Below are 288,358 nucleotides of genomic sequence, written 5' to 3'. Positions count from 1 at the left end.
AATGAACCTTTCACATAACTTTTCAAAATAAATAAAACCTCACTAACACCTATTTTGTTCCTATAGAGCAAGAGATGATTTATGAGACCTTCAGACAAGAGCCTTCTAGGGAGAGCTCAGAGCAGCCTTGCAGTGCCTACAGGGGAGAGCTGGAGAGGGACTTTTTGGCAATGGCCTGTAGTGACAGGACAAGGGCTTTAAACTGAAAGATTAGGGTTGGGTACAGGAAAAAATTCTTTCCTGTGAAAGAAGTGAGGCACTGGAACAGGCTGCCCAGAGAAGCTGTGGGTGCCCCATCCCTGGCAGAGTTCAGAGAAAGGTTGGATGAGACATTGAGCAACCTGGTCTAGTGGAAAGTATCACTGTTCAGGACAGGATTGAAACTAGATGATCTCTATGGTCCCTTCCAACCCAAACCATTCTAAGATTCTATGGTATGTTTCTAAGACACACAACTCATTGCTCTACTCTGAAGAGCCTCTGGGAGTAAAAGTGGAAGTAAATAAAGTGTCTCCATGGAACAGATAAATGGAGATCATCTGCTGAAAACAAAACAACACCAGGAGCTGCTCCTGAGCCACTAATATGAACACACTAAAGTAAAAATCTCAGTCTTACTGCACCCTGATTACCTCAAGTCTCATGTGGCTATGGGCTTTGAAATAAAAACTTGACTTGAGATGCAAACCTCAAATATGGAGATTTTTCATAAACTGCCACTATGGGTCTGGGCATCTTTACTTACTCTTATATCTTAACTCTCCTTAGTTACTCTGATGATGTATCTTTTCATTATATCTTAGATTTTTCTGGCTGCTATAAGCATCCATACCTGATTTACACTTTTGGAAAAAAGGTAGCAATTTTTCATTAAATAATGTAACAGAAGTATTTCAGAGCTATTGCCTCACTTCTGCAAAGAAATAGTTCATGTCTACTTCTTGTACTGGCATTGTAAAACTCTGTATTTGGCTACCTAGATTCAAATAAAAAATGACACATCAAAATGATTAATCTCTTAGATAAAAATAGTTTTCTTCAAGAAAAATTTTTACATAGGGATCAGTACCTAAAATAATTGTATTTATATTATAAGACAAAAGATTGAAATTTTAGGTATGTTTACAGGGCAACAACATCACAACAATGACAGATGGATAATTTTACTTTTTGCAATTATTTTTGTTAGAGTTTTTTCCTTCCTTCAGCCACCTACGCTCCCTGTTGCTATTTCTTGCCCATGATATTCTCTTTTCATGGCTGCCTGAGGAAATCCTGTCCGCTATCCAGCCTAACCAAGGCCTGGTTTAGTAGAGTTTGTAGAAAAAGAGGAAACAAAAGGACAATGGTTGTGATTTGAATAAATATCCAAGAACCAGGACAGTTCAAAAATGTAACAATACTATGATTTTTTTTGTTGGAGTTACACCTCATTCAGGAGCAAAAGTAAAAAGTATGGTAGAAACCCATAGATGTGTGGAGAAAAGGCTCTAGGAAGAAATGACTTTTTATGTCACAAAGACAGATTACGGGAGTGCAGGAGTGCAGTTGGTACTACCTGAGTGTTTGACAACTGGTTTTCTAAGTACTTGAAAAAATTTATATTATAGTTTGCATTATTTTCATACATGCTGTGATTTGTAAGACTCCAAGAGGGGTTAGTAGTCCAAGCTACAGATCTTAAGTAGTTTACTTCCAAGGCAGAATACAAAAGACTACCTATTCCCTACCTCCTAACAATAATGTGTATCTCCTAGGTTTATTGCTCTGCTCCTTCATCCTCCTGATCACTCTGTCACCCATTTTGGCCACCTCAAGATCTGTTCTAGTTCAGCTGGTCAGAGCACGGTGCTGATAATGCCAAGGCTGTTGGTTTGATTCCTGTATGGGCCATTTGCTTAAGAGCTGGACTTGATGATCCATGTGGGTCCCTTCCAGCTCAGAATATCCTGTGATGTTTCTGTGCTTCTGGTGAGCCAACTGGCCAGGACACAGGCCCAGCTATTGCCCTGCAAATGCCAGCATCATTTTTCTGTTACAGAGCCCTCTTGACACAGCTTTCATGAGTCTTTCCTGAAACCAGTGCTTTCCCAGACAAGAGACATTAGTAGCCCCAAACTGTTCCCATTAAGTAGTTTGGATGAGATCCTCCTGCTTTAGGAAAAATTATTTATCAGCATGTTGCTGCTTATGTCACTTCCACTCAGGGCACAGGAGAATGTCCTGGGCCAGTTTTCTCACTCACTGTCTGAAAAGCCTGAGAAAAAATAGAAGCTGTTGACATTGAACAATGAGGTAAGGGAGTCCCAAACAGCTTTCACAGGCTCTACTCTTTCCCCCCAGGACACTTTCTCTCTGATGACAGTTTTGCAAAAATAAGGAATGGTGACAACATGGAATCATCATTTCACATGTTAAAATAATCAGTGTTTTATACTATTTATGTAAAATTGACATTTTTAGATGTCTATTTAAATAGTGAAAATAATTTTTTTTTAATACTCCAACAGCATAGTGATGCACCCCTCTACTTAACAAAAATCAGAAAGTGCACAGCAATGGTGCAGCACTGTACCATGGGTGACCCCATATCCAGGAATTGTTTCATGCTATCCCTTTGAATGAAAATATCAGGCAGCATTTGAAGAACTGGGAGAACATGTCCTCATCAAGCAGCACAGAGCAGTGGGTGACACCTCACTTGTATGCTGCTGCTGCAGCCACTTTGGCCATATGCAGTACAAGCAGAAACTGTCTCTCTTCTCCATGGGTTCCTTTGGCATAGCTCATTTTGTCACTGCCCTGCCACCCCCCTCAGCTGCTTCTCCACAAGTGAAGTGAGCTGTTTGCTCCTCTCCTCAAACACTTCAGGATGGAAATTTATTTCTCTGTTGTTCTGTGAGCAGTGGTGAATTGTCACAAGCAATTTTGTCACCAGCCAGGGGAACAGGGAGATGTAAAAGGTATTTCCAAGACTGTTGCCCAGCTGTACATGCAGGTGTATGCTCAGAGACTTGCCCTAGGTCTCTGAAGTCCTGAAACAGCACCCGAAGCACTGAGCTGTGTACCTTCTCCTCAGCCTTACCTCTGATTCAACAGTTACAGAGCATTGAAGTTTCCAACCATTTAAGGATATAGGAGTGATGATCTGGAGCAGTGAATATCCCTTGCCAAGCAGCCAGCGGCAAGGAAATGGAGGTCTCAGCTTTGTCAGGAATCTCAGCTATTGAGACAAGGAAGACTCAGTGGTGAAACGAGAGACACTGAGTCAATGAAGAGGAACAAAGTCACACCAGGTCAGTCACACCTTCAGCCCCTTCCTTCCCCACAAACACACAAGGTTTGGACATCTATATAGCTCTCTAGTTAAAATAAAAGTGTTTTATTGGGGTAGAGTTTACAGGAAACTGAAATATGCCTTAGCAGGCTGGTTATGTGGGCTCTACAGACCTTGGATAATTAGGCTTTCCTCAGAAAGCAAGGCAGAAGGATAATTGCATGACTCTTAATGGAACATTTGCCAAAAAGAATTAACCTTGGCTTTTTTCTGGCAATGAATTTTCAGTACAGTTTGAAAGTGAAACCAAGTCTATTTGTGTTGACTGTGGATATTTGTCAACACTGATTTTAGAATGGGTAAAAAGCTGAATTTCTTTTCCTACAAATCTCAAACACAGAAGATTAAAAAATAAAATCTGAAACAAGAAACAGTCTGAACAAAGCATTAGGTTTCATTTTTAGTAAATAAGATAGTTTATGGATTTATACTCTTTTTATTATTGGAACCCATTAGTAGTAAGAATATTGTAATTTAACACTGTTGTTTTAGAATAACACTAAAAACTGTTCTTCAGCAAAGACCTTTTTTTTCTGTTGTACCACTGCCTACAACTGCCTTCATTGCTATTGCACATAATTAATATTGACCAGTTAAGCAAAAGATTTACTGCATGATAAATTAACATCCTCACCACAGTAAGAGTATTTTGCCTATGTCCAAGATACCTGAATTAATTCCTGTCCTTTGAGAAACATTTTTGAATTTATTGTACCTGTTGCTTACAGATCAATAAACATTTCAGGAATTTATATGATTGCTGATTGTGACAGATACAATTTTAACCACTGTGATAAATATGAAAAATAGTCACCATAAGAAAAATGAAAATGTAATGAAAGGCAGACAGACTTGTAATAAAGGAAGAATATTAAATGCCAGAAAGCATATTCCTATTAGATGCAAAAATAGTGTCATATAAAAGAGACAAAGTTTAATGCTTTACCATTACTGTAATTTCAGTTTAGAAAATAAACTGAAATTTTAACAGCAGCTACTGCTGGAAGGTAGAAGATAGTTAATTAATTTAAGTAACAGTAATCTTAGAAGTTTACTTGGGGTCCAAGTCTTACTCCCACTGAAGTGACAGCAAGATCAAGCTTTAACAAGGCTCCTGATATCAGTATCCTGATATGTTTGCTCAGTTCTAAGAAAATTATGAAAGTCATTGGAAATTGTAACCTTCTCCAAAGCCTGTGTTCATATCTAACCTCAACATGCAGGTACTATTTGCATTACTGCATTGTTAATTACAACTATGTAAAAACCATTTCCATCAAAACTATATTTATTATAAACAGTATTTTTACCAATTGATTTTCATCAAATGGCTTTGTTTACATGGAAATGCATTACTTTCAACAAAAAAACAACAAAAAGACTCTAAAAGCAGAAAAGCTCTCTCAGACATCCTTGAATGTCCCATTTCTCCATAAGCTACACAATTCTCATCAGGCTGAACAGAGTTCACCTGAAAATGACTGTGATGCTCATGGGGAACAGAGGCCAGAGCCCAGCCTGGGGGGGTCATGGGCTGAGCCACTGCACCAGTAATTCACAGGAGACAGTTTCACAGACAATTTTCCAGATCTTAGATATTGGTGTTGTTGCCATAAAATATATTTAAAAATGAGATCTAAAAAAAAAAAAAAATGGATAGTCCTAGTGACAGGAAATATTGTTCAAGGTCCACACACCCAGCAGATGTGAGCTAGACCACATTGTCTTTTATCTCTGCACCAGCTGCCTCATGCTCACAGAAAAGTGATCCATTTCCAACCCAGTAGAAATGTGATGTCCATATTCATAGCAGAGAGGTATTCATTTTACTGAAAGTTGTTCCACAGAAATGCTTTAATCAGCATTCCTCAGAGTGTCCCATCACCAAAACCAAGATCTGTATGTATGATATGTATACAAATCAGGAAAGGATTTAGCAATACTTTATTCCTCTTTGCAGATATGTTTCCTCTGCCAAAAAATTGTTTTATTACTGAATATTAGTAGTGCAGTAGATCATTTGGGATATGAACTATCTTACGCTGGTAGTTTTTTGTGGGTTTGGGGCAAAGTATTTTGCATTTCTGAAAGTTAATTAATTCATTACAGAGAGAAAGTTTGGAAGCAAAAGTTTAAGTGAATATATAGCTAGTCACAAAAATTTTCATAAAGGTGGAAGGAAGCATCTTTTGAAATTTCTTCAAAAAAATATAGGTCAGTATTATTTCAAAAATCTTGAGCTCCCATTGATTTTTGATAGATCCACTTTGGTCATACTTGAAAAGAGCAGATAAACATTTAAGGAAAAATGCTTCAGATGCACTTTACAGAGTGCTGCTAGTTGAGCAAAATTTTAAAAAATTAAAATTGTTTTTAAAAATATGTCACACCAACCAAAACTCAAGGAGTTCACCACCCTCCCTGACATGTTTGGAGAGACAGAAGAATCACAACGAATGCTGCAAATACTTTTGCCTGTGCCAGAATGAAGCACAGGAATACACTTTGGATACCTGAGCTTCCATCCTTTCCCTTTTAAGACCAAAAATTGATGCTTTGAATGCCTTTATTGCTCAGGCTATCCAGTCAAAGGTCAAGTCCTTGGCCATTTAGTACTTCACAAGTCAAAAACACTGTGATCAGGAGAATGTCTAGCTTTAAATACTGAGATTATCACAAAACGGGCTAGGATCAAGGATGTTGTATTTTCACTGTTACTGAAAAATTACTAAGCTATATATTTCCAAATGGAAATGAAAAGTTTATGCATGTACACATACAGTCCAATAAACCAGTGATGACACTGATTTTAAAATTTTCACATGATAGCCCTGGCAAATTTCTATTAATTCTCTTCAAATCTTGCAACACCTTTACATGCTACTGAATTTAGAACAGCTATCAGAAGATTTTGCAATAAGTCTTACTGGATGATGAAAATAATGCACTTGCTAACCAGGAAATAGGTGTGTCACCATGGTAGAAATTATCAACTTTCCACAAGCTGCAGAAGATTTGTTAGAGTATTTTACTGAAGTTTATCTCAATAAAAAGACACACTTGCGATAGAGATTCTAATCAAGAGTGCCCATTAAACAGAGCTGAGCATATCCAAAACACTGAGAACTAAAAATAGTGTTTGATTTTATAAATTTACTTATCACCAATTCTGATCAAGCATCTCCCAGGGAAGTAGCCACTCATTCCAAAAGCTGTATAAAATAGCACTAGTCAGAAGAAAAAAATGAATAAGCTTATGAAATGACAAGAGTGTGTCACTTGCCAGCATTTGCTAGTTCACAGCATACACATCACAAGAGTACAGCACTCATGTATGAAAGCACAGAAGGAACTATATTGCAAATTAATTTACAAATTTATATTACCAAACACAGAAATGTAGTCTACACGAATCTTGTTTACAAAGCAGTGATACCTGCATATTTTGACAAGTTTTCTATCTTCATCAAGATTTGGAAATGGTTAACTTCACTTTAAAAACTGGAAGTTGATCTCAGTGTCCACCAGGAAGTAAATCAAACTGATTCTTCAAACCAGGATAGAAATACTTCATAAAATTGTCCCTCTTGGAGTCTTGGCAGTGGATGCTATAGCACTGAGGGAGCTAATAATGGAGTTCCTACCAGAAGCCCTTTACTTATTTTTGGAAACCTCTCACAAATTATTGTGCTAATCCTGTGACTGGAACTTGCATTCCCTGAATCAGATTTAAACTTCTCTACTGTTTTTTTTAAAAGCAAAACAACTATAGATAAATATAAATAAGAGTCATGCTGCCCACTGCAGAAAAACTTGGTTAACATAGGAAACACATTTTTGTGTACATATCAAGATTGTGCATGGATGCATTTTACTTCTTGATGAAATATGAATAGTTGTAATGTTGTAACTCATATGACATCTGCATTTTTGGGCAAGACTCTCATGTCATCTGAGCTTTAACTTCTCAAATACACCATTTCCTTCTCCATATAGAACAGAGATGCATGGAATGAGGCTCTGACTTACATTTATTTTGTTTCTTTGCTTGTATATTTATTTTGTTTCTTCTTATGTCCAGACAGAAGTATCTCATTGGGTCACATGACTTCCACAAACTATTCTGCAGTTTCTTTGGGGGTTTTTTTGGCAGCAGAAATGCAGGAAACAGTTCCAAAAGTCATGAACAGAAAAGACTAGATAAAGCACTGATTTCTTCTGTTGCTGTTGATGGCCAATAGACTGTTTCAAATATGAAAGAAACTATTATACAAAAATCAAATGAAAAGGAAATGAGAAAAGATAAAGAGTGAAGTTTGATGAAAATACAGATACTGTAGTGAAGGGTTTGAAAGAAAGTACGATTTTGCAATTACATGCGATTACCTGTGCCTATATACATTAAATTAAAAAGTTGCTATTTTCCTACTGTTGTAAATCAGACAGGACTTATTTATTAGGAATTTCAATTATGCCTTTACACACCTTTAGTCACACATAGATTGTATATTTCTGCTGTACGGCTTTTTGTAATAGATTTTCCATATGAAATAGTCTATTGGTCATGAACTTAATGGAAAATAAAATATCAATGCCTTGTGAATGTATTCATTCTGCCTTGTAATTGGTATTTACAAGCTAGTGATCATTCTCTTGCAGACAAAAAAAATATAATGGCAAACATTAGATGTGTCACAGTTTCTATGCACCTCTCTTTACCACTGTATTCTTCTCTAGTTCAGAATTTAGCAGTCTGAGTAGGGCAGTGGATGTTTCAAGTTGTTTTGCCTTACATTTTTTCCATGGCCTTTTATTCTTCAGCCACAAATGAGTTTTTAACTTTTTTTTTCCCATGCTTAGGCAAATATTAACTTGTCAGCTTGTACCTAAATTGCACCAAAGATTTTGCTACTGTGCTTGATTTTAAAGCACTTTGATGATTAAAATGTGTGTCCCCTGGAAATGATATTACAAATACAGAGTAATGTATTCTGACAGTGAATAATGAATAGCTAATAAATGCTATTAAACCAGAAGGATGTCAAAAAGACAGTTTAGCTGTCATTAAAAGATCACACTCTCTTTCCTTCCTCTGCTACATACACCATCCTATAGCCAACAGCACAATTTGGTAACATCATCTTTAGATGGAAAAAGATGCTACTATTAGATTCATTTCTTTGAGAAAATATTGAAATCCTAATGAATGCTAAATGTTTCTTTGTGTGGTACAGTAATAATCAAGTGTATTTGTGACAAAAATTAATTATTCTCTGCACAGACAAAGTACATTACTGTGATTCTTAAATGACCATTTATTTTCCATCCACATATTTCTATATTCCAGGTACCTAAAACTGTGAAACTAAGAAATGGTCCCTAGAAACTTAGGCCTGAGAGGCTGTAACTACACAGCCTTCTCCTGTCTGGGAAGAACACCACTTCTGAATAAAAAGTCAGAATCTTTGGATCCCTTCTATTGGGATCCAAATAGAAGGATCCCAAAAGAAGGATCCTTCTATTGTATCCTTCTAATAGAAGGACTGGGGTGCTTTGGCCCACTTATATTTGCCCACATAACTACAACATTTGGCACGGTAAAAATGTCTGATTTCTGTGCCTAACAGAAGAGTGCATTTTGTAGCACAGGGAAGGACACAACTCAAAAAGCAGTTTTAGGCTACACAAAGGGTTTTTCACTTGTTGGAAAATGCATTGTGTTCACCTCATGATTCTAGCACTAAATAGCCATCTCAACCAGTATTTCTTAAAAGGTATTTTTCAAGCTACTAATAATCAAAACAATTTTTACAAAGAAAACAGCAATTAACAGATGATATATTGATGTATACTGGCACCAAGAAAGAGTATTTAGTTCATCTACTGCAATACAGGGGAATGTGGGCTAATGTCTCTTCATAGCCTGATGGGAGATAAATCTATACCCTCAAAAGATTTCATAATTGGTAGAATATCAGTTATTCTGGGTGAGGTACCACTTTCGGTGTGGTGAACAAAAAGATTTATTCAGTCAGAGGCACACAGGAAGAGAATTTTAGAGATGCCCCAAAAACTTCATCCATTTTACAGCACTGGGCAAGATCACCCTCAAGAGGAGATGGCTGAGAGGGAACCTCATCAGTGTCCATCAGTATCTGAAGGCAGGGTGTCAAGAGGAGGTTTCCAGGCTCCTCTCAGTGGTGCCCAGCAACAGGACAAGAGGCAATGGGCAGAAACTGAAGCACAGGAAGTTTCACCTGAATATGAGGAAGAACATCTTTACTGTGTGAGTGGCAGAGCCTTGGAAGAGATTGCCCAGAGAGGTTGTGGAGTGTCCCTCACTGGAAATATTCAAGAATAGTCTGGGCTCGTTCTTGTCCAGTGTGATCCAGGTTGACCCTCCTTAAGTAGAGAGGTTGGACCAGATGTCCCACTGTGGTCCTTTTGAACCTCATCTATTCTGTGATTCTGTGATTCCTGTGGATTGTTTTTAGACCTCTTTTCCTGCTCTTTTCCAGGCAGTGTCCTAGAAACAGCTTGGGAAACTTTGATTTGAAAGACTCAGTAGCACTTGCTCTCAGTAGCACTCTGCTCACATTCTCCCTGTCTGGGGAAAGGATGTCTCATGGACCATGACTGTGCATCTTTTCACAGGCACATCCCTCTCAACCCCTGGAATAATCTGCCCCAAATCTGCTCTGGGTGGAACTGCCCTACCCTGGGACAAGCTCTGTCTGGAAAAGTCCTACTCGACCTGGTACAATGCTCAGGACTTCTTTGTCACTTGATAGTTTAAATCAAACATATCACCAGAAATATTACTAAAACTAGCTATTACCTCTATCAATTTGTCTTGTATTTTCAGTTATAATCTTCAAAAAAATCTTATTAATAATTAATACCACTGATAAAATAACAGAATAATATTTATACATATTTATATACTTAATAGCATTGAATCATTTCAGAAACACATATTATCATAGCAAAGATGTGGAATGCTATAAAAATCTAGTTAAAATGGAAGAAAAAGAGTACTGTATAGAAGTTCAGACTGAGGTTATGTTTTTCATCTCATCACTTCACAGATGTCACCAGTAACCAGAATGCATTTCAGTAGGTGTACCAAAATGAACTATTTGGTTTGGACCAAGCATCTGTTTGTGAAGCACTGTAATTTAGTAATGCTGCTCAAAAGAAGGAGCTGAAAGATGGTGCTACCTCCATCTCCAGCTGCAGTGCAAAAGATTGATACAAAACAATTTTGCAAATTAAAGATCACGAAATAACTACTACACTGCACTCTCCAGACAGCAGTGAAGGTCCACTTCACTGCTGAAGATTTGGACTAGGATCAAATCCTAGTAGAAATCTAGAGGCAGTAGTTTGGTAGGTGATTAGAGCCTAAAACCTGTGGAACATACAGTGAAAGTACAGAGGCAATGATCCCATTGCCATGGTGTTCCATGATGATCTATGGTGCTCTCCCTGCTGCCAGGGACAGACAGGACAAGTATTGATCTGTTTAATCTAACACAGAGTCTCTAGGGTAGGAGACCTTTTAAAAGTGGTCTGAGCATAGGTCTGAGCATAAGTCTATGTGTGAAGTTGGAGGGGATCTCTGCTATGGTTGTATTTCAGTTTCTCTCCTCCCTTTATATTTGCCGAAATCATTGACTTAAACTGGGCCATAAGAAGAAGATGCAGAACCTGGGAAACTTCTCTCTATAAAGCTAACATATTTTAAAAATCATCTAGAAATTCTACTTTTGTATGAGTAAAGACCTGGAAAACTATCTCAGAGACAAATGCCACCACAGCCTGTTAGATGTCATGTAGTCTCAAACACTAGAAAAACCCCACTCTTGCTAAGTCTCCTGACATCTGACAGCCTGTGCATTTAGTTTCAGACAGCTTTTCTCTGGTTTCTTACACTCACTTCTGACCCATCTGGATTTCTGAAGGATCAAGTAAAATCTCCTCACCAATTCTGACAGTTTCCAAACCTCAAGGAAGCATTTCTCTCTCTGAAGTCTCCTTCAAGTCACTGTGGAGCTTCCTCAGGAACAAAGTCCACCATTCTTTCTCACTTGCCAATTCTCAAAAGACCACAACCCAAGGAAGAAAATAGGAAATTCTTCTGAAGTTCATCAGCAATTGCCATACAAAAATAGAAATTTTCCAGACTAGTAAGTTCCAGCAACTTTTCATTGATCTCGCAAGGTCTGAGCATGTATGAAGACTGTGGTGTTTGCAACTTGAAAGTTTTCAGAGTGATATGTCTCAAGAAATATTAGTGAGGTATATGAATAATTTAAGTCTGAACTTCAAAGCTTCTGTATCTCCAGAAACTACTTCAGGAGAGAAGTACTTATGAGACATTTAAATAATTCCTATAGTACAAATGGACAAAATGAAAACAAGAGAAAAAGGTAAAGTAGAGGAAAAAGGAAACAGGATGGATAATAGAAACAATTAATTATAATATGATTATGGAAGGGAAATTATTATTTCTGATTATTATACAGCAAGTTATATATGAGTAGTGCATTACATAAATATCTGAATTGATATATTAATATACGCTGTGATAACTTCCCCTCCTGAATATAATTATGTAGGAATGTTTTACTTCGACCTTGTTGCCATGACATAATTCCCCAAAACACCACTCTAGATGCCTGTGGTATCTTCACATGATTCTGGTCTTTGCCATGTCAGAAGGAAGGATTGCACCCATTCTCCTAATGTGTTAGACCTAGAAAGAGCATCACTAAGACAAAGTACAACAAAAAATGTACAGAAACTTCCATTTGATTAAATAGAGTACAAGTGTGCTTGATATGGTTCTGTGCAATGTGGAGCTGCAAATCATTGGTTACTTCGCATAGAATCTGATCTGTTTCACAAAGGGGGCTGACAAAGTAAAAATAAGAGTTGCAGGTTAACGTGCATGCAAAATAAAGATTAAAATAATGGGATTTTCTACTCTCTGGCTAGAATTGTAGCAAGGAGCCAAAACTAGAGCTGAGCTAACAGTGTAAAAAATAAACCAGGTTTTTTCAACTTGGTTCAAGCTAGCTCACACTAAATATTTCGGATAAGACAAAATCTCCTCTGCCAAAAAGATCATAAAAAGATCCTAAAAAGAACAAAAAGTCAGAATGGTATGAAAGTCACATAATGAAGGGAAATGGTGTAAAGGGAAACCCGTTTTCATTTCTAGGACTACTGTAATATAGACATCTGGTAACCAATAGAATACTATTTTTTTTTCTAAAGGTGATGTAGGCTGCTCAGACCAGTGAATAAAACTATATTTTCTTTATTTTTCACTTACAAAAAATTTCTTCAGGGAAATGTATGAGCTTTAATATTGTTGCAACTGTTGTTGCAACAGCTTACACAATAGCAATAACCTTTTTTTTTGCACAGCATCACTACTTCCTTTTTCTCTTCTAGATTTCATTGCATGAAAATATTTCACAGAATTGCAGAATAAGCAGAGTTGGTAGGATCCCACAAATCCAACTCCTGGCCCTGCACAACACCATTCCCAAGAATCACATCATGTGCCCAAGAGCATTGTCCTAACACTTCTTTATCTCTGTCAGTCTTGGTGCTGTGACCACTGCCCTGGGAAGCCTAGTCCAGTGCCCAGACACTCTCTGGGTAAAGAACCTTTACCTGATATCCAACCTAAACCTCCCCTGACACAACTTCATGGCCTTCCTCTCCTTTTCCCCTCAGGAGGAAGTTGCAGATGGCAGTGAGGTCTCCCTTCAGTCTCCTCTCCTCCAGGCTGAACAGACCAAATGACCTCAGCCTCTCCTCACACGGCTTCCCCTGAAGACCCTGAAGACCATCTTTTTTGCTCTCCTTTGATGGTCTCTAAGAGCTTGTCTTTCTTCTATTGCAGTGACCAAAACTGCACACAATCAATTTCTTTAGTCCAAAGAGAGAAGACTTCAAGAACCTTTCTTTATCTTCTGCTGCACATGGGACATTAGCATTCTCAAACCCAGCTCTGTAGGAGTTGCATGACCATGAGATATAAGAGACATCTCTACCTCACAGCTTCAAGAGATAGGCTACTGGAGATTGTGATATGCTCCCCTGTTCCTTTTCACACCATTTAGATAGAGAGAAACTTACAGAAGAAATATTAGCAATCAGTAGAGTTGATGGGAAAGTTTACTTTCACAGAGCTAAAATTTTTTTATTATTTCAGTAGCTTTCATCTTTACATGATAATTTACATGTCCATTGTCACAAAACAATGAGATTTATGAACCTCAGAACATCTGAAACAGCACATTCATTTAGGGTGGGAAAAAATCTGAGCTGAGACACTGGGTTATACTGGGTATATTCCTATTCTGGGTTTTGTCCAGAATAAGAATATAAAGCCTGCTTTCATGCATCACAGTTGAAGCTGTTGCCATCAACCCATTAAAAAAAAAATAAATAAATGGGTTGCTTAGCATGAAAGTCTCAGCCACAGAAAGAATTTTTTTTTACTAAAGTGTCAGTCCATGCTGCTGGGAGCTTAGGTTTCTATGGGCACTGTATTTGATCCTCCGTCAGCTCTAGTGCACCTATAATCATTCTGTTCTGGTACAATAACTTGCAGAGGATTATTAAAGCACTGAGCCAGTGCTTTATACAGTTGTGTTTGAAAGGAAAAAAAATGTTATTGCTAGTATAGTTTATTTTATCGGGAAAAAGTATATAAATTACAGCACACCACCTCCCTTTCCTGGCACAGGCTGTCTACACAGAAAAAGCATTTGCTACTAGAACTGCATCAGCCTAGCTACATCAACAAACCTGTTGTAATATATAAAATGCCTGAGACAGACACAATCACTCTGAAAGCCATTTCTGGTGCAAAGGTGGCCTTCATGTCCTCAACCTCAAAAATATTCCTAATTTAATTGCAATTCAGTAGCTATGAAGGAGCTATATGGCACCACCACAATAGGCAAAATATGTTGGAAAAAAAGCAGTAGTGGTTACCAAAAAAATCTGGCATATAAAGTCAAGAACAAGTGAACAAAGTGAGCAGTCAAGAAGAAATGCATCATTTCTGTTACTGTCTACACCTGCTATTGCATTGCTGGCCTTTGCACATGATTTGGCCTTTGGAGTCTTTCAGTAAGAAAGCAGGTGGAAATAAAAGAAAAAACCAAAAACTAGAAAAAGTAGCTGTGAATGGAACTTAGAAGACAGCTACACTGTTTTGTACTATGCAGTGTGAGACAGTGTCTTTCCAAGTTCAGTGTGTGAGCCATTTAAAGTAAGGAAACTAGAAATGCAATTAATGCTTCATAATTACATATGAATAAATAAATTAGATGTTGGAAAATAAATCTTCTCTATAAGTATAGTAGTTGCTTTTTTTTTTAAATTAAAAAAGTTCTAGCCAAGAATCAAATTTAAGAATTATTATTGAAAGTGCTGCATTAAATTTGAACCATAAAAGTCAATGTCAGTAGAAACACCTGTGAGAAGAGACATGACACTACAGAAAAGTCCAGCTCTGGGATCAGAGTTTTTACAGTAATTAGAGTGCATCATTTCCCTCCATAAAAAGTTGTGATTCACAGCTACATAAGCATGTTTTTCAGAGAAAAGGAAGAGTGGTCTCCTCAGTTTGTCAGACTGCCCAGGTATAAATCAAAAGCAACAAGAACAGCTGCTGCTGCTGCAGCAAGAACAACGCAAAACTATATTGATTGATAATGAAATATTTATTTTCTTTTCTAAAGAAAAAATAGAGTAACCAAACGTTGATATTTTCAGTGTTTCAAATTAAAGCAGTAGCTTCTTATGCAAGAAATTAACAATTTCTTTTAAAAGCTTTTTTTCTCCCTACTTTGAATGAAGATCAGACCTTGTCTCCAGGAAGGCTGAGAATACTGGTCTTCATAATTCTGTCCCTCCACCTTAAGCTGTACTTGAAAGCCCCAACAGAGGTGACCACGAGCTTACACTGATATATCTTCATGCACTGCAATTTTTAGAACTGGAAGATTCCTTGCTTCTTTTACCTCATGAAACTACTTCTGGTCTTTCTACAGAAGGTCACATAAATACCAAAATGACAACTGAGATTTGAAATCACAAAAGAAGCAACTTTCTGATATCCCTTGTTTTTCTGCCAGAAATTTCACAGTTGACAGAAAAACTTATAATACATTTTCTAATAAATTGTTTTCCAGGGTGTTTCAGGATTGGTTTTGTTTTCTTCTAAAAATAATCACAGATCTGAATGGCCATTGGGAGGTCAGCTGGTGTTGACAGTTGCTCAAAGAGCCATTTTGATTTGGCTTTCATCCTGTAGTAGTCACTCAACAAGAGGAAAAAAGACAAAATAAGTTTTAAATTTGATGTGTTACAATTAAAGAAACCCTATGGGCAGAAGAACTGGTGAGGAAAACTACAGAGTTAGTCCTCAGAGGTAAATAAAGAGATTATAAACAACTATAAAATACATATATTAACAAGATATGGACTATCTTTTAATTAGGACATTCTTCTGAAGCATAGTGGAAGACATGTCCAAAGATGCAGTGCAGTAATTCTAATACTTAAAAGGGTCTTTGTGCAGGAAAAAGTAGTATCAAACAGGTCATCATTCAGCAGCTGTAGGCAGGCACTGGCACACCACAGTCCCATAGCAAGCTTGCAACACGTTGTTGCACCTCTAAAGCTCAGGTTTGTAATCTCGTTTAAGATAATAGGCTGGTTGGGTTGTTGTCTTGTAAAGGAGGGAGCAGAGCACTTATTGCATTCTTCTAAATACTTTTTTTATTTTTACTCTCCATTAAGTTATTTCATTTTGTTCATTTGAAACAATTCACAACAAACAGTGCTCTATGAGGCATCAGACAATTGAAACCTCCAGTGGCTGGTAAAACCAGCAATTGTAACAAATGTATCAGAGCTATGGCTATGCTAGAAATTTGAAAAATCTTGCAAAATCTACTAAATATTCAGATCCCTTTTTCTTTTTTTTTATTTTTCCTAAGATATTTTATTCATGATCAAAGCAGAATATAAACTTACAAAACAAGGGAAGGCTGGTATTAGAATAGTGTATATGTGTCTGGTAAGTGCTTTTGCTGAGAGATACCAAAAGATGTGGAAAAAGATGTGAAAAATGCTTAGGACTACAGGGTTGATCTCAGGTCTGGAACAAAAAAAAAATACCTTGCACTGACAGATTTAGACCAGACAATTTGTTGAGTATGTCAAAAGGAATGGGAGCTGGAATTTGATTATAGCATGGAACTGCTTTGACAGGAAGAAAATAAGTACAAACACCTTTATAATCTGCAGAAAAAGTACATCAAGAAACAGGATTTGGGACTGAAGCTAAACAAATTAACGTCCAGAAATCCAACATATATTTTTTATTTGCCCTCCAAAAAAAAGGAATTGTACTGTGTCTGTCTTGTCTGTCTCTCTCTCTACCTGTTTGTGCTTGAGTCTCTTGATAAATTGCCACCACATTTGGAACATAAGAAGATTCATTATATCAGAAGTACTGCCTTAAAAATTGCTAAGTTGCTGCAAGATGCAGGAGAATAAGCAACTAGAAGAGGAAGACTGTGTGGATTCTCTCCAAGATGAGAAACACATGCACTCAGCTCCCATCAGACTTTAATAAATGGCCACTGGAAGAGCTGCTGTCCATGCCCAAAATCTAAGGAAAATTTTTCATTACAGCTAATACACTACCAAACACCCAAGAATCTGAATTAGAGACATAAATCCACAGGAACACAAGATTCTTCTACTAATTGCAGAGCTAAACCAGCCAAAAATTAGGAGGGTTAAACTCTAGAGAAAAATAAGAAGGGAAGAAATGCACCCCCATAATTTATTGCTATTTCCTGTAGGATTTTTATGAACACATGGTAAGAGCTTTTCTCCAGGACAGTCTCACATCCACACTAAATGGAATATTAAAGGATAGAGGAATGGGAGGGGGAAAAGGCATCAAAACTGAAGAGTCATTATACCATTAGAAAAGGCACTAGCTGTGCTTCTCTGAAAGGAGTTGGGAAAAAAACCAGGACAATGGACTATTGCCCAAATCAGTGAGATGTTCAGTCATGCACATTCCAAGACTGTGGCTGAGCTATGGCTGAGGTACTACCCTCAGTTCTTCAGCATTATCATAGTCCTAGATCTTACAGAGGTCCCTTATGTGATGTTTTTAGGATGAACTGTGAGGTGAATTGATCTTAAATATCTAAAGTGTCCAATGGACTTCATTACAAACACTCACTTATAGCAATAGCAATGAGGTTTCATTCCTGCTACCTGGAAGCCAAATATTTTCTTTACAGCCCACTTTATCTTTCAATGTGTTTCACTTACAGTTCCATGGGTCACTCACTGTCAAATAACAAGGAAACATTACTTTTGGAGAACTGTACAATATTAGTAGTAAAAAATATTGATCTGCTATGGAAAAAAATGGACTTTTTAAAGCCTAAAGTGTGTCCTGATTTGAAGTATAGACTATCCAGCATTAATGTGTGTGGTCATTTGTCTTTGCCAAACTCCTATGTTATCAATCTTCTCTCACAAATCCAGTAGAGTACCAAATACTTGTTCTAAGTTTTCCACACACCCTGATATATGTGAAGTGAAGAGAACAAACAGAATATTCATTTGATGCATCACAGAGCTTGAAAGGGATCACAGCAGAGAAAAACCAAAGAAATGTGTAGGCTACAAATGTGAATTCTTGTACATTGCTGGTCCAGGACGCTAATAGTGCCTTCAAACAAAACTGATCTCATCCAATGGCAGAGTTGCTAGAACACATGATACAGGGTTCTCAGTCAGCTGGTTAAGCAATTTTAACAGTGGTGATTGTTGAATCATAGAGATTGCCATTAGAATTGTAAATTGTAAAACTTTAAAGAGAAGAAAGAAAATTAAAACTTCTAGTTAGCCGCTTCTTTTTTTTCCCAAGTGTCACCTTTTCCCAGATGTTAGCCTAAATTAACCCACTTGGTCCACTGCAATGAATTTTTCAAAAGGCTTAGCTGATTTCGAAATGTCTGCTGAGAGAGGACTCTGCTCCTAAGGATGTCCAACAAAAACTACTGCTGGGATTTCCAGCCACTAAAAACAGCCAGAAAATACCTGGCAAAGCTTTAAATTATTGACTGAAAAGAGATCAGAAACCATTGTGCAGGACTCAGCAGGGGTTGTTTAGAAGTATCTGATGAGCATTAGTGAGGGTTAGATCAGGTCCAGTTTGCCATTCTAGTGTAATCAAAGTCCTACATCAAAGCCTTGTCACAGCTCTCATATGAATGACAGCAACAATCTATTTCCACACAGATTTCTGCAAGGTTGCAGCCAAAATACCAGAGCATTTGGGGCTTGCTTCCTTCTCTGATTGGGAGACAGCAGTTTTCTTCACAGACTGCTGATTTCTCTGCAACAGTAGCTCCATTAATACCTGTCTCTGGTTAAAAGCTAGTACCCACCCCAGCCAAGAATACAATCAAACAGAAAAGGAAATAAGGCTGAAGATCCATCCACATGAATATTCCTATATATATATATATTTTTTTTTTTTTTTTACATTAACCATGAAAGAGAACAGCAGAAGCAATTTTTTTCTTGCTATCAGTTCACCCTAACACAAATCAAGTGGTAATAGAAGAAATATGGTATTAGCTATCCAAGCATGCAATCAGCCTAGTATGGTCACCTGTGTCCTGAAAAAAACACAGTGCACAAATGCTAACATAACTGCTTGAGAACTGTGCACAGATGGATAGTAACATGAAAAAAAGCATGCTCAGAAATTCATCCAATATTCTTCTTGTCCCCACTCTCTTGAACGCTTAGTTCACAGATGTTTAAAAAAACATCTCTCTCAAAGCAATGCACACAAATACTCACAGCAGAATCTTCGGCTGCAAGATTTTCAATAAATGAGAGTCCTAATATATGGCAATGTGCGTCAGGCCTTACAGCTTTCTGAAGCTTACAGCTTTCTGAGGCTTAAATGTAAGGCACAGTTACAGAAAATGAAAAAGAGAAAGAAAACACTCAGGTAGGGAAATTAGATACTGTGAGTCTTATTTTCTGAATATAAATACATTCTCTAAAATCACTTTCATAACTTTTTTTTCCTTGTATATTATTTCCAGTGAAATAAATGAAGATTAAATTTATGCCAGAAGGCACATGGCTTTAACATTGAATTAGAAGCCAATGGAGATTTTTTTTTATATGTCTTCATGGGAGCATTTTCTCAGGAGGCATTTATGAATTGATATTGAAATCTATTTGTGGATTTGGGAATCACTCAGTGAGGTAACAGAAAGAAGTCCCTGCTATTTCCTATTCCTGGTGTACGGTAATAAGGTAAAACTATTATTGACAAAAGATGCTAAATGTCAGTGTTCCCTTCAAAGCATCTTCTCTCTTTCAAACAGAAATTGCCAGCTGTCCTTTTGGCTGTTCCTCTCCAGAGTTCTTCAAAATGAAGAGCCAAAGCAGTTAGAGTAAGGACAGGTCTGTATTAATTCAAAGCTGCTACCACCTGGTCTCCATGGAACTTTTCCAGTGGTGCAATTTATTGTACTGTCCATTCCAGATATGACTAAAAGCAAAGACCTTGGAGACCTTGATTCTGCAAGAGGCCTGAAAGTTCTTGGAGAACAGGCCGGTCACACAGAACAGCTCCAGAATGACTGCCTCTTCTTGTGGGATTATATAAACATCAATAAAAAATGCTTGGCTGACACGATGTGAAAATCCCATAATTTCACTATAGAAATTTACACTGTCTTTACAGGAAATGGAAAAGTGTCCAAGACAATGAAGAATCAGGGTTATTACATTTGGTAATGTCCATGTAGACAAGACTTATTTATAGGGCTTGGTTTGTGATAGGTTTCTGGTTTGTTTTTTTTTTTCAGTGTGATGACATTCATTATCACCATCAACATACAATTTTAGTAGAGTTTTATAAATTTTTCAACCTAACATTTCTTTTACTGATACATATTTTTAAAGTTTTCACAGAAAGAGATGGGTTTTTGCAAAAATCTTTTCCATTATCCCTGTATGTGAAAACATTCTGAGACATTATCCTTTTAGTAATTTTCTATTAACCTATGTAGTCACATTAGAATGCTTTATAGATAAGTCTTGCTTGGTTAGTTATGTTGTGGCAAACTGTCTTAACTATGTGAGTAAAAAATAAATATTAAGGCCCCTTAGTCCCAAGATATATTACTGCATTATTAATGGTTCTCGTTTGCCTTACCTTATAAAAAGATAGTTGATTTTGTTGTTCCAAATAAGTATAAATAATTAAAGAAGGTGTTTTTATAAGCAGGTTATTACCTATAAGGATGTAGCTTTTAAGACAGCCTTTAGTATAAAATATGTATAGCTGCCACATATATTATTAACAGGTACCCAAAATTGTTAGCACACTATCTTATAACCAGAAAAACAAATAAGAATTCTGGTATGAAATACTGCATCAGAAGAGATGGGTGAAAGCAAGCAGGTTTTTTTCTTAAATGCATCTGCTTTCCATTCATGGGAAATGAAACCAACATCACTGTAAGGGCTTCACAGTGTTTTGTCTCATTGTTATAAGTTTAGAGATAGAAGAAGAAAATAAGAACTTGTCTCACAGAGAAAGGAACACAAAATCATGTCTCACTGGCAGGGAAAATAAGCATATTTGCCATCAAGAGGACAATCTGCTATTTGATTCCTTCGATGCAGTTCATATTACAATGGTCACAATGTCAGGATTAATTAGACCAAAGAGTGGTACAAATGCCAAAAGAAGAAGTTGCTGTACATCTGTTCTAATTTACCTCATGGATGTTTCTTCAGTGAGTAAGGGAGGAGGGTGGCTTGAGCCATCTGTGACCCAGTTAGAGAGAGCAGGATGGCCGGCTGCCTTGCGGGGGCCAGGACAGGAGTTGGGACAGAAAGGTCAAAGATTGGTCTGCAGAGCGCTGGGGAATTTCCACTTGTACAAAAACCTGTGACTGGAGAGAGGCAAGAGGGACTCTCAGATGACCCAAGTGACCTTGAATGGGAAAATAAAAGCTGGAAATTCTCAGGCAATTGTCTCTAGGTTAGTCTTCAGCCTGCTGGCAAAGGAATAGACAGAAGGGTCCATTTATTGATGCAGAAATAGTGCCAGGAAGAAAGCCAGTCAGGAACCCTATGGGAAGAGACAGAAGTACCATCTTGCAACATCTTTAACCAGGATTTAAGACACAACATAGTAAAGAAGGAAAGATGGCAAATGACTTTGTTTACAGATTCAATAAAAGTTTTATATTAACCTGTACTTTCAGTATAAATTTTATGAAAATGAGATGGAGATGCTTCACAACATGATAAAACAAATAATGAGCAAAAGCTCTGTGTGTTTGATTGGCTGTCTATGAACTTGAAAGAAAAGAGCAGACAATGACTCAGCCAAGACTCCACATTTGGATTTCTACTGTTGGGTCATGGAGAACTCATGGAATTATGTTATTTTTTTTTTTTAATCTGGTAAAGACTAATAAAAATCCTGAGAATCAACACAGAAGAGGACTGGAAAACAATGAGTTAAAAATCCCAAACTATGTGAGAGCTGAGAAATTTTTATGTAAACATACAACTGGAGATGAGTTTGTAATAAGCAACAAAGGCCATCAAAAATTCAGTGCAATTTTCTGTTGAATAAGCTAAAGAATCACATCCTGGGGCTTTAGTTTTTCTCCAGGGGCTAGGAGAGAGTTTAGAGAGGTGTAATTAAAAATCATGCTTCTACAGGGATTAGCTGAAGAGAAAAAAAGGGTACAAGGATGGAAACAAATTAACTAACAGTGCTGTAATGCCAATACGAGAAAACAAGGTACTCTGTTTTATTTTAAAAAAATTTAATAGGGAAAAGAAAAGAGAAGGGGACAGTTTTAATTAAAGTATCTACATGAAAGGGTATAACTACAATGGAACAAGATTTTAAAAACTCAGGGATGTGAATATAACGGGGAAGAGCAGAAGTTATATGAAGCAGCAGGAAATTTTAGGATGAGCATTGTAAGAAAGTGTTCCCCAAGTGGAGCCTGTGAAAGTGAAAAACAGCCTCTTCAGGAACTGCTGAACCATATATCTGTAAAAACCTCCAAAGAAAGCATTAAAAAGACAGTTTGATGGAGCTAACAAGCTTTCATTACAGGTAGCTAAGCTAAATAATACATAACTAGAGGTCATTTCCACCACTACACTCTACTAATTTTCTATAGCACTTCACTTAATTGAACTAATGAAAAGTTGGAACTTTCATTCAAAAACACATTGAAACAGATAGACTTAAAATTGTTCCAGGAAGCTTCAGCTTAACTATTAATTTGCTTTACTGGTTTTACTGAGCAAAAGGATTACCAAAAGATCCTACTCAAGGAGAAAAATGGGAATAATCTCTTGGATCTTGTCGCAGACTCTGAGGTAGAAAATAATCCCAACCTTTTTTCATTAAGGTTGCAATTCCCTTGAACCCCAGCAGCTCTGAATAACTATGTCTGCTATGCATCAATAGCTATAATGAAGAGCAATTGATAGAAAGCAGAGATTTAGTAACAACTCAGCAATTAAATTGCACAGCTAGTCTTTCGTCTACTGTTCCCTGGTGCATACAATTCTGTCCATTAATCTGCATGTTGATTATAGCCCCTCTGTGATATTGATCTGTGTTTGCAAGAACATGTAGTTGAGACAGGCAGCTACAGTACTGCATACACATTGCATTACTGCTGAAATATTTAAAGCCAGTAAAAGAAATAAAAACTAGCTGCCCTTGAACTGATTTGAACTCCTGTATATTTGCTATGATGAATATTTTCTTCTTCCCTCCAGCTGCTATTGCGAAAAAGAGAAACTAAACAAATTTACACAAAAGAAAAGAGGACAACACAAACCGATCCCTTAGAAGTCATTTGACTCAAGCAATCCCAAAAAACAGTATTCTGCAATTTTTCAACCAATTTTATGCCTTTACAACAACTTATTCCTCCAGATATGTTTTTGTGGACAAGTGCAAGAAGGCTAATATTTGCCTATTTATTCACTAGTGAAGGCATTTATCTTCCTTTTGCATCCCAGTTCCACATTCTGAATCCTCTGTATTTTTATTTGGATTTGCTCGAATGTAACAATTTTTTAGGGGTTTTTTTTTGTTTATTTAAAGAACACACACTCAGAAAAAATAGTACATCTGTGGATTCATCCATGCTTGAACTGAGCAGTTCAAGCTATCAGCTGCCTTCTCTGGACATCTACACCACCAGATACAGGACTGGAGGGGATAGCTCCTGGCTGGAAGAGGCCCTCACATCACACATAAAAGATGATCCAGAGAGTGATGTGGAGGGACAAAGTGAAGGACAGGCATTTTAAAGTGATTAAAAAGGTGATAAGAAGATTAGCAGGAGGGGGAAAGCCAAATCTTAAAACCAAGGCTGCCTGGAAAAAAAAAAAAAAAGCTGTAACGTAATAGCATATAACAGAAAAAGAAAAGCAGAGCTGACATAGTCAGTGTGTGCATCTCAGGAGCCCAATTCTGCCCCTTTGAGAGATGGCTCACTATGTCAGTAAGTCTCCTCTGGTGAGGCAGAGGAAATACTCCTCGACCATTTTTCTTCCAGATTTCTCTTGTGATGAAAAGGGAATCACTGCAAAGAAGAAAGAAATGTTGCTGAAAGGAGAACAGAAGGAAGAAAAATGAGTGAAAAGAAGAAAACAACTGATGGGGAAAAGAAGGAAAATGTGAAATAAATAGAAGCAAAGAACAAAAAACAAAGGAGGGAAAGTAACAACCAGAAGAAGGAAAGGTTTTCTGCAATATGTGTTTGTAAAATGAAAAGCCAACCAGAGGCACTACAAAACCAGTTTGATTATCAGTAGAATGTCTATCTATAGTAGGATAATAGCCCAATCCTGAAACAGTCATCTATGCATTTACATCCAGAGGATTTTCCTGTCCCTTTAAACATTTTTTTCTGCCACGAATCAGAAAGAAACTAAGAAATCTTCTTTTATTTTAATTATTTTTTTCAAATTGCTAATACTACTGGTACAGTCAATAACCACTGTTACAATGCAGGTGTGAAAATTTAGCGTTTGGCTTCTTGGTTTTAGTGACTTTGTGCAGAGATTTGTACAAGGCTGTCATATATTTATGTGAGTGCCCATGAATATAGTTCACTTACTATGAGATATTTATATGAATCTTTTTCAGGATAACTATTTGCAAAGATTATTCAGTATCTTCTGTTGCTGCTATTCCATTTTATATGGATTTAAATTATTTAAAATATGCACTAGGTCAAGAACTATGCGAAAGCTCTGTCTCACCTGCAATGAAGCTAATAGCTGAGGTGGTTTAAGATCATCTTAATCACTGCTTAACTCGGCATTTCACTGGAGATTACAAATCAGTCTTGATTAAACTGAAGCCATACCTTGGCCACTGGAGTTCATAGCTTGATGTCTTAATGCCCACAGCCTTTTGCAGAGAGACAGAAGAGTCAGCTGTAGACAGCAGCTTCCTAAACTGCCAGAGCTGGATCCACCAGAAATTAATTTTTTTCCAAAAAATTAATGCTGGACTGAGCATTAATTTTTGACCCAACAGTAATGATACCCACCTAAGAAGGTCATTCTCAAATTGTATCACCTCCAGAGTTAAGCAGAACAGATATTTCACCCTTGCCTTGCTCTGAGAAGTGTCCTGTGTTTGACAATATCCAGTTCTGATTTTCACTAGAACTTCCTGGGGATCATTGAAGATTTTCCCAAAAAAACCCCTTTTTGTTGAAATAGATCAAAATCCATGGTGTATTTTGGCGATGCAATATGTCTTGTTTTCTGCCTTCTGCCCAGTTCCCGAAACACAGAGACACCTCGAGCACAACAACAGACAGCTCTAAATAAGCTGGAGATTCTCTCTGACAATATTTTTGTTATCAAATGTCTGGCTGGACTTATTTTTCATTCACTGACTGCTTGATTCATTGCCAGTGGTTCTCCGCCAGTGGAAACATCCACTCCAGTGGATTGCTATCAGCACTTTGGCTTTAAACTCCAGCCAGATTCCATGGAGCTTAGCCAGCAGGAGTTGCCTGGTTAATGCACAGGGTCTAAGGCCAGCACATCCCCTGGGTTCAGCAAGAGTTGTGGCTGGTAGCACCATAGAGCAGGACCATGCAGGGGCTCTGTTCCCAGGGGCTGCCAGGGCATCCCCTCATCAATAATGAGCTTCTTAAATTCAAACCTAGTTTTAGCTGCCACCCACTAATTGCATTTTTCTCTTTTTCAAGATATGGTAAGGTATTTCCATGCCTGAGTTTTCTGCTTCTATTCTGCCTTTGGTTAAGCCAGTCCTTGCCTCCTGCTAATTTTCCTATGTCGTCACTCTTCTTCATTTTATCCAGAGGTCATTTCTCCCTGATGTTTTATATTCAGGCATTCTCATTTGTTGTCCTAATATTTGTTTTATGAGTCTCCAGTTGATTTATGATTTCTTTTCTATTGCCTCAATTTTTTTACTGTTATTGCCTTTTCCATCAGCCTGACCTTACTCTTTGTGCTGCTGATCTCAGCCTCTAGAACACTTCCTCTTGACTTTCATCCTAAATTACCTCTTTCATGTGAAGCTCTTTCAAATGCCATTTGGAATTCAGATTTCCTGAGCTTGATATGGCAAGCCCCAGAGTAGTTCTTGAGAAAAGAAAGGCCACCCGAGTTTGATTAAAGCCAAAAGGGTTAGACAAGCGTGCTACAAGTGTTTGTTCCTGCATGGATCAGCCTGGCTCCCCCAGCTTGGCAGAAGTGCCATGCCATTTTTGTGCTGCTGGCAAGCCTCTGACTCCCACTTCCAGTGGCAAACCGCAGGGTAAGGCAGCACCAGTGGCAGGATGGCTGGCAGAGCTGGGCGTGCTGTACTCCAGAGCATGCCAGCCTTCACCTTGGCTGTCTCCTTACTCCTGCAGATGCAGCTTCCACTTCCCCAATTTAATCTTAGCTGTGCTCTGTTTTGTATTTGCTCGTACGGCTTCTCCAAGAGGATGCACATTCTTTTATTTATTATTTTAAATCTTTTTCAAAAAGCACAGCCAGCCTTAGGGCCGGAAGGTTGATTCACCATCTGTTCAAAGTGAAAAACATCAGGGTAAATAAAATTTGGATAAGGAGGCTTACAGTAAACAGAACAAATCTTTCTAAAATGTTGTAGGTAAGAATGTATCTTAGCCATCCAGTTTTCTTGTATTGAGCACAGCCATTTGCTTTGAAGTTTTAGACAGTCCTTAATTTTTGAACCCTTTCTGCCCTTTCAGCTCAGACTACAACAGACATTAGTTAGACTGAGAGACATAAGGAGGGAGAAAGGAGAGTTAACAAGTTGAAGAAATGAGCTTTACATAAAAGCTAGTGTTACATATTTTTCCACATCAAAACACAAAGGATGGGCACTGAAATAACCTAAATATTTTTTTTACAAATAGGTGCCTTAGGGCTAGTGGATTTTAATCTCGGATGAGTGCTGCGTATGGGTTGCCTTGTCTCAGAAAATCTGATGCTCTTAATGCTTGCACATGTGAAGGGCTAATTTTTGTACGTTTTTCTGGGGTACAGAACTGCCTGGAGTTTGGAAACTAGACCTTAATTTGCAGACTAAAAAAACCAAACCTCAATTTACCCAGAATAGCCTTTCACTTGTTTCCATTTTAAAGGATTTCAGCCCAGAATTTAGAGGATTAAGTTCATCCCTTAATTATTGCAAGTGACCAGGCATTTATCTTCCAGTCTCTAACATATTGAAAATTATGCAATTTATTTGAGAATTTTAAAAAAGAAATCAATATGTTCCCAAGATAAACATACTGTCTCCTTCCTCACACTGGGGAAGCCAGTCAAGGGAAGTTAATTGCCTAGACCCGTCAGTGCGGAGAACAGCATTAATAAATGGGGTGTACTGGCTTGTATAAAGGACAGATGTGAGTTTTCTGCTCCACTGTACGATGAATTAATTCTCTCTCTTTTCTACTTTTTCTCAATTTATATATTGCAGTGACCACTGAAGAGCTGTATTTACAGTCGTTTTGCCAAAGTGTTGCCAGACCCAAATCCTGGACACATCTTGCTTGTGCTGCCTGGCCCCATCCTTATTCTTCAGACCTCATTCCCAGGTCAAATCAATCCAGAAAAATGCTCAAGTATGAGACATAAGTGACATCCAAACTGAAGATGGGAATAGCTGAGTTGTCTGTAATCTACAGACATATTCTCTGTCTCCCCTCTGTATTATTACTTCTTATCCCTGGGGACTACAATTTCCGAATTATGTTGCCACCCTTATAAAAAAGCTTGCTGCATGGGAAAAGGTAGAGTGCAGAAAAAATCCAAATGAGGTTTGGCAAGTCAGCTGGTGCTTCAGGCAAGAGCAGCTTGGCAAAGTGACTGCATCACCATCAGCTGTGCTCTCATCAAACACAGAGCTGTTCAGGACTCCTGCCTTTCCACTTGGCTAAGGAAGGGCAAAACAGCACTCATGGCTCTCTGGCTCCCTGGCTTCTGCCCACCAGAGCTTGTGCTGCCACTTATGTGGTTGAAAGAGTAGGGCAACTGAGCTAGCCCAGGGGGAGGAAGGTGCAGGCATGCCTAACAGACTTGCAAGGATACTGTGGTTGGAAGAACAAGAGCTGGAACAGCAAGGGCAGGGATAGCCCCAGCTTCCTAAACCCCTTCAGACAGCTCTCATCCTTCTAGATACACTGCAGACCAATAAAGCTGCACAGAACTGGGGACAGGAAAGGTGTTAACTCAGAACACACTGGTTACTGGTGAACATTTCCTACATCGATTTTGTTAGCCAAAGGGAAATACAGAAGAGGGAAAAAGTCATCATATGGACAGGGGAGCTTCTGAGCACCCACTGAAGGAGCTGGTGTGCCGTGGCTGTACTGGGCAGTGCTTCTATGCCCAAAGCCAAAGTGATTGTCGGATCCATTACCATTTTAGGGCCCAAACTTCTTCTTTTAGTAGTCTTTCATAATTTTAAGAGGCATGACTATGAAATATTACTCTCTCCCTGCTTGGGTCACTAATCTGTGCTTCATAGCTTCCACATCAAAGGAGTCAGACACTATTTCAAAATACATTGTTTTAGTAAAATATACTTTTATCAGAAAAAAAGGAATTTGTCTAAAGTTATAGGGACCTTTCAATCTGATATGCAGAGGATTTGTGGAGGCATGGGGAGTTATGTAAGTACAAATCACATATCATTAGAGCCATACATATATATATGCAGAGTATTATATCCATATTATTTTTAAAAACTGACTTTTTAAGCATGTACTTTTAAAGTTTCTGCTCACTCAGGACAACGTGTACCATTCAGCTGATAATTTCACTTTGATTTATTGGTTATTCTGCTCCAATCCACTGCTCCTCAATTGCCATGGTATGTCTATGTGATGCTGCTGTATATCTGCAGGTTAGATAAGTTGTACAGTCTATATCTTAAAGCATTCACACTACAGCACTCTTCCAAAATCATACAGCATCTAAAGTCTGGTGAAATCAGTGGGACTTTTGGCAATTAATTCAGTGAGGTCTGGAACAGGCAATAAGTACAAAGACTCTCTAAAGGATATATTTGCAAAGAACTTGCTAAAGACATCCATCATACTGTTTGAAGACTAGGCAGTGAAAGATGCAAAACCTGTATGTTCGATGGCACAATTAAGAAAAAAAAAAGCAAATAGTAGAAAGAAACAGGGTATCTAGATTCCTTTTAAGATGGAAACTTTTATTCAAGAGTGCTACTCTCTCTAAAGCTATACTGAATCCATAAAATAGAAAACTGTAGTATGCATAATATTTTCATTAAAAATTAAAGTCTATGTCAAATGCATTTGGAAAGCATTTAAAAATTACATTGGACTTTCCCGTCATGTCTACCTTGTCTAATGCAACATGTATAATTTCATTAAAATTAACCATGTAGCCCTCCTCTCCCTGCTTTATCTCCTCCTCTTTGCTCCTACCAGTGTAGCACCACTCATGCTAAGATTTTTTGATCTAAGAGAATTCGAATTAAAACCTCCTTAGGGTATCAGATTAAAGAGCTGTGGTTGTAATTTCTCATTCTGCAGGGGAAATAAGATCACGTCGCAAAGAGCGTTCTTCTTAGCCTCTCATTAACACGCAAAGAAATACTTACTCACACTAATACAATTACAAACACTGGCTAATCTGCATTATTGTCTCCCCCTTTCACATCTCCTTTGGGAAAGTCACTGTCTTATTCTATATATTTTTATATCCTGGGGTTTTTTTTCTATTTAAGATGAGATTGAGTTCATCTTCTGCACAAACAATTTATTTACAGTGTTTGCTCTCTTAGGAAATTATATTAAATCTAAGCTCTGTAGCTGATTAGCCCTTATACACTGTAGAGTATTGCTTGATATACACACATGCACACACTTATACACAAGGAGTTCTTGGCTTTGCTACAGATTGGTAGAAAAGAAGTAAATATTGACATTCCAGTAATTTCCCAAAGTGTCCAGTGAGGACTGGAAAACCGTTGTGGCTTGCACAATACAGAAAAGAAAATTTGCATCATACAGAAGTAAAACAATAGAGTTATCCCCTATCCCTTGGTAATATGTGTGCTATAACTAAGCAAATACATCACTGGGCTTTTTCATGTTTAATGGTGCAACTGCATCCCATACTCCTAGAATGCATACAATTATAATATTGTATTTAAAAATCCAACACAAAACATAACAAAAAAATGACCAAACAAACCCAACCCCACAAATAACCAAAAAAATTCAAAAACACAAAAAAAACCCACAAAACCTAACCCCCACAAAAAAAAAGAAAAACCAAAAAAAATAACTAAACCAAAACCACCCAAAACTAGAAAGAACCTCTTTCCAAAACCTGCAGCATTTTTTCTGTATTATGTCAGCCTTTTCCAGTGTAAATGCATGGAGTCTTTATAACATGATTTTGCATAATTATAATGCTATATAAAAGACCATACCTTCTTGCTGTGCCCTCCTGCTTAAAATCAAAGCAGAAATTCATCCCCTGTACCTTACTTTGATGATATAATTTGTCATTACAGCTGTAACTCTGTTGTCCTTCTGAAGCATCCACTTCAATTGTTATCATAATTATCAGCTTTTTTGTGCATTTTTCTCCTTGCCAAAAGTTATAGAGCTGTCAGATAATTTACCTCCCCAGCTCCTTCCCAGGCCCCCTGATCTTGCACAAACTGTATCTCTGTGCCTGAGGTCACTCTTTCTTCAAAGTGAAGTGTCTCAGAAGCAGGAGCCAGGTTCATCAGCCTGCAGTTCATCAGCACCATCAGCCAGCTTTGGCTACCTCAGCCCTCAAAAACCAGCTCAAAATGCTTTGCACCCCCTCAAACTCCTCCTGCATCTCCCTGCCATGCTCTAGGGCCCATAGTACACTAATGGGAGCCTGACAGAAAAGAACGAGAGCAGCCTGGCAGGCTGGAACAAAATCCTTGCATTGTTCCAGATGTTTTCCTTGAACAGGACAAAATGAACAAAGCAAGCAAGCAGTTATTTCCTGGAGCCATAAGCATGCTACCCAGAGCCCAAAGGAGACATGAACACAGTCTGCAGAAAAAAGAGAATGACTATAAAAGTAGGTGGGATTTGGCCTGGAAGCTAGGAGCCATTCCCTGGTGCAAATGCTTTTACCAGTGTGGACACAGCCTAGACATAGAAGATGGCTATCCTCCATCATCCAAGATGTGAAGGTTTCCTGGAAGCCAGGGTGAACTGTTGACTGAGTTATCTCCCACAGAGGCATTCTAAAACAACCACAGAAGATGGCACGTATGAAGAACTGTGTGGATTTTCTGCAAGGCCCTCAAACACCAGCAGCTTCAGAAACTGTTGTCATCCTCAGAGGTAAAATCTTTGGAAAAATTAAGAGCAGTCATGGAAAAGTCACATTTTAACCTTGACAACATTTATTTCCTCCTGAATCCTTTATGAGAAAGCTCCAAAAGGGCTCAGGACCTCATCTTCTCTATGCCCTCCTCCAGGGAGGTATCAGTCATGGAGATTGTTCCTGGTAGTGAATTGAGAGCACCTTCTGACCAAGAGAGAGTGAAAGAGCAAATCCAGAGTGAATTGTGGGGGTAATTCCTGAGTGTGTGTGTGTATATTACTAGAAGATTCAGAACAATCTCATTCCTAATCATATAAAAATAAAGACAAACACTACTTTTGTTAATATTTGAGAGGACCAGCATCTAAAAAAATAGTTGTTTACATTTTTGCACCTCTCATTTCAAGTGCTTAACTGAGGGAAAATGGATCTTGGGGTTTAATTTGAAAACTGTGAATAATAAAACAATATTGCAGTAGCTTGAACATAAATGAAAATTTTCTGCCCTCTATAATATTTCCATACTGGTTTAATACCACCCAATGCCAAAAGATGTTGTATAAATAAATGGTGACATAGACATAAAAATCAAAGGGTCCATTATGTTTACACAAAGCAATGCCTATGTATAACATATTTATGATTCAGTCAATAATATTCTGAACACTCAGAATATTGTAATTGATATTCATCTCCCCTCATGCACCTGTGTTCATCTGTTCTGTACCTTCCTGATTATCTAGTCATTTCACACAGGCAAAACATATAAACATATATGAGCACCTGACCTAATTTAGATATCCACGTTACAATCAGATGAACAACATTGAATTTTTCTCATTTAACAATGAAAAGGCTGGATGATTAATTCATTTTTTTTTTATTATTGTCCTGTTTGCATAGTAATAAACTCTAAGTGTGCTAAGCAACTTCACAATGCAGAGTCACAACCAAAAATCAAAGTTTGATATTAAACTTTCTCTATATATAAAATCAAATAAGACTTTTAAAGACTTTTTTTATTATCAGTTTCAGGGGGGGGGTTATGTGATTACTTATCCTATATAGATGTAGATCCTTAAATTTAAAAATAACTTTAAATTTGTGTTATTCTTGTTTTGGTAACTTTGAATAAGATCAGTGACAGAATGGGTTTGTGCTCTAATTATTGTACTAATATGTTGTGCCTTTTATGTTTTTAATTTTCAAAGCAGTTGCATATGCAAGCAGCCTATGATGAGAGCCCTTTCAAGAGAATTTCCCAAACTTTATTGCTCTTTGATTCATATGAGGGAATCATATGGGAAAGCTTTCCCTGAATTCCTTCTGGAGGAAACTGAGCCAGAAGATGCACTTCAGCAGCTAACAGGCATTCATTCCATGGGAGCAGACCTTATCTACTCAGAAACAAATGTCCTGCTGCAAAGGTCCAGTTTCTCCACACAGAGCTGCTGCTCCTAACACACCCACACCCACACAGTTTGTCAGCCTTAGCCAGTGACTCACTGCGTCGCATTTCAACACTCTACATTTCATGTGATGTAATTCTGAACCAAATCATTGTTCTCCCTTGTACATGTCCCCATGATGAACAACTCCTAGGCATTTCAACGTGACAAGACAGTACTTCAGTTTTGCTTTACCATAAGTAATTTTCTACAGCGTAGAATGGACAAAATAAAAGGATAGCAATCCTTTTATGAGACAAGAAGCCAGAATTCAACCTTCATTTTCCTTTGGTTTAAGTATTTTTTCCCACTTGTATGCCAAAATAACTCATTTTGTAACATGATGATAAATATTTGCAATGCATTCACACTTCTACTTGAACTTCTGAAACACTTTGCTTCTTCTTGCTCTGTTATCCTACCAGTAGTGGAATATATTGCCACTGCTGCTGACTGCATTTTTATTCTCTACTGTCAGGACTCAGATCACTCAAAATGTGGCACACTGCAGCATAAATTGTCTCTCCTTAAAGAAGTTGATCCCTGAAATCTAATTCTGCCAGCTGACACCCTTTTCTCCTATGTTATGCATTTTTAATGTGATGGAAAAAATGTGCAGTGCTGTATTTTGACAATATGGAGGTATGTTTATCCGACAGGTGCCTTTCTTTGGCACTTCAGGTTGTAATTTATCTCATTTGATTTCTTCTGCACGATGTGAAATTTGATTCTTGAGGTTTAGCATTTTGTTGCAGACAAGCTTGACAAAGACTGTGTTATTACTTTTAACTTAGACTACTAAAAGGATTCATGTACAGCACTTCAATCACTCATTATTTTGTCTCACTGTTTTCTTTGATTGATTAAATGTCTAGTATTCAAAAATGTTACATTTTAGGCCTACCACTTATTTTGACTACAATTCATTGTTAGGACTGATCATTTCATAAATATTGATTGAGCAAGCTGCTCAGAATTCACAAGTTAGATGGTCGTAGTTTTGTATAACTCTGTTTCCAGAGAATAAAGAGACATTTACAATTAATTTCGTTGGGAAAGAAGTAGGACAAGCTTAACAACTTCTTTTGAATATCATGATGGTTTTGCCCAACAAAAAGCAAGTAGAGCACTCCCTTGGAAAACTGCTCTCTTAGAGTCCCATTATATGGACAAAGAAGTAAGAGAGAATACGTTGAGAATCCTGTGGAAAGAACTCTGCAGGATCTGCTCCTGGAGCCCCTGCAATGTATAATAAAAAAATATGTCCATAGGCTCTTGTTTAATTACACCAATAATAGGAAGTAAGAGTATAATGCTGAAGTGCTGCAAGGCTCAAGATTTCTTTTCATAAAAGTCCTTCTCTAGGGAATAAGAATATAATTAAAACCTTAGTTTTTACAGAAAGCATGGAGATCTGAAAAAACATGGGAGTTGGAAGGAAAGTCATTATTCTTGATCAAAGTTATTTGATAGAAAATTACAGTCTTCCTTTGCTAAATGTGCCTGCTTAAGATGTGAGAAAAATGACTATATTAACTTTTACTACACCATCTTGGCTTAAAAGACAATTGCTTTCTGTGTTGCTGGTGATTAAATATTCTAAAATATTACTCCTGGAGGCAGATAATATTCTTTCGGTGAATTGGTTCTGTCTGGTAATGCCAATCACTGGGAATATTTTAATGACTGCAGACATAATATCATCCTCACCTGAAGAGGCAATAAGTCATCAGCTACAATGACAGCTACCATCTTTGGGAAGTTTGGACTACAACACATGGCCTTCACCAGGTGTTTGTTGAGGCAGGCTATAAATATCTAATGGGCTCTCTTGATCTTTCAAAAAGAAAATGGGGCCTAGGGCTTTTCTGCACTTCACAAAAGGTGAATGAACTTCCTTGAAGACTAGCCCCCAAAACATATCTTTGAATTTACCCTGAAGCAGAAGTGGCATTAATTGAAATGATAATATTTGCACGTGAGTCCTCAAGGAGAGTAATTTCTAGCCATGAGTTTCCCCCAGAGGCTGGAGCAAGAAGGATTCAATTAAGAACTTGAAAACTACTATAGTATGAAGCTAGACAAGATCATTCTAGAAATATGAGCTAAAGATTGCAAACTTCACGTGAGAACTGCCTGTGAGCAATCTGAAGATCCTTGGTTCCGAGGCAGCAGGCAGAAAAGTATCCACTTATTTGTTCTGCTATGAAAGTGACATAGTTAGCTTAAAGCTATCTATAATAACACTTGTGTAGCTACAGTGTAAGCATACACTTGGATAGGAAGCCAGAAAGAGTTTTTAAATGAGGGAATTATCATAATTTTGATAGTGCTTTGAAGTGTTTCTCTGATCAGGCGGCACTGCTCTTCCCTTGAGATCACTAACCACAGAAATTACTGCTGCTTTGTCAAGACACTCTGGCTTGAAAAAGAGAACCACAACTCTGGAAGAGGTGCTCTGCCATTGGATTTCTCTGTGTCAGTCTTTCCCAAGGGAAAATGCACACAGATTTTATAGGTATCTCCCAAAATTGCACTGGTTTCTCTTCTGCTGTAGGGACCAATTAACTCCCAGCGCCAAAAATTGTGCGAGTAACAGATGAAAGTGTCAAAAAATTACTATTAGCTAAGGTGAACCAGAAAAAAGGTTAACTGCTATTTCCACTGCAGAAATATACCTCTGCCACCATTTTTATTGAATTATTTGGCAAATTGTAGGGGTGTCCAGCCCTAAGGCTAGGAAGCGAGTGTGCAGACATAGAGCCAGGAGCAAACCCAACTCCCCACAGCACCCTGTGTCAATGAAAGAAATACATTTCAGCTCTGTCTGCACACCAGTCACCAGCAGGGACTGATGGTGGGTACTGCTGGCAGGAGAGAGGAAGAAGAGCCTTGAGAAGAACAATACTAAAGCAGCTGCTTTTTAACTCCATCTTCTCTCACAGCCTGGTTGTGCCTCTGTAAGGATACCAAGCATGAGCTCCCTTCTTTCACAGCCCACCTGCAGCTAAAACTTCTTTTTTCAGGCCTCTTCTAGCAGATGGAAACTGCAGTGGCAGCACTTTTTCCCTGCTTTGACTCTTCCAGAGACATTGCTTAGTATCCTTCCCATCCTCCTTGTAAGGCGCAATGAAAATTCCTCACATTAGAAGGTATCTGGGAAGGTCAGCCATCCAAGTCAATTAAACTGTGCCGCAGTCAGCACAGCCACACATAGATCTTGTATGTCCCTCTTTCTGCTAGAGTTACATTCTCCAAGGCTAATGTCTCTGCCAGTGATCAAGCATGTGAATTATTTTCATTTTCTCCACTGATTTCTATTGCCCATTCTCAAAAAAATATATTACCTTTGGTTCAAGCTCTGGATAGAGTGCAAAAGATCACAGATCTTTTACAACAATATTTTGAAATGTTAATGCTAAATACTGAATTATTACAAAAAGTAAATATAGAGAATATAATTACAAACACAGTCAGAATGTTGTTGAGTTCACTCACCACACACCTGTCAGCTCCAACTCCATCATGAGTAAGAAATCTCCAGGGTAGCAGCTATTCATCTTTCCATAAATTTTTACACCTTCTCTCAGCTCTCAAGTTAGAAACAGCAGCATTAGCATCAACTGATGAAGACATTGTGATGGTGATGGATGGAGTTCCAGAAACTTACCCTGGAAATTTGACTGATCTCAGACATTTACATAAATTAAATAAAGAGGTTGTATTCAGCCTGGTGGAGCCAATGTCTTGATTTCCCTTACCAAAATAATCCCACTGAACTATGCAGTCATTTATCAGATGATGTGGTAATTGAAGTAGTGTCAGCAAGGCATCTTGGCAGTCTTCAATGAGTAGGGTTTGTAAATTTTTGCAGAGGTCCTGTTAATGCAGCCAGGAACATCCACAAAAAGGCTGTACAAAGCTGGTAGGCAGAAATATAATTTTTATTCAACCTACTGATGGATTTGGAGAAAGTACCTAAGATTTCTGGCACAAAATCCCTTCTTTAGTTTTGAAACAGAACAGTTAGAGGTAAGTTTAAATTGCTGCTTAACATAACTCTGCCAATCAGTGAGACTGGGACAATAGAGCAGCTTGTACCTGTGGGACAGAAAACTGTACCAGCCACTCAGTCCCTTTGAACAGTGCAGTCCTTAAGCTGACAAACTCATTACAGAGGAGTGGTAAAAAACCAAAACATGCAGAGTCAGGCTGTGAGCTGGACTGGAGGGACCACAGTACTGCACTGTGTCAACAAATGTGCCTCAGAAATCTGGGGATCCCGTGAAATGCTTCAAGGACCAGTCATGCCCCTGTTACACTGAGTGCATCCTTTTGGAGAGCACTTTGCATGGACATAAAGAGGTTGGGGAGGTGTTAACCTTCTGTTTCAAGGTCAGTATCAGTGACAGCTGGATAACAACCGCATCAGTGACAGTCTTGCCAAGACACAAGGAAATCTCAGCAGAAATGAGCGGGAAATGGAAGAGTGGTACACAGCAAATCATCCCCCCCATCACAGCATGTTAAAACAAGAAAATTTTGAATTTGCAAACCAACTTTTACTAAAGACTTTCTGAACTGTTTCCCACCTTTCAGCACTCAGATCTCCCAATATCCCTTGGGGGTAAAGTACTATTATGCAAAGGCTAAATGACTTGCATTCTGCTAGGGATAAATGATTTGCCTGAAGACAAAGAGCAAATCAGTGGCTTTGATTTATAGCTCTTCTCTGTCCTGACTGCAAGGGAAGACTTTTCTGGATTTGCATAGAGTCTCACTGAAGACTCCAGCCCAACTGGAGAAAGAAAGAAGTGCAGGATCAGAATCCAGCAGAGTCTCAGTATTCAATTTAGGAGGCAGTGGTCACCTTTTTTCTTGCCCAAAGTTCTGTTTGTGAGTAAAGCCTGCAATGTGTTTGCATTATGTATTTGACAGGAAAATTAAAACATTATAATAAGAATACTAAAATGTGATAATGTATGTTTATATGCATTGCCACTCTTCTTAAAATCGTGTTTGGGCAATCTAGCTCTAATATCTCTTTTTTTCTATAGAACTCTTTTCTAGCTAATTTTGCAAGTGTGTCTGATCAGGCTCATTTAATTAATCATTTTTGTTTGACTCATTAATCTCTGCCTCTCCTCTGAAAGATAATCTGCATTTAATGGCTATGTTATGTAATATGCAGCAAGCCAGGAACATCTTGCACACTTTCAGAAGGCAATGTTGTAGTGTGTCACCAGATTTATCTATGCATCACAAACTCAGTTTTAAGATGCTCAAAGTGCTAGCTACAATCCATTTCCAGTGGCAGATGTCAATCTACAGACCTTTTAGCTAGCAAGTGAATGTGGTTGATGTTTTTCAAACATCTTTTAGAGACACAAACTGACAGCAGATGGGGAAATTTAAAGATGTGACTGGGCAGTAAATCTGACCCACTATTGATTTTGATTCGCCTTTTGTAATGGTTTTTAGACTGGAGAGGCAATAGCAGGTAGATGACTCACCTGAGTCTGGCTTTCCTTTTTTACCTTTGTCCCATTATTCTTCCTGGAAGATTCACCCCGTCCATTCTATGAAATTTGTGACAGCTAAGCTATGGGCACTTCTCCCCTGCCCTTCTTATTGCCTCTAAAGGCCCATGTTATCACAGCAGATGTAAGGATCCAAATAGCAAACACATAAATGTTCAAGGTACTTCAAGATAACACTGCAAATACTCTATCTATAGGTATTAGGATTCTTCTTGTCTTCAGATATAATCATAGAAACTTCCTCCACTTTACTGCCCTCATAGGCTATTGTAGAGATTGGTCTTCCATTTAAAATTTTCTAAATTTTCTTATACCTACAGATAAATATCTACACACATTTTATTTTCATGATCTATTTGCCAAGGACTGAATTTCATTAACAAGTTGAGGCATGTAATTTAGTTCTCATCCTGAATTCATTAATTTCTTAAATTATTTCTGAGAATGAAAAACAATATCCAATTGTAGTCAAATTAAAATTGGTAGACAAAGATTCCTTGCTCAGTGAAATTATGCTTTACAGTGTGATCCCATAATGGTACTTGCTCATTTTGCTGCTACAACTCATTGTGAACTTGCACTTGCTTTGCTCTGACAGTTGCTCTAGACTATGTTGCTCTGATACCATTTAGGTTTCTCCATTCTACAGAATAACTAAGTAACTGAGCTTGTCAATGACTTTTCCCAGGAGAATTAGCCTTAAATTTGAGCTGAATCTTATTTCCTGTCCATTATAAAATTCATTACTTAGGGTCCCATAAATTTTCCCCATTCTCACAGTTGTTAACAAGTCCCTCACACTGCACATTTCATTGAGACTGCTTTTTCCTTCCTTTCTGAAAAATCATTAACTAGATATTAAAATTTGAGCGAATCCAGATATCCTCTAGATATCTCATCCAAGTCTTACAGATTGGCACTCCTCCTTATCTTTTGTTAAGTGTTTTTCAGACAACTTCACTCTGTGTGAACAAGTTTGTTTCCTGGTCAATTTTAATTAATTTGGAAAGCTGCTGTCAAATGCTTTATGAAAATCTAAATAACTGATAGCTACTGGTCTGAATTCATCCAATAATCTTGCAATTTTATCAAAAAAAGAACAATCATTCAGTTTATCGTGCAAGATCTCTACTTGGTAAATTCACACTACTTAATGTTCTTGCTTTCATTATCCTCTCCAACTCCAGAAATACTTTTTTTCCCCCAACACTTTTGATTTAACAACTTAATGATCAATATTAGAGTTATTAAAGGGCAGCACTCTGGCTACTTAAGTATACATAATTGTTGTGTATTTCCATCCCCCAATTTTCTCAAGCCCAGTAGCAGATAATAACTGTTCCATTTCTATTCTTTCACTTGTCTACCATGTTTTAATGGTTTGAAATGTTTGTACAGGCTGTGCAGCCTAAAGCTGCTTTTTTCTTGGACAAAGACAATAATTTATCTGTATACATAATTTCCAGATTATTGACACTGCATTCTTCCACTTCTATACTTGTCTCTCAGTATCTTTCTTCACTAAGTAGTCAGCTGTCTGGTGCCCTTTTCCTGTATCAGATTAAAGTTGCATGCTAATCTATATAAGTCCAATGCATTTATTCACAATCATAAGTATTTCTTTAACGTGTTTTATATTTCTACAATATTTTCTTTTTTTCTTTCTTTTTTTCCATTTTTTCTTTCTTTTTTCCCTTTTTTTCTTTCTTTTTTTCTACAGCTACCTAGTTCATAACTTATTGCCATGTGGCTGCACTACAAAGAAACCATTATGTTTGCAACTACACATTGCTTAAATACCACCTGCTTCTCTTTTTATGACACAAGACATTGCATACTGAAGAGACAACACAATATAAAGGATTTTCTGTATCAAACAACATCTTCCCCACCATGACATCAAAGACGAATGAAAAAATTATGTTATTCATGAATGAAGCAAATCAGAGCCTTGCTCAGTGACTGCATCTGCTCTCTGCCCTTGGAGCACTCTTGGAGTTACACTAGTCTGCTCTTGATATATATCATCAGTAAACAGGCAAATCCTAAATACATACTAATCAAGTGAACAAAAGCAAGTGTCTCACATAATAAAAAAGGTTTTTAAAAAAGTCTGGGTTTAAATCAGATTAAAACAAGGAATCAATTTTTCTACTCCGCAGCAATTATCCACTCCAGAGGATTGTCATCTGTCAGAACAGACAGTGTCTGTCTTCAAACATATTTTGATTGAGATTTATTGTTTCCTATCTAACACAAGTGACAGAGCTCTATGAAAAAATCCTGCTGAGGCTCCCTTAGCTTGATGGTTCACATTTTTACATTGAGGTTCTGCCCAACCCCCTGAATTTGGCTTCAATTATTAATTTAATTAACAGTAAATGCCATTAAGTTTTTTCCACAAGCTCATCTTTCACTTCAGGTTATGCCTTAACGTTTCCTACGTGCATTATCCTACTACCAAAATTTATTATAATCAGCATTTCTACCCACCTTACTGCATTAGTTGCATATTTTATGATGAGATTGGTTGATTTTTTTACCATGTTGACTAAGAGGGATCCTCAACAACCAGCTCAGATGCAGGCGGATCTATCTAGTAGACAACCAAACTTAGCAAGTCTGACACACACTGTGGGAACCAGGCTCTTTGGAAGCAGTAGATTGCACTGCATTGTCTCAGCTGTTCAAATCTCTCTAGCTCTGCCAGCATAGGACTGGACAGTAAACTAATTGTATCATTACTTTGAGGACACATGGAGGTCCCAGCTGTGCTGTGCTTTCAGACCACTGGATACGAGTCTTCTACCACCAACTCTGTCACAAATCAGGAGTTGCTGGCACAATTTAGAAGAAGTGAATATACTGACTTATTTGGAAGACAAACTCAATCTTGCCCAGCTGAAAGTGAGTGAGCTCTGCTTATTTGAGGTTATAGCCTTGTCTGTACATACCTACACTTAGCTTCCTCAAGTTTGTAGAGCAAATTAGCATAATGTGTTTCCTTTAATCCCTTCCTTTTAGCAAATCTCATTGTTTACACCAATTTCTGAAATGTAGCTTCTGTATCAGAAGATGCAAGTTCAACATATGTAGAGGGGAAGTAGTAGAATTCTGTCCTTTTATAAGCCTAGACAAATTATTTAGACCCTTAAAATATTTAGCACCATTTTATACCCAATTACTAAGTACAATTGCTGAATGTAAGTGAAATGCTTTTAAAGTTGCAATTGCATTTGCACACATTTTAAAAATATGACTTTCATTTTCCCACTTACTATGTGTGTAATTTGGATTACTTAGCCTCCATAGAAATTAATATCAACTAAATATTTACCCATGTTAATTTATTGTGGACACAAAAATAGCAAAATGCAACCCCCATCCATGCCTTTGAAGTTTTTATAGTAGACAAGGTCACAGAAGAATGAATTATGAACACACAGATGCAGAAAGAGCTTTTATGAACCATGATCCTGACATTTTGTCATTAGTTTTTTATTCATCTGACTACTTTCCCAGGATGAACTAGGAGTTACTGAAAACTGTGCTCTACAATAAGGAGATTGAAAAAGAACAAAAAAAAATTCCTGACTCAACCATTTATCTCCTACTGAATTGTGTGAGCTAAACTTAGCTCAAGCAAGAGCTCCCCCTAAGCAGTTCATGTATATTAATGTGGTACGAGCACTCTGGATACATGGTACAGTTTATGGCTTAAAATTAAATTTGGTTTAAAACTAAAGGGAAAAATCTGCAGCTGCAGAGTACACTGGGTGAAATCCTAACCAAGGCTTCTGGCTCACCAGCCTAAACCAGGCACAATAAAGCACTATGGAAGTCTTGACCTTTTTCTGCTTCTCAAACCCTTCACATTTAGCTGTGACTGTCAACCAGCATTTCTCTGAGGCAGAAATAACATCTTACAGCTGATGGTAACTGAAGGAGGATTATTTTTGAAGTGCATGTTTTATTAATCTTGTCCAGTGAAAATATTCAGCTCTCTCCTATCATGGTGGTTCCACTGGAGAGTATCATTAACTGGACCTGTTGTTGTGAAATAACCCTTTGTAGATAACTTTTAGTCTTTTCATTCAGAATTTATTTTTAAGTGCCTTCTCTTTAAGCCTTTCCCAGAGCCACAGTCCCCATTCTTGCTTTTTTTGTCTTGGCTTTTTGTTTTTCCTGACTTGCCTTTTTTTTTTTTTTTTTTTGTCCTCATTTTTGGTTGGGATCTTCCTCTGCTTGTCCTTTATAGCTGCACAGATCTTCAGAAATCAAGAAAGAAACCCCCCTCAAACTGCCTCTGCTCTCCATACTGACATGGTCTCCTTTGGAGGAATGCATCTGTCTTTGGGGTTACTTACCTGCTAGGTTTAATCTACTTTTGATATCAACCATCTAAAACCTTACAGGCATTTTAAATGGACAGAACTGCTCTGATTTCCATTAACATACATATATGGAAATATATGCTGATTTTGTGGTAAGACTTCTATTATTACATCATTACTGTAACCTCCATAAAAATGTATTTGAAACATATCAATTAGCCAAGCAGATGAGTGGGATGAGAAAAAGATGTGTTACATACATGACTGTACAACAGAAATAATCTACACTTTTGGTATTGACTGTTAAGAGTTAATGGATCTAAAAGTGCATCTCTGAAAATGATAACATTTCTTAAAATCATTATTTCATCTTTTTAAGGGCCAGATTCACATTTGTGCTTGTGCTTATTGCAACCTTTTGACAGTTTTATTGTTGAAAAATTCAAGGTACATCTCATAATTGTAGCAGGAACATGCATTTATCATTGGCAACAGCTCTGTGCCACAGGAAATGAATTACTGTAATAGACATGTCATGTAATAGCATCTTATTATCCTCTCCCTCTTTCTCCTCACCTTCTGCAATAAGCAGGTCAAAAATGACCGTAAGTAGAACAGACAAAATGACTCCTGAAAAAGTTCAGTAAGCAAAATGATGCCTGCTAAAAATAACACTCCAGCAGTACAATGAGTAATTAACTCTAGGTCCAATACCCTGCATAATGAAAAGGCAATAAGTAGGGCTTGAGCCCTAGTGCTGCTGCTCAGCCCCAGCTGTGCAGCAGGGAGTAAGGCACTTTGGTGGATCAGGGAATGAAGGCTAGCACCATGGAAGACCAAGGCCCCTTAGATCCTTCTGCCCTGGTTTCCTCACTTCAGCCCTCTTATTTCTGCTAAAAGGCAAGGGGATACAAAGCCAAAACCCTACAAAACTCACCTGGGTTCTCTCTGCTGTTCCTACAAGTTGCTGTGGCCTGAGAAGCAGAGCAACAGGACCATGCCAGACAGGGGAGGAGGTGACACATGGAATGTGTGCCATGAGGATCCACTGTCACCATGACCCTGCTGATGCAGTTCTCACTGAGTCTTGCACCATTAGTCCAGATTCTAATGTTATGTTCTTTGTTGGCTTTGGACAAATTGACACAGAGAGAGAGGAGAGTATGGGCTAATTTGGTACTTCAAACAATATAGAGGTTTCTATAGTTTGGCACCAGCCCCACAAAGCAAACAGCCACTGGTAGGGTACAGCATGTCTCCTTTCAACCTTTCAGGAAATTTTAGTTTAATTCAACTTTGGCCACAGTAAATGTGGATGATAACTCAAAGACTAAATTTCAGCATAATGAAGCTTTAATTTCCCAAGCACACCCTTGTTACTTCATGTAACTTACCTTCAATTCAGTTTTCTTACAAATATCTTTGTGCTCTTTTTCCCATCCCATCTGCAAGACAGCCTCAGTCATGTCACTCTCAATACTGTTCCCCTAATATGAGGTTTATGTGCTCAATTCTCAGAAAAGATGGAACTGTCATCAGCTCACTGAATTGCTTCTTTCCACTTTCCTAGCAATATGCAGCAGAGTGCCTCTGACAGCACTGCAACTCTGAGTGGTGGCTTCCATGCTGAAGTGCTGCTTAAAGAACTAGATATATTTTTGCTACAAATAGGAGAAAGTAGCAAATTAGCCAGCAAAAGCTGATTTTCTGTTATTAAAACAGCAAATACTCCTAAGTCAATTTACAAGCCAAAGGCTCTAGGCTTCTTTTCCTCCTACACCCTGCAGCTCAACTGAGGAGCTTTCAAAGAAAATGGGTCCCTTTAAAGTTCTGCTTTTACTGAAGACACTGAGCTGAGAGCAAATAAACAGCTCTTCATTTGGTCTTGTATGAAAATGTTCAACTTGAAAGCAGCTCAGCCAGACTGAAGTGCTGCTGATTGCAGTGGCCACACTGGGGAAGAAACAAGCATGTTCTCTCTGATGTTTGGTTAGGAGATGTGCTGCCAGTGGGATTTCAGAGGGAAGTGCCATTTCTCTCTCCTCACATCCTTCCAGGGATGCTTCCAAGGTGGTCATGCCCTTTTTCTCAGCTTATTCAACAGTCATGGGGAGAGACATGCAGCAGAAAGGAGAGGGGCAAGGACCTTTCTTTGGGCAGTACATCCTAGCCTCTTATATTTCATCTTACATTCCACTATCTCCTTTCAAGGTGAAACCTCTCTGCTGGCCCCCAAGGCAACTCCTTAGGCCCACTAAACTCCTGATCCAGACCTTAACACAGGGAAAAAAAGGGGCATGAAAGTTACGTTTACATACTCTGCTGACATATTGGATGTTTGAAATCCTAGCCCCAGTATAATACAGTGAAGTGTTTAAAGGTGGGATACTTTAAACATGCTAATTCAGGCCTCAGCTCTGCTTACCTCAGTTCCAAACATCAAAGCTGTCTATTGTGCTTTGCGAAATCAGAACCTTAAAAATTCCTTTCAGCTTTTCAGCAGGCTAAGATGTGCAATACAGAAAAAAACATCTTTATTGCTAAGGAAAAAAGGCATTCTGGCATTGAAAGCTGTATTTTGAAAAATACAGGGCTGGCTTTTACTCCAGTGATGTCAATGTCAAAGCTCCAATTGACTTCAGTGGGAACATGATTGTATCCAATGGGTAAATAATTGCACATATTTCACATCTCATTGTTACTGAAAACTGTTCTTCAAAAAAGGAAAATAATAGCCTGGATTCAAGGACTCTATTAAAAAGTCATTTGAACTGCATTCTAGTTGAAATCACTTTTACCAATGAAAAGATCTTTTTGTTTACTCAAAATTTACATAATTAGAAAAGCACAAGAGACTTTGCTCTTTTCTCCAGTCTTAGTCCTGTCAGTCTTGAAGTGCTTAAGAGTATCTCCAAGCCCAGATTTTGAATTTTTCTTTGGTTCTCTGCTTTCTACTAGTCCCAGAATTTTAATGTTTTCAGAAATTCCTCATGCCAAAAAATACCTTCTCTTGCATGGTTTTCATTGTAAAACATCAGCATATCTACTGTTATTAAACTGTTATCTCAATGAAATGGGAACGCAGTCAAAAGGTTGGGCATTATTTATCATAGCTATGTCTCCGTGTCAGAAAATTAAGACAGTGATGAATTACATATTACTATACAAAATTTTATTATCAGAGACAAAATTCAAATTTGTTTTGCTTAAAATACAGAAGATAAGTTTCTCTTAAAAAGAAATTCCATATAGTCAGTCCTTAGAGAGGAATAAAAATTCTATGTTGAACACACAGCAGTCCCATATTTATGTAATCATTGTTAAAGGCATGTAACAAAAAACACTGTTCTCAGAAATTCATATATTTTATTTGGCTAACGGTTTAAATTTCTGATTACTTCTGTATTCACTAATTAGCATTGTAAGAATAATTCTGGTTTTATTCAAAAAGCCTAAAAGGCTCCAGTAAATGAAAAACTCTGTTCAGTGTGGCATTTTAGATATACTGAGAATCAGTAAACATCTCCCTTCTTATGCAAAATATATCCTTCTCCATGAAAAAAAGAAAAACAAGAGAGAGTACTTGGCTCTATATAAAGCTGTGATTTTAAATTCAGAAAAAACATATCACCATATACTGCACCTGCAGAAACAGGTTTCAAGCTAAATCACATTCCAGAAATACTAGTTCAGTCATATGCAGGAGCGTATGTGAATATACATTAATTTGAAGTGCATGATTAATCCCACAGAAATCAGTGGGACTGCCTACAGATTTATATATATGGTGGAATCTTGGTCAACACAGCCTCACATCCTGCCTTACATCCAACTGTTTTGCTGAGTTGAAACTGTTTGGGTAAGATCTACAAATACAAATACCCAATGAATAATTTTTCACAGCAAAATGTCCAGAACTAAAAACTACACTTGCATGCACACATGGTACATAGAAAGAGAAATGTGGAATTATGCAATCATCTGTATTTCCTCTATATGAAAATGGCATTTGGATCTGGCAAACAGACATTTATGTGAAAACACTGGTGAACTGTATCCAAACAGTCAGTTTACACGGCACCTCTTACATGACAAAAACCAAAACTCCAAAGAGTACAGATGTGAGAACTGATGGAAAAATATGTTCTTTTAATTACAGTATTCAGAATCAATCTAAGGTTGAGACAGAATTAACAAAGGGACTCATCCATTATAACCAGCATTAACAGCTGCAGGATGATTTCTTTCTTCTTAAGGTGTCAAAAGATCTTACATGTGGAGTCTTTTGGAAAAATAATGAAATTTATCATCAATCCTTTATTTCCAATAACATGATTCATTTATGTCATTGATGTGTGTGTAATTAGCTTTCAGAGAACTGGTTTATATTTATCTTCTGCAAAAATACAGCAACTGAACACATTTCAGTAAAACATCAGACAGGGATATACAATCTCTGTTTTTATAAGGCTGTATGTTTCACCCACACCAAAGCCTAATATCTCTCAAACATAACAACAACATAGCAAAATTACATTTACACATATAATAAAGCTGTCTTTATACAGGGTAGTTATACAGTAATTACAATGATTTTTCCATTAGAAATGGCCAGAGTTTATTTTTTCTTCACTGAGTCTCTAAGTTCAGGAAAGTCCATCTCTGCTGAAATCTACTGTTTGCAGGAAAAAGAGAGGGTAGTAGCCACACTCTTCACAGTACAATATTCTACAGTTCTCCAAAAATATTATAAAGCTTTAACATATTGGAACTAATCACAAAGCATTATTCTAATGAAAAGACAAAGGAAAATGAGAAACATTTGTCATCCAATATGTGCTACTGAAACCTAGATACAAATATGTGGAACATCCTGTACAGCAGCCGAGGTGCCACCTCCAGGGCTGTTTTGGGAGCAGTGGGGAAGATCCTCAGCTGGAATTCACATCAGTCACTTCAACGGATCTACCTCACTGGGCTCTGCGGCCACACATGCTCCTCCAGTCTGGCTGCAGATTATTTTGAAATTACAGAAACCAACATATTAAGTGGAGTGAAATGTATAACAAAGAACTGAGACTGCATCTTGGCTCCTGGCCTGATCCATTGTGCCATGGCTATCCGGATCAAGCAAATCCAAGCGACGCTGTCCAGAGAACACTGGGATGCTCTGGCAAGAGCCCCCTGGCTCATGACTGCCTGCTGCAGTATGGCCCCTCTGCTCTCACAAAGCTGCTCACCTGTGTTCTCTATCAGCACTGCTTTGATGCTCTTAGAAAATGGTACACATGATATAAGCAAAGCATCCTGAATTTCTGTTTGGCAAGGTCACACTTACTTCACTAGTTACAAATCAGTCAAATATAAATGCCTTTTCTTCTGAGAAATTACATTTGGTCTGACTCACAACACTTCTCATGTGGGTGATTCTCCTTAAACACATCCCAGTGAAACTGGCTCCATATGTCTTTTAAATTCCAGCTTCAACTGTGTTACCATATTTTGAGATCAAGCTCAGAATCCCCCTCCACTCTCAGCACGGACACAAGACAGAGCAAAGTTTAACCAGATTCTTCAAAATACACTTGATTTTAAAATTCTGCCCAATGAGGGCACGTGGCCTTACTTTGGTGAAAAATCCAAAGTAAGGCCACGTGCCCTTTTCATTTCATTTCCCCTCCTGCCTACTGAAAACAAAATTACTCATGTCAGCATGGACTACTTGCTCAAGTCAGAGTGGTTTCACTGAGTTTCAGAACTGGTATTAAGACTGGCAGAACTTTGCACAATTGTATGAGAAACAAAGTGACCAATCTTTGACATTTTTGTATGCAAAAGGGTTGCTGCACCCTCACTGGTGCCATACAGGTTTACGCAGGCATCTGATTGGTGGCTTTATGGTTTTTTGTTTGGATTTTTTTTTGCTTTGTTTTGTTTTTTGCGGGTTTTTTTATGGTATGAGTATACTATTACTAGAATTATTACCACAAGTAATTTTTAGTACATCCTTCCAACCCACCTGTTAGAAAAAAGCCCAAGAAATTCCTGTTACACTTTCAAATATTAACAAAAACATCATAAAGAAAAAGAGTGTCTGTGCTCCTAGTCATACTAGATAATTACATATTTGACTGATCAAAAATACTTCTGAAGAAGGGACACTATAATATTCTAGACTTTTACAAACATTTTGGACTGCACTTTTCAGCTGGGGTGGCCAGAGCTCAGGGCTTATGCTTTTTTCTGAGCAGTGCAGGTTCATTAGCTGGACCTCTGCTTTCTGCTAGCACAAGACAATGTCATTCATCTCTGAAGATCACCCACAACCCATACTCAGCCAAGGGACCTTCTGTCTGTTCCATACAGCTGAAAAAAGTTGGATGGAGCCATTCTGCATTTCAGCAGTTCCCAGCTAACCCAGGTGGTCTGGCAGCAGTGGCAGGTGACACAGCCAGCAGCTGTCTGATAGCTCCATCCATAGCTGGGCAAACAGACTCTCTTCAGGCTGCTCCACAGCTGCATGGTCCTTTTACTCCTTCATAAGCATACTGACACTGTGGCTATATATCCTGCTTAGGGCAGGCAGCCTGATATGGTGAGTACTCATAGCAAGAGTGAGTATAAGCTGATTATATACATTAGCAGTTTTCAACCCACATCCATTTTCCTCAAAGAGAAAGTTGCACATTTTCCTCAAAGTCTATTTTCTCTATCACTTATGATCATGTGGAAAACCAAAACCTTATTATGCAAGTATCTAAATAAAGGCACCCTCTCCTGCAAATATTAGCTTTGCTTTATTCTATCCAAATTAGATTTTTATGGGAAAAATATCTCTGTGGAGGATTTTACATACACACACAGAGACACACACACCCACACACCCCACACACACTTTTCATTTTTTATTACTTACTAATAAAGATTTAATTGTATGGTTCAGGATCTTTGCTGTGAAAGCACCCTTCTGCATCAGGGCATATTTCCTTTGGCACGCTAAAGATCAGTGGAATATCCAAATCTAAAGATCAGTGGAATGTACCAAAAACTACACAAAATTCACCTTCAGTTTCCAAAGTAATATAGAATACAATAGAATTCTTGCTATGTTCATTGAAAAGATAATCAAAGGTCACAAATTTAGATGCATTTGAGAACACATGAATTTTTTTTATCATAATTGATGTCCAAGTACTCCCAGTAATAGCAGAAATGACAGGTCATTTCAGAAGAATGCTTTCACAGTGTTCTGCCCTTGTCACAATTAGTAGCTACTACCATTTTAACAGCTATTAGCAGAGGATACATGAATAATTCTACCAGCTACAAAGTAATAGGCCAGATCCTTGTAGTGGACAATTTTATAAAAATACAATAGCTATTTTGTTATGCTGGCATAGAATCATGTCTATTCACATGGCTTCCTATAGGATTTAGAAAACCATATCAATTAACAATGACAAAGGATCCTGAGTCATACAAAGGCTGATTAGAGATTCTACCCTCACCAAATCTCTATAAAATGACACCCATGTCCATGTCCACACAGCATTCACAGTTTGCACAATCTCCTCTCACTAGAAAGCACAAAGTTAAACACTGGATTAGAAAATGCTGAAAAGTATGGAGTACTTGGCTTCCTAATCACAATCCAAATCATAAAAATGAGGACCACCTTTAGACATGGACAAGGGAAGAAAAGGACTGATAAAAGAGAAAGAAAATCAATATGATAAAAAGATTTTTCTAAGCAGGTTGTGTTAGAACTTTCCATGAGGAATCAGCTATTCTTTAACACACAACTGTGTGAAACTTCTTAAAAAAGGTTTCTAAAGATGTGTAATAAAATGCAGGATGTTTGAATATTGCAGAAAACAGTTATGGGATTTTTTAGATTTAATCAATTTAAATTTAATCCCGATTCAGTGTGAAACAGCAAAATACAAACATAAAAAATAAAATAATAGAGAATTATAATGGAAAGGCCAGTTCAACCTTAGAGCAATAATACTAACATTATAAGAAAACAACCACTATAAGCAACACATCAACAGGTATGTATAATGTATACACTTATGACTTGATATCTGTGGCAGACCAGTTGCCCAAGGCCACTAAAATATCAATTTACATCCAACACCAGCTAAATGTGCAAGAACTTCAATCCAAATGAGCAAGAGTGGAAATTGAAAATTACAAAATTGGAAATTTTGTAATGAACTTGACTTTGGAATAAACTGTTATCAGTGGGAAAACCAGGAACTTCCATGTGCAACTTGCAAGGTATGTGGTTCAATCTATGGTTCTGGAAAAGAAAAGTCATCAAAGACAATACTGACTAAAATTGTAAAGGTACAGACCATTTCACACTCTTCAGATCTCTGAAATCTTCCAAGCAATTCATATTTGAGGGCTTGGCTTTCCACACAGTCTTTGGATATCACAATTTTGGCCTTCATTACAGGGAGAACGTTAGACTAAATAGTATTCGGCTTGCGTTTTTTTATTAAAAAAAAGTCTGTATATTATTTTTCTCAGTAGAAATTAAAAATTTGACGCTACATACTGGCATTAAGGTCAAGTTTGGTCAACCGCATAAAATAATACTTTTCACTTTTAAATGCCTTTCATAAGAAGATATTCAAGTGCTTTGCTAACATTAGTCAAGCCTCACAACACCCCTGTGAGGTAGGTAAAATACAAAGGAGGAGGAGGATTTCAATCAGCTCTGACATGATAATGTCTCTGGGCAGCAGGTTCACTAGCACTGCAACACAGCACAAAGGTTTAGGGCTTACTACTATAAGGCAAAGAGTTAACAGTACAAGGGCACAGGATTCCCTCTTCTTTTGGTTATACTTGAGTCAAGCTAATGTGCTACACAGCACTGAACAGCTGAACAAATGCCCACACAAGGATTGCATGCACCCAATCCACAAACAACAGCCTCCTTAAGTAAAGGGCACACAATAACAGGTGCAGGATCAGTACAAAAGCTCTCTTATGGGATGGGTCTGCTAGTTTTTGAGGAGCAGAATACCTTGGGAATGAGAGCCCAGAAAACAATACTCTCTCCATATAACTCTGAAAATATCTGAGGATGGTTGGGTTTGGTTGTTTTCACACTAATGTTTTGATTCACAACTTACTAGGGATAAGCAACTGCAAGTGTAAAGCATGTTGGTTAATTTCCATGCCTTGTGAGGGCAACAACCAGACAGAATGGCTGCTCTCTGCTTTGGTGGGCCACGTGTTCCCAAAGTACACAGCCATGACATGGTCAGATGGTTGGGATAGCCTGGGATGTGACAAAGAAACAAAGAAACACTGCCCCACATCTACCTTCTACCTCTGAACCCACTGCAATCTGACTCCTGAAAAGTGAATTCTTGTGGCTTTTTCCTCCACAGTGTAGACATGAGAGAGTATTTGGACCCTACCAGTTTTATCCTCAGCATTTAGTTCCAGAGAGCAGATAGTCATTGTACAATTCCACTGTGTCACTGATCTTTCAGATTAAGGATAGAGAAGAAACAACATGATTAAGAAAAATGTCATTCATGAACAATAGTGTAGGTGAAGTACAAGGGAACAGAAAGAAAACCATGTTCTTAGTATTAGTCAGTACAAATAAACACATGTACACCCCCCTCACTTTCTCCATATTTCACTTTTCAATGATGGCATAAATAGTATATTCGATGTTTGCAAATGTATTGCCCATATAGAGAATCTGACCTGTCTGTCATAATAAATCACTACAGAGACTGGTCTACCACATGAAAGACAGCCCTCTTAGATTATTTTTAAGTCTTTGCATGCAAGATATTCTCCCTTTTTCCTAATTTTCATTTGCATCTTATGTTTATTTATATTACTTGTGCACTATGAGCTAAAAAACTTACTACTGCACAGGCTGGGTGACCTGGGTGAGACACTGTGAGTTTCAGTGCCTTGTAAAGTAGCTGAGAAGAGGTGGTTCATGGATTCTGTGATATCAATACAAAGCTCCTGCCCCAGCACACGCTCACAGTTGAAACTACACTGTTTGACTGATCAGCAGTGAAAAAATGTGTATGATTACAATGTAATGATGATGTCCTTTTCCTTTTCTCTCTCTAACCCTGCTCCTGGCCCTTTTATCTTTCTCCTCTCTCACTATTCTGTTTATTTAAATAAAGGAATATGGAGACTGCAGATACAATTGGTAACTCAAAAAATGAGCTGGCATCTTTGTAATCATTAAGAGACAATCTGAGTGGCAGACAAACTGGTAGCAAGTGGGAAAGTTGATTTTACATCTTATACCGCCCCAAGCTGGAAGCCTTCTGCATTTCCTGTTCCTCGCTTTCCTTTTGTCCATTGAAATAGTGATTGTCAAAGAGTCTTTGTGCTTTGTATAATGCCCAACTTTGATGTAACCGGAACTCACATACAAAATGTGGCTGTTATACATAAGCATGCTAAAATACAGGCAGAGACAGTACAAGCATGCACAAAATAGTCTTTGAAGGATTTTTTGTTTGTTTTTTCCCCGACATTTACATGCACCACTTAATATCGTATTTGGTTGTGTACATTGAGGACTGGGTTTCACAAGCATTCATGATCTTCTCTTCTGAAAATCTTCTTGACAATTTCACAAGATTTCAGTGTAAAAAGAAAAATCCACAATGAAAAAAACAATAAACCAAAAAAACTTATCCCTGCAATCTGATCTTGTCTTCATGATTTTCATGTTGAACACTCTTCCTCTTGCAGTGAGTCATTCAAATAAAAAGACACATTACTGTGTCAAGGATTTTCTTAGCCACTGGAACAGTTCTTCCTTATAAAGCCTTTGCCACCGCACATTGGCTTCCACTGTTTCCACAGCGCGAGAGAAAGAGACAGCAGCTCCCCCCTCGTAACTCTTTATAAAGTTCTTTAGCTGGAAATACAAGTTAACAGGTTCAATTTGCAGCAACTAAAGAAAGCAAGTGCATACAAATAAGTCAGCTGTTTAGGACAAACTTCCATCATCAATGTAGAAGTAAATGCAGTACTAGAAAGATTTAATAGGAAATATATTGAGACAGCAAACTGTCAATTAGATGTGATGCAATTGCTTCACATTGCACTGGAAGATATAGATACGTCAGTGCTGGATCACATTAATATAATTACCTCCTTCCCTCCTGCAGCTCAACTGCTGCACTGCATAGATGGCTGCTGTAAACTTTTATTTGTACCTAAGAAACCAAACTGGAAGCACTGGAATTGCTTCTAATTAAGATTTATATGCAAATATCAGTAGAAGGCGGTACTGATGCCCTCTGGTTTTATCAAGCCTCAAAACACATTAATTTTATTTTGATTTGCAGATCCCTTTCAGTTATATAATACAGGTCAGTTGCTGAAAAAAGGAAGGGATGGTTACAGTGAGAAGAGAATGGCAAAATAGCAAGTGGGTATGCATTCAATAATCTTTGAATGCCTGAAACATACTCCTTCCCTTATAAAAAACTTTGATTTTTTTTTCTGCAAACTGAAGAGGCTCTTGCTCTCTTCTTGTGTATACTCAAAGTATAGCACCAGCACTTGAATTATTATAACCAATGGCACTGGCAGGTTCTCAATTATTGCTGTTCTTTTCAAGTGAGAATTGCAAGGCTGATCTGCACAATATTTTGCAGGTTATGTTGATTCATACAAAATTAGATGGTTTTAGCAACACTTATGAATAACTAGTTAATTTTTTTTTCCTGGTGACACCAAATTCATCTTGGTTTCTAAACTCTGACTTCCAGCAACATCTCTGCATCTTGGCTCAAAACTGAAAATGTTGATTCTGCAACTGTCTCATTCCTGTCACAGTTAAAAGCATGAAAGGGACCTGGAAACTATCAAAATCAGACTTTACCTGATCTCTGTACTTTTTTGTCCCAAAATGTTGACAATACCAGTTTCTTTTAGGGAAGTATAACCAGGCAGATTACTAATCCTATACCGAAGGTGGAAACTAAGAGTACAGAACACTTCCTTGTGCAGGGCAGTAACTCAAACCTGACCAACAGTGTCATTCCCACCTGAGGGGAGGAAACCACCTGTGGCCTCTCCCTAAGCTACTGAGGCCACTAGACTTGAGTGCAGACAAATGGTTGGATGTAAAACATCAAAGCACAATCAGAGTTCAAGTAATGGTGGTTGTGCTGCGTAAGAATCACTGTATCCATCTGGAGCAGCATTGAGTACGTGCTAAACAGGGTGTAGCACAACTGCACAACTACCCCGGTCAGAATCGGTGTTAAGTTAAAATGAGAAGTCTTTCCCATCTAAATAAGAAGTACAAATTAATGTGGCGTCATTTGGCCAGCATATTCAGTTAGCAGCTTTTCCCACATGGAAAATACCGTGAGAAAAACAGAGAACACATTGGCAGCTTCTACTTTGAACACCGATGTTTTCAAGGACTGCCCTCTGTAGCGTAAGCTAATGAAGATAGAAACATCTCATCTCCAGTTTCTCAACCAATAGTGAAGAGAAAAAGGCAAACCTTCACCTCCAGCTGAGCACAAAGAACTGCCTGCACAGTCCCCCTCCTGACACCAACTCTACACACTTGTGTGCTTTTGTGATCTGCTCCTCATCCTTGTGCTGCCAACAGGTTGGTGCTGCACAGGCAGTTGGGCCATCAACTGCAGCAGAGAGAAGAGAGTTTCTGGACAACTGTACTATTGTTCCAGCCCTGCTCCCTGCTTGCAATGAACACAGCCTCACATGACAGTAGTAATTAAAAAATTACCTCTCTTAGTTCTCCTTCAGTATTGAGGAATTCCGTGACCCCACTGACAAGCTTTGAATTCATAAATAATGCTTCTCCATACCTGCAAGAGCAAAAAGAAGGTGCACAGAGAGTTACTGCAGGAGCCAGGTCAACTGAAAACTAGGGAGTACTCTAGTGTAATCAAGAGAGAAGACATAGGACTGATTTTGGGTGATCAAGGGAATAGCACTGGAACTGGGTACTGGTATTTCAGGCTGAAATACCTGTTATACCCAGGGTATAACTACAGGCACAGGTGAGTGCTCCAGAGGAGGAGAGGACCAAACCACCTCCCACTAAACAGAACAGAGGAAGGACTTCATGGCAGTCTACAACTTCCTCATGAGGGAGGCACTGCTCTCTTCTCTGTGTTGCCCAGTGACAGGACCCGAGGGAATGGGCTAAAGTTGTGTCAGGGGAGGTTTAGGCTGGATATCAGGAAAAGGTTCTTCACCCAGTTCTGGTTGGGCACCAGAACAGGCTCCCCAGGGAAGTGCTCACAGTACCAAACCTGTCTGAGTTGAAGCAGTGTTTGGACAATGCTCTTGGGAACACGTTGGGAATGGTGCTGTGCAGGGCCAGGGGTTGGACTCAATGATCCTTGTGGATCCCTCCCAACTCAGCTTATTCTGTGATTCTGTCAAATAAAGCTCAAAATACTGGTGCCAATGAAGGAGCAGGGCAGCAACTATGGAGAATTATTCTGAGGAACCCTTCAAGCTGTACCATTAAATCAGACTTTTTGATGTGCCGCAGCCTTCTCTGCATTTTGTATTCATCCATCTCATCTACATTACAAATAGCCTCTCAAAAACAGAGCTGCATCAAATTTTCTTGTTCCACTACCTGATAATTAAAATAAATAATGCTGATAGGAATAATACTACTAAAATAATCCCCTGGGCCACAATGCAGCATTTCAAAGAACCAACCTGGAATGAAAATTTGAAAGCCTGGGCAAGGAATATTTGAAGGCTATGCAGAAGCAATCCGGAATGACATTTGGCAGGCAGTTGCTTTGAAACTGGCTGTTCAAATCCTCCTGTTCACTTGTTTTTCCACAAGTTTTTTTCAATCCTCCAAATGAAGCACTGTATCACTACTGACCTAGTGATCATTCCTAAAGTTTTACATTTCATGTTGGAATAGTTTGGGATTTGTTGTTTTGGGGCTTGGGGTTTTTTCAGTCTCCAGCATGAAGAGTATAATTCCACTGGAAACCAGAAGTAAGCCAAGTTAGATGTCATTCAGCACAGTAAAAGGCACTTGACAAATAGTTACCCTTATCTATATCTGCATGTGTGTCCGAAGTAGTATCTAGCTAATCTAAACATGACTGGTTTTAAGACAGGGAATCCAGATCTCCTGTCAGACATGCGTAAGTTTTACCATTAGACTTTACTGAAATTATGTTCATTTGGGGGAACAATTCAATTCATCGTCCATTTCTCCAGACTGATTTATAGAAAGAGTTCAAAATTCAAAGTGAAACCAACCAGCACAGTCACAGCTTTCTGTTCTGCTTCTGTTAATCCTAAATTGATTACCCTCAAATACTTAGGTACTCTAAGCCACAGCTCTTTCAAAGGGGAGAAAGAAAGAGAAGGAGAGCCAAAGCAATAGGTATAGAAAAATGAGGAGAGAACTAGGATCTCTTTGAGAAGAATCTGTTTTAGGGAATGTTTATGTTATATTGCTTGTTATCTTGAGCTCTTCTGAGGAGAATCACTATTAGAGGTATCAAAACTCCTACTCCCTGACCACTAATAAATGAATTATTAATGGCTATTTCAACAAGTACATGTCTTTTCCCAAAATTTCAGTCACACTGGCATATACAGACATCCAGAGGCAAACTATGTGAAGCAGGGATTTCATGGTACTTTAAGTACATTTAGGCTTTCTAACAAAGCCCTTTATTATTACAGTCTCAGACATAAGTGACTGTTTGGGAAACTGGAAGCTCCTCTTGATGGGGTATTTTGACAAGGTTACCAATCCACTTTAGACAAGCAACTTCATAAAAAACAGCTGCAGAGATTTTATTTTTCTTACAGTCTACTGTATCCACCACAGAGCAAACAAGAAGTAACAGTATTCCTTCCACTAAAACTGATACCCTCATGCGCACCTGTGCTGATTACTGCCCATTATGTATATTTGGTAAGAAGTCAGACATTTACAGCAATTTCTACAGAAGCTCTGCTGATAAAAAAGCTAGAAAAGTCACCTTCCAAAACAGTATTTTGCAGGTGTGAAACACAAGAATAAATAGGAAAAGTGTTAGGTCTTACAAGTGTCAGCCTTCTCACCCTTCATAGGAAAGACAACAGCACAAGAGAACCAGGGCCTTACATGCCTGAACTTCAGGGAAACATTCAGGAGACACAGACTCTCCATTGCACCTTTCCTTCTGTGGATGTAAACCCTCCAGTGCCCCACGTTTGTACAGGCTTTGCACTTGTGCAGTCTCTAGAGGCAGCACAGTCCATTTACTTTGGACAGATATAAATGCCTTCCCAAATACTGTCAAGTTCCCAAATGCTGACAAATGATTCAGCACTTGAGAATGAAGGAATTCTTATAGGCATCTGATGTATTAAATTTTCACACACTGACACGTGCTCACAGGATGAAAATGCTTTAGGAGACAAGGCAGTGCATGCTCAGGTAACATGAAGTCAAGTGTAGTATTTTCAGCTCCCTTTTTCGAGTTGTAGCACAGAATAGTCTCACAGATTTCTTATTAAAGACTTCTTAGGCACCTCAATTTTTAAGTCACTTGTGTAACCTATAGGAACGACTTTGAAAACATTATATATCATCAATATGCTCTGGACAATGTGAATACAAACATACTGTAAAATATGAAGGATTAACAATATCTTATGGCAATTCCAACTCCTTGAGAGTTAGAATTTCCTCTTACTTTTAAACATGCTATGTTTAAAAGTAAGAGGAAATAGAGCTGTAATTTAATCCCCCTCAGCTATTTCACTTTACTATCTGAAACATCAACACTTTTTATACTAAATTAAGTGGAAAATACCACTGAGATATCACCTTATTGAATTAATGCTTCACACAAAGTATTTTAAATTTGAATCAAATTAAATATTAAGTTATAATTGTAGTAAAAGGATGCCTCGGGACAAAGTCTTCTTGAATCATAGAATCCTAGAACGGTAGGGGTTGAAAATATCATCCAGTTCCAATCCCCCTGCTATGGGCAGGGACACCTTTCACCAGACCAGGTTGCCCAAAGTCCTATCCAACAACACCTCACAGTGAAAGAATTCTTCCTACTATCTAATCTAAACCTGCTCTCCTTCAGTTTGTAGCTTTTTCCCCTTGCCTTGTCACCACCTTGACCCTTTAGGTACTGGAAGGTGCTATAAAGTCTCCCCAGAGCCTTCTCTTCCCCAGGCTATACATTCCCAACTCTCTCAACCTGAATTCATAGGTCAGATACACCAGGCGTCATATGACCTTTGTCACTGTCCTTGGCACTTGCTCCAAGAAGTGCATGCTCTTCTTGAATCATAAGTCCACAATAAAGCTTGCATTTTTAAAATGCAGTACTGTGGTAAGCTCAAGTCAGAAACCTAATCATAGAATCACAGAACATTAAGGGATTAGAATGAACCTTCAAGATCATCCAGTTCCAACCCCCACCCCTCCATGTGCAGGGACACCTCCCGCTAGACCAGGTTGCTCAAGGACTTATCCTGGCTTTGAGCCCTGCCAAGGGATGGGGTATTCACAACCTCCCTGGACAACCAGTGCCAGTGACTCACCACCCTCACAGTAAAAAATTTCTCATTATTATTTCTAACTTATTTCTTCTATGAGTACCCATTCCTCCCTGCCCTATCACTACAATTCCTGATGAAGCCTCCCCCTCTGGCTTTGTGGTAGGCCCCTTTCAAATACTGGAAAGTTGCTATTAGGTCTCCATACAACCTTTCTCTTCTCTGGACTGAACAGCCCCACATTCCTCAGCCTGTCTTTGTAGGAGAGGTGCTCCAGTCCTCTTACCAACTTTATGGTTTTCCTCTGGACTTGCTGCAACAGCTCCATGTCCTTCATACTCTGGGGACACATGAACAGCACACAGCACTGCAGGTGGGGTCTCACCAGAGCAGAGCAGTGGGGCAGAATCCCCTGCCTTGTCCTACTGACCACACTGCTTTGGATGCAGCCCAGGGCTGGCTCTCTGGGCTGTGAATGGACATGGCCAGGTCATGTTGAGGTTTCTCATTACCCCCAAGCCCTTCTCTTCAGGGCTGCTCTTGAATCACTTCTCTGCCCAGCCTGGGTGTGGGCGTGCCTGGGACTGCCCTGACTGAGGGGCAGGACCTTGCATGCTATCGTGTCACTGCTTCACTGAACAGTCAAGGGGCAAGGTATTAATTAGACTGATTCTGCTCTCTCACAGTCTCCTCTAAAAAGTTCTAATCTATGAATACAAAGCATTACTTTTGATATATAACATGTATGTACAGCTTGCATTAACTATTTCATTTAACTGCACTGAATCTTTTGGTGATCAAAAGAAACTCAACTGGATGTCACTTTTAGAAAAAGCAACTGCTACAATCTTTTTGGTGGCTCTGACCTGTGTTTGGAGATCAAGCTGAATGAAGGTAACACAAAGAGAGTGTCGAGCAAAAAGATAAACTCGCTGTTATTTTCATTTTTAAAAGGACAATAAATGGTCTTTTATGAGTCCTTACTGATTGTTATGAATTCAGATTACACAGTGATGCATCCCAAGCAAGTGAAATAAGTACAATTCAAATTCTAGGTGAAGTTAAGCTACTTTAAATTACAACCCAAAAGATTTGGCATGTGGCACAGTTTGTTAAAGATTTTCTATTTGTCTACACTGTTTAACATTGTCCACATCTAAAATCACAGGTGTTAGCCAGGTTGTCAGATAAATATACTTACTAAGGCAGGACACAACTACAGCATATGTGTTTGCAGCAATACAGATTGTGATGGCTTTGTGCCTACACTCTGGATAAATCCCTGAAAGAGCCTGAAAAATTATTTGCTACCTGAACTGGCTTGTGTAATAGTGATACATCTGCCATCCAGTTTCTGTCTAAAAGTCCAGTTCCTGGAATAATTACACCAAAAGCAAAGAATTCTTAATTTTTAAACAATTCAGCACTCTTGGAGCTTCTTTGGAAATGGCTTTCAAGAAGTATGCTCCTGCAATATAAATTTCCAAAACCAATTCCAGCTCAAACCTATTTTCTCAGATGAACTTCTTCTAAAATCTCACTATACTACTACAAATAATCCAAAACAGAATGAAAAATTCTCTGAATTTTTAGAAAAACTAAACTCAGTGTCTGGGTTTCTTTGACTCTTTCTTTGATGCTGTGAAACCTATAGGAAGTTTGCACCTGTATTCATCAGGCACTGGGATTTAGTTGCTTAAATACAGCACATTAAATATATAATTTCAAATATTCTGTGGTACAATAGCTGGCTCCTCACAAGTTCAGAATGGAACAGATCTGCAATGCCCTTCCTGCCAACACCAAAGGTGCGACCTGGCAGGGGATGCCTTAAAATCTTGGACACCTGCCTTTGAGAATCTGAATCTCATCCAAGCTGTGGTCCTTTTTAATCTGTCAGTATCAGATGAGCTGCTGTGCAATCTTTCAGGCCCTCAGGCTGTTCCTAAAGAACTACAGAAATTTGTGGTTCATTGAATTAATATCAAAATCTTCATCAAAAAGGATTTTAAAATGTTGACTGGGCTTCAGAGTAGGAGCATGTAGCACTTGTTCAAAGAGAAAGAGAAGCAGGTGTAAGGAGCAACCTTGTCTCCTTTCTGTTCATCTATTTTTAATTCAAAATGTTGCTTCTATGTTACTTGAAACTCACCTGAAACACAGAGTGGAAAGAAAGGGGATGCCACTATATTAACATCCTTTTGAAAAGGGAAATGCGTCAAAATGTGCATTTTTTCCACAGTTGAAATAATATTTTTGAAAAGAGCATTTTTTCTATCCAGCTTTAAATCAGAAAAATTCTATTGGGAACTGCCGTTTTTTTCTCTGTGTAAAAATAAGACTGCAGCACTTGACATATAGATAAAATTCATTATCATAAGCACAGACACAATACACTAATATATATACAGATATTGCTAAGAGACAAATGTCTCTATGAGTGTGTGTGAAAATCCATGAATAAATGCATTTATGACTCATATGTAGCTATTTCATATTTAGAGACATCTCTATTCATGGATTAAAAGAGAAGGAACTAGATTCAGGAACTTACATAAATAAACACCTATACAATACTTACACAAATTATATCAAGAAAAGAAAATTAAAATAAATTAAGAATTTTTATCTTTACCTAGCATTCAGTATTTTCCATTTTTCTCTGAAAAACTTCCAAGCAAGGTCCCTTCCATGTGGATTTCGAGCTACGTGGATTATCACATCAATTGCATCCTGATCCAGGACAACTTCGGAGTTGAGAGACAAATTCAAAAGTCTAGTGGGAGAAACAGGAACATTTAGTTTCACAAACACATTGTCTAACATCAGTCCATCAAAAAGCTCTTGGAAAAAAAAGATCAGTGCTGAATTGTTTAAGTCTCCAAGTGAGTTCAGTTTATTTCTATGATTCCAAAGACTAGACACATTTAAGAATCAGAAAATTCTCGATGTAAAAAGATTTCAGTAAAAGCTGAGTGCAACTTTCCATGTGCACTTTTATAAAATCTGTAAGATCAGATTGGTCAAGACATGGTAAATAAGGACACGGTAAAAAAAAATACCAATGAGTATTTTAAACATTTCCAATGAACAAAGGAAAATCTGGAACTGAAAATATAATATGTGTCAATTTTCATATGCATGAATGCAAAAGTGTAAGATGGTTTAAACAGACAGTAAGCCTGTACTTGGAAAGCAAATTTCTGTCCTTTAGATGAAAGCTCAAGTGATGATCCATAACTGTTGAAGTGATTACTAGTAACAGATTCAAATATTGAATATTTTTACCTGTTGAGCAAGTTTCTGTCATCACTGCAAGTTAAGGCTTCTAAAAGGATTTTCTTCTCAGACACTGCTGTGGTAGAATGAAATTTCATCCAAATGAACTCCCATACATCTTCATCCATCAGTGAAACTCCTGTACAGTAGACAATGTCTCTCACATTGAGAGGGATTCTACAAGAGAAATCAGTATTAGCATTTTGGTAAACAAGCAGCCTCCTGATATTGGATACAAAGGAGGACCATTTCTGAGACTTCAAAGTTATTGTCCAACAGTAATGGGTTTCTTTGAAAATTAAATTTGCTTCTCTTTACTGCTACCAACATTTTACAGGCCATCCTAATGGGCTTTCTAAAGGGTAGCACATGCTTGCCATTTTCTTCACAACACCATCAGGTTGTCAGAAGACTATAAAATATCAACTCACAATGTGCCACATAACCTACAGATAGCATAAGCTCTCCAAATTAGTACAGGATCTTATCACTGTTGCTGGGCTCTGTGCCAAATCTGCTCTTCTTGTCTTTTGCACTGTTTTACAACAGGACCTGAGCAGCCAGAAACCCCTCCTTGCTTGGGCTGGAAAGTGCTTCATCTTCATATAGTAACATACAAGTAAAAAAGGCTGTGCTGTGATAATGATACTTAAACCTGATATTGTCAGGAGTGAAGAAAACAGAAAGATCTGGGGGGGGGTTTTAGCATATAATACCAGTACAAAACCAGCTGTGCCACAGAGAACTGTAATTACAGCTAAATTAATATCAATTCAAACTACAGTTAAACTACCAAATCCAGACCTAGTGTATATATAGTATGTGCATATGTACAGTGTTCTTCTAAAAAGGTCTCAGCTGGGCTTTCAATTTCCTACCTTGCTTATGTTTCTTATACAAGCATAGAAGGTGAAACATTTGTACCATTGTCCCATCAATTCAGGTAGGAACTGTGGGCTGGAAGGACTGTCACTCTGTGTTTGGCTCCTACAGACACAGCAGAGATGTACCTAGAAGTGTATGTCTAACCCCTAAGTGTATGTCTAATAGACAGCAATCCTCACTTTCAGAATTTACATTAAAACATATCAATTCAATGGGCTTTCCCACCTAGCCATTTTTACATTCTAAGGGGCAACACCAGCAATTTTTAGCAGCAGTGTAGTTAGTAGGCACAGGATCATTTGCATCTCTGGGAAGGAAGGAGACCTTAAGACAAGTGATGGAGCTGATCCCGTGATCATAGCCTAGATGTCACCATTTTCCTTGCTAAGAGAACTCTACTGCCACCAAATCAGTAGCAGCATACTTGCAATACTGCAGCAGATCTAATCAAAATCATCCAATCAACTGCTCCAGGGAAAATTTTAGGTCTGCACCTATAAGCTAAGTAATTAGGACAATGTGAAAAAACTTAACCCTTACAAACCAAGACATGGAACACAAATACTGCTTTTAAAAGGCTTACCTTCAGAAACTACAAAATGTACAGCTTGGAAACACTGCAAACTACTCCTGTGAGAGGCTTCTAATCAAGGGGGGTTCCTTTTGTGGAAATGAAAATTGCTTATGAAAATGCAAATGTCCCCAAAGTAATTTCTCTTTAACTATTGCCCCTACAGAGAGTCCTCTAATTGAATTTTGTCCATTTGTGGGGATTTTTGCTTTCTCACTCATCCAGTCATCTTGGGCGTGTATTCTATCATCATCTAAATATCTGAAATCTCTCCAGTCTACAGGTTTTTCAGTATTATAGGTTCCTGGAAAATTGCAGTTCCAAGGCACTAGATCAGCATGTGGATGTTTGCCCCTTGTATTAACCGAATCAAGTGGATAAAATTACCATTATTTTGGTACTGCTTGGGTTGTAACGCTGCAGAACACATCCTGCTGTTAGTGAAACCTCATCTGTGCATTCAAGGTTGCTCTCATTTTTAAGGAGCTAACATGATTGATGGATACTTCAGAAGAATAAAAATAAACGTTTAAGAGCATCACTTTAAATGGCTTTAATTTGAATACTGATCCAATTTATTAAACTTTCTTTTTCTTGCATTAGAGATATGATGGTGAGAATGAAATGTGTAGCTAGTTGAGCTCATTTAAAAATTAAACACTTTGGGAGAAAAAGTTAAAAATTAAACAGTTAGAAAAAATGAATTAAAATCGTGCTATGCAGGGGTTTCTTTTTTTCACGAGTGAATTATAAAGCTCTACAATGAGCTAAGACTAATGTTCTAAGTCGTAATTAATTGGTACATATTTGCTCCTATTTAAAGTATGTTCTAACAATTGAAGATACGCTTATAAAATTGGACCATAATTATTTATCTTCTGGGGAAATTGTGTTCTAATTTTTTTTAATGTAAATGCACACAGATTAGACAGTTCTTTGATTAAGTAACAAGTTTCAACACCATTTAGGGTTCTATTTGACAAAGAAAATTAATCAGGAATATTATTCTTATTTTTGCAACAATTTTACATTTAACTTAAGCCTATTTTTCTTGATGGCTGTATTTATAATCTTGTTTAATAGGTTACAGGCTCAGATAAGAAAGAAGAATGAAAAATTAGTACTTTGTTGGCAGATCTGTAATACAGATTCCATTATAAAAAAGAGCACCATACAGCTTATTTTTAAAAATTTCAATCCTAAATCTTATACTCCCATTCTCTATTACAAACTCCAGGAGTCATGCTGCTGGCACCATTGTGCAGAAAAAGGAGATGATCCTCTGCCATAGCACATACCCAGTCTAAAGAGAGAGGGCAGAACTTTCCCTTGAAAACTGAGGCCCAGAGCTGCGATGGGCTCGACATCCAGGCTCCTGTCCCACCTCGAATTCAGGGGACATGAATTGAGGATGTGGCTACTCAAGGTGTCTGGGGCAAAGCTCTGCACAGTCCCTGTTTCAGGTATCACAGGGGTCAGACAGAGGCAGGCAGAGAATACATCATCCCTCAAGTGATGGTTACTGCTATTGCTCCTTCCCATTCCTATTGCAGATCCCCCACATGTGAACATGCAACCAGCATAGTCAAACTCTTCAACACTGATTTTAATAACTGAGTGATGAGTTAAGTACTTCTTTTTGGCACCAATCCCTCAGTAGATATGTCTTCATACATATGTATTTTGCAACAAAAATATGGTTGTTTCTGATCAATTGTTTTGCAAAGTTGTGGAGAGATCATCCCTGAATGAGAAAATTGGAGGCTAATCTATCTAAATTTTAAGGATTTCAAATTAATTACTGCTAATCCATAATCACTACATACAGGGTCATTTTAACGTGGTGACACAAAGAAGTCAGAAGACAAAAACACTGCCTGAACCAGCTACCCCCGTTTCACCTTTTACAAGATGAAGTCCTCTCTCTATTAAGACCCAGATGGCCTTTCAGAGTGCTAAGTCCTTGATTAAGTCATGCACTCCACAGTGAGTTTTTCCTCCTTAAGTTTTATTGACTTGAGTGCAAGATTCTACTCAAATGTTGTAACAACCTATTAATTAGTAAATCACTTCAGCAACATTGGCTCACATTAGCTGGCAAGGCTCCAGAAACATTTCAAAATGCATGAATAGCTATGCCTGATTTTTTTCAGTAATTAAAGCTTCTAGGGGTTGCAAACACAGAAGAAAGGATTCACTTTATTTTTTTACATTTATCAGACACTCATGTGTGAAAAAAATTAAAATACTTCTCATTTTTTCATGTTGGCTGCTAACAACTTCCAAAAATAGCTGCTAGGCGTCAATCCCTTGAAAGAACCCAGTGCCTCTTCCAAGAAAATAACAAAAGTAATTAACCTGTTGGCCATGTTCTCACAAATACTTATGTAGGCGGTTAAACTCAAGTACATTTCTAAGTTGTCGCAAGACAGTAGCACTACTGTGTCCATGTGAAACACAGAAAAAAAATTGTCTACCACATGTAATTAGATAGAGAAATAAAGGAGGAAGAAAAGGAAAGAAAAAATGCTTGTTTGGAAAACCTTTTGATTTTCTATCACCTAAGCCAGACTTCATTGAAATTACTTCAATTAATGACTGGTAATTTACTACTCCCTCGGATCTATAGGGAGTTTTATTTATAGATGTGCAACACACTCCTATACATGCCTGCAATTGTTTATCTGGTGGCATTTCCACTGAGTTGTTAAAGGTGCAGGCAATTAAGCACCTCACTGGCAGCTCAGGCAGGTGGATGGACATGAATCTGTTATTCCTTGTAGAGGAAACACAAAATCTGCATGAACAAGTGTGGAGGTTCACAATGCACAAATTTGGCTTACTGATTATCACTGTCCTTCAAATTATGTGATGGAAAACATAAACTTCATTATTTACAGATTCCTTAAGATGATAAAGAATTAACCAACATTCCTAACCACCACAGCAGCATGACAGAAGTGAAACAGAGAACAGTAGCCACCGAATAAGTCCATAAGTACATTATTAGACTTTAAAAGATAAGATGAGGTGGTTTAGTATTAGTGTGCAGAGATGTAAGATCCTGATTTCATTACTTAGTAACCAAAAGTGATCCATTGGTAATGCAAAAGAACACAGATGTGTTCTGTGTGTTGAAACCCACAGACAGAATGGGAAAGTTCATCTCTTCTCTTTTCAGGATCTCTGGCCTGTAGCAGGGCACCTTGCCCCACAAGAGCTTATCTGCTGCTTGTTAACCAGTCAGGTAACTGAAACAGGAATAGCTGTCTTGTAGTGAGTTCTTTTGGCACCACAGGATTAACACTGGTCTGGCAACTCACCATTGCCAATAAAAAGCTTAATGTCGATGTGAGATCCAGAAGATAAGTTGGATTTCTCACTGACAAACACCTCACTTTACAAACTATAAAAACTACACCAAACTCTCACAAGGCAGAAATCCTCTAGATATTCCATGGGAAGGTATGGAGTTTTTCCCATGAGTTGGGGTGCTTGGTTCCCCATTACTCCCACTGAGACTGAGTGAAGGAATCTGTGCACATTGTCATTATTTCAGCGGTAAGTTACATTTGACTCCTAATCAATACTATATATTTTTCTAGCTTTAATATAGGTACTGCCTTATGTCATGCTGTAATCTATTAGTAGTTCCTTTTAGTTTTATACTGTGTAGTTATTAACTCTGATTAAGATCTTTTGTCTTTCATCTCCAGTCTGTTCAATAAATAATTCAGTTTATTAAAATACACCTGATCTGCCATCCTTAGTACTTGTGGGCCAGAATAATTCCTTAAATTGAAACTGTTGCCAAAATCTGAGGCTAAGAGAGGACTTGTCTAAAGCTCCCACTGGTCCCGTGACATGGCCCCACCTCAGCACTCCCAGATTTCTCAGAAAAATCTGGATTATTAGACCAGAACAGCTTTAAAATATCTGTGTTTGCATTCAGAATTGTCCATCAGCCTCTACTTCTCCTCATTCACCAAGACAGACAAATGCAAACTTCATTAACCCATGGGTTACAGAATGGATGCTGGCTTAGCCTAATTCAGTGCAACAGCCTGCACTCCTCAATGAAACATCAGCAGAACTGATCAGAGTGATTGTGACAGAAGATTAATAGTACAAATAGTAAAAAATGCATTAAAGCTAAAATCACCCCAAAGTGATATGACATCAGCATCAGTGAAATGCATTTACCCTAAGTTTTCCAGGAGAATTAAGGCAATTAATTAAGGTACTTTGCTTCCATGTAAATGACAGCAATAAATAGCAATGGTTAAGTTTCTAAAGAAGTTTAAAATCAGACCAAAGGAAAGCAACTATGACTAGCTGGGGCCTTCCAAAAGGTCCAGTAACATCTCACAGAACGTGTGCACATAACTGTGTCTATGATGATGCAATACTATCATCTCCCACTGTTCAGGGCTGCATGTCAGCAGAACAGCGTTACCACAGCCCTACTAACAGAATCAGAACTCCTTTTTCTGCTGATGGCAAAATCAGCTGTCTCAAATAGAAGCAGCTCTCTCATATATTAATGTTTACATCATCCTGTTTAACTCTGCCTCAAGCAAGCACACATCCACAAGCAACTTTGCCAGCAGAAATGTATATGTGTCAACCTGTAGCTGATGTATGGTATGAGTAGCTGGAAGATAACTGTGCCTGCACCCACAGTGATGTTTTTAAAAACATGCTCATGTCTATGGATAAGTTATGCTTTGAGCCATCATGGTGTGTATTTGAATATTAACCCCTGTTATCACCTGTCAGGAGTTTACATACTGTAGCTCTCCATGCATTCTTTCCTGAATTTCAGAAATACATGTTTACTCAACCTATTCAAGGCAAGAAATCTTAAAATGCTAATCCTCTTAGAAACATGCTTTTCTTTCAGAATAGATGCAGTGAAGGTTAAAGGGGTTAACAAGGCTGATTATTAAGCTCAGGCAGGCATTGAATGGTAATTTTGTTAATTTTTTAGGCTGAACCACAATGCTGTTACATCTAAGGAGTGTGAATAATGTATTTCTTCACACATGAAAGCTCCACAGGGATGAGCTCTGTTAAATGAAGGTAGACACAAACATCTTTATTTTCAGCCAACAGTAGCTTCTCTTGTATAACATTCTGCTCTTGACTGAGCCCCAGTAACTTTACATTCTCAAACTACAAGGGAAATTTCAACATGGTTAGATATTTTCTACTCTGTACTCTTCTGAACATCAACATGAAAGTTTCAAGGGTTTCCATTGTTCCCGTACAGGAGCAGACGTACAGAAGTAAATAAAGCCCTCCAAGCAACCAGTCATTTAAAAAGAGTAAAATTACTTAAATTCACTGCAAGACCTATTTTAGGGTCTAACTTCAGATCTTCAGTAGAAAGAAATAATGACTGTTTTTTAACAACTGCAAGGATTAGAATATACCAATTCCTAAACCAGCAAAACAAGATGTCTCCTTACAATCTCTTCTGCTTCTGATGCTATGTGTTTGCTTTGCTCCTTGTACAAACAAATTTCTCTCAGTTATGGTCCTTTTTTTTCCATTGCATTTTGCCCTGAAAAGGAAGTCATGAGCAATACCACCTAAAGCCCCTTGCACACCAAGTATTTCTGGTATTTCAGGCACTGAAGCCCCTTTTTCCTGAGATGAATGCTGTCTCATCTTTAGACTGGAGAGCTGTATCATTTCTCTTGCTAATTAAATAAATCCCAGAGGCTGAGCTGAAACTAGAAGAGGAAAGTGTGTTGCAGCATCTTAATACTGTCCCAAACACCTCACGGACAGGTCATGAGGCTTGCTTTCTGCATTGGCAGACACAGGGCTGAGGTACTAAACTGAGGCACAGAAAACTGCTGGACTCTCAGCACTACTGTTTGAAATGGTGTTTAAGAGCAGCTGTTCTGGAAAAGAAAAGGAGCACTTTCCTGCTTTAGTGACAATATTGAAAGGCATTTCTTGCAAGGACCTCATACTCTACGATTGCCATTTATGTATTCATTTGATATAGGTATCCTTCTTACTACCTGTAGTGCTGGACCCTTAGAGGGCCCACTCACACTTCAGAATCTCATGTTAAGAGGCTCTTCACAGCACAGTGGCTGCTGCCAGATGCATTTCAGAGGCCCCTAAATCCCCCTGTTGGAAGCATAACTCTGAGTGTCTGATTCTGCTCTATGAGCCAAGCATCCAAAAACTAAGCAAAACCTGAGTCACTTAAGAAGTCCGAGTCTTCACAGCCTCTCAGCTGACTTCCACTTTCATGCAGAGAGGCTAGTGTTGTAGATCACATATGAATTGGGTTTTTTCCCTAATTCCAGAAGAAAATCTGCAGCACTGTAGTTGGAAATCTAAGGGCTTTTTCAAACAGTACTGAAAACACAAGAGGACCTCTGGTCTTGTGCCAAGAGTGACCATTATTTTTCTTGGTGAACAGTGGCAAATTCTTTGCACAGTGAACAGCATATAATTACAAAATGCAACAGTATCTGATATCATGATTACTTAACTTTCTTATTGTGAAGAGTAGATGGCAATTCATTTCTGGACCTACCAGATTGGTTGTAATTACTAAAAACCACAGCAATTGTAAGCATATGCCAGCAAAACACAGCTAGATGTTATTGTACTACCTGACACTTTATCCAAAACTAAATATTACAAGTAAAACAGAAAAAAAAATTCAAAAGGACATCTAAAAAGTCATAGATTAATAATGTGGCTAAAAAAGTTATGAATGTTAGCATTTCTTCAGTATTATCAATAGCACATTCTCTGTTACAGCTATTTCAGCTTTAACTGCCACGGAATCAAAACCCTCCTTTATATGATTTACTGACTGTGCATTTATGTGATATTTAATATCACATTTTAATTTGATACTGACTTAATTTTCACTTGATTAAAATCTTGATACACAAACCTAATTCTATTGTCTCTACTGCTTTGAAAAATTTGTGTCATCTTGGAATAAAGTTTCGGGGGGAGGGGGATGGGTGGTAAAGTTGCAAATTACCCTTTATTTTTACTGTCACAGTGAAACTCAAATTATATCTATATACAAAATATCTCTGAGCTCTCTGGAATTCGGTTTTTGGGCTCTGGCTATGGAAACCCACCAAACCCAGGCTTTCTGCACTCATCAGTCAATTACATGGTTTTGTTTCAGAATAGGGAATGGCCAACCCAAGAACATTTACAGTAATTGCTGATAAGGAATGGAATAGGCAAGGATACATACAGGTTCTGTATCTGTCACCAGCTTTTCTCACCAGTTGTCAGAGAAGTCTGGAGAAAGAGGAGCGTGAGTTCCCCCTTCTTTTGAGGAAACAAGATCTGAGGGAATCTTACAGGTTCTGACGAGACTGTTTGCAGCAAATTCACAAACAGCTACTAAGGGCAAAACACTTGATTGATGACAAAAAATACAAACTGGTACCTCTTAGATGGGCTCTCTGCATATATCTTGTACTTATCTGCTTGCCCTTTGCACTTGAGCTAGTTATTGCCTCTAAAATGCTAAAAGAGGCAGAAGCATGACTCAAACACCATGCTAATTAAATTCTGATTGTGGAATCATCGGTTTCTTAGTAAAAAAAGCAGGAAAAAGAGCCCTTGTTTTACTTTCAGGCTTCAGACTGAGTTAGCTTAAAAGTGTTCTGATTCAACAGGATCTGAACATTCCTGAGAGAACACTGACATACCCTATGAATGCTGTTATTGTGAAATACAAGCTGATTTTATGTTTACTGAGCTGCTATTACTAGTGGTCTATTGTAATGTTTCAATGTAAGTAGATAGGAAATGAGTTTTGCCCATATATTAGTTACATTCAGGATATGAGACCGTTCTGAGAAAACTGGGAAATTCTGGAGCGCAGGACAGAACAAATCCTACAATCTTAAAAAATATATAAAAGTGTGTCTCTATCTTCTTTGCCAGTTGTGCCCCTATTTATCAGCTGACTGTCAATCTCTATTCTGTAATTACATTATTTGCTGCAGCCATTTTTCAAAACTGTGCAGTTCCTTTGAGAAACACATTGCTTTAACTTAGTAGCTATTCTCCTCTGCCCTGCTGTGGTGCTTTTATCATAATACTCATCATATGCTGGCAACCACAATCTTCTGCAACCAAAAATGGCCCCATTGAAAGGCTAAGATGAATCTTCAAACAGCTCCTTAAATTTATTCCTTTTCTCTCTTGCTACTGTTAGTAAAGCTATAAAGCTTGTGTTTTGTTATGTTTTTCTTTCCTGATGCCTCCTTTCTTAATCCTATTGGAAAGACACAGGCAGGTAGCTTTGCAGGGTGACAGCATTTTTTAACAGTGAATAATCTACTGCTGTGCATGCTAATAGGTAATGCTAGGTTTGATTAACTAATTTTGCAAATGAATATCTAAGTAAATTACTTCTGCAGACTGTTTCCAATGATTCTTTCTCTATAATTGCCTCTTTAAATAGCTTCATACTGATTGTTGCTGCTTATGGTAAGAATTCATATAAAACCCTGGGACATATATTTCATGGTAAATATATCTGGTGTCACCTTACACAAGAAAACCCTCCACCTCACACACATCTTATTTACTTAAAGGTACATAGTAACAGTTTCAAGCTATTTTTTTTCCAGAAGTTTCAAAGTCATATAAGAAAGTAATTTACTTTCATGGCTGGTTTTAAAAAACACTTGGACACTTCTGTAACTGGGTATGCCCAGAAAGGATTTTTAAAGATTACAAAGACAGACAGAGACAAATTAATTGCAAACAAACAGCAGTAAGTCCAAGAAATCTCTGAAAAATCCTGCTTGCTTGTAGGGCTAGAGAGATATAATCCTTTTGCCAAGCTAATACAAGACTGTGACTAAAAATGAGAGACTTTTTCTCTTATCTTGTTCTTTTGTATTTGAAAGTAAAATATCCTCTTTCAAACCAAAATATTATGTCATGTACAAATGTATACAGTGTACATATTTCACATAATCAGAAAATCCACTATTCTTTTTAAAGAAGTTGTGGTCTTAACCTATACTCCATGCTGATCTCATTGTTCATAGATCACTACTTACTTAACTATTTGAAATTTCAGTTATGTCATATTTCTTAGATGCTTGCCTTTAAAAGATAAACTTCATACACAATCCATGGCCCATGTTCTTTTGCCTCAGCTGAATAAACCTGTGTCTTGACAGCCTAACTTACATATTTTCTGTCAAACCACTACAGTGCTGCTAATGCTCAAGGTATCAGCTCTAATAGCATCTGCCCTCTGAAACATACCCGAGCTTTTCCATGTATTCCTGAATCACATTAATTTGCAAGTCTTCACCCTTAAATACCTTGTAACATTTCCCTCCAACACATCTCCTCCCTACTTCTCAGTCCTTCTGTCTCTAACCCCCATCACTGCTTTAAATGTTTAGCACCTTCTGCTCTCTTACCTCAACACAGGTTTCATGTTTGTCTGACAACATGGTGTTCACTCATCTTTCTTCCTTTAAATCCATCCTTAAACCTGCCTTCTCATCTTCTAGCATAGAATTATCCGACCGTAATTGACCAGGAGTGGGCAGAATCCCCTCCACCTGCTCATGTATGCAAAGTCAAATAATTCATTCTGAAACCCCGCAGACATTTTTAAATGACAGCCAGCAACCTCTGCTTCGTCCCGTAAAAAAAACTTAGCACAAGAGGGCACAGCAGACAGGGCAGGCAGGAAAGGAAGAGCTGCACTCCTTTCAGTGGGAGAGATGTGAGCCACACATTTCAGCTCCACTTACCTGTTCCTATTGCTAGAAATCCAGTCTGAGATTAACGTAGCAGCCTGCTGGTGACAGTGTTTGTTCCCGAAGCTGCAGGCCAGCATGATGACCTCCCGACGCAGCTCTCTGTCCAAATTGAAGAAAGCAATAAGGCTGCTTTAACAAATGTGCTTGAATGTTTACAAAAAAATACTTGTAACAAGTGATAGCAACCAGTAGTTGGGCAATGTGTCAAAGACAATCCGGCTTTACAAATCTCAGAGTCAGTTTAGCCTGCAACAACTAAAGAAAGGTCATGGATCAAAACCAGCCCCCATTTACACTTAGGCACTCTTCCCGACCTCAGTGGACACATGAGTAGAGGTTTGTAGAAATCCACAGTAATCAGGCATTAAGTTAGGGCTTAGGAAATCATGTTCTCCCAACTTAAGAAAGAAGAATTCATCTCACAACATGTTTCTGCTTTCCCTGCAACCCAGAATGAAAAAAAAAGAAGGGTGACAGAGCTAAGGAATTATGATTGATTTATACTTAACATTACTAATTTTTAGGGGGGTGCATTTCTATAATTACATTTCACAAATAATCAATAAAAAATAAATATAACAGTACTCATGCTGGTATGATGCTTGAACAAGTGATTTGTTTAAATTGTTTGTTGGCCATCCAAGCTTCAGATACATTGATGCCACTTGTCTTAAAATATACTCCTGAGGAGAAAAAGAAAAGTATATTTAATGTTAAAAATAATTTCTTTTACTTGAAACTGAAATACTGCTGACTAGTGAGGTTTGGTCTCTCTTTGTACCCTCAAATAATGTCCAACTCGAAAGACTTGTAAAGCACAGCTACTTGTCCACTTATAATCTTTCTTCACTGCTATAGTAGGAAGCAGGCTCTAGACAAGCTACTTGATTAGATGCCTAGTATAAGACAATTTACTGTTATAAAATCCATCAATTTCAAAAGTTTATTACATGCTACTTTGAACTCACAATGTACAGCTGAAAAATTACAAGAGTGTCAATAGCTTAATTTCTTCTTTGTGGCCAATCCTGACTACACCATGCATGTTCACTTTTAAAAGAACACTGTTTTAATATCCATAGCCATGGACAAAACATTATGTGGGTACAGTCAATTGACTTCAGAATACATAACAATGTGGCTGCAATCTGCACACTTAATGATACTATGCTTTAACTTGAAGCTCCTGGTGTGCTTAAGGAACAAAGCAAGCACAAGATATATTTTAGCAACTTCTACTTTTTACACATACAACATATTTATATATTTTGACCAGTTTTGAAGAAAACCACTGTCTGTGTATTCAGCATAATCTTTTTCCAGTGGAATTCACCAATTTGAAAAAGAGAACTAAGATAAAAGGAACTGCATAGGAGAGCATCTATTTTATTATTACAGATACATAGGCATGTATATATGTCAACACAAAAGAAGATTCATACTACAGCTTTCTCTAGCAGACATGTTATTCTGTGACTAAAAAGACTTTTTATTTTCTCTGCTATCACCTCGGCTTTCAAAACTCCCATTGGTAGTGATAAAACATAATCCAGCTGTGAATTTTACTGGTTTTATTTATTAAAATTGTGTTTTCTTTATGCAACCATGTTTAAAAGTGAAATAGCAATGGCAGACTCCTAAAAATTTTTCTTTACCGTTAACAGCAAATTATTTCAACTGCATTTTACATTATGGCTCTGGTTTATATGTAGGCCTTAGTATATGTTTTACAAAAATAATCTTCCATGTCATAAGGTAACTCTGTGTATATGTATGGGGGGTGTGTGTGTGTATGTGTGTGTGTATATATCTATATAACTACATACCTATTAACATCTACATATATACATACAGTCACATCTAACTTTCTTCTCTCTGAGCGTGGTGTGTATGGTCACATACACACAAACAAATATACATTTATGAAGAAAAAAGCATCCTTAGGCATTTCAGGCTTTAAAAAGCTCCTTCATGTGAAGGCTTTACAACATTACATAAAGTTACCGTATGCTGGCTGTTGAAAATATGTAGACTACATAAAATTCATAGTGAATAAAAACCCCAAAAGTTCATAATTGTCACTGGCTGCAGTGAAATCCTGTGTACTTCATAAACCATGCTTCAGTGTAGCTACAACTAAATGTTAAAATATTTGCCATGTCTATCTTAATTATCTACTGTGAGCTGTTACTGCTGTCCCTTTGGACACAATTATGAATGGGCTTTTGACTCAATGGTGATCTAATTCTTGTTAATTAAGGTAACTGCATTGAATTCACCACAGATTTTGGGATGAAATAATGACTACAAATCTTTGCTTCAGCTGCATGCATTCTGTTCAGTTGTGCCTATGTTTGCTGCTCTTGCTGATCTTGGGCATTCACCTAAATATCACCACGGGGCTCCTCAAAAGAGAAAATCTGGCAATAGAATACTTTGACTCTTTTAAGTGAAATACTTTATTTGTCATAACATTTTACATGAGGGATAATTACGTTTCCTTCTTCTGGTCATATATGCCTCAAAGAAAGTTATCACTGTTCAATTGCAAATGAACCAAAGCTTGATAATTGCTATGTTTAAATAAAGAGTAATTAGGAAGAAAGTTAATATCCCTAGGTCATTAACAGTTATCTGCCTGGGGAACAGTTCAAATCTTGTCAATAATATGAGAGAGTAAGAGGCGAAAGGAAGAAAGGCAGGAAGGACAGACAGATGCAGAGAGTAAGTGGAAGAAAGAAAGGAAGAACTAGAGGAAGAAAGAAAGGAAGACTGTATCTCTTACATTGAAGATATTGTAGTTTTCTGTACGGTCCAGCAATTTATCTAGAGGATAAAGAGCTCGGCTGGCAGCATGCCAAGGCAGAAAATCCTTTTCCTCTGAAAGGTACCTCATAATCTCCAAAGGAATATTCTGAGGCAAATAACCAGCTCTGCACAACAAAAGAGGTTAGTATTAAATTGGTTTTCCAAAGATATTCACGATGGCACATAAACAATTTCTTTTTTTTTCCCAAATGAAATTAAAATGCAGAAAAATATAATAAACTCGTCACACTTTAATGACATAAAAATCAACCTTATAAAAAACCAGCAACTTGCAGTCTCTCCCAACACAGAGAAGCATACTGACTTGATGAAGTAAGGCATGAACACACATGAAAGAAAACCAGACAAGCTATCCCTACTTTGAACAGATTCCTGTGGCTATGAAAGACATGAATGAAGAAGTAATTGCCTTTAAAGAAAAAAAAAATCAAAAAATATCCAAAACAAAAAGAAGGTGCTACATTATTGATTTGTAAGATAGAAAGCTGTCTGCATAAATTCGACAACCAAAGGCATTTTGCTTGAGAAAACATTTCTACTGACCATCAGCAATTGAAAATAACTAGTGCTGAAGAAAAAACTTTAGTTATACAGTTATTCTTCTCACTCTTTTCTCTCTCCTTTAGAACTTCCTTGTCTTCTATCCACCTTAAGTCACTTTGGAAGGACTTATACAGTGACATCACTCTGGTTCAGGATGTTCCAGCACTTTGCACACAAATTATGGATTTGTTTCAGGTGTTTATAAATCAACAAGCTAAAATTCTGTCCCAATCATAAAAGACTCCCCCTGCATGGGAAAGAGTGTATGGGGGGTACAGGAAGGTTCTGAAATAATAGTATTACATATAAAATGCAATACAGACACAAGCATTTGAAAGTTACTTTTAAAAGCAAATACAGAAAACGTCTAGCTTTAGCTTTTGCTCTCACTTTCTTTTTCAGAACAGCACTTTTTTCTTAACTATCCAGACTGCAGAAACAAAGTGTAACCCTGTGGGTGTGAACTTTCCAGAAACAAATTATCTACTCTTCTCCTTACGCAGGTGTTTAAATCCAAAAGGAGTTAACTATCTGCCTAGAGAGGAAATACTAATTTTTTTTTCATTAAATAGTCAAAATCAGCAAGGTAGATTCCACAAAGTTCAATTTATTACGCTAAAGTATGATATAGCTTCATAGACTAGTTTTTCTCCTCCATTGCACACATTCCTTTAATTTCCATCAATGTGGAAGAAATGCAAACATGTAGCAAACAAATAAAATTACACACATTAGTAAAGAAATTAACCATTGCATACATGTTAATATAAATTTTTATCTCTGCTGTAATAACATGTAAAAACTGCCTCACTGCTTGAAATAGTTTGTTTCCTTGCAATGTTCACCACATCTTGCAGGCCTTCATTTTTTACACTCTCTGTTGGAAGAATTACACTCTGTTCCCTTCATGTTCTCAGGAAAGAACTGAGTTCATGTAACAGATTTCAAAAGTATCTATCCCACCCTCCAGTCTGCTTCATGTCATTTTTGTCCACATTTTATCAGCTCTGTTTTCAGCTCTGGTTCCAGCACATACTCAAGCATGAAAAACAAGATCACTTCAGGTGCCCACTGTGCCAACGGAGGAACTGAGCAGATATGAAACGAAAATTGTAAAGCATTTAGAGTGGGCAGTGGACAAAGTCCAATGCATCTGGAGACAGAAGGCTACTCCATTTTATAGGTCTTGTTTCTGAAGCAGCAGAGTACCATTAAGATGAGTTCTATGTCTTAATACTTAGTAAAGATTTCTAAACGTAATTAATGGAGCCAGAAGCACGCTGGATTGACTGTATTTAAAATTCTTAGAGATAATGTTATCTAAGAGGTACGCTAACTTAAAGATGCATATACGTCATTAGTTTCTAACAGAATTTGTGATTAGTTTTACTGATTATTTGATTGACATGCAAAGTGTAGAGTAAGGAACAAGAGGAATAGCTCTAACATGCTGCTTAAGGAATAAACAGATTAAAGTTCATTATAGCTGCGCTAATGGACATTTAAGTTCATGTTTTGAAATGAAATCTACCTATACTAGGTGCAGAAATGAAATCAACACTGCAAAACAAACAGATTATTTCTTTTAAGCTTAACTTCTCCATAAGGACACATTAAGTGAACTCAGAGATTGATCTCTTATTCCTGAGCTCAGAGCTTCCTGATGAGTTTCAAAATCATGATTCTTGGATGATGATACTCACTCATCCTCTTCATAACAGCTGTTACTCTCATCACTCACTCACTTCTTCTGACTTCCAAATTTATCAGACTATTCAATTATGCCTGTCTCACCCCCAACTCTCACTTTTCCTACTGTTTCCCTAAGAGTATTGTGCAACTTACACGAACAGATTGTGTCCAAATCAGATTTTTTCCTGTTTACCCCTGTCCCTCCTTTCCTTTCTGGGCATGACCCTAGAAGAGCTGTGCCAGTGTCATCAGAATCACCCCCTAAACCACACATCAACCAATGGATGCCAACAGAAAGGATGGGGATGAAGGGAGATTCTTGTAGATGAAGGGAGATTCTTGTCATTATTATATAAATGATGATTTATTTGTGAGCAAATTCATCACTTCAGATAATGTTTAAGAGGAAAAGTCGTTATGCCTGCTACAAATGATGTTAAACTCTTCTGTCAGCACATGCTGGGCAGTCCAGATGCTAAGATGAAACTCTGAGACAACTCAAGCAGAGACATATCTCAAATCCCCTTACAGTGGCAGTTAAGACAGCAACTTTCCTGAAGAAAACATAAGTGCTTCAGGAGCATTACCTTGGCAGAATGTTATTTATATTTTACACTATTTTATTTCATGGATGCTCACGGAAAACCATGATAGTCCTATCCTTTTACCCTAGTCACTGAGCCATGTTTATGAACTTTTTACTCCAAATACGCTGCACTCTAGACTATTTGGCATTAAATAGCTTCTGTCAAGAGGTATTAAGTACATTTACTGTTTCACCTTTTTGCATATAAAGTGGCATATAATGTGTATGTTATAAATTATTAACTATATACTAAAGTTTTAATACCTTGAGGAGTATTTCATTCAGGAAAAAAAAAAAAAAAAAAAAGGAAATATTTTAGTAAGGGTAAGGCCAAACACTAAGGCTGCTAATCTTTATATCCATAGTTGAGAAAATAGAATATAAGGAGAAACTCTCACCCTAAACGATAAAAGAGATAAACCATGAACCATTAAATGTCTAAGAAGTCCTAAAATCTAGATCACAGATCTTGGACCTGTGTGAAGTGTCCCAGGAGGTAACATGACTGCCATGAAAACCAGGTCAGCAGAAGACAGCACCTCGTTAAAGCACTGTGACTGTGTGGTGAGCCATGCTCTAATATTCTGCATCTTCACAAAGCATAACAACTGGTTTCTTAACTTCTGCATTTTGGTACAGTCACACTCTTTTAGTTTACACTAAAAGCTTGTCCACTGCTAAGAGTGACTTCAAGACTCCTCTTTCCCAGGAAATACTGCATTCAGCAAGATGCACTGGGCTCACTTGAACAGTGGCAAACCAGACAAAGGATGCTGGCATGGTTCTAGGATTCTCCTTCACTAGCCTGGAACAACTAGGTTCAAAGATGGTTATATAGGATCTGGTCAGCAAAAGCATTTATGGAGTAGGACAATAACCAAAATGAGGAAAGAAGGCAGAACAGAGCATAAGTCTGTACTGCGTATCTCTGTGAATTCTGTTGGAAAAACACAGATCTGTGGAAATGTTAAACAGAAATGTTTCACAATAATTAGAACAATAATAAGGAAACCAAAACTAGCAACCTTCCCAGCAAAAGCAAAACTGTAAAATAATTTCCCTGTCACATAATTGCCTAGAAATATTCACTCAAAGGTACTACACAGTGTAAGTTTAGTACACACTGTACAGATGCAGCTTGACTTATTACTCTCTCTTTCAAGAAAGTCGCTAGAAGGTCAGTGACAGAAATCCTTATTTTTCTTGTGTCTTTTTAGCCATCAATCATATTGCTATCTTTAAGTCCAGCAAAATTACTATCAGATACTGCCTGTCAAAGTCCAAATGCATGAGAGACAGGGCTAAGAGAGAAGGTTCTTTTCTAGCCTAGCCATCTTGGAGGAAAATTGAAACATTGTCTGTCATTAGGGGACAAACAGATTATGAGCTATACTGAAACCAGGTGACATGCATAAACACCACAGAAATACTGTGATGTCCAATCTTATGCCTAGTCTGAAACAGGTGCAGTTTTTTCTAAGTATGTCTAAAGTAGCCAACTGGGAATCTTAGCTAGCACGCATCTCTTCCATAAAAAATTACCCAGAGAAACCTGGGATAGTTTTGGAAATTATTATAACAGACAAATTATTTAAGTCAAACAGTGTTGACACACATAAACAGCAGCTGAAAGCATACTGATGTTCAGGTAAAAACATTTCTCAAGGGCAAATTAAAATGTTTTCAAAACTTCATCCATAGAACCTGGAATTAAAGAGCCTTAAGAACTCTTCTAGCGTCTCCCTACCCAAAGTAGATTCATACCAGTGCCATTCCTGACAGAACTTTATTTTGTTTATATTGACCTCTACCAATGGATATCCTAGAACACCACTATTTCAGTACTGCTCTGACAAGAGGAGATAAGAATATCACAGCTCTGATCTTTTGCCCTGTAAATAATCATAGAAGAGTACCAACAGATCTATTTCATGTTATATATAAAATGGTCTGTTGTTTACATATCTTCAGTATAAACTATGAAAAGCAGACATCCCTCTTTACAGTTTTTCAGACTAGAGAGTTTTAATTGGACATCATGGGTCATACAGAAAGCAGCCTAGACTTAAAACAGCCTCTACAAGCCCTCTCTAAGCCAACTTTCCCCATACTGAGTCATTTGAAACACATGACCACAAAAGCAAAATTTAATCAAAAAGATCACATTTGAGATGCTTCATTGCTTTATCAATTTTTACGTAACTGTCCTAACCCATCAGTTTACCACCATGTCAATCATTCTGTAGCCAGCACAACACACGAGAGCATGTGTTAGAAACACAGCACCATATGAGTTTTGTCTCACTATCTATGTTCCTGATTTCACTGCTGCCTGCCAAACTGAAGAGGAGAACAGGAACGTGGACTGGCAAAAAGAACTGGTTTAGTTACTAGACAAATTACCTCTATATAAACATCCTGGTTCAGCAGGTTTTTCGTACTGAAGGAGACTGCTGACGAACTGCATTGAAAACGTGATCTATCATTTTTATGGAAAGACAGAGGTGGAAAAAGATTTTCTAGATTTTATATATAAGTATTATGTGGTTTATGATATCATACCATATAATATCATAAGCACCAATGCTTAGCAAGGTACTATCCTGCTTACATTGAAGAAGTTGCTACAGTGGCCATTGCTAAAGAGAAAAGTGGCAATGAACAGAAAAAGAAAGTACTGAACATGGTAATGAAATCCCCTCACGAATAATTCCCAATAAAAATCTCATGGCAATCAAAAATAATCTTTAAATTACATGAGGTTTTAATGAGTCAGAAAAAAGCAGAAGATCTAGATTATATTATGAAACATTAGTGTGTATTCAACTGCATTCTGACCTTGATTTGTTCTTTACACTGAGCCACTGAACTTATGGACAGATCCCAGCACATTCATTTTCCCCTTAGGGACAAAGTACCAAATGGTAGTGTAATTGCCAAGGGAAAATTATTACTCTGTTCTGAATTATTTCTATCATAAATCCAGCAGCAGTCAAACAGACTCTGTCACAAAAACGACAGGGTTGCCGTACAGTGATGAGAGTCCCACATACAAGGGCACCATAAATCCTTTAGTCCCACCACCCAACAAAGACATTATAAGTCATATGTTTAAATCAAAATTAGAAAATCCAAGCTGGCAGCAAACTGGTCTGCATTACAGAAGCAATGGAAATGAGGTGATTTACTTGCTGCCAGTTTAAAGCTCACCCTCCCTTGTCTGTTTCTTAGAAATGTGTAAAACATGACTAGCTTTTTGTCTGGGTAATTTTGAAGGGGTAAAATGCAGCTCTTCAGAACACAGATGTGCAACTCAGATTAACATCAGTTCTGTTTCTGTGCATGTGCAATATATGAATAATTAGACTATACTCATTAGCTCCTAGAGGCAGTTTAAAGTAAGTTAGGATTCTTAACAGTTGATTCATTCTTTTGTCTTAACAGTCAAGTGTGTGGAATAGAATAACTCACAGAGAAACCTGGCATCAATGAGCATCCACATATAACTGTATCTGCCTTCCTCAATTTTTCAGGACCTATCAAGGACTGGTGTCTCTACCAATATATTCAGGATATTCTTGTCCACAGTACTTTAACAGCATTTCCTTGATAGCTGAGTAAAAATATATATGTTGAACCTTGACATGTCAAAAAAGCTTTGGGCAAGGCTATTCATAGAACTGGGAAATTAACTCTTGTAGTCACAGATTTCCCCATTAACTCCTGCAGGGCTAGAAGTCAACAATTTAAAAAACTTAGGATGACTGGCATCCATCTTCAGCCACAGAAGCTGCAGAAAGAATCTTTTATAATAGAAAACTAATGAACAATCTGTAAAAAAAGGCCCCGTGATCTTCAGTATCAAAGAATAATCTGCCTCATGCTACCCTCCCAGGACTGAGCTGACTTTATGTAAGGACCATGTAAGGACTATTTTTCTAAGATGCCAAAGTGATGCCATCTCATCAAGTAAGATGACTTGACAGAGACATTACCAGATATGGACCTCCACATAAACAGGACAGGAATGCATATCTGCTCTCTGATGAATACAACAGTAAGTTTTGGCTTACAAGATCATTTTAATAACTACATTTAATTAGCATTCAATGTCTCCAACATTAAAAGATTCAGAGAGTAAGACAGTTTGAAATGAAGCCTGCTTCTTATTATGTTTTCTCACATGCAAAATATTTAAGGACTCTTCAAGTGACATTCAGCTCCACACAAGTGCATTTGAAGCATCCTACAAAGAATAGTTCAAATTCAATGCAATTATCAAAGTATTATGTGGCTTAAATTATCTTGCACAGTTTTAGAGTTGCCACATAAGCAAAGACTAATATTAATTTGAATTACTCACTTCTTGAAAACAGAAGAAAACCTCAAATCTAAACCCCTCTATGCTTGTAAAAAAAAACCTCCTTCAAACTGTAGTTCACAATCCCTCCTCTCCTCTTCTTCCCCATATGAAAGAAAAACGAATTAAAAATGAGTAATACATGAAGAAAGGAATAATCTTACTGCTAAAAATTAAGGCTATGCAGTAAGGTATGTCATGTTTTTCATTATCATGAAACCATGATTTTTGAGAAGTATGTAATTCACAGGGTTACATTAAGTAAAGAAATTTGAATGTATTTCAGGGGCTAATAGACATCAATTTCAGATGACTCAATCATTATAATTGTTATTTATTTTCTTGCTTGGTGATTTTTGTTGGGAAGGGTAGAAAGAAACAGCTCTTCTATTCATTAAGTTGTCAACAGGTGATGATATCTATGAGAGCATGTTTGAGCAGAATCAAAATTGAGTTACCTTATTACAATGCACAATACTTTTTCATCACTCCCTGTTTGCCTGGTCTAATGTTTATAATTTGCATATCAGTCACCCAAGTGAAATATGTGTTTAAAAGCCAGAAACTTCATATGGACAGCAGAGAATTCCAATATGGAGAACACAGACATACAATCCAAATTTTGTTTGCCAGAATATCTACAGAATTGGATATTTCTTTTCTAAAGGCAATTCCCAAAATACATATTTATAATTAAAGATTCTCTGAAATTCTCCTAAACCCTCACCTATTCTCTTATCTCCACTTTGCAGAGAGGAAAAAGACACAAACAATTTATGTAATTTTACTAAGATCACCTGGGAAGACTACAGCAGAAACAGCATCCCAGGTTTCTTCAGTCCCTGTGCCTTAACATAGTCCTTGTCATAACATAGTCCATCCTGTCATTTATTGCCTGATTTCTGGGTAGAGGAAAACACACTTCTAGCCAGATAGGAAGGAGCTAATCTATTACAACATTCCAGCAGACAGAGCATACATGGACAAAGACCAGATCTCCTCTAGACAACAATCCTGGTCAACAGCAATTGGATAAGCTCAAAAAGTAGGATCATTTCTGAGAAGCAATGGTGCAGTCAGGTCAAAACAGCAGCCAAAGCAGTGACCAGCCTGTGACAGCAGACTTCTTCCTTTATGCTAGTGAGGCATCAGTCTTGTCTTTTATAACTAGAAAAGTTGGTTTATGGCTTCATTCGTATACCCGTTGCTGATGCTAGGAAAGTCAAGGTGTTTAGATCAGCACCTCCAGCTTCTCAGAGTGCCTTGATTTTGCTACCTTAACCAATGTAGCAGAAGAATCTTTTGCTCTCCACATTAGTCCTGTCAGACCCACGGAAAGGAAAGCAATCAGGTTCTGGGGTAAGGGGTCAAAAAAGCTGCTTGTTTTGAGAGGACAGCTGAGGGAGGTGGAGACTAGGGCTGATCAGGCAGCTGTGGGGAAGAAAAGGGGCTATGAAGTATGTAAAGGATATGAAGTCCCAGGGAGTGGATGTATACTTGCTATGAGAAGATAGGGTTCCCAAAGAATGCCACAGGTTTTGAGGTTGTACAAATCCTTCCCACTGCCCCACCACCACATATTCCTCAAGCCAAGCCATATTTGCTGCTCTTAGCTCTGTCTCCAGTACTTGAAGTTACAAAGAAGCATTCAGCAAGCTCCACTCATTAACTCCGCTTCTAGTTTAACCTCAGACTCCAGTGTTTTCTGAAGCACAATTCAGACTGGTTCAATTAATAGTCCCAAAATAAATTTCAGAGACCGTTCCCTTCCCCTCTCCCTACACAACAGCCCCCGGCAGCTGCGCAGCAACAAGGATACATCCATACCAAGCTGACTCCAGAGACCAGCTTGAACTTGTGACTAAGACTATGTGGTAAAAACAGAATGAGTTAACAACCATTAGCTAAAAATAACTCTGTCACTCCCTTAAAACCATAGTGAAGTCTTCCTGACAGTTTATTCTGGGTTTGGCTAAGAATAGAGTTAATGTAGTTTACAGGATAAAACAATTACTACTATAATTAGTCAGAAGTACCAGAAATAATTTAGACAAATTTTGCTGGGGTATGACTAGACCAAGACCTTCCCTCTGCACTAAACACCTTGCAGTTAGATCTACAGGACTGGTTTTTAGTACATGCTGAAGAGTCTTCAACTTCTTCCCTGACTCTCAGCAGGTATTTCTATCTTTCAAGACACTCTCACAGCACCAACACTTTCCTGGAATGTGCTGTACAATTTGCTTTACTGCCTTTAGCTATGTAACAGGATCAGATGCACAAATGACACACATACTACAAAAGTAGAATTGGCTTTTAGTGTGCTTAGTTGCAGGAATTGCCTTGATTCCTCTTGTTACAAACACATGCAAATGTTAGCTGAAATATGTATGTCCACAGAAAGCAGGAATAAATGCTGTGATATGTCACAGAACATAGGGACTGACATGCAGCATATGGAATGAATGATGGCTACCTTAAAATAATTGAAACTTCTATTTTCTCTAAAAAAGGCACATCTACTTTGGCCCATTGAGGGAGTATTTATGTCAAAAGAAACCCAACAACTTCTGTTGGAAACCATATCTAAATCAATTGCTAGTGAACCATCACCAAAATTTGCCTGACAGTGAATGGGAGTTACTATGGCATCTGCTGAAACAATTCAGATGAGGCCTCATTTATTAAAACAGTAAATCTATAGCACTATTAATCAAGCGTGATACAAAGTATTGATCTAATACTCCCTTAGCTGGTACTCAGAGGCACTAATTAAGGGAGCTGCATAACACATCTTGTTTTCCTCAGAGTTGAACTATTAGAAAATGCAATCAGGAGTAAAGATGAAGGCTAGAGTAGAACTGCAGTTTACTAATTTAAATAGATCCTATATGACTATTTCTGAATAGCCCTACAAAACAAAGTCAACAACCCTGAATGTGGCTGTTGAAATTTTGAAGCATTTTGAAGTTCATTAATTGCACTAAGAATTTCTATCTTTTTCACCCACTTATTATCCAGACCCAGAATTTCACATGGACCCTCAAATGCCTTTACTTCTCCCAACATTACACTGAACAGGACTTGGAGTAACACAAACAAGTGTAACATGGAACCAATTAGCCCACATATGTTGGAAGACTTCAAATGCTACAAGAAATGAAATCTTAATCTCTGTGAAGGAAAACAGCAATGAAGATCATTTCAATTCCGTAATTTAATTTTGCAACACATGTATTTCCACCAGACATTTCAAGAATAATTCTGGATTTTATATGAAAGTATATGAACTATAATCTTAGTTACGAGTTAACAGTCTGTTTCCAGAAATAAGAACAGCTAACCATTATGTGGGTTGGTGCTGCCTCAGGTAGCTCCATGGATAATTTTTTTTCCTAAGTGTCAAGACTCCACAGCCAGGAATCAAATTTTTAAGAAACAATAAAATAGGAGGTTCTAAAGACACAATTTTCCAGATCCAAAAAGCTATACTTGATTAAGGAAGACTTACTTTTAAAATTAATTTTTCTCTAAAAGTTGGTGAGAAAGTGATCTGAAGTCACCATTAGCTTACTTCAGTATTTTACTTCTGGAATCAATCTTGGAGTCAAATGCACCAGCTGTTAAAAATAAATTTATGTCAAGGGAGATTATTTGGATTTATATTTTGAAAACTAGGTTGATACTGTCTTTTCCCTTGCCCTCAGACTTGGGTTTTATAGAGTCAGTAGAAATCACAGCTTGGGAAGAAACAAGCCACAAAGAATTGTTTTACAGCAGGAAAACAATCATCATAATTGATCATTTATTTGCACCAGGATCCTGGTTTTGGTCTGATGTAGGAAATTCTGACAGAAAGGAACACTTATGAAGGCCATCTACAGCATGGAAGCCACTTAATTCACAGAAAATCTTGAAGGTACATTTTTTTCTTGTTGCTCATTTCTGCTACAGCTCTCCACACTTGCGAAGCCTACAGGGGCAAGCTTCATTTGAAGAGACTACAGCTCAACTTGCCCTTAATCTGTGCATGGAAATGGACAGAGCTCCATCACAGTCGTCCATCCTTGGAGCCCAAGAACAATTACCAATGACACAGCTTCACGCTCTCTCATTCAGAGCTTACAGAACTGGAAACAACAACAGATTTTAGATGACAGTAAACGAGACACTCACAGTCACATCTGATTCAACACTGATTAACATTAAACATAAACCAGACCTATTTCTTTCACGTAATACCAGATCAAGTCAACCAGTTTAATGAGGGAAATCGTTTATGAAGATTTAGAGCCCATCAAGGAAGAACCAGGGGTGACACAACACTCCTAACATTAAGTGAGTAATTTATCTTATGTGGTTAAGTGGTTTTGAGAGGTCAGGTGGATGTTTCCCTCCATTAACTGTCAGTGCACTACAAGGTGAGAATGTCAGATTTACAGGTCTACCTTTGGGATGCCTAAAGTAAATTGGGAGGTATCCCACCTCACATACTCACTAACTTATCCTAAGGAAAGAGAAAGATGTGAGAAACTGACAATGTTACTCACATGCTTATGAAACAGTGCAACCTTTGTTAATCATTGTGACACTGCTTATTGGAGTTACCCTCTGATCTGCCCTCTGCTCTGTTTAAGCTTATGTGAGAACCACAGTTCTGTTTGTCTTCTTGTGGCTTCTGGGCTTTCTCAGTCAACGTTTACTAATGTCATTTACTAGAAACAACATATTTTTAAATTTTTACTGAAACCTCATACAAACTAAAAGAATCTTCCAGAAGAAGGGAAGAAGGAGTGTCAAGGTGCTATTCTTGCTGAAGAATACGGGACATGAATTGCCATAAGCTATGTTCTGCCAAGGCTACAGCTTTTTTTATCTGAAGGGTGTGCACATGCACTACAGCCAAGAATTATGCTTAAAAATCTGAAAAACAAACAAGTTGTAACTTTCTTTTGTTGCTATTATTCCACTCAACTCTCCTTGATGAATGTTATATAAACCAAAATACAGCAAGAAGGAAGATGAAGGAATGTATTTCCATATAAAATTGAACCAAAAAAAATGCAATTAAAAGCTATAGAGCTTAAAACATTCCTTGGTAGTATCAATTCATTTATATTGTTGAATTTCAAGAAATCACTATGCTGGTCAGTAGAAGGATAATAAACATTTCAGAGGAATGAAATCAAACATACCTTAAAATAAATAAAATGTTCCGTTACAAAACAATTTATATGAGCACTTTCTTTCATTTTTCTCTAGCTCTAAATATTATTAAATTTTACTAAAGAGAAGAGCTGCACACATTCCACAAACAAATCAATTAGCAATATAATGACACAGAAATAATCATATTAGGACAGACAATATTATAATAGTGGAAAAATTGAGTCAAAACCTTTTAGTATTATCTGTATCAAGTTCAAGAGCACACTAGGAAGTACTTCAGAAGTTTCTAAGGACAGGGTATTTGGAAGAAATACAGTCTCCAGAGTACAGTAAAAAAAACCTGTTTACATTAGAAGTCATTTTTCAAAGGACCAGCATGAATTTAAGAAATTATGTTTTAATTGTTGCATTATTTTAGCCTTAAAAATAATAGCTAGGGATTAGAATTAAAGTATGTATTCCACAGTTCTCCTCCCTCTCTCAAGACATACATGTTTACAGTTGTAGACAACAAGATAACACATCATTGCAACTAGGGACCAAACTGAGGACTGAATTACTGTTAAATACAGCCAGTCTTCTCAGAAATCAGATCTGAACTACCAAGTACTACTACTATGTCTGGTCAGTAAGGTTACTGACCTTCCCTCAGGTCACAGTCAGAGACAAGTGTAGGTGTTTAATCTCCCCATCACGTAATGTCATACAGGCAGGGAGAAATGCCCGCCGTGCGTCGGACATGGCACTGATCCAGCACAGCACCCATGAGGCACATGACATCTGACTATGGCACTGCTCCAAAATAAAGTGGGGCAGCTTTCTGCACTGCACCCTGCAGCCAAGGGAGGGAAAGCTAAGCTGCTTTTAGGCTGATGCTGGCCTTTTGAACAGTGACTTTTTCAGAAAACTGAAGGAGTCAGTGTTATTCTGAGAGCCCTCAGAGCTTGTTTTAGGAACACTGCTGTGTCACATCAAAGCCCCAGATGCGGCAGGAGAAGCTGCACCACACTGCAGCATCATGGTTCAATTCCCATTGCCCGCCCTAGCAAGAGCTTTCCCAACTGCTTTCTTACTGCAAGAAGTTCTGATGCTCTGACACCAAGGCCAGCCCTCAACATACTGCTGAGAGTCTCTTAATGCCTTCCTAGTCCTATTCATCATAAAGGAACGTAGCATGGGTTAGGGCAAATCCTGGTCTTTTTTTTGTCTGGGGGAAAGGGAATGAAAATTAAAAATACCAAGCTTTTCCTAAAAAACTTACCATACTGTCAGCCAGCCAATCATAATGACTTCAGCATCACCATAATTTTTTAAATTTTTTTTTTAAACGGGAAGATGATAGATTGTCTTAGGTTGAAAGATGTAGCTGGAGGTGTGTATTCTATTTGCCAACTGTTAGAGGTGGGGCAGTTATCTTCTGTTAATTGGGCAGTTTTCTTTGTCTCTTCCACAAACCAATCCTCCCTCTGGGAAATATCTTCTGTTAATGGACCACTGAGTGTCACTGCATGACTGATAAAATTACATAATCCCGTTGGGAGATGCTCCACCCAGGGGGAGGAGCCAAGCATTCCTGCCTAATATATAATCTGAGATTTGGAACACCACAGGCAGCCTTTTCCCACCAGATTCCCAGAGGAGCAGCTTTCTTCTCCACTGGATTTCCAGAGGAAGACCAGCCCCATCTAAACCACCAACAGCCTTTCTGAGGAAAACTCCACCCTTCTACAGGATCCCTGCTTAAACAGAACCACATCTGTCACTGCAGGAGGACAGCAGCCACCATTTAATGGGACTGCTACCAACACCCTGACCAACAAGGTGTCAGGTTGTATTCTGACTCTATCAGTGGTTTGGTTTTTTCATTTGTATTATTGCATTTGGAGTTTTTTAGTTTTCCTAGTAAAAAACTGTTATTCCTATTCCCATATAATTGCCTGAGAGCTTCCTAATTTCAAAATTACAATAATTTGGAGGGAGGAGGTTTACATTTTCCATTTCAAGAGAGGCCCCTGCCTTCCTTAACAGATGCCTGTCTTTTCAAAACAAGACAGATTAGCAATGTAATAAAGATCAACAAGAAGTATGCCCTACATGGTAAGTTTAGCCAGGTCCACATATCTTATTGCTACTCTTGAACTACAGACCATAAATCTACTGTTTGCAAACAGATTCTTCCTCCAAACTGCCTTGTAAGGCACACACTCAAGGTAACACTACTGACAGGACTCTGGAAACAGGAGTCTAGCTGTATATCCCTATTGGAAGAATATTTCCTCTTAATTGATATCTATGTATGCACATGTGTCTAGATATACATTTATAGCTCCACTACTTTTTTTCCACAGTGTGTGAAGACCAAATGCAGCAGCAGTCTGCTGCAGACCATCATTAACAAAACAAAGTCTAGGTTTTTTTTAATGTGAAATCTTGTGAAAAACTTCATAAGGTTCCAGTGTAGTTACCTCTGAAAAAGATGCCAGCTCTAGTATTCCCAAGCATCCCCATAAAAGTACTTCAGAAAATTAGTGGGGAATGCATTACGCATCTAATCTTTTGAGTGGTTTTTTAGGTAGACGAAACTTGGCCAGACAATTCAGGTTGGGTCTTTAACCAAGGCTTTACCTTAATACTCTATGAACAAGACATCCTAGAGCACTGGCTCAATACTGACTCAGAAGAAAAACACTCACCTACAAAAAATGGCTTAAGAAACAGCTTTTTTTCAGGATCTAGACTTTCAGGGAAGTCTAGACACTCTGACTGCATTCAGTGCATGGAAAAAGAGGTGACATGCTGGCTCTGTGTAACTGCATACTACTTCTCTGAGGTGTCAAAACCAAATAAAATTGGAATTGATTATGACTTTACTCAACATCTGGTAGTTCTAATAGTCTAGATATTTCAGAATAATTTGCAATATTCTTCTAGTCAGAGAGCAGACAAATCATGACCTACTGAAGTCAAATAGGTCAAATAACGACCTATTTCTAGTTTTTACTGTTACCAATGGGTAGATGTCACAAAGCAAGAATGAAGGGCCGTGCCAAAAGCAAATGGCTACACCTCTCCCCATGATACCTCCTTCCCTACTCCATCTCTGGACTGTTAAGGGCTAATCACTATTTTTTGTCAGCAGCAGGAACAGAGTGGTAGGGCACACCACTGTGTTCTACCACAGTGATGCTAGAATATCACAGAGCTGTAACACTGCGACTGAAGCCCAAACACCTCCAGTGACCATTTGTAGTTAAATGTAAAGACACTAGCAAGTGTCAGGAATTCTTTTCATGCTCCCTTTGACAAGACAGTGCAAGTAAAATCACATTATTTGCAATTTTGCAATTAAATCTGTAATTATGCAATCAAAGTCCTATACTAATGCTATGTTCCCAGGTACCTCAAAATCAAAAAGCTACAAATGTTCCACTAATTTCCTCTCATTTTACACTTTCACTACCAACATAATGGATTTCAAAATGGGGACCAATCCACTGCCTCCATTTGTAAAGAAGACACTACCTAACCAGCACTGTATGTGTTAATTATTAACTCCAATCATAATAAAACACAAAATGTTGCATAAATTCCAGAAATACTCAATGGAACTGCTTTTCCATTATGTTTGAAAAGTACCACAGAGAAAAAAGAGAGTCTGTTCTAGCAGATTATAAGAAAAGAAAGATACTGGAAAAATGATATAACAGTACAAGTTAGGGCAAAAAAATTTCTGAAGCTTGAAGGTGCCTTCCATCTCAAATTAAATACAGCACAAGTAAAAGAAAGGAGAGGTCGGACAACTGGGAGAAATGGAAGGAAAAAAACCCTCAGTCATTAGAAAAAGAGGAAAGAGATTATTTATCTGCAAAGTGTTAGATTGAACTTGCTGCAAAATTGATCAAATCTCTTCAGACTCGGAAATACCCTACAGCAATTATTGATCAAGAGTAGTGAATGTGCTACAGACCATTTTTATGTGCTATACAAAAAAAAAGCAGGGGAAGGAAACTAAAGTGTGCTTAAAACACACTTAACTTTGAAACACACTCAACTGCTGAGTTAATGGTTGCATGAGTTATTGCAGCAATGTGTATGAGGATAGATGATCTTCAGGAAAACATACCTGGCTAGATTGAATGCATCATCAATCAAGCCTGCTCGATTACTGACAGAGATAACCTGTGAGGGGCAAGCACAAAAATTGAACCATTTAAGGTGATGAAACAGTGAAGGCTCATCTATGAAAGCAGATTTTAGGGATGACAAGAGGATCTTACCTCATGGTTCCTTGTTAGCTGATTAATTAGCAGCCTCCAATTCCTAATATCATAATTAACTCTGAAGTAGCCAGTCTGGTTGATGTTCCCCAGCAACCAACTTGCCTCTTGCAAAGCAGGAATTCTGTGGTGTTCTGGAAACAAAGAAGAAGAAGGGAAGGGATCTTGGTTTTAAATTTAAACATTCTAAAGGTGCATCTGTTACATTTTCTCCTTCTTTAACTATACGTGAAGGCAGTAAAATTAATTCAAAGACTAATAAAAATACTGTGTTTGATTAATAATTTCCTTCATCTGTTCTGTTGTTGAGAGATGCCAACTGTCATTCCCATGGGGACCTTTTACACACACAGAACTTCAAGTGTGCTTTTTCTTTCCTGGCAAGTATTATTTTTATGAGAGGTACCCACTTTAAGTCTGGTACCCTCATTCTGGCCATGCTTAAATAGTTTTCTACAATGGTTACTCAAAAAATTCAGTGAATGTGCTACAGAGAGTAAAGTAAACCTGTGATTAAAAAAATTGATTCTTAAGTGTTTCTGAATGTATTTGATTAAGTTTTTACACTGGATTTTAAATTAAAGTACTTCCAGTTGAACAGCTTCTACCTACTAAGCACTGAGAGCTTCCTCTTTAGAGCTAGACCAATTAACCTTATATCACCTAACCTGTTTTTCATCTTCCCCCTTCTTTTAAGTAATCACTTTAGGGCTGAAAGTCTAAATTTATTACCATTTCTGTGCAGTCAGGCACCCCACAACAATTTGCAGAAATAGGGATTTCAAAATTTCAACAATAGAAATGCCCTGAACTCACAACATGCACTTCATTTTTATCACAGCACAAAGCATCAGGCTTCAACACCCCTGGAAGAAGTCTTCAATAGTGTAAATTATTTTGACAAAACTAACCAAAACTAACACTAAAAATTCAGAAACACTTTTTTCAACCAATAAAATTAGTTTTTACACTGCTGAAGGAGTAGTCTTGCCATTAATTTAAAAAATAATAAATACATAAAATTTGTTATAAATGTAATTCCATTAGAGAATTTTTTGGTGTGCTTGAACTCCCTGAAGGCAACAAATTGGAAAAAAGTTAGCAGTATGGTCTTTACAATTCGCTCATACTATCTAGTACATAGGCTTCCTAAAGAAATTGATTTGTTTTAGTCCTTCTTTTAAAAAAGTAATTTCTGAGGAAATTATACTTAACTAGGGCTACAGATAAAAGTTGTGCTTCTCCCTTGACTAACAGCAAGCCCACAAATAACTACTAGTTTAAAGTGCAATAAGTACAAAGATCAGCAAGACCTGAATCTTAAAAACACATAATTATATGTTTAAATACAAGGACCTTCATTATGCACATGGATTCAGATAAAAAACTGCAGGATTAAAATAGATGGTCCTCTTTTCTCCTAGGTAGTTCTGAAACCATTAAAATCTCTGAAAAATACACTTATTAAAAATATTAAGCCCAGAATAATTCTGTTGTTGCCTGTTCAATTCAGCTGTTATTGCTCTTTTATCTGTGGTAAAGCATCAAGCAGACACATTCTTTAGGATCCAATATGTCCTACAGAAATAGAACTGATAAAATCAGAATTGAGTCCTACAACTCTGTGAACAACCCAGGTGTCCATACTGTCAAAGCACCTAAGATGCTTCTGCCACACAATCTGATTTGGAACAAGGCTGTAACACTTGTGTGTCCTTCTTTCCACAAGGGGCTGTACCAATCAGTCCTAGGCAAATTCTCTTAGACCTGCTCCTCTGTTTAAATCCTTTTTTTCCTTGAGTCCAAGTCAGATCCAGCCCATTCCTCCATCCTATTTAGAGAAGACTTGAATCCTGTTCCTTGGTAACCTTGTACCACCTTAATGCAGTACAGCTTTCTGCCCATGCTCTTTGGTTGCAAACTAACCTTTAAATGCCACCAGTCCTGAAAGCAGCTACTTGAAACTAGTTAATCTTTGCGCCTCTACAATGCTACCTAAAAGCATACCAAACTGGCTATCAGCACACATTAAACAATATCTGGGTAAATAAATACATTAAATGGAAATTTTCAAAATCATATGTAATTAAAAAATACATGCACCTTTTCTCCTTTGGGCATTTTTATTACATTTTCCCCTCCAAAGTGAGGAAATTACTTATGCTTCAACAGAGTATTGAATGATACTTCCCAGTCAAATATGACAAGTTCAGAATAAGCTATTTCACATGCAACAGTTGTGCAACACCCCCAATATGTATCACTATAAAGGAGAAGAGTATCTTTCCAAATCATGATGGCGTAATTGCTGTTTCTGTCAGTTTAAATGCAACCATGACCTCCTGCTGTTATTTTTCAATAAGACCACTCATGTATTGGCCTTCTCCTGAAATAAAGGACAGAAATCTTTCACACCTTCCCAACTTACATAAAGAGGTGGCTATTTTATGGGACTGCCTGATATATGTGCTTCATATAGTTCTATATCATTCACTAGAATTTGATATTTGTGTCTGTCAGTTCTCATACTTTTCTATGAAATAAATTCTTTCTTTTGGTAATTACAGGCACTAAACATTTCTATACCTGAGTAATGTTTCCATTTACCACAAACACATTTATTAGTTTTCTGTTAAAAGTATTATAGTTAGCAAAAAGGTAATAAACTCAGTGTTAAGCCCTACATTAAACCATTCATGACTTTCTGAACAATAAAAAAGATTTCATTTGGAATGAAATCCATCTTAGAAGGTTTTAGTTCACCTCTCAAAAGTCAATTGAAAATATATATCCCATTATATGTGAGATTAAAGGGAATTTTTTTAATCTTCTTCCATCAGAAAGTGTTTTTCCATGGTCATGATTTGTCTGGATGCCTCAGAAAATAACACTGCTCTAAAACTTCCAGTTTTGCCGCATATAGGAAATATTTAGGAGGAAATGTTTAAACTTAGAGATTTGTTTTGAAGTGAAAAAATCAGTTAGGGTCTCATTTTTCTCTCCAGTTTGTCTGCTCTCAAAGTGTGAGATAGTTCCTCCTGCTGGTGTGTGTGGCATGATGTTCTGAGCTCTCCCAACAACTTCAATTCCATCAAAACCAGCATGTGAGGCCAGTGTGGGAGAAGGGCACCCTTCTGCAAGACAGTACTGCCAAAAGTATGGGCTAAACACAGTTCCAGTACCATTTCAAGTCTTTTGACTCACAGTTGTTATTTTAATTCTTTACTTTATACAACCCCTAGCATACTAAGAAATTGGTTTAAGCTAGTAGAATCTCTGCTGGGGCCATTGACTCCATTCTGCTGCAAAAACAACTGCACAAGTGTAGCACAATTTCTTGACAACACCAGCAAGCAAAATTTTTCTGGCAAAAAAAGTGTTCCATGAGGAACTTCATAATACTTTATACTGGCTTTACTAAATTCTGCATATCTTCTTGCAAGAACTTTTCATACAGGGAGAAGGCAAACCAGAAGAAAATAATTCTATCTATCTCACGTGCCATGTTGACACAGCTCCATGCTGAAAGAAAATATTTTGGTATAGAGATTAGCACAATAAATGGAGCACATCAGGAAATATGATCATGTTCCATCTCACAAAACTCTTTCTTTAATTTGCCCTTCCATCCATTAATATTCCTAAATGATGGAACTGCTAATGACTAAGGTGATACACAATGTAAGCAGCTATTTTCTGCTAGGATATTCAGCTGTTAGAATAAGGAGAATGATTCTGACTCATTCTGTCAAAATTACACAGGATTCCAAGTCCTGTATCCCTGGTCCTCTCTATGGCTGGCTGAGGCTCAACGCAGAACCTGTATGTTGATCTTTTTCTCCCGTGCTTCCCTTCTTCCTACTTTTGAAAGATGAAGGAGTGGAGTCAACACAGGTAAAGCTCAGCAGCTGAGTTTCAGAAAAGAAAAGAAAGGGTATTTTTCTAAAGCTGCAACTAATGCTCTGCTCCCCAGCAGGCAGCCAGCAAACACCAGCTCAGAAGCATATCTTCTACAAAACACTTCCTGGAGGAGAATCTGACTGTTCAGTGGCTTAAAGTAGAGATTATATAGTAGGAGGTGGCAAAGTAAATTGGGACTTGCTGTTGGAAGGGGATTGTCTTGTTGAACTTTCTTTCCCTCATCTCATGGCAATCCTGAGGAGATATTAGGAGCAATCTGAAGAGCAGTCACTTTAACTGAGGAAGGGAGGTCTATCTAAGGAGTATGTCCTTAGAACACAACAAATCAGTTAATAAACAGGAGGTGGGGATGGAAAGGGCAGGGACCAAAGCTGTGTCAGCCAGTTCAGCAGCACTTGCTGAGTTTCATGGAGGTGTTTCCTACTTGGAGACTGAGCACCAGAAAAATGATTCCCAGGGAACAGCAAGTATGCCTTTTTCCAAAGCCCTGCTCACCTACTGGAAATAGATGCTAGCTAAACCTCCTCACTTGAGGTTGAAGTCAGTACTAGATTTGCAGAAACATGCACAGGTAAGCCTGTGCTTCCACACTAGTACACCTTCATCAGAAATCACCAACATATTCCCACAAGCCCTGCTTAGCAGTCATAGGGATGGAATGCGTCCAAAGCTGGTTCCTGGCTTTCTATCCACTACTGATTTTGGGCTGATCCCAAAATGCTATGGATACATGTTCACAGATCATTACAGCAAACAAAAGAGGCAACTTATCTAGGAGAAACAGAAACAAGACCTGAAATATGACAGCAGAAGTTTGCAACACCAATGATTTCCACAGTGCCAGCAAAATTTACCATTCAGCAGACCTGCAAGACTGAGGCACCAAGAGCACTGCAGCCATCTTAGCATGATGTTTCTGACCTCAGCATGGAAAGGAAGGTCTAGCACAAGATGTTTCCTTTGTGACTGGTTTACAGTTACTTGAAGCAGAACAGCCTCATCTGTGGCTGTGAGGAGTGAACTGGGAAAAGGTGGTGGTGACCTTTGGGCAGCACTCTGAGAGCAAATGAGACAGCTCCACTTCACACACCAGACAAACTGACCCCAGTAAAAGGACCTTCATCTTATGGCTGGTGTATGAACTAATGAGTAGAAATAGTTACATAAGTGTTATGGTTCACTGGGTAAGGAGAAGAGGGACTGGCAGAAGCACTTGGAAAATTAAAAGCTTTCAAAACCATGCCTACATACCTTCCACAAACAGGTGGGAAGAGCTATATTAGATTTGAAACATCTTGGGTATTATGCACTGTGAATGTGACAGCCTGGTCTGAGAGCAAGAAAACTAGACAAGTTTTCCCAGAATTGGCTTGTGAGACTTCAGGGAGTTGAAGATAAACAATGATAGTTTATTATTATAAACAACTTGCAAGCGTTGTTTTCCTACTTTCTGTTTCCCTATTTTTCTCAAAGATGCTTTATAAGAAAAGCATTTTGTTAATTAACCAATCAAGTGAAAGGTTTTAATTAATTGACCAATTTAGTCTATCTGTATCAGAACAATGTATAAAAAAAGAGAATCCAAAGTAAAACAATAATGCTGTGCAAACCAGCCTTCTAGTAAGTCTGTGTCTTTTCTTACTCAACAGCGACAATGCACCTCACCAAACAAGTTGCCAAGGCCTGGCACTGTCCTCCCTACAGGATTTCCTGCAAAGGACAATGAACTACAACTCAAAAAGATACTGTGTAGCTGCAATTTCCAGTGTGTTCCTTCACTTCAGTGCTGTGAAGAATGGATAGATCTAGTGTTGTTGCCAGCAGCTGTGGTGAGATGCAGTTATCTGAACAGATCCTGCTCAGCATATTGAACAATCAGTGATCTGCATGCTCACTACCTCTGGCATGTGGCCAGAGACAGACAAGATGAGGACAGAGCAGCAACTCAATCATCCTAAATTCATGTCATTCTCAAGAGCCGTAGAGCAGCCTTATATCCTTTTGTTCATGAAAATACCAACTGGTATCCTACAACACCTTGATGAGGTCACAGACACAGTGGCAGAGAGAATGCAAAAATCATGAATTCTTTCTTTTGTTTTTCTGGATGTACATGAAGGAAAAGCCTCTTACATCAGCAAATAACCATTCTTGGCGAGCTAGGGCAAGGCACAGGGTTAACTTCTGATGGATACTGTTATTTGAAATACCACCATAAAAAAAAAAAAGGAGGAACATGTTTTGATGTATTTCTATATGTAGCTATTTCAAAACTGCAGAGGTTTCATTTCTATCAGATAACCCACAGACAAGGTTAATTTTATTGGAAGATTTAAGTGATATGCCAAGATATCACAGAGGTAGTCATCAACTTGAACCCTTTTTATCTATTGGCAGCTGAAAATAGCTGTGTGATCAGTAGTAATGACTATGTTGGGTTTGCATGGCCATGTTTTGTAGCAGAGGGGAGGCTAGAGAAATGGCTTCTGTGAGAAGCTGCCAGAAGCTTTTCCCGTGTCCAGCAGAGGCAATACCAGCTGGGTCCAGGACAGACATGTTGGCCAAAGCTGGGCCAACCAGATTTGCCTCTGTGACAACATATTTAAGAAGAAGAAGAAGGAGAAAAGAAGTTCTCGCTCAGATGTAATTGTGGGCAGAGAAGAGCAGGGTGAGAACATGTGAGAGAAACAACCCTGCAGACACCAAGGTCAGTGGAGAAGGAGGGGCGAGAGATGATCCGGGCACCAGAGTTGAGATTGCTCTGCAGCCCATGGTGCAGCCCATGATGATGCAGCTGTACCCCTGCAGCCCATGGAGATCCACAGGGATGCAGAGATCCACCTGCAGCCCATGGAGGAGACCCACACCTGAGCAGGTGGATGCCTGAGAGGAGGCTGTGACTTTGAGGGAGGGACACTGGGAGAAATTACATGTGATGAACTGGCCATAAACCACATTCACTTATCCCTGCTGGGGCAGAGGAGGCAGAGCTAGGAAACAGGGAGGGGTGGGGAGGGGGGAAGGCATTTTAAGGTCTGTTTTTACTTCTCATTATCCTGCTCCTATTTTGAGTCTGTTTTGCTGAGACAGTACCTGGTGAGGGATCTCTAACTCAGACCTTATCCAAGATCCATGAACACTTTTTTATATTCTCCCTCCCCTGTCCAGCTTCAGAGGGGAGTGGTAAATTGAGTTTGGTGGGTGCCTGGTGTCCAGCCAGGGTCAACAGACCACAATAACAAACAACAGAGAGCTGTTCATTAGCTCCAGTCCACTCTTGCAGTCACACTGGAACCTCCTTCAGCACAAGAGTTTAGTCAACAAGAAGGAATTGCCTAGCCCTTTCTTAAAAGGGCACAGAAAACATCCTCATGAACAGCATTTACTCCAAAGTTGATTTGCGTAGCTGCATTTAATTACACACACTTGAAGAACAATGTGACCTCTTCCAATCTTCCAAATACCCTCTGCAGCAGTTTGTTTCACCTCTAGCTGGCAGACTTTTTCCAAGACTACCCACTGGGACAATACTGAAACTGTCCTCTGTACAACAGAAAGTCTTCAAGATTCTTCCAGTCCACAAGAATCAAACCTGGAAATTGTCCTTTGGAGTCTCAGAATTCCTCCCTCATCCTCATGAAACAAACATACCAGCTGCAGAAAAACTCCCAGGGATCATGTATACTAGCCTCAATACACAGCAGCCTAGACCACTGTAAGTAAAAGCAATACGACATTCTTGCTGTAGTCATAAGTTTATAGTCTCATTTTCAATGAGGCACAGCAAGTGAATAAATGAGTGAAGGTAATGAGAAAGAACAATGATAATGACAATAGATCACAGTGTCATTGATTTGCTACACAGCAGACTGATGACTCGGAAAGGTTCCTCTTTAATTTCCATATAGTAGCCAGCCCAAAATAATTGCTCACACTGGCCATCATCAATTTGTTGATTTCTTGAAGGCATTCCAAAAGAAGCAGTAGATCTTAAAAGACTGGGTAGCAGTTTTATGGACTTGTTCCTCCACAGCACTCTGTAAGTAAAAGTCAATGAGGAAGCATCTATGTAGATAATAGTCATACACTGAACTTTGAAAGAGGGAGTGAAGGGAGGGAGGCATGCATGTGCAACCTAATGAGATGGGATGATCAACTCGCTCTGAAATTAGTGGGAACCTTTCTAATAACTTCAATGAGAGTTCAATCAAGCCCTAAAGGACAAAAGTAGAACAGGTCATTAAGGCAGACTCTGAAAGTGCAAACAGGTCTTGAAGTATTCTGGAATGTTAATGCTAAAAAGTATGGCCAAAACAGTAAGTTTCTGAAAAGTGAGGCAGAACCTGTATGCTTTGGTGAGAGTATGTTCCCCAGGTATGAAAATTGCTCTTGTTGCAGGCATACTTCTAGATCATTCTGTCATGGGAGCAGCATAAAACATTACTTTTTCATAGGCTGCAAATGATCTGGGTAACAACACATAGCTTGCACCACCACAAGGCTGGGGTACTCAGGTTTCTGCTGACCGTACACCATTCATTTCTGGTCCTTCTGGCTGCTAAGCTCTATGTATTTTAGTAACTTAGAGAAAAAACATCTCACACACGTTTGACTCTCCTCTCTCCCAATAATTTTCTAGTAGAGGGAAATCTCTATACTTTCTAATAATACAAGAAAGGGTCAGTTCTCCCTCTACAGTCCACATATCAAGGAGATGCATGCATCCTTCTTTTCCCGTCTATATAATAACTCCCTGCAATTCCCCACATGTCTTCCCTCACTCTCTTTAATTCTAGTCGAAAACTCTCATACAATGTAGTATGAAGTGCTAAGGAAACAGATAAATATTTCATGAAATTTCTTTGGTGGGCTTCCTTTCTTAGATGATAAAAAACCACTGGCATCTAGCACTCACTCTCCTCCAGACAGTAACTAATACTGTTATGATCATGCAGGAACTGAGGAGGAAGAAAATACGTAGTAAGCAGAACAATGCACTTTCGAGGTCCAGCATATGGTTATCTAATAGAGAGAACAAATACTTCTTACAGATCAATAAGGACAATTTTAATGACAGCAACCATTTCTTAGGCCTCATTGAGACGTTGGCCTATGGATCGAGTTAAAAATGCTAGAATTCTAAATTTACTACATCATACTCATCATACCTGCTTCATTATACAATTTACATTTAACTTTCACCCATCAATAAAGTGAGTTGCATTCATCAATTATTTGATATGTTTTGCCAAATATAAAATACTTAGCATTTAACATTTCTTTGTAGAAGCTTTACATTATACTGTCTAAGTTCTGCAATACTTTAAATCTAGATTGTTGCTCATCCTTGATCCTCCTCCCTCCCTTCCCAGCTCTGCTTCTTTCACAATTTATTTTAAGCAGTTAAAACTGGGTGCAGAGCAACTAAACAATTATCTAGGATCAATTCCAAAGATACATTTGAGGAAAACACAAGTATGCTTTATGAGATTCCACTGGGAGGAAAGTTTATTTTTACCTGATTTGTTAGACACCCATATAATTGCCTCTGATGAGATGTGGCTCGTATTTCCTACTGCAATTGTTAATGGAATCTGCCACAAGTAGCTGCAAGACAAAGGAGGGGGAATCTAAGAACAAAAATACTGAACTGATTCTTCTTACAGCAATCAGGGATCATGTCAAAGAAATCAAAACACAATCTCAGTAGCAGTGTAAAGATCTGTGGATTCTAACAAGTTACTTTGATTTTGAAATGCATTTGCATTAGCAATAAAACAAAGAAAAAGAATTTACTTAAAAAAACCCCAACCTAAATTATATTTCCCATTTTTTCACATACTATCATCATATGAGGACTTTTTACAAAGCTTTTCCTAGTTTAAAAAAATGCTTCACAAAAGAGGAAATAATGATTACTCATAAAAAGAAGAACGCTTTTTTACATTTACTTAGAAAAAACCTCCACATAAGACATGCTTTGATTTATTGGGACTTCAAAGTTTAAAAATGCCATACTCTTCTAGCAATGGCTTAAAAAGCTACTATTGGCTTTCACTGCTGCTGTTTTAAAAAAACAAAATGAATGGGACAGATCTCCACTTCTTGGCACCATTTATGACTACATATGCAAACTGGACAAAACATACTACATGTGGGTTTGGTGATACTCTGGTATAATCAGACCCCATCTTCCCCATAGGGTATTGCAAATTGTTTCTCTTTTGAAGTTAATGTTATAAACAACATCTTTATCTGAATAAACAGAAATTGACTGTATGAAGGGAATATTTTTAGGGACAGATGGAAAGGATTATTTCCTTCATGTCTTCATCATCACTCCTACTTCTTAACTCTCAAAAGGAGCATTTCACCAGTCAGTGAAAAAGTAGACATTTCCCTCACAGGCCTGCCATGTAATTTTGTAAATCAGTAAAGGGGAAGCACTCAGCAATGGTACAGGTGGTCCCTTTGCCTTAGGTGCCATACAGATGGTCCCTTGGTAGGTGGTCCATGGTAGTATGTGTACAGTTAAGCAAGGCAGCATGGCAAGAGACTGGCCCCAACTCAGATATCACCCTATAGCACCACTTTGATACCACGAATATCATTTAAGACTGACTGCATTAAAATGGTGCAAAGATGAGTGCAGGCCAGTTCTCTCCTGCTAGTACACAGCATTGCAATACCAGCCCACTGTACTGAAGAAAAAATTAGGTTTGCTCCTTTCCACTTACCCAGAAGCCTGCTCCATTTAACTACAAACACCACCCAAATGTTCCACAGCCAACATGGGCTGGCTTCCAAGGGTTGCCTTAATGGCATGACTTGGAGGCTGGGGGAGGACAGAGCCCTACCCTGCCACCACACTTGGCTCATAGCTCCCCACCCATTTGCAAAGAGCTCCCAGGACACACAGGAATATGCACTGCTTGGAACAGAATTGTGTGCAGGGAAACACTTGTCCATACAGCAGAGACTCAGCAAAGATGGGGAGATACTTGGACAACCACACAGCTGAAAGAGCTGTGAGTGACACGAGAAATAAAACACTGCATTTACTGCCATATGCAAGAAGAAAAAAGTTTCCATGTGATTTTAGGTTCTCCGAATGTTAGTACTATGACACACTAGGAAAATAATTAGCTCTACTCCTGCACTGAAGATAAGCTCCACATAAGCACATGGTCTGGCAGACACTTTTTGGATAATTAAGCTGTGTCATTTGAAGATTCTCCTGGCTTTATCAGTCTGCCCATTTCTTGTGCTGGATATTATCACACTCCACAGCACAGCCAGCAGAAGAGGATGTCCATTAGTGCATTAGCTTCTCCACTTCCCAGTCTGGGGATGTTACCTTCATTTTTGGCTTAACTAATATTCTGGACTGTGAACTGGATTCATGAGATACAGTGTGCACTGTGTCCTACTGCTTTAGCTACAGCAGCAGTAACTCCTGGGTTCAACAGGTGAGGGCAGTCAGCAAATGCTGTGAAGTGATGCACTGAATTATATTCACTACTGCCCTGAATACCTTACACCTTACTAGATACACACCAGTGTTTTAGGGTCTGTTCATAAAAACCTCCTAGTAAATACACTGCCTTTAGAAACATACCCAGTTCTTAATACTTGTCTCTCCAGAATTAAAAAGATCCTAGCAAACTAGGACTGAGGAAAATAAGGCAAAATTTAGCATGGAGTTTCTACATTATGTGACAGAACAGGAACATTGGTATGTGAAAAAAAAATGAAAACTGCATTTGCATGGAATTTTTATGACACCTCAACTCCTACTGAAAAAGCTAAACTGCAAAATAAAAGATACTGTGAGCTGCCTATGTAGCTGATTTAGGCACATATATATACACACCCACAAATATTCGTGTATGAACATATTCATGGTGTCCTTTTAGTAGACATCTAGAAAAAGAAACATTTTTCCTACTTAACTGCTGCTGTTTTCTCTGTTTATTTGTTTTCTCCTTCCATTCTTCTTCATTCTCAGAGAAACTTCTGCTGCTGTTGCAGAAGAAGTTGTAGCTAACTTCTGTGTATGTGAGGGAGATGCAATTGGCTCACCTTCCAAAAAGGCATCTTCCATTCATTGTCTCTGAATGATCTGTATGGACTGTGTTCTCCAGGTATGAATAGAAAGAAGCAAACTTTCCTTGTGCTTTTCAGGAGTCTTCTACTTCACAGAGCAAAGAGGAAAAACGGGGCCCACTCTCCTGCTTTCCTCCTGCTTTGTCTCAGAGTCATGCAGACCCTTTATTTATTCTTTATATGTTGAGAGCACCACCAGCATGCTCTCAGTATGTATGGAATTGGGGAAAAAAGCATCCCATTCCACCTGGCCATCTGCTGCCTGCTGTGACAAACCAGTTGCAGTGACAATAAGAATCTAGCCTTGAGGGCCCAGTGACCAGGGCAGCAAGGCTTGAAACAATCCATTTAGTCTTCTTACTGTCACAATTATGTCTGCAGGACTCAGATGCCTGTAGAGATAGCCCACACAGTCCCTGAGTGAAATGGTGCTAATGAACTGTGTGTTCAGTCTGCCTGAGATGCTGCTCAGCTGCAGAGGTGTCCCACATAATGTCCCTCCACAATCAAACCTGATCACTTTGACAGGGAGCTAAAGGCAAACCTCTTATTGTGGAAAAACTAAGGACTATTTCAGGAATTTAAAAAAAACATCTCTGAAGCTGAGGAGGAGAGACACCTGAAACTAGAATAGACATGTTAACATGAACTGTGCTGAACCTAACATTGTTCAATCTTCAAGAAATGTAAGGAAAGGGGAAACTTGTTGAAAGGCAGTATAAATAAACCTTTTTTTGCTGATCTACAAGTGAGAAACAGCTCATGTGGAATAGTTAAACTTAGGTTGACAGGACAATGCATGAGGGAATGCATTGGTGGATTTTTTGTAGCACTGTATCAATGCATAATACTGAAGCGTATTCATCCAGCTTAAAGATTAATCAGAAGGACTTGTTTCACAAAGTATCAGATCTTGCATCAGCCAAGGTACATGCAATACTAGAAGATAGCTAATGCAATACTAGAAGCAAAGTAATTATGCTCTGTGTGGATTATATAGATTTTCTTTTCTTTTTGTCTTGAGCATTTCATAATGACTAGGTAGGCAGTATTAGTATACTTTATCTCACTTGGAAAATTATCATATTTGTGATGATTACTTGATAACAATTTTCAGCAAAAAAGAACTGAGATCCCTTTGTGGGCAAATCCTGAGACCATAAAACATTAAACAATCATGATGCCTCACACTATTGCCTCTGAGGAATAGTAATATTGTAGTAACATTGGGTTTTCAGTGGCTTCTTTGCAAAGAGCTGTGCAAAGCCAGAAAAAGGGCAGTAGTTTATTTCCTCTGCTTACAAAATAAAGATCTCAGGTAATTAAAAACAAAAAGGAAAGTTTCCTAGCATTTCAGATTTTGCAAACCTTTTCAACTACTTTTTCATATTAATGAAATGTGAAATGTTTTTGCTGGGATGTAAATCCATACATTTTCAAGATTCATCTTCCCAATAGCCATAATGTACCATGCTTCCACACACTGCCAGCAGTGAATACCACATTCTTCCAGTGGCATTTCTCCCTTCTCCCCTGGATTCAAAACTAAACAAAGAAGTTGATTTATTCCTAGTCATTACTCACAGAACAATGAAGGTATCTGCTCAATATTCAGAGGCTTATTATCCTGCATTATAAGGAATATACAGCCAATGTGACTGCTTCACATAAAGTGACAGAACATCTGTAACTAAAGTACCACTGTACAATTCAGCTTACCTACATTTGAATAGCAGAGAAAGTGAACAACCACAGTCCTCTTTTATTCTGCTTTTACAGACCTCTGGCTTAAAGATTTCTAATCTATCCTGCTGTTCTTTACACAGAAACTGTATTTAATCCTTCTTATTGACCACCTCTGTATTTTTTTTCTACCTATTATTTCATGTTAGAAAACCAAGCCTTGCTTCAGTGCTTTGAAGGCATATCTACCAGGGATTAAAAGTGGCATAATTCTTTTCTATACTCTTTATACTTTCTAAAATGCTCCTTTTCTACTAATCCCTACAGTCCTATTGCTTGACCATGTCTGGACAGTGAGCTGATGTTTACAGAATATTACCTACCACAGGCCCAAGATCTCTTTCCTGAGAGAAAATAGTTTCTTCAGAACCCACCACTGAGTATCTGAGTTAGAACTGCTTTCCCCACATGTATCACCTCATTGCCAACATTAAGCTCCATTTGCCTTTTTATTACCATGTCAACTAGCACTAAGGAATACTTCTGTCATCTTGGTAAGTAATACTTGTTTTTATTACACTCACAAAACTCCTATTACCAGAAAACTCTTGACACCTAACTCTTCCACACCCTTTATCACATAGCTGAATAAGAAAAAATTCAGTGCAGGTTTTTCAAGAATTTCATGGGCTATGACCTTCCACTAAGAAATTCAACCATCTAATTTTTCACTTTTTGCTTGTATTTCTAAAATGTTTTTCTCTCTTATCCTGGTACAGATTAATTTCTTTAGGAATATTTAAAAAGGAAGCTGGATCTCAAAAACCACATAAAACCCCAGTTATATTACAAGAAGCTACATAGATCTAGATTTAGAAGACATCTATTAATAGTCTTTGATTATATACTTAGCCAGGAAATCAAAGGAGGAGAACTATGGCAAGGCAGAAGAACAGAACAATGTACAGATTTAAGGAAAAAATTACTTTTTTTTAGTACATCTAACAACAGAAAAATGAGGGACAAAATTAAAAGCTTTGCACAAAAGCAAATTAAGTGATTTGCCTCTTAGCAGGATATAATGAGGATAATTAATTTAAAGTGTAGTGGCAATCATAAATTGAATCATAGAATGATTTAGGTGGGAAGAGACTTTAGAGATAAAGCCTTCTGCTCTAATGTGATCAGAGCACAGGAAAACAAGTTTCAGTGTAGGTAGAACATGGTATCAGAGGAGGATATACAGGTTGTACATTCAGTGGCATCACAAAAAATCAATCAAGTCAATTGAGGCAAATGATTTGCCATCTGCTTTTTTTTCCTAATCTCTCCCACTGCAAAGCTGCTACAGAATTACTTTCAGGAAAGCTTAACACCAAAAGCTGTATGTATTTTCAAATACCTCAGTAGGCTGAGAAATGAACATGTGAGTTATCCTGGGCTGGAAGAACAGCAGTCATGTACCCATCAGCTGGCACTGGTGAAATCCCAACCACCACTCTTCCATGACTCAATTTCTCTGGGATAAATTCAGTTGTTCAAGGTGATGGTAAATGATAGGGTAGGGTATTTGAGACCTCTGCTATGGTCTGTAAGACAATAAGGATGCTCTCGCCAGTTGGTAGCACAAGGTAAAGTAAGATACCTGGTGGCACCTTGAATGGCACCAGTCACACATGCAGGCAACTAAATGGGCCTCTCCATCCACTCAGTGTTGACAAAGAGACATTCCATAATTAACCGTGAGCTTCCCTATGAAATTTTTTCATTTCTAAGTGAAAAAGACAAATTTTCAAAACCAAGCTGCTCGTAAGAAAAAGAAGGCTTCAGCACAGATTTTCAAACACAATTATTTTAAAAAGGCACTGCTGCAACATTTTAGAACTACTGTCTGAAATAAGAACTTTCCGTTTGCTAATTCAAAAAATTTCAGGGAGAAGTTGAAATGACTGAAACTGAAATGTAAGGTAGTTAAATTACAGAATTTAAATGAACATTCTAAACCAATTTTTCCCCAATTTTTGCTTTGATTTTTGTCCTGATTCAGTGCAGGGAAATGTTTTGATATGTCGAAAATTTCTGTGGGATGGGAATCCATTTCTTGTTCATTGGTAACTCTTTCTAATCTTTGTGAAGTATTTTGAGAAGTGTAACAATCTGAGACCTCATATCATTGAGGGATATGATTAAAGCTATTTAACACAGAGATGAAGTGAGGCATAAAAATAGTTTAAGAGTAAAAAACCATAAAAAAGAAAATCCAAGAGTAAAACTGACTGGTTAATACACCTATCTCCTTATTTTAACCACCAGAACTTAATACCCAAAATGCTAACTCTGTCTCTTTAGTTAAAGATAATAACGTGGTACATCAAGAGTGGCTGAAGATGAGAAACAGGGAGCAAGGACTCCTTGGCATTAGTTTCCTGTTCTCAGCTCTCTCCAGATAAACACATATGCTCAGCTGAGCAGCACTGAGTCTGAGAAGGGAACACTTTCCCAGTGTGGCCCTTGCAAATACTGGTGATTCCCTGAACAGGTTAGGATGCTGACATTAGCATTTCTTATCAAGGGAATATATTGCTATGAGTCATCTGCGTGAAGTCATGTGCTTGGATTCCTGACACAAAAAAGCCACAAAAGCAAAGTAATGAGAAAATCTGACCTTTTGAAAGGTAAATCTTTGGAACAAAAGCTAAGATTTCAAGGTTTTTATTTTTACTTCAGTTAAATACCTGGCTGATCCTGGCAGATATATTTGTATATCTGAGACATACACAAATAGTGGCGAGTAATAGAAGCATTTAGATGGATGGCTGCAGATGTTTCTGGCTAATGACCTTAGTGCTTAATACAAAATAAAAGGCACAGAAAGTTGGTAATGAACTAAAGAAAGGATTGTGGGATATTTGGATATTAAATCAGTACAGAAAGTAGACAGTAGAGATCTCTTCACTTTTCTTGCCAAGACAAGTACAGTTTCTATTAGCAAGATTAGCAAGGTTTGGGCTACTACTTCATAGTAGCTAGTATGGGGCTATTTTTTTAACAGTTACTGAAAACAGTTTTGATAACAAAGGGATGTTTTAGCTATTGCTGAGCAGCACTTACACAGCACCGAGGCCTTTCCTGTCTCTCACCCCACCCTACCAGCAAGGAGGTTTGGGGTGCACAAGAAGCTGGGAGGAGGCACAGACCCCAAGTGACCCTAGGAATGCTCCATACTGTGTGACTTCATGCTCAGTATATAAAGCTGGGGGAAGAAGGAGGAAGAGGGAACATTACAGCATTTGTCAAGCATGATGCAGCCTGGCTTTCCTGGGAATTGCTGAAAACCTCCCTGCCCACTGAAAGCAGTAACTAAAATCCTTGTTTTGCTTTGCTTGTGCACACAGCTTTTGCTTTCCCTTTTAAGCTGATTTTGTCTCAAGCAATGAGTTTAGTCACTTCTCCAGTTCTCTCCCCCATCCCAACGTGGGGAGTGAGTGAGTGGCTGTGCAGGGCTTTGATGCTGGCTGAGGTCAAACGACAACACAAACCAAAAGAAAGCCTTTGTTTTTCACTGTTAAGATATTGAAAGTAGAAAGATAAATCACATAAGATTTAAGATAAATTTTCTGTTTTATCAGAACAGAAAATAGAAAACCTTTAAGTGTATTCAACTAATCTATGAAATCATCAGCCTTGTTGCAGTGATACCTGGAAGTGTTTCATCCTAGACTGAGAGCACAAGCACATATAAGGTGGTCAGTGGAAAATGAGTGAAAGCTGTTGAACAGCAGAACAGCTTCAGAGCTTCCTACTACAGAAAAAGATTATACAAGAAGCAGAACTCAGTAGGATACAATTTTGTAAGCCTCACTTTGTTGAAAGATTGTGTTGGGAAAAGATAATTTAAAAGTATCATAGAGATTTTCCCAGGTTATTATATAGTACAGTATCTCATTCAGTAAGGAGTAATTCAGGTTCCAGGGGAAGCTCATGTGAGGATCACAGGAAATCACACATTTTTATTAAATGCAATTCTACAAGAGTGTTAGTTCTGTTTAATGGATAAGGAGCTGACAATATATTCATGTTGTGAGTATCATTCTCAAAAGACTGAAGAGCACAGAGATGTCATTTGATTTAATATATGCCGGTAAAGTGATTGCAGGCTGTGCCCAGAGGCATAACACAACAGAAGAAGATGTTATTCCCTCTTTCACAATTATTACACTTCCTACACTGAGACAGGGTGTCAAGGGATTCCTTGTACCCTGTGAGCAGGGAAGATGGCAGATAGGAAGGGAAGATTTCACTAACTTTGTAGCAAAGACAAATAGAAATGAAAAATGGATAAAAAAGAACAATTTGAAATAACTGAGATCCCCTGAATACAGCTTGAGGTATTCACTGCATATGTCATCTGCATATGTCCAGCATAACCTTAACTCCTGAGTTCAAATTGAGAACAAGGAGTTTAATATAAAGAACAGTGAGAAACACATGAGAAATACTGGTAAAGGCAACTGACTTAGCTGAATTCCCCTACAAGGGGGATGAAAAAGCAACAACACCAGACTTTTTCATCAAGGAACAAGTTGCAGTCAGCTAACTTGAAACCAGAAAGGACAGTACTTTAGTGGTATAAACAGGAGAAGGCCTCCTGGTGTCTGAAATGAACAGGAGTTTCACAAATCCTGTAGACAGACAATTTCTGATGGCAACACTGTGTGCAGTGCAGAAATGAAACAGCAGGGCACATAAGTGTGACACACACCACATTAATTGTAGGATCCACAGTTTGCTGGGTTTAAGCAAAATGAGGAAAGGAGATGGTGCTGACATCAGGATTCTGGGGTTACAGGGGTTCTGCCCTCACCCAAGACTAACAGACTGGTCAACAATAAAAAGGTCAGCTAAGGAAAAAAAAAATAAAATAAAAAAGAGAGAGAGAAATTAATAACACCGACTAGCTGAGCAACCAGGAAAAGACTGGAAGAAAAAGGTTGTGGAAATTCTTATTCTAAGATTATTCTACACAATACTGGGCAGGAGTTTTGTGCTCCTCTACAAAATTTTGGTGGGCTTTGATGGACTCTGAATTAAAGACAGTGTTCCAGCATTGTCTTTAAGGAGTTCTATCTGGCTGTAATACAGACAGTAATTTTTTCAGTCAAGAGTCTAGACACAGGGAAGGTAGGGTGCAATATAATACCCACACGTTACTGTGTAAGCAGGTAACAAAATTCCAAGTGAGGCACACATTATTACTCAGAAATTATTGGTCTTCTTGTTACCATCTAAGCCAAACACTGTCAAAACCTACTTGAGATTTCTGTATCAGTCCTTCTCCTCTTTCTCCCTAATGCCCCAACTATGGAGGTGATTAAATTTTTCAGTCAGACCAATCTACCATCCAGAACAACCCAAGAGGGTCAGGTCGTGATAGGTGCTGCCAGGCAGATAATGGCTTCACCACCTGGTGGCTCTGAATGGGCTTCACAACTGAGGTGTCAGATTTTGAAGAGTATTTCAAGATTTTAATAGAAGTGAACTTAGAAGATGTCTCATGGATGAAAAGTAATCAATTTGTAGAGCCGTCTTGCCTCTTAACTACTAAGATTTAGCTACTTTGTCTCAGGCTTTGATTGGATGGGCACTTGAATAAAGCTAATATGTATTTCAGAGGGAAGCAAAACTCTGGGATTTGGAAGGTATTTGGAATTGCGAACCTATTATAATTTTGAACACAAATTATACTTAGCTGCACACGTGAAGGAAACTATGAATAATCTTTATAGTTTGGAGAAATATTTAAAATTGCATAAGAGTGACTAGAATGATTAAATTCTAGTCTCAAAAGAGGCTACCACATCTAGGATGACTTGCTTCTGATTTTAAGCTTCTTTATTTGCAGGTCTACCTCAATACAGCTGCTAATTTTATATATTTGTCTATTATATATTATTTCATTTAGAAACATATTAAAAAAGGCAATTATATGAGTATACTCTAAAGGAAAGGTTGAAAGCTGCTTCTAAGAGCAGCTACTTATGTGAGGGATCATGGATTGTTCGGGGGTTTTCCTGCATATGGACCTAAATACATATATATGTAAAGAAAATATGTTCCATGTCAGTAGTGGATTGCTGGAATGTATTTTAGAGAAATGAATTTTCGAAGCATGTATTTTAAAACAATAATTGACACTATAATTCATCTGTAGTCATAATAGTGATTAACATGTTTAATAGCAATGTATTAAAGATGCAAATTTGGTGGTTTTCCTTTATTCTGCCATAGTCCTAATTCCTTCTGGATTTTGCAAGAGTCTTTGGAATAATTTTTGGCAATAAGTAAATCCTAGAGCAGGAAAAGGGAAAGAATTTACATTTTCCAGGAGTCTTATGCAAAATACAATGCTTTTACCAATGTAACAATAACACAAAGTTTCAGACATAAAAAAAGATCCATTGCTGTAGCAGCAGCCCTTGCATGCAAGAGCGCCTGTGTGGCTCTGCACTGTGGGTCTGTCTTAAGATGACAGCCTGCATATTCTGTTAGAAAATAGCTGTATGTCTTTGGCCATTCTGTCTAAATTTCATTGTCCTTTTTTTTTTATAAGGGTAGACACAAGGTAATTTAAATGAATAAATTTGAATTAAATTACCAAATTTGAGGGGAAAAAAGCGTTGTCTGATAATAACATAACATATCATAGCTAATATAATTATCTGATTACTAAATCTTCTATAAAATTTTGTGTAATATTAGCTAAATATTTCATCCAAAAAACAGATTATAAACGAGGCTGTTATTAATATTGTGAAGCCATCTAAAACTGACTCATTTCAGTGCCGGTGCTGGCAGCATACCTTACCAAATTTAGAAAAATGATGTGGGCAAAGAACCAATACTACAAATTCTTTGTTAGCACACGCTATTGCCTCCCTGCCTAACAGTATCTTTTACACTAAAACACAAAAGGCTTCATTTTCAGAAGTGACAAGCAACTCTGGGCACTGAATCAAAGATGGACACAAAGAAGCTTTAGCAGTGTTAAGTGTCTGTCCCAACAGCTGCCACTTTTCCCTGAAATGAAGGCTCTTAATCTCTCCAACATCCTCTGTTTAACCAGTGCAAAACACCCTTGCAGAATTGCACACAAGGCGCTGATCATGCAAACCCCACATCTGTGTCGTCCTTTACCCATAAGCATAACCCCCTGACTAGAGCACAGACCTGAGATTACTCTGAGCGGAGCACAAGGATGTGTTATGGACTGAGAAGGATCCACAGGAGTAAGAGAGAGCACTTCAGCTATGTTTACAGTCCTCCAGTATGTTCTCAGAGACTTACTACTAAATATTTTTCAACATATTTAGTTGTGCTCAGTTCTGATTTTTCCTTTGAATACTGTGAATTTAAGCAAGATTAAAATATAATTCCTATGATGATTTCTCTTTCCTCAGTAAACTTCCTAAGAGCTCCCTACCAAAGTATCTCCTTCATAAAACCCAAGGTTTTAATATGTAAAGTGTAAAGTGAGTGTAAAGGTTCATGCAAATGGATAAGAAAGGAAAGCCATTATCAGTAACTTTAAAAAGCAGGAGGAAGAAGACATAAAAAATGGATCATGTTAGAAGTTTTATCCTCTGATCTACAATGGGGAACTCACATCTCAGATTTCTGCAAAGCCAACAAAATACGCCATTTATCCGCCCTCATCCCTCCTATAAAACTTGTCTCTGCCAAATGCTGTCTGGGCCTTCACCAATCTGGTCTTTCCCTCACTAAAGCCCTCACTTTAAACCCCTTTTCCATTTCCCTACTCCATATTTGCCTATTCCAGCTACACAACTTTAATGCTCCAACTTTGGCTCACGCTTGCACCCTTCCATGCCATGTTACCTCTCCTACCCCCTGCATGTTAAGCAGCTCCCTACAAGCACTGCTATCCTTGCTCTCTTCTTCATCTCCCAAAGTCTTCACTCTATATTAAAACACAGCACTGCCCTCCAGTACATGCTCCTTTCCTCAGCATGAAATTGATTTAATTAATGTGAGTCAATTAACTAGATTGGGTATCTAGCAATTCCTGCAAGTTAATGTTAGCAAATAAGATGAAGAAAGTGGCACATTCTGCAGTGACAATAAAATACAACAGCAGCTTTTCTCTGTCAGCCTAACTTCTACCAGAATACAAGTGCTGCCACCACACAGGAAGCAATGACACAATACACTAATTTTGTCTTCTTTAGCATTCTGCAAATTCTAACACTGAAAGTTGCCTATATACTGCACACCAGAGTGTCCTGGAAGTTTCCCAGTGAGAAGAGCTTCTTGCAGATAGAAGCTGTGAAATGGTTTTGGAAATGAAGTGTTAAATTATAATTGGCATTTCTGCTGTCTTTGATAGCAGCATAATCTTGCTGCAGACACTACCACACATGCACTGGAAGAGATTTTAAGAGTATTTTCTATTCCGATTTTTTTTTAAATACAACAATCAGAAAAGCCTCTAAAAATGAAAAAGCAGAACAAAAAACCACGATGTTCTAGTGGCTTTTACAGAAAAGAAAACACCCTTTTGCAACAGGGAGCACACAGCACAGGGGCTGGGCTAGTAAACACAGCAAAGGCACTGTTCCATCATGTGCCCAAGGCAGGCTTGCTCTAGGTCACTCACAAAGGCAGCCCCTGTGCCTGTTCCTATGGAGAAGCAGCACCCAGCACAGCACTGGCCTCTCTCAGGCTGCTGGGGTTAAGGACTGTCCTTATGCACATCAAAGGACAAGATGTATTGGTGTCACAGAGCTGGCCTCTACTCCAGTGTGCATTTCAAGAGAGGGAACACCCCACGCTTCCCTACTCTTCTGCAAGAACAAGTATTTGCAAGCCCCTGCTTGACCAGCTTAAAAAAAAAAAATAGTTAAATCAATATCTGGCAGTGTTCACAAACAGTTTTGTGATCCACTGAGGACTCTTGATTTTTTCATCTCATTCCTGTTAATTCCATTTCCTCTGTGCCTAATACACTGGTACCTCTCTTTCCTGGATCCTGTTCCCTTCATCATTATTACAGCAGATACAGAGACATTCAGGTCACTCCAGATGAACTAGGGGTACCACACCCACTCCCTCGGTAACAACACAATAGTTGTTTCTCTTAGAAATACTGATACAGGCACAATGTTTCAGGCATAGTAAAGATGAAAGGCATAACAAGAAAACACTCAAAGGACCTGAGAAAATGGAAGATGAGAGGATATTTCTCAGAGACAGGGAGGTAAATGAGCACTCTGCTTTCTATTTATATTTTTTAGCCCTCTTTTCTCAGTTTATAGAACAATATTTGTCCATATTACGGTCCTTTTTTATTACATAATTAATACTACATATGCTACATTAATCTGCAATTCCTCTAAGAACATAGCAAAGATACTAATCAGCATTGTGCTCCCTTGTGCTCCTAACATTTTGGTTTATGTTTAACCAGCTCCTTAGCTGGTAAGTGGACAGACAAAGTTCCCCATCACTGCTCAAGTAATAATGCTATATAACTATGTAAGAAGACACACGGCAATAGCCAAACACAGTAATGCTTTTACTAAGCAAATCATTATCAGTAAAGGGACAAGCACAGCCCTTTTTCTGCAAAGCCTGAATAAAAAAAGGAGCTTTGTCTATGAAATTCAGAAGAGACTTGAAGAGAAATAAATTCTGCAGTTAATCATTCATCTTGGAGCGGCTGCTGAGCAGCTCTGCAGCCCACTCTAAAGCATTTCAGCTGCAGCAATTACTACAGGGTGTTAGACCCATGGGTCTGTACAGCTCTGGTTTTGCTGGACATGGCCATGGCTTGCACTGTTCAGCTGAATTTTCCCAAGTGCAGCTACACAGAGAAAGGCACTCAGGATTACCACACTACAGCATGTATGCATATCCTGTCCATATCCCGATCTGTTCATCTTCCTGTTTTCTTTCTTTCCTCACACCTAGCTGTGTTCAGTGCCTAGCAAGACATTCCCCTTCAGGATATTATAATGAACAAGCAAAGATTAGCTATGGAAACTGCATGCATGATAAGAATACCCTATAAATGAATATTATTCCAGCAACATTAACTTAATTATTTTGATAACATTGGAAAGGTTACTGCTCCACTTTTACAGAGACAAGCTCTGCCTATTTTTAGAGGGCAAAACACAACCAGAAAGCTTTGGTCTGCTCTTCAATATAATATATAAAAGGTTTATGGATTTCATCAAAACTGGTTAGTTTATTGTCTAGACCACAGATTATTTTTCATAAGATTTTTGTCATATTTGTGAGCTGTTTTGTAATGATGGATGAGACTACTGCCTTGAAATCATCATTTTCTGTAAGCAGGAAAACCCACTGAACCCTGTCAGATGGAATATCACCTTCTCCCCTGGAGCCTTATAGACTAAGGGCATAATCTATTCTCACATGGGTATACAGGAGTCCAGGACCAAACTACAGTTAACCAAAGGGTTGTTATACAGGGATAGAATATGAATTATACAGTTATAATAGGAGTTTTGAAGTTTTCCTTGCATAAGCTGAAATTGCTACTGAAACATTATACCAACCACAGGCTTTGGCACTCAAATCAAAGTTGGTGATTTCAGCCCTTCTAAGGAATGATGTTTCTAGAAACAGTGTCTGCCATTGTTAGTTTTATTTTCTCATAAAATAAGAACTATGGATCATGTGAAGGCATAAGTGTCAAGTAAAATCTATGCTCAGTTTACAAAGAAGCGAAATTGTGTCCCTTTTATAATTTCAGTCCAAATGTTAGAGCTTAGCAAGCCATACAGTCAATTGTATGCACAGAAATAAATCACAGTTTGTAAATGTACGGCTCTTGAAACACATTTTTCTTCAGGTATAATGACAAGGAGCACAAATATACAGGAGATTGGAAAACGTGTAATCATTCTCTTCTGTAGAAGAATTAAAAACACTTATAATAATGGACGAGGCATCAACCACTGCCAAAGGTATCAACAATTTTCACTTTTATCATTTATCACTTAGAAAAATCTGCTTGCTGCTTCTGTCTTACTCTACATTATTTCAGAGTTAAAAATTAAATATGCAGCTTCACATTTCATTTTTAACAGTTAATTGCTGCATAAATACACAGCATAAAGCAAAGCACTGACATTTTATAAAACCAGAATGGTTCCAAAATATTCAGTTGCCTCTTTATTTACATTTCTTATGCAGTAGATACATTTGAAAGACCTACTCTGAAGTGACTCTTTCTACAGTAAGGCAAAGTTAAATTTGCCTAGACAGCATCTGAACCAAAAATTTAAACTCCTCATCATTGTGAAAGCAATAGAATTGACATTTATTGCAATGCCCTACCAAACTACAGCCCCACCTCTGGATAACAAAAGACTATAGGGTAGATACAAAAGACTACAGGGTAGAAGGATGCTTTAGGAGCCTTCCCTGGAGCCCTCCAGTGTGTACTGTGTTGTCTGTTTAGATGATAAACTCCTGAAAATTCCTGGACCAGAACATTTTTCTGTGTTTTGTGCAGATCTACTTCTTTTGGTGTTTAGAATGATCATCACGACCAATCCATAGATAAACTACCCTAAGGAAGCCAATGTTGCCTGCCCTGCAAGAGCCCGGCCTCAGATGCGGCATAAATACCATTTGCTCTCCGTTATTTACAGTGCCTATTATGGCTCCCCAGGGAGACATGAGTCCAACACCTAAATTCATGGGTCATGCAGGGGAGGTAAGCACCAGCTTTATTAGACTGTGAATTAGGCCACTGATCTGTAACACCCACAAACCCTGCATGCTGATGAGATATATATATGTAGATAGATCTATATATTTCACCAGCAGACATCAGTAAACCCTTGCCAACTTTCCTGACCAAAGCCACCCAGAGAACGAGCCAGAACACTGCACTGCACAACAGTACTACCACTCCCCTTGGTGAAGCTGTAGAAAAACTGTCATGTCATACAAATTCAGCCCTTTCAATATTAAAAACCAAGGTAAAGTAATGCATCTCAAATTATAAAATGACCACACATTAATGTGATTTTCCCTGTCTACTGCTTTCACAATAACTGAAGCAATAGTCAGGTCAGGAGTGGGAAAAAGAAAGAAATAAAAAAGATTAAAAAAAACAAACAACTGAAAAATATCTAGGTCACTACTGACTAAAAGATTAACTTTATTCTCAGTATCTCAACCTTGTTTTTTAGTTAATTTAATTGAATGAAAGGACATTATTGATACATGGCCATTGTGCATACCCAGCCACATGTGCCTGTGGGCAGTCATGAACGAAGTGCATGGTCAGTGTTATAACACTCAGACACCAATTTATAACTGAGCCATAGGACTTTTGTGTAAGTTGATGGACAGTTTTTGAAAGGTGAATGGCAGAGGTAAGTTTCCCCTTTTGCTAAATATATATGGTTGCTATTCTTTCCTATTTATACTTATGTAACATGAGTTTCCAATAACTTCAACTGGGAAGCAGAAAATTAGCTCTGTCACCAACATGTTTTATGAAAAATCCTTTCCTTAGGATTTTTCTCCTCCTGAGAAGTTGAGAGGCCTCAGGAACAAACTGTAAACAATTCTTATCTGCTGCTGTGGAATGCAACAGGGGGAATCTGTGATTGGCCTCATCAGGCTGTTTCCAATTAAGGGCCAATCACAGATCACCTGTCCGGGGCCGGTCTCGGTCTGAGACAAGACTTTGTTATTCATTCCTTTTCTATTCTTAGCTTAGCCTTCTAGTGAAATCCTTTCTTCTATTCTTTTAGTATAGTTTTAATATATTATCTATCATATAATAATAAATCAAGCCTTCTGAAACATGCAGTCAACTTTCTCGTCTCTTCCCTCATCCTGGAACCCTTGTGGGCAGCACCACATAGCTCCATCTGCTAACTGGCTGGAGTAAAATACCCATCTGTAAAGCTTTCCTTGAGCAAGTGGTTTCTTTTCTGTTTGTGCTTAAAAGGAAATGGAAGCATAGAAAAAAAACAATCCAAAGGGGGAAGAGACCTGCCAAAGGAGATCCATATATGTATTGTACTGACTGTTAGGATACTAAATTCCTGGCAGGGCTCACATGGATATCTTTCCCTGTGCTCTCTTTAGCACTAAATCTTATTTCCAATGTTTAGAAACAAGAATTGTAATAAAATCTGTGAACAAAATCTCCTAAGAAACCCAGCAGAACTTGCCCTGGTGGTGTTGCCCTGGCCATTCTACACATGGCAACACACAGTTTGAATTACAAATTAATGTCATGTATGAAAATAAAACTAAGTCTAATTCTCACCTGTATTGGGTTTGCATGGTAAGGTTTTGGTGTGTTACAGGGGTGGCTTCTGTGAGAAGCTAAAAGAAGCTTTCCCCATATTCAGCAAAGCCAAGCCAGCCCCAGGAGAGACCCACTGCTGGCCAAGGCCAAGCCCCATCAGCCACTGTGGTAGTACTTCTGAGGTAACATGGGCAAAAAAACTGCTGGAAAAGAGCAGCTGGAGAAAGGAGAATATGCAAGAGAAACAGCCCTGCAGACACCACGGTCAGGGCAGAAAGAGTGGGAGGAAGCGCTCCAGGCACTGGAGCAGAGATTTCCCTGCAGCCTGTGGTGCAGCCCATGGTGAGGCAGGATGTGACCCTCCAGCCCATGGAGGTCCATGGAGGAACAGAGATCCACCTGCAGCCTGTGGAGGACCCCACACTGGAGCAATCTGTTCCTGAAGGATTGCACCCTGAGGGAGGGACCCACACTGGAGTAGTTTGTGAAGAACTGCAGCCAGTGGGAAAGACTCCTGATGGAGCAGTTTGTGGAGGACTGTCTCCTGTTGGAGGGACCCCACACTGTAGCAAAAGCCCTCCACCTGAGGAGGAAGGAGTGGCAGAGACATGTGATGAACTGACCACAGGCTCCATTTTTGCTCCCCTGCACTGCTGGGGGAAACAGGTAGAGAAAATCTGGAGTGAAGTTAAGCCTGCAAAGAGGGAGAGGTACAGGGAAAGTGTTCTAAGATTTTTCTTTACTTATGCAGTCCCTTTCTCTGATTTGATCGGTAATAACTTCCCCCCCACCCACCCCCTCCAACTTGAGTCTGTTTTTCCTATGATGGTACCTGGTGAGTGATCTCTCCCTGTCCTTATCTCAGCTCATGAGTCTTTCATCATATTTGCTCTCCCCAGCTCAGCTGAGGCAAGCAGTGGCAGAGCAGCTTTGGTGGGCACCTGGCATCCAGCCAGGGTCAACACCATATAACCTGGTATCATTTACACACCCAATAATCTTTACTCATACAGTACAGTAACAGTTACTTCAGTCAATATCGAATACCTAGAAAATCTGTTTTCAAAAGTCTCTACAATACTTAGAAGGTTTAACATATCTGTTTTAGTAAATTAAAAGAAATAATAATTGCTGTTCTGAGCAGTAAAAACCACTCACATTACATTACACATATATAAACTTGCACAAAAGAAATTTTCAAGAGAGGAAGGGAGAATTTCTCTCCCGCTGCAGAGCTGTGAGTCATGAACACTTCCAATAGTCCACATTCAGTTGTTTAATCTCTTTTTCACAAAGGAACTAATTTCAGCCCAGAATTTAGACAGATGCTTAATGTCCTGTTAGGTTGTTCCAATACAGCCAGAAAAACAACTATTTACTCTGTGTCATGTTTGAGTTCCATAGTATTCATGTCCTAAAAAAAGATAATGAACTTCTAAACACTTTCCAGTAAATGTTGCTATCATTTTAGGTGTTCCTCAACAGGAATATTCTACAAGCTCCAGATGTGTCAATCAAAATTTTGTATTAAATTTTACTTTTCAACCACCTAAATCTAGTGGACAAACACAGAATATTCCAGGTTAATAGTGTGCCCTCTCACACTGAGTATGAGCAGCTCAACACTGAAACTTCAAAGGCCATCTTGAAATTCTCTAGCATCAGCTAGCAACAGCTATTCTTGGCCTTAAAAAATGATGCCAAAACTGCACAAAACAATGAGGATTCCCCAGGATCAGACAGGAATATTAGCTTGTCTTTGGGATGTAGGAAGCATATAGAGTCAGATGGGAGCAGGAACTAAACAATCTAATACATGGAAAAGGGGTAGAGACAGAGTTGCTGATTTCAGCCAGTGTAACAGTTCCTATAGGACCAGTTCAGCTGCCTCCAAAAATGAAAGAGCTGGAAGCCCCTGCCTTCTATAGAGGTCCAGTTCAGCTCCTGACTCCTTCCCAAGTCAAGCAAGTTCTGTAGCTGACATATATTTACATCTGCCTACTCAGTGTATGCATGTCCAAAGGTCCACCCCAAAGAGTTTCTTAAGAACTATCAGACCTTCCAATCACATTCCAAATTACTTCATGGAATGTAACAAAATCAAAAGAAAAGGGGAGGAAATAGATGAGTGATGCAAGACACTGCCACAGAGAATTGTCAGGATGCAATCAGGCATTCCCCCCCCCCCAACCCCAATTCTTTTAAATAGCCTCAACTTTACTACAGCTCAAATTAAAGTATCACGACATGTTATTGATCCCAAGCAAAGCTCAGATTTCAAAAAAAAAAAAAAACTTTTGCATAAAAGTACACATATAAAGTACTCACTTAAACAACTACAGCATCTTGAAAGATAGTAATTGAGAAATACAAGTACCTGTTGTCCCCACGGGCAGGATCCTTGGGTTTAGTATCACTATCATAAACAAAACGCTCTTGGGAGATGACTATGATGTTGTCTGTAGTTTCATTTCCCAAGATAGTGATAACAGGATAACCCATCTGTAGTGTCCACTGATCCATTACCTCTTGGATATTTACAGATTTTCCAACCCTTTTTAAAGCCTTGAAAAAAAAAGAAAAGTTTCAATACACTGAAGCAGTATCAATATGTAAAACCTTTTTTTTTTTTTTTTTTGTCCCCAGGATCAAAACTGGTATGGGGGGTAAAATAACCATCACACAAGTATGCAGATACACACACACACACTTAAACCCAACACACACACACTACATAACTGAACTTAAGCCTCTGTGTATCTTAAAAATAAATGTTGAGTAATCTTAACAAGAGAGGAGAGTGACAGTCAGAAAGTCATGTTTTCCACATCATTCAAGTACTTCTGCTGAAACAAAAGAAATAACATGCTTTACAGGATTTTAACAAGAGCCACATAAATATGGGGTAGCTATTCTTAACCAGCTAAGGTTAAAAAAGACACAGTGTTAGTTGATCTAGGCACTTACAATAAGGCATAATTGAAGGGCCCTAATTTCTAAAAATATAGGGCTTCTCTGTTCTGAAAATCAAAGTGACTAGTTATTTGAAAATACAGTCCCTTATGTCCAAAGTGAGGCTATGTATACCAAGATATCCCCTGTTGCTTCATAAACGGCACCTGTTAGAACACATGGAGGATTAATGTGTTCATATTTGATTCCATATGTCAATAAAAATGCTGTTTTACAAGTGGATTTTCATCTGAAATACAAAGAGACACTATAGCATCGTGGGAGATGAGACTGCATATGAGGAGAAAGAGGCATCATTTGTTCTTCAGCAACAGACATGCTCCTAGCTGTCGAACAGTCCAAGATCACAGACTGAGCAATCTCTGATGAATGCAAGCAGAAGATGTCTTCAGAACTGAAGCTGCAGTTGCACTGCCCTAGGAACAAAGGGGCTGGCAACAAATACATTTACAACTGAGGCAAACAGAATTATTAGCTGCAACAGTAGATATGATCATACAGCATAGCTACAGTGGTTATGGACCAGAATACAGTCTCATTTTTGTTCCACTTCATTAGTTGCAGATTCTGCTGTTCTTTCAAGACAACATTCATTCCTCTGACCCCCCATCGCCCAGAACTGTCGCAGAGGCTTCAACAGAGGAAGGAAAGAAAGATTTCTTGCGGTGACATTCAGCTACAGATTAAGACACAGATTTAAAAGCCTGACTGTATGTTACTTGTCTCAACTCTCATTAGCAGTCAGTACAGACATAGGACTTGGTTCAGTTGCCCACATGTAGGGGAATAATGACATTTGACCTTTACCAGCCACTCCAGAAGAGCAGAGATTTCCCCATATCTTATGCTAAATTGGTTAGACACACATGAATGTCTTAAACATCCTACTGCACCTAATCTGGCACTAGTTGCCTATATTTGAACAATCATCTCAAGTCTCTAGTCAACAGTCAGTGGTTCAGGCTTATTATAAAATAATCATGCAGTGGCTACCCAACTGAATTACCCTCTAAGCTCTGCTGACTATATTGACTAGATTTCTGGGACTCCAGTTGTTCCTGTTCACTAGTGTCAAATAACATGTCCTAAAATATTCAGCGCATTCTTTCAGAACCATTGTATCTACAACAGGCGTGCTTCTCAGATGGCAGCTGGAAGCCAGGTAGGATAAATTAAGGTAAAAGCAGTCAGAAGTCTGTGAATCAGCAACTGAAGACTCAGTGAGAACAGGTTCTTGGACACCTAGTTTACAGGTATATACCTGCTTGTCTAGATGTCTTGACCTCCAGCTAAATCCTAGTTTTGGTGTCAGTAGCTAAAACTAGATTGTCATGTTTTGGCTTGAACTGGTACCTGTGCCAAAACTCTCTGACTGTACTCCACACTGCCCTCCACTCAGTCTGTTTCTGGGGAAGACTCTGACCAGCTCAGACTAGTCCCATAGGGGAGAAATTCAGGGACACTTTGCCCATCTTAGAAATGATGAGCCATTGTGGAGCACTAGATCAGGTTCTAGAACTCAAGCCAAGCCTGGATATATAAAGTCTCTACAGCATGCCAAATATTACAGTAAATAGTTTTCTGTTTATATCATACTTTGAAACTTTAATATTTTTGTCCTTCACAAAAATCTTAACTCCATACAAAATCACAGACACGTGTGATGGAAATTCCAAAGCTCAGCGCTTTCATGTGTTTCATATATTCTAATATAACAGAGAATATAAATGCTGCAGAACTCATATTTTTAATATGGCTGCCTAGTTTGCCACCAGGTTAACTCGAATGGAATTTCTTTGCATCAGTTTTGATATTTGCTCTGTGGTTTGAAGATCTCAATATGCATTATTCACTCCTGATCTCACCAAGAAAAACACCATAGCAAATTCCTATTTCTCCCTCAGTGCAATAGATTAAAGCATTTTACCTTTGACAATGTGTTCCAGAGGTCATTTCTGGCTGCATTGCCATACTTGTGAATGGTTAAATAGTCCTACAGAAATGAAATAAAAATAAAAATCAGTATTAAAATACATAGGTCAAACAACCAGAGCTGTGTATCACTGCTCTTAGGAGTTAAATCACATCAATGTTTGCATTTATTAGAAATCTAGACATATACAATATGTTCATCCTAAGGGAATAAATAAACAGTTTCTTAAGCTACTTTGCAACACAAAAATTGTTGCTAAAAATTTCATTTACAACAATAAATGCTTTTCCTTTTCTGTATAAGTCATTCTCTAAGTTAAATATCTTTAATATATATATTTAGAATACACTAATCTTGGGAAAGGTTCCTAGGTAATTCTTGGCAATGAAAAGAGAAGCTGCTGAAACAGTTCCAGTTGCTATTTTAGCAGGTCATTTTGCTTTGTCTAGTGTTAAAAAATTTGTACACTTGGATGACAGTTGGATTCATTACAGAAGATTTAACTGAGCAATAGCCCCTCTGAACTCTGAACTCTTATCTAGGGAGATCCTGGCCCTCCAGTGTCAAAACACATCCTGCTGGCAACTAGGGTTGCAACAGGTCACCAAGTCACAGGTCACAGGCCACAAAGGCTCTCCACAGCAGGGAGCAGTGGAGGACATGTGACAGGAATCCAACTCCATGCTTGTGCACAGGAACCTATATGTGTGTTTTCAAGCCACCTGTGACTCAGTCTGAGGAGGTTCTAAACTGAATGCTTTCACTTATTCCACCACAGTTTCAATAACTGAAGGTCCATTCTTCTCCCATAACAACCAGAAAGATAATTCTCAATAAGCTTCCATCATATTACAATAATTTCCAAAATTAATAGTTTAAGCATATTACCAGCTTGGGTCTACATCTTCACACATAAAATACTTGCTTTTTAAAATGACTTCTGGAGAGACAACACTGTTGTGTCCCACTATCCCAAGGCCCTTGACAACAGTTTGTTGAGTTACAGAAGTGAAATTCAGCAGTGATTATTTGAACAACATACATTTCAAGTGTTTGATTGGGAGAATTAAGTGAAAAACACAGATCAGATCAGAGTTGTACATCAACTGGTTCTCCCACAATTTAATTTCTACCATCTTCACTTTACACAATGGTAGAAGACAAACCCTAATTTACTGCACAATGATAAAACTAGGACAAATTTGCTGACTGTGTTATCTGTGCTTTGTGTGAAGTAAGATACTTTGGGAATAATTAGTATTTGGAAAGCAAATTTTCTGATACACAAATTGTAGCACCTGTGACAGATTTAGCTTTTGTCAGCCAACTTATAGGGAAACAAACAACAACTCCCATTTAATCACAGACTAAGAAGGCTAAATGAGAACACTGACTCTTTAAATGCAGTGCTGAGTCTTAACAATGTCATGAGACTAACTCAGAAAAAAGACAATATTATACAGGCTGCCCCTATAGCACACTGTGCTTCCATTTTGTCTAAAAATACAGAATCATTTAAGGCACAGTGAAACATTCAATAGTTTCCAAGGCTAAAGAAGCTGAATTGCAAATTAGAAAGCTAAAATAGGAATAAACAAAAGTGGGACAAGGTAAATAAATAACAACAGATATACCATCCACATTTTAAGCAATACTAGAAAATGCTGCATATATTGGTCCTTATGAGAAATGCTGTTAGAAACATTATAGAGCAAAAGAAAATGAGTGGAACACTTGAGAACTTCAACCAGGCAATAATCCTGTTTACCAATCTACCATTAGACATTATATTTGACTTTTACATTTAGTGTTCAGAAAGACTGCAGAGATTAAATGCTTCTGGCTTTTCTTTGGGTTTGGTTTTGTTAGGTTTTTTTCCTCTCAACACATAGATTGGGAGGTTTAAATATGGCTTGTCACTCAGTTAAAAATTTACTATCCTCCAATCTAACATGTTTAGCTTACAAAGAAAAACAAAAGCAATCCTAACCTTTACCATGAAATAAGAATACACAATAAGAAACACAATGTCTTGGTATGATCCTTGTACCATACAGCCTAATCATCAATTTTGTCATTATTTCATGAAATTTGCATCAAGAGCATAAACACAACATAAAACTAGGAGTGTTATCAAAGATATGCACAAAAAGCAGTCCTAAGTGACGGTGTGTATCAACCTAGGCTTTCAGTAGTAAACCCACATTGCAATCTCAAATCTGAATGTGCTTTCCAGAGGCTCAAGAGGCAAAGGCTTCTGAACCAGGTCCCATCAAATATCCTCTTACTCCTATCCTCATCAATTATTTTTCAACAATAACCAGTAGCAAACACCTGGAAACAGTATAAAACTAGAAAAGCATACAGTGGTACCTCCCACAACTGCTCTTCCATCATCCAGCACTTCACAGCACCAGAAATCCTAAGCAGATTAGTATCCTTGCACTTGATAGTTATCTTCTGTGAATTCAGCTGCTTGCTTTCTGAACAAGTCAGCATTTGCAACACCTTATGCAAAAGCATTTCCCACTCCAGTGGTCTGTTGTGTGATACCTGTTCCAAATACCTGCCTGTCTGCTGGTTTCATCTGCTGCTTCATACTTCTAGCATTAGAAGACACAGTGCATTGCTGCTCCCCACTCTCCCCAAGCCACTCATGTTTTTACAGATCTTTATGGAATGTAAAAAGTACAGCTTTTATACTGAGACCTCTGCCACACCCAACCACTCCCAGCTCTTCTGCAAAGTTATACTGCCACCCCAGCTGCTGACTCCAAAGGTAGTTTGGATAGTTTCTGACTCTGCCTGAACTTTCATTACCAGATGATGAACCTCACTTCTTCCTCCACTGACAGGCATTCAGCTTAAAAAGGAAAAGACATATCAGCATCAAATACATATCAGGAAATAATAAAATAGGAGCCATACCCTTCTACATACCCTGCTTGTCTATTCTAACAATGGAACAAGCAGGAATATCATCCAGTTTTCCTCCTGAGGACACATATCTACGTTTTAAGCAGCTTGCAGAGGGGTAGAATACATGCTCTCATTTACTGTAATTCTCCAGGGCTGGAGTATTAGCCACCCCTTTGCCTGTACATTTAGCAGAAAAACCAAAGCAAACAGAACAGAGATGCAAGCCACAGAACAGAAAAGGAGGATGACACTGAAAACACAGCTGTCGGAATCTAAGCTGTGCTCAGCACAGCTCCAAAGGAGGCAAAGTGACTTAAAGCCACTTATTCATAAACACATATGCCCAAAACCATCTGGCTGCAAGGCTGCTTCCCATCATAAACTTGCAAGTCTATCACTGACAAAAGCTGTTCCATCGACTGGAGTATGCTGGAGCATGAAGAAATGCATTAGCCACCTTCCTGTCAGCTATAGCCCTACAGCGTATGTGAGCACAAAAGATGGCAAGCAAATCTCTTTAACAACTCAAGACTCAAGAGTGCTCTTCTACAACTCTTCCATTCTCCTTCATTGCAATGCTGCCTCTAAAGCTTTTCATTGTCCTGAAGAGAATAGGAAGAGTTCATGGACCCTAGGGCACTGTCACAACATGAAAATTAATCAAAAACACACACCCAAAAGTAATCAGTTGAGTTTACATATTCAGCATGCATCCTCTTGTAATATTCTTCCTAATATTTTCACTTTAAAACATGAAGCCACTCTTTGCCAAAAAGAAGAATGGCATGTGACCCATTCACCTCTATCAATAAAAAATTAATCAGACAATGCACTTTTCTAACATGTTTTAGCCAGTCTTAACATTTAGTAAATAAATAAATAACTAAATATCCTGACTCTTTCTTTACCATGAAAACAAAGTCCATTTATTGCACAACCAAAACATAAGATACTTCCAAAAATCCCAAGAGACTGAGACTACAGTATGTCTTATCAAACAGTAATCTTAATCCTCCCCAAAAAAAGAATTAAAAAGCTCAGTGCTTTGAAATTGTTTCTTGTAAACTGAAGAAGATAGATTGAACAGTAGTAGGAACAGTGAAAAATGCAAAAATATTTTGAAAGATTTTTTCAGTAGTGATGTACTGATTAAGCTTTCAGACCTTTTATTGTATTAGATATTTTTAAGAAAAGGAGATTATTTAAAAGGGAAAAGTCTTTCATTTCTTTGCAAGATTGCCTATTAGCAAAGTCTCTTGGTTACAAAATAAATTAACTACCCCACTATCCAAACATTATAATGCCCATACAGGTAGTGACTGATAAATATCAAAAAGTTAATACCAGAAAGTTAAGCAAGTGTAAAGGAGGGGTAAGTCTCCAAACGTGCCTTACTTTCAGGGGAGATTTTACATCTATAAACAGAAACTGAAATATCAAGTCTAGGACTAAATTCCTTTCCCAGTTAATCTGTATGAAGTTGACTGCTCAGCTGAAGGAACAGCTTCAGACTTACATGAGTGATGCTGAGATCTGAAACAGATTGAGATTGAGTAACTTCATTTTTCTCCTAAAGATAACTGGAAAATTCAACTATATGAGGGAGGGAAATGTAGCAAACTATTTTCATCTCCAGTGCTTGTGGCTATGTTTCTCCTTTCTCAAGGCTCAGGTAAAGCAGACCTGCTTCTACCTCCCTTTTTTGTATTTCATTCCTACTCCTCAGAACACATTCTCCTCCCTTTGGCCTACAGTATGTTCTTGTTCAGTGGTTTTATACATGACTGCTGTATATCACTGAAGATTTAACACTACAAATAAAAACATTTACTTCAGGTAGAAATCAGGCTCTAAGGCTCCAGGTATCAAATCCAGTGTGTTTGTTTTCCTAGAAATTTATATACCTAATCTTAAGCCAGCAGACACCATCTGACAGATGCTGACTCTGACTCTAACATGCCCTTTTTCCTCCCTTCCTTCACACTGCTAACATCAAATCTGCTGTCACACATTATATTAACACTGTCTAACATTCAAATAGAAAAGCTTGGGCAAGGGTCAGAGAGCAGTGCACATGGTTGCAAAGGTGAGCAAGAAAGGTGAAATAAGAGGGAGTGAGAACCAGTGGTAAAGGACTACCAGCAAGCCACCAAACTACAAAACTCTGAAGATTCCTGTAAGAGAGAAAGACTACTGAATAGAAAAGCTAAAATAGCCAATTACATTTGCAGTATTTTTCAGCTTTACAACAGACTAATCATCCTGAAGAAACAGCCATAAGGAAGAGAAGCTATCACCCTCCTGGCTGAGCAGTCAGCCAAGCATCAAAGGAGTAGGTAAATTCACCTTAGTGGTCATGGTCAACACTGTGTAAGGCAAATTAGTTGGGGGTCAACTCTATTTGTGTCAAGAATTAATTTGTACCAGTGAGTCAAGCTGCAGAGCTACCTCCAAACTGAAAGAACAGCTGTTATCAGACCAGTTGTCAAAGCACTACTGTAATGCCAGCTAAGAAAAAAACTGGAAAACAGGTTTTTCCTGGACAAGTAAGCCAAACTGCTTCACTTTCTACATCATCTTACTCAACTGCCCAAAACTGCTTTCAGGCAGCCTAGTAAGAAACCGTCAACATACAGAACATGCTAGAGTCATAAAATATATTTTCAACATAATTTCTACCAGAGGATCAAAAATGTTGATTTTCTTCCTATACTTTAATCTATAACTGCATTAAAATGTTCTTCCTACAAAAAATAAAGTTACTCAAAAGTCAAGAATTTAAGTAACTAAAAACCCATTTCAACTTGAAATAAAAAAAAGGCAGCATCAAAATTATATTGAAATAGCAAGCACATAAGGAGTATACAGTAATGCCTGCAGATAGCAGGCCTGATTATGTGGGTAGTCCTTATCTAGTATTAAAATTATCACATCTGTTGCAGTCACAGCATCAAATGCATTCCTGTATCTGCCTTGAGCTACAGTTTGATGATACTTCAGTAGTACAACCAGACTAAGCAGGTCCCACAACCTTTGCTGTTCCTTGGACCCATGCCCCTGTTTCTGATGCTGCTTTGCAGACTAGACCTCCAAAATGGCCTATCTAGGAGTGAATTTAACATTCCCCACTAAGGACACCCTTCCTTCCTGCCTCGATCAAGTTTACCAAGGAGGACTCCAAACTCTTCCACTGGTACAAACGAAGTGGTGTTGGGTGGCCATGATGGAGGAGAACAAGCAGCTGGAAGCAGCATTGAGGAAAACAAAACAGTGGTTTCCTAAGCTAGTGGCCTGTCCAAGTATGTGCCAAGTATTATGAAAGAGACTGGACAGAAAGGTACACAATGGAGATTTCAGAATACAGCTAAGATTATCAGTGCATCACATTTAAAGGGAACAGAATTTCATTCTGAAGTTTACTTCTCTAAAAACGATGCTCAAATGTTCTTTTCAAATGTTTAAGTAACAGTTGGTAGTGTCATTTCTCATCAATAAGCTAATTTTTATAGTGAATTAGTTAACCTTCGTTAGAAATTGTGTGTGGATGCTGCATTCAAAACTGAAGTAGCTAAACCCAGAAGCTTAAAATAACAATAAAAACACTATCATAAATCAAAGAAAGGAAATAACATTTAATTTCAGTTTTTAAAGCGTCCACATGGGGCTACCACGAGGTTTAACTAATCCAATTATAATTCCCACCTTCTGCAGCTTTGAATGAACTTTTGTTACCCTGTTTAAAATGTCTACTACAAGGAGCTTCTTAGCTAGCTTCTTGTTCAAACTCACAAATAGGTAAAAAGAAGTTTAAAAAAAGCCCAAAAGGTGTGCAACATACTTCAAAGCCATCATACAAAAATTCACTTCAGCTGTGTTTTGCCTTCTCTTTGGGTCACTATTTCAGGGAAGAAACTCAGTGGAATCCTATCACTGTACACCAGCTGAAATTCCAGCCCTTCATTTCCAAAAGTTGCATTTAGACTTTTTTCACGTAAAACAGTGATATAATGCTGACAAACCAGCAGCAACTGGAAAACATCCAGTCAACATGCAATATCTACAATTAAATCATTATGTCTAAACAGCAAGCTATAACTACTAATCAGAAAGAGTGAAACTGGAACCACACATGGAAATAAATCTTAATTCTCTCTGGAGCAAGTGATGCTGAATGGGCCACATAATTATAGCATTTTACTTTGTCCTTTTTCCTTTGTAATTCATTATACTCCCATTGATGCTAACAATAATCAGATCAGCAGAACTGACACTTCTGGCATTATAAGGGCCAATGGGAGTTTTAACATTGATTTTGCGGGAGAAAAATTAGGGCAATGTTGAGAGTATCTCATCCATGGTATTAGAAGTATAGCATTCATTTAGAAGATCCAGACAGGACCTGTGCCCTATTATATGCAGGCTGAGATATAGGAGAAACCAGTAAAAGAAAGCAGGCAAGAGCCATCGTCAAGTCAATGGGATTGCTTTCTTTGCTCCACCCACTGCTTGTTGATAAGAAACCAGTACTATAAATTAGAAATAAGCCAGCTAAAATCAACATGATCCTTCGTTTTCATTCCAACACAAGAAGAAAAATTCCTTACAGAAGTGCCTGTAAGGAATTCAATTTTTCAATTAATAACCTTCTGTAGTGCAACTCTGTGAACCCAATGTAAATGGGGCATCTAAAACCAATTTAAAATCTGTATTTCGGAAAATTTCCAGCTACTTTAAAATGTATCCTGCTTTGCTGAGAATCCTTGATAAAATATCAGAAATATTAAATTGAGAGTTTTATTTCCCTTGTAAAATTCAACTTCACCTTTTAGCTATGAATATGAACAGGAGGGCAGTTCCATTTTGAAACACAGCAGCAGCAGTTGTAGTGGTGGCAAAGCAGTTTGTAAGCAAAGTCTAAAGGGAACAGTTAGAGGGATTGCAAAGTTAGTGCGTGGCAGAGTCTGATGGTATCTGCTGTGCAGTGAGAAACCTGCTTGTATATGAAGCTTGGCTTTAAAGAAAAATGTATTTGATGTATTATTTGGTAGCAGTACTAAAATACTGAGCTAAGGACAAATCCTTCAGAAATAAAGCACTCTCTGAAATCGAACTGCATATGTTTGACTGAATTTGTACATTCATTTAATTCTGTCTTGTCTGGTTGTATAATACTCTTTAACCTAAAACCACATATTGCTCAAAAATATATTCTTAGTGTTCACAAAAAAAAAAAAAGATGGAAAATTTTCCAGAGATATTTAGAAGGCACCTGCTAATTGTGACAGGTTGGCAGCTCATTCCTCTGCATTAACTTGAACTATGCCCAAAAATCGCTAATCAGGCAAAAGATCTCTGCTGTACTTTTCTGCAAAAATTTACTCTACATAAACACCAGACTTGGAAAGAAGTTATTGCTACTTATTATGAAAAGGTGTCCATAAACCAATCAAGCAAACTTACTGCAAGCATGTCACCATGTCTAGATCATAAGGACCTGCAACACTTGCACATTAACAGTGAGTTAATAGAGAAGCAAGGAATAAATGTTTCTCATTGTGCAAAACACTTTACACAATTCAGTCCCTAAGCTGCATGTTTTTCTTTCCAAAATGATGACTCCTTAAAAATCATTAGCCCTTACATCTGGTGATATGTGTGTTAACCTAGCCACAGTAACTTAACTTAAAATACATGTAGGGAAAGGAAAAGGAAGAGGAAGGAGAAGAGAAAAAGGGAGGAGGAAGAGAAGAAAGAGCTTATAAAAGAGAGGAGAAAGTTTTCACAACAGCAGTCTTGTCCAGCACAGATTCAGGATATTTTTTTTCTGAATGTCCTCCACTAGACTGAAGTAGATTAATCGATTCATTTTATTTACAATATATATAATGTGTTAACTAGGAATTCAATCCTGCAGTATTTGTTCTGAAAATATCCCCACCGACTTCTAAAGAGCTAATGGAAATTCTGATTTCATAAGAGCAGCAAAATCATACACAAAATGCTTCCCTTCCAATGCCCTGTAAAATCAACTGAGCTGCCTGGTAGCAACAGAGGTAAGGTTGGCACTGAGCTGCTATCAGGAAAACAGTGTAATTCTATTCCAAAAGAAAGCATTTTTGTAAATAGCTGCTGAGCCTGCTGACATTATCTGGAAATTCATACCTATCACTCTTTCTCTTAATAATTCCTATAATAAAAATGAAGGAGAAAACAGTCATAACTGAATTTCATATGCAACAAAAAGAAGCCCACTGAAGGCACACCAAGTGAATAGCTATGCAGTTCCTGTAACATGACTGACTCCAATATTGCCATAAAGGGCAATGCTGTTCCAAGAAAACAAACTGGGTTTATACACAGTGTGTATACTAATTGCTTTTCTTTTTGTAAAAGCTTTATCAGCAGAGCAAAGTAAAATTTTGTCCTAGCTGAAGAGCACCATGACTTTCTCCTAATGAAGGCAATTCCATCCATAACCTTGCTCTGAAGCCAGGACTGAGGATACTGCTGGCTTTTGAGGTTCAGCAGCATCTACCCTCACCACATTTTATCTTCCTTGCTGCGACCTCCAATGTGGGCGAAGTGTAGCTGTGTGAACTGAAATCCTGTCTTCAAAGAGTCCATCTTAGACTGAATTCTTCTCCAAAATTTTAGTCAACACCAGAAAGTACTGAAAAATATCACAATTTACTTTTTTTTTAATCTGTATGTCCTTTCCTCTGCTATCCCCAAGCACTGGAGCATAGCTCTAAAGGTCAGAAAGAAAATGATCTTGTTTCAGGAAAATGCTTTTTCCTAGCCCTGATCATTTTAGATATCCCAGCAGCAACAGAGACCCTCTGTCTCCCTGCACCAACAGCTCACAGCTGCTTACACTCAGAGGGAGACCCAGGCCCTGAAGCAGAAAGAGAAGAGCCCATGTCTTCCTTCTCTTGTCAACCCCCAACAACTGGGGAAGACAACTGTCTGATCCAAATGCTCCAGGACCACAAAGCAGAGCAGAAGGGTGGAAAGGAGATAATATAAACAAACAGGAATATTCTACTAGTGCACCATTTCAGGAAGAAGCTCCCTTTGCAGAGCACCAATGCTATATGGGGCAAAAACCACCAACACACATGATGTGTGCTGCTAAAACTGTGGGTGCATTATGTTCAGCCTTGCCAATGTTCTGCTTTCAAAAAGGTAACAGTTAAACTCTAGAACTGTAGATAAACCAAATATCCTCACTGTGTCTGTGGATCAGCTTGTTGCATACCAGGACAGCACTGTGGTCTCATTTGTAGCAGAACTGGACTCTCTGACTGATCCTGATGTGATATCTGTTCTGAATATCTGAAGTGGTTTATAATGCTAAATATTTTAACAGAATATCTTCTTGGGTTTCAACACAGATATCCAAATTTCATGGCTCTTCTTCATTTTACTCACGTTGGTCCAACTTCCCTTTAGATGTATAGGCACTCCATTCTCATTAATCTCTTTAAAGAAATACTAGTTGAACGATCAACAATTTCTGGAGGCCCACCTTGGTGTCTTCACAGCAGACACAGAGCAGCAGCCACACAGTTGGCAATAATTCCAGTGGAAGCTGTACTTTGAACACAAACTCTTCTGATCCCTAAGTGCAAAAACTTGGGAGTTTTGCTTACTTCACACCTATGCAAATTTTAACTTCAATTTCTCTGTGCCTAGATCTCCACCCTAGCACCATGTCTTTCTTCCCTATGAGGTTTCTGTCCTCTGAATTAACTGTTGGTGATGCATCCTGATACCACACTGGATGATATTTAAGAAAATTAAATGTAGCAACTAGGAACTGGGCTACAAAGCAAATGAAAAGTATTTGAAACTATTGAACAGAAGAACAATTCAGTTAGCATGGTCCACCTTGTGAACTGAATCAGGTATTGTCCTATTTAGAAAACACTGGGTACTTGCATAATTAAAAACCTGGTAAAGGTTCACACAGAGGAAAAAAAAAAGAATGGAAAAATAAAATTAACTTTAGCATTTCTTATTTAAATTATGCAACTTCAAACACAATTCTCCTTTAAGCATTAGCATTTTGCTACACACAGTATACTCAAATACTCTTGGAGTTAGAGGAAGAATTACCATTTTTTGAGTGATACCCAAGTCTGGCCCTTACTACGCTAAAAGTCTTTAAAATTTTCAAAGGAAAAAAATATTGTGACACAACAACTTATGGAAGTTTCTTATGCAAGAAACTGACTACGTCTTTACTGACCTGTGTAAGTCAAAGTGGAAAAAGCTATAGGAATTCAGTCCATAACACTGAATTCATTTAACAAATGTAAACTAAAATCCAGAGTGATGTAAATTGGAAGCAGAAGAAATGCTGAGGGGGCAAAACAGGTGAAAGATGCAAACAATCTCATATGAAATGCGCTGCAGAAAACAGTGATGTCAGCTCCTGTGAGATTTCCTTTGATTTCTGAAGTCCTCCCTTCAACATGCTCAAGTTCTCCAGTTGACAATTCTCAGATAAAGGGATTGGTAGCAACTACCTCAGACAGTTAATTGCCAGAACATCCATGGTGATACTTTGATGTTCACTAAGGTCATACACTCTGCTTTTCTAAACCAGAGGAGGTGGGTGCAGAATCAGCTGAAAAGTACTTTACTCAACATCTAGTAAATGCACCAGCTGCAACACCAGAGATACTGTAGATGTAAAGATGCTCCTCCTGGGTGGCAAAAGTTGCATCCTTTGACTGAGCAAAAGAAGACTCCAAGTAGTTCCATGTGCATTCCTGATCTGCAGGCAGCATTGCAGTTTACTGCTTCACTGACCTTGATCCTAAGATGCCTGATTATTTGTTTATCATTGCTTTTTTTTTATGTTTTTACAGAAAACTCTTGTAAAGAAGTCTCTAATGATGTCTCATTAAAGACAGCAAATAACTAACTATTATGAATTGGTAATAAAGATACAATAAATAGATATTACATGGGTACACTGTTTAACAGACTATGTAAAAAATAGATTATCATATAATACCATGGAAATAGATGAAACTATTTCATGCATTACTATTTCATCCACATGGTAGATGTCTTAAAAACAGGAAAAAGCAGTGCAGATGAAAGAAAAGTTTAAACAGCCAGCAATATGATACCAGGAGGTGACTGAAATCTGAACCTTGCTGTATTTAATAGCCTGAACACCACACTTCTTCAGACAGCTCCTGTGAAAGGCTGACTAATTTGTTTCAATACAGTGGCCATTCTACAGCACCAAAAGAGTATCTATCCAAAGCACTGTATGAAAATTCTTCCAAATGTACAATGTGAAGCCAAAAAAGTAGTTAATTTATCACAGAAGCAGAGATTGCTACGGTAACTAATTCAAACTGCTGATGATGCACTAAATCAGAGTGAGTGATGAACACATACATAGCAGCAAGTGAAGTTCAAAAGGATACAGATCTATGTGATCAATGAGCTGTCACACAGCAAATGAAATGCAGTGTTGACAAACGTACAGTAATAGAGATGAAGCTCCAAAATAATCAAACCAAATATAAGGAAAAAAAAACAGTGCAGAAATATCTCATTACAGCACTGGAGGTGCCTTTTAAAACACATCTACCAGACATTCAATACACTGGCATTTCTCTCTCTATTTAATTTGAAAAAAATAAAAACCAAGCGCTGATTACTTGAAGAGATGCATTGTCATAACGCAGCAAAATCTTCCCAGAAATGCAATCCAGTGACACCAGACATGTAAGAAACCACCTATTTCAAGCACAGAGTTGGAACACCAGCCTACAGAAGAAAATCTCACACAGACTTAGTATCATATTGCATATTGCCACCCTGAGAGATGACTGAATGATAAAGCCAACCTATGGCTTCTACCTCTATCAATCTGCGCAGTTCAGAAACATAGTCAGAGCAAGTAGTGCTGACCAAGCCTCTTCATATTCTAACCAGCTTCTCACCTGATTAATAGCTTTTAGACTGAAAAGCAACACCATTTTGTAAGAAGAGTACTGGCATTCAGTAATGTGTACTTCTTGAATTTTCCTGGAGCATAAGAAACTGCCCATCGTGAAAGATGCCAGAACTTTTAAAAAGACATAAATCACCTGCTGTGAGTAGGAAGGATTTATTAGACATTTCTACATAAATAATAGCTGTAACTTTCTCATATGCAGGTGTTACCAGCTGTGGCTACTACTGTCATTATTCAATTATTCATTACAGCCAATAGAAATACATTCTCTTTTGCTTTCGTCGACAGAGTGCTACAGTGAGAATGTTCCATCTCCTGTTTGAAATGCCATATGATTTAAGACATTATATCTTTGAAGGGCTTTTCAAATATCCTACCTTCACTAGTCTCTTGGATGTAGCTTTGTTGTGGAACTGCCACACTATAATCAAATGCTCTTTCAAGTATATTTACCATCATAGGAACAGTCCAGTTATTCTTGACAGATATGAATCTCTACAAAGACATCTACACTGTAAAAATGAGCACTTCTACCAGAATTTTACTTCCTTGCAGACTCCTTAACAGAACAGTTTGTTGAACTGTTACAGATCACATGCACATTTGTACATTTCCTTCAGATCATATTTATTGGTAAAAAATATCCACCAAAGAACCTCATTCTCCTCCATCAACTTTTCTTCTTTTTAATACAATTGACTGTTTTCTTTGACAAATAAGGGATTTTTTACCCCCAGCCTGTCTCCACTTGCTCTTCAAAAAGTCCACATGCCAATGAATAAGAAAAAACAAGCAACTAACAAATAAGGTAGCAATCCTATTTGCTTCTTGTTCTAAACCTTTTTTTCCTCTCTCCTTAACCCAAAGTTAAGTTACACCTTATCTATTGTAGTCTCTTATATTAAAGCTCTAATTCTTTAGCTCTTAACAAGATAATGAATCATGCCTTGATTTGGATGAGACCACAAACAATGCAAACACAAATAAAGAACTACTCCTTTTTGTTTATGCTACTTTAATAAGACCTCAGAATTACTCTTTTTTATCATCTGTTAAGCACTTAAGGACATAGCCAATACACTAAAAAGAATCAAAATAATACTAGAAACATATTAGAGTGGAGAGGTAACAATACAGAAGGTTCCTGGAGTGTGTGGAAGTTAACTTCTAGACACAGTTGCTGAGCAAAACAACTAAAAAAGCTGCCCTGCAGGAGCTCTTGTTTGTGAACAAAGATAGGTGGGTGATGTGATGATTGGAGGACATCTTGGGCAATCATGAAGTGATAGAATTTCAATTCTTAGAGAAATTAGGAGAGGGGTGAGCAGAACTGCTACCTTGGCCTGTTTATGACACTCGTTGAGAGAGCCCCTTGGGCTTTTGCCTGAAGAGCAATTGAGTCCAGGAATGATGAACACATTTAAGAAATCCTAAAGGTGCTGGAGTTGGCCATCCCCACATGCTGAAAGACAAGCCAGTGGGGAAGACCACCAGGCTGGCTGCACAGAGAGCTTTGTCTGGAGCTCAGATAACAAAAACAAGTTTATGACCTTTGGAAGAAGGGGCAAGCAGCTCAGGAGGACTACAAGGGCATGGCAAGGTTATGCAGGCAGAAAACTTGAAGAGTCAAAGCCAAAGTAGAACTTTATCTAGACACTGCTGTAAAACACATTAAAAATGTTTCTATAAATATATTAGCAACAGAAGGAGGGCTGAGAATCTCCATTCTTGGCAGAATAGGGGAATAACATTGTGACAAAGAACGAGGAAAAGCCTAAGGTACTTAATGCCTTCTTGATCTCAGTCTTTCATAGTGAGACCAGTTGTTCTTTGTGTACCCAGCCCCCTGAGCTAGACAACAGAGACAGCGAGCAGAACTGAAGCACCAGACATCTGAGGGAAAATGGTCAGCAGTCTTTTACACCACTAAGATACACAGAAGTATTGGAAAGGACAGGATCCATCCAAGGGTCCTGAGGGAGCTGGCAGCAGTGCTCACCAAGTCACTTTCCATCATTTACCAGTAGTTCTGGCTCACTGGGTATGTCCTAGACAACCAGAGGTGAGCAATGTTACACCCATCTACAAGAAGGGCTGGAAGGATGATCTGAGGAATGACAGGCCTGTCAGCCTGACCTCAGTGCCAGGGAAGGTCATGGAGCAGATTGTCCTGAGTGCCATCACACGGCAGCTGCAAAACAACCAGGGCACCAGGGCCAGCCAGCATGCTGTAAGAAAGGTCCTGTTTGACCAACCTGACCCCCTTCTGTGACCTACTCTGTGGATGAGGGAAAGGCTGTGGATTTTGTCTACCTAAACTTACTAAAGCCTTTGACACCATTTCCCACGGCATTCTCCTGGAAAAACTGGCTGTGGAGGTCTTTTAGAATTCAGTTACTCAGCAAGCCATTAGAATGACACAAAAGGAATGAAACATCAAGTGCATTTTCAGAATATTTGAAGAGATTTATAAATAGTCATAATATTCAATTTTGCTATTCTACAGAAAGGATGTTTAAGTTGAATATTAGAATTCCACATTAAAACAGGATTCCAGGCAACATAATTCAAAAACCCAAGTGATGGTACCAAGCTAAAGAGCTTAAATGCCTAAACCAGTGAATGACAGAAAGGGTAAATTAGTCCTCCAGTTTCCCTTATCATTAGCAAAGCTATACCCCCCCAAATGTACAGTGCAGTAACAGTATTTTGTTAGATTTGCAAAATACAAAAAATTATATGATTGACAGATATTTCCAATTGTATAATTTGTAGCTTATGAAAAACTTATGAACTTTATGTTTTATTTTGTTCAGCCTGAAAACATACACATGGAAAATCTCTATCTGAATTTCAAACTGATTTTAGTTAAAATCATTATCGTCCTATGAACTGATGCCAAGACTTGCACTAGTCATATTTTCACAGTTAGATTTTTCATAGACTTTCATTAGCAAACAGAATGGTTTCTATTTAGAGCCAAACCAGTGAAAAGCAATAATAATAGGAAACCATTCAAATCAAAAACCAAAGCTCCATTACAACTTTATGGTAATTATGATTAATCCCTGCATAGCTATTCTTTGATCTGAGCTTTTTTCTCAGTCTATTTCAAGACAACTTGCACACTGTTATTTCTCAGGCAAACGTAGAAGAAAACAGAAAAACAGGGTTTAAGATGCAGACACTAAAACTTTTCCTTTCTAAAACCCTGAGTGACATACTCCACTGGGAAAAAGTGCTACTGAAATCTGCTATGAATGATCTGTCCAAATAGAAGTTTCTGGCTGGAATATGGAGTTGGCTGGACTAAGGACAGGAAGCCTTACTGTTTTCAATGACATAGTGGTTTTACCCTTGACATTCACAAGATTTTATGAAGGAAACTTTTGATTTAAAGAGTTCTAATCTGGATGAGAAAGTTATCTAATTGATCTGACCTGGTGTTGCAACTAAGCAAATGATCAAGCTGGTCTCATGAGTAAGTTATGCCACAAACCCTGATTGTACTGTAAATTCTCCAAAAAGCTACATTACCTCAGCAAGTTTCCTTTCATTGCCTTTGCATGGAAAATACCTCTGACATGACCAATGCATTAATTTAATTTTTGCTTTATATTTTATCTTCCAATTTATTTTGGTTAGAGGTAGAATTATTCTGTTAAAAAATGACCTGATCCTAGACGTAGTTTATTTAAATTTCAAAATGAAAAGCTTACTAAGAACAGATAAGATTGATTACTCCTTCCAACTTAGCATAATTGTATTTCAGGTGAACATCAATTTACTTTAAAGGACACTTCTAAGTAGCAGGCTGTATCATACATAATTCATCAATCACAGCTGCCTGTAACATGATTTACTCAAGCAGATTTCAATAGAATAGAGGGAATTGCATTGTTTTTTATGCTTTGGCTTGTCTGTTTTTAAATAGTTTACGAAAGACTCATTCGTCCTGAATTATTGCTGAAAGGAGTTCATCCTTGGTAATCAGCACATTGAATTTCTTTCTCTTTCTACAGAAATGTTACCTCTTTAAATTTCTTTTAAAAGACAGAGTGAGTTTTCAAAACATCATTAAGGCAAAGAGCACTCCATGCTTATTAAAGGTAAAAATAAAGCTCAAGGATTTTGCTAAGGAGGAAGGCATGGCAAAATATTTATCTGAAAAGCATTATTCATTTTAGGGCTGTTTATTTTCCAGCTGGCTTATATTGTTATTATTTGTTAGACCAGCAGTCAAACGCAGGTGAAGAGAAGTAGCTACTTCCTCAGTTAGTCCTTCACATATTTGTCACATGGATAAAGTGACTTTTATATGGCACTCTACACAAAACTGTATGCCTGATGAAGTACAAGCACTTCATACATCAAGAAGTATAGGTGAAACTGCATCTTCAATCAAATTCAGCTTCAGGGACATGGTGGTACCTCAGGTCCTAAAGTAAAGAAACATTTCCAGAAATTGATGCAAACATAGCTTCAAAAGAAAAAAGAGAGAGCAAGAGAAACTGCCAGAAATACACATCTACACAAAGATGGAAATGTCTTTACTTACTTGTAAGCCCATTTGAAACACAGAGTGACCCATAAAGCTAGCCAACATTCGAATCAGAGCTGCACCCTGTGGGAAATAATAGAGAAACAAAGTTACCAGTTTTGAATTCCAATATAGCACAATAAATACACACAGAAGCAGGCATTTCCACCCAACACTAATATGCCTGAAACCTGTAACTTATACAATCTTTATTTGTGCTAGAATGAAAGAGAGAGAGAGAAGATAATGCAAATGCTTACCAGGAAAAGCGAGGAGGCAAAGTCATAAGTAAGTATTAATAAGTGTTAATATCCTGCCCCATATGTTGAATAAGGTGCAGGTCAAACAACACACTCTCCCCACTCCTGGAGCATGCATATGTCAGTTCCACAGGTGACTGACCCAACCCTTCTGTGCACTCAACATAAAGGCCCAGTTTTAATTCAGAGCAAAGAAATAGTGTCAGATGCAAATTCTACCTCAGTGATTATTCATAATACTTTTATCTCCATTTCACTATTGTACATCAGGATTCAGTGATACTACTTCCCTTTGTAACAGCCTTCAAGATCTGGTTACTAAAAGTGAGTGATTTTCATTAGAAAAGATGTGGATATATATATATATTTGACTTACAAATAGTCAGGTTATTTTCCAGGCTATCCTACAAAGAGTTAAGTATTGTATAGCACTCTTTCTCTACTTATAGCAGTTCTTAGCCTCTTCCTCTTCAGGCAAAGCATAGAGATCTAAAAGACAAGTGATTCTAAATCCCAGTACTTACTGCAAGACACAGACAGATACTTGCAAGAACAGCTTTTTTTAAGCATCCTTTTTGTGTTCTCTTACACACTCTCAGAAACTGCTAGAAATACACATCTACACAGTTGCTGTGTATTTTCCACTTTGCACAAGTGCTCTATTTCAAGCAGAAATAACTCTGCAGATCTGATGTGACCATTTAGCTATAAAATCCCACTTTACAACATACTTTCAAGACAACCAGTCTTCCAGTGCCAATATTTAAATGTTATACTTAGTGCTGATCACCATACCAGAGGGAGGACAGTTGTGATTTCAAATCCATTAATTAAAGGCTTTAAGAAAACATGATGCTGGAACTCAACCACCTCATCTAGAGATGAAGGTCCAGGAATTAGGTTAACACTCAATCAGACAATAATAAAAAAAGGGAACATTACATAGGTTCAAAAATTTACAGATTCTAAAGCCAAAAGGTCTTTTATAACATTTATTCTGCATTAATTTAGTAATTTAGGCAAAAGAACTTATGGCTTCTCTTTCTATTTTAGAAAATTCAAGATCAGAATAATGTTTCAGAGTATTATATAATGTGTCACAACTAATATTTACTCTCACAGTGAAACTACACACCTTTTTACTAATTGGAAGATATCTAGTTTCACTTACTTGAATTTACCTAGCTTCAGCTTTCAAAATTTTCCTGCTAAATTAAACTTCAGGATAGTCTGGAAATTTAACTGTTGTCCAATTTTTAGATCATTTTACACATGTTCCAATGATTTTTTTATATAGTGACTATTTTTAAGTACTGAATGGATCTGTAATAAACACATGAAATAATGACAGAAATCCATAATATTTGTAGATTATTAGTAAGTTGCAAGAAAACACGAGTCCTTCATGTAGGCAGCAAAAACAAACATTATATAGGTTGCAGAGTAACTGAGCTGCTTTTAGGAATTGAATAGTGAATAAACCAAAACATAATTTTTGCATTATTAACACCAGGATATGTTGTTATGGGGGTATATAATCTTACTGGAAGACAAATCATGTCTGGAACACATTGCAGAATAGGAAGTAACACCTTTGAAAACAGATTATTACCTGAGCAGACAATACCATAGGTCAGGAAACATTATTGCCCTTATATTACTAGGGAAACAGACTGAGTGTAGTTCTCAGGGACATTTAAGCAGATAAACAGCTGATAAATCTGTTTAGACACGTAAACAGAAGATTTTTTTAAAATCTCATAAATAGGTAAATCCTACTTATTCTGAAAGTAAATTGGTCAGGGCAATCCAAAACATCTGTAGCAGAAACAAAAAATCCATAAAACATATCAGACAAAATCCTCAACAAGATGACATTTTTCCATTCATCACACATCCTTTTTTCTACTCACTATTTAGTATTCCAGGATGCCCTGGTTTCTTCCTCATAGTTTAAACTTCACATAGTAACAAAAGTATATATTTATATAAGCACCTTGACTCTACTGACTTCTGTAAAAAGTAAGCAAGCTAATAGTTCCATATAATCTTGCCCATAGAGTCTTTTTTTCTATCCAGAGACCAAGAACTATCATGTACATGTAAAGAAATTATAAAATTCCCCTCACAGGTAACATTTAGACACACGTTGGATGACTGGCCATTATAGAGCAAACAAAATAAAAGAGCAAGAAAATACTGAATGGAGAGTCAAGGCACACAGGCAGGACTATTCTCTCAAGATAGATCTCTTTTCACAGCTGCTTTAGAAGTATCTTCTACCAATTAAATACCTCCAGGAAAATCAGAAACCCTACTTAGAGCTTGCAGAACAATAGGCTTGTCACAGTTCTGCCATGTTCCCCATTCAGGGAAAGCAAATGCTTTCTTGACGTGTTTCAGGAAGGGAATGGATTCAAAAAAGCAAGAGAACCTTAACAGGGGGGAAAGTGTCTTCAAGAGATGGGAGAAGAAACAAGGGCAAATGAGGCCCTTGGTGTGGAGGGAAAAGAAATGGGAGGAAACCATTCATTTCACCTTTCCTGAACTTTTACAAGTAGGCAGAACAGAGAACAATGACACATTCATAAGAAGCACAGTTCTCCCAATGTTCACAGCTCTGGAAAGCAGAGCAGGATAAGGCAGCAAACACTGGCACTCTGACTAGGGAGGAAGCAAAACAGGTTTGCAGGCAGAAGGATAAAAAGCAAGAGGTATAGAGAGCATGAAGAGTGGCTTCTCCAAAAGGAGAAGCTTCGAAGATGACCCTAAACAGAGGGTTGTGGTAGGCACAGAGGGTATGTGCAGTAAGTTCAGTCATAGGAAAAACTGAATACATAGATGGAGTCCAGAGGACTTATGCTGCCATAACTTCCAAAAGCTTCTTGACCTAGACCTAAACCTACAAAAAAAATCCCAACAAATCTGTCCTGCTGCAGGAGATACGCTTTGGAACCTATCAGCATCAATCTCTGAACACCCTGACATGCAAGGAGCCTACTCCCCACTTCACTCTCAGAGCCATATCTGTTCCGCCAACCTTTGTCCAAAAGAGGAACACAGGATGTCTGGAGAAGCAAACTTGCCTCTCCTACTGGGCAGACTGACTGTTAATTGATGATTTAAGTGCTTTCCTCCAGGCAGTGGATGACTCAGTACCTTGTCAAGAGGTAAAGCACATGGGTTTAAGAGGTCTAGTGGAAAGCAATTCCTTCCCATTCAAAAAACATACCTAGCTCCTGTCAGTGTACAGTCTGACTTGCCTTAAGCCATTATACCCTATCTTTTTTGTCTGCCCAGACAAATACACTAGTTATTCATCCAATGATTAATGGCACTACCTGGGTCTGGTGAAGCACTGCTCATTAGCAGATCTCACAAGTGCTCACTAAGATTAATGCCAATATTCTGCAAATTAAAAGGAAACTGTGGCACACTCTAGTGAAATCACTTGCCAAAGATCACCCAGCTCCTTGTATAACCTATACGCTCCTCGTATAACCTATGACACAGTTGAAGTTTTCTCAGCCTCAGCATTGATATTCCACTGCTATAGGAAAGGAAGCTAGAATATGTTGGCTACTTCATGGAAATTAGGTAGATACAGCTCTTTTTTGCAAAGTTCTCTTGGGAAAAGGCTCAATCATGGACAGTTAGCCAACACTGCCTGAAGGGATGGAAGTTTATGCACTTTCTTCCCCTGAAGAAATGTGTATACTCACAACATGGTAAAGACAATCCATAACCAAACTTAGGAGATTAATTCCTTTGTATGCAACCTGAACATGTCTTTGAAATCTACAAAATGCAGAGCCAAGCTAAGGTTTTCAGTGTAATTCTCTCCATGTAGTCTAATTCTCTCCATGCCAACATAAAATAATGTGATTGCATCCTTGATCCCAGATTAGTTTTAACTAATTTTAAAGATCCACTCCTACATCTTGATCCTCTTAAATCGTTACAGATCACAATTACTGTAAGTCAATTTAATTCTACGACTTATTGAATATCTCAATTTTATTATACTTGAAATTCCTTAATTAATTGTTTCACTTGCAACTTGCATCTTGTAGAAGTTTTTTAACACAAAAGATTAGTACCAAATGGAATTTTATTTAACAGGAAACAAACTAAGTCTAATATATGAACCCACAAAAACATAACTACTACAATACAGTACTGCAACAGAGCCACACAGGAAGTGATAGACTTGATTCAATGCAAGTATTTGTAGCACCTGTGACTATAATCACTTCAGTTGTTTAGACTTCCCTTACAGTCATTGGGCTTTACAAGTCACCTCTGGATGCACTTTATCTAATCTTAAAGTAAACCTCAGATCAGGGGAATTGTACTCTAAAAGCACCCATCTCTTGTAACTCACTCCAAAAGCAGGCTTGAGTGACTAGCTCATATGTACACATCTGTGCCACAGACATCTAAAGTGCAGTGAGATTCATTCAACTGCACTGTCCAAAAAGACCATACAGAGACTGATCCCCATTCTGGGGGAACTCCTGAATTGTGGGGGTACAAAACTGGTGTGATCCTTTCACACATACAGTCAAATAACAAAAATCCTATCTCACTTTATTCTATACACCATACTTTTACATAAGAAGACTACTAGCAAGGGTAGGTATTCAACAGAAGACCCTGGAGAGAGGGCAGAGTGCCTGCCAGCTGAAGGTAGATGCTCTCCACTGAACAGAAAGCAAAAAGCACTTGAAATAAAGAACTGGTGAAGCAGTTGCAGGGAAGGGAACAATATAAAAATCAGCAAACCAGCACATAGGGTTATGCAGAAGCCAAGAGGCAGGGACGAGGTCATATGTGAAGAGATACAAATAAGCTAGAAACTCCTTCAGCATTATTCTTTGAAGAACCAAAAATTATGTCATTATTCTAAAAAGTTCTCATGTGAAAAAAATGTCAGCAACACAAACCAGAAACCGTGAACTACAGCTGATTTACTTTGTAAGGGAAAAATAATTGATTGTTCTGAAAATGCATTAGAGTGGGGGAAGGAAAAGAGATCATAATAAAATGACCTGGAAAACACACAGCTTTTCCATCCTCCTTCCTACAAAATTTTTCATTTTTTTCCTTCAATACCAACTTCTTTTTCTTTTTAGCTGTGCTTTTGTGTGCTTCATTGTTTTTGTATTGTTTTAACCATAGGATTGAGATACATCTGACTGCAAATACCTACTTTGTAGCTAAGTGATGCTTACTCAGTTGTACACAGCTGAGGCAGCTGCCTAGACCTCCTTTAAAGGCAAAGGAGAGAGAAGCAAGCACTTCATTATATCCTGAATCATCCAAATACATGCATCTACAATAGGACAGATGAATTTCACCCCAAAGATGCCTGTTTATCTTCACTGATGGTACAGGGAGATGGGGGGCTACTCAGTTGCAGGTGTCTACATGGTGATCATCTCAAGTGAGATGTCATCAATCTCTCTGAAGATATTTTACCCTGCAAATTACAAAACAACATTAAAAATTATGAAAAAGTTAAGAGTCGGAAAACACCTCCTCGAGTTTGCAAAGGCCAATACAGCATCTTGCAGGCTTATCTATCAATTTATCTCACGTAACACCAAGTATCAATCATAGTAATTACACAGACCTCAATTTATCTCTTCTTCACTGAATGTCCACTTTGCCACCCTTCTTTAGGAATTAAAGCTGTTTGATTTAGTTCATAAAAATACTTTTGTGACACAAAACCTAAAATCAGGAAGGATCCTGGTCAGAAAAACATCCCCATTGTATCCAAGGTGTAAGCAGAGAGTCAGATGCTGAGGAGGGGAACACTGGACTACCAGGAAAAATTACATAACTGAGGTTCTAAAACAGAAATTTAATACATCAATTTTCCACAAACTCTCCAGCCATCCATTGTGCTTCTTCTTCTCATTAAACAAACAAAACCAAAAACTAAATACAGGTGATTTATTAACTTTCTTCTGTTGTGCAGGAGTCAATTCAAAATCAGTCTTGGTAAATATGTAATAACACCACCTGTTTTTCAAATTCAGTGGGACACAAACAGAAGACCTACAGTTATTTTTCTGTGTGCTGATAAACCTGCAATTCAGAATTAAGGTTACCTGCTCTTTAGCTAAGAGAAATAACTAGAAATAACTATAACTATAACAATAGAGAATTACATATACTCTGCCTCAATTACACTAAATTTTATTCATACTGTTAAAGCTATTGTTATCAATAGTAAGTTCTTATAATCAGCTTCCTTTTCACTGATTAAAACAAGACTCAGACCACACACAGGCACACACAAAGGCATTATTCTTTCATAAAGACCTTCTGAGTTAAGATGAGAATCAATACACAATGTTTTATGGCTAGTAGTATATACCTGATGTATATACTAGTATTGGTGGTTTTTAATTAATCAGCCACAGTATACACCCTTTAAATAGTTCTCTCCTTAAATGATTTATCCTGAGCTATAGGTGGCGTGCTTTGTCAAAAACTTTTTTAAAATCCATTGTCTTCTCACTCTCCCCTCAAGAACTCCAGCTGGATAGTAAGAACAAATTCTCTTTTGCAGCAGCGATGACCAGTCAAGATCAACATATTAATCTATGTGCTCACTTATCTTACCCTTTACACCCTACAGAGTCCCCATCTCACTGGAGAAGGAAGACAAACTCACCAGCCTATAGCTCCCAAGCAATCCTCTGGCACAGCAACTATTTGTTAGGATGGTCTACATCCCACTGCCTGAAGTTCCGCAGCTCCATGTCTGGTTACCCTCAGAAGGTGCAAGTGGATGCCACTCAGATCTGCAGACTTTCTAACAACTAACATTTCTTTTAGCTCGTGTTTCCCACACACCTAACCTCAAATTGATGGTTTCTCCAACCTGTTACAAAGAATAAACTGAGCATGGGAATTAACCTGTTCTTCAGCAGGAAAGTCCAACACAAAAAAGTCATTGCACTCCCCTGGTAGATCCTTAAAAATCTCTGTCCACATTTTACACTTTGACCATGATATGGTCCCTCAACACATAAGCCAGAGCTTATAAACAGTTTATAAACCTGTTGCATACAGTCAAGTCAGGCCGACACGAGCTCACCAGAATCACCTCAGAACACAGAAAAACTTCCAATTTTTGGCTAATTTGTTTACAGGTCAAAACATATCTTTTCTTCATGAAATACACAAAGAAGGACTTTCTTTTAGAACTGTGAATGTAATAAAAGCAGCATACAGGTTGTGTTTTTTTTCTTTTAAATGTTGAACATATTTTTACAGCTGTCTGTCAAATAGAAGCCTAAAGATATCCACAATCAAATCCGCTTTTAAGTGAGGGAGTATCATTTAATTTCAGCTTAAGTTTCTTGAACTCATACATTATTCTTTAGTTCTCAAAATCTTGGGTAATTCTGTGAGTCTAAGTTCATTTAAAATATTAGAAGAGCACTCTACCAAGCACATATACAAAGAATGCATATTTGCACTTTAATTTTGCAATGTGAACACTAGCCAACAAGTAATATCCAAATCACGTTTTTCAAAACAATCATTCTTTGTTGGTACTAAGCAACCACAGCTGGATACCCTATGAAATTTAGCTTATTGGGAAAAAACACAGCATGAATTAAAGCAAAAGAATAATATACATCAAACACGCAGCAAAAATGTGACATTTAAAAAAAGGATTACGTATTTTAAAAAAAAAATAAAACCCAAAGTTAAATATGCTGCATCTTGGAGACATTTAAGAGAAAAGATGTTTTGACTGAGTCACACCTGCGGAATTTGCTCAAGCGTAGACAGAGGTATATGTACGTAAATGAATTATTTAAAAACTTGGTTAACTGATGTAAGTTGTGAAACGTGTTACACTACATGCAGTGCACTGAATTTACTGAATTCTCCTGTATGAACAACTGAACACGGGGTAACCACTTTCAAACACAGGTACTGCACTTCAGCTGCATTCCTTAAGCAAACACATTCACTGTATGCTCTCCTTTTTTTTGTTTTCCCACAAAGGGAGAAGTTCAGCCATTCCTCAGCTCCCACTCAGAAGGTTGTGCTGAAACGTATTTTACTTTCCTACCTTTATCATCTGAACATCTGAACAGTCTTTTATCTTATGTGGCCTTACTCTGACAATTATGGAACAAGAGTGTCCTATTCATGACATCAGTTACAACATGATCCTGTTGCAGGCTCCAGAGAGATCTTTGCTAAAGCACTTCTATCAAGCTGTAACAGCAGAGATAATTGCAAAGGCTTCTCTGGAATTCTTCAGCTGTCTCTATCAAAACTATCTCATCTCTGAGAACTGCATAAGTACCCACTGAGAAATTCTTTTCAGGGAATTAATTAGATTGTATCATGAGTCACCAACACTAAATTCCTCTTTCATTTTCAGAAACTGAGCACTGTAATACAACAGAGTAGTTATTTTCTGTATTCTCCAATGGCACCTCCAAATATTACAAGAAAAAAATGGAGCTTAATGCAAGTGAATTTGATAAGTGCAAATGCTTCCTTATTTGATTAGGGTAAGAGAACATACTTGTTTAAATGAGTAAACATGTGCCTATGATTTCTTCCCTGTGACAGAAATGTAAAATGTTTGAATTAATTCCTAGAGCCTTTGTCTCTGGATAACCCACATAAAAGCCAAGGCAGGAAGTATGGAAGGAGATAGGTATATGCAAATCACGCAGCAAACTGATACCAAATGTCAAAATATGAGACTTTCCTGAGGGTCTTTGCCCAGGCAAAAATTCAGTGATGCACTCAAGTACCTTAAGCACACAAGCAACCCAAATAAATTCCACAGCCCTACACACATAAAGTTGAACATCTATGTACTTGGCTGATTGTGGCTCTCACTGGCTTCCCTGCACTTGGCAGCAATTGTTAAACATTAAGGGACTACATTCGTTAACAGAAGCCCAAACAAAAGCATTCCTACTTGATTTTAATGAAACAGACTAGAAAAAAAAATCACTCATTTAATTAATCTTCTTTACTTTTTAAAGCAACAGAATTTCCAATTGATATCTGCTTATCAGGCAGTGCACATTCACAAACTATCATGCTGTTAATATTCAGCAATAAAAACAGGATATGTTTAATTAAAAAAATAATCTTACATTTTTTTAAAACTTTATTAATAGCACAGGTAAACCAGTATTTTTCAAATCGGCAAATATACCTACAAACCTGCAATGTATTTATAAATCCTCAAAGATGCATAAAGGCACCTTATGTTGTTTTTACAGAATGAAAGGTCATTTATCTGATGCCAAAACATCACTGAAAAAGTAACATTATATTCAAGGAGAGCTTTTCACTTGGAAATCATAATCATTTTCTATTCTGACAAACACAGCTGTTCTAGGGCTGGATAATACCAAAATGGTCAGATAGTAAGATGGCTTTGGCAAAATACTTGTCTTAGTCATAAATTCCATTGCAAATTTTAGGAACATGGCACAAAAAAGAAAATTCAGGGGTATATGACCATAACTAATATTATTCTTCAGCTGGATATTGTCAGATCATTTCCCTTGAATAATAAAATATTATCCATTGCCCAGATAAAATGCTATCATGACTCAACTTACAACAGGAGTTTTACTTGGCCTCACCACCAAAATCCCTCTTACATATTCTGACACCAGTGACAAGGACAAAGGAACATTACACTTTTTTATTAACTGCTTTTATATGAAAATCTTCAAGAAAAATTAATACTCTTTTTTAGTTCACTAAATACCACATAAAAGTCTCAATCCATTTGCCTAAGACTGATTTGCAACTATCTATAACTAAACCTGCCATTGTAATTTCTCTTTTTAAATACCTCCTTTAAGCTTCATAAGTTATCCCGTACTTAAACATATCTTTAAAAAGAACAGCAACAACAAAACAGTGCACCAGAGGTTTTTCTAAAGAGTCCCCTATTGAATAGAAATCTTATAGGACCATATTTTGATCAAAATATTGACTATATTCTTATGTCAAGTTTTTTGTTCCTTTTGCTCTATTTCACCAACTCAAATTTATTTTCTGTTTCTAATTCTTACAATTTCTTCCAAGCTACTTTAACACTTGTAACTGTTGCTCTTCTGGTTTTTGATCTAAACCAGGAGGTGTATCAGCAAAATCAGCCCTTGCCTGTACACCGGTTTTTTTTTTTTTGGACTCCTTCAGAGGAAAAAAAAAGAAAATACCTGTTAACTTTCTGCCTTGCCCTTTGCTGAAAATGATCACTACAAAGCAGAAACAGAGAGGCAAGTGCATGGCATGTGCATGTGCATCTCCATGTACACCTGTCTTCATGAACACTATTTTAAGTCATGAAAATATCTGAGACACAGATGCACTATTTTGCTCCTTCTAATGGCTTCCTTCTGGGGAAGGAAGGAAGATAGGACATGGTGTCTAGACCCATTGTTGCCTTTTCTGCTTTGATCATCTCCTCCAGCCCTTAGGAGTTGCCATTTGCCACTGCCATTTGCCACTGCTTTTCCATGGAAAGCAGGCAGAAGATCTGTACCACAACAGGTGGTGTCCTCCCAACAACTCTACCTTCATGGAGTGGTCTAGTCTAATGAGCTCTTCTTTAAAATAAAAGGCTTTTATTAACATTTGTGCTCCATCTTTATTATTTCCAGTCAAACCCATATGCAATTGTCCCTGGCATGTAGAACACATAACACTCCTGAAGCACTGTCTAAGTGTAGCTGCTTATATACCACATGTTGTAGTTTCCATGCTTTTTCTTCAGAAAATAGTTATTAGCATACCCTAACTAGTGTAAAGGGTTAAAGATTTGCTCCTGCTTGATTCAGGATGGTAGGAAGATGAGTTAAGAGGAGCATTTTAAGTATCTTGAAGCACCTGTCTAGCTTTAAGTATTGGCACCCACCAGCTAAACAGGGACAGCCTCCATACTTTAGGACAAGCACTCTTGGAGATAGTCTGAACTTGAACCTGTTGGTATCACTGACTGTGTTTCAATTTTTTCATACAGGAAGCAGCAACAACCTAGAGCCTTTTTATCTGAACAGAAAGACATTATTTTCATTACAAGATACCTCCTCTGTTACAATGCATTAGGAACAAATGGCTCCTGAAAGCACCTTCTGCAATCTGGGCACTGACTGTTGCAATCACAAGTCATGGAAGAAAAATCAGCATCACACAAATGTGCCCCCTATGGACTTAATGGCACCCACAGACAACAGCACAGCTAAATTAGGGAAAACAAAAAGCTCTTCCTTTACACCACGGCAAGCGAATGGGTTCCAAAGCCATCTCTATTGTATTGTAAGACTTTCAACTAGTCTGATACCACCTTATGCTATCAATTCAACTAAAGAAAAATTAAAAATAAAACTTATTGTAAAGTTTTTAAGGATTTATCTCGCATTTCCTTCATTGTTAATGAGCTACTCTCACTCTTTTGTCACTTCATAGATGCACATCACTATTTCACTGCATTCATGAACTGGCTTTCTTATACACTACTATTCCTGAACAGAATACAGGGTGGTGGTTTGGGGTTTTTGTTTTGGTTTGGTTTTATTTTGTTATTTCATTGTGAATGTGCTTCCCAGTGCCTGAAGAACAGAAGTAAAAAATGAAGTTTTTAGAGAGCCTTTCCAGTGACTGCATTAGCCCTCCTGTTCTTCCACATTCTTGCAGAACATGCTACATTGTAAATTTTTTAAGAAAATTACACCCAAAAGGGTGAGCAAACCACTGCTTTCAATTTCTTAAATTCTCCTTTGCCAAAATGCAGGGAAGCTGTGCATTTTTCTTTGTGTAAAGTTTTAGTTGAACAGATCTCCTAATGCAGAACGTTGCCTTTGAGGGAAAGCAGGAAGCATGGTTTCCCTTTATTACTATCAGAAATAAATCTTCCTTCCATCACTTGACACTGAAAGAAGAAAAAGGAAATTTTAAAGATGTGGCATAGAGTTAGAAAGGAAAAGGAAGTTATATATACAAGGGTTTAGGAAATAATTAATTGTTTGCATTACAAAGTCAGGGTCAGTAATTGATCTCACTGCTGAGGTTAATTTAGCTTACATGGAAGGAAAAAATCTATATTTTTCCCTATTCTAGTCACCCTTTTCCTTGTTTTGATTATTGTTTGTCACTTACCAAGGCATATTCTTTTGGGAGTACTTTTATAGCTACACTCCATCATAATGGTCTTGCCTGCACTGATTGCTGCCAGAATCTCCAACCACCATACTTCAAAGCATGCAGCAGGCTGACTGAACTGACTTCAGATATCTGGCTCCCTAGATGTGCCTTCATCCCTTCTCTTATCTGGCTGTGGCTGCTCATCTAGGGCTATGATTCCTTTAGTTCTGTCTGAGATGGCTCTCCCTCAGGTTGCTCTGGGTCTGGCTGTTGCCTTTGAGATGCAGCTGCCTTGTTTCTCCATTTTATTAGAGTCTGTTGTTCCATGCTGATTGTTGCTCCTCATGTTATTCTTGCTGCACTCTCTCCTCCTCTGATGCTGCAGCTCTCCAGGGCTATGATTCCTGCTGTCAGTTATTTCTGGTGTGGAAAGGCTGTCACGCTTTTTGCTTTGATTTAACAATTCTCAGTTCTACTCTTGTGTTCAACAGGCTATATTTTCTACTGCACTTGGGATATAACCACTTTTCCCATCACCGTGGGAGGACACTATCTCACTTCCAGCTGCACTAGGAAGACATATGCACTCTCTGATGCAACTTGAGAGCCTTGAATCGTCTACCAGTACTGTTTATTAATGAACTATCACGACTTCTCATATTTCCCTACTTATTCGTGGCCCTAGTGGAGGATGACATGCTTCTATCTGAAGAATGACTAGCATGATGCTTTCCAAAGAGGCAAGCTTCACCCTCAACCGTTTAAGTGGAAAAACATTGTGTGCTGCCAGGCTGTAGTGTCTGCTTCATTCTGCTTGTGGGATTACCTGAATGCCATGGGGTTTATGTCATGGATTTCTTCACACATGCAATCGCCAAGGATGAGAAAGTAGAAAGGAAAAATATATTCAACTCTGAGGCAACTAAACAGCACATTTGCAATGGTCATTTCTGAAGTGTGTAGAAAAAGGCATGACTTTAGAATGATACTGAGTGTCTAGCAGAGATGGGTACTTTAATGGTGTCTGATTTATACCATATTGATGACAGTAAAGACAATGAAATAACAAGGACATTCTATGACTGTCATTTCACTGAACAAAACTTGTATCAGAGAATGTTTCATCACTTCAATATGATGTAGAAAATTGTGAAGAGAGAATAGTGATCACATGGGCAATCCAAGCACTCAGGGAGCACAAGATGGACATTTAAAAAAAAAAGTTAAAAGACAATGAAAAGAAAATCCAAAGTGTAGGGAACAGATACTGCACATAGCAGTAAACTGTTTAAAAATATTTTATTTAAGACAGTAGAGAATTCCTCACTGATGATCCTGACCCAAAGTTTAGTAGAGTCAAGAGAAAAAAATTCCTGACAGCTTAATGTTTTACAGCAATTTAAAAAGTCACTCAACCAAAGACAACCAAAAAGTCATCCCAGAAACACCAGTAATAATTTCCCTCCAGCAGGGCTCATTGTGTGTCAAGGGCTTTGTGGCACTTGAAAATATTTGAGCCCACACCTGACCAGGTGAAATCCTTCAATGTAATTTTACACTTTGGATTTTACCAACATACTATTCACCACAGTATTTATACTAGCAGACACTGGAGAGCTAGAGGAATAGGCTCTATTCTGAATATCGAATAAATAAACTTATTTCCACAGCTGATTTTCAGTGTAAGCAATGCATGCATGCATACAAGATTTTCTAGGAAAGAAACAATGTAAGATATGTTAAATTTGCTCTAATTTATCCTCTGAAGGACCAGCGTCAGGTGTTTCAAGGAAGGTGCTGAAAAGAACAGCTACAAAGTCAGGAAAGTTTCTGCCTATTAAACAATAAACTTGCATACTGTGAATTAAACTTTTATGCTTCCTATTATATAATTAAGCTTGTATCTTAAACCAGAAGGATAAACAGCTACAGATTATAGCAGACAGACAAATTACCAGACAGAAAAAAAAGACATCATAGGTGAAAGACTGGTTATTTTAATCTCCTCACCTATGAAGGTGTGTAATTAAATTCTGCTATTGCCATTCCCCAAGGTAGTTTGCTAAATCTGGTAACTGGGCTCAAAATTTACAGGATCATGCATGCCTTGCTATGAACATATCCAATGTCCCCTAAGACTCAGGAGAATTGGCCAATAGAGCAGATAAGTGGAAAGATGCTACTGCATCCACTGGGCATGGCCACTGTTACACTGAAAAAGGAACATTTACACAGATAGATACAAGACAAATTTTGTACTGTAATCTCCACAAAAAACAGACTGATCCTAATAGCCTGCATAAAATAGCTATCAGTATACAGATGTGTCCTATTGTCCTATTTGCCATTTCAATGTAAATGAAAATTACTCGATGGTTGCAGGGTTCATAAAATTGTCATGTACTACAGTTAACTACAAGACAGTACTATTACTGTATAAATTAGAAAAAATAATTAGATTGAAATACAAAGATACTCATGTGAGATAAGCCTCTGAACCTACCAAGGTCTAGCTATCACCAGAAAGCATATGATTGAAAGATTTAAACAATGGGAATATTCAGTATGCTAAAAGCTGCTGGCTGTTACAGCTTAAATGACCTAGTGCAATATTTTCCAAGATAGCTAGAGATTTTTGAAAATGTTACTCGGGCTCTTGAGCAACAGCATTTTAAAATCTTGCCGTAAGTATTTTGTGGTTTAAATTCCATCATAGGTACCTATTACATAGTCACATATACCCATACATATAGACACACACTCTCATCTGCCCATCCTTAACAGGCATATGATCCTTCTATGGAAGAAGATCAAGGTGAAGTTATTGCAGTCTAGGAATAGCTTATGCAAGAGAGGGTAACACCTCTTTTTCATCCCAGAATGAGCAAGTTCAGTCACCAAGTCAGTTCTGTGCTGCTTTGCTACAGTCTGATGTTAGGCAGAAAATAAGGCAGAAGAAAAGATTATTAGACACAAAGGCCATAGTCAAAGGACTCTTGCACTTGAATCATCATCAGAGAGCTCCTGTACAGGAAGGCTGCAGGCAGCAGCCACATGTGTCACACAGCAAACACATTTGGCCATGACACACACTTTTATATGTCATAGCCTGTAGCAAGCAGAGAGAAGGCGATATGGTATGGTGGGAAACACCAGCTTTCAGACCATGTACTAACAGCAAGTCCAGTCATGTTATGGAGGAGGGGAAACTCTCTCACTCCTGCACAGAAGCTGCTGAATCCAGAAACTGGCCAAAAGACTTTCGAATCATTGAAATGTAATTTAAAATTTATTGAATTTAATACATATTCCTTCACCAGACCAGAAGGCAGTTTCTCCTCTCCCAGTGTTCAGCAACGACTGCAGAGTTTTCACTAGCTGACAGTAAAACTCTCATGCATAGAAAAAACTTTACATTTAAATTTAACCCTTGGTAAATTTTCTAGAGTTTCAATAGCACAAAAACTATATATGCTTTTGCTTGTGAAAGCATCTATCACAATTCAGACCCTGCCACAAAATAAAAAGTAATAAAAAGCCCTAAATCTTCTTAGTGAATTTTGACAGCCTCCCAAGTTTATTTGTAACATTTACTAACACTTGATATGTTGAATGTAATTGGCTATAATCACTGTAGAATATTCCAAATGCATTGCACCCAGATAAGTTTCCCATACATAGTTTAACAACGGTAATTTTTTTACAGATGGAACATGATCTTCTCATAGCTACTGACATATCTGTATCATATGGACAAGCTTAGTTAGTCTCACCTTTTTATAGGCAATCCAGTCAAACACCCTGTCGATATCTGAGGCTTGCTGCACTTCCTGGGATACTGGATGTGAACTGGCCAACCCATCCAGCAGCATCACTTCATGTAGGACATCTGTCAGAAATCTCTGCTTTTCCTGAAATACAGCATATGCAGTAGTATCACAGACAAATACATATTTACAGAAATACAGAAATGATGCACAGTTACCAGAGGCAGCTGGCTACTATTACAGCTGAGTAAAATCAGACCTTCTGCTCTGAATGCAAACCACAGTGACCTCCTACAATCTTGAACAGGTATTTGGAATAGATTCAGACTTGAGATCCTTTGCTGCAATGAAACTTGACTGAAATTAAAGAGCATTAAATGAATCAAAATGCATCCATATGTGCAGACTGGAATTCTGATTATGACTATTCATACACACTTACAAGGGGGGGGAAGAGGCAAACTAGCAAAATCTTCAACCACAAAAATATATATCCTTGAGCTCATTGAATATGCAAGTACAAAAATTTTTTACAAAGATGGGTAAATACAATTACTACTTTTAATTTAGTGAAGTTTAAGTTACTTGGCTCTTAGTGACAAGTTCACTTAGCAGATTAGTGTGGGACAGGACAATTAAGAAAGCTCACAGCAGTGCCACAGCAGATGCTGGCACTGTCTTTCATAACTCTAGTATAGAAATCTTTCCTCCTCCAGAACTTGAGCCATCTACAGACTTTGCAACTTCCATCTGAAGAAAACCATTATCATCTCTCTTCACAAGTAGGAAAAGAGCTGCATGGAGTTAAATGACATAGTCAAAGTCACAGCTACATCAGAGGCAGGTACAAACCCAAACAACATCCAACATAAGCATTTGTTTGAATACCTTCTATAAATATGGATAGCAGAGGTATTTCAAAACGGCTGCCTATTTACTCTGGCAGCAACACAAATGAAATGTTCATGTATACTCTATGCATTGTGCTGCAGTCATTTGTACAGTACAACTAGATGGAGCTTTTTCAGCTGAGAAATGACATGCCCTCCTCATACTGCATTCATGTAGATATCTTTTCTCCAAAACACTTTTTCAGGAAAGAAGAGCTTTATTTACTTGCTTTTTCAAGTCACAAATAAATGCAAAGAGTGAATTTAAAATTTGTAAGGATTAAATAAGCTTTTTCACCTGAAATGACATATCTCAAACTTTATCTAAATTATAACAATTCCTGAATCAATGTCAACCTACTGCTATGATATAAAGAAACTCTGGGGAATGCTGCATTTTTTTCAAAAGCCACTTTGATGTCATTAGGTAAAATACACACACAATTACATAATAAATTCTCTGTTTAATTTCTTGGGTGGCAAGGTTTTGGTATCAATGTGTTACTTTAAATTATTTTTATAAGACAGCTGAAAAGCTCTCCCAATGCTGATCTACCTAGAAATAAACCTTTATGTTAAAATTCATTAGAGCACAAGAAATGTACCTTGAGCTGGCTGCATATCAGGCAATTAAAAACACAGGGTGCAGGAAAGCCAATTACCTACACACTCTTAGTGCTCTCATCTGGCTGCATGAGGTAAGGTTTGTAAAACAAAAAGTAACGTCTCTTTCATATCATTGTTAATTTTCTTAGGCATAAGCAGTTAGTAACTGCTTATGGGGAAGTTTTTTAATGGGGAAAAAAATTGTAGAGAAACAATTATAATGACAGTCCTACTCAGGAGGAAACTGCTGAGGTGTAAAAATTGTAGATATTTTTGTTACACTTCACTCACATTCTCTATCAGTCAGTAACAAAGCCCCAGTTTCATCAAATGTATGATATGTAACACATACAGGTGTGAACACACAGACCAGTCTCCAAATTCAGGTTTGGATCCCAAAAGACAAACAGCTGTGTGAGTGGATTGGTACTGTTTGGAATTAACTTATTAAAAGGACCTTGGATAATTACAGATTAATACCTTAAATACAGAACCGAAATCAAGAAAATCAGCACATGGCAAACAAAGTGAAGATGAAAGAAGAAAACTAAGAAGCAAATGAAAAGAACAGGCTACATTTTGGTTTTCTGTTTGTTTCTTTGGTTATGTCTTGAAGGACTGAAAAGGAGAATTTCAGATTCATGATCATTCACTCGCGTTACCGTAGCTGAAAAAACTTCCTCGAAATTTACCGCGGACTATCACACTGGGATACAAATGGAATAGTTAGTATGCCTCCAAGAATGCAAACCTACAGTTTGGTCAGAATTAAGAAGGCTTTTGATCTATAAAGCTAAATTTCTTGAACTAAAATGATTTCCATAACATTCCCAACCTTTCCCTTTACTGAGAGCAGATTGGAGAAGCAGACTCAAATACAACTCATGGGAGGCACAGATAGACTGCTGGTTGACAAGGGGCCTACACCTTGAACAGGCAACAAGAAGCAGATGTGCAGAAAGAAACTAAAACTGCTTTAATTATGTTGACAAAACACTACCTCAGCTCTTCAAGTCCTAATATCACATTAAGGGGAAAAGGTCAGTATGTGTGACCAAACTGCTTATACGGATGGAAGAAGGGCTTTCTATTCCCTAGTTATTTTATCCTGTGCATACAGTGGAATTGATCTGTTTTAACTGACACCTACAGAAGTAAAGAAACACTCATGACAGACATTGTAAAGGAAATCAATCTTGGAATGTGTTTAATGAGACCAGCAAGCCAGCAACATGATAGGTGTCAGGTTTGCAGCTACACACTGAAACAATGACAAAATGCTGTTAAAGATGACCTTCCCTGAGGGAGTTCAACTGCAAGAAAAAAGGCAAAGACTGTGATCCACTGTGAGAAAAGAAGGCTTCAGGTGAGCCTTGCAGCCTTGCTTGGAAAGTGTCAGTAGCCACATGCAAGTGTAATGCTAACACAGGGCCAGGGCTCTGAGCAGGAAGGGAATCGCGGCAGCACAGGGTGAGCCTGAAATAAGGACAGAGCTGCTTCCACACAAATTTGAGCCTCACTTTAAAGACAAAGAGGAAGCTCCTCTACTCCCTGTCTTCCTACTGCGCACTTGGAATCCCAACTCTTCATCTCTTCTCCTCAGAGCTTTCCTTGAACTGTGTATAGTCAAAGTCTGAGACACCAGACCTTTGTTGAAAATAGAACATATGATAATCATATCCGATTGCTCTCTTTCTTATTCTCTAGAATGCTTCCAGGTGCAGAGACTGAAGTGCTGTTATCAAATGAACACATATTTAAAATATCTACATTTTCTTATTATTCCCAAACATCTGTGTTCACTAGATTCATGTTTTTGCCTCTTCCTCTTCATAGGAATGATTTCTTTCAATCTTCAACACTAAGACCTCCTCTGCTTTGCACAAGATTTTTCTGAAAGACTTGTCCTTTTTCTGTGCTGTCTCCTCCCTAGCCAACACTCAAATTCACCTCGTTCTTGGGATAAAGAGAGACAGTGACCACTCTTCATGGATAAATCTCCTGTACCTTAAAGAAGCATTTACCTTCAAGAAAAATGCATTGTGTATAACAGGATAAAAATGATGTAATGGAGAGAGGTTGCTGCTGGTGATTTTACAATATCATATTGAGGTATAATGTAAGAGTAAAAGCATGACAATAATGTAATACTTAAAGACAATCACATAAAAATAATTTCTAAAAATTCATATGAAATACCAGGGAAAAGAACTAAAATGAAAGAAAAAAAAAAAGGAATTAAAGAAGCACCATAATGAAAGCCCAAACTGATAATTAGTAGGCAAAAGAGATCAAAGGCCTCAATATTAAAGGCATTGCCTTTGTTCTGGGACAGCCATTTGAACACTTTATGGACTGCGAAATCTACATGAATAAAGCTTAACATTGGTGTGCAAATCTGAAAATTACTTTCCTGACAAATTTTCTGAAAATATCATCTCCACACGAGCTTTAGTAGCATCGAGAATACAAAGAAGATAAGTGATCTTTCATGCCTAAAAGAACAAGCATTTGCAAGACACAAATATTTGGGTTTACAGGGAAAGTGTACCCTAGGGAAAAAGAAATAGAGGCAAATTTTTAAAACAGCAAAAGAACACCAGCATATACATACCAGCAGTTGAGTTCTAACAAAATATATTACAGGATGAAGCCTAAAAAAACAGAGGAATATAATCTATGAGGAAATCTAAGGTATGGTAAAATACATTAGGGTCAGATATGATCCACTGAGAGCCAAAATCAAGTTATTTCTGTCTACATGCTTACAAATCCTAAGTTGTCATAGCACAGAAGTCTCCTGAGTACTTGGAAATGACAGCAATGTTTCTTTCATGCTTTCCAATAGTAATCTTTTGTAAATACCTTGAGCAATTTAAAATTTGCTTTTTTTTTTAGTTTATATCTCTGATGTGTGCCTCAATTATGTGTACAATTTGCTGAAGGAGGCCAGCAACATATTCTACATTGATCAGCTGTAAACACATCACAGTTCCAAATCTACCTTCATAACCCTCTTTTCGGCATTTTCTATCAAACATCTTGCAAAATTTATTAAGATATTTTCACAATGACTGACAACAAGGCCAACTTCATTCTCTAAGATCATGTTTTGCCACCATATATGTAGTAGCTTTCACTGAAATAGAGTCATTAAGCAAACAGATGAACAGAGAGTTTTCCTCATGCATTTGTCTTCATAGCATTTTAAAATATTAGGCAACAAAGCATAAAGCTTATCCTCTAATTCAAACACCACAGAGGAAATCTGTAAAGGAAAATCACCTCAATTCAAGAAACAGTAAATAATACTTAAATGAAAAGTGGCTTTATGATGTGGTTGGCATACTGAGTCAACTTACAGCAACTACTGTCAGAAGCTACCATTCATGAAAATACTTTTTGCACACCTAGACTGTGCTTCAATCTGAAAGTGATGAGATTCAGCAAGTTAAGTCTTGAAAGAAGCAAAGATGTTTTGCAGACACACCAAAAATTACTTACCAGTTTGTGCTCCAAATAACTGCACACTGCCACAAATTTAAAATAAAGTGGTAGCACATTCAGGATTGCTGAAAATTTGAGAAGCAGTTTTTCAGTTAAGAATGCCCTCAAAAATACAACTGAACTTTTCTATCGAATTTCCCATATCAACCATATTCCTGATGAAATGCATTTCTTGTTTCAGCAGGGAAACCCTGTAATGAGTCCTTGCTTTGAGGCAAAAGTTGCTGCAAAGTTTCTATCTCATCATTACTGAAGATGAAGTGTCTACTGATTCAAAATTATGTGAAATTCAGACAGCTGAGTGAAGTTTTTTTCTGAAACTAAAGCTTCATCTAAACCCTGAACTCAGAAGGTTTGAACTCACATTACTCCAAAGCTCCCATCATTATGTCATTTAAACTGCTGTCTCAAGATGAGCAGAAAATGACACGAAGCTAAAAGAGAGACTGGCATTCTCTAAACCCCTACTTAATCTCTTGAATAAATGTTTCATCTAAATGTTGATATTCACTTATGTCTGATCTCTAACTGTTAAGAGTTAGCTACTTAAAGTAAATAATTCCTTATATTAATCTACTTTGCCAGAGCATTAAAAAAATGCAAACCTGTCTTTAGGAAGAAAACATGGAAATGGAAATTCTTTTTAGTTATAAGCAAACTTTAGTATAAGGGTTTCTTACCTGGTATACTTAAAAAGGGCTAGTAATTAGGAATCAGAAGATCTTGCACCTTACCTTTACAATCTCTTTTTTTCTTGCCAGAGTCAATTATACATGAGATTCTAGTTAATTTTACACTGAAAGCTTCCCCCATAGTCAAGTAAAAACAAAAAATCATACAAGGATTGACTTCACTGAGCAGTTACTGGAGGAAAAACACTCCATGTGGTATTAATTAAAGGCTTACTTTACACCAGCATGGGGAGCCTTTAACCAAAAAAAAGAAAAGATGAAAGTAGTTTTAAAAAACGAGAGGCTGAATCTCTCTCCCTTAATGCTGAGCCAGCATGATATTTATGTAGGGTTAGAAGGATCAAGCAGGCTATAGCTCAGGTCTGAAATGCCAAAATAATAATGAAATAAATCAAAAAGGTCCATATCTTAAGTCTACTTCAAAACTTGTAATGATTTTCTGGGTTTTGTATGAGTCAAACAATGCCTTGAAATTTTTACTTATGGAGGAGGCATGTGAGACGAAGCACATTAAAGACAGGCATGTGTCTAGTGGCTGAATTCACTCATTATTCCAACCAAGCCAATGAGAAAGATGGGCAACTAAGATCATTTATCTATTTCTTACTTATTATGATACAGACAGGTTGATACATGACCTCATTATTACTTTCAACTGTCTTTAGTAATAGCAGGATTGTCCAGACTGTGGAACCTAATGGTGTAAAGGAGGCACAGCTCACTTAAGGAAGGAGGAAAGATACCCTTCTATACAGGTACAAAGTTTTCAATTTAATAAGAAAAATTAATTTAAAATTTCATTTTTAAGAAAAATTCTAGCAGATTTGACCATCCTTAATTATAAAAGTAGTAAGCAAATAAGAAAGTAGGAAATCCTATCCCAAGGTGTGAATGGATCAGGAAGATGTAGGATTCAAAGCTTTTGCTGCTGTGCTACACCTTGACTCAGCCATTGAAGTTGTCAGCAAACCTAACTTTTATATAATAAAGAAAAGGGAGAAGGCAGCTGTGCCCTGTGAAATGCTTTCTCAGCACCAAGCCAGGTACTGACTGCTGAAGTATTTGATGCTCATTTGATGGATGTAAGGGCAAATTATATGCCAGTAATTCCTGCTGTCATAGTCCTCAAAATCTACCCCAGTACCAGAGACATTCAAGGACAAACATGATGGTTCCTTCTACCAGAAAATATGGAGGGAAAAGATCAGCCAATAAATTCCTGGATCTGCAAGCCTCAGCTGAATTCCTTCCTTTACAAAGCCACACGCAAAGGACTTCAGGATATGAGACAAACAAGGCAGGAGGAAGGTGGAATATACAGCTGCAAACAGGCCTCTGAAAGGAGGAAGGTGAGCACAGTAGATGAGAAAAGACAGAGCTCTGAAGTGGAAATTACCACCATGGAGTTTTCCACTGTGATTTTCTCAGATTCTAAAACCAGCAAAGGCTCCTTCCACAGAGGTGATACTACCTTGTATTGGACATAAGATCTAACAGCCCAAGAACTCACATCCAGCTGTGGTTGCTTTTTGATGGCATGGAGTGACAACCATATGGGAAGCCTTTAATACAGAAATCTCACCTTTTTCTAAGTCATGAAATAGCAACAGCCAGGGAATTCACATGCAGAGGACTATTCTGAGCACACATGATCAGGCAAAATTCTCTGATCTCAGAGGAACACTTTGCGAGGACAGCTTTCTTTTTAAAATCATCCTGACAACACAGAAACAGCTGCTTAAAATTTCCCAGCCCTTTAAGAATGAGCTCTAGCAATAAGAATTTGAGGCATTTCAGAATAAGAATTTAAAAAAACTCCTAATTTGGGGGACAGGCAAGGCAAGAGGCTGAAATGGGAAGAATGGTGAATTCCTTCCCATGGCAAATGTCTAATCACTGTATAGCAGAGAGAGCTTTCCTGCAAAATTAAATACAGCTTCACCTTCACAAGGTAAAAAGTAAGATGCAGGGACTTCTTTTTTTAGCTAAAGGAAGGAAATGAGAAATTCTAGCTTTAATCTAAAGCGACTTACCTTTGGAAAAGGATATTAAGACACTGGGATAATCATTAAGGATCTCAGCACAGAAAGCTCATCTCCCTGTTTTAAAACCAGGAAAATTTCATTCCCTTCCTCGGGAAAGTTCTGATGTATTTTACATTAATTGCAATGGATTACAGACACCTCCATCAGAATGCCTCTTCATTCTCTTATTCACCCAAAATTTTAATCACAGAATAATCTGAGTTGGAAGAGACCCACAAGGATCATTGAGTTCAGGTCCTGGCTCTGGACAGGACCATCACTGAGAGTCACACCTTGTGTCCAAGAGCACTGTCCAAACACTTCTCCAACTCAGATGGGCTTGGTGCTGTGACCACTTCCTTGGGGAGCCTGTTCCAGTGCCCAGCCACCCTCTGGGTGAAGAACCTTTTCCTCACAGCTAACCTCAACCTCCCCTGACACAACTTCAGGCCATTTCCTCAGGTCACAGAACAGTGCCTGGCCCTCTTCTTCCCCTCATGAGGAAGAGGTAGATTGCCATGAGGTCCCCACCAAGTGACCTCTGCTAGAAGATCCAGGACATAAGGATAGCAAGGGTTTAATAAAGACTGGATTTCCTTTCTCATTAAGATTTTGCAAGCATGATGAAGTATGGCAGTAAACACCTTCTGGACAACACAAGAAATTCCTGACATGTTGGAATGCTCAATAAAGTGCTGCAGCTCCATGGTAGGTGGCACTGTTATCCATTCATCTTTCCTATTGTAAAATAGTCTGTGAGACAATTAAAGAAAAACTGATAAAATGAAAAATGGCAGGGGGAAGAAGTATTTAAGAAAGCTAAAGAACTAGAGAAGAAGGAAAAGCCAAGACATGGGTTTCAGACCAAAATCACAGAGCCCTATTTTGTGCAGAACTTGGTGCTTTTGGTTTAAGTAGTATTGGTAGGAACATGCCTAAAAACAGCTCTTCTCAAATGTCTCAGGTTCAGACATACCAAGGCCGTGAATGCCGTTACGATGGACACTGAAAAATGCTCAGCTCTGCTAAAAAAGAAGCATTTTTAGACAAGTCATATCAAAACTTTAGTGGTTTATAAACCTTAATGGTGAAAGCTTACGTGCCTGTTGCCTATAAATATCAACAACTTGGGGAGGAAGCTGTGGATAGATCCCATTTTTTCAGGTGTATCCATTGCTCAAGTTGCATTTCCAGACAAAAGTTCTTTTTCTGGAATGGACTACCAGTCTTTTGCTTCTACATTTATCCAAAAAAGAATGTGACAAAAAGTCTTTAGTAAGCTAAAAATAAGCTGATTTTGACATTTTAATCCATGGGCGTCTTGAGCAAACCTTCAAGGTTAACATTTCAAAACTATGAGGGAAAGAAGTTACCTATCTAACTTTCCCAACTCTTTAGAAATAAAGAGGATTTTAGTTTATCACTACTTTGCTGGCACAAACAGTTATGGTAACATACATCATACCGTTTTTATTTATAATTCATAGGTATGAATTACTACTGACAAAACACCAAACAGAATGCTGGAATATTGCACTGTTTGGCCATCATGACAGAAAATAAGGTTTGTAGTTCTTGTTTTTCCCGCTTGCACTTCACCCTTCTCTTCTGAAAAACAGTAAGTTGCTTGGAACAGCTTCTCTTTTTATACATAATGCCTTTAATTTTTTCAAGTTTACAAATGTCAGTCAATATGTTTAAACAGCAAATGCACTTTATAGCAATAACAAAATTTTCAGCAAGCCAAATTTCAGTAACTGTAACTCTTGTTTCTTCTTCCTATAATCTATGTAATCAACATTCTGAAACATGACAGTATTGATTCCTAGTCTAGTAGTCTGCAAAAGAATGAAGTATGTTTAAGCCATTATGAGTTTCATCTCATTTTGTCATCATTTAAATATGTCAATATATTTAGTTTTATATTAAAGGCCAAAGATATCCAAAGCCTTATGAACAATATATATCTTTTTTTTTTTAATTTAAGGAAAAACTTGACAGATTAATACTTTTTCAGGCAAGCAATATTACTGTAGTTAATTCTAATTTATGCAGCACATTTCTGATTTCCCAGTTTAACTGCCATCCCCTGTTCAATCCCCTCTTCTTGCATGTATTCTGCTAAAATGCCAAGATTTCTCATGATGGGCATGTTATTTGCATAACAGTGAACATTATATTCATTCCACAGAAATTTCAAGCAAATATACTATATTTCAAATGACTTCTTAGGCATAGTTATTCTGAATTTGTTAGACTGATTATGTGAAGAACAAATGACTGATGATTTGAAGATAAAATTCAGTGTATAAATGTTGTCATCTACGACACTTCACTACGCTAAAATCACAAAGGCCTGCCAGATTTCACTGCATTCATAATTAGAATCATTACATTATAATTCAGGTTGTGTTCTTTATAAAGATGAATAGAATGAGTTTTAATATAGCCAAACCCAGGGAAACCCAACAAGCCTACCTATGCAAGACAGTTGTCAGTTCAAAAAAAGGTTTGTTTTCCTTTTCATAATGCAATTATAAACCAAAATTGACACCTGAAAGAAAAAATTAAAATACTACAAAGAATTCAAATTTCAAAAGAAGCATAACTAACTGAAGAGTAACCTGTATACAACTATTTTTTTTTAAATTAGCTTTAACTCATAATTATAACATCTTCATTTTATGGTGCCATAAGTTAATGGGATAAGTATACTCAAGAAAGCACATAGAAATGGAAAAAAATATTCAGACATTAGTTTTTAAGAGCTTAAGCAAAACATTCAAGCTCCAATAAATCTCTGTCAGACAATCAGGACCTATAATAAATATTTTGCCACATAATCAAACATACATAAGAACAAAAGGTCAGCAAACATAAGCATGCCTCCAAAGAACAATAAAATCTCTACAGGAATCCTCAACATGGTCTCATCTATGATTTCCTTGTATTGAGGTCTCATCTCTCTTATTTTTCTTATACACATAATAAAGCAAGATTACAGCAATTCATACAAACTGGGATCTGTCTAGGTCCAATATGACATAACAGAAGGACTCCAAAATAATGTCCCAGCATGGAATTCCCAGTTCCATCAGAGAGCTCCTGTCTTTGCACACTGGTTGAAAAAGCATGTCCCACTATGTACGGCTAGAAACCGTACCAAAATATAATTTCTATGTAACCCACATAAATTTAGCATTTACTCCACATATCCTAACAATACCAGGAAGATAAAAAGAATATATTTAGGGAGAAGAGAACAGAACACTGTAAGAAAAAATATGCTCAGTTTTGTAAAATGCTTTAGCCAAACATTTCTTTCCAATTTATCTTGTGGATAAAACTCAATGTTCTCAATGTTTTAAAAAAACAGTCCATGTTAAATCATAACTGCTTTAATCAAAAATATTTCTAAGCAGAGAGACAGTAGCTATTTTAATGCTGGGTTACAATAGACATGACATAATTTCTTTCACAATAAATTGCAGATTACACTTTTGCAATGCTGTCAAATTATTTCACACCTAGCGATTTTGTTTCATTCAACATCTGATACTCGCATACATCATTTGGTATTTTTCAGCAGTCCCTGTCTACAGAAGAAGCAGGAGTCTAACAGCAGAGCAACTGTTCTGTGGAGTCTCCACATTAACAAAATAGAACTGACTTACCATGTTCCACCCTGGGTAGAGGTAGTCTGTCCCAACAAACTCAAAATAGTGAGCAAAACCTTCTTTCAACCACACATCCTCCCACCAAACTGGAGTCACAAGGTCACCAAACCACTGGAAAAACAAAAAGTTCACAACAACAAAAAGGTCAAAAAGTAAACAACTTTAACAACCTTTAGGAAATCATGCTTGCATATATTTCACCTTGACAAACACATTCTCCACTCGTATTAATAATAAAACAGTACTATTTACCACGCACTGAAATTCACTAACTGTGTTTTTCCTGTGCTAATTAATTCAACATTACAGGATGCGCAAGTTAATGAAGTGAAACATTAGAAAAGAGCAAGCAGGGCAAAAGAAGCATTGGGGATAGTATTCACAGTGTCAACTTTAGTTCTCTAAAGTAGATGCTCACCTAGGTTTAACAGACTAACATACACACTGGACAGAAAAAGGCTTCTAACTCAAGAAATCTGATCCATTACATGGAAATTTCATGATGCATAGTGTGAATAATGAAAAATAAATATATGAGAATGGGAACACATTCTCCACCCCAGACCTGAATTTTACCATTTTCTTTCTCCCCACTCCCTGCCCAATAAGATCTACAATACTACTGATGCTCCTCTCCTTGGCAGGTTTCTTAGAGAAAGCAGCATTACACAACAATGCCAGCTCTCTGTGGGTAGGACTCAGAATCCTAAAAGCAGGAAGTTGATGCCATTCAGAGAAGATACTGGGGTATGTGAGATACCCACAAAGGCCCAGGAAATTTGATACATGACTTAAAGGCCATGTGCAGCCTTCACAAACAGCAACAAGAACCAGAGGTATCTGAAATGGCACAGTCCACCTGTGTATATTCAAAGGAACCCTACTTGAGCTGCCTGCCTTTCCCATTTCCTCCAGATGATCCTTCAACATCCTCACTGACTTCAATCTAATTTAACAAGGACAGAAATCTCAAGGATAACTAAACTCCATAAACGCCACAAGTAAATAAAGATCATCAGCTGAAAAGAGGAGAAGGGTGTGAGCTGAGGGCAAGGCAAGAACACAGCCATTACATACTCTGCTCACAGAGTATACCTCAACAGACACAAATCTCACAGAACAGGACATGTCGGTGTCAGAGGGATTTTACACAGAGCTGGGATGATCATTGGAAGACAGATGAGGACAGGAATTCCTAGGAAACCAGATGTCATATATTCATCTGCTGATGGACAACCCTGTTTAAATGATTATTTAAATGATTTAAATGCTTGTAATGTGGAACCTGAATAACGCTACACCAGTGGTAAGAACAGAAATGTCGACAGCATTATGAAAACCATTCATACTCTCTGTAGTGTTTCTTCTGCCAAAAAAATACCAAAACTTTGTTTCAGTAACATTAGTTTCCAATTTTCTCTTATTATTTATAAAAATTAGTTATAATCAACAGAGGTAATTTTGAGCTTTCATGTGTAAGAAAGCTCTGAAAATACAGAGAGGGCACTGCAAGTATTCTAGAGGGAAAGACTCAGGTCAGAGCAGAGGAACTGATGCTGAACTGTTATGAGAGTGAGGAAAGAATGAAAGCAGAGATGGCCCATAAGCAGTCTGATTTCATGACAGCTGGCTTGTTTGAAGGCTTTGACTGGGACCTGAATGAAAGATGTTACTTCTATGCATGTCTTTGTGGAGTGAGAATGACACCACAGAAGGATCAATGCTTCAATGAGGATCCGTAGTGATGTGAACACTAGAGCTTCAAAGAACAGACTGGCAAGCAAAGACCAGACTAGCTGGAAGATTACCAGACAGCCACATAAGGCTCAGCAAACAAAATTCAAATGAAAACAGTGAAGAAAAACATGGCAATGAATGTCACTGAAGACTGAGAGAGAATTTAGAGAGAAAAGGTGAGGTTGCTAGAAGTCACATTCATACACTATGTGAAGCTAAACTTAAGGCACACTCGGTATGCATAATGCAGTTGAAGGCTATCAATAAATTAACTCCCTACAAGGCCACTAAACATAGATCCTGATCTTAAGAATACTGAACTGAAAAGACAAAGAAATGCTGGAAATATATTCATATAGCTTATGCATTTTCAGAACTAAAAACAATGAAATGAATATAACTTTCATACACCAAGAAGTATGGAGGCTAAATTCACACTAGAGTAGGTTGCTTAAATGATTTCTAATGACTAAACATAACAGCACAGAGTTTATTTCCTGAATTACAGGAGTACTACTGAACAAACATGAAACTAGTGGTACAAATGTCATTTTGAACTATGACTAGCCAGAGAGATTTTTAGAAAATCAAGCTTGTAAAGTTCATAATACCTCATCCTGTAATTTGAATTAGTAACATAATTTTTTGGTGCTACAAAAGAGAATTTCTTCTACTCCTTTGTGAGTTTTCTGGGTTCATTTGTTAATGATACATTTAAAATTACTCCTTAATTATCCACCTAAAGGAAGAATTGTTTTAAAGGCATTAAACCAGTATGTGATATCAATATGACAATGTAGGGAATTTGCTTAACTACTTTTGAACAGTATCAGAGAGAGTTATGGATGTCAGAGACAGAGCAGTACCCAGAGGCTGTAAGCAAGAAAGCCAAATTTTCCAGCAGAAAGGTGCAATTATCTTCCTAGGTGTTACATGTCTCAAAGGAAAACTGTAATTAAAGCATTTAGTTTCTTTAAGTAATTATTTATTTATTTGTGTATTTGACTATAGGCTCTATCTGCCTGGAGTGAAGACCATCACTTCATTTTGAAATGTATTGATCACATAAATTTCTCTTCTCCCTCAGGTATTATGTTCAACCTGATATGCAGAAAGTACTTAATTTACAGATACACTGAAAGGACACTCTTTTCTATACTTTTTTTTTTAAAGATTATTAAAAATATGTTGATTTAGAAGTTTTTAATTTTCTTTCTGCTTTCATGCTTCTGTAACTCAATCTGTCACACCAAATTTTGTGCTCAGGTGGGAAAACCATCACAAAAAATCATGATGCATAAATTCAAATGACTCTTTCTTCAAAGGCTATAGGTGGAACTGATCTATGATATGCAAATAAAACTGATTACTATCTTAAAAGAATTATTTTAATAAATTATGGTAATTATTTCAAGCTATCAAAATAAACTGGTAGAAATACATGTGTTTCGACCAACTCATGTTTTGGAGATCGGAGGACAAGATTTTATGCCAAAACACTCATATAATCAATTTTCTTTTTAATTAAACAAACAAATATTCTGAAAGAACACTCGAGCTGAAATAGCAAAAAATTATAAATAATATTAAAAAATAAATTATAAATAATTTTGTAGCACCCTACAAAATTATTGAACTAAAACTACTGAACTTTAATGCATCTCTCCCAAAACATGTACCTAAAATACCTGGTCCAACATGAAAAGTCAGTGATGAAGAAACAGGACACTAAATCCTTTCTTACACAGTTTTTACTTGTATTTTAGCAACCACTGAATTTTTCCTTTTGCAGCACTGTCTCTCATTTTCTATCTGTCCTGAGCACTGTGCTCAAGCATTAATACAGAGCAGATTTGGTAATTAGAATTTTTAAGAAGTCAAATCTGAAGGCAACAATCTGGATTTTTAATACTAATCTGATTTCTCTAATCTTGGAAACATTAGAAAAGAAATTGCTCTGTTACTCTAAGTAACAGTGCTCACATACAGATCAGTTTACTATATGCTCAGATATGTTCCATAAATCTTGAAGTCATGGGTTTAAAGTCAGGGAAACTGGACAATGACACAATTCTTAAAAAAAAAAAAAAGAAAAAAAATCCCCCACACATATTTTAGACGAGTTTCATTTCCACTTCCCTGAAATAAAAAAAAAACCCAATAAATAAAAACCAAAACTGACAATGTGGATTCTAGTTTTGCTGGCACCAGAGAGAATCTGGGTAATTTTTGTTATTCTATGTGTAAAAATGAGTGATGGGGAAGAATATTCATGTGTCACCACAGGCTAACAGGTGATACGATGCACAGCCAAAGACAATGAAAAATGCAGTGAATAAATAACAATTAAACAGCAGAGGCAAGAGATCCTAGACCCAACCTGGTCTCAGTTCAGTACATTTTCAGCTAAGATTCTATTGTTTAGAGCTCCTTGAGTGGCTTCTGAGTATGAGGGACTTCTGAGAAAAGAGGGCTAAATAAAGACAGTGTGGTGGAGGTGTTAGTGATTTTTAAGTTATATTTTTGAGTGTTTCTCCCTTTTAACTTTACTTGCAGGTGAATAATCCATATTCTGTGTGACTCAATTCTGCATCCAAAAAGTAGGAAAAAAGACTCCTTTAACTTCAATTTTTTCTATCTTGTCTAGCTATCGAGTGAAGTAGCTGATAGCAAATACCTAATCTGCATGGTACTGAAACAGAAAGAGCAACAACAGGAATAGAGGAAGTTACTTTTAATTAAGCAAAGTAGCACTGGAAGTAATATCAACATGAACATCAAGTAAACCTCCTCATCTGCAATTTTAAGGTCACTTAAATGTATTTATGATCATATTTCTACCTTAAAATAAATTCAGCTATGGTTTTTACCCACTTCATGATCCTCTGTAATTCCCAGAACAATGTAAAAAGGCTTCAGTGTCTGTAAGAATCAAATAAACAAACTTGGCCAGTTACTGATGTGACAATTGCCCATATCTTAAGTACAAACTGCTCTGGAAGCAGAGTAAATTATCAAAGCAGTGCAAAGAATAAAAGGAAGTCATGAAACTACTTCAGAAAAACCAAGACTTAAGCTGAACACTTGGAAAAAGTTACTATCAGATTTAATCAAAAGGTTTTAAGGGAAGCCATATAACCCTGTAATCAGGAGCACAGAACCCAGCACTACAAACACATAACGTGGTAAAATATAATACTCACAGGAGCTGGGACTTGATGACCTAATGTATGTTTTCCACACACGGTTCCTAAGGCACTGTAATTTTTCTAGCTGAACTGTGTACTACTCTATTGGACTGCACAGTGAAGAGCTTACAGCAAAATCCGATGATAGTATCGAGATCAAACCAGCAGTAACTTTCAATAAAAATTTCATGTTTTAGTTGAGGGTTCATATTCATGGACCAATTTAATGTGAAATACAAACACGAGCCAAACATTATTTTCAGGTTCATCTCCCAAAATGCCATTTCAATGGCTTCCTTTTTACATGGTACTTTTTATTTGCAGAAAGTGTTAAGAATTTGCATTGCCTTTAAAGAATACTGTGTAAATTCACAGATGTAAGCCATGGTGATTACACAGTAGGATTTCATTCATTTTAACCTGAAGGCTATGATTATGCCTCTTTATGAGTGTAAGAAAGCGTTTCCTGCCCCTGTAGCAAATTTCTTCAATAACATTTGCATTCAATTCAATATTACTAACACTTGTAATGTGTTTAGTTTGAGATAAGAAGATGGGAAAAAGGTAAAATAAATTGTAATATGGGTTTATTATTTTAAGTTTTCTTATTGACAAAATAGTTTCTGTACACATAAAGACTCGCTTATCCACCGTTGGTGAACATAGAGGGTCAATACCAAACTGGGGAAAAAACAAAGAAAAAGAAAATGGATATATGTATATACAACAGAAGACCAAGATTACTACCAAATTGACTTCAGCCAAAATATTTTTTGACATGAACATGAAACTTAGCATGAATGTGCTATCAACAACTTTATTCTACATACCAGTAACAAATACACTGACACACAAACACACAGAATATACTGCTACAGAAGACAGGGAAGCTGTTCATTGCTACCAATTTTCTCTTCTAACCCCATTCTGAGTCTTCACAGTTTCTATATTGGAGGGATATGTCTTACAGACCTGCATGTTACATGGATTCCAGCTACAATAGAAATCATAACCATCCATATGTACCATACAATTCATTTTCAGTTCCAAAAAGGAGCACATGGTTTCTGACATTAAGATCAAATATGTGAACACCTTTAATACCTGATGACATAGCTCATGTACAATGACCATGGTGACATCCAGTAGGTATAAAATAGAAGAAATGCTTGGATCTAGCAGTATCCTTTGCTCCACAAAAACACTCAGTCCCCAGTTTTCCATAGCAGCATATGGATGCTTAGGCACAGCCAACAGATCTAGAAACAGAAAAGATATATGTTAACTCCTTGTGGGAGCTACTATGCTGAATAGCTATTGTAAGAAGGACCATAAATCACCACTAAAAGCATTTTAAATAACATACATGGGGGAAAAAAGAGCTTATAGTAATATTTCTTAGGAAACATTAATAAAATATTCATTTTTATCTTATGCCACTATCTGCTCACAAATGATAACCATGTTATTGACGTTATACAGTACATAGTATTTCTAATGAAGCTTGTTATACAGAATCCAGCTTATTTACAACACCCTGCTGATTTACTTCTGGGTTTGATACTGCTTCAAATGTTTACTTTACCATATCAGCACAGTAACACAGACTCTTACTACAAGCATTTTTATCTTTTCATTAAAGCAACTCCTTAATGAACATCTTACACATCAAAATGTATGTAATGACTGACATTTAGGGGTGCACTAATAAATCTTGTTTCATAACCTCAAGAAAAATGGCCAACTGTTCAGAATCCCCAGTTCTTACTTAACAAGGCATTTTCCAGCGTGCCCTATTGCTAGCATGCATCCTCTGGGAGCAAGACTGCTGACAGCCACCTCTCAGTCCTGCCAGCTGGAACAATGGAACCATATAAAACTTAAGGAAATTTACTAGTTTTGTATTTATTAAGTGAGAAAATATTAGGAACAAGATGGGACAGTCCTTCATCGAGTTAAAAAAAAAGCACCAAGGAATCTGTCCCAGTGCCATGAGGTTGAACAACTCAATACTACAATACATGTCTTAGAAAAATCTTACTGCAGAAGATTGAAAAGGAACTAAATTGACTACCAGTCTGGAAAGAAACCTAAAATTACAGTAAATTTCTATTATTTCAATATAGGTTCATAAACCAACCAATACACAATTCTGCCTCATGGCAAAAAAATTCTCTAAGAGCCCAGAAACAACTTGCTTGTCTATTTGAAGCCCAGTACAACCTGTGTGCAAATCAGACAGGATTTTGGAAGCTGCAATGTGACATCAGCATGGTGCTCCCTCCAGTCAAACTAATTAGCCTGACTTCTCAATTAATTAGCCTGGCTGCCACACTCCTCTCTCATTTGCCTCTACTACCTCTGCTTCCAAGGCTAGTTCACTGGCAGATATCACAAGTCTATCTAGGTGGTCCTTCACTGGGTGACTTCCTAACATGAACAAGAGAAATTCTGACCTAATTATTTTAAATAATACTGTAAATTGTATTACAGCACTGACACTTCTCCTAGGTTTGTCTGGTTTGGCTTGCCAATGTGTGTGCTGGAATTGGCTTGGAGAACAAACTGACTGCAGGAGCCCTGCTCCAAGACTCAAATGAAGTTGCCACTGAAATACTGGGAAATGAGAATTTGGGTATATTCTGGCATTCCTAAAAAGGGCCTGCTTTAAGAAGCATAAAAGTACCAGCCTTCTAGTGAATTCAAGGAAAGTCTAGCAGCTACTTCCAAATACATGCAGAAAATATCCAAATCACAGAAACACACTTCAAATGCTAAAGAATAAATATTTTATAGAAAAGCAAACACTAGAAAACGAGCCTAATTAAAGAAAATAAGGAAAAATCCAAAACGTGGTGTTCAAAATAAGGCATGTGAGTAAATTCAAAACTACATGCTTTCCTTTTCTTCTTCAGTTGAATCTTGAACTGTGCAATTTTTTTAGAATAACTGCATTTCTATAAATGACATGCAAAATGAAAAGCTCCTGTCTGCTATACAAAGAAGGAATAGGGATGGGGAGAAAAGAAAAGACACAAAAATTACCAGGTGGAATCACTGAAGTTAATGGCAAGTTTTCATTAACATTAAACAGGGATCTCTCCCATTCTCAACTGTGTAAAGAAGCCAGAACTTCTCTTACACCAATTAAACTTTCCTCCAAAAGGTGTCTTCAGAAGATGAATACTGTTCTTATTTACCCCAATTAAGTCTCCAGCACTTCCCTTCAAACACAGAACAGAACAAGCACAAAAGTAAAGCCAGGTTCCTATTTTTCACTGGTCCTTTTATCTCTTTATTCTCCTTTGGGTTGATTTGTAGCTTTTGGTCTTTCTTTCCAGCCAAAATGGATAGATTTTGTCAGTGTCATCCAGTAATAAGCTGGAATAACTCTTGTGGAACTGGGAAACAAGGGTGAGGTCCCACACTAAACACATTTATAGGCTAATTACAGACTGTCTTTCACTATTTGTGTCATTGTTATTGCTTTTCTGGTTTGGACTGATACTTTACAGCACTGACACACCAACAAAACCTTCCAATCTGATGGACAGATAAGTGCCTTGCAGGAAGGCAGCCACAGAGGGATATTTTAAATCACTTTCATCCAACACAGCCCCATTTCTCTGCAAGCCTGAAAAGTCCTTTCACGCACTGGCTACTGCTGAAAGGGCTCTTCTGAAAAGAGAAAACAAAACATATTAGATAACCCTGTCAGTTTCCAGAATGGTAATCCCTGCAGGTGACATGAGCATACCAATAATGTTGAGTGAATATGAGCACACTACCATTTCCTAGTACAGGGACTGATACACTGCACTTTAATGCCAAAGAGACTTTCTTAATCTCCCCTGACTGACAGAATCTCTGAGTATTTTCAGGTCTCTGAAAATATTCACTGTCATGAAATTTTTTGTTTTTTATTGTCCACATCTAAATTCTGAATACCCAAGGCACAATGTTAATTTTTCAGTAGCTGGTCTTTGATAGCTTCAAAAATTTCTACTACCTTTAAATAAAATTCCAAACACGTCTAGTTGTGTGGTAAAAGACACAATAATCCATATCTTTCTCTGAGGAGTAATAAACTCTGGATTTCAGAGGAACAATGTGTGATGTTCGAGTCTCAACATGAGAATTTGTATTTCTCTGTTTATCACACCATTAGAGCCCTGTGCAAGGTATCCTGTGATTCTGGAGGTGACATCTGTTAAGGTTTTAGTGTCATTTTTAAGGAGTAAGGTACAAAGGGAGGAGTGATAATGCACATTTTGATGGAAATATCATTCACACGTATCACTGCACAAAAGTGTTCTGCACTAACTGCAAAATGGGAACTACTGAATATCTAACAGCTTGTGTACATGCTGCATCCAGTCACTCTGCACACTATTTAATTAAATTCTTTGTAAAGCACTTGTGAATGTTTGATTATGTGGATATTGCCAGGGAAATAGAAACGTGTGTTATTGCTTGCAGAGAATAATATCCTCATGCGTCATAAAACTGTTACTTGAGATTTCCTGATACAGCAGTGCAGAGTCCCATGAAGTGATGGAATAATAAAGGGTTTCTACCTCCTCTCCTGGCCTTCACAGAAACTAAATTCATGACCAACAAGTAAAAATTATACATCTAAAATAAAATCACAAGACAAAAATGTGTTGGAGCTTCACACTAACATACTATACTGGTACAATTAATTGAATAGAAGGACAGCATTAGGATTAGATTGATAGATTTAATAGATTTTTTAAAATCTATTTCTGTATGACTTTCATGTAAAAGAAATTAAGTTACAAAAATTGTACATAGCTCAACAGCTTATTTCCAAACATTTAATTAAGGCATCATAACTATATGAGCTTACATCAAAATATAATCCTCTGCCATTATCAGCAAATTATCATCAAACTGCAAAACAGAAATTAGCAATTTCACACCTAAATTGGCCACAAAGAATATACACATTTGATAGGGGTTTTTTATCTATGAACTTAGTATCTGTGCAATTTTCATAAATGATACTGTTTCAGTCTTTGCCACTCAGTCTTGGTATCTTCTAGGCTCTGTTAAAAACCATTATATTCCCCAAAGCACAAACTGGGAACATCACTCTTACATTAAATGTCAGCAAGGTTAGAACAGAAAAGGATTAGATGCAAAAAGATCCAGCTCTCTCATGCAGAGTGCCATGGATCTTTGGGGCCTTTCCCCCCCTTTACCACCCGACTCTCTTGCAAACATCAAAGCATCTTCTTCATCACGGTGATTCTACTACATTTAACCACCTCCATTTGAAGCTGGACAAGGATATTGCACACATCCTCACTATACATATAAATATGAGTGCATGAACAAACACCAACAGACATTCACATTTACTAACATTATGCACTGCAATCTTACTTGTTTTAGCTGCTGGTTGTGATGTAACCAAGGGCTAGATACTCCAGAACATATGACAGTATTAAATTTCTAATACTCATGATGAAAGGTAAAAAGCACTAAGGGGGAAAAAACTAGATGTATGAATTACTTCTGCACATTTTCTGTTAGCATACAGGAGAAGTCTCCCAAATAAATATCTGAGACCCTTGAAACACTGCAAATTGTAAATGAGAACAGAATGAGAGACAAGAATTTTCTGCCAAGCATCTTTACACATACATTTTCCTTAATAAACCCAGGAGGCATGCAGGAATAAACTGTTCACTCCATGAACTCCATGTTTTTTTCTTATAACCCCTACTTTTATTACAAAAAATGACACTAAAAAAAATAATTTGGATTTATCTATGTGCCTCTCACAATGTTATTTTCATTCATTTCTTCAGAAACATTCTTCAGGATATTGGGGCAGGTATCTTGCTAACGGGATTTCCACTTTTTTGACAGCAAATTCAACAAGTTAAGAGGAAGCATGGACTAGTATCAGTTTATTTAAGTCATGCCATAAGTATGTTTTTTGCCCTTTCCTAGTACTGCATAATGTAATCAATAGCTTTATTAAATCTCTCTAAAGGCCTTGTGCAATTTCCTAAATGAATGCTACTGTACCAATAGGAAAAAAAAAAAAAAGAACTGTTTACCAGAAGGTTGTATATTTCTGCCACTCAGATTCCTTAATCAAAGTAATTTGTTTTACTAAGTAGAAGATGCTTTTCTGTAGCACAATACCATTTCATGATTTATACAGACTTTAAGGAACAAGCCAAATACAAAAAGTGACAGATCTCATTAAAAAACATGAAGTCAAACAGTAGTTACTGTAAGAAATATTTAAAATATTAAAATAAAAAAAATATTTAAATTAAAGAAATAAAGAAATATTTAAATTTTCTACTGATAAAGAACTACTGATAATGGTACTTATAAGAAATATCTAAATTAGCAGCTGATTTTTTTTTTTTTTTTGCTGCACTGTTTGATTAGTATATGTCAAAGAAGTTTGTTCTGGAAAACCAAGTGACTTCATTATATACTTCATCCCCTTAAAATATGTGGGGGAGGGATGAGGCAGGCAGGGGAATGATACAATGGGATGGCACACCAAAACACCCAAACATCCCAGGGTTGGTAAAAACTCTCTCAAGCCCATGTTTACCTTGAGACACTTTCAAACACCCTATTTTCAGAAAATACAAAGTGCATGTTTCCTGAAAACTAAATCAATTCTGTATTTCACTTTTGGCAGTTAGGACCTAAATACCCTAAATTAGCTGTCTTTAAACCTAGCAGCACTGCTCTGTCTTATCCCAGTACACGTTTAAGTATTCAAACGCACAGAAGCCACAAATAACCTGGATGACACCCCCAGAGGAAAGCTTCAATGAATGTTTCTGCTCAGCCAAATGCTTATTCTGGCAGCCATCAGTTTTTATCTCCAGGACTGTACCATCTTCACCCTTCTGTAAGCTTGACACTTAACAAGCCACACGGACGCTGGCCTGCAGAGTTAATGCAAAGGTCTAAACCTGTTTGCTGTTATTCCAGTCAAATCAAACGGCTTGCTGCAGACCCTGAGGAGAAATCACTACCCCACAGCTTTTTATTGCTGGGGTTTTTATTGCTTCTTATTGCTGTACAAAGTATTGCTTAACATTAACTGACATAAACAATGGATGGATTCTCAGAGTATTTGATGCGTATGGCAGATGTTTAATGCAATGTGAATATTAAAGGATCCAAGAGGGAAAAAAAATGTGGGAGAGAAAGCTGGGGAGGGTAAGGAGAGAGAATATCCAGAAACACAGAAAAAAGAACTGATATGTTTTCAAGCAACTGAGCCTTGACACTGGGTGATAGCTAGCTTATAGTTTAAGAAAATAAAATAGAAATCTGTTGATTTTATTTGACATGCATATCATTAAATTTCTTTCCATTTTGATACCCCTAGTCCATAGATCATTGTTTTGTTATTTCAAAGTATATCAAATGATTCAATGTTAAAATGAAAAATGAATGCAATGGCCCATTGAGGATGAATTGTGCATCATCTAGGTTGTATCGATCTGCACAGGAGCAATGCCTTTCTTTTAAAATAATACCTGGACAGATCATTATGAATTTCTGCTCAGTATTAAACAAGAGAAAAAAAACCTCTCACAAAATATCTTTATAAATATAAACTCTTTTTCTTAGTTTCAGCCTTATGTGGGAATTCAAACAGGGAGTTGTATGGCTCAAACCAGGACACAGGCTGAAATGAGCTCAGGTTTCTGTTACTCCAGGTTAATAGGGGTAGTATGTATAGGCATCCTCTACAGGATATAAACAACAGACAAACAGAGAAAATACATTCCCACTCTCAACACCGAAATATCCAGAGAGAGGAAAAAACAAGAAATACTTTTGTTGCCTTCATAAATACTGTTTCTAACGTAAATACTAAGAGCACTGACATGATGGAAAATTGCCAACAGCCATTTTCCTACCACCAGAGTTAATAGAGCATGAGGATTCTATGGTTGAAAACAACACGACACTGATTACTGAGCACTATCAGTATGAATGCTGCTGCAAAGAAAATGATCAAGTGCCACTGCCATATTCCTTCTCTCTGCTGCAAAATCAAGGTGCAGGTACACAGAAAACTCCAGAACTCCATTCTACTTAAGAGTAGTAATGAGGGTTTGTTTTTTTCATCTGACATGCATTAAACTGATTTGCACCACAGTAATAAAGAGATGAATGTCTACATATGTACAACACTCTACATACCAAGATTTACCTCTTTTATGTTTGCTCTCAGGTGAGATCACATTCACAGGTGATGGGCACAGTTTAACACGGAAAGTAGAAATAGGAATTTTGCAAAGACAGGCAGTTACTCAGCATTAGCAGCATCTTACATTTCACCTGGAGATAAAATTACAATGTACCTTATCATATTCACTACATCTGAAGGCAATGTTTTTGTGAGGACTGTATCTATTTATTTTCTGTTCCAGAGTAAGATGAAGAAATGCAAATGGACTGTGCTGGATAGCTCCTGAGACACTGTTTTTAGATCTTGCTGTGTACTCTAAGTCCTAGAATAGAGTTTATCTTACATTCTTATGCAAATCCTTTCGATATAGTAGATCAGGATAAAACTTCATTATCTCAACACTAAAAATAGTAATCCATTCATCACTTTGTTAATTAAATTATTTTAATAAAAGAATTAGTATCTTTCTATGACATATCACAATAAAACCCCATCATCTTTAATTTTAAAGAAACACAAGTAACAGAGGACTCACTTTGTCCTGATCCAAATCCAAACTCTCTCCTTCCCACTCATACCTAAGGATGCAACCATATAAACTAAGTCTTGTCACAGAATCCCTATTCACAAGAGGCTCAAATTACACCCCAATGGATCAGAATACAGAAGTCCAAGGTGAACTTCTGATTCATTTAGATTTCCTAGAGAGATTTAGCTAAGTGAATTTACTGCTTCACTCTGTTACCTGTCAGCATGGGCACAGCCTGCCAACCATGTGCTGTGCAGCTACTCATGACAGGTTAAAAAAATCACAGTTAAAAAGCAGGTATGCAGGACTGGGACAGAAGAAAAATCATGCTTCTGCACAGATACCCTGGATTTCCCACAGTAAAACGCAGCACCAAGATCTGAACCATCAAGAAGCTTCACTTTCCTGCTGCTGGAGAGCTGAGTGGTGGGCTGCACCCTGGACTCACCCTCTTATGCAGAGGCAGGCAGTAGCATGTCTCCTAACAAAGAGGGTCTTTTCTTAAGTATCTGGGCCCAGACTTAGCCCCACATGGTTATCTGAGGGGAAGGGGGAAAATAATTAAAGAAATCAAAGAAATTAGCAAGATGGAAAAGCAGAATGGCTGAAACCTTCACCACAGCTGAAAATCTCTTAGCATGAAAAACAATGGGAAGAGATGAAAATGGTGCTTCATTCTGCACCTGGAAGTAACTGATATTAGTGACAATAAAGACAGCAATTAGAAAGTGGCCTTATTTCTAACAGTTGTGGTTCCATACTGCAAGTGTTTAATAGTTTCAATTAACTCAGAGAGTAGAACCCAAACATGAAAATCTGTCACAAAAAGGAATACTGCAAACTGTAAAAATAAAATACCCTAGAAAGACATATTTGTTATCTGGAATTACAAAAGAATAGTGACACACTAAAGAGAGGCTGGTGACCAATACCAAATGAATTGTGCTACTTAAGTTTGGCAAGGAGCTAACCAGAGCTGACAACAAAAGAGACAGGGACAGACCTGGGACAAGTATTTCAGGAACAGACTCCTGACTTCCTGAGAAAAAAAGGAAAAGCAGAGCCTGACAAACAACAGGAGCCATCTAGTCCAGAACAAAGTTTACAGAGATCAGTCAGATCTCTGACACAGAGAGTAAGATTGATAATCCAATATCCCACCAGAAAATAAATGCAAGATAGAAAATCATCCAGAGCTCAGAGAACATGTGGAGCTGCACACACAGTGACAGTTTGGACAAGCAACAGTCCTCATCAGAATGGGGGAAGAAATTCTGAAAAGGTGATGGATTACAGCCCTCCATTCCACCAACAGAGTGACCATACTGACAAGGGGGATGATGACAGCAACACTTACTCCTGTTAGTATTTCCTTTTTACTTTTATGATACACAAATGCCCTAGGGTATGGCATTGCTATATTTTTATATTAAGTGTGTCTTGTTCGTTCCCTTAAATCATATTTAAGCCAAATTCTGGTAAAAAATCAGTCATACATTTTATCAATAACTTTCAAAACTGACAACACTGCTGAATGCTTACTAAAGTTACCACCAAACAGACAAAATCTCTGTTTAATGTAGTTACACTGATCTGTACCTACATCCATATTGAGCTGGCACTGACAAGGAGGTAATCACAGCTCAGGTCCTTGTGCACACCTTATGTTTCACATTTTAACTATCATCTAAAAATTATTCACAAGTTCTGATCTGAGAATTCATCTGCAATAGATGAATGTCTCACTGAGTACCTTCAGGTGCACTCCTCCATTCCCCCTGAGATCTTCATACTCCTTTGTCAGTTAAATCACAACAGGCTTTGAAATGTTCCTGGGATCTAAACGGATTTACATCTTTCATCCTGACTCCTTCTGTTTCCTCCATTTTTGAGACAGTCTGTCCATTTTTCTTAATAGTGCTTGTTCACTTCCTTAGATATGCAAATATCTGTTTATTAGACTAAAAAACATCTTCCCTGCTAAACTGGCTGGTAAGCAGCTTCTTACTTCAGTGGGGGATAACAACATTTTCCTCTCAGTTTAATAATTCAATTGCATTTTTTCAGTGTCTAATGTGACCTCCACCAGAGTTTACATTCTGTACCAATCCTTACTTGCATTATCCAAAGATCTACATAAATACAATGCACACAGCTCATTGCTGACCGAGACCAATAATCCCAACACACTAGTAACAAACCACTATGGGACAACAGTGGGCTTGCAGCAACTGAATCCCACTGCAGCCTCACTGTTCTCAAAGTTACAGCAGACTAAGACAACTGCAGAATATAACAAATAAGAAAACATAACGTAGCTACGTCTTCCCTTGCCTTTGCACAAGGAAGGATCTGTTTAAAATTGGAACTTTTTTTACTGCCTATAAAAGGAAGCAATTTGAGAGGCCACTGATATCAGGTATTCCTGTGTTAGATGAATGTGCAAAATTCAGGCAGAAGCCATTTGAAAAGGTTATGCATTCATCTTATGATGGCACAGACAGGGCATCAAGTTTTACAGAGTAACATTTCTTATGGGAAAAAAAACAGGAAGAGAGAGCAGCAAGACACATTCAACAACTTTGGAAAGATTAGGAAAAGGCCAAGCTAAAACCAAACACACACACAAAAAAAAAGCACAATGGACATTCATTGGAAGTATTGTATTGGAAGTACAGACAGCTGTTAGTGCACTGAGATGTGCAGGCAGAGTATAACAGCATTATCATCATGTCCAGTCAACAGAAGAGACACTGAGGTTCATTGGAATAATGGATTATATGACCAAATTTGTGCCAGGTGTAAGGGGTCTTTAATCAGCAATTACTGTAACCATTACTGAGAAATCCTGTTTAGAGACATCACAAGAACTGAGATAAAGAGATCTCCCTGTCAGCAATCCCACAGCCAGTTCAGAAACAAGATGACAGAAAACATAAAGCTAAATTTTTGAAGTACCTTTAACATGGCATCAGGGCAGTCCTCTAACAGATTCACACAATGGTTGGGACTGGAAGGAACCTCCAGAGGCTCTCTTGTCCAACTCCCCTGCTCAAGGAGGGCCATCAAGACCCAGGGTACCCAAGACTATATCCAGATGGCTTTTGAGTATTTCTAAGGATTGAGACACCACAATCTCTGCGCTCCCTGGGGTTTAGCAGATTATCTTTCGAAGTTTAGTAGTCTGTCATTCTTTAAGACTTCGTCAAACAGTTCAAATACAACCTCAAATTTAAATTAGCAGAATAGAACAAATACCAATCAGGCCTCCACAAATCCACTAAATCTGCAATCTTAGTTCAAAAGAGAGTATTTTATACTAAAGTCTGATTAAAAATATGTTTTAAATAGCAACATTTTGTACACTTTTACTAATTTATTTCCTGTAAAATATTTTTCTGTTAGTGTCCATGTTTTACTTAGAATACTACTCTGTGTAAACAGAGAACTCTTGTCATGGCCAAATGAAATAACTGTTTTCAGTACTCAAGAGCCAGAAGAATTGCAGACAAAGAAGTATATCTACTTTTTCTCCACATATTTTGCATTTCATGAATTGCAGGGTGAAGACCTTAAGAATTCTATGAAATAGTTATGAAACAGCTTTACATGGTGCAGTTGTATTTGAGAGCAAACTATATACACAAAATGCAGTGACATGGAGAATTGAATGACCACATGAGTATCAAAGATGTTGAAGGAAAAGCAGCAGTTAAACTGAACAAGTAAAAGAAGCCATAAAAAGAAGTTTCAATAAAGTGAGCATAAAGCAGACAGAAATTCAGTTCAGTCAGTTGCATCCATTAGGTACAGAAGCCAAGAACCTTCCTGATCAGCCCCTGGCAACAAGAAAGATGCCAAAACAGATGTAGCACGTTCTTCTCCTGAAATAGCACTGTTTGTCCAAGTACAATCATGTTTATGCCCCATGTTATACCAGACATCCAGGGAAATGGATGTCTGCTCCCAGTACTACTAGCCCAATGAATACATAAACTTTTTCAATTATACAGAAATCAGAATGGTTTCCCTGAGTAGAATTCCATTCTCTGCATCACAGATTTAAACATTAAAGTTATATTAAAATTATATTAAAGAATCATAACAAAGTTAGGTTCACAAACCTCATCGAAATTTGATAACCGATGAATAATTTACATTAAGATAATACAGGTCTCATTTAAAAATGTTTCTATTATGACTTTTCTCTGTTAGAATCATAATTTTCCCAAACCATCCTGCTTCATTATTATTTACAGAAAAAGCAATTTATGATCATTCCTCTTAAAAGCAAAAATCCAATTAAAGATTTTGCTGCATCAGTGATGTTTGATGTTTGACTGAGCATACCAGCTTTTCTTTTTGGAAAATGTAAGAATAACTTGCACAAAACAAGTATTGTAATGGCTACTAGAAGAAAGAGAATAAACAGATTGCTAGATCTTCTGTATAATGAAAGGCACAAAAGAATGCCTAGTATGGAATGAGAATTTAATAGTCCCTGAATTTAGGAAGTCTTTTTGTTCTGACTCCTATCCACACAGAGTACACAGCTAATTCAATGTGCACCATAGAAGCATTCTTAAAGATCTTAGTAATATTATGCAGAGGACCATTGCAGTTCTGCAGTGAACCTAGTAAGCCAGGACACCAAGTCAACAAATTATCTGCACTGGAAGTATGCAAAATTCACAGGGAAGACTTTGAACCAAGTTCTCCTTCACACTGAGACATAATCTTTTCCTCCTAAAAGACAGGCTATAAAACAGCCTGAATGAAACAGCTTACAAGTGGATCCTGGACCCTTTTCAACGCTGGAACAATATAAATCAGATGCTAGTTCAAATGTAAATCAGATTCTAAAGGACTAAGGACTTGCTTAAAGCAAATTATTAAGTATGTGAAAGATCAAAGTCTAGCACTCTACTGGCATCTGAGAATGCAAATGAGAGATGCACACGAGGCTGAGGAAAAATAAAGGAGAGCTGAGGGATTCTTTCTTGGTGCAAGCATTAAAAATCTACCGGTTTAAATTAAACAGTAACAATTATATCAGTGGAGGAATCCTCTCCTTATCTCATGACTTCACTTGATGGAAGGCACATTACAGGTATTTCAATAAGAGGCCAGTTTGGTTTGCTTTTTTGCACCAGTATTTTGATACTTCTCAACATCTTTTACTCGTTAGGCCAGTTTTGTTCTCTCTCTTTTAGTAAACACTGACTTTTTTTCACCCCTGTCTGCATTTCAAACAGAGCTAAAACAAGCAAGAGTGGTTTTGTTTAACACCTTCAAAGGTGCTGAACCTCCTCTGGCTAGGTGGAATAAAAATCCACAGCTGTAACTAGTTCTTTATGGATATTCCAATCCAAATTTCTTCTTTAAAGCTTCAAAAACTGTTTAAAGTAAATCCAGTGCATTCTTCTTCACAGATAACAGGAATGGTACTGTATTTTGTATTACCATACATAATCTCAGTACATTCCTTGCTGTCTGTGCTGACTGGGAGTTCAGCTTGATGTCAGCTTGAAGGTATGGCAGTGATGGCCAAAGACAGTCATCTACAGAGACAAATTACTAGGGGCTTCAAGAATACCAGCTATCCTGCCAGCAGGAAAAAATGAAACACATATTTATTAAAAACCACTTTTGTCTCTTGTCACAGCTATATGCTGCACAAGGAACTGCTATTTCATTTACAAGTGAAGATTCAGTGTTGCAGTGACAATGAAAATTTCAGTGAATGTAGTATTGTGCTTGACAAAGTGATGAGGTGCAAGATTATTACCTGTCCCTTCAAACTTCAGTACTTGAAGTAAGCAATGGAAAACTTCAGAAGCATCGGACAAAAGACAAAAAATCCCAGCCATTACTTTAGGATCTAGAGGAGCACATCCTTCCATTTGGTATTTAACATTCTAGATCCTCAGCTTTTTCCACAGACATTCTCTCATCATTTTATATTAATTATTTTTTATAAAATACTAAAACTATTTTATTTATTTTTGTAATAAAAAGATATTATTGCAATAAAACGGCTTCAATTGAAAAAAAATGTCCAAACACAATGAATTAATTTTATGCAATTGCATGCAATACAGAGAAATGCATAATTATAGAAATATATTCTAGCAACTAATAAAGAAAGACCAAGAACCCTGATGACGAAAGTTATCGCAGAATTCGGCTACTTAGTCTATAGAGTATTAATCCTTCTGGCATTAGCAAAGCGTCATTCCTAGAGATTTCAACTCTTGAAGTGTTTTTCCGTAGTCAAAGAATTGACTTGCATCAGCATGCCATCTGATTTACAGAAGTACTGTTGAAATCACATCTAAGAGAGCACATTTCCAGGCACATGAATTCCAGTAATGACTCGGCCTGGTAGAAATCCAGGCATTCTGGCCTCCACATAATTCTCACTGTCAATTCAGCATACCTCTTCTGTCTCATTATATTTGTTAACTTGTCTCCTAGTACTGTAATGATGTCTCCCTTCCTCTTGATCAAAACTCTTTATCTACTTTCTGACTATATTAGATTACTGCCTTTCACATCCAAAGGCACATTTGCAATTTTCTGGGTTTGGATGCTGGAAAGGAGTAAGAAAAACTGAACAAATAACTGAATCTCATGTGACCCCCAAGAATAAAAAGTAGTTGTGTCATGAATCCTTGAAATTCTTTGAGTGCATATAATCAAAGACCAGAAAGAATCTCTTCACCAGCCTTTCTTATGCAGAATCAGCAATTCTACCTTTTTGACACCCTGTTAGTGCCTCACACTGACATTCCAGAAACTTTCCCCTGAATCACAGTGGTACAGGTCCATACTTAGACTGGCCTAGTCTGTGCAGTGATACAGGACCAGCTTACCAAGCTCATACAGGAAATTCTGTTTAATGTATTTCCAAGTACAATGAAAATTTAGACCTCTTGGTCTCCCCTCTTTTCTTTCCAAATTTGAGGCTTTTAACTTTTATACTAAAGGTTTTAAGGATGCTGCAAGCAGTTGGGAAGTATTTTGTGGCTTTTTCTGAACTAAATGACTATTAGACATCTGCAATTGAAGGTGACCAGATTTTTTTTTTTTAATTGTTTTCTTGCAGGTCTGGTAATTTTCTATCCCTCCCTCTCCCACCAGCACAGTACATAAGAAAACCATACCTGTATATCTCTGTGATCAGACCTGATGTTGAAGGTAATATACTGATGTCAACATAAAATTGTAACAACTGGTACTTCCTAGACTTCATACTCTCTTCAGGTCCACATTGCTTTCAGCACACTACTGACTGAATTTGCAGGAGTCTATTACTTTGGCTGAAGCAGGACCACTGATCCTCTTGCCTGCAACAGGACGCAAGAGGAAGAGCAGATCTGCTGCAATGTGTTTTTTTCTTGACTATGCCAAGGTTCTGTATGGGTATATGAACAAAGATAGTGCTGGTAAAGCAGTAAAATTCTCAGGAAAAACACCAGCTTAGAACATACCTGAAGCAGCATTCTTCTGCACAGTTCCAGACTACATCTATCTTCCCTTGCCACTTGATGCAAAGCTGTGTCTGCCAGCCCAAATAGGAAATATGTTCGAGGTGATTGAATGGCTCACCCAAATATGCTGAAGTGGCACACACTGCCACCTCACTGTAATTTTGCACCAATAAATCAACAGTTAAAAGGCATATAATACAAGGTGACTTGAAGTGGCTGTCATTAATTATGTTCTATCTTTTGCTTAGTAACCACCACAACACAGTCTTCAATAAAACTAATCCTAATTACAGTCTGACAAGTTTCCCAAATTATGCTGATGATTTATTTTAGTATGACAGTTTTGGAAACTGCAAGAGCTGTTCATTTCCTTTTTATTTCACAAGTATATCCAGCAGTTACAGTCAGAGATAAACAAATATGTAAAAAGTGACATTTCAACATGCAGGAAGCAGCAAAGTCAGTGAGAAAAGATGCTGAAAATACTAAAAATTGAACTTTTAGTAACCACAGTATCAGTTTCCGAAACTGATAAAAAGGCAGCAACTTCCACCCAATCCTTTACTAGAGGAAATTAATGAAAAATTCTCTCCTGCACTTCACTAAAGACTCTTAAAAAGCATTTTCTTCTATCTACTTCAAACCAATTTCCTACCACTTTAATGAGCATCAGAGGTAGTAGTGTCCCTTGCAGGACTTGATGAACTGTAGTTCTGCATGAATTCATTTACAGTTTTACCCTTCTCTTTAATAAACTCTCTGTGAAAAACCCTCTTAATAACGTATTTTTTACTCTCAAAGTCAAACTGTTTTGGATAAAAATAGGGGAGGAAAGAAGGAAGAAAGAGAGAAATTTTTCATTTTAAATTCCACCTCTCAGAACAATTCTCATCCAAATAATTTCAATATTGTGAAATATACTTTTATTTGTTGTTAGCCTCCTTTTCTCCTGAAAACAAGAAAATAAAAAAACCATATTACTGTTTTTGCCCACTTTACAAAGAAAATTCAGGATGAAATGTTACAACAGGGGAAAAAAACCAGCCTTCACTACTGAAAACATACAGCCAAATTTGGAGAGCTGTATTTATGTAACGTAGCTTCATAAACTTTTAATAGGGAGCCTAACAGCTAGCTTTCCATACCCCTATAACCAGGAGAGGAACCTTGAATTCTAACAATGGCAGTTAGAATGAAATAAAACCTTTAAATTCATGTGTTACAGGAAGAATTTCATAATCACACTTTGAAATGATGAGTATGCAGCTAACAAAGGAAGTGTCATATCTCCCACTCTCAAGTCACTCATACCTGGCACTGTATCCAGGAAAGGCAGAATCCTTGAACTGGCCACAGCTGTTCCACCTCAGCTTTGGTGAAAAATGGGTTAGTTAATAAAAAATGAAAGATCAAATATTTTCTCTGCCTTCAGTCTGAAGTGTATATGTACCAGCCTTTTCTATACATTTTTGCCTTTAGCTGACAGTAGTCCTAGAGTGGTACACACTGGAAAAAATTACATTGCACTGGTTGCACAACTTTAACCCTAAAACTGATTTCAGAGAGCTACCAGCCTCAAAGAACACTAATGCTCTTACTGCCTTGCTTGCAAGACCAGGCTTCTTTTTTCAGAAACTCACTCATAGCAGTGCAAAGACTCCAGGTGTTGCTCCATGCTCTGTCTGCATTGATCCTTGGCTGATATCTGGAACACTGCAGATAATGCCAATTATAGGGGTCTCAGACGCTGTCAGCATTTATAGAAGAGCCTCTGCTTGATCTCACTACCAGCACAAGGAGGCTGGCACACCTCATGATCCAGAGTGAAGCAACAGATGGGAAGGAGGGGAGAAGAAAGAGAATCAAAGCTGTTTCATGCTTTTTGCTCAGAGGATGCCAAAACAGGCACTGACAGCAAGTAGCCATAGGGAACCCAGGCAAGCTTAAATTCTAATTTCTCAGCAGGTGCAAAGCAAGGAGATAGTGTTTTAAAACAACCCCCTAGGAAATCCTATCTTTTTCCCTCTATCCCTTCCTTTCTTCTTTCTTTTCTCCTAAACAGTTTCATCCTCTAACAAACAAAACTGCCAGTGGCTTTCAACTTACAGCAACAACCTGGAGGCAACTCATGAGTACTTTGTCAACAATACTAATCCATAAGCCAAAGAAAAAAGACTTCCATTTACATTTAAAAAATATAGAAAATAGTTGTTTTCTCTGTAAAACAGGCCTAGGAAATGTAAACTGATACAATCAGGTCCCTAGGGCATTCCACAATATGAGTTCCGCCTCTCTTCCAGCACTGCCGATCTGTCTTTCTCTGTCTTGCTCTCCTATACATCCACAATTCTATTATATTACACTTATTCTTGTACTTATCTCACAGAAATCACAATGACTCTGTATGCTCTGGTGTGCAGACATTCACTTAACACACATTACCAACCACATGGCAAAGACTTTCTCACATTATCACTGGAGGACACTACTCCAAATCAATGAATTAAAAACTACTCAATGCCCCTGAAGGGGAGAAATAGCTTCTTTTTATGCCCTTGAATTTAGAAGCAGGATATTTAGTTAATACAGTACTCCAATACTCCATTTTTAAGGAGCATTACAAGCAACAGGAAGCATATTAAAATGAACTAGTTATTTTTAAATCAGCCCTAAATTGAGTTAAAGTGAAGCAAACATACTCATGTCTTAAACACAAACAGCAGCCTGTAGTTAAAAAAAATCTATGATGAGTTGAAGAGAAGGAAGAACTTTGACCTTCAACCAGCTTTAGAAGTTTCTACCACTCTGTATTATTTAATTAGTAAACCAGTAGTTTTGCCAACTAAGAACTGTTATTTTCACCCTATCTCCTTCACCTACCCCTGACCAAAAATGAGTCCAAATAACAAGACATTTTTCTCCTATGACCCACATGTGTAATTATGATTCTTCACTTTTCAGTCTCTTTCACTTCCACATCTTCTGCCAGAAAAACTCTCATTTGTATGCATCAATCCAGGCAGGAAGAAATTTAGTATCTTCACCTATCTTACTGGCATATTCTGCTTTGGTAGTGCTAATGTGAGAGGTGACACCCAAATAGTGCCTGGACTGACAACAAGTGAACTCTCAACAAGTTATTTTCTACATGGCATGAGATTCATTCCCCTGAAGACTAAACAATTCCATATTCATAGCCTGACACTGACTGAAACACATTATTTTATAGAGAGGCACACAGAGCACATGTGTGACCCACACAAAAGGCAACACAGTTTTTTTACTGAGAGCTACTATGGCGGTAAGAAGTCTCTTTGGGATGATAATAATATTGAGATGAGCTTATCTTAATCCCATCTGGAAGAGTACATTGATAGTCTAAAAAATATCTTAAACTTTGCACCCAGAATTAGAAAATACAATCTCTCATCCTCTCCAGTAACCATGTAACTTTTGCATCTTAATAAACCCAAAAGCTTTAGTAAGTAGCACTACTGAGAATGAAGAGCTGTAAAAAACCTACAGCACAACCTGATCCTTTTTTCTCATTTCTTAGTCTCTCTCTACCTTCTGCCCTTCCATCCCTGTCAATCAGCAGGTGTATTATGTGCTAGAGCAAGAGAGTTTACATGTCTCAAAAAGTCTCAGAAAATCTACTGTAAATGAATGCTTTTATTCATCTGACTCTTCCTTTTCACAAGATCTGCAAGGTTCTGGCCTTGATGAGAACTGGAAACACCAGGTTTTACAAATTAATCTGCCTCCCCAGAAACAGTGTGGATTTTCTAAGACCCAGCTCTAGGAATGAACTGTCTGTAATAAAGCTAGGCATGGCCCTTTACCTATACATGAAATAGAAAGAAACTGAATGGATTTAGGAAAGATGTAGAAGTAACAGCTTGAAAAAGAGAAATAATAGCCACATGATAGTATCCCACAGAATAGAAACACACAAATGATCCAGCTTCTGTTACCTCTGGACCTCAGTAGTGGCATCTAACGTAAACCCAGGGCACCCAGATTTTCCATCCTCCATGTTTTGTGACGTAGCTACAGGTCCTAAGAGGGGAAACAGGGTACCATGTCATGCCTAAATTGTCAGACCTTCCCATAATTACAAGGAGCCCTTTTTCTCAGACTTGTTTCTCCTTTCTTCAGGCCTAAGGTATGACAAAAAGTCAAAATGTTCTCTTTCAAAGCAATGGACTGCACATAAGATCTAGATTCAGTCTTTCCTACTTGCACATTTTCCTTACTGCATACTCTTTATAGACCAATGAAATACAACAAGTCCAAGGACACATCTTTTTGTTAAAAGACAGCTCACTCCTTCCTTTACCAAGACAGAATACACTGACTGTGGAAGAAACAAAAAACTGTATATTCAATGTTCTATATGGCAGGCTTTAAAATCAGTGTTTTCAGTTGCTTCCAAAAAGTAGTGTAAGATGAAGTATTTGGCCACCACAAAAAGAATTCAGACTTCATTATATGCATTTCTTTTAAGACATTCTAAATCTAAAACATTTTCTGGTAGAAATATTGGAATCAGAAGACTCTAGACATATTTAAACTGGAGTTTGATGAATTGCTGATATAGCTGGTTGTCAAACACAGAAGTAGGACGGGGTGCAACAGCTCAGGAGCTTCCTTTCCAGACTGTGTCCCCAACTACATGATGCATTCTCTTGGCTCCAACAAACCCTGCATTTTCTCCTATTCAGGGTGTCCCATCACAAGATCTTTTTACTACTGTGAAAATATTTATAGTGAGTGTACAAGTTATCTTTCTGGGACTGCTGTCCAATAGCATTTTAGAAGAAATCTCAGAGTGGGGAAAGAAAAAACTAGTGGCATTTAGAGATATATAACTATTTCCGTTTGCCCGTGCTTGTTTCTTGGTCACCTACTTGAAGGATGCCATTACCTGTGTGCCAAGCAAGAGTTAACTGAAGGCATTTTTAGCCCTTTCAGAAGCCTGACACCAAAAAGAACAGTTCTGTATGTTTCTTTTAAGGTACAGTACAAAATGTTACAGCTTTGATTCTGAAGAGCAGCATACCTACACCACATGTATACTATGGAAGAACACATGGAAAGCAGACAGAAATATGACTAAAACATGTTTCTATCACTAGGCATTCTCCACAATGAAGATGGAGAAAAAATAAGTCCCCTCATCCCTGAGAGAGAGCTTGGGATGCTTGCGCAAGCACCTCAGAAGTGAAATATCAATAGCCAAAGTAAACCCTACTTTTGCCTTTTTTTCAATTCCTTTCTTTGCTGTCTTCCAAAGGACACTTCATTGAAGGAAATATACTCCTTGGTGTTCAGAGAGCAGTGTTAGCTAGGAGGAAGAACTTACTCACTCACTCAGCACTTCCCCAGATAACACAACATTTGACCAAAGAATCTCCCTCTAGAAATGCTGATTCACTAATGGGTGGGATAACTGAGCAACAGCAGCAGTGATGTACACATGTCATGGACTTTGTCTCCCACAGGTCAAGAAACAAAAGGCTACCAAGAATCATGCTGTAGTGTCATTCTTGTTCTCATTTCCTCAGATCAGCCTGTAGCCAAAACTTGCAGGTGATGCCATGAAAGAAAAAGCAGTGATGCCATGAAAGAAAACATAGTGATGTCCATCTTTCTGAAACCAAGGGAAGCCTTGCTGCCAGTCTCTACAGAAACCAGGTGTAAAATTCAGCCCCTTGCCTTGAAGCAGTGAGTAGAGTCTTACCTGTTTGCAACACAACAACTTGACTGGGGCATATGATCAGCAAAAAATCTACGCTGCAGACAGATTTGTATGTATTTACTTTAGGCCATGCAGAAATCTGCAAGCTTCTTCTCCAGTCCAGAAGGGAATACAAATTCACAGCTAGCAACCTACAAACTTAAATTTGGAGTAGATTTTTAGTGAACAGGGATTCAGTGAAATTTGAAGAAGCTTTCTGCCATGTGTCATATGGTCTCCCCATATTTCAAATTCTGTCTTTAACACTGAAAGCTAAATATCAGTCCCTCTCTCAGTAGCCCACTAGGCACCTCACGTTTACAATGCTGCAAGCCTGTCTAAAACAAAAAGGTGCAACAAACCTGCTTCACATCAACAACATCACTGGCTTAGGAAGCCCATCCACCAGAGCATCCCACCAGAGTGTCTATCTACTCTCAGAAAAAGACATATATTCATTCTGCTACTGCACAGAGACTCTGCTGTCTTGAGAATCTTGCCTTATGGTTTTGACCATGACAGGAGGAAACAATCTATATAAAGAGACAGCTTCTTTCTAGGGATTTATGTTGTGTTTCCTTGCAATAAAGATTCTTTCTAGCCATAAAAGAAAGCAAGAAAGGTCAGGGAACATTCTTTGGTCCAATGCCTAGAATTAAGAGATGGATTAGAGCTTGTGAAGAAATCCTGAGTTTATAAAATTGCTTGATAAAAGCACAGTATATCTCTTTACATAGAGAAGAGGGACAAGAAATGAGGGGGAAGAAATTGGCTTGCTGTTTCTGCCAGCTCAAAGCTTTGAATCAATATCTGTGGAAACCATTCCAGGCTTCTCCCCTTGGCTCCTCTGGGCATGGAATTATTCTTCAAACAACCTGTAGAGCTAAGGATCCAATTATTTTGCTGTATCTGAAGATAATCCCTTGGGCTTTTCTCTGTGATTGTTTCCTCCAGATGCTTTTATTCTATTTTAGAAATCATTTAACAAATAATGTAAATTGTCCACAACATGACAGAAAATATAATTTGCTTTGTCAGCCAGTAAAAAGTCAATGCAAATGATTCTGTCTCTTTTTACATAATTTACTTGGCTTACAGCATCTTAAAATGTCAGTGTACAGGGCCCCTATACTAGTTCTTCAAGGGACTAAAGCCCTGTTCTTCTCAACAATCTGATTTACTGCTGTCTTGTCAACATAAGCTTGACAAAAGATCTCAGAGAGAGGGAAACAAAAACAGAGGGGAGCAATTCTTACCCCATTAACAACTTTTTAGCAACAGTAACAATTGGCCCCAAATCTCTCCAGCTACTTTTAACATGATCCCAGAGACACTGAAAACTGGTGACTCCATTCAGCCTCATTTGCAAAGGCAAAAAGAAATTTTTAGCTGCTCAAACGACTTACGAAAACTACAGAAAAAAACCTGAAAGCTAATAAAATATCAGCTTGTTGGCAGAAAGCAAAACTAAACAAATCAATCACAGGAAAAATATGGTTCTTAGAATAGGGTCTGAAAAAGAATCACATGATGATTATAAATTTGGTTTAGAGAAATGCTGACTTCTGTCCATTGCTTTTGCATTTTGAGTAAGAGATCCTGGTCACTCTTTCATGAGATATTCCCTCATTAATATACAAGCTACTGGGAGGGGCAGGTATTAATTATTAGATGTAAAGCGTCTTCTCCTTTCATGTATCTTTTAAAAACTGAATGTTTATCTTTTTAAAAGATCCCAGGGCCCAGGAGATTCCTTGCTAGCAGCTTTTTCTACTTGAGTCATTTCAACAGGCTGACTGACAGCAATATTTAATAATCATTTTAATGGCTCATGTGTGGATAAAGTGTGAACAAGCCATAACAGGCAGAGCTGCTTCATAATCCAGACTTTTCTGACAGCTGTCAATGTATGGTATAATTACACCCCAAAATAAAATCTGAGAGGACCCAACAAGGAAAACTTCCCAGTTTTGTGGATACAAAAAGAGACCATGGATTCAAAAGCACAAGGGAAGAGAACTTCTGGAAAACAAACTGATTTTTCTTTAATTTGAATTTACATTTGACTAACCTAACATTTGGTCCTTAAGGCAATAACTTCAAGGAAACCCAAGCAGCAATTAAAAGGCTTACTGCTCTGTTACTCTTGTTAGTGATATTTGTATTTCCAGGATGGGAAAATCCTGATGCAGAGTGTTGTGTGGAGCCATACTACACTGAAGTGCTGCCCAAACGAGCCAGAGGTTCCTCAGGCAGATGATGGGTGAGAAGGTGACCCCAAACAGTTCTCCCATGTGCCAGCACAAATGTTTGTACTCCCAGAAATCCAACAGTATAATACATCAATTAGAAGAACACCTTTTTATGAACTGTACATGCACTTTAATATAATTTGCAGTTTACTTGTCAAGTAGGCAGTGCAGGAAATCAGCTACAAATTTGAGAGGAAAGGATTACTTACAACTGAAAATCAAGGACTGAAAATCCATAGCAAAAATTCCATCAAACCCAAATGAAAGCAAACTTTGTCTGAAGCACCTTCCATTAACTGAAATATTCTACAAAATTCTTCTTTCCTATTGAAGGAATTTGAAAAATGGTTTCTTCTGCAACCAGGTATCAGGAAAAAGGTGTTTGAAAATTTGTTCTAAGCACTGCTCATATTTTTGCCATGAAAGCTTATTGTAGCCAATTGCAGACCATTACTTACCACCTGAGGTTTTTTCCCTTCTTATGAATTATAAATCTCATCCCAGTCAATGCTGAAAAGGTCAGTTTACATGTTTGTTCAAAAGTAAAGTCTCTTGCAAGTAAGAAATATGTATTGAATCTAATTCAGCTTTTTCTTTATTTATATTTAATTATATGAATCTTAAAAATTTATTCTGTTAGCACATTGATATTGACATCTGTTAACTACCAAACTTTCTGTACATTTAATACCACTACAGATACAAATCACCTGTTAGCATCCCCCTGTTATGTACTGAAAAGTTCAGGACAGGGAGGTACTTAAACATGTTAGGTTTGAATCAGCAAAAATAATCATGTACTTAAATTCAAAAACAACTTGTTAAAATAGGTCCTGGATTGAAACCTTCATTGATAAATTATTCATTTGAATCTACAGGGCTGCAGAGCTCTTCCTCTTCTATTATGTTCTTACTGAAAAAAATAGCTATTTTCTATGTCCATTGAGGGCATGCCAGTTATCAGGGCTAAAAAACTGGATACCTTTTAAAACCACCTTTCTTCCAAAAATGTCTAGTGCTATTTGAAAAACAAAAATCATTAGCATTACTTTTAACCACAAAATACAATCCTTTTTTTTCCAATTATTATTCGGTGGGAATGTTTTTAATGTGTTTGGATATCGCCCTACACTCTAATGTTGCCTATTCCAGAGAACCCCTTTAGCAACACTGTTAATCTTTTTACAAATCTAATTTTCAAGCCCTTATAAAATCTGCAATCTCACAGCCATTGTACTTTATAATATCAAATATTTCTGGTCACAAAAATATTCTTCCATCCTTACCCATCACCATTTGAAAATATAAACAGCAAGTAATTTATTCTGACATTTATAGTGCAACACAAGACTTTCATTTCATACTCTATGCTATTTTTATTCAAGAGACAACATACAGGAATTCTGGGCATCTGACAATAATATTTCATTGAAGAAAAAGTAAGACTACAAATTATATCTTATCTGAACAATAGAATTTAGTTTGGATAATGAGTGATGACAGATTTTATAGCACTTCAATGTTGACTTAATCACTTATTATTCCGAAGTGGTTTTGGTTCAATGGAGTTTTAGTTGTGAGAGAATCATGGACACAGAAACACAATTTACACCATGGAGAAATTTCACCAAATGTAACTATCCATATGTATACTGCACCAAATGGGAAACTGTTTTAAGGCATTGACACGGTGAAAGATTTTTCTGGGTTTATTTCATCCCATTGCAAAAGAAGAATTGACTTGGTCAGAAGCAGAACATCAACTGAATTAAAAGACTGTATTCCCAACGAGACAGCCTCTATACAAACTCTGCTTGTGCCTAGCCATGTTTGATTGATGATAGCTGATGGGATTACAGCCTAGCTGAGGCAGCCCACAATACACAAATGTGCTATTAGTAGTATCTACATTAATCAATAGTGATGAGAACAAAAACAATTTGAAGTACTCTGATCTCAATATGTTTTACTTTGTCTTTATATGCAGTAATGGGAAACTTAAGCACAAAGCCATATGCACAGATCATACACTATACCTTAATTGTATATTCAAAACTCCTGTTTTAAAAAGGTTTTCTTTCTACATAAATACAGCCTACAAAAGCTCCCCAATCTCATCTTCTAAAATTGTACTATATTTTTACTTTGGACAGAAACAAAAAAGGAAAAGAAATCAGCTTTTGTTAATTACATCAGCATCTAAAAGAAATATAAAGGAAGACAATAAAGTCTGATCCAATTGAATAAACTGTCTTGACTAAAAAACATTCTAAATCAGATTTATGATAAACTCAAGGCCTAAATGAGGCACCACCTTTTAAGACCAAGCATACAGAATATTATCTTTATGTCTGAAATCATCTTCTTAAAGTATATATTTTGGTGCCATCCCATTTAGAACCTAACTTAAGTATGCATACTGAGTAGCAAGGACAACCAGTTGGTAGCCCACATGTAAAGTCAGGCAGTTCCTATTGATTCTTAAATCTGCAACTCATCCCAGCTCCTGGCAGCTCTCCAACCATATACTGAGTTTCTAGTCTAAGTGCACCTGGGATTCCCCATCTCAGTGCTCATCACAATGTATAAAAACATGAAAGGAAGATGTCAAGCAAAGATTGCTGTAATAGAGTTTAAAGATGGAGAGATGAGTTCAATGTTAGAACAGCTCCAGTGGACATAAAAATAATGTCAAGAGCAGAGAAGGTAAACAAAAGGTTATTTATATGCTGTTAAGTACTACAGCTATACTGCCTTCACAATCATGTTGGCAGGGATGCAGAAGTTAACACAGTAGTGTAGAGAAGCTAGTATGCACAGATTCAACTGTCCACTCCACCTCACAAACCAAACTTTCCAGATAAAGTCCAAGTAAATCCATAATCCCAAATGTCAACATGCAACTTCAGGTGAGATAAATAAAGAAGGGGAAAAAATCCTTTTTCATCTCTATTTTAACTTATACAGAAAAAATTCTTTTTAAAGAATACAGATCTTGCTATGCTGCTAAAACTCATCACAATTTCATTAAATTTTGAGCACATGTAATTTTTAAACCTGAGGTAAATCTCAGATGGTAGTTTTAAACAATCAGGTACAGGATTTAGCTTCAGCTTCTTGCTGAGTCTGGAAAACACAGTATGCCACAGAGAAATATGACATACAAATAAGAAAACAGTTTGACTCAGAGGCCACTGCCATTGAAAATGGCACACACAGAAAGACCAGAAAAGGATAACAAAGGTAATTAGCACTATAATAATGATACTCAGCACTCAGTCTATACAATCCTCCCCAAGACAGAAAAAATGAGAAAATATTATTATTAGATCTTCAAGTAAAACTCAGTGATCAGCATAAAAAAAGTGTAGGCCAAAGTTTCTAATATTTCTTTATTATAAAATCCAATGTGTGCATCTGCTCTTCCATTTTTCACTAAATCTGCTAAGACAAGAAAGAAAGAATCTTTATTGGTGCAACTTTTTAATATGGATTATACCAAAAATGCAACTTATTCACGCTGAAAGAAATGCAACATGGTCTATGCTTTTGAGAATGTGCCCCCTACAACAGATTTGTGAGAGGATGAAGATGCCTTTCCTTTACTGGGGTACTTGACACACACCTCTAGAAAAGTGCCAGTCATTGGAAAAGAAGGAAGTATGAGATGAATGTACTCATGCCATTTCTCCATCAGAGCATGAGACACAGAGCTACTGACAAAAAATCATAAACACGTATTGAGGGAACAACACTGACAAATGAAAACTTACTACCTTTTTGCAACACATCTTTCACTAGCATGCTTAGTTTAAGGAAGAACAGGGTGCTAGAATACTAGGATAAAGGAAAGATGCCTTACTGAAGAGACCCCATCCACACGTGGGTGTTTCTCTAAATCCAGTTCTATACAGATCTGTGTCACAAATGAGCAGCTTGAAGAAAGGCATTATCCCTTGCAGGTGATGATAGATGGACAGACATTCAAAAAAGCTTTTAAATATACCTGAGTGGTTCTGCATTCTAATACCATGAGCCAATAGCAACATTATCAGGAATTTTCCATCTTCACACAAACACAGAATAACACTGTGCCACCTCGATGTGTTCACAATCCCTAGGTCGAAATGCCTTGATCCTGGATGTGCAGGGAAGGCAAAATCCCAGCTGGGAGTTTTAAAATGAGTTTCAGTGAAGCTCACCAGTCTAAGAGATCAAAGAATATGCTGTCAAAAGACTAGTTCTGCATGGAATTACCTTCCAAAATATAAAACAGCTTGCTTGTCAAGTCAAAAGTTTTGATACGAAGAAAGATATTTATATTATCTCTAGTCTTATTACCTCTCTATGGAAGCCCCACTCCTAAATGTGAATATTGAAGGGAAACAATTTTACAGCCTCTCTGTCTGTCAACTTTAACTTATAGACCACTTGAATAATGGAAATAAACTGCTAGTGGTAGAGTATAAGACAGCTCTTTCTCTCTAGGTGGGTTGACTCTGCCACCTCTATTTTGCTGACAGAAATCAGGGGCTTTCTGATGCTGAGGTTCCTGATTTTGATAACACACACAACATACACTAGAATGTTACAAGCTACTTTGGAATTACACTTAGCTCTATGGTGCTGTACCATCCGTGACTACAATCTTCCAGGGTTATAGAGTCATGCATACTGGCAGCAGACCTGGCTTAAGAAGTTCTGGATAGCCCAGCCAGCAGCAGCTTCTCAGCACTGCAGCTGAACTGTGGGACCAGCCTGAAAAACAGTTCTCTGGAAGGAGCTGGTGAAAAATAACCTCCAAAAAAATCAAAGGGAAAAAAACTACTTCACACCACTGAAGTTAATGTCTTATAAAACTGCATGTAGGACAGTCTGCTTGCCTTCTTGGGTCTGAAGAAAAAGAACTGCAGTGATGATTTGTAAGTGGAGGAGGCAACTGGAAAAAGGTCAGGAGACTTCTGAAATGAGGGACAACTAGTTCATAACCATTAAACAGGACCCATCTTCTCCATGGAACCCACAAGATAAAGCCTGAAAACTGACACAATGTCAAGCCCAAGCAGCAGCCAAGCACCACAGAGCAGCTCACTCCCCCACCAGCGGTATCAGGGAAAGAATCAGAAACATAAAAGCTGGAAAACTTGTGTCTTGAGCTAAAGACAGTTTAATAGAGAAAACAGGAGCTGTGCACACAAGCAAAGCACAACGAGGAATGAGCTCATCACTTCCCAAGGGCAGGCAGGTGTTCAGCCATCTCCAGGAGAGCCCCATCAGGACTTGGAATGACAAACACCATCACTCCAAATGTCACCCCCTTCCTCCTTCTTTCCCCCACTTGATACACTGAGCATGATGTCAGGTGGTCTGGAACACCCCTTTGGTCATTTTGGGTGACATGTTCTGGGTGTGTCTCCTCCCAACCCCTCAGGCACCCCCAGTTCCCTCACCAGTGTGGCAGCAAGAAAAGCAGCAAAGGCCTCGGGTCTGGGTAAGCCCTGCCCAGCAATAACAAAAACATCTCTGTGTTCTGAACCCTGTGTTCAGCACAAATCCAAAACACAGCCCCACACCAGCCACCAAAAGAAAATTAACTCTACACCAACAAAAACCAGCACACCCAATCTTCTCATTATCCACAATTCCAAAGTCATCACATGCTTGTAAGACTGTCTGTTCCCAGATTCCTTATCCCACATGCACACTTCTTGGTTCCAGGATCAGACTTACACCTGTTACAAATTACAGCAGAAAGGTGGGAACTATAGTTTGGGAGAGCCTCCATAAAAGTCTGGCATCTGCTGACTGAAATTTTATCTACAGATATGTGTTCTTACAGTCTTTATAGGCCTACCATTGTAAAGTACAGCCAGGATATATGGTTAGACAGACAGATTAATATTAAAGGAATATTCACAGACAAGTATATGTAAAATTTCAAGAGGTTAGAATACTTGTAGGAAGATTTGTTTTTAATGTTTAAAATTACATTTTACTCACTTGTAATGTTATTTTTCTGCACTTCACTATTGAAACATTAAATTATCCTTCAGCTGTGTACTTAGATTTGACCATTTTATACTCCACATCAAAGCTGTCACACAGCAATTGTATTTTGATTGCAAAGAGCAAGCTCTTTTTCATTTTTTTTCAAGAAACAGACTGACAAAAATAAAACAGTGATTTTTTCTGGGCTGGACCTCCATCCAGCTGTCCCCAAATACAATATAAGCATTACAGAAAGCTGTCTGTTCACTATTACTCTGTATGACTTAGAGCAATTTCAAATACCCTTCAGTATCCCTTGTTAACATTCTTTCTTTGGCAGGTTTTACTAAGAGTTACATAAGATCACTGTGTTATCAATCATAACTTGTATAATTTAGAGACCCTTTTAATCACTTGGAAACTGTTGTGTGGTTTCTACAGAAAATCCTGGAGATATGGCATAAAGCATAAAACTGCATTTCTAATGCATCTGTTTGTTACTGAGTAACAGCCAAATAAACAGCCAGTAAAATGCAATTCTCTGTGACTATCACAAAAGAGGAAGCAAAGCTTAAAACATTTCAAGAATATGAAGAAAAGATGCCTAGGAATTAATTTTTACATTACCACTGAAAAGACATATAATGCATTTTTCTATGTATCTAAGTTAGGGCTGACAGTTTTGTGAAGCTTTATAAATTTCCACACCTGAGAATTAGCACCCTAGGAAGAACACCTCTCAGACTTACTTTAAAGCAGGAAATACTGCAGTCACTTGTATGTCCCCCACATAAATCATCAATACTTAACCATGAAAGGATGCAAGTTCCAGCTGCTTGTTACAATGCATACTCAAATTCTATCTTGCAACTGAACATTTTATACACATCTGACCAGCAAAACATCTGCCTGCCCTCATTCTTTGGCATTCAGCTGAGCATCTAAATAGGACAACAGAACTGTGGTGTTTCTCCATTTGCCAATACATTACATGTAAACAGTGATTACAAAGTACTTAGGTACTGTAACATCCATGGAAACATCTCACATAATTTATGAGGAATTCAACCACTGACCTCTGCTGCTGTTTGAGAGTCACATCATAAAAAGCCACATGGAATTAAAGTTCTGTCAAATTACCTGTGCAACATTACCTGTTACAACATGACTTCAAAAGGAAACCTAGGGTCATAGTGGTGGTGATAGACCAAAGCCCCCGCTGAATAAAAAACACATCAGGACCTCCTTAGGCATGATCCCTTCCACTGTCAAGTTCCCTCTTGCTGCAGAGCTCAGGATCAATTACAAAGGGCCAAACTCAGGCACTATTTGGAAACAGTTTTTAAAGATTTATCTAAGACCCCCAGAGAGACAGCAATAGCTGCAGGAACTTCAGACAAGGGTCTCCAGAGTACATTTCTAAGTTCTTTTTTGCACTTGTCCCTTTCTTCCCACTTCCACCCACTTCTGGATTGAACTGGCCGGTACTCACAAAAGCAGAACAACGTGCAGCAGTGCCAAACATTCCAAGAAAAAGCAACTGGATTTTTCTAGACTAAAATGTTGCCCTAGTTTAATTTCAGTAAGCACATGACAAGGAACATATTTTTTAGTTGAACAGTGGGAGTTGTTTTAGCTTAATACACTTCCTGAAGTGTGCTACCACTATGACAGATATGCATCTTCACAAGGACAGCTTTGTTAGAAGTGTTACTGATAAGAATCAGAGAGAGTGACAGAAATCGCAGTCTTCACAGAGCTGATCCTGAATCTGGAAATGTTATGGTTTAAATACATAAGCAGATGGCAAATAAATAAATTAGAAGAAAAGGAGAATTCACATACAACAAGAGAGAACAGGGAAAGCAAGTTTGGCAGTACCTACCAAAGATCTCCACCAAATTTTAATTAAGTGATTCTTTCAATGTCCATATACCATTTTAAGAAGCTTGCTAGCACCCAGGAAGCAAGGTGGGGCAAGGGAGAAATGCACAATGGCAATTCACTTGTTTAAATTAAAGTTGCTCAGCCATCTTAATATTTTCATCGTTACATTGAAAATCATTGGTTTCCATAATGTAAAAATGAAGTTGCTTCAGGCATGGAACTGCAAATGTAGCATAATTCATTGTGTTAGGATATTTTTCAGTTACAATATCCTTAGCAAAAGCAATAAAAGGTGAGCACATACATCCCTTTGAATTTCAGTAGCTTACAGAAACTAGCTAGTACAGGTGGAAGGTTTATAACTAAGCCAGCAGAATCTAGCCAGCAGCAATAGGTTTATTCAGCTCAGTAGCTATACACCTTCTCACTTCTTTTGTATGAACAGAAATCTCTGGCCTACTTAAGTCCCACTTTAATGTGTTCCAATCTTTTCAAGACACTGTAATAATCTCTTGAAAGAAACTTTGTGTGCTCTGTGCTGATACATGAAAAGGTATCTTCTTTACATCTGTATCTACAGGGTTTTTTTACAGTTCATAAATAAGATAGAAAAGCTCATTTTTAAACATCTACATAAAGATTTTTAGCTGCTTCTAATACTCAGGATATTTTCAGTAAGCGGTAACTTTTTTCTAACTCTCACTCCACCAGTAACACATACCTTTTAGATTTACTAGGAAGAACATTAATTAGATGATTTTTAGTGAGTGTGTGTGTGTGTGTGTGTGTGTGTGTGTGTGTGTGTATACTTCCCTTATCTATTTTCTTTATGGCACAAGGTTCATGGTGAAGAAAAATGCTCTTAGTAGGGACAATTATGGAGTTTTCATGACATTGGCATTACATTATGTGTGAATAGGTAACATTTTAAAATATATACATTCTTATTTCAAAACAAGCAAAAGAAAATAAGCAAAGCCAAATACAAATCAGTTTCAGTGAGGCAGTGGGCAAAGTGCTTTATCATCAGTTTTGCCTAGTGAAACTTCTGTTTCTCAATGTAATATATTTGCTGCCCTCAAATCAGCATCTAATGGAAAACGAACTTAGTCACAACACCATCTGGAGAGCGTAACGAACTACCCCAAAGGAGCACAATCCTTCTAAAACTGAAAACATGGAGAGTTAACAGGAACACTTCTTCAGTGCTGCGGGGTGGGGGGGGGGGGTGGGGGGGGGAAGAAAACAAACCAAAACCCAATTGTTCTTCTTCGCACTCACTTTTAGCAATGATCGTGATATGAAAAATGAATAAATTCACACACCCCTAAAGGTCCTAATAATCAGCATGAAACTGATGGCAGGGTTTTTGAAATTGCTGTGAAAACAATTGCTACCTATGCAAAAGGAACAACACAATGATAGTATTTTTTGTCAAAATCTCTTTTTAGTCTTTCTGCATGAAAGTTTTCATCCCAGCCATTCAGAGACTTTGAATAAGTGACAGAAGGTGCAGATTAGCTCTGAAACTAAACATCCTAAATCGGTTTGCTAACTCTTCAAAGAGCAGGCTTACCCCCTAAGAGAAGGAAGGCAAGGAGTTATGCAAACCTCAAGAGCTCTAAGTGCCTCCAGTGAGGGAGAGATGCAGGATAAGTATCTTTTAAGGCTTTTTTGCCTGTCTTGACCAAGGAAATAGGCTACAGAATGACTTTCAGGCTAAATAAAATTGTGCTTCTGAAACACGACTCTGAACAGACTTCTGAAATAAGACTGTGAACATTGTCATAACATTACCTCTTCCAGGGCTGGAAATCCAACACAGCAACTACAGGGTTCAGCAAGCAAAAGACCATGCAGGGCTAAAACTGGTACAGAACACATTTTCAGACAGGAATGGAAAAACAGATTCTGTTGCATTGATTTTTATTTCCTCTTAGATTCATCTGAACTTGTTTCTGAGTCCAGACAGAAACTGAGCTGTCCTCATTTTTCAAATCAAATGTGGGAGGCCAAAGACCACAATCCTGAATGAGAAAAAAATACTAGTGGAAGTTATTGCTGCCGCTGCTACTGAAGTATATAAAACTACCTGTCTCAATCAATTCACACTAAAAAATTCTTTAAAAATAATAGAATTGACCTGTACTCAAAATGCACATGATAAACAAAAAGTCTGAGTGAACTGTGTCAGTGTTTGATGTGGACAGTCCTATAATATGCCTTTCTTTTTTTTATCACCAGCCCAACACTTCAATTTTGCTGAGTTTCACTCTTCAGGACATCCTCTACTCCACATGTTAAGACAGAAAAAACAGGAGTCACCATAGTATCCTTGTTTACCCTCCTTCCATTTGAAACTGCAAGGTCAAATGAAAACTGGAACCTTAATGATTGAACTTGAAATTATTTCAAGTTTGTCATATGACAATGAATCAAAATTACACATAAGCAAGTCAGTAGTAAACTTTCATATTTACTCAAATATTGTCATTTTGAAAACATTAGTCCATTACATATTATTCCATTAGCTTTGTTTGCAAATATACAGTTCTCTTGAAGGTGCTGTTTAAATAATGCCCAGTGTATAAGACTGCACAGGGGGACTATGTGTTTCATTAAGTCAACAACAGCTATTTCCTTTTCCACCACAGGACAACATACTTGAGTAGATTGTGTAACACTTCTGTCCTATTTTCGATATAGATGGTGTTATGAACAAGAAAAGGGTTACCCATTTTTTTTTTTCCAAAAGTAGAATTACAAGTTTAACCAGTTCTGGCAAGGAGTGCTTTTGTTAGCTGCTTGTCGAATCACCTGTTAAGTATCAGGTCGCTGGCCATCTATGGTTGAGAATTCACTCTATTGTATCAGCATCACCCTGCTTGTGACCAGGTGGGAGGATGGCATTCCCCCAGATGGCGGAGGGGAGGGAACCAGGAGCTGATATGCAGATAAGTTTAAAGCCAAAATGCAATGGGGCAAGCCCCTATTCCAAACCCAATTAATAAACCCCTAAACCAGAGAGCCAATATGGAATTCAGAGATCAAAGTGGTCTCTGGACATCAGGGGTGAGGTGAAAAACCAGCAGAGACTCTGAAAACCTTAATGGCCCCGCACCACAACTTGAGAAAATGTTAGTTAGAGCCAGGACCCGAGACTGCCAACTCAAAAGTGGACCCCTGCCTGCTCTCGTGAGGCCAGACCCCCAGCTCTGTCCCCTGGTGGACAAAGCTGCATTTGCCTCCTCCTCTGCATCACTCCAAGGAGCTGCCACGGTGGATCTGTCGGGCCTCCCAGCCTTGAGCTGATCACTTTTAATAAAGGCATCAAAGAGGGAGAAATATCTCCTGCCCTGTTTATTTCAGATGGTATCAGGTTTCTATCTCAATTCTGAGAGAAAAGGCCATTACTTTCTCCTTGGTACTCTAATTGATGTAGATCAACAGCATCACCTACTTCATTCAAACTAAATGCTATAGGTACAATTTTCAAAAGGAAAAAATTCATGGTTTAGCAGATTCTACTGCAATCCAATCTTCCTGAACACTGCCCAAGGATTCACACACCCCCTTTCTTGAGCACCATCTAAATCTACCACAGTATGCTCAGTGATATCATTTATATTTTAACCAAATCCTTTTGTATTTGTTTTCCTGCCATGTAGCTCTGAGCTTTGCATGGTAACTTTCATAGTGTCCCACCATGCACAGAAAGTAACTCTCACAGTATCCTAATGACATACAGACTCTGTCCTATAATAAAAACTACCATCCATGCTGCCTATAGAAACATGAAGTTCATTGAGGCCCAAAGACCTAAGCTTTTCCCAGACATGTTCCTTTAAACTAAAGCTACAGTTACTGGTATAAAAGATCTCAGCTGCTGCTCAGTCTCTGATGAACCCTCCTGACTCTCTAACAGGTTATTAAAATTGTTCTTCAGTCTCTATTAAAAATAAAATTAGTTCAAAAGCTGGACATGATCAACCAGGTATGAGAACTCTGCTAAGGCAAGTGAAAGGAACTATAATGAAAACTACTTCAGTCACAGCTATGTGAAAAGTATTTTGGATTCATGTGCTTTTAGGCATTTAACTATCTCATACCAGGTAGAAGTTCACACAGTTTTCTGATTATTCCCATAATTTCCATGGGGTTTCTGTGTGTCAAAGATCTTACCCCATTTCATAAATCCTTCAGAAGTATTCACTTCGTCTTTTATCAATCTAAAAATCAGAGATCAAATTTAAACTATCCAAATTAGTTTCCTCCCTGTGTAGCCAAAAGAGATACCTTTACTGGTACCTTCTCAGCCAAGATTTCTCCAAACTCACGATAAAATGCATCATTTTCTGAAGGCATCTGTGTTTCTCACAAGATAAAGAATTAAGAATAGACACTGCTGAAATTCAATGCACCCACTTCTACACTGGTACTAACTGTTCAAATTACATATACTGAAGAGCATCTTGGGAAAAATCTATTTACATTCAGATGAAGGATTCTCCTGGCTCAAAAACAGCCCTGACATTTCCTGGGAATCTCCCACAATCCCACATCCTATTACCCTCTCATAATAGCATCACTCTCAGCTGTTGTTTTTTTTTTTTTTCTTCTTTTTTTTTTAATTACTCATTTAAAAGCCAAGCTGATTTAGCCAAGTAGCCAGTAGGGACACTGTCAGACTTGGTCACCTTCTTTTTACTATGGACTGACAGAATTGCTACTGGCAAAAATACTCCTGGACACTTTCCTTGTTTGAGAAGTATGGCTTCTATTCATGTCACAGTTAAGAGGGAAGGGAAATCACAACATAATGAAAACATTCATTCAGAACAGGATCATTTCCACCGGGGCCCATTCATCTTTATTCTATATAAGGCTACTTTATTCCCACACATAACTTTTCCCATCTCCTACAAACAATATCAGACTTGCTATGCTAATGCAACAGAGAGAGATCAGATACCCTTGAACAAACTCCCAAACCCTGTTAGAATGCCCATTGTGAGCCATATTAAACTTACTAATGGAAATAATTGGTTTATCATTTGAAATCGTTTAGAGCAATACAGTAAGTCCTAAGTGATGACTATTTTTTCCCTTCTTTGTCAACATTATACTATGGATTGATTTCCTGTGTGTTTGTTTCAGTTTAGTAATTCACAGTTCCTTTTCTATATCAAAGCATTGTTCCGAGAAAATACATTGCTTTTCCCTATGGCTGGAGCTGGAATTTTCCCCCCTGGTGTCCTGACCAGTTTCTGTTTTGAAGCGCTCACAGCTCAGAAATTTAAAAAAGAAATTAAAAAAAAAAAAGCCCTCGCATGCCAAAACCACACCCCAAAGGGAAAAAGTGACACTGTTTCTCTCTGCAGGAATGATCTGTATCAACAAATAGTTCCTTCATGTGCAGAAGCATTATGTTTTCTTCAAATAGTTGGTCAAAGAAAATAGCAGGCTTCAACTCTGCTGCCTAAACATGGGTGATAGCCCCAACTGAGATGCTCAAAGCTATTAAAAAGCAAGAAATCCATGTGAAACAGTCAGGTATGGGCCAGCCATGTCCCAGCAGAATCTCATCTGAAAGCTAACAGGACATTAGCTAAGAGTTCTCACAAAACACCATGGCATTTAACAGCACCAGTTAATTCTTTTTAGGCACACGAATCAACTTTTTAGTGCCTGCTCTCCCACCCTTCCCCATTCCAGAAGTACTAATTAATGCTTTAATTTTATTGACAGAGAAGAAAAATAAAAGCTATCTTGCTTGGTGTTGTACAGTAATTTCAGTTCAGAGCTGGTCAGGTGGCAGGAAGCCTCGCCTTGCTAGAGAGAAAGCACGAGGGTAAAATTGTGAAACTTTAGGCATAACTTTAGCAGAGAATGCAGGCAACAACATGGAGGTTCACCCTACAAGGAACAGCAGAGAAAGGAGGAAGGATGAACAAAGGGGAAGAAAGCAACACAATAAGTGCTGATGGAGATGACAAGCAGGGCAGAAGGCAACATTGCAATGAATAGGTAAGGAGCATGTCCAAGAGTCAAGCTAATAGTAAAGCACCTAAATCAAAAGGAACAGTTAATCACTAGTGCTCACAGCAAGTCAGCTGGCTAACATAACAACATCTCAACACTTTTTCTCTGGGCCTGCAATGACTCACTCTGCATGAGGCAGCAGCACTTCTCTCTCACCAAAAAGTTCCCTGTCAGCCATGAGGGAATGGAACAAAGGTACATGAGTTTCTCTTAAAAATTAGAATGGAAACATTCCCCTGCTAAACTTCTTCATTCTAATGCGTGAGTTATTTTCTACCTCATAAGAAAGAGTTTAAATTCTTCACTGACATACTTTAAAAAGTGAATCCTCCAAAAATACTGCATGAGCAAATGTAAATGGTCAAGTCTAGTCTCCCATAGTGCAGCATGTTCACTAAACCCCTCGGAAAATCATTTTCTGAGACCTTGCGTTCACAATTCCGAAGTGTTTTGTGCAGCATAATGAAAACAAAACCATAAAATTCTTGTATGAAGCAGGTAATTAGTACCCCAACTACAACTGTAAAGGGAAAAAATGCCACCAAACAATAACCACATAAAATATATCAGATGGAACTCCAAAGTTTACTATACAGCAAATCTAGAGAAAAGCACTTTCAGAAGTCGGAATATATATTTCACTTAGGGTGTTGGTGGAGGAGAGGCTGGACAAGAGCCAATCTGGGCTGTATCAAAAGCAGTGTGACCAGCAGGGTGAGGGATGGGATTCTGTCACTCTACTCCACTCTCATGTGACCCCACATGAAGTGGAGTCTTGGCTGGAAAAGCCAGTCAGCCCCTCCACCTCAAACCATTTACAACTAAAGAATCACAGCTGTCCACATGGCAAGAGGGCTTAATTACATTTTCATTCCCCATAGTGTGACTCTAACCTTTGAAGCCTCTCTTTTAAGGTGGTTTTCAGTTTGTTTTTTTTTTCTTTTTAAATTTCTAAGCTCTGTGCACATCAAAACAGCAACTGGTCAGGGCTTCAGGGGAAAAAATTCAAGACCTTTCCAGTCTCAAAGACCCTCATAAGAGAAAGCTCTATGCACACAAAGCAGTTTTCTGTGCAATGCAAACAGGATTAAAAATAACTATGTGATATAAATACAGAAATATTTAGTATTCATTAGCCATACGAATATAATTAAAACCCTTCTGCATATCTTTTTAGATTTAATAAAACTCCATAGTTTATCTATGCACCACTTTAACCAATGTTTACAATGATAGTATTATAGTCTTGGAAAAAATCTAGGTTTTGTTTAAAAGACATGATTTATTTTTCATAAATGAAATTCTTATAAAAAATTATTGTTTTGAAACCTTACACAAGCACTTTCCACCTCAGAGTATGAACTGGAGAGTAGGGAAAAAAAGCTACATACTAAGTAGAACTTTTAACTGTGGAAATTGTTAATTCCAGTTAGAGAAATTCCCAATTCACATTCATTATCAGAATTCACATCAATTGGAAAACAAATCTACTTCTCCAGTGCATTCAGAAGGCAGTACAAACCATCTAAGATGTAAAAAACCTTAGCCACAGCCATCTGATTGCATGCAAGCACAGCAAGAAAGCCTGGTCACCACCAGTCAGGCAGTCAAGAGCAACAGGAGGAACTGGTTCCTGTAGAGAACACTGGCTGGTGCATTATAAACTCAGGTAAGGAGCACTAGTTTCCAGTGCCTTGGAAATGGACCTCAATGACTCCGAAGTGAAAATATGAACAAAGATCTTTCTGATACATCTAAAGGGCCTAAATGTCCTCAGATACTCCTATCATACAGAGAGCTCAAATGGATGACCACATAGAGGACAAAGTGCTTTGCCAAGCATGTCCCTTGTCCAGGGAGAATCACCTGTAGTTCCAAACCTAACACACACAGACGGCCCCACAGACACCACTGACACTAAAAATGTCTCACTCATTGGCTGGTTCAGCACCTCCATAGTCAACTGATCAGTATTTCAACAAAATTATTTTGTAAACATAAACTTGCTTTCAACAAAAATAATTACATTGGGTTAAGTTTCTTCTTGTTAGAACTGAAAAGTATGTGAAACGATTTTTTTTTTAAATCTGTCTGAAACAGAACATTTTCCATAAAACTGTTGACATTAAAAAGCTTTCCAAAGTACATTCTTCATTTTTCACTCCCACTTTCACATTTAGAAGTGAAATTAAAGACTTCTGAAATGCCCTACTGAAGAAAACATGCTCATTTTTCTTAAAACCATAATAAAGTACTCAATCCTTTGCAGTGCTGACAGCAGTAAATCAGATGTGTCCTAAGTTTTTGGAGAGCCCAGGTGAATTTTTAGTATCAACACATCTACCTGATGCACATGCTTTTTCCATTGCTGCCATTAATGCTGTTTTGTCTCTTCAGTTGGGAAATTCTTCGAAACTACTGAAAAATCCCTATCATAGACAGATTACATTATTACCATTTTTAGTCCTTCTCTATTCACCCATCAGACTACTGTCCCTAACCTTCAAAACTTTGATTTTTTTTTACAAGTTTAAAGCAAAAATTAAAATTCAGCATTTTTTCAGGTTAAAGAAATCAGCACATGCTTAAACATAGCAATCAGTGTTTGGTTGAACTGGAACAAAATATACCTGTATTAATATGCAAATAAAATTCTTAAAAATATTTACATCACTGAGTTTATAATTTTTTCTTCCTATATTTACATTAAATAAATTCAACCTTATCATATTATAAAAATTATTCTCTATAGTCTCTATATTTTCTTGCACCACTACTGAATGGCTAAAGCCTTCACATAGTATTTCCCATTAACAATTTTACTGAGAATATTTGATGAAAAAATACAACTTTACTTGTGACTATTCTTCCCCTTCTGTTCTAAAAAGATCCAGACTGGAATATATTCACTTACAATGAGATATTTTTTAAAGATATGCCACAGCACAGTGGCAATGGATATAGCATGTTGGTTTTAAAGACCATATGTTACAGCTCCAAAAGATTCTCTGAAGCAGATACAGTTACTAGCAGTGCTGCCAGCTGGCATTCTCAATAAACTACCTGAAGTAACAATGGATGTTTAGATGATCTTTAAGATCCCTTTCAACTGAAACCATTCCATGTCCATCTTTTCTATTCAACAAGTTCTTGATTATATTTTCTGCCTCTAAATTTTTGGCCCCTATAACCCTAGTATTTCCTTCACAAAGCATTATTAACACGTTTGAAGACATAAATGAAAGTATACATAGAAAGTTTGTGTATACTTTAATAGACCATATGCTTGTTTAACACATCTGCATTTTTCTCTAGGAGAACACTTCCTGTAACCTTTTATTAAAAGACACCAAGAAATAAATGCCACACAATACTTATAAAAATATTTATGCAATAACCTCATCTAGGAACATCAATTACCTTATCTATCTCCTACACCATTAGCTGTAAGTCCAATAAACCCACTCAGCAGGCAAAGGATTTAATGAAATAAACCCTGACTTCCTGGGAGGATCACCTGTGGTTCCAACTCTAATACTTCTGACAAACACATGCTCTCTTCCTGCTGCTGAGCAATAGGCTTTTCTCAATCTTTATCAAACGTGCTCCAAAGGAGGGAGGGCATAACACTGGGGAGAGTATTTAAATGAGTAGGAGACCAACTGATTGTGGGGAAAGAGAAGATGAGAAGCAGTTATTTTTTTAAAAAAATAACAGAAATTTATGGGATTTACATTTTAAGGGTCACAGTAAAACAAAATCACAGTGATTTTTTCAACAAACAACAAGACTAAGCTTCTCTACTAATCATAATTAATAAGCCATATGAGCCATAAAAACAAAAAAGAAAAAACCAAGCCCACAGTCTTGCACTGCTACAGGTTGCCAGTTTCCACAAATATTTTCACTTCTGTTCCCCATTTAAAGCTGAGGCACCAAAGTACAAGTATTGCAGAACAAACATCTTCAGTGGCTCTCTCATAGGAGTAAGGACCAAAACTGACAACATTGAAAAAACAAATAAAAACCCAGCCCACTTATCAGTGAAAGATCTCAGGTTCTCTACCCACTGGCTAACATATGTAAATACTGACTGCTTCCTGCTCCTTTCATTTCCAGGCTAGAGAAATCATAGTTTGGCTTCCCTTCTGCCATCAGGGAAGATTTCTTACTCACTGATCCTCTTAAATTGACCCAAACATTTAACTTGAAATCCAGCACATTACATTCCTTTAGCTGACTTAATCCCTCATTTGTGGGTTAACTTCACATTCTTTGGGAAATCTTACCCAATTTTGGCAGGGAATAGGGCACTTTAAAATAATCTTCATAAAACTCAATGAGTCTCCTTGTAATATTTAGAGCATAGTCCCCTGATCCTCTTCGGATTGCATCAGGCCTTGCATATAACCGTACCTGTTAAAAAACAAAGCAAAAGTCCAATTTCAGCATCTGCCTTTTAAACCTATCCTACCAGAAGAGGTGAATTAATTACTCCAAGGTTGCTATGAGGTGGCAGGATTATTCCCTTAAAGCCAAATATGACTGTCATACATTTGTCAAGTCATATCATAGTTGAAAACCAGAACTACCACAATTAAAGCTAAAAAGTTCAGAAATCACAATCTCCTAGTTATTTGTGTTGCCAAGTAAAAAACTTGCACTCCTCATATCAAAATAAATATTCGAAGAAAACACATGTGTTTGCTAGAGATATGATGGAAGAGTGGATTAGTATAATGGTTCTCTGCCTACACTGAATGTAGGCAGGATGCAGTGACTCAGTAGGAGAGAAGTTCATGGTTTGTTAAAGGCACATTATATCAAGCCCTGAAAATATTAGTAGACTGTGAAGAAAAAAAACAATCGTTCTCTTTTCTCTTCTCCAGCAGTGACACCATTACCCTCCATGAGCTATGGGAAGACTGCAAAACAACCATTTCTAAGCTCATTCATGTACACAAACAATTAACATTCCCGAAACCTCCATGACTGCTTCAGGCCTCTGTTTCCAGAAAACAGTAAATTAAAGCTGTTGTACAGGGCACAGACTGCTCTGTTCAGTATAACACAGCTCACACATTGCAATACCTGGAGTGAACCGAGTGAACAGAACTCACCTTCGTTATTCAGCATTCAAGTGTGGTAGCAGAAATTACTGCCAGGTTATTACCTCTTCCCTGTCCTAACAGTCTGTAGCAATTCCTTCATGCAAAGATGACACAGAGCCTACAACTGCTAATCAAGAAGGGGATAGAAAGGAGAACCACTTTTTGTTCTCTCTCCTCATACCCTGCCTGATGGAAGCAGTGTGTGCTTTGTCCCTAGTGACTGTGGCAGAAGGTCTCTTCCTGCAGTTCATAATGACCTGATGTAAATGAGACTCTCCTAAATGTCAATCCTAATAAAATAATATCTGACTCGCCAGTACTTTCTGTGGTAGGATTATATCCCAGCCAGGGTTCCAAGGAAAGCAGTAGCGCAGAAATCAGAAACTATCAATGCAAACATGAAGGAGAAATATCAGCTTTGGAATGTTTCTAAATGCTCTATTCTGGATTAAGAAAAGCCAATGGGATTTTTGGCTTCAGTGAAAGTATTACCAAGTATTGCCTTACTGCTCTTTTCCTGAAGCAGTTCAGCTATCCAAGTGGAAACCAGATATCAAGCCTAAGTACAGTGTGCCTGTCAATTTTCTTTTAACCCACTGTCTCTTGAGTTTCAGTATGGAGACACATTATTGGCTTCATTACAATGTCCGTCTTCACATTTAATCTTTGTGTTGTATTAGACTCAGTGTACAATCAACCATACATAGTTATCATTCATAATGTAAAACAGATAATGGTGTAACCTGATGAGATATGTAATAAAGCAGACTTCTTATAATCACTACCTGAAAGCACATAGATCATCATCTGAACTCCTCCAAATCACTATTTTTATTTATTGCTCCCTTTCAAAGTTAACAGTAATGTGTACAATAAAATGTTCCCTTATCTACTAAATTAAATACAGGTTTTAAAACAAAACACGTATTAACCACAGAGTTTATGGAAGGATGTTAAGAATCACAATTAGATTTGTGATGAACACTGTTTTGTATCATTAAACCTTTATACACAATTTTGCATAATTGCTTTACTGGCACAGTTGACTGTATCAGCAAATTAGGGGAAAAAAGAGTCAACCAAGTATGCAAAAAATCATTCAATTTGACAGTGGCCAAATCTGTCCATAATAAGAAAGAGGACAACAGAAGGGAAGAAAACAATAAACAAAAAGAAGAAAAATCAAGGTTCAAATTATTGCATTACAATGAATGTCTCCTGGCAAATATAGAAAATGGTGTCTGAGATGAAGCCAAGGTATAAAAGCTGCAATGCTGCAAACTCTCATTTGTCTCCTGCCTGTTGTCTCTTGAATGTAGTTTTATTTCGCCCATAAAGTTTCCCTGTGTGCCCCTCTGCCTGCCCAGAACAGCTCTGGACTGCCAGACCTCCATGGCTCACACCAAGGTCACTTGTAAACTGGAACAGAGTTCAAAAACTACCCACACCTTTGCCCAGGTCTCTCAGGGGCTTTAAGGCAACAGATATTGTCAAAGCAGTCAATCACCTCCAAACACTGGGTCTTGCTTCTGTCTTTCACCCAGCAACCACTGAGCATGAAATGTATGGAGAACCGTGGACACACCACTACAGACCTACCCCAGCCTCAGAAATTCCCTCCTAGTTCGCAGAGGGCTACTGCAGGGGACAGTCTGTGACACTCTACCTACCTGACTAGCTGCTTTGGATGACACATTCTGGTCACATTAGGTGCCATTCACAACATGAGGAGCTTGGTCCAGAGTTCACTCAAAAGCCTGGCACCTGTAAGTTTGAAACTGAAGCCCCTAACTTTCACACACTGATGTTTCTTTGTTGTGTTTGGGCTTATTGTGACCATATCTTACTTCCAAAGCCATCACATGGGGACTATATTATTTCCTTAGTTTATAAGAAGATTCTCAGTCAAAAGTAATAAAGTTTTTATATTCTGCTCCAAAGAGGAACTTAAGTAAAACAGAATGACAATTAAGACATGAGATGAGTTTAAAATAATTTGTTTGCTTCCTACTTCCATTTCAAAAGGCAGGTAGGTAGTGTTACTTTAAAACTGCACTAGCCTGAACAACAGCACACAATTATTATATACTTTCCCACAGGCTGTTTGACCACTGCCCTAAGAATTTGATTTTACAGTAATTTAAATAAGAGAAAAAACAACGTTTTCTGCAGGGTCAGCCTAAATACATAAAGCAGTACATGTTCTCCTACAAAAGACAAACAGTGTAAGTGCTTAATTCATCACTCACTGCAATGGCACCTACTGCCCTGCAAATATTATTAATGCTCTTCTTCATCATCTTTGCAATATTAGGTTAGACTATTATTTTCATGTAAGACCAAAGAGAGACTAAGAGTAATTCTGGGTGCCTATCTTGAAGCCTCTCAATGTTAAGTCTATTTAACAGTTTTCTTGCACATGCTTAAAGCACTGTTCCCATTATACCTTACTGCAGTGGTGAATACTTTATCGAAGTTTTGGCCACAGGTGCCTTAGTTTGGGCATTCATGAAATCAGTAATACATGATTAATGACTAAATGAGACTCTGTCAGTTTATGTGATTTACTTGGCATCCCACAGCAACTCTGGTGGCAGAGGCAGGGAGGGAATTCAAAGCACTTAACAACCTGCACCAAGCACCTTCCACATCTGGGAATTAATAAGGTAGGGACAACAGGTATATGAACAGAACAGTGCTGGTGTTCTGATGCAGTATAGTCCATTGAAAAATATCAGAAAAATGTTATGAGGAATCATATTTGTAATGACACTGCTATAATACCTATAAATATAACAAAGTTTACACAGTTAACCTAAATGCTGAGGGTTTTCTTAGCTCCCTTACATCTACATTTGCAACCACTACCAATTTTTCAACAGGAGTTTTGACTACAAAGAAGAGAAATCCAGTTCTCTCATTTCTCCCTTAAATGGAACCAAAGTGACTGTCTCCTTCCTATCACAAGTTTGAGCAACCTGGCTTGTGCCTGCAGCCCTACAACCCAAGACCTCCTCTTTATAAGATACTTGTTAGTAACTCTCAATGTTATTAGACATTTTAAATGAAATCTCTGCAACTTACATTTTCTTATTCTTTTCTAAAGTGGGCAAAAATGTGAGTTGTTTCCCCTTGTTTGCCTTCCAGAGGCTTAGAGTAGTTTCATAAGAACTTTAAATAAACTCAAAATAAATAAATAAACTCAGCCACACTCAGATAATATTTCCCAAAAAAAATCATTGTGAAGTATTATTTTTAAAATATTAGTAACCTTACTCAGGTTCTTAGAATTATTTTGGCAGCATTATCAGAAAAAATATTCCTGAAACTTGTATGGTAAATTCCATGTATTTGTTATAAGTGATCAACAGCCTACTCCTCTATAGTTAGTCAAAAGTATTTGCTATAAAACAGCATACTTTTACAAACAATTTGTAAATATTGCAACATTTTCTCTACTCTGTCTTAGTATCTCAGCATCTGCTACATAAAATAAGTCAAAGAAATTTTAAAAATATTTGTAATACCAGGTTGCCAGAACAGATAAATGTGGTGGTAAAATAAGAACTGTTTCCCACTGAGAGTCATGATATATGCTAAGAAATGTGCAACATACTTAAAACAAATCTCATCTAACTGAAGTCAGGTTATTAACTACAGAGCATGAGAAAATCTTTCTATCTACAGCAGGTAAAAATTATCCATCAAAAAGAAAGCTAACACTTGAAAAGAAAAGAGAGCTTATCTTGTCTTATTACGGCAGAGTGCTTCCAAAAAATGTGAACTAGTAACTACATACACTGGGTAAAAATCTGACAAGTACATCTCTAGACATCAACTCACAACTTAATTTCTAGAGAGTAGTATGTTCACCAAAATTGTTTCCATTGTACCAAAGACTAGTGACCATTTTACCACGTAAAAAAAAAATAAAACAGAGGAACAGAATAAAAAGAAGTAGAACTGTTCTATTTTGAAATTTTAAAATCACTACTTTTCTCTCTCTCTTTTTTTTTTTTTTTTTTTTTTTTTTTTTTTTTTTTTTTGCATTAGAAGTTAAGTGAAAAGGAGCAGAGGATTAAACAGATGGCAAATGGCAAGGAAAAACCTGCAATAATTTTTTCACACTATGTGAAATACTTTGGGCCAAACCAAAGCATTTGTACAGTTCTGTAGGTAGGAAGAATATGGAATACATTCAGCATTTTGATAACAGCAACAAAAAGAAAAAATCCATTATTTACATGTGTCTAATTGCAAAAAGACTGTGTTCCAACCTTCTCCTCTACATGAATTCACTAAAGATAAAGGAAGAGCAGAGAGGACTACACAATATTCTTCCTCTGACACTCGAAGATACTAAAAATCTTTGCCACAAGCCTGCCAACCTGCTTTCCCAGGGAATTAAGGAACCTGACAACCAGGCAGAAATCAGGATGCTATAGTAAGAAGTTTACATGCTTGAAGAACACCATACACCAGAGCCCACCTCTTCCTGTAGAATTAAATGTGCACATCTACATTTGAAGCCTGCTTCTGAAGACATTATTTTCTCTGTCACCTTCTGTTTCATGTGTGCAGCCCCTTTGAAACCTTCCTTCTTGCAGTGGTGCTATGTTTTTAGGGGAGCATCATCTTGCTTCATATCAAGACATTTGTATTCTTTTATTTATTGTTATAGTAAAGTTTATTGATCACAATAATCCTCTATAATAGTCTGCATTCATTCTGCAAGGAGTCTATTGTTTAAGCGCTTAGCCGTCTTTTCCATGTCTTAAGACCATTCCAATTGCCATCGCTGTCTTCCCCTATACCCTAGGGGGAATCTCAGCTCACTGGATGAAAAATCCTACTCCAAGGAAATAAACTGGACCTTTATTTTAGGTCCTGCTTGTGAAAGCAGACGGATCATTGGGTTCTGAAGGCCTAAAACAACATCTGCTGACTTCAACTGAATGATTCCTGTTAACTGCAGGGGCTTTCAGACATTCTGGAGACATGACTGGTCCAGCCTCTGGGCTAGGGACACTTCTACCAAGGCAATCTTCACCAACAGCATCTGCCATGTGCACAGTCCCTCTTTTTAGATCACCACTCAAGCAGTCAATTGCACAGCAAGAAAAAAAACAGAAAAAAAAATAGTTCTTTAAATAAAGGGCTGTGCTTTGGTCTGTATGGCCCATGGTTCAGATCATGAGAAGCAGGACCGGATCTCACACTTCCATCTCATGTGCTATAAAGAAAATAGCTCTTTGAATATTGAAAACAGCCTGATGCAGGATTTACACAGGGGTAACTACTGCTGTATCTCTGTCACAGAATCAGGTACAACAAGGTCAGCTTTGAGGCTGACAAGGGGAGAAGAGGCATGTATAATCCTACCCCTTGGATGAGACCATCTGATACCACAGATGTTGCCAACCATCTCACCACACAAAAGCATTCTCAAAGGTACCCACATGGAGAGCCCTTTCCTTTCCCTGAATGCTGTCACATCACATAGGCATGCAGAAGCAAAAGAGACTTGAGCCTTGCTCTCATTTAGCTTCCCACTATTACAGCATCTCCCCAAGCAAACACAGCTAATGTTCCAAGGCTGGCATATACCTGTTTTGCTAATGTCTAAGTGTCCCCTTCTCCTTTCTCCTGTCTTTGAACCTTTTTTCTACACGTACTTAAGTCTGAACAGACAGAGCAAATGAGAGTATGGCAACTGAGCTTAAGTCTGGTGACAACCATAAATCTTGTTTTCCCAGGCAAGCATGGATTAGGTAACCTTGTATAAACACAGGAATCCACTTCACAATTAAGGATAGTTATCCCTCCCACCTACTTCCCACAGAATAAAAAGTAACTTTGTCAGGTATTTTAAAGGAGCTTGGAGTGCTCTCCCATTATGAAACAGATGTTTCTGCTCATCAACTGGTGTCAGCAAAGCCATCCTGGGAATAATGTCTCTTCTTTAATCCTTTCCTCAAAGCCAGCAGACTCCATATAAAGCACTGTTCTTGGGAGGCCCCCCCAGACAAGCTCCAGTTCTCTGTGTGACCATACCCCCAGGCTTAGTCCAGCACTGCTACATCTGGGATCTTAAATTGATTTAAAAATCTCAGTTCAGAAAGGGCTTATGCATCAGTTTAATTTTAAATATGTGTTTAACCTCACACATACCTTGACATGTTATAGATACAGAAGGCCCTAACATTTCAACAGAGCAGCACTTACAAATTTTATAAAGGCAGATTAATAGTGTTTTGCTCTTTATTTCATCTGCAGTGACTTAAGCAGTGACATTCTCAGCTAAAAAACACATGCATTGCCTCTGTACTTAAATGCTTCCATTTACCTGATAATCTGAAATCTTTATAGTTATTTTCCTCACTGACTATTTTAGGCACAGGTATTGTTTTACTACTGCTACAGAGATAAAGATACAGTCACATCACACATATAATACAGCAGACACATGTCTGGATCCAACAGCCTCGGCTGTGAACTCCCTGGATCACTTCTGCAACCAAGGCATTGTATCTCAAATGGGATTTTAAATGTGATAAATTCAAAATAAATAACAGTTCACTACACAAAAACAAGCTACAGGCCAGGTTCCACTAAGAATGCATATGAATTCTTTCACATGTGCACATATCTCCACAAGTTTTGCGTGGTGCAAATGCAATCAGTTTTACAACACTGATAAGGAGAGAGAGAGAGGTAGCTGTATTGAAATATCAACTCTGCTGTAGTGAACATAGTTAGATGTGATAATGGGAAGAAATTACAGAAGAATGCCTTGTTTCAATCTCCTATTCATTATTCATCATGGGCAATACTCAAAAAAACTGCATGATAATGAAATGTGCTTACTGAATACTGAAAGAACAGCTCACCTTCAGAAGATGATTTTACTCCAAACTGAGCAGTCACACACAGCACTGCACTGAGCCTTTTTTGAATACAAATAAAACAAAACATGTTTAAGAATTTGAAGAATTGTCTCAGAGTAAGCTGAAATCAATGAGCATTTAATGACCTGATACTTTCTTAGGAAACACCTTTGTTAGGATGGAACTCTTCTTTTGACTGGATGGAACTCTTTTTTATAGTAAGCAAACATTGTCTTGGAATCCTCATTCAAGACTCAGTTAACAGACCAGTTAAAATAAAAGAAGCCATTACTAAAGATAAAGTGTAAATTAAAGAAATGGTCGCTGAGGGAATTACAGTGGTAGAGAGATGTTTCAGGGAACTATATGCAAGCATTAGGGGGGCCAAAACATTGTTGGAGGGCAAGGGAAAGAGACTTTGAGCAGAAATAATTTATATTCCTGGACAAAAACTTGTAGCATGACCCTGAAAGAGAAAGAAGTGAGAGGAACTTCAGGAGTTCCAGGTGACAGTGGACAAATGAGGAATATTCAGCAAAAAGACTGCCAGGTATTTTCAGACTTGTGAAAGAGGGGGAATAGTTTAATGTAGCCCCTTTCTAAGTAAACACGATCGCACGGGACAAGCATCTAGTTGTCTCATCAATTCCTCATCTGAACCAAAACAAATGCAACTGCTCCAGCCACAGGTGGAAGAATATATTCCACCAGGAGGCAAAACTGTCATGCAGACATGCTGCAATTTCTAACTTGAGATCATAAAATACTTTGGAAAGTTAATGAGCTGCACTCACATATAAATCCAACCAGCGCTCACCTGGCATACAATAAAATACTGGCTATGTCACTGACCACAGTGCCATTAAGATTAATTTAGAGCACTTAGAATCTCTATCATCTTGTTGAAATGGCTCAGGGACAGAAAGTGAACATGTTAACAACTAATGTAGAACAAATGTAATTACAGACACCATTTCATAGCCATTTCAGCCAGCTAAGACTGCCACAATCTCACCACCACATACTCAGTCATTTGGGCTCAACTCTTCTATGACATCAGCACTGGACTCCATCATCTCTCACAGCACCATGCCAGCCAGATGAGTGAGCTAACTATGCCAGCTGGGTAGTGTCCAGGTAGCCCAGCTTACTCACCTGGCCATCACGAGTTCAGTGCTAGAAAAAGCATGAGAAAGCATTTGTGGAGAGAGGAGAGGACCACGACAGACTGCTTACAGATAAATTTAAATTATTACAGAACTTCAACCTACAAACAAGGTTCAAGTTGTTCCAAAGCGCTACTGTAGGGAATTCAGTGTCTAAATTGTTGAGATTCACAGTGGTTAAACCTCCTTCCAGTCCTTTGTAGCTGGTGAAAAATCAACATAGCTTCAAGTTGACAAAGCACAAAGATTTACATTTTTTACCTATTTCACAAAGTTCTGTATCACAACCCCAGCGGTAAGATGATGTGAGAATGGCTTTTTCCTCCAGAAAAAAGCATTTGCAGTAGATGTATCCCAACAGTTAACACCTATTTTGATTTCCTTTGGTTGGCCAGGGATTGGACTGAATTGCCTTATTTCAAGTACTATTTATTCCCTATTTTATAGTCAAAGCATTCACATCACACATAATTCATAAATGATATTTCATCTACTCTTGGTCGAAAAAAGAAGGGTTTAAGAAGTACACAAGTTTAAAGAAAGGGTTAACAAGGGGCCTACAATGTTCAGCAGCCCTATAGCATGCCCAACTTCACCTGGCTAGAGATTGCTTTGTCACAAGCACACAGATGTTACTTTAGAGTAATTCCATTTGAAATGACAATATGAAAACCATAACTGCTTATTTATATTTTGGCATTGCCTAGAGACTGTCAATATGACAGCACAATCCCTTAGTCAACTTAGTGCTTAGTCAACTACATAAATTGAAGTAAGAGATGTTTGTTATTGTCAGTCTTTCTGCCTAAAGAGTAACAAGCAAAACATGGGCAAAATGAACTGTTATCATCTTCATTTTATAAATGAAAGTTACAGAAAGATGAGCTTAGTATCAGGAAGAAAGTGTAAAAAAGAGCCAGAAATAGAACTTGAATATCACTTCCTCAAACTGATGAATCATCTTTCCATCGTAAATCAACAAATTACCATTCCCAAACTACATTTACTGAAAAACATCACCTTTTCCACCACAAATTTAAAAAAAAATGAAATCCTGTTTTTAGGTTCCTCAATCACATCATGTTGTTCAAAACCCAAACCTAAACTTTATTCCAAACTGTAGACCTGTATCCCTGAAATTGCTTAACTTAGAAGCATTCTGAACACTGAAGTTTCCCACATGTTAACTCATGTCTAAGAGTAACCATCCCACTCCCATAACACCTTTTGTCCAGTGGCTACCATGCTGAGACTTATTTAGGTTTGTTTAAAGGCAAAGGTTATTTTATTATTCACTTAAAAGTAATTACTTCAAGAGATGTCAATATACTGGTCCCCTACAAAATGGCTACTAAGTGAAGTGATGTACTTGTCCAGAGCATAACAAAAAAAGATGGGAGGAGATGGAGACAGACTGTCCATGACAAACCAAAGTACTCTCCTGTTCCATATAAATTCCATACAGCCACAGTGGAAACACAGGTCTGGTATATATATATTTCGCCCTACTCATCATACGTTTGCTGTAATCCTGATCAGGATTACTGCAAACATATTAGGGGAATAGAAAAAAAAAGGTGTGGAAAATAAAGGGAACCACTGACAAAATACAATTGCAAGAAAAGCAAAGCAGAAGCACAGCTCACCTGTGGCCTCAAGAGCATTTACTCAATGCATTGCTTTGTAACAGCAGCAATAAGCAAGAGGAACACAGCCAAGTATCTTGTGAGCTACATGTAAACTTAATAGAAAAACTGTTTGCAAGGTAAACAGATCAGAGCTATAAGGTGCTAAATTTTAAAGCATCCTTTAGAACTTGTTGGCATTAAGGAAACACAGTACTTTGTAACAAGTCTGCACTGTGCTGGATTCAGCTGGAGATTTTGTGAAAAAATTGTACCTAGCCCTTAGGAGGGAGAAAAATGTGCACGTGGGAAATTTTGTGCTCTGACTGGTAGAAAAGCCATAACACAAGAAGTTACACCAAAAGCAAGTTACACCAATAAGAGCAACAACTATATTAACAGTGAGAGCTCCTTCAGGCTAAAAGGAGTAGAGAAATAAGCAATTAGGCCAATGAAAACAAAAACCATAAACCATGAAATAGGGAATCAAGAAATCAAACTTTTTGTATAAAGACACACTAAAATCCACTAAAAAGCTTCACTAAGAGCTCTGGCTCTCACTCTCAATTAATGTTTCAAATATTTTTTTAAATCTCCAAATTGACAGAACAATAATAAAAGAAAAGCTAAATGCATTAATAATATTCAAATACTTCTGCTCAACTAGCCTCTGACAAAACTAGGGGGAAGTTAGGAGAGTGGTAGTTATCTGTCATTAACATCTCCAACTGGAAGGATTTCAGCCCCCATCTGAGAACACCAAGCTCAGTGTAAAACACAAAAACCAACAGAGGAAAAAAAACTTCAAAGGCAAATAACAATTGTAAATAGAGGGCTGTGTCAGGACTCCCATCTGAGAAAGATGAAGGCCACATACAGGAAAGAAAGTGGTTCACCACCTGACCACTAGCCAGAACACACAGATAAGTACCAAACTAAAATTTTTTCACTTTAAAGCAAAAGAAGCTGAAAAATTTAAGTACTCTGAAACATTTGAACTTAAGCAAGAAAATATGACTCTGAAGTATGCTGGTTTTAGTCTATAAAACACACATTAATGTAACATGAATTGTTTAAATTAAATTACTATAAAATGTTTAACCACAGGGTTCTCAATCAAATCTCTTCCAATATATGAAATGCTCAGATGATTATGAAAAATATTTTTGCACACTTTATCATTCAAATTACTTTCCTCACCTTAAAAATTGCACTACTCAGGACATATTTCCTATCAAGAAGATGTGAGTTAATCAGCAATGTCCTCTGCATGCCTATGGAAAAGGTCAATTTGCTAATGTTCTCATCAGTCACAGCTCAAACACCACATCTGGTTTACATCCAAACAGCCAGCCAGTCAGCTAAGCAGCTGAGGTTAAACTAGGTCTGGGTGACTATCACAGAAGTTTCCTAAAACAAAACCATTTGCTGAGAGCTGACCTCTTCATTCGTATCAATGTGCTGGTTAGCACTTGATTAAAATGAAGTGTTTAAGACAGGATCGATTATAAGAAGAAAGCCTTCCTTATAAAAAAGTCAAGGCAACTCCTTTCCCAGGAAGGTAGCTAGCACAAAGCAACAACATGGTCCAAAGGATTATGGGAAGATGGAAACAAGAGAAAATTTTCGGACACCTGGTATCAAGCACAGTGATCATATCTCAGCCAAAATTGAACTTGCACTAAAGGTTTAAGTCTTAAATAGCATGTCAATTAGGGAAATAGGAATACAAAAGCATTTTTTACCACCATCATTACTTCAGTTCCTAGCATAATAAAATGGACTGCACAAATGTTTTTTTGCTGACAGTGGAGCAGATCACTGTTGTTTGAAGAGCTCTTGCTTCTCTTTTTTCCAGCTGATGAAGAATGCTATTCCCTAGCTTAGCTTCCAGCTGACATTCACATCAATATAACAGCTTCATTAGTCTATCTCTTTTTAACACTTTCTCAGAGTCTAAGATAGCATCTCCTCTCATGAGACATACCCTGACTGCACAGGGCAAGGTAAACCTTTAAAACGGCAGCCTTTATTTGCTCCTCTCGTGTCTCTAGCCACAGCATAAACTGTGTCTACAACTGAAGGAGCTGCAGATTAACAATCATTACAAACAATTACTGCAGCAGCATCAACAGTGCATAGGCAAAAACAGCATTTGTGCACTTAAGCAAGGAGACACCAAAAAATGCAAAATTATTTGGAAGCTTGTATAGGATAAAAGCGCTAGAAAGAATAAAATGGGACCTTGCAAGGAAGGCTACTCTAAGTTTAACATATCAGAACAGCACCTTAAATAGCTCTTTTCCCCAAAGTTTCTGGTGTTTGAGTGCTGTTGGCAGGACAATGAAAGACAGTTCAGGTAGTCTTAATATATGCAACAAAGTATCAGTGAGAACTGGAATCCCTGAGCTTGAAAATTTGATTTCCATAAAAAATAAACTGTCACTAACACCACACGTAAAAGACTACTAAGAACAAAAGCAGGCCAAAGGAACTAGGCTGAGAAAATTAAACTAATAAAAATCTGAGAGTCTTCAGATCAGTCTACGAAGTGAAGGAAACTGCTACCAGAAGCTTCTATGAAAAACATTTGTATAAATTGACTAATATTCTGCTTCCAGTTTTGCCTAAAACTCTCAAGCAGAGGCTACTGCCTCTAAAATACCTACTATTCCCATGAGAGTGTTCAAAGCTGCCATTTTCTATTAGGCAGAGCAAGGGGGAAAAAAAAGATGAGGGAATAAGAAAGAAACCCCAGAGAGAAGTATTGCTGCTGGATTGCCTGCTCACAGTGCTGTCTGACTCATGCTTAAATGGAAGGCCAAAGCTTAAAATGTTCCCTGGTTCAAGGACCAGTCAATCTCATTAACCCAACCCAAGGGATTAAGGCTATGAGACAGCCAACTTTAGCCGCTGTACTTCTGGGCCTCCCAAATGCTACCCCGCCTATGCACCTCCATGCATTACATCTACAAATCCATACAGGACTCCTGAATTTTACAGCATTTTACTATTGCCCAGCTTGTTCATGAAAAAACAAAAAGAAAGGTCAGTAGTCACAGATTACATTAAACAGTTATTAGAAAACTTCACCACTGTTTTTTCCCTAAAAAAATGAAAGGGTCTTATTCACTCAAAAAAAAAGAAACCTAAACTAACCACAAGATCACTGCAGGCCTCTAGGTGGTGAGCTCATAAAATGGTATGTTTTTGAAGGAGAAGACACACAGAGATGAGAACAACTTCAGCAACTTCAACTGACCTTGTTCACGGGCAGAGCTCCTCTGGACAGCAGAGCAGGGCACAAAGGAGCTGGCAGGCACACCAGCATTGCTGTGCATTACAATCCAGCACCACTCTGACATGCATGGCAGAGGCAGGCGTGTCTGAGCTAATAAATCTTGACTTGCAACACAGCAAATGACCTGGGACACCATGCTCTGCTGACAATGCTATCCCACTTTCCATTCTAGATCCCATTAAGGGATCCCCACACTTGTACTTGAACTGTATACTTGCACTGTACTCCACTGAGAATTACTCATCTCTCCCTAAAAAGAGCAGATGAGTTTCATTCATTTTACACCAACACAGGAATGGGGTCATGTATGGGCTGTGAAATAGCTGTAAGTCAACTGAACAGCCATTATTCTCCACACTCTTCTCCATGATTTTCTGTATCTGGACACTGTAACACAGACTCTTAAGCAGCAGCCAAGGCCACTCCAATGATCTTCTCTGACCCAAGTTTCATTGATGCACATTCTGCAAAGCACACTCAGGACTGAGAAATTACTCTTTTTCTAATGTTTATTTTTACTGCCATTTGTGCTGAGATGGCTCTTGAGCAATAGGCATCCTGAAAGCTCTTTGAATGCTAAAAAAAACCCCAGTTTAATAGGTGGTGGCCTCTAAGCTCAGAAAAACCAAAGCATCTTCATCACACTCACGGAAATGCAGATATTTTGGAACAAATTCTTAGGTCACTGAAGACTTGGGAATTATGGAAACAGATCAATTTACAAGGTTGCTCACATAAGAAAACCAGTAAGCACAGTAAGGAAAAAACGTGATAGCACTTCTTGCCATTTTGGTCCTGCAGCTTCAGAAGAAAACCGACATAAGAGAGCAAATAGAGATTTAAGTTTACATGGAACGCTGCAATGCTTTAGGAGCTGATCTGCAGTGCATTTAGTCCCACATTACACAGCATCATCACAATTATACAGCCTCTCCAATTAAATTAGTGGTATTTCTAGACCTGACCTTAGTGGGTATGTTACCTAGGCCTGCTAGTTTATATAACAGCAGCTTTCCTAGCAGTACATTGCTCTGCATTCATATGAACATATTCAGGATTTAAAACTCACAACAATCAGTATCAATACAAATATTTAGAAAGTTAAGGAATGGATGAAACAATAATATCCTGTGAACATTTCTGACATATTTAACTCCTGTGATAAGAGTTAACAAAAATTAAGATCATTCTGTGGACACAAAACCCAATAGGTTTGTATATTGCAATCTAATCTGAAAAGAAAGAAAACTCTGGTTCAGAAGTTTCCTGTACACTTGTGGATTCCAAGATTCATTCACTGAAATGAAGAAGCCGGGAAAGAACAACCCAGAAAACAAATGTATTTTCAGCTGTACAAGGTGTTTAGAGGGCATTTGCAGTAATTTTGAGTCATCACAAACAGCCAATAGCACATTACACTACTATGAAATGCTATCCAGAATGCTGAATTTTAACTGGGAGGAAATAGATTTCATTGTTGCTATTATTATGATTATTATATTACTATACTGCAAATAGGTACTGTGGAGACACAGCATCCATGATTACAGAGCCTGTGATTCCACAGTCAGCTGTGGAATTCAAGAAGAAAATTCTAGCTTGCAAACAGTTTGCAGATGTTCAAGACTTCATTAAAAATACATTGTCAGACCCAATCGGGAACAAAATGCCAGTTTGCAGAAGTCTTTCAGAGTTGTTGTGGATTCCTTTTTGTGTTTTGATTCCAGTGTAGGCATATTCCCCAATGAATTCTGTTTCCATTGTGAGTTTACCACAAACAGTACTGCACTGTGCTAATGCATAAGAACTTGAAACATTTTATTTGGAAGTAAAACAGAAAATGCACTTTTATTATTTCTTTTGACACAATGAAATTGGTAAGTTTGCAAAAATTAATTATTTTACTACTCCTACATTCATGTTAACTTGCTCACATAGATGTCACCACTACAGTCTATAACCCCAGTGGTAGCCACCACCCAGAGGTTCAGCTGCCTGCACACTCAGGTCCACTTCTGGTATTGCCTAGCTGTATAACTACTGAAAGAGAGTTGAAAGGAAGTCTGGGAGGAGGTAACAATTACAGACTGTTGTCAGTACAAAAAGTTACAGACTTTAAGATTATTGAGACACCATCGTTAGGTCAAGGATTCATGAAGGAAGTACCAACACAAAGGTATAAGATCATAGAGCATGGTTAGAAGGTCCCTCTGGGAATCATCAACTCCATCACTGGGAGTCATCACCACCAACACTGTTGACAGAGCTGGTGGAAGATGGCAGCTCAGCAACACTGAGTCTATAGAAAGGAGCCACATTGGACATTCCTATCCAGCCAGTGCCTGCCAGGTCAGCAAGGATTGTGAGCAGTGGTGAGCACAGTAAAAAAGAACCTAGCCACTCATTAACTCCTAGATATCTTTTGTACGCATTATCAAACAAATAATTCCTTTACACTTTTAAGATGAATGTATCCTACATGCACAATCCTTTTAATACCCTGCCAAAACAATGTAAGAGTGGCTGAAAACAGGCTTTGCCAGTAATGGAATTTTGTTGTTGCCAAGGTAAAGCCAATAATTAAAGAGGCACTAAACATGTAAGTCATACTCATTCTTAGGATTTTACAGAGTCAGGACATCTATTTCCCCCGCAATCAACTAATAATGAAGTAATTTTTCTTTATATAAATACAAGAAAAAAATACAAAAGGCATGTACTTTCAAACACGGTCTGGGGTTAGCCATACCAGGCAATTGTGCGTTGCCAAGCACTGATTTGATTTTCATTATACTGCACTGACGGCAAAGTCATTTATCTTTTCTGCTCCCAGTCTCCTTTTATCTTTTCCGTATGCTTCTGTACTTTTCCTCTATCCTGCAGAGTTGCTGAATGCTGATGAGCAGAAAATAGTACAAAGCCACAGACAGCCTCTTTCAGATAAAAGTTCAGGTATGGAAGGTCCAACTTTTTCCATTTTGGGGTTTCCAAAGAAGCTGCATATTTGGTATTGTCCAGATATATAAAGATCAGTTAAATACTTCACTGGAGCTCATTCTCTAGAACAGACAGACTTTCAAACAATGAATGATGTTTCACTCATAGTTCTAATATCTTTCCCATTAAAACCAAAAATTAAACTCCTGTCACTATAGCCTTGAATATTTAAACAAATAATGAAATAAATAAATTTTTAAAAAAAATAAAATAAAAGCAATTTTCCACATACCAGAGCAATGATTTTTTAACTTTTTTTTTTCTATTCAACTTGTTATATTTTTAGATTTAGTAGCATTCCATAAAAATCAGGAAAAATGGCAATATAAAGAAAAGTATCTTCCTAGCCTTATGGTACTTATCCTTCATGTGTTAGCATCTCACCGGCGATGTGCATACAACTGACAACTATCAACTCACCAGCTGAACTTGTCATTATTGGTTTGTTAGTACTGAATCAGGACTGCTGTAATCCTGTTTCTCATCAAAACAAAAACTAAGTGTTTAATGTCATGAGAGACAATACATCCCTCTTGAAATAAAGTAGAATGAAAATTTGTTCAAACAGAATTACAGCTGAAACTCTATAGCTGATGCTTGACAAAGCAGACACTTCAGTTGCATTTCAGATCCCAAAGGTCTCTATGCTGTTCATGTCTGTACACAAGATGGTATCTGTACCTCTGCTGTCAGGCAGTGGCAGTCTGTTCAACAGAGTTAATAGAACCTAAAGAAGGATTCAGAATACTCCTGAACAGATACACAGGCTAAAATGCACTCAGAAGAGCTGAAGACATTGGTCAATCTCAGCACAACAACTGCCATTGCTAATGCTATCAGACTTCTCACAGAGCAGTGACCTGAACCATAACTACCCATGGCTTCTAACAACAACCACCTTTATATTCTCTATTCACCTGATCAGGCATATATATTATCACACTATCTGCATCCTCTTCAGCAAGACATTTTAGTCACCTTCCATACAAGTTCCCTGCCACAAAAAAGTACACGCAATAGCCATCTTCTTGTCAGTCATGAACCCTTCTGAGTGTCATGAACCCTGCCACACCAGCAGAGAGAAGCAATTAGGAATGTGCTCAGAACCGATGTGGACAAATAAGAAGAAAAGTGTTCCATCTATACAGAATTATTCAGAACAGTCATATGTACAAAATGCTGCAGGTGAATCTCATGACAGCAAGTGGCTGGTTGGAAAAACAGTGGAAATAATTTAACATCAGTAAGTGCAAAGAAATGTAAACAGAAAAAGATAACCCTGACTATGCAAACACATTAGCAGTCTATGTAAGCTATAGCTCAGGGAAGAATCCTTGGGAATCTCTATGGCCAGCTCTCTGAAAAAGTCAGCTCAGTGCTCAACAGATATTCAACAGGCAAACACAAAGTTACAACTGATTAAGGAAAGAAAAAAAACCCCAAAAATTATTATGCCACAGAACAAACACAAGCATATCAACTTTGAGCATTATAGGCAGTTGTGATACCACCCCTCTCTCTTGTTCAGTGTTTCAAATAGACACTATAGAACTTAAAATGCACAGAGAAAGGTGATAAGAATGGAAAGAGATGGGAAGTGGATCCCATGCAAAGAGAGATTAAGTACTTCTGAGTTCTGAAAAAGGACAGCTAAACTATCTATAGACTCAGGACTGGTACACAGCAATCTGAAAACAGTCACTGATCATTACTGAAAAAATAGAGAGAAGACAATGAAAATGTGGGATAAATGTATTTAAGTAAATGAGACATGTAAGTAAAATACAGATCTTGTTGTCAAAGTGTGAAGTGCAACACCTTCCAATCCAGATAATGCACATTCACAGAGAGCAAGTCCTTTGGCAGCTATTAAGCCAGTGGCCCATGTACAACTCCAGGTCAGGGTCACAGACAAATTTGAGTTTAGGAGTAATACTCCACTGATTGTCTTCTCTAAACTGGTCTCTATATAGGGCATAGGAAAATATTTTCCTCTGTGTCTGCTTTTATATTAGTTGTGTTTTTTTAATAAATACTGGGGAAAAAAAAAATCTCAGTGTAAACTAACATGACTCAAACACCAGCTCTGGCTGTGGGTTCTTTTAAACAGGCCTCTTCCTTGAGGATAACAGGACTTTTTCCTTCAATATAGTGCCCAACACAGCCAGATACCAGAAAATAAATGATAATGTTAATATCATTAATAATAATTAATAATAATTAATTCTTAATAATCAGGAAGGTGAGGAAACATCTCACTCTGCTGAATGAGCTTGCTTGTAATGCCAAACACTGGCATTAGCTTCTCTACCTGAGCAATAATGACAACAGCTTGGTTGTCATTAATTGTCATCCCTCATGGTTAGAGGAATGCTTCACAAAGTTAGAAAGTTAGGGTTAGTCATATTTCTCAATGACACCTCCACAAGTCATCAAGAGTGGCAAAATATCTTCATAGTTTTATATTGTTCTTTCTCCACATTTATGACAGCATATCACTAAAAAGGACAGTTGTGCATTTCCTTCTCCTCTCAAGTTAGATCCACAGACTATCCACATATTGGATGAGATGGTTCAGTCAAAAGATCATCAATTATTTTTTTTTTAGTTTCCTATTAGAAAATTGCAGGCTCACTGTCCAACCACGGATCACTAGATTTGATAGAAATAATGCAGCAAAGTGTGCAGGCAAAGGACAGGAAGGAACAACACAAGTCTGTTCAGTAGTAACTTGCAGCTACGCTGCTTCACTCACAATGGTGAAATTCAATCTATGGTGTTGGAGTCCTGGATGCTGAGAATTTGAGACTTACTGTGCTGACAGACTCTGACTCCCAGGAGGCCACTGCATTTGACCTGAGGCTGTGGAGAAGGCTTCCAAAATTGATTGATAGCACTGAGATTACAGGTGTGTAGTTTGGTTAGAAGTGCATAATATCACAGAATGGAAAACTTAAAGAGTTCAAGGTTTGAGAATATAGTAATACATATAGAGCAAGATGGATGTTTTAGGGTGGAGGCTGGTCCTTTTTCATGGGTTTCAGTGGTATTTTGTAATTGGACAGAAAAGTCCGCATTGCGGACTTCAAGTGATTAGTTATTGGATTAAAAGTGAAAATAATTTAGATGTCATTTCTTAACTGGATAGTTTAGCCTTAAAAGACCTTGTAACGAAAGACAGCCAGCCATTTTGTACTTTGTTAGTGAAATACTGCAGAAGTCACTGCCTGTGAGACTGTAACATACGTAAGAAAAAATAAACATCTAAGCTTGAACGTGAAATACCGTCTTGAGACCTTCAATCCCAACCTCAACAGAGGTAGAGAAAAGAAGCCAAAAACCAGCACTGTGGTTCAGTAGCACTATTTGAACTTAGTCTGCTGAATGGAAAGCACACAATTCCTTGGACCTGAAAGATGGTGAGGCTGAAGTGACTAGAAGCCACAAAGCAGTCACCAAAAAAATCAAGAAAAAGACATTAAAATCTGTGGTTAGAGGACGTTAGATAAAGCAGAGCTTGTCCAAGTTCAGGTGACAGAACTCTAAAAATATGGAAAAGCACTTCAACTTGTAATTGTAATTGTAACAACAGCTCAACTTAATGAAAACATCCCAGGATCAGTAAATCATGTCTGCATTTGAGAGGGAGGATCCGTCAGAGCTGATAGATTCTGCTGGGAAATCGGTTTTGTTCTTTTCCGGACCTCCTCGTGTAGGTACTGCAAGGTGTAACTGTACTGGTGAGATCAGTTACGGAACAGAATGTACAATTAAATGTATTTAAATACTTCAAATGCTGCTAAAGCACAAATGTACATACAAAACAGCACTCAGGATATTGCTTCTTAGCCATCAACCCTGAATAACAGAACTGTGAAGCCAGGCAACTCTACACTACCAGCTGCACTATGATTCAGAGATCCTTTTTATCCTCACAATACTTCATGGTAGTATAATCATTCCTAGTCATGTGTGATTCATCAAAGTATTTTGTAGTAAAGACAAATGTTATAATACGCCCTATTGTAACCATGCAAATTACTGATGCTCATTTCCATACCTAAATTATGCTTTCACTGAACTTTTTCTGCTGCTCAAGCAGCTCTCATGTTCCAAGCTAGTTCAGCATTTCAAAGTTGTTTCATAGCAAGGAGTCCCAAGTTCTCTAAGAGGTGGCTTTCTTCATCCCCTTCCACTTTCTCAAGCCTCTTTATGCTTTACACATCACTGTTTTGAAGATGTTTGCAAAAGAATCTTAACTCTAAGCTACCACCAATCTCCTCTGTATGCCTCACGTTTCCTGCAGACAGAAGCTATGTAAGCTCACTTGGCAGACAAACTATACACTACTTGCCTCAGCAACTGTGAATGACAGGTCTTCTGTGGATCATCACAAGCCAAGCAGAGAGAAGAGGAAAAGTTTCAACCCTCTTTTTCTACATAAAGATACATATTCCCAAGGGATTCATCTTTCTGCTCTCTTGGGGCCTATTAACTTTAATATACTCATTGCTATGCTGTCCACAAGAGATGTAATATTTTTAAGTAGGAAAGTTAATACAGTCTATTTCCTAATTCTCCGCCTATTAAAGCCTTTTTTTTTTTAAGTGATTGTCAGGGTCAGCAGGTGATTGCAAAGCTATTTTAGAATGGCTCATATTAACTGTCTAAATTTCCACTTCAGACCTAATGGTCTTGGCTCAAGAATAAACATTCAACAGCCCCAGAGGAAGTTAAATAAGAACACAAGTACAAACCACTACTCCACATTCTGCAGTTATAACAAGAGACCACAATAAAGATCGAATACAACCTGAGCCTGGCATGATAGGAGACTTCCAAAGAAAGGCAGAATGCTACTACTACCTCTGCTGGTGCTTACTGCAGAAAGGTTGTAAAGTCAAAGTATTGTGGGCTGAAATAAATCATGATATTCCCCATGATCACTCTGTTCTTTTACTTAAGAGCTGCATATTTAACATTTTAAACATATAGAATTGCTAAGGAATAAAAAACTAAGGTTAATGATGAGAAGAAAAGCAAGTTTGGGCATCATTCCCTTTCACACACAGAATCACACAGAATGACTAGGCTGGAAGATACCTTCAAGACCATCAAGTCCAACCCATGCCCTAAACACCTTAAGTAAACCATGGCACTAAGTGCCATATCCAGTCTTTTTTTGAACACATCCAGGGATGGTGGCTCCACCACATCCCCAGGCAAGCCATTCCAATATTTTATCACTCTTTCTGTGAAAAACTTCTTCCTAAAATCCAACCTATATTTCCCCTGATGCAACCTGAGACAGTGTCCTCTCGTTCTTACCGTTGTTGCCTGGAGAAAAAGACCCACCCCCACCTGACTGTTCATCCCCCAATCCTGTTAGTATAATTTCAGTAAGAAATTGAGCGAAGAATGAGAAGAATTATTCATTTAGTCTCGTGAGAGGAAAAAAAACCCTAATGTATGTAATCTCTGATGCAGCAGTAGCCAAAAATCTATTTATGAATGCATATGCATTCAGGTATTGACTTTGAATGAAGCAGTACAATTTACATTGACATTCCCACATGAAGATTTGGGCTTCTACCTGAAAAACAGACTTCCAACTATCAGACAAAAAAACTAAAACTATCAAACTTTCTCATCAAGTATAAATCAGTTTCCCTTTTCCTCATGGTATTTAAAGTGCAACAATGAAGTTACAACAACATTATCAAATTTCAAACATATAGGAACACTTTTCAGTAAAACAAAACACAGCATGATGTTATTTATTGTTCAACAACGGTCTGTGATTTATTTAGCCAGGGGATTGAAGAGCTACAAGAAACGCATGTGGTATGCAAATTATTCAGTAGGTGCACTTTCTTTGAAATTATTCTATAGGAATCCATTTCCCCTCTTCTTCCTCCACCTTTTATTTCCTCCACCTTTTATTCCCTTCTACCTTTAATAACTGAGGTACAGCTTGCCATCCTGAGGATATGAACTCTTAACTGAGGTTCCAAGCTGTGACTACCAAACTATCACCACACTTGTGAAAAGGGAGGTGAGAGGGAAAAAAGTGTGGGTACTCCCAGAGGTAAATGCTAATAACCACCTTTTGCTTCTTATCCTCTCCCCCACCCACTCATTTCAAAAAAATAAAAATATTAGTCTTCTTCTGTCCCACATTGCCACACAGCACCACTGCATGCTGCGAAACAAAATGCATTACTAAACATTTTTCATGATAATCCACTGTGGGATAACTTTTCAACAAACTTTAGGTCATTTACCCTTCAAAGAGAAACATAATCCGCTTTCAAATTATGCTGTTCCAAATACAAAGGTAACATGCTCAGTTCTCATTTCTAACTGCTCTTGCTAGGTCTCAACAGCGTGCAGCAGCCAGAAAGCTGCCAGGCAGGAGCAGCAGAGGATCTCCTAGGGGTACCATTCAGTGGAAACAGGCCAACAGAGCTGGTTCTCTGGCACCTGTCTCCACCCAAGTGCATGAGAGACGTGCCAGGGGATGGGGCCACGTGCTGAGCTCAAGCAGTTGGACAGCCACAGCAACCACTATGAGCTGGAATAACTTGAGAATCATAGCATTGCCTACAAGGCAGTCAATCAGCCTCATTATTTCCACTGCAGCAGTTTGCCCTGTGCAAACAGCACACCTGGAGAATAGCAGGAAAGGACATGTGAAGCCATGGAGGCTAGACCCTGGAAAAGCACATTTACAGATTCATAGAATATGCTGAATTGGAAGGGATCCATCAGGATCCTCAAGTCCAACTCCTGGCCCTGCACAGCACCATCTCCAAGAATCACTCCATGTGCCTGAAAGCCTTGTCCAAATGCTTCTTGAACTCTTGACAGGTTTGGTGCTATGACCACTTCCCTGGGGAGCCTGTTCCAGTGTTCAAGCACATTCTGGGGAAAAAACCTTTTCCTGATATCCAGCCTAAATCTCCGGCTCAGCTTCATGCTCAAGTCCTGTCACTGGTCACAAGACTGAAGAGATCCATACATGCCCCTCTGCTTCCCCTCACGAGAATGCTGAAGACACAATGAGATATCTCTTCAGTCTCCTCCAGGCTGAACAGACCCAGTGACCTCAGCCACTCCTCACAAGGGTTCTCCTCAAGGCCCTTCACCAACCTCATGGCTCTTCTTTGGACACTCTCTAATACTTTAATATCTTTTTTATATTGTGGCACCCAAACCTGACCCCAGCACTTGAGGTGAGGCTGCCTCAGAGCAGAGCAGAGCAAGACAATCCCCTCCCTTGCCGAGCTGGTGAGGCTGGGCCTGATGCACCCCAGGACAAGGCTGGCCTCTCCTGGCTGTCAGGGCACTGCTGACTTATGTTCAACTTGACATCAACCAGGATCCTGAAGTCACTTTCTGTAGCACTGCTCTCCAGCATCTCATTCCATTCCAGAACTCGATTTAAAAAAAGCTTGCAAAAATGGTACCAGAAGTGTGAAAGCACCCCACCATAAGAGCAAAGGAGTTCTGTCAACCCTACAATACCTTAGAAGAAAATTGAATTGACTAGGTATTCTATTAGTAAAAATGGGGGTAAATACCATAAACCTTCAGGCAGCAAAAAAGCAGGGACAAAGGCAAAAAACAAGGTGGCATTTGTGCAGGTTTTCTAACACAAAAACAACAGGTCAAGGCAAGCCTAAAAGGTGAACATTACAGATACCTGACCGTCCTCAAAAAGGAGGCTTGGACCAGCCACAGGCATGAGTCTCCAAAATAAGAGGTTACTTTCTTACCACTGGCTATAAAAACTGGGAACAAACAGGCTACATTTCTCCTCCCTGTAAGAAAAATACAATTAAAATTTACCTGAACACTGGAGGAGACATTGGTCTATAAATATATAAAAGCACACATCACTCTCCTCCATCAAGAAATACTGTATCTATCACTCAACTAGATGTCAGCTAAGTCTGTAATCCATTTTCACTGCACAGAGCACAGTTACTACAGTAGGGACACAGGAAAGTACTGGCTTGACTGACAGATGTTCAGGCTGGTGCAGCAATGTGTTCACCTTTACGTTGTTCTGGAGTGAGATACCTCTACAGATTATTTGGCACATCACTTTTGCTTTTATAGCAAGAGCAGGACTCTTACAGAAAGACACTAATAGACTCTTGCTACTTCCTTGGATGTCAGAGAGCAGTATTCATGTTGATGCCAAGGACAGACCAATAAGTTAATGAAATAAAATATGGCAGCACAACATATGAAGCATAAGGGGACATGAAACAACACAGTACAGAAAGCAGAGGGCAGCTTGAGTGTTCAGTCTTGACTATGAGTTGCATTGTCATAGCACATAGTACTAAGCATATGTTCATTACCACATGAAAGGGAAGTCTTCTCTTACATCTCCCTTCTTCCCTTGCTTGTAATGTGGGAAGTAGGAGGAACTGCAGGCACTTCACTATACCCTCCTCTGGCAAATGGCAAGAAAGGAGTGGAAATACTAAGTCTCAGACCTTTCCTTTCTTTCATTAGCCAGCAGAGACCCCAGATGAAGCACTACAGGCTGAACTGCTCTTGAATGTACAGAATTACAATTAGGAAGCTGTTCTGACAACCATCAGGCCAGGAATCATGTGCTGCCTTTCCCGCCCCACTATAATTTCAAGCAAGCCATAAACCTACAAAATAGCCACAAATTGAGAAACTGATTTGTGCTTTTTGACCGTCTTCTTGCTACTATATACAAAGTACACCACTGCCCCCAGATACTGACAGGTGATCTTCCTAGACTAAAACAAAACAAAACAATGCTTCCAAACTAGAGTCTTTCAATTCAATAGCATTATTTGCAGGGTGCACCTGGACACTGACATCAGTAAAACAAATATCACATTTAAATACAGCATGTACTACAAGTGCTGACAGAGAGCAATTTTTAAAGGAGTAAGCACAATAAATGTACAGTGTTTTCCTAGTGCATTCGACTTGCAAATTCAACCAGAAATCAATAACAATGGATTGCAAGTTTGCAATTTATGTTTTTAACAAATTCCCTGGCATACTCAGTTTAGCATGGATGCTGATCACATAGGTTTTTGTTTGTTTGTAGCATGTTTTGTAGCTAAAGTATTTAAAAATTAATAAACTAGAAGTTATTTTCAATATACAAATCTGAAACAGAATGGGTAAATAAATATTGATGCAGCGAATGTGAAAAAGCTACAATTTATTTGGATTCCTATTGTATCATAATACAGCTTCCCTTAAAGTAATGCACACTAGTAAGCAGTGAACTGAGTAAAAGATACTTGCAGAATCAGCCTGTTGTTACTACAGAGAAAATTTCACACTCACAAAAGAAAGCACAAACACACTTATCTATATCCATGTGTGCTTTTCTAATTCAACGTAACTGCATACTTCCCAATACACTCTTTCTAACATGCATTCTATTTTTAACTGTTTGATGAAAGCTGTTCTGAAGACAGCAAGTGTGGGACATTAGTAGGAAGAAGAAAAAACGAATGTGCATCACTGTAAGATTCACGGACATATAAGGATTAAATATTATAAGTCTGCATTGTACCAGGCTTCAGAAATATGTCTGGTGTTGCCTGTGTTAGCTGTTACCTGTTTATCAGATAAACGTGTGGCCTCCCAGTGGTAAGTGATGGGCTAACAAAAGTTACTTTGCAGAGCTTCAAAAGTAGAGCACAACTCTGGAGCTGGACTTAAATTCAGGCTGCAGAGGAAGAAAATTTTAATTGAAGACAAGTTCTACTTTTGATAGCATGACCATTCTGCTGTAACCAATATGCTCACCCAGAGAGAATTATCTCACGTATAATTGCTTCAATACCGATGAATAAATAACTGATGAAGAGACTTTGCTGGCAATTACTACCATCAGCTGAAGAGAGGGCCTAAGGAAGAGCCTCAGGCCTTTAACCCAGGTAGTCATTAGCCAACAGAAATTGTCTGGTCTTGAGGTCATTCTTGCTATTAGACAAAAGCATTGCTACATTTTTCAAATACAAAATAATTTTACAAAAGCTACTGACCAAAATTGCATAGTAAGTGCATAGTTATTTTAAACAAGACTGATATTTTCAGTTTTTTTCTAGCGACTAGCAAATGACAAAACTCACTGGGAAAAAAGTTATTTTGCTGATCAACATGGGGTTTTTTCTTTTTCTTAGACTATTACTGAAAGTCAGCTCTTTAGTCTCCTCAGACTGATCACCACACTTCAGGTGAGGGAATGCCCAACACAGCTGTCCAGCTGGAAGCACTGTACTATATCCAGTCATCTTGTCTTAAGGGCATGAATAAAATCATGGTCCCGTGCTGGAACTAAATGAACATGAGCTGCTGGACATGTACTGATCCTGACCTAAATCTGCTTATGTAACTCTGTTCACTGGCTCTTCCTGGAAAAAATAATTTTTCACTTTTGCAGAATCAAGCAATTATTACTACACAGATCCCATTCTTGAGACCACTAGATCTTTTTTAGTTATATTAGTCAAACTGAGTGAGCCCCCCAGACACATGCCTGAGAAAATTCAATACCTCTATACATGCTCTCTGCAAGGCAGAAAGCACTACAGAAACACTAATTATCTTACTTTCCTTTAGCCAGATTATTAGAGCTCCTCCTCATTGGCCAGGGTAAATGTACTGTACAGCTTGTGAACATTAATTACATCTTAGATAAAGCAGTATCAAAACAAAAGCAGTGCAATAAAGGTTGACTTTATTCTGGTGTAATTCTAATCGTAAGATCTTTCTTAGCCTTAGGATCTTTGTATCATGACAAAGTAGTCAAAATTGATGGCACTGCAATAACACTTAATACAGCTGAAACCAAGATGCACCTGGTCACAAAGATCTCTTTAAAAAGGAACGTGCCTGGGTTCAGACAGTGGAGGTCCTACCCTGAGCAGCTGACCCAGCTGTGGTCAGGCACACACTTCCAGTCCTGCAAAATGTGCTGACACTACTTTGGAATAGAAGCAGGGGTAGGAAAAGTGAAACCACGCAAAATTCTTCTTTGGGTACTGTCTTCCTTCAGCATTTCTCCTCCCACTCACCACCACTCAGCTAGATAGCCACTTTCTTTCGCAGCTGCTCATTCCCATCTGCTCTGGTACTGTCTGCACTTGTCTCTTTAGCCCCTGCACCCACAATTGCTCTTGACTTCACTTCTTTCCATACACTTTCTTTTTCTGTTTTTAGCAGATACTCCCCCTGACAAGAGAAACACTTTAGTGTTGCCAGTTGACATTTTATTTCCATACCTATCTCCACACCCCATCCACAGCAAAAGGAAGACTAGGAGAAGATTAATCTCCTGGAAACATCTTTGCCAGCCATACATTCATCTCCACTGATACATTATGTGCTTCCTCCTTCCACTAATTCAAAAAGAGAAAGAATTTACACAGGAAAAAAATTAATTAACTTATGAGACACTGAAAAGCCATGCAGGAAATAATGAGTTTTTCATGTTCACCTGACAAAGGAATGAGAAACAGAGGGTTTGGAATAGAAGTACTAATCCAAGCAGAGGAAAAAATAGTTTCCAACAATAGTTGGAAAAGGCCTGGTGGATTGAAAGCACAAATAAAGACACCAATGAAGGAAAGACACAGAGATAATGTGACAGACAATACAATCCAACCAGCAATATTTTGCTTTTAATAATAAATTCTTTAACAAAGAACATATGATGCATGATTAGGAAATGCAAAATAAGATGGCAAGCATGTGGAGGTAAGTGGAGTTTTCTGGATTATTGTACTGTGCAAAGATGACAGTATACAGATCCCATGATCTTCCCCAGCTGCAGCTAGTACAACTGCTAGAGCGATACACTGATCAGCTAAGCCTGCTTGCAAGGGCACCCCTCCTCCCTCAAAACAACATTACCTCAGGCATCACCCTGGTAGAACTACACTGCTCCCTAGTACATAGCAGCACAGATGACTGCACCACTGTCCTTTACACAGGAATAAAATCCCTGCCTAAAGACAAAGGCAGTTGCAGAGATTTTCTGTAATCCCAGCTGACTCTGAGCAACATATTATATACCTGTAATACATATAAAAAGTCAGGTCTGCTTTTAAATTACCTAATCTAGAAGGGATTTGGACCAGACCCACATGGACTAAAGAGTTATGCTTGTGATAATGATTCACATCCACTATAGGATAGGATGCTCCTAAAAAAAACCTGCTTGTCTTACTTGCCTTTTTCCAATTAATTTTAGTGTATGAAATACAAAACATCTTCATGCAAGAATTATATACGCTATAGCCACATAAGTATTTTGATTGGCTACCTAAGCTTTCCAAAAGGCAGTTTCTATTTAAAACGTGACTTGTATTGAATGTCATGCTTAAGTTTAAACTAATTTGGAGGTCAGTCTCATTCTTCAAGAAAAAATGAAAAGTTGACATTTAAGCAATTTTGACAAAAAAATCTGCTTTTCATCTCACAGCTGGTTCTATTCCTCAGAGTTTATCTTCCTTTGACCACAGTACTTTATTAATACTGGTCAGCTGGAAGAGAAGTGAGATTATAATCATTATCACGCTGTCAAAATTTGAAAGGACTCCCAAAATGTTTTGTAAACCACAACGAGGTTCACAGAACTGCCAAAAGAAAAGCAGAAGTATAGGCAAGCTGGAGCCTTTCAGGTGTCTACTAACAAATATAATACACACTGCATTAATTAAAATGAAGATTCACCAATATAAGAAACAGCCAATCAAGATGCTTCAGCCAAAGGTTTGGGTAATTTTCATGAAAATCCATTCATTTTTAGAAGCAAATTTACTTTTATTATACATTTAACTTAACCGCCATGGATATGGGGGTAACTGTATTTCAGTAAAAAGTGGCTTTGAAGGAAACTAAGAAATTTGAAACTCCATGTGCAAGGATTCCAATCATTTCAAATTCACTCAGTAGCGTCCACGAACTCCTGGCATTGCAATATAAAAGACTCAAAAAGATGGATTACCTCAGCAATTCATCTGAAAGAATGCAGCTCGGAACTGAAGTACTTGCGGTGAGTTCATACCTTAAAACACACTCTTTCAACAAAACTGAACCATGATAAAAGATGATCAGATCCCAAATGGAACTGAAAAATAGCAAGATATATTTAACCAATAACCCAGCGCAAACTACTTCAGTATTCCTGGGCGTTAACGCACCTCTGTGATAAGGGCTTTATAAAAAAACAAGAACTAGAAGTGTAGACTAACCAAACAATTTTATAGGATAACAGACTATCTCAATTTATGTAGGATTTTGGTCTCCAAGTTTTCACAAAGATAAACCTATTAATTTTTGTAATTGTCAGCAAAGTTCTGTCCAGTGGTACAAGCTGGTCGGATATACACATGTATCTCCTACATGTGCTGAACCAATAGACACAAGCATAACTATAAGGCTCTTGTAATCAAAAATTCCTAACAAAAGAATGCTTGGATTTTCTGTTCAGATTCCAGGTAAATCAAAAGTCTTGAGAACAGTTTTGAAAAAAAGCACAAGAACAGCAGAAAGCTATCAACTGTTGTCTACAAGACGTAAGTGGGCTTTTGTTTTCAAGGCATTAAATATATTCAAGCAGCAAAAGTCTACAGGATATGAGCTCTAAACAATATTACAATAAAATGAGTTACAGAGGAAGTAGGTTGCCTGTTTCAAATTGGTGGTCCTGAGTTCCATCCCCAGCCTTTCAAATATTTGGTTATGCCAATAGCGGTGATAGGACAAGGAGTAACAGTTTCAAAACAAAAGGGGGCAGGTTTAAATTAGGTGTTATGAAGAAATTCTTTACTTTGAGGGTGGCAAGATACCAGAACAGGCTGCTCAGAAAAGCTGTGGATGACCCATCCCTGGAAGTTCTCAAGGCTACGTTTGACGTGGTTTTTGAGCAACCTGGTCTAGTGGAAGGTCTGCTTGCCGGTGGCAGGAGGGTTCAGAACTAGATGGTCTTTATGGTCCCTTTCAACCCCAACTGTTCTATGATCCTATGACTATTACATAAGTCTCAGCAGTTCCCATATCATTATAGGTTAAAGCACCTCGAGACAGCCACTTCCTAGTCATACTTCCTCCTTGTGTAGTGCCAGAGACTACTGTCACAGTCTGCTGGTCATGGCAGAAAAGGGCTGAAGAAAGGCCCCTAGTATCCTACCCAACTGTTCCAATAACAAAAACAAGACTCATTTGTCAATCCCTTCAGGACAGCCTAAATGAGATATGCCAGTGCTTCCTGGGTCTACCTTACATCAGCACAGCCTCGAATCTATGCTGGGACTCTGGTAGCAGAACAAAAAGCCAGATCAGTGAACTGTTTTGGCTGAAAACTCACCACATTTTTACTTATTTTTCAGGTCAGTTTTCAGCCAGATCATATGGCTGTACAGAGCTGCTGGCTGGCACAAGAAGGCCAAGGACACCTTTGGCTCAGAGAAGGTAGATCAGCTCCCTCCATTGCAGCACAATGCTCAGGCTGGCTCAAATTGTTTAAGGAGATGTTTCCTGATATGAACAGTCTGCAGCCCTTCCTCAAGCCCCCAGGCTACAGCACAAAGTCATACAGCATTTGCCAGGGTATAAGGTGAACACTCCTTTGCTCAGGCTCACAGCTCAAACTGTTGTCTGGTCCTCTACTTCCAGAACTGGCTCTGTTTTGTTGCTCACAGTAACTAAGTAGGAAGGCTTTCTCTGTATGTTCACCTGAAAAATCAAGATGACAGCGCTGTAAAATATTCTATTAAGCTAACAGCATTTCCCATATATGTTTTGGCTTGTTATACAGTTCTAAGTTTGATATTTGTACACAAAACCAAAACTGACATAAATAAATAAAGGATTTTCTCTCGTTTTTTTTTCAAGGTGTAACTCCTGGAATCATGCCATATTTGCAAAAAACACCTTCAGAAACTTAGGGCTTCCATCAACCTCAGGAAGTGGATAGGTTTTAAAGTCCTGCTCCTGGGCAAAAGATCTAAGAGAGAAATTGCTATATCAGCCTCCTGAGCTAGCATAGAGCACACCAGGGGACATGTCAGTACTGAAGGAAGGAGACTGGAAACCTTACCAGTATCACCACTTTAATAATCTCATGAACACTGGTAATTAAAAGGCTACAGGAAAAACAAGAAAAGACTTCCCAAGAAAAAGAAAGCGTAGTTTAACAGCATATTTTAAAGTTTAAAATTTCATCAGATAATCACACCTACTAAGCTAACTATTTACAAAAGGCACAAGACAAACTAAAAAATCAGACAAACCTCCAGGAAAGGTCCCAAACAATACCCACAATCATTAAACAGACCAGCAAATTTTAAAAATAGAAATCAAGAAAATATATATTTGCTGGTACAATCCCTTTACAAAACCTGAGGGTTTTCAAAGTAATGAAATGTTTTTGGTACATTAGAAATACTTACAACTACTCCACTCTTGGTGACAGTTTCCCGGTATGTAAAATTGCACACTGCCCAAGCCAGGTAATAGGTGGACATGAGAGGGGTCTGTGAAAAGTGATCTGTAACCCATCCATCTTCTTCAAAAACAGAAGTTTCTACTGGCATGTTGGACAAAGATAAGTAAGTCGCTTGATGTCTGATGCTGATTTTGAATGTGGCCTTGTAGATGGGCTCGTCAAAGCAAGGAAAGGCTTTTCTGGCATGAGTAGGAGAAAACTGCGTAACACCAAGAAACCTAGAAAAACAGAAAAAAATTTTAAAATTTATTACTAATTGTGCCTAGCACGTGATTCACAGACATTCCAAATCAGACACTGCTCGACCACTGTAGTTTAAAGCAGGAAATAATTACAACTGGAATACACAAAATATATGGTGTTTGAACACTGCTTGATCATTTTCTTACTACCTCTACTGCAATGCAATAGATACAAATTAATAAATTTCCTACAAATCTGTAGGCACCATACTAACACTAAAGAATCAACCCTCGCCTTGCATCAAACTTCAGGTTCTCACAGTATTGTTCATCAATATGTGGGGAAAAAAGCAAGCCACTGTTGGTTACACAATGCAAAACAAGCACACTCAGTTCAAACCAGGATTTAAGAGCCTTCAGGGAATTCACTGTGCCCTGAGACACTGACAGGGTGCTTTACCTTTCTTTGGGCATGAGAACTTACAGTCACTCAGCACACTCAGGAGGGTCATTGTTTTCCACAGCTGATTACTTCTCTACCAGCTGCATGCAGGTCTGGGACACTGTACTATATAGCACTGCTGTGTCTGTGCACCTCCAAAGAAAACCAATCTGTGAGCTTTGCAGAATCACAAACGCAAGCAAATGATTAAACCAGCACAAAGGATTTCACCATTCTTCTAAACATGCTTTTCATTTCTGGTGTATTTTATAGAAAGCAAATCCATGTTCTCAGTTAATGGGTCAAATTTAGGAAAGATCTCTGAAGGAGGTAAAGGTATTTATTAAGCACGTATGGAAAGAATGGGAAGGCTTTAGCTTGACAACAAAACCTGTAAGTGTTTTCTTAGCAACTAAATAAACTTTGATCCAGATACAGAATAGGAAGCTTTCTGGATGGAGACATGTATTTACACATTTGGTAAAAACTCCTGGTCCTTCTGCAGAAACAAGAAGCTAAACTTAAAAGGTTGAATTATGGAGTTTGGTAAGAGTATTTTCTGGAGGCACATAAATGAGACAATTACCATGGGCTAGCCATGTAAATGTGAAGGTAGCATGTATCTAGGCTTTTTGATTCATGTCTCACCTTCCAAGGTTTCATCTGTGGAAATAACTGTGCAATTTTAGACACCAGGCAAACATTTATCAACATTTTAGAGGCTGACTAATCATCTGTTATTCCTCTGAGGGAAAAGGATGGGTGGATAGCTTTGATGTAATGAAAATGGTGGCACCTACTATTAATCAGTATATAACCATTAATCTGCAATATGATACTCTAGCATTGACAGAGCAAAAAACATATGTACCCCGCAGGGAAGTAAAAGTATCTAATTAACTTTTTCTAAAACTTTTTGGATTTACACATATTTTGGAGGCACTGAAGCAATAATTTTATTGAAACATTACACCTTAGTCTTGCTATAGTGTCTGATAGAACTAGATATATTTTTTCAATAAGGGTAACATCTTTAAAACTTGAAAAAATTTTCCACCACTGAAGTAGTTACCATTGGTCTTCTTTCTAAAATAAAAAGCTTTTTTTGGCTAATTATTGAAGGAATTCACATTTTCCTTGCCTCATTACAAAACATGGATTATTAAAACCAGCATTTTGGATAAGAATGCTAAATCTAAGGTAAAAAGTTGGTACCCGCTATCCTGTGTTAATCCAAAAAACTCTCATATCAGTGGATTTGCACTACTGCAACAAAGCCAAATCAGCCAATTAAATGAAGCAAAGCAACTTAATTTATATGCAAAGTATTTCAAGTGGACCTGATTCTGCATTCTAGGCACACTCTAAATAGCTACAGACATCAACAGAAGCTTCAAGTGAGCATGGAAAACTTTACTGGCCTGTTATTATTAAAGCAAGAATGGTGAACTTTCCTCTGCAATTAACAATTTTAATGAGCTCCAACACACACGTAAATGCATACTTAGGAAATATTGGTCATACTGTGATACCCTCTAAATAAGGAAATTTTCCCTTGTCCCTTCTCCACATCTTTACCCCACTTCTCACAGATCTTATCAGTCATCTTTTAATACGTATTAAGCCACTGAAACAATCCCTTCAGCAGGATAATAAACCCTGGTAAACTCTTCATCTTCTGTGTTTTCACAGATAGACAGATATATCCACATAGATGTAACTGGGCAAACACAGGGCAGTCAATATTTCATACTAAAAATACACCAACTACCAGTAATAGTGATATCTATAACATGTGCATTACTATCTACTACTATAAACATTGATTTGCTTGTTGTGCCATAAAGCAAAACAAACAAAATCTTAAAACTACTTTAAAAAAACCTAACCATTTAAAGAAAACAAACAAACCCCAAATATTGTTTATCTATTTCCCTCTGTGTTCAAGTAAAACAAGCAGACTTCTACAGCATGCCAAAAGTGAAGGGCAGTTTGACTATTTCATCCTTCCCTCTACACACCTCTCTGGGTACCAACACTTTTACCTCCTGTTCCCAAAAATGTCACAAAAGGTTGTAGTTGAGGGAATGATGGGCTCACAGTCTGTCTTCTCAGAATACCCAGGGCAGTAACTTTCAGGTGTTTTTAATTCCATCCTGTCTATTAAAGGAAGATGTGTTTCCTCAATAACCTATTTTGACATCTTAGTTGTCACAAGTCTAAAGAATATGTCTTTGTTTTCTCTCTGTGACATAAGAATTTTTTTCCTTTTCACTTATACCAAACTTTGATGTTCATTTATATTATGCCTGCATACTCCTACAGTAGCTCTGTATTATATTTCTATTACTGTCAGTAAATTCTAGCACATAATGCAAAGCAAATTTGTAGCATATCACTTGCATTTTACATTTCAAGGAGAGTAGGAAAGATTTCAGTCAGAAAATAAATACTTTAACATAGCTTTTACATTTCAGGCTGATTTACAATGTTCACCTGTGAAGGCCAGAGAAACTAACTTTAGGGGAAAAAAACCATAAAGTGAAGGCATTAGTGTGTTTGTGACGCCTCACAGCAGAGTTATTTGCTCCTCATGTACAACAAAATGAAAAATGCTGGTGTGGACCCTTTTACAGCAAGTACTACTCCAATGAGGCTGATGTACTTTAATTGAATATAAAGATGTCAAAAAATCAAAGCCCTGCTGGAACAGCAAGGTCTCCCAGAGCATGCAAGTCTGTCTATCATAACAGAAGCTGTCCATATTTGAGGACTAAAAATGGTTATATGCATCACATTAAAAAATGAGTTATTAATCAGAATGCAAACTGTTACTGTAAGAGCACTCTCTGATCAAAAAAGTTCCCTGGTTTAGAAGGGGTATTATTCACTTTATACTATAGTGAGTCATTAAGCCTGTGACAGTTGAAAAGGAAGAACACTTTCTCTATTTAACACCTGAAACTACAACCATGAAATGACTACGGTTGTAAAAATGTTTTACTGAAAGAAATATAAGTGAGCTGGTGTAAAGGAAAAATATGCCACTGATTTCAATATAGCAATGCTACTTTATGTAAGGTATTTTGCCCACAACTATACTTAAGTGTATTAAAAACAAAGTAATTTATATCTGAAAAGTTACACACAGAGCACTGTGAAAAACATTTTACCATTGCCTACCACCCTGTGTCTTAAACTATCCTGATGACTGAAACAGTGAATAGATCTTTTTTTTGTTGGTGATGGTTTCTAAGTCTCAACTAGGGGATCAGTATTGAAGTATAGTACAGTAGCTCTGGAGAAATGTCACTGCCACACCTATTTGACAGTTCAATTATTCCTACACAAAGTCAAAGTACATGAGAATAATAACTGCTTAAATAACTTCTCAGATTTGTAAAGTGAATTATACCCCCTGCTGTTGACAGTTTTTTGTTTTCTGATTTGCCCATTTCAATAAAGGTCTGTAAGAACTTCCTATTACCCCAACCATTCAGTCAACCATGACAAAATGCATTTTATCCGCATCTTTTCTTACAACTGTGCTTTTTCAAATTTCCTTTTTATTTCACTCTGATGATAAAATTGCAAAAACTTAATTTCGATCCTGCTTGCGGTTCTAATATCAGGCTTTTGAAAATTGTCAGTAATCAGAGTAATGAAAATATGTTTTAATAAAAGGGCTTTAGACTTAATTGAGTTGGCGAGGATGCTTTTCATGTCTTAATATTTTTGCCCAGTTCTTCCAACAATAAAATCTTTGTTTCACTTAAATTGTTTCCACAATCTAAAACAGTAAGATTCTGTCACTGCACAGATATTTCAAGAAAGGACAGATTAAAAAGAATCAAATTCTAAAATTATAAACCATGCCAGAACTATCAAGAAGTCTACCCTTGCCTTTCTTTTCCATTACAAAGTTTCAATGTGGTTAGAAACCAGCTTCTTTAAAAAGAAAGCCTCTGTAACTGGCTAAACGGGGCCCTCCACAGTAACCCTGCCTACCACAACGAGGGCCTAGACAGGGACCCAGGGGACTTTAACTACATGAGTAAATACAGATCAAGACTGAATCTTGCTCTGCCCGCAAATGAATCAGGTTTCTCGGGTCACAGGGTGTAAATCTGCTGCGATCCACCTGTACTGTAAACGTATTCACCTTATGTGAAAACGCATCCCACCACGTTTTTTGCTTTACCAAATAGAATAAAAGCAAAACAGAAGTCTCGCTGCCCTCCACGCTCCTATTTCTAACCTGACAAGGCTCTGTCATACGAGGGCACACGGCAGCCGAAGAGAGTCTTTGTGTGAAACAGACCTGGAGCCTCTGCCCCGACAAGGACCTAGCGGACGGTCTGCTTCACTGGTAGCACCCTTGCAAGTTTACTCCTTGCCACCGTCCGCCCCCAAGCTGCGCTGGAACATCTCCTGACCCGGCGGCCGCTCCCCGCAACCCTCCCCGCGCAGGCGGGGCGTGCAGGCGGAGCGCTCCGCTCACCTGCCGGCGGCCCCGGCTAACCCCGGCCCGGCCTCCGCACGGCCCCAGCCCGCACCGCCCCGCAGCCCGCGGCAGCTCCGCCCGCCCCCGCTCGCTCCCGCGCAGTCCCGCAGCCTCGGCCGCCCTCCAGCCGCTCTCACAGCTGCCTCACGACACCGGCCGGTGGCTTGGAGCGGGCAAGGGCTCGCGGTCCCCGAGAACCTCCGCATCTCTGCTCTGACAGCCGAGCCCTACGGAGATGACCAGAGAGAGGTGGGGGGAGATGCGAGGCCTTGGCGGCCGTTCCACCCCCGCCGCAGCCCCCTCCCCGGGCAGCCGGCCGAGCCCCGCACCCTTCGGCGAGACCGCCGGGGCCGAGCAGCGTGGAGCCAGCGGCATCACCCGCCTGGCGGCGCCGCGGCTGCCGGGTCCTAGCGCCGCCCTACCCGAAGTTGGCGCGGGGGCCGCCAACTTCGGACCGAGTTGGGTTTGAGGCGACGCGGCCCGTCCGCTACCTTCGCTCGCCGTGGAGGACGTAGGAGCTGCGGAAGAAGCCCAGCAGCTCGTTCTCGATGAGGGCGTTGTATATGATCTTAAGGTTGTAACTTTTCTGCACCTCCAGGCTGCGGTTGAGGACCACGACGAACATCTGGGTCTGGGGGTAGAAGAAGGTGCGGGCCACCTGCACACCACCGGCCAGCTTGTCCTCGGCCACGCGGACCGCCTCGATGTGCATGCGGTGGGCGTGCAGCACGATGTAGCGGCTGGCGTTACGCACCTCCAGCTGAACGTTCACCTCCCCGCTGAAGGTGAAGTTCTCCATGAAGGCGCTCAGCATCAGGTTGTAGTGCAGCGGCCGCAGGTGCCGCGGCAGCCGCGGCCGGGCCCAAGGCGGCAGCTCCTGCCGCCGCTGCCACTCCTCCTCCTCCTCCTCCTCCTCTTCCTCCGCCGCTTCCCCGCCCCGCGCCTCCTCCTCCGGCCGGCCGAGGGGTTGCCCCGCACCGGGTGGCTGCCGGGCTGTCCCCGAGAGGCTCCCGTTGCCGCCGGCCCGCGGCGGACCGTCGGCGGCGGCGCCGCACTCCTCGAAGCGGACGCTGAGCAGCACGGCGATCATGGTCACCGCCAGCAGCGCTAGGATGGAAACAGCGAAGCCCAGCACCAGGCGCTTGTGTACGGCGATGTGCCGCTCCGTGGTGCGGGGTCTTGGCCCCGCCGCTTCGGCCCAGGGTCCCGGCGGCAGCCCCCGACTGCCGTTCCGCAAGGCGGCCTCCTCCTCGATCATCATGGGGGTGACGGGCGGGCGCTTCTCCCGCTTCTCCTCCAGGGCCATCACGGCAGCGCCGCCCCCGCCTCCCGCGGGGCCGCCGCCACCCGAGGGGGCCCCGCAAGCATGGGAGACTCCGAGGCAGGGGGCCCTCGGCCCGCGTGGGACGTACGGTCTCTCACTTCCCAACGAGCCGCATCACCCTGGCCGCCGGGAGCCCCGCGGGGGAGCAGCCCTCGGGGCGGGGAAAGGGACGAGGTCGGGTCGGGTCGGGTCGGGTCAGGCAAGAGGTGGCGGACGCTCCCCGCCGTCCGGCCGCCGGGCCACGGCACGCAGGCAACTTGTGCGGCTTCTGCGGGGCACTTCAGCACATGCCGCCGAGCGCACCTCAGCGCCAGGGGGGAGGGCTCTGCTGCCCCGGCCCCCCGCTAGCGCCGCCGTCCGCAGGGAGCTCTCTTTCCCCCGCGTCTCGAGCCGCCGAGGCCGGGGTCGGGCTCCTCGCCCGGCCCCGGCAGCGCCCGAGCCATGCGCGCCCCGGGGCGCCGCCGCGCAGGTCGGCCCGTCCCCGCGGGGCTCGCCCGGCACCGGGGGCGGTGGCACCGGACAGCGGCGCGGGCCGGGCCCGTCCTCCTCTTCCTGATAGCGGGTCAGGCTCCTGGGAGTCGCTCCTCTTATTTTCCCTTTCGTGTCTCCTGCAGGTACAGAGCAATCTCCCGGCTGGCTCGAGCAGAGGCGGCTATATATAGGCACCGGGGAGAGGCGAGGGAAGGGAAGGGAAAGGATGGGAAGGGGGGAGAGGCGGGCAAGCCCCGCCGCCCCTCGGCTTCAGCGGCTGCTCCGGCTGCCGGCGGTGACGGCGGCGCCCCGGGGGAGCGGGCGGGGGCGGGAGGCGGGGGCGACGCGGGGACGAGGGAGGCTTTTCTCCGGTGTGTCACACGCGGCGGCTCCGGGGGAGGTCGCTGAGGCGGCGGAGGGAGCCCCGGCCGGGGCGGGCGGAGGGCGAGGGCCAGGCTGCGCCGGGAGTGAGGAGGCTGCAAAGCCTCCGAGCCGCAGGACTGCCCGGGATTACACACTAATGCGTGTGCTCTCCACATAAATATTGAATGCCCTTACTGTGTCATATTTATAGAGACTTAATAAAGAGCCGCCGACTACGTGTTTGAACGACAATAGTGCTGTCATACTAACGTGAAGATGGAGCTCAGAAAAGGATAAATACTCCTACTTGAATCGATAGGATTAATATGCCCAGAAAAAAATCGCGCCGTAAGCGTTGGCTGGTACTTTCAGAAATCCCCCTGCCGTTACTCCGCGGCCCCAGGACTTTCTCTCTTACTCTCCTTCCCGTCAGTGCTGAACCCCCACCCCTCAGCTGGGGGGATTTAAAGATGTGCTAAGTGCTGTCTGCGATAATACAGCAACACTTGACTTGAGTACCGCTAGGAATGAACCCCTGTGGAAAACCGAATCAACCTACTTTTTCCACCTGCACCCAAACTTTTGTTCGTAGGATCTGCAAACACACAGAATTAATATATACAGCAAGGATCTAGATCAATGTCTGAAAGCATCTCTGTTCCCCTTATTTTGCTTGCATACTTCAAAAACTATCTCTGTTCATTTTCTCTTTTGAAGCTCTTCAGTTCCAATCTTGTAAGCAGTCACAGATGTGTCTATCTTTGGCATTCAGTCCTGTGGAATCTATGGGAATATATGCTGTACATCAAGTTAAATGCATACATAACAATTCACAGGATAAAGGCCTTGCTTTCCATAGTGAAGAAAAAAGAACAAAAAATAAAAATCAAGTCTTGCACTTCTTTCATAAGCAAAGCAAATCTGAAGAGTTTCATTAAATGTGATATGTTAGCCATTTTACTTCAAGAGGAAATGCCTAATCTTTCTTTGTCCTGAAACTTCGACATCTTCAAGAAGTGTTACATCACTTTGCATGCTGTTGGAGAATGCAAATGATCATTTATTGACACTTTAACCAGATTAAGGATTACCAGTTTCAGTATAAGGAGTTTGCTAGCTTCCTTATATATTCCTGCAGAAGGATTGTATTCAGGTCTACTGTCTCTGGAAAGAAATGAGCCTTTATTTTTATCTTGCATCTCAGTCTAAAAAACGTTTTTAATCTTAACAATTTTTAATTAGAGGTATGTTGATACACTTGCTAATTGTGTTTGTATGTCCTAGGAGGACTAAGATTTTGCTCAATAATTAGCATTGCCACATATTTCCTGTGGTGTTATTTGGCTGCACACCTGTTAGAACAGGTCAAAGAACAGAAACATTTTATTATCCAAAAACAGCCTTCATTATTTGTTGACTGAAGTTTGATGCAGAAAGGTAGAAAACTATTGCTATGTGATTTGGGAAAAAAAAAATGAAACTGACATGGCAAAATAACATCCAAAGCTACAGGTTTAAAATGTCAGTTTCTATATGTTTCATTAAACCCTTTAAAAGTGGGCACAAAAGGAAGTGCCTGGGTGCTTTTAAGATTTTGTGTACAGGCTGTCAGTATCAGGCATTAGTAAAATAGGCAGTGTTTTCCTCTGTCGCTCTCTGAACTGCACTTTCAGTTATGTTTGTTCCTGTCAGCAGTGCAGGGAGATGTTCAGGCAAAGATGTAATTCAAGAGTAGTAGTAACCTGGAATAAACTGGTATATTATGTCCCATTTATAAACATTTCTAACTTTTAATAATTTTAATTAAATACAGTTGGATAAGTTTCACAGGTTAAGGTTTTTGTGAAGCCTTCTCAGGAAAGCGATGGGTAGCAGGCAGTTGAGCTAACCAGCTCTGCCACTTTTAAAGAGGGAGATACAAGTGTGTGTGTGTGAGAGCACAGGAGCATCATTCTGGCCATCTTGATGTACAGATAACAAATGCATAACTTTCCAGGCTGAAATCTTCCAAACCCTGCCAAGGGAGTCAGTCACGCAATTTAGCTTCAACAATAATAGTATATAAATTGGAAGGTCAGTATGAGAGACGGTATATAAAAGGTTTAAGTTGCGTGCTTATGAGGAGCCATGAGGCTGATTCCTTTTAAGCCAAGTTGGAATAGCACTCCAAAAACTGACACAAGGCATGAGTGGTGGGAATTAAGGTGGGAATTAATTCACCTCCAAATTTCATCATTGAGAAACAAAGTATTGAGAGGTTTGCGACCCCTCCTCTTTGGGCTTGTCAGTCTGGGGACTTACAATAAGGAGGTGCAGCTGGGTATTGTGTTAAATAGCTCATGAGCCTTGACTCATCCATCATTCTGAAACTTCACATTACCAGATTAACCTCTTCTTCATATTAGTAATGACAGGTTTCTAAAATATAGCTTGACCAGATACAGGTCAAAGAAGGTATTAACTTGGTAATTTGTTCTCAAATGCTACTCTCTGCAAGTAGTTAAATGTACAGACTGTTATATATAGCTATTTTGCTGAAGAAAATACAAAGGCATGCAGCTCCCCAAAAACTCATGTGTACAAGTTTTTTGTGTGTACAAGTTCTGGGAAAAATTCTTGGTTTTTCATTTGTCCACGGTTATAAACATAGACATGGATTTCATGGGTTTTGCCTCTGAAGCTTGCAACTCCTTTGGTCTTTGTGCAAAGACTGTTTGAAAATATACCAGATCATGGATCATTTTTTTCAGCAAAATCCTGGTTCTGACTTCTTGTTGTTCAAAACTTCCCCTAGGCCATCAACATCTTGTATGCAATCTCATTTTATGAGCTTATAGCCTAGGGTTTCAGGTACTCATACAAAATAAAAGACGGTGTCTCACCTTAACTGAATTTCTATGGAGATGGCCCTACCTAGACAAGTATCAGAAGAAACATGGATAAACTTCAGATAGCACAGTTTCCAATTCTATATCAGCTTATAGCATGGCTCCCAGAGAGCTGATGAGGGACCTGCATAAAGCTGTAGTTTATGTTATGTTAAGACTGCACACAACACCTCTCAGTATTCACACTGGTGCTTTACAGTCTTGGAAGAGAAGCACTATAAATGAGTAACTTCATTGTATATCATGCAGCTGGGTACAGTTCATCCAAATCCAGAGATTGGCACATTATATTTTTCTGAGTCTGCCTAACTATGGCTGCTTTTTAATCCAAATGATCCATCCTTCATTCATCTGTATATAGCAGAGGTTTACAGACAGACTTTATCATGCTGACACTACTCACAAAAAAAAAAAAAAAATGGCTCGGAAAGTGTCCTTCTATGCAAAGCCCAAAATCAACAATTTATACTGGGAAAAATTACAGGGGAAAAAAGACTGCCTCAGCCCCCATCAGTCAGTGCTCCACTGACCCTTTCAGCCTCAGTCAGGCATTTCTCTGGTCATAGATGGATTCTCCTTGCATACTTTAAAGTCAAGGATACCTATAGGTCTTAATCCCTCATGTTTAACTCCTAAAATGGACTACACTTCAGAGCCTACTAATATATTGGTTCAAAAACATCAACAAGGTGACCTCTCAAAGTATTATGAACTACTCACTCCCCACAGACACAACTTCCGTCTAGTTGTTACTTACGAGACCAAGTGGGGGATGACTGTTTCCAGCCACACAGGTTGCCAGTGAAGCAAAAGAGGAAACTACTAGTCTATCATCCATTGGTTTTTCAGGTATGACTAATTCCTCAAAGAATTGATACTGCCTCATGGGACAGCTGTGTGCTCTTGAGGCTTACAAGTAGGCCAAAGAGAGGGGAGTGGGACAGTGGTCCTATATTTAGTGGTTTTTTAGTTGTTTTTCTTTTGCTTTGTTTTTTCTAAAAGACATTTTCAGTAACATGTCAGGTTTAACATATGGCACTGGGGAATACACCTTCTGTTTAGTTTAAAAATTGCTGCTAAGAAAAATGCTAAGGGAAAGACTTTCTAATTAAAAGTGAAAACACTGGATTGTAAAACAAGCTGACACATGGTGATTTGTGCTGGCTTAAACATCCCAAGAAAAGGAACATGCTTTCCATTGTTTTCTGCTCCTTCACCCTCATGCCATCTGTATAAATGACCTTTCTTACATGAGTTCATTGGCAGTAAGCACTATTTATGTTTAGTTTATAGCTAGAGATGTGCAGATGTCTAGGTATGGCTTTATCTTGGACAAGTTTTGTGTTTCCTGTTTTAAAGGAACAGATACATGAGGAAGGGGCTTGGTGCTGTTGGTCAAGTCCTGTGGAATGAGAAGATAGAAGTTTGCCACAGGACAGAGGAGCTCTGTTGTAACCTTGATCCTTCTCTTCCCCTCCTTCTTTTTTCTCTTATCATCACCTCTTGTTTTCCTGTCTCCTCTGGAGTTGGAAGGAACATCAGAGGAGGCATCAATAGAGCATTGTCTGGGCACCACCAAGCCCCAGTGACCACCTGCTGCTTTCTATTCACCTTGTGCCTTGAAACCACACCATCACCACCCTTTGTTGGGGAATCAACTTCCTTAATTTTCCAGTCCTTTTAAACTACTCAGTACTACCCTACAAAATCATAATACTTTTTCATTTTTCAAAAGTCAGCATTTTCTTTCTCAATTTTTAGGAGTAGAGTATCTACTTTCATATGAGACCTAAATATTTTAAATTTTCAGTTTGGGTGTCTGAAATGCATTCTTTTCCCCAGATGTTCTGTTTTCATATTTATCCACATCTAATCAGCAACTGATTTTTCTTTTTCTTCCTTACATTTCTTTTTCTTCATTACAGCAGTAATTTAAGAAGGAAAACAAGTGTCCTCATTCTCCACTAGCAAGTTTAGTTAAAGTATATTCCAACTTATTTACAAGGGTTTTTTTCCTCAATGTTTTTAAACACAGCTTCTTGAAGATACCTTTTTTCCAAGCATGAACCATTGCAACTCCACGAGTTCAATAATGCCATGGTTTTAGTAGTGGAATGTAGAGCATAATATAATAGTGTTTGTTTCTTTCACTGAATAATTACACTTAAAACCGGCTAATTGGAATCAATTAGTAGTAAGAAGTTAGTCTCAGGGGGACAAGAAGAATTATTTGTGAAAACTCCAGATTATGTTAAGAACCAACATTTACATGTCTAGATTGGGTCTTAGCTACTGAACCTTTTTCATTAAAAATACAAGGAACATTGTAGTGGGCAAGGCAAGGGTTTACTTCCATTGAAATTTAGATTAAATCCCATTTTTAAAAACATCTGTGGATAATCTCTTCATCATTTAAACTCTACAATAAATATTTAGACTTCTGTAACTGGATTTCGATACAGAGTTTTGTGTGTTTTGTAACATTATAGTAATTATAAACATAATATGCTCTTTTGTTTCTTTCCATGTCCCATTTCCATTTTACAAGGCAAAAATATGGATATTTCTTTGTGGGTCTCCTAATTCAGCTTATCTAGATAGTCCCACCGTGTGCAAGAATACTTGTGGTTTATCATCACCTGCCTCAGGCCCCATATTTGAGTCTAGTAGACATTATATGAGAATATGAATGTATTTTGTCAGCTCACTGTAATCTTTTCTATCCTGCTATGGACTCTTTAAGAAAGGGTATGTGCACTGATGCTCACCTCAGTCTTCAATGGTCACCTCCCCTGATCTTAACAATCAAAGTACCTTAGAGATCTTTGATTTGCCAAATGTCCAGCATAAGCATAAAATAGGCCATATTTTCAGAAAAGTGGTCAAAATTTTACAGCTGAGGGAAGATCAGCCCACAACAGTCCTTCAAGAAGAATGATCTGTTAAAACAATCACAAGCATCTACAAACAGAATCACTGTGAGATCCCTCAGTCTAAATGCTGATTGATCCCAAACTTTCTCTGAATAAGGACTGCAAGGAAAAAAGTCAGTGTTTATGGTTGCTGTGATTTTATAATTAATTCAAAGAAAGCACTTTGGTACCTTCCAGAACGTGACTTTCTTTGGGATGGCCTTTAAAATGGACAACTGCCAAAGAGGAGTCCTATACAGGGGGCACAAATTATGAAAGGGGAGTTCAGCTGACTTGTCTCACTGCTCATTTAAGCCAAAATTATCCTGGGTTTGATTTTACTGGGATCCTGAGGATTAGGTGATTCAATTTTCTCACAAAATGAATAATGTGAGTGAATCAAACAAGGTCTTTGAATATAGAATACCAGTCATTGATTTTTAAAATATGAAACCAAAACAAGTAACTACTTATAGTGATAAAACTATTCTAAATGCAGCAGCAGTGCTGATAATTTAACCAACATTTAAAATACATTAAAATGTCCTACTTAGTAGTAATTCTAGATCCAAGTCTTTCAAACTTCCCATGGGTGACTCTTGATTTCCAGGGCGGTTGTAAAGTTGCAATTTCATTAAGGATCAAAATGCATTACCAATATATCTGATCATTTGATAGGCCCCAGAGCCCACTACCAGGTATTCTGTAACACTGCTCAATTCAGAGAAAAATATTTCATAATAGCTTTAAGGATTTTCTTCTTAATGCATTAGTATTATTTTGAGTTTGTTTCTGCAAGTAAACTCCTGCCCCCTATCGCCCATAATAGTGCTGATACCATAGGCACGCATCTCAGGAAAATTAAAAATATTATAACTAGTCTGGTTTTAAAGGTCTAAAATTGACTCGGGTATAACTTTTTCATTATGTTGTAAGCTTCACATCAGCATTCTACAGAATAGTCTACAGCAGTCATGGCTGCTACTTTCTTGTTAGAAAAGTGTTAATCCAACTACTCACTTAAAACCTGGATCTCAAAAAGAGATTTACTAATAAGATGTTTTTGGTGAGGATTCATTTTCATCATCAAAGTGGCAAGATTTAACCCCTGCTGGTATAAAATTCCTGATCACAGAACACAATGCTTCAAATAATTTGCTTATGAAGTAAGACCAGAGCACTTAATAACAAAGCCCCAAAAATTAAACAATCAAAGCATTCCAGAAGAAAATACATTTACATTGCAGGTAATACACAATTCCTGGTGTCATATCCCTTACCACTATGACTAATGACTGAAAAGAAGTTTTCAGGTTTCAGTTCATTTGAATTCCTTATTCCTTAGAGAAGAAAATTAATTAAACTATATTTTGATCACAATCACCTTCCTTAAGATTCTGGAGCTGTGATAAGCAGACAGCCTATGTCTTGCTCATTCTTTTAAAAACTTAACTTTTGATGTGGGATAGGGGCAATGAACCATCCTCACTGCTGTATAGCTTTAAGGCTTTTCACAAAATAAAATTTAACTGACAATAAAGGAACTATGCTCCTAATTAAAATAATATTGATTCAGCATATGGTATTTTGCCTTTGGTTTTCACTTTTTATTAGCCAAGTTGTCACTTTTCTCTTTAGTGCCACCTTGTGGGTCAGCCAGTTATAAAAGCACAGAAATATCTCCTGCACTAAGAGTAGTCTGGATCTGGCATTCAAAACATCACAGGGAAGGGGGGAGGTTTGGTTTAAGGGTTTAGGCCATCTCTTTTTTTAAGAAAAAAAGCAATAATGTATGGTGAAAATGTTTGCTATTCATTTATAATAGGTATGCAAGAAGACAGAACAATCTCTCTGGACTGAAAATAATGGGATCTACAGAAAAAAAAAATCAATGTTCATTTAAAGGATAATCATCAAACTTACCCTGGAAAATGTAAGTGGCAAGCTCTGACTTGCATGATTTTTGCCACAAGAAAAATGGTTTTGTATCTTAGTGACATTAATTTTGCAACACCTTTTCAAGAGAAGTAAAGCTAGATAATTGTAAACTCCCACTAATCCCACTTTTGGAGAAGATGAATGATCAGATACAGCATCTTAGCATACTTGCTTAAATTCAGGGTGGATTTGCACACAGCAGCTTTTCATTCTGCTGATAAAACACAGAAATTAAAAAATATATATAAAAATTTAAAGTGTCAGGGGACCTGTACGGCAAAGGACATTCAGATGAAAAAAACTTGGCTGGAGTGTGGTCGCAGTAGGAATTGTTTAATACAACACTAATGACTCAGATGTCCCCTCACCTTACAGAACAGCTCAAACACTCCTCATTCATTACTTGGACAACTGTGGACAGTGGAATTATGGTCAGTCTGTCTTCTTGAAAGGAGCAGGGAGAATGTTTCTGATGTTTCTAATTTTTAAAAAGCCCTTTTTGTTACTTTCAGTAACCCTTTTTGTTACTTTTCTTAATGTTGACAGTTTTGGAAGCTACAAGAAAAATAATTTTTTTGTACATTATAGGCCCCCATTTTGTTCTGCATTTAAAGCACTTGAAGCTTACAGATTCTGGTTTTTATCTAGCCAGCTCCTTTGCATTCTCTCTTACTAAATACAGGCTTATAAAGTAAAATAAGTCATCCCTGAAAATCTCTTCCATTTAATCAAGCAGTCACATGTCAGGTAATCTTTCTGGTAAGGAGAGAGGTTATTTTAAATGGTATCCTTGGGTTTTAGTGAAATTAGGTGTCATCCTTAAAACACATGCTCAGAACAAGTGACAAAAAATAGAAGAGAGAAGAAAATGCAGTTTCCCATTATCAGATATAGCTATTTCTTAGATGGAGAGAGACTAAGGATGTTCACAGAAGCATTTGCCACAGCAGGCATTGAAGTTCAAGGAAACTTCCCAAGCATGAAAACCCTGTAAACTCCCCTACCAACAAGTAGGTAGGTGTCCAGCAGTTTCTCTGAGCCTTACATAAGTTCAAACACAATAAGTTCAGGTCAAGCAATAGAAAGGATGGTCCAACCCCTGGCTCACCAGCCCAAACTCAGCAGCTGACTTCTGAGTACAGCCACAGCCTTTTTCCATAGCCCCTTTGCTGTCTTCACCCCTCCAAACACTGGAAAAGCCTTTGAGGAAAAGAGCTATTGATGACTGTGTGGTGCCTAGGTGCTGCACCCCATGGAAACACTGAAATAGCAATATCTGGAACAGCTGGTCATGTTCCAAAATTCTCTGTGAGTTGAACAGCAAAACACTGATGGGCAAATGCTTCTCTACTGAGATGACAGGAGGAAGGAAAGGAGTTACAATGAGGCTGAGTAAGGAATGACACTCAGCAAGGGAGAGAGCTTTCACCCTGTGCTCACATTTCAGCAGTTGCAGAGGATACAGCTACAGAGCCATCCATCTCTGCATGACTCCACCATGTGTCAGTTATTCCTATCACTCTTTTCCCACTTTTCCTCCCCAAAACCCAGACTATGATCAGTTACCAGGTGCTTCTACATAATTACCAGCACCAGGAGACAAAGACTGGCAACCTGCCTGTTGGAACATTGCACTTACTCTACTGAGAAATGGCCCCTTGCTTAAAAATGAGATATGAATTTATGTTTGGGGGAGCTTTACACATTCAAAATCCTGGCATTCTGAAAAAGTATCAGTGATGTTTAAATGGTGGGAGTGAGAGTAATGGCACAAAACAAATACTCTAAAGAAAAAGTAATGGAACACCCAGGACTGCAACATCATGTCCTTGTATAATTTTTGGGAAGTACTTAATAGAACTGAGTTCCATTTCTTATGAGGGGTTTTTAGCTTCTACTCTATCAGAAACAACAGGCATACACCACAAGCTATGCTTCTGCCAGGTCAGTCTCCTACCAAGCACACCAAGCATGATGATGCCCTTCAGCCCCAGCTGGGTGCACTCTGACCTTCTCACTGGGAGCTGTGCACATGTATAGCCAGGTTCAAGTCAGACAGTGACAGAATACAGACTCCAGTTTTGCAGGGATGTGGTCTTCTTGCCTGTCCCACTCCTGAGACAATTTTCATGTAGCTCCCTTCCTAAAAAAGCTGCTCAATTTGCTTTTGAAAAGTTTCATACATAAGTAATTTCCCATGGTTTTATTTGAAGTGCAAGTCCTTCAGACCCCAGGAAGTTCCAATTCTAAGATTATAGGAATATGCATACAGCAAACTTAATTTTCCAAGTCTGCAGGATAGAGAAGACTAGTAGTGTCACCCTATTTCAGCAAACCCCAGAGCCTTGCTTTTACAGTGTTTTTAGTCTATCTATGTAGCACAGCATCACCTGGAAGAGCTGTTATCCAGCTGGGGTTAAGAGGTTTAGTTGCTTTAAACGCTGTGCTGTTTAGACTGCTCCAATATGTTTTTCAGCAAGATCACCTGTGCAAGAGCATGCACGACAAAGTTGTCACACAGTGCTGCTGTCAGAGGTAGCCTCAGGGTCTCTGCACAGCACTGAGCTGTATTGTACAGCTGAATCTCCACCAAGACAGCAGAAGCCTGATGTACATGCTTGCAGTGAAGACAATCATCCCCATTCCATGCCACCCTACGCAATCAGAAGAGCACCACCCTGTGACCCTGTACAAGGGCTTGCAAACTTAGTTATGAGCCCTTACTTTAATTTCAAACACCCTAGTCCTTTCAGGTGGGGCATCCAGAGATTTTCTTTCCTGACAGCTTTAGCAGATCACCCTTCCATACCTCTCCTTCTTCTGTTGCAACTTCCTATCTCCCTGCTTGGCAGTTTTTCTCTCCACATAGCTTTTTCTAGCACTCCTGTCAGCCTGTATCTCTGAAGCCTCCAGGGCAGCCTGCAGCTTCACCATTTGCTGCTCCATAATGCCCAGGCAGCTGTCTCTTACAGCAGCTGGTTTGGATCCACAGCTTGATCTCAGCTAGGGGAGGTAATTAAGCCTTTAACCCTTCCTTGGGCTTTGGGCAGGCACAGTGTTCCTACTGTGGGGTGCAGTACACCTCTGGGTTATTGTCCTGCATATGAGCCATCACTAAGGAGCCCAGGTGCCAATCAGCTTTACAGAAACATCTTTAGCAATAGCAAAAAAGTTAAATCTGTGTGAGAGTTTGGAAAGAATGTGTTCTTCTCATGAATATCCCTCTGTGCTCCCCTCCTCCCCAAAGCTGATGCTTTTTGCTTCAACCACTTCATTCTACTTTAACTCCCTTGACAAGCCCCAGACATCTTGCCTCGGTTTTAGTCTCCGTTCCTCAGGCTCCTCATCACAGCATCAATCTCTTGGAACGCCTCAGTACTGAAAATCATGACATGACATTTACAAATACAGTTTTTATGTGAGATTTCCAATAAGGTTTCAGATTTCACCATGAGGCCTAACAGTCTTTGTTCGGCTGAAATTTAGCAAAGCAAATTTTTGTTCTGTAGTTTTGGTTCTGAAATGCATCATAGCAGAGTGCAGATTAAATATAAACAGAAAACAGTGCTCAGTTGTAAAGTCTCTCCGAATTAACTTTCTCAAGAAATATTTTTAAGGCTGACAAATCATATGCAAGGTCTTTTCCCACAAGAGAATTTTTCTTGGATTCATTTAGTAGTTGAAGGTTGTGTCATATGTCACTGGAAAGGTAATTTTTCCTAGTTTATGAAAAATGCCTTGAATTTGACTTTGCTGTCACAGGGGAATAATGATATCTCTACAGGTAATAAACTGGCACACAGAGATTGCTATTGGTAGCTTTGCAAGAGGTGTACTATCTTAAGGAGGATGATAGGAAGTAACAGGGTAAATTAATATCAAATACGCAATTTATTTCTATAATGTCTACATGACTCAGGTTACCAGCATTTGTAATATTCTTTTAAATATTAATGTGTATAGCATAACAAACACAAGATCATTTTAGAAGAGCTAATGCACAGCTCTGTAAATTCAGCAAGCGATGGCCATTAATGTTCTCTTTTGTCTTCCAGACAGAAAATCAAAGCTATTTAAATTAAAGGATGTGTATAAAATCAATGTATGTTGATAAGGTGTGCACATTAACTATAATGTTTGCAAACATTCTTTGTAACCTGTATATATAATCTTTTTATGGATAGGTAGGCACATTAGCTAGCATAATCAGGAGCTCTTTAAATTAATTTCTTCCTTTATTTTTTTTCATTATTAATTTTAAGCCTGTATAGTAGCAACCTAAGAGAGGCTGTAGTGGGGCAGGTGTTATGGTGACACAACTGCATGTGCTCTCAGATGAATGAGATGTTCTCATACAGCCTTTTTGCCCTGGCTGAGGCTGGAAGCCAAGGGAGCTGGTTCGTGGTGAGCTTGGATTTGGACCCAGGCAAGCCCTGCAGCTGAGGTCAGCCAACCTTGGCCCCACTGCCAGGCAGTGACCACTGCCAGCTCCTGTCTCCCTGCTGAGATCCCCAGCAGCCCAGGGAATGATTCCCAACACAGCACCCCTAAGCAGCTGTGACCCATTGGTCAGGCCCTCATGGCTTTGCTGGAGGCAGCTGGTCACTGTTCATATGACATGCAATTCCAATGGCAAAAGCACAGGACATCTTGTTTCCTAAGCTGGATTGAGTCCAGGGTGAGGGGAGCAAAGTGTAAACGCTAACTGGGTGGAAAACCAGGCAATTAAGAGTATAAATACAGGCTGAGACCAAGACCAAATGAGCAAAATAGGCTTAGCTTTAGCTTAGAAAGTGGTTATTGAAATCCTGAACACACAGCTTTGGCACATGACGGCTACAGTGGAGATTTAACAAAATAAAAAAGAACAAGAATAAAATGGTGGTTCTTTTTCAAATTATTATCTGTGCATTCATCACATCCACACTTGCATTCACATTTTGTAATTAAAACTAGTGAGAGAAGGTTCCATGTAATCACTATTTATTCCATGTGGTATGGTCCAGCTAGTTGTTGTAGCTGGTTGCATAACCTCAGCCTTAACATTCATAGTTTACCTGTGATCTGTATAGGTGTAAAATTTGCCCCACACCAACTTGCAACCAGGTTGGAGGCCAAGCTTCCAGTGCCTAGGCCTTTTGTTAGCAAAAATATCTTGGGTGAAAGGATGAAAATAGAGTGAGATGGCCTTTTGTTCACCAGTAAGTCACTGAATCAGAAGAGATCATAAATGACTTGGCAAGGCAGCTTGACAGAATCAAAACAAAAGCCATACAAGGCATCATTCAGCAAGAAAAGGAGCTCCATTGACTGTAGGCAATGGAACTGCAGGATGTCATTACTGGGGTGTGCACAGAAAGGCACTGGCACTGAGATAGCTCCCCAGAGCAAGAAACATCCAAGAGGTTTTGAGGAGGGCTGCAGCCCAAATATGTAAAAGATAAACACACCAGATGTAACCATATTAACATGAAGAATTTATTTTTTTTCAGCTTCTGCACGGGCTGAAACCCTTTTACTCCAAAGCAAATGTTCCCCAAACAAAAACCAGATCAGAATTGATCTTCTGAAAAGCTTTTTCATATGAATAATTACACCTTAAGAAAACCATGACAGGTCTATTTATCTGTGGTCAAATTTACTGGAAATATTTGAAACACAATATATTTTTCAGTGAGAGACTCAGGAACAAAACCCCATGTTCCAATGTCAACCGTAAAGCTTCAGAATTTTATTTCTGGAATAACCAGGAACGCTCTGTTGCCTTCCAAACTTGAGCCCAGACACATGAGCAAAATATCAGATCTCACTTTCAAAGGTGCCACTTTAAAAGAGACGGTTTGACAGGAAAGTTGAATCAGCCTTTCTCTCCTTGGCAAAGTGCCTAATGAGGTACAGAAAAAAAAAAGGTTACACCTGTTTAGAAGCCAAAAGCCTTTTTACAGAAATAGAAAGGGATGCTCAATAAGAATGAGAACCTGAATCATTACTGTCAGGAGCTTGACTGGGTGGCAGGAACAGGGCTTCAATGGAAAAGTCACAGCTGCATAATCAATGCCACATCTAAGGCATACCACAGACTGTGGTTTATTTTATTGCCATCTTCTTGTACTACCTTCCCAAACTGAAGATGAATGTAGTAATCATCATCAAGAGAGTCTATTATCCAATGCCAAATTTTGGAAATAGTCTCTCACAAATGGCTTTTTGCTCAATAAAAATTAATTAAGAAAATTATTTGAAAAATATATCCCTAGGTAGAACATGCTCAATACAATGAAAAATCCATCCTTTAGAACAGAATCTGTTGGCAATAATCCTCAATACCACTATTCCCAGCAGATGTAAGACATGTCACTTACACAGTAGCCGCTATATGAAGTTGCAGCTTTGTCCATCATCTGTTAAAATGCATTCCTATGGCAAATGTAAAGTTCAAAATCAATTTGAGCTTTGCCAGTGGCTCCAAAATGAATACTCATGCATAGAACCTCATATAATGACATTTAGAGTGTGCACAGATACATACATCTCACATCCACTTTAAATCTTATATTTTAAAAGAGTCAAAGAAAAGTATTAACTATTTCATATATTTTTCCGAGACTGCTACAAGAAATAGCAGATAGTTTAAAGTTAAGACAAAATTATTATATGATTTTATTCACAAACCAGGAAATTATTCACATTATGTGAATGTCTATGGACAAAGCAATATTATTGTGATGTTTATTGTATTTAGCATGCAGTTAAAATTTGTGTGCTTTTTACTCTGAGCACAATGTAAAAATGGATATTTTTGGGAAGGAGGGAGAAGAAGGGAGAATCAGACTGTGTCAGATTTAGTATATATAAAGGACTTGACCAAAAATGTTTCCAGTTTTGGTCAGTACTTATTGAAGCTACTGTACGCATGTATGTAAGTTAATAATGCTAAGGAATATGCTATAGTACTGTTCACTTTTCTCTGCATGTATTGAAGCATTTCCTCTCCAGTTCTTTTGAATTTGGTTTTTCATACACCTGTTCTGAATATCTGAGTGGATTATCTGTGTCCATTAATTTTCTAATTTTATCTGTCAAATATGCTCTCCAATTTCCTTTACTTTTTAATAAGACTGTGCACGAAACTATGGCTTACTGGAAATTGCTTCTGCAGAATGCTATAATAGATGCTTGTCAAGTATATTATATAGGAAAGGCTTTGTTTATTTCTCCATGTAATCTGACACAATTAGGATATAACCAATTAGAATATAATTCATGTCCTGTGTGTGTCTCATGAGGTTCTTTGAAGGAGCTGAATACTCTGTAACTCTTTACTTTCCCCTAAACACAGAATCTGCCATTTTTTTCTGAAAGAAGTCATTACATCTTGATTATTGAAAAATATGTTACAGGACAAGTATTTTCTCCTCAACAGGGTTAAACCTTATTAGCCTTTGGTAATGGTCTTTTCTAAAGGGTAATTAATGTGTGACCAGCAGCTGCTCCAAGGAAAACTGGACAATGTTTTTTATGAATAATTGCAAAATAGAACCTTTATCTTCATGAGCAGCTTTCTCATCAGTGTGCATTTCACTAGCTCTCAGCACCCCAGACATGTCAGCTGGTCATCAATCATCCTCTAGCACAGGCTATCTGAGGCCCTTAAGATGGAAAACCTCAATAGAGCTGTTTTAGCAATCCAAAATTGTGATTATTAAAATCTCACAGATTTCAGTAATAATGAGTCACAAAGTGGCAGATTCTGGGATGAACCACCCTTGAGCAACCAAAGGGATAAGTGACAAAAATTTATTCTTTCTGCAAAGCTGCTTGGTCCAAAAGTTCCTGTGTCAGAGGATAATTATTGGAAACTGATCATTGTTTCTTTGCTCTGGGAATTAGTTTTGTTGGGAGGGCAAGCATGAGTCATGTGGTTGAACTCACCAAATTATGGGCTCAGTGCTTAGTCTGGCCAACGAGGAGTGAAGGTCAAAACTGTGCTCAGCATGGCTGACTCCCAGGTCAGGTGTTTGGGAAAAGGATGATATCTTATGGAGGGCAACCCTGCCCATTCATCTGGGCTACCAAAGCCTCATATGTCCTGAGCACATTGACAAAGAGCCACAGGGGCTTACTCTTTGCTATACTTCTCTGGCTTCGATCCACCAAGCTGGACAAAAATTGATAGTAGGTTTCTTTTACTTTCCAGATGAAAAGTCTGTGTAATTATGTTGGCATCCTTGAAAAGCAATGCTTCAGTGTTATACACTATTTCAGAAATCTGAGGGTTTGAGTCAGTTGGACCTTTACAACACCCACACTCACCTACCCTGTTATCTGCTTGATAGAGTAGCTGCAAAGCAGTGTAGGAAGACAGAAACAATTGCTATTTACTTTGCTTACTCTTAATTGATTTTTTCTTCTTTATTCTCTGTGTCTTATAAATTAGTCTTTTATGATTCTGGGATATGATAATCTAGTTTTACAACTTTATGTCACCTCACTCTTTCATTCTGTTTCCCCTCCCTTTGTAATATATGTATTCCACAAATAATGTGCATTGCAGAATATTAGACAGTTCTCTCTTTCCTTGCTAGGTTAAAGAATGATATACTTTTTCAATTTATTTTCAATGAAAGTTAGGAAATGACAGCTGTATTTGCTTTTTGTTATGTAAAGTGAATGATAGTGGCTCACCAACTGATTTATTTATTTCTGTTCCTTCCACACTGTGCTACAATTGTAAAATACTAGTCTGGTTTAGCTTGGAAGAAGGATACTTGACTATAATGAGTCCTTTGCTTTTGAAATTTAAAAATATATCAATAAATGATAATAATTCTGGGCAGAATAAACTCTCACAAGGGGCTTAAATCTACACAGAATTATCCTAATTATTCCTTACAGATCCCTAAGAGTAAGGATGCAGCGAAAGGGATGTTTTACAGGGGTTACAAGATTACAGAGAGGTTGCTCATCTTTCTTCAAATACATAGGGATTATTAAAAGGAGCTAAACTATTTCAAGAAATGGTTTAGAATTTTCTCTGTAATTGCCTTAATGTCAATCAAAATGATGTAAAAGTCTTGAAAGGAAAAATGTATAAGACCTATTAAAACAACTCTATTTATAATGTATGAGTTGACAGAAGAGGATGTGAGGAGGCTGAGGAGGGACATTACAATTTCTCATCAAAAACTTCCTGCACACAGTTATCTTTTTCTTGTCATATACCAAAAGTTCCTTCTCTTCAACAGCTCTCCTAGAAGAGGTGTCAAAGGAGATGAGACAAGTATACTACAATCAAAACCATAGATTTGCTGCAGTACTGCAATATCAGCTTAGCAATGTTCCTGTCTCTGTATTCACGGGACTCTGGCCTGGGTACCCACAAGGTAATTAAAGTGCAGCCTACATGCTAATACTCAAAATTTCAATGCTAAATGCTGCTCTGAAGCAGGTGTTTTCCCAAAAATGTTTAGATCCCTATGTCCCAAAATGAATCATAACAATATTCTCTCCTTGCTTATGAAGATGTGGCTTTCAATACCTCCAAAGGGAAGAGTGTTGGCCCTCTGTTTCACACCTCGGCTGGAGACTCTATCCATTGAACTTTAAAATGCACAAGTCCTTCTTTTTCTTTTTTTTTTTTTTTTTTTTTTTTGGGGGGGGGGGTTGTGTGGTTTGGTGGTTTCTTTTTGTTTTGGTTTTGGTTTTTTTTAGTTTTAAGTGTTATTTTAAAAATAATGATTGACAGAGCCACGTGATGTAAGACATGCCATTTGGACTTCCTTCTCCTGCCCAATTCCTCACTTGCTAACTCCATATTCTGACTTGTTTTTCTTCTCTAGTTTCTGAGAGTTTATCCTTTTTATATTAGCCTGAGCATCCATCCAGAGCATTTGTGTAAACAGATATTTGTAAAGAGGCAGTACTTCTCTGTATTAGTTATATGGCAATTTCAAGATATTATACACGGATCACAAAATATTCCAAATTGCAAGGGACCCTCACAATCATCAAGCCCAGCCCTCAGGTGAATGGCCTGTACAGGGATCAAACCCACTGCCTCAGTGGTATTAGCACCATGCTTCAAACAGCTGAGCCAATCTCAGGGCCACTTTTATTCTGAACTGTTCTCTACTTGTCACTGAGTGGTTGCACATACATTATTGTCAATTCCTTAGCGTTTATGTGAATTAGAAGTTGGTGAAAATTGCCGATCCGTGTTTACAAGGAAAGTTTTCATTAGTCTTCCCCTCACTCAGGTGACAATGTGGTTCAGTTTAAAAATATAAAAAGGGCTCCATGATCAATACTGGATGTAAAGACTAGTCAGAAAAACAAACTCATGCTCAGGTGTCTCAAACATTTATTTTTAGACTTACTTGAAAATGATAGCTAAAAGCAATTATTCTCAGATGTGTAAATAAAGCACAGAGTTTACTCTTGTAAGTATGACAATACTCTTTCAGTGGTGATATAAACATCGTTCATGTGATGTGATAACATACAAAAAATACCTTGCTAGAAGCAAGGTGTGATCTGAAAAACATACCTTTCACTGGAGCATCATGTGTTACTGCCTAAAGTATGGTTTCGAGCCTACAAGTAAACTTTTTATAACTTTGACCATAAAAGTTCCATATTTACATCTGACATGCTGACAACTGTCAGCTCAAAGAAAAGTTACATTCTGCTATTGGGCAATCCTACAAAGTGAGTCTTGGAGCAGAAAACTGGTTCCATGCATCTGATACCATGCATCATCATCAAGCATGCTGCAGCCTGAACTCAGGCAGCTTCCCTGCTGACCAAGCACAAACCAGAGATTACCTGGCTCATGCTTCCATGGTAATGGTGGCTCTTCAGTGGTAAAAGAAAGAAAAAGCAGCAAGCAGATATTGTCATCAGAAGTCACCATTTATGCATTGAATGTGCAAGGGGAGGTCAGTTATCCCCTTTGTTCAAAGCGGCCTTTCACAGTTGAAGCAAAGCATTTCAAGATTCATTGGAGTGTTCAAATGCCTCTAAGCCTGCTTATTCAGGTAAGAGTTTCTGCTAAAAAGCCTAAAGCTATGCCATGGGAGGCAGGACTGTGGAAAACATGGATGGGGGAAAGGGGCAGGTTAGGGGTACATGCCAGCATCTGACAGCCATGGCTGGATGCCTCCACATCCTTCCTCCCAAGTGGTGATTTACTGGAGCTTTCCATAATGAAGATGATTGCTCCTCTCCTGAAGTCCCAGCTAGGCCCTTAGGGAGGCTGAAGTTTTGGATTTAGAGCTGACTGAGCATCTGGGCTGGGCCTGGCAGGACTGAGTGGCACTGCTAGTGCCCTGAAAGACACATACTGGAAGTTGCTGAAAAAATTTTAGGATGCCATAATCTCATTTATTGTCAGGCAAAAAGACCTGCCTGGGACAGGAGAGCAAACTCCATAAATTTTGTTTCCCTCTGCTGATATTTTTTCAGTCAACAAACTGATTTAAACAAAGCCTGGATCTGAGTTAAACAAAAGCCCTAACAGTCTAATTCTCATAAATGTTTAAGGGCACTTTGTACCATTCCATTGGCTTAAATGGGCCTTGTAGACTTAGTAAACTATTTTAGCATTCCCTGTAATGCTTCTGATTTTATGTATAAGGAATAAAGCAGCATTCATATGAATAAGAGTCAAGACCTAAAATGCAGTCTTTCAAGATTTCTAGAGAGAGAAAACAAAGGACTGAAAAATTATCTCATCCCACATGATAATCCCATAGCCATGCAATCAATCTTACCTCTTACTATAAAAAATTCTACCACAGTTGTGGCAGTAATTAGTAAGTCAAAGAGATATATTTAATTAGAATGTATATGTATGTTAGAATGAAATTATAGTATATTAGAATATATTAGAATTAAAAGTCAGTAGTATATTTTTCTGGTGCAAAGGTTGGCTTGAGTTTAGCTCAATCTTTAGTTAGTTTAAATATTAGCAGATTTTTGCCTAGATTTGTCTTCAAGTAAGAAGCAGTGAACAATGGTAAAAGCTGTAAAGTTACCCAATCTTTTTGAATAAAGGTACTCTGCATCATGGGAGAAGAAAACCCCTAGTTACAACACTATTTTCACAGAATCACAGAATCACAGAATTTCTAGGTTGGAAGGGACCTTTAAGATCATCGAGTCCAACCCATGTTCTAACAGCTCAACTAGGTCATGGCTTCCATGCTCTTGAGACTTCCAAGGTCATGCTTCCAGCTCTTGAGACTATGCTTCCAACTTTTGAAACAACTGTTTTGAAACAGTCTTCTGCACTGTGGGCACAGACATTCTTTTCCTGAAGATCCACAAGAAAAGCTCTGTTGCCACTATCACCAGTATGTCACAAGTACGGTTTAACTGGTCGGATTCTCACAAAAAGATTGACTGTCTGTGTGGACTGACCCTGGCTGGATGCCAAGTGCCCACTAAAGTTGCTCTATTGCTCCCCTTCTTAGCTGGACAGGGAAGAGGAAATACTACCAAAGGTTTGTTGGTCTAGATAAGGACACTCACCAATTATGGGCAGAACAGACTTAACTTGGGGAAATTAGTTAAATTTATAAACAATCAAATCAGAGTAGGACAATGAGAAAATAAGAACAAATCTTAAAATGCCTCCAACTCCTGCCTTCTTCCAGGACTTAACTTCCAATTTTCTCTAACTCCTCCCCTCCAGTGGCACAGAAGAACATGGAACTGGGGCTTGGTCAGTCCATCACACGTCATCTCTACCACTCCTTCCTCCTCAGGGGAAGGATCCCTCATACTCTTCCCCTACTCTAGCATGGGGTCCCATGGGAGACAATCCTTCACAGACATCAACCTGAGTCCTCCCCATGGGCTGCAGCTCTTCAAGAAGTGCTCCAACATGAATCCATCTCACAGAGTTAAGAACTTCAGGAACAAACTGCTCCAGCCTGAGTCCTTCACAGTTTCACCAGTCCTGCCAGCAAACCTGCTCTGTCGTGGGCTCCTCTTTCCACAGGGCCATGGGTCCTGCCAAGACCCTGCTCCAGCATGGGCTTCCCACTGGGTCACAACCTCCATCTGCCCCACTGTATGGTTTTCCATGGGCTGCAGATGGATCTCTGCTCCCCTGTAGACCTTCAGCAAGGACAGTGAGACAGCCTGTCTCACCATGGGCTGCACCACAGGCTGCAGAGGAATCTCTGCTTCAGTGCCTGGAGCACCTCTTCCCCTCCTTCTTCTCTGATTGTGGTGTCTACAGGGTTCTTGCTCTCACATTTCCTAACTGTGGTCTCTGGATGATGATGCACAGGCTTTGTTTCCCCCCTTCTTAAATCTGTTACCCCAAATATGCTACCACCCTCACAGATGTGCTGGTCCATCCTGGAGCTGGCTGGCATTGGCTCTGCTGGACACAGGGGAAGTTTCTGGCAGAGAGGGACGCAACACCCCCTTCTGCCCCACAGACTGGTGTCTGCTCTGACTTGGCTCCTTGAGCAGCCCCTTTTGCCCATAGATGTTAAGCAGGAGCTGGGTACCATTATTTTCATCAGGCTGCTGATGAATGACACAAATCCCCTGTAAGGTGATTAATTAATTCTCTTCTGAAGTCCCACAGAAGAGAATTAAGAGACCAGAGATTCCAACTGGATATCCAAATTCCAGTCATGTTCCCAACCCAAATTAACCACAGTGGCCACTGCACAGATGTAATAATTGAAGAATAGGCTGCATAAATATAAAGGTGTGTGATTTTTATATTTGCCATTTTAAAAACCAGTGATAGTCTCACAGCGAGGAAAATGCTGCATTTTATGAGTCATTAGCCCCCTTTATGAGATACATTTTGGACTGTATATCACTGTATTGCAAGAGAAAGTATTTCAATAAGATTAATTAGCTGATGTTTGTAAAACATTTGAATCTGGGAAGCATCGTATAAATGTGAGCTATTATTGTTGTTATTTATTATAAGGGAGATGCAAATCCTCTCTAACTGTTGACTAAAGCCTTGCGATTTTTATGGTCACAACTTTGTCAAAAAGATTTTTATCTTCCTAGCAGCAATGCGCTCCCAAAGATGTTGAGTCTTTAATCAACAGCTGTGATACCTCAAGCAAGTTATGAATTTTACTTGATTTACAGCAATTGGGTTCTTTAAAATTTATTTTAGGGATGGGGAGGGGAGAAGTGTGTCCTTTTCAAAACATGTAACATAAGGCCAAAAGCTCCTTGGAGGAAAGCCACATCCACCACAGTGAGGCTATTAAATCCATGTTCAAGCACTCAGTGAATGACCTGATTTTCATCGCACGAAGGAGGTAATGATTCCCCCTGAACCTGCCAGGAGCTGCTCTGGGAACATACACCCTTAACAACATTACTTATTTTCTTGTCTAAGTCTGGCTGCAGGATCCTCTGTTTAGACAGGACTAGATTGGGTTTTGATTGTTTTTTCTGTTTGTAGCTACCTGCTTGTTTGCTTTAAATCCTGGTCCTTCATACAGAGAGAGCTGTGCAAATACCAAGGGAGCTTGAGTTATTGAACTGAGTCCCCAAAAGGAAAGGAAGCTCTCCCACAACTTCCCCAGAGCCCTGATAATTATTCCACATGGTAAGAATTCCTAAGGGAATCCCTAAGGGGAGTTGTCAGCAGCATTTTTATACTCTCTTAACCTGGTGCAGACAGCAACACATGTGCAAGCCAAGGACAGATAGAAACTGATTCTTCTGTCAGATTCCCCCTCAGGGTGTCATCATGGGCAAAGTTTACTGGACACTGAGGCCACTTGTGTGAAGACAAGCTATTCTCTACATCAGTATTATTGAAAAAACACCTGGAAAAAGCAAAGGATGAAATTTATGGTATTCAGCCAATAGGATCACTTAGAAAGGAGTTCTGGGAAGCTGTGATTCTCCTATAGCTGATGGCAGTGTTTCACATTTTTCACATGCATACATACAAACTACTCTTTCAGTTATGCACTTTGATCAGAAAAGTTTTAAAACACTGGCTTTTTGCACACTTGCAGTGTGGCATTTGCAGTTCTACAGTCTTGATGCAGAGTGGCTGGGGAGTTGCCTGGCAGAAAAGGACCTTGGAGCACTGGTTCACAGCAGCTGCACATGAACCAGTGTGTGCCTGGGTGGCCAAGAAGGCCAGTGGCATCCTGACCTGTGTCAGCAATAGTGAGGCCAGGGGGACTAGGGCAGTGACTGCCCCCTGTACTTGGCACTGGTGAGGCTATACCTCGAATATTGTTTTGGACCCCTCACTGCAAGAAGGACATCAAGGTGCTGAAGCAAGTCCAGAAGAGGGCAACAAAGCCAGTGAAGGGTCTGGAGCAAAAGTTTCATGAGAGGCAGCTAAGGAAAATGGGGGTGTTTAATCTGGAGGATAGGAGGCTCAGGAGAGAACCTATCACTCTCTACAACTGCCTAAAATGAGGTTGTAGCCAGGTGGGGTTGGTTCCTTCTCCCAGACAACAAGTGCCCGGACGTGAGGAAATGGTCTCTGCACTTCAGGAGATTTAGATTGGATATTAGGAAAAATTTAATAACAGACAGGATTGTCAATCACTGGAACGGGCTGCTCAGGGGAGTGGTTGAATCACCAAATCTGGATGTATTTACAAGATGTGTAGATGTGGCACTTGAAGCCATGGTTTGTTGGTGGACTTGGCAATGCTGGATTGATGGTTGAACACCAGGATCTCAAAGGTCTTTTCCAAACTAAATGATGCTGTGATTATTTTCTAGGGAAGTTGCTGTGATTCTTGTCTAGGGAAGATGCACATCACACATGATACATGAAATCAGTTTGAAATTGTGAGTCACTTTCCAATCATATCTGGTTTTCTGCAAAACAAACATTTCTGTCCAGCAATTCTCTTTAAAGACATCAGTGGAGAACTTCACCAGAAGTTATTATTGCTTGAACAGGTTAGGTCACTGAGAGGGCCACATCTCTTACAAATGCCAGCCAAATCCACCATCTTATCAGTGATATACTGCATTCTAATATTAATATTCGAATAAATATTAATCACCATTACATTATTATTATTAGTAGTAGTAGTAGTAGTAGTAATAGTAATAATAGTAATAGTAATAATAATAATAATAGTAATAATAATAATAAATTTATCAGTTGGGACATTCAATGTCAGGGATATGTGTGCAGCCTTCCCTTTGCCTTTACAACATGAGTCCACCAGGAGGTCCATCTCCCACTAACAGAATCTTCTGCAGACCCATGGTAGCCTCAATCCTGACCCAAAGCTCCATGAACCCTAATAAATCATCTGTCCACAACTGAGTGCAACTCATTAAATCATCAGTGCACAACTGAGTACTTACACACAGGCAGGTTATTGGGCCAAACCCTGCCAATCTCTCATATGCATGACTTTAACTCGGTGGCAGTGAAATGCATGTATAAGGTAAGGCAGAAAAGGTTTTGTTGTTGGTTTTATATTGAAGGAAAATTAAAACTTGCAGATTTTTAAATTAAATTCTGTGAATATGTGGATCAACCAGCCATTCCCCACGGGAAAAAAGAAGGTGGCATTGAGAGATAGAGGAGTTGCATGTGGATATTACTTGCTTTTCCCATCCCACAGCACAAACTCCTCATCCACAGGGATCTCCTCTAGTGCTTCTTGAATTTGACCCATAAATAATACTTCAAAGCATGCATACAGTAAAGGTGAACTTCAAAATTGTGTTGCCTTATTTATTTTGCCTGCATAGTGTAGCACTGGCATATCAGGACAAATACATTTTTTTTTTTTTTTAAATAAGCATATTTTAATTAAATCCTGCAGTAAATAATTACAATTTTACTCCAGGGCTGTCAAATACTTCATTAAAAAATCAACCTAAAATAAATACTTCTGTTGAAAATGTTGTTTTTCCTTAACTCCAGTTTGCCTCTATAGCTATATTGAAAGACATGAATATTTCTCTCTGACATGTATTTAGCTGAGAGGGTTATATTTTGCTCTAAATGTTTTCCACTAAACATTGTGACAAAGTTATGTGGATGTTGCATGGCAATTTGATGTTTCAACTGAAATTTAAAAGCTGCTGTATATGCATACCTTTATGCTTCACTAGATTGTGACACGAAAGCCCCTGTATCTCAGTATTCTATTGAATCCACAGCTACCTTAAATTTGTAGACATTATTGTCCTTGCATAAGAATCACCCATTAAATTGGGATGTCTGGAAAACTATTTTTGGGCTTTTTAGAGATTAACCAGACTTTACTTCCCACCATTGAAAATGTTTCTGCGACATGCTGTGCATTGGCAATGGAATAAGATTTTGACAGGTGCAAAAAATTGCTATGTCCCCTCAGATGTTCATTGGGTTTTTACAAGATGAGCTCTCAGAAAGCTGCTGGGTACTGCTGTATGGGAGCAGTTACTGTGAGTACTAGAGAAACGTGTTAACTAAGCAATCTGCATATACTTAGCAGTAGGGACTCCAAGGGAATGGAGCTTCTCCAACAAATCTCAAGGAACAGAGTGTGCAGTTCCCATCCCACAAACCCGGGTGTGCAGGATAGGGGAAGAGACAGGGAAGAACTGAGCCACTGTCATTTCTTCTTCATCCCCTTCACCCCATTCAAGTTCATGATAGTTTAAGGAATGGGAATGGTTTTGGTAGAAGCAACCTCCCTTCTGAAGCTGAACTCTTACATCTTACACAGTCAAATATTCTGTATTCAACAACACAGTCATGCAGTGACTGGAAGAAAGGTTTTCCATGCTGGATGGGCACACACAGCTAATTTATCTGCGAAGGTAGCCAGCCTCACTGCATACAACCTTGCCAGAGGTGCACTGAATCAGTCCGTGCACATATTTTGTATCTCTCAGTATTGACATTCAGGTGGAAGAATACAAGCATGTATTCTTCCAAGATAACATCTTTTGAATTTCTTTTTAAATTATAAAAATACCTTTGCTGAACATAAACAGTGTTTTCACATGATGTGTCGTGTGCTCAAAATTTTTATAGGCATCCGCTGTGCTGCAGAAAAGTCTTGCACTGAAGGAAGCAGCTCTTTTCTCAAAACGCTTGTGTAACTGTGCTGAGACTGTGACCCAGTCACTGACTGTGACTGTGTCAGGATATCCCTTGCATGTAACTGGTTATTTCCCATAAAGCCTGGGCTTGCAATTCAGTTTCTTGCATTCACAGTCATGAGTCCCAGGCAGCCTACTTAGATCACAGCAGCCTTAGTAACCCCTCTTTTCCCAATTCCACCTGACCTCCAGCATCAGCACCACTGTCTGCTTTGAGTACCCAAGAACAGAAGAGGGAATGAGCAGTGAAGAAATAGTCCTTCTGATTCCTCTCTTTTTCCTGGATCTCAGAAGGGGTCAGGGACACATCTTCATCAACAGAGATACTAAGAAATTGACTGGACAAGATCCTGAGCAGTGTGATTTCAATGGACATGCGTCAATTCAGGGCTTGGACAAGATAACCAAGTGATTCACCACAGGTGAAACTAACCACCCTATTGTGCTCTGTCTTCCAAGGGCACTGATATAAGGGGAGATGCCACATAGGCTGGGTGGCTTTAATGCTTTATACAAATTTCAAGCCCCAGAGTGGAGTTATCACTTGGGGTTTATGTCTGATGAGGACGTGCCTCGGCAAGCATCCCAAACTCATGCTGATAAAGGTTTGCGTTTGTTCTATAGCCATCTATCTATCAGAAGACTTATGTGGTAATTTAATGCTTGATGGCAAGTGTCTGATAGTAAATGAAGCAATCAAAACCCACCAAATAATCTGCTAGGCAGTAACAGAGAAGAGTTACCAGGGTCTTGTGTGTCATTATCTCCCCCACTGATCCTCTGGGATTTCTTTTTACCATTTCTGTCTCATAGCAAAAACATTGTCCTCTTCCTACTATTCACTTCATTAGTTAGTACTGCACCGTCACAGCACTTGACTACAACAAAATTAGGGAAGCAACCTTGTCCCCCTGAATGTCATTGTGCTAGTACAACCTCCTTCTGCAAGCAGGATGACCTTACTTCCTATGCTTGTGATCCTAAAGCCATCAAAGCATGCGGAAACGAGTCATTGTTTCCTTTCAATGACATTCCACTGGAACAAAACACCAAGCATTTGTTTGTCATAGGAAATGTCATAGGAAATGCACCTATCCATGATGAATTAAATAGCAATTTACTCAATAAATTGCAGGGATTAATGGAAATCTCAAAACAAATGTAAATGGTCCTGTTGGGAAAACAAAAATCTGGAAATCACATTGCCTTTAGTTAATTCAAATCTATCTGCATTGACTGGAAAACATGTGTAAATATGTGTCACTTAAGTAAATTCATCCTTCTCCACTAAAATCTATCAATCACAGGAACAATGAATATCGCTGGATGACGACATTTTGAATGTTGAGTGCATTTTGTACTAATTGTAGTATTTTATTATGTCATCAAGCGAAGGAAAACTGGCAGTATTCTCAATAGCTGTGTACACAATAAATGCCTGAGAGATTGTTGCCATGAGTATTATCTGTCAAGCAAATATCTGTGCCTCAATTACTGTTTCCCTTCAGTGAATATAGAATCAACCCACAAAGAGTGACAGTGGAAGAGCACTGCCACATTAATAGCTCTGTAATTCTGTCAGGGAATGATTTAGCCAAATACCCATATGGTGTGAATCAACACAGCTCCAGAATTCTTCAGAACTAAACTATTTGAAACCATCCAAAAACATGGCCCACAGAAATCACCAGTAGGTCTTCCAGTCACATAAGTGTGGGAGTGTCCTCTGCATCTCAGCATTCCAGCCTCTCTCAGACTTAGCCTAAATCACCCTCGATCTGATGCTTCCCAGGCAGTGCCACTGCTGATAGGGAATCTGTGATATGCTGATGGCATCCATGTGGAAAAAAATAATATGCTATGGATAGCCTAAATGTTTGAAGAAGGTTGGTATAAGAAATATTTTTTAATCATAAATAATAATTTAAAAAGAACAGAAATCAAAAGAGTAATAAAAGAGGGAATTTTTAGCTACAGATATTATCTTCTAATTTTTAAACCACATCTCCTCATTTTTTTTGATGTGACACAGTCCTGCTACTATGTTTTGATTGGTTAAGATAGTAAGACAAAAAATACTGCTGCTTTCCCATTTTCTGCAAGAAACCAACATGTAATTGAACCTCTTCCTTCTTCAGGACGTTTTTCCTGACAGTGTCATAATTTTCTTCTTCACAATTTCTCTTCTCTAAGCAGTTGGGAGCATTTCAGATTTCAGGCACTTGATATTACCTATTGTTTGAGATTCTCTTTCAGAAGTTGATTGCAGTCCATTTATTGGAAAAATGGACCAAGAAAGGAAGTGCATTCAAGAAAAAACTTCCATGTCCAGAGTTTTTCAGAGCTACAAATGCATCGTCCACACAGACATATAACTTAATCCTCAGTTGTAATGATTGCAGTAGCTGGTAGTACTGATGCACTTTAAACTCTATCCATTTTCAAAATCTCTGTGACTTTCTTCTATGTGCAATATGCCCTTCCACAAAATCTTCAATTTTGATCAAGTTGTGTTTACAAAAAGAGAGATGGCTCCTAAAATCAGGAACCACTTTTTGAAGTAAATTCCTCTGTCTTTTATGTACATAGGCTACAATAAACCAGCCTTTGCAAGGTTGATTCCTACTGAAATACATGGGAGAAAATGTAAAACACTGAGATGGCATTGTGAAATTTAGGTAAATCTGTTGCCCTGCATGGATAAGTTTGCAAGATGGCTTTGCAACAGTTGTCTCAGTAAAAAGTTCTTTAGCATGTTAAAGAGCCATTGTTGTCTATTTCAGTGGTTTTCTGCCATGTTATAATTAATGACTTTCTGTGCTGATTCATTTTTTCTGTATTCATTAAAATGATACAATCAAGTCATTTGGGCAAAATATTTAATAAAGTTTTTTGAAAGGGAATATAGGCTTTAATTTTCATGCTATTGAATAATTACAGAGAAAAAAATCAAATAAGAGCTTGTTTACATGAAAAATTAGAACAGCTATTTCACTTTAAATTCATATCCTTCCTTAAGCCTAAATAACTCTCAAAAAGGCCTAATTTAGGGATTGAGTAGAACAATGAACTTATGCCTGTGTAACTTGGTTTATACACAGGACCTAAATTGCCTCCATTTCTCAATTTTAGTGAAATGCTATTACAAATAGGGGATTTTCTAGGCATATGCTCCCAGCCATGTGCAGGCCCATCCCATCACCATTTTTTTTTTCAGTCCTATCCTAACACACTGTGCCTTTGTATATATGTGTGAGTACACACAGAGCACCTCCTACTGCCTCAGATGCCTGGTGTGCACTTTATGTATCTGACTGTTGCTAGATATGGGGCACCATGCTGTGGCAGCTAATGAATTTTTTCCTGGTCGAGGGATTGTGGGGTCTTCTCCAGCAGCAGGTTTTGTGCTAGCCTAGGTTATGCTAACACCATACAAAACTAGATGAAAGACTCGGTCACTGTGTTTCAAGTATTTCAAGAATACCTTGGAAAACCTCAGCACATTCTTTCTCCCTTTAATGTATTTAAATTTCTGTCCTGAATGATTCAAGAGCAACCTCTGAATTCGACTGTATCATTTCAATTGATTCCCAGTATATTTCCAACCCTGCTTGAGGTCAAGTTCAAATAATGGGCCAGCAGAAGCCTTATGAAATTCAACAAGGACAAACGCAATGTGGTTCTCCTGGGAGAAAGAAGTCCTTGCAACAAGGTAGTCTGAGGAGAGGAGCAGCTCTGCATAGGAGCTCCTGGGCACAAGAGTGGGTCAGCCCAGGCCAGCAGTGAGCCCTGGCAGCAGTGGAGGCCAGCAGTGCCCTGGGCTCCATCGACAGCAGCACAGCCAGCAGATCCAGGAAAGGGATTCTTCCCTGTACCCAGCAGCTGTTGGACCACATCTGGAGCTCTGCATCCAGTTTGGGGCTCCACAGCGTGGGAAAGGCATCGACAAACTGGAGCAAGCCCAGGGCAGGGACACTGTGGTGGGCACGGATGGAGCATGTGCCCTGAGAGGACAAGCTGTGAGGGACCAGGGCTTGCTCACCCAAAGAGGAAATGTCTCTGAGGGCACCACAGAAAAGCCCCCAGCACTAGTGAAGAGCTTGTCAAGGACATGGAGCCAGGCTTCTCCCAGTGGCATGTGTCTTGAGGACAAGAGGCAAAGGACATTAGGGGAAATCACAGAAGTTCAGAACAGACAGAAGAAATATTTCATGTAAGGACAACCAAGCAGAGGAGCAGGTCGCCAAAGGAGATCTACAGTCTCTCTCCCTGGAGGGTTTGAAGTGCACACTCTGGGTTCAGTCCAGAGCAATCTGGTCTGAACTTTCGAGCATGGGGGCCTCCTGAGACCCCTTACAGTCCAAATTACCCTCTAATCCAACATGGGCCAGAGAGGAATTAAGATTTGCAATATATTCCTTTGTGATTAGGGCAATATGAAATGTCGCTGCTGTTCTTCTCCCCCTCAAGACATGCATTATTTCAAATTCTGCAGGCATGTCACATAGCTTACCTAAGCAAGTCTTGGATATAAGCTGAAAAAAAATCTTCCTTTTTTTTTTTTTTTTTTTTGATTCTGAAAGTTATGAAACATGAGACCAAGATGAAATAATGCATTGCTAAAACCAGAATAATTTGCAGCAGCATTCAATCAGATAGTTTAGAGGAAGTAAAGCCCTAGTATTAGGTTATGCTAAATATAAAGAGCCAAACTAAGTCTGGATGTAACTCCTTAGAGTTTTGATTCAATATCTTGATACCTGAATGGAATATGAAAATACTTTTGAGTTTGTCACATAGCTAATGCCCTGATGGCCTGGAAAAGGGATTAGAAATTCAGACACAAGGACAATTGTGTCAGAGCAAGAATTTGGCTGTAGGGAAACCTCAGAGCATCTCATAGAAGCTTTCACTTAGTGATCTGCCTATGACTAAATGTCTTCCCCAAACATAAAGAGCAGAAAGGACATTGAATTAGGTATAAATTATTAGAAGTATTATCTGGCTGACCTGACTTGGATTTTTAGACTGAAAATTTCAGACCAGTCAAAAAGTGAGTTATTAGTTATTTTTATTACTTATTAACTATTATTATTATCCATTATTAGCATCCTACAATGCTACTATTAATTCTTGTATTTTGAAATTTAGCTGTCTTTTACCAGAATCTAGCAAGAGTTCTGAATCTCCACATCATTGAGAAGGCATGTAAACAGAGCTATGTAATTATACTATAAAATTATCTCTATACTTTATTAGCAAAGAAATCATTCAGTGTAAGCTATTGGAAGCAGAGATCCTTTCCTTTCAGTACCATTAGCATTCCTGCTACTTAGCAAAAATATTAAAACAAATATAAAAGTACCTTGGCCTGAAGTGAGA

At 38.4% G+C, this 288,358-nt stretch overlaps 1 protein-coding gene across 1 annotated transcript; it reads right to left on the bottom strand.

Moving 5' to 3' along the window:
* Window positions 1–50,544: 50,544 nt before the first annotated feature.
* TRHDE (thyrotropin releasing hormone degrading enzyme) lies at window positions 50,545–256,305 on the bottom strand. The gene is made up of 19 exons (XM_030238218.2): window positions 255,491–256,305; window positions 249,816–250,089; window positions 217,548–217,674; window positions 176,220–176,374; window positions 170,188–170,301; window positions 158,801–158,938; window positions 142,624–142,689; window positions 125,156–125,221; window positions 122,633–122,820; window positions 102,661–102,749; window positions 93,222–93,355; window positions 93,068–93,123; window positions 76,551–76,698; window positions 74,351–74,448; window positions 73,757–73,864; window positions 62,519–62,686; window positions 61,866–62,006; window positions 55,458–55,539; window positions 50,545–53,603 (listed from the first exon to the last, which is right to left on the bottom strand). Exons 1-19 carry the CDS (start codon window positions 256,303–256,305, stop codon window positions 53,460–53,462), a joined length of 3,111 nt encoding a protein of 1,036 aa, XP_030094078.1. The 3' UTR covers window positions 50,545–53,459.
* Between the last annotated feature and the right edge of the window lie 32,053 nt (window positions 256,306–288,358).

The sequence above is a fragment of the Serinus canaria genome, chromosome 1A, assembly GCF_022539315.1.
Source record: "Serinus canaria isolate serCan28SL12 chromosome 1A, serCan2020, whole genome shotgun sequence".
Taxonomy (NCBI): domain Eukaryota; kingdom Metazoa; phylum Chordata; class Aves; order Passeriformes; family Fringillidae; genus Serinus; species Serinus canaria.
This window is presented reverse-complemented; position numbering and strand designations above follow the sequence as displayed.

Bases quoted from the DNA above. Each gene is read 5' to 3' on its own strand.
- TRHDE (XM_030238218.2), bottom strand. From the start codon at position 256,305: ATGGCCCTGGAGGAGAAGCGGGAGAAGCGCCCGCCCGTCACCCCCATG. The intron at 93,356-102,660 runs GTAAAAATAAAC...CTTTGTTTCCAG, and splicing joins ATGGGTGTCTAACAAATCAG to AACACCACAGAATTCCTGCT. The intron at 55,540-61,865 runs GTAAAGATAAAA...TTGCTCTTGCAG, and splicing joins TGGAAAATACTGAATGCTAG to GTATGGAGAAGCATTATTTA.